At 36.1% G+C, this 235,184-nt stretch overlaps 35 protein-coding genes and 1 pseudogene across 57 annotated transcripts; 19 read left to right on the forward strand and 17 right to left on the reverse strand.

The window, feature by feature from the left end:
* Positions 1–3,470: 3,470 nt before the first annotated feature.
* Positions 3,471–5,789, reverse strand: LOC112752085 (SUN domain-containing protein 3). Its single transcript, XM_025801477.3, has 4 exons — positions 5,314–5,789; positions 4,008–5,149; positions 3,813–3,898; positions 3,471–3,737 (listed from the first exon to the last, which is right to left on the reverse strand). Exons 1-4 carry the CDS (start codon positions 5,465–5,467, stop codon positions 3,491–3,493), a joined length of 1,629 nt encoding a protein of 542 aa, XP_025657262.1. The 5' UTR covers positions 5,468–5,789; the 3' UTR covers positions 3,471–3,490.
* Positions 5,790–12,909: 7,120 nt separating this feature from the next.
* On the reverse strand, positions 12,910–15,282 carry LOC112752084 (uncharacterized). The gene is made up of 2 exons (XM_025801475.2): positions 14,351–15,282; positions 12,910–13,238 (listed from the first exon to the last, which is right to left on the reverse strand). Exons 1-2 carry the CDS (start codon positions 14,969–14,971, stop codon positions 13,119–13,121), a joined length of 741 nt encoding a protein of 246 aa, XP_025657260.1. The 5' UTR covers positions 14,972–15,282; the 3' UTR covers positions 12,910–13,118.
* A 937-nt stretch (positions 15,283–16,219) lies between these two features.
* LOC112749463 (uncharacterized) lies at positions 16,220–18,387 on the forward strand. Its single transcript, XM_072227417.1, has 3 exons — positions 16,220–16,269; positions 16,651–17,751; positions 17,938–18,387. Exons 1-3 carry the CDS (start codon positions 16,220–16,222, stop codon positions 18,065–18,067), a joined length of 1,281 nt encoding a protein of 426 aa, XP_072083518.1. The 3' UTR covers positions 18,068–18,387.
* A 13,456-nt stretch (positions 18,388–31,843) lies between these two features.
* Positions 31,844–35,530, forward strand: LOC112752083 (endoglucanase 9). The gene is made up of 5 exons (XM_025801474.3): positions 31,844–32,109; positions 33,532–34,035; positions 34,120–34,269; positions 34,631–34,742; positions 34,816–35,530. Exons 1-5 carry the CDS (start codon positions 31,909–31,911, stop codon positions 35,307–35,309), a joined length of 1,461 nt encoding a protein of 486 aa, XP_025657259.1. The 5' UTR covers positions 31,844–31,908; the 3' UTR covers positions 35,310–35,530.
* Positions 35,531–41,821: 6,291 nt separating this feature from the next.
* On the forward strand, positions 41,822–43,870 carry LOC112752081 (phytolongin Phyl1.1). 3 transcript variants are annotated; one of them, XM_072228672.1, is made up of 3 exons: positions 41,822–42,012; positions 42,101–42,180; positions 42,311–43,870. In XM_072228672.1, the coding sequence occupies exon 3, from the start codon at positions 42,718–42,720 to the stop codon at positions 43,549–43,551; it is 834 nt and encodes a 277-aa protein (XP_072084773.1). In that variant the 5' UTR covers positions 41,822–42,012; positions 42,101–42,180; positions 42,311–42,717; the 3' UTR covers positions 43,552–43,870. The 3 variants fall into 3 exon arrangements, with proteins under 3 accessions (XP_072084773.1, XP_025657255.1, XP_025657256.1); XM_025801470.3 differs by having other exon boundaries at positions 42,407–43,870; XM_025801471.3 differs by lacking the exon at positions 42,101–42,180 and having other exon boundaries at positions 41,870–42,012; positions 42,407–43,870.
* Positions 43,871–47,686: 3,816 nt separating this feature from the next.
* Positions 47,687–51,774, forward strand: LOC112752079 (serine/threonine-protein kinase D6PKL1). Of its 4 annotated transcripts, none has more exons than XM_025801468.3 (3): positions 47,687–48,434; positions 48,751–50,515; positions 50,722–51,774. In XM_025801468.3, the coding sequence occupies exons 2-3, from the start codon at positions 48,870–48,872 to the stop codon at positions 51,566–51,568; spliced, it is 2,493 nt and encodes an 830-aa protein (XP_025657253.1). In that variant the 5' UTR covers positions 47,687–48,434; positions 48,751–48,869; the 3' UTR covers positions 51,569–51,774. The 4 variants fall into 4 exon arrangements, with proteins under 4 accessions (XP_025657253.1, XP_025657251.1, XP_072084772.1 ...); XM_025801466.3 differs by having other exon boundaries at positions 48,757–50,515; positions 50,662–51,774; XM_072228671.1 differs by having other exon boundaries at positions 48,757–50,515.
* Positions 51,775–53,269: 1,495 nt separating this feature from the next.
* On the forward strand, positions 53,270–59,352 carry LOC112752080 (KH domain-containing protein At5g56140). Its single transcript, XM_025801469.3, has 7 exons — positions 53,270–53,667; positions 54,189–54,274; positions 56,705–56,850; positions 57,573–57,692; positions 57,767–57,883; positions 58,523–58,666; positions 58,757–59,352. The coding sequence occupies exons 1-7, from the start codon at positions 53,537–53,539 to the stop codon at positions 58,913–58,915; spliced, it is 903 nt and encodes a 300-aa protein (XP_025657254.1). The 5' UTR covers positions 53,270–53,536; the 3' UTR covers positions 58,916–59,352.
* A 1,792-nt stretch (positions 59,353–61,144) lies between these two features.
* Positions 61,145–66,486, forward strand: LOC112752077 (phosphatidylinositol/phosphatidylcholine transfer protein SFH13). 7 transcript variants are annotated; one of them, XM_025801459.3, is made up of 15 exons: positions 61,145–61,381; positions 62,365–62,473; positions 62,584–62,887; positions 63,066–63,165; positions 63,443–63,709; positions 63,983–64,060; positions 64,143–64,247; positions 64,336–64,385; positions 64,475–64,574; positions 64,693–64,782; positions 64,898–65,011; positions 65,143–65,296; positions 65,464–65,834; positions 65,910–65,984; positions 66,120–66,486. In XM_025801459.3, exons 2-15 carry the CDS (start codon positions 62,467–62,469, stop codon positions 66,138–66,140), a joined length of 1,836 nt encoding a protein of 611 aa, XP_025657244.1. In that variant the 5' UTR covers positions 61,145–61,381; positions 62,365–62,466; the 3' UTR covers positions 66,141–66,486. The 7 variants fall into 7 exon arrangements, with proteins under 7 accessions (XP_025657244.1, XP_025657246.1, XP_025657247.1 ...); XM_025801461.3 differs by having other exon boundaries at positions 66,123–66,486; XM_025801462.3 differs by having other exon boundaries at positions 61,225–61,381; positions 62,584–62,989.
* Positions 66,487–66,720: 234 nt separating this feature from the next.
* LOC112752078 (GPI-anchored protein LLG1) lies at positions 66,721–69,422 on the forward strand. The gene is made up of 3 exons (XM_025801464.3): positions 66,721–67,527; positions 67,615–67,671; positions 68,454–69,422. Exons 1-3 carry the CDS (start codon positions 67,440–67,442, stop codon positions 68,804–68,806), a joined length of 498 nt encoding a protein of 165 aa, XP_025657249.1. The 5' UTR covers positions 66,721–67,439; the 3' UTR covers positions 68,807–69,422.
* Positions 69,423–75,868: 6,446 nt separating this feature from the next.
* LOC112752074 (actin-related protein 8) lies at positions 75,869–79,794 on the reverse strand. The gene is made up of 12 exons (XM_072228677.1): positions 79,182–79,794; positions 79,019–79,104; positions 78,869–78,939; positions 78,708–78,775; positions 78,490–78,551; positions 78,212–78,309; positions 77,579–77,660; positions 77,209–77,351; positions 76,910–77,058; positions 76,670–76,803; positions 76,454–76,572; positions 75,869–76,289 (listed from the first exon to the last, which is right to left on the reverse strand). Exons 1-12 carry the CDS (start codon positions 79,502–79,504, stop codon positions 76,212–76,214), a joined length of 1,413 nt encoding a protein of 470 aa, XP_072084778.1. The 5' UTR covers positions 79,505–79,794; the 3' UTR covers positions 75,869–76,211.
* Positions 79,795–80,780: 986 nt separating this feature from the next.
* LOC112752073 (photosystem I reaction center subunit V, chloroplastic) lies at positions 80,781–81,449 on the forward strand. The gene has a single exon (XM_025801456.2). It carries the CDS (start codon positions 80,845–80,847, stop codon positions 81,334–81,336), a length of 492 nt encoding a protein of 163 aa, XP_025657241.1. The 5' UTR covers positions 80,781–80,844; the 3' UTR covers positions 81,337–81,449.
* A 1,332-nt stretch (positions 81,450–82,781) lies between these two features.
* Positions 82,782–90,243, forward strand: LOC112752070 (uncharacterized). The gene is made up of 14 exons (XM_025801451.3): positions 82,782–83,458; positions 83,686–83,764; positions 84,009–84,171; positions 84,267–84,314; positions 84,551–84,906; positions 85,132–85,201; positions 85,476–85,920; positions 86,135–86,584; positions 86,704–86,838; positions 88,698–88,770; positions 88,921–89,059; positions 89,141–89,188; positions 89,425–89,780; positions 90,004–90,243. The coding sequence occupies exons 1-14, from the start codon at positions 83,253–83,255 to the stop codon at positions 90,079–90,081; spliced, it is 2,646 nt and encodes an 881-aa protein (XP_025657236.2). The 5' UTR covers positions 82,782–83,252; the 3' UTR covers positions 90,082–90,243.
* LOC112752068 (berberine bridge enzyme-like 22) lies at positions 85,377–87,291 on the reverse strand. Its single transcript, XM_025801448.3, has one exon. It carries the CDS (start codon positions 87,059–87,061, stop codon positions 85,472–85,474), a length of 1,590 nt encoding a protein of 529 aa, XP_025657233.1. The 5' UTR covers positions 87,062–87,291; the 3' UTR covers positions 85,377–85,471.
* Positions 90,244–91,513: 1,270 nt separating the features above from the next.
* LOC112752069 (berberine bridge enzyme-like 22) lies at positions 91,514–93,473 on the reverse strand. Its single transcript, XM_025801449.3, has one exon. The coding sequence runs from the start codon at positions 93,214–93,216 to the stop codon at positions 91,627–91,629; it is 1,590 nt and encodes a 529-aa protein (XP_025657234.1). The 5' UTR covers positions 93,217–93,473; the 3' UTR covers positions 91,514–91,626.
* A 666-nt stretch (positions 93,474–94,139) lies between these two features.
* Positions 94,140–96,767, reverse strand: LOC112752067 (berberine bridge enzyme-like 26). Its single transcript, XM_025801447.3, has one exon. The coding sequence runs from the start codon at positions 96,008–96,010 to the stop codon at positions 94,415–94,417; it is 1,596 nt and encodes a 531-aa protein (XP_025657232.1). The 5' UTR covers positions 96,011–96,767; the 3' UTR covers positions 94,140–94,414.
* Positions 96,768–112,487: 15,720 nt separating this feature from the next.
* On the reverse strand, positions 112,488–114,378 carry LOC112752065 (uncharacterized). The gene is made up of 2 exons (XM_072228678.1): positions 113,635–114,378; positions 112,488–113,585 (listed from the first exon to the last, which is right to left on the reverse strand). Exons 1-2 carry the CDS (start codon positions 113,957–113,959, stop codon positions 112,831–112,833), a joined length of 1,080 nt encoding a protein of 359 aa, XP_072084779.1. The 5' UTR covers positions 113,960–114,378; the 3' UTR covers positions 112,488–112,830.
* A 773-nt stretch (positions 114,379–115,151) lies between these two features.
* Positions 115,152–119,123, reverse strand: LOC112752064 (WPP domain-interacting protein 2). 2 transcript variants are annotated; one of them, XM_025801444.3, is made up of 3 exons: positions 118,972–119,123; positions 117,683–118,711; positions 115,152–116,177 (listed from the first exon to the last, which is right to left on the reverse strand). In XM_025801444.3, exons 2-3 carry the CDS (start codon positions 118,683–118,685, stop codon positions 115,435–115,437), a joined length of 1,746 nt encoding a protein of 581 aa, XP_025657229.1. In that variant the 5' UTR covers positions 118,686–118,711; positions 118,972–119,123; the 3' UTR covers positions 115,152–115,434. The 2 variants fall into 2 exon arrangements, with proteins under 2 accessions (XP_025657229.1, XP_025657230.1); XM_025801445.3 differs by having other exon boundaries at positions 117,683–118,764; positions 118,972–119,100.
* A 1,827-nt stretch (positions 119,124–120,950) lies between these two features.
* On the forward strand, positions 120,951–124,536 carry LOC112752062 (uncharacterized). Its single transcript, XM_029292762.2, has one exon. The coding sequence runs from the start codon at positions 121,366–121,368 to the stop codon at positions 124,354–124,356; it is 2,991 nt and encodes a 996-aa protein (XP_029148595.1). The 5' UTR covers positions 120,951–121,365; the 3' UTR covers positions 124,357–124,536.
* A 326-nt stretch (positions 124,537–124,862) lies between these two features.
* LOC112752063 (uncharacterized protein At4g26450) lies at positions 124,863–129,619 on the reverse strand. The gene is made up of 4 exons (XM_025801443.3): positions 127,078–129,619; positions 126,654–126,852; positions 126,494–126,554; positions 124,863–125,224 (listed from the first exon to the last, which is right to left on the reverse strand). Exons 1-4 carry the CDS (start codon positions 128,979–128,981, stop codon positions 125,169–125,171), a joined length of 2,220 nt encoding a protein of 739 aa, XP_025657228.1. The 5' UTR covers positions 128,982–129,619; the 3' UTR covers positions 124,863–125,168.
* Positions 129,620–130,991: 1,372 nt separating this feature from the next.
* On the forward strand, positions 130,992–139,270 carry LOC112752059 (chloride channel protein CLC-f). Its single transcript, XM_025801438.3, has 9 exons — positions 130,992–131,948; positions 133,064–133,466; positions 133,871–134,065; positions 134,458–134,912; positions 135,024–135,128; positions 135,476–135,709; positions 135,841–136,053; positions 136,452–136,684; positions 137,186–139,270. Exons 1-9 carry the CDS (start codon positions 131,571–131,573, stop codon positions 137,265–137,267), a joined length of 2,298 nt encoding a protein of 765 aa, XP_025657223.1. The 5' UTR covers positions 130,992–131,570; the 3' UTR covers positions 137,268–139,270.
* Positions 137,688–139,270, forward strand: LOC112752061 (UDP-glycosyltransferase 88F4-like; annotated as a pseudogene).
* Positions 139,271–139,322: 52 nt separating this feature from the next.
* Positions 139,323–143,109, reverse strand: LOC112752060 (probable WRKY transcription factor 2). 2 transcript variants are annotated; one of them, XM_025801439.3, is made up of 6 exons: positions 142,523–143,109; positions 141,801–142,179; positions 141,534–141,707; positions 140,475–141,310; positions 140,221–140,379; positions 139,323–140,103 (listed from the first exon to the last, which is right to left on the reverse strand). In XM_025801439.3, exons 2-6 carry the CDS (start codon positions 142,155–142,157, stop codon positions 139,536–139,538), a joined length of 2,094 nt encoding a protein of 697 aa, XP_025657224.1. In that variant the 5' UTR covers positions 142,158–142,179; positions 142,523–143,109; the 3' UTR covers positions 139,323–139,535. The 2 variants fall into 2 exon arrangements, with proteins under 2 accessions (XP_025657224.1, XP_025657226.1); XM_025801441.3 differs by having other exon boundaries at positions 142,762–142,923.
* Positions 143,110–148,083: 4,974 nt separating this feature from the next.
* LOC112752058 (brassinosteroid LRR receptor kinase BRL3) lies at positions 148,084–152,153 on the reverse strand. The gene has a single exon (XM_025801437.3). It carries the CDS (start codon positions 151,858–151,860, stop codon positions 148,279–148,281), a length of 3,582 nt encoding a protein of 1,193 aa, XP_025657222.1. The 5' UTR covers positions 151,861–152,153; the 3' UTR covers positions 148,084–148,278.
* Positions 152,154–155,370: 3,217 nt separating this feature from the next.
* On the forward strand, positions 155,371–158,581 carry LOC112752056 (COP9 signalosome complex subunit 6a). The gene is made up of 8 exons (XM_025801436.3): positions 155,371–155,941; positions 156,029–156,122; positions 156,211–156,272; positions 156,387–156,465; positions 156,719–156,811; positions 157,380–157,480; positions 157,926–157,981; positions 158,172–158,581. Exons 1-8 carry the CDS (start codon positions 155,585–155,587, stop codon positions 158,251–158,253), a joined length of 924 nt encoding a protein of 307 aa, XP_025657221.1. The 5' UTR covers positions 155,371–155,584; the 3' UTR covers positions 158,254–158,581.
* Positions 158,582–160,396: 1,815 nt separating this feature from the next.
* Positions 160,397–163,949, reverse strand: LOC112752055 (ankyrin repeat domain-containing protein 2B). Its single transcript, XM_025801435.3, has 9 exons — positions 163,691–163,949; positions 163,559–163,606; positions 162,572–162,825; positions 162,102–162,311; positions 161,878–162,026; positions 161,610–161,772; positions 161,326–161,418; positions 160,872–161,011; positions 160,397–160,740 (listed from the first exon to the last, which is right to left on the reverse strand). Exons 2-9 carry the CDS (start codon positions 163,590–163,592, stop codon positions 160,641–160,643), a joined length of 1,143 nt encoding a protein of 380 aa, XP_025657220.1. The 5' UTR covers positions 163,593–163,606; positions 163,691–163,949; the 3' UTR covers positions 160,397–160,640.
* A 2,645-nt stretch (positions 163,950–166,594) lies between these two features.
* On the reverse strand, positions 166,595–170,307 carry LOC112752053 (ankyrin repeat domain-containing protein 2B). 2 transcript variants are annotated; one of them, XM_025801431.3, is made up of 9 exons: positions 169,837–170,307; positions 169,694–169,734; positions 169,205–169,347; positions 168,499–168,708; positions 168,251–168,399; positions 168,000–168,168; positions 167,381–167,473; positions 167,097–167,236; positions 166,595–167,011 (listed from the first exon to the last, which is right to left on the reverse strand). In XM_025801431.3, exons 2-9 carry the CDS (start codon positions 169,725–169,727, stop codon positions 166,912–166,914), a joined length of 1,038 nt encoding a protein of 345 aa, XP_025657216.1. In that variant the 5' UTR covers positions 169,728–169,734; positions 169,837–170,307; the 3' UTR covers positions 166,595–166,911. The 2 variants fall into 2 exon arrangements, with proteins under 2 accessions (XP_025657216.1, XP_072084781.1); XM_072228680.1 differs by having other exon boundaries at positions 169,694–170,301.
* A 2,290-nt stretch (positions 170,308–172,597) lies between these two features.
* LOC112752051 (peroxisome biogenesis protein 5) lies at positions 172,598–179,347 on the forward strand. The gene is made up of 13 exons (XM_025801423.3): positions 172,598–173,276; positions 173,799–173,992; positions 174,250–174,501; positions 175,183–175,299; positions 175,397–175,555; positions 175,852–176,039; positions 176,527–176,773; positions 176,920–177,004; positions 177,453–177,562; positions 178,003–178,227; positions 178,521–178,586; positions 178,713–178,807; positions 178,943–179,347. The coding sequence occupies exons 1-13, from the start codon at positions 172,853–172,855 to the stop codon at positions 179,022–179,024; spliced, it is 2,244 nt and encodes a 747-aa protein (XP_025657208.1). The 5' UTR covers positions 172,598–172,852; the 3' UTR covers positions 179,025–179,347.
* Positions 179,348–179,739: 392 nt separating this feature from the next.
* LOC112752052 (mitochondrial intermediate peptidase, mitochondrial) lies at positions 179,740–185,746 on the reverse strand. Of its 6 annotated transcripts, none has more exons than XM_025801425.3 (16): positions 185,452–185,746; positions 185,307–185,388; positions 185,126–185,233; positions 184,881–185,019; positions 184,721–184,775; positions 184,154–184,367; positions 183,776–183,871; positions 183,278–183,397; positions 183,046–183,171; positions 182,799–182,954; positions 182,331–182,447; positions 181,749–181,874; positions 181,137–181,204; positions 180,735–180,870; positions 180,432–180,597; positions 179,740–180,329 (listed from the first exon to the last, which is right to left on the reverse strand). In XM_025801425.3, the coding sequence occupies exons 1-16, from the start codon at positions 185,598–185,600 to the stop codon at positions 180,058–180,060; spliced, it is 2,130 nt and encodes a 709-aa protein (XP_025657210.1). In that variant the 5' UTR covers positions 185,601–185,746; the 3' UTR covers positions 179,740–180,057. The 6 variants fall into 6 exon arrangements, with proteins under 6 accessions (XP_025657210.1, XP_025657215.1, XP_072084782.1 ...); XM_025801430.3 differs by having other exon boundaries at positions 185,114–185,198; positions 185,307–185,347; positions 185,452–185,620; XM_072228681.1 differs by having other exon boundaries at positions 185,114–185,198; positions 185,452–185,620.
* A 163-nt stretch (positions 185,747–185,909) lies between these two features.
* LOC112752054 (uncharacterized) lies at positions 185,910–188,310 on the reverse strand. Of its 4 annotated transcripts, none has more exons than XM_025801434.3 (9): positions 188,179–188,310; positions 188,013–188,098; positions 187,828–187,928; positions 187,697–187,737; positions 187,522–187,598; positions 187,101–187,209; positions 186,806–186,819; positions 186,436–186,537; positions 185,910–186,353 (listed from the first exon to the last, which is right to left on the reverse strand). In XM_025801434.3, the coding sequence occupies exons 2-9, from the start codon at positions 188,061–188,063 to the stop codon at positions 186,237–186,239; spliced, it is 612 nt and encodes a 203-aa protein (XP_025657219.1). In that variant the 5' UTR covers positions 188,064–188,098; positions 188,179–188,310; the 3' UTR covers positions 185,910–186,236. The 4 variants fall into 4 exon arrangements, with proteins under 4 accessions (XP_025657219.1, XP_025657218.1, XP_072084784.1 ...); XM_025801433.3 differs by having other exon boundaries at positions 187,828–187,934; XM_072228683.1 differs by lacking the exon at positions 186,806–186,819 and having other exon boundaries at positions 187,090–187,209.
* Positions 188,311–189,028: 718 nt separating this feature from the next.
* On the reverse strand, positions 189,029–190,468 carry LOC112752049 (uncharacterized). The gene is made up of 3 exons (XM_025801422.3): positions 190,159–190,468; positions 189,921–190,058; positions 189,029–189,479 (listed from the first exon to the last, which is right to left on the reverse strand). The coding sequence occupies exons 1-3, from the start codon at positions 190,285–190,287 to the stop codon at positions 189,288–189,290; spliced, it is 459 nt and encodes a 152-aa protein (XP_025657207.1). The 5' UTR covers positions 190,288–190,468; the 3' UTR covers positions 189,029–189,287.
* A 194-nt stretch (positions 190,469–190,662) lies between these two features.
* On the forward strand, positions 190,663–194,756 carry LOC112752048 (uncharacterized). The gene has a single exon (XM_072228684.1). The coding sequence runs from the start codon at positions 193,112–193,114 to the stop codon at positions 194,555–194,557; it is 1,446 nt and encodes a 481-aa protein (XP_072084785.1). The 5' UTR covers positions 190,663–193,111; the 3' UTR covers positions 194,558–194,756.
* Positions 194,757–195,242: 486 nt separating this feature from the next.
* LOC112752047 (probable glucan 1,3-beta-glucosidase A) lies at positions 195,243–197,561 on the forward strand. The gene is made up of 8 exons (XM_025801420.3): positions 195,243–195,536; positions 195,613–195,732; positions 195,817–196,014; positions 196,103–196,264; positions 196,342–196,511; positions 196,576–196,725; positions 196,813–197,153; positions 197,233–197,561. The coding sequence occupies exons 1-8, from the start codon at positions 195,360–195,362 to the stop codon at positions 197,415–197,417; spliced, it is 1,503 nt and encodes a 500-aa protein (XP_025657205.1). The 5' UTR covers positions 195,243–195,359; the 3' UTR covers positions 197,418–197,561.
* A 2,555-nt stretch (positions 197,562–200,116) lies between these two features.
* LOC112752046 (21 kDa protein) lies at positions 200,117–201,535 on the forward strand. The gene has a single exon (XM_025801419.3). The coding sequence runs from the start codon at positions 200,856–200,858 to the stop codon at positions 201,441–201,443; it is 588 nt and encodes a 195-aa protein (XP_025657204.1). The 5' UTR covers positions 200,117–200,855; the 3' UTR covers positions 201,444–201,535.
* An 18,726-nt stretch (positions 201,536–220,261) lies between these two features.
* LOC112752045 (probable pectinesterase/pectinesterase inhibitor 59) lies at positions 220,262–222,195 on the forward strand. Its single transcript, XM_025801418.3, has one exon. The coding sequence runs from the start codon at positions 220,411–220,413 to the stop codon at positions 222,064–222,066; it is 1,656 nt and encodes a 551-aa protein (XP_025657203.1). The 5' UTR covers positions 220,262–220,410; the 3' UTR covers positions 222,067–222,195.
* A 313-nt stretch (positions 222,196–222,508) lies between these two features.
* Positions 222,509–225,531, forward strand: LOC112752044 (NAC domain-containing protein 105). The gene is made up of 3 exons (XM_025801417.3): positions 222,509–223,100; positions 224,014–224,206; positions 224,279–225,531. The coding sequence occupies exons 2-3, from the start codon at positions 224,047–224,049 to the stop codon at positions 225,136–225,138; spliced, it is 1,020 nt and encodes a 339-aa protein (XP_025657202.1). The 5' UTR covers positions 222,509–223,100; positions 224,014–224,046; the 3' UTR covers positions 225,139–225,531.
* Positions 225,532–228,067: 2,536 nt separating this feature from the next.
* LOC112752043 (monocopper oxidase-like protein SKS1) lies at positions 228,068–231,437 on the reverse strand. Its single transcript, XM_025801416.3, has 9 exons — positions 231,171–231,437; positions 230,616–230,725; positions 230,260–230,530; positions 230,024–230,162; positions 229,557–229,923; positions 228,870–229,235; positions 228,703–228,781; positions 228,417–228,616; positions 228,068–228,293 (listed from the first exon to the last, which is right to left on the reverse strand). The coding sequence occupies exons 1-9, from the start codon at positions 231,294–231,296 to the stop codon at positions 228,194–228,196; spliced, it is 1,758 nt and encodes a 585-aa protein (XP_025657201.1). The 5' UTR covers positions 231,297–231,437; the 3' UTR covers positions 228,068–228,193.
* Positions 231,438–235,184: the final 3,747 nt, after the last annotated feature.

The raw sequence follows: 235,184 nt of genomic DNA on the forward strand, positions 1-235,184 counted from the left end.
TGTGGATACCTCTCCCTAGCATGACGCGTTTTGACGAGTGAGTGTTGGAGGTTTCGGCTATCATCCCTATCGTCAAAGGCAAAACCATGAGGCCTTGTGTGCCAAAGCGGATAATATCGTGCTAGCGGGTGGTCTGGGCTGTTACAGATGGTATCAGAGCCAGAACCCGGATTGATGTGCCAGCAAGGGAGCTAGGGGTGTGCCAGCGAGGGAGCTAGGGGGTGGATTGTAAGGCCCACATCGGTTGGGGAGGGGAACGAATCATGCCTTATAAGGGTGTGGATACCTCTCCCTAGCATGACGCGTTTTGACGAGTGAGTGTGGGAGGTTTCGGCTATCATCCCTATCGTCAAAGGCAAAACCGTGAGGCCTTGTGTGCCAAAGTGGATAATATCGTGCTAGCGGGTGGTCTGGGTTGTTACACTCATCACTCAGTTTTATCTGAGTCAGTCACCGAATAAAATAATTTTTTTATTCAAGTTAGACCAGTTAAAAATAGGCATGCATGAGATTATTTTTGCATGTAATTTCTGAATTTTCTCATCCAGATTTGATCTATGTGATTGAGTATTTTAGTATGGCAATCATCGTGGTTTCGTTGCGACACTAATGTGATAAAAGTTGCGGTAATTTCATAACTGATATAGGAGACAGACCAGATTATTAAAGTAATCAGAGAAATAACATTCAAATGTGCGTATAAAATTTATAAGATGTAATTATCTCAGGAAAATATATATATGTATAACCCAAGTGGAAGATTGTTAGGAAATTATCATTTCTTAATATATTTATAAGCAATACATATATTAATTATAATCACGAATTAAGTAATTTCACATTAAATGACTTATATAAGGGTGATCTCATTTATTGTCATAAATGTTGAATTAAATAAGTCATTATTACTTTTAATTTTGGATAAATGAGATTAAAACCATAGATACTATTTTATTTGAGTTTTAGGGTTTAATGAGTGTCACACTCAAATATAAATAATGATTTCAGAATTTTGGTTTCTAACACATCAAACTCGTCTCTGTAACTCTTTTTCCATAGTAGAGTTGTGATTCAACCCTATTAGGGATACAAAAGGTTTTGGTTGACGAAGATCAAAGAACCACAAGAGCTAAGCTCTCTGATCTCAATCATGCTCTCAAATGAAAGGACGCTTCTGCACTCTCAGATATATTTTTTAATGATTTAATACAGATGATCTTGATGTTGTGAAATTCTAAAATTTTCAGATAAAATAGAATTTTTATTCAATCAAATGATGATAAATAATTTTATTAAATTAAATTATATTAATATGATCATTGGATGATGAAGAATGCTAGAAAAATAAATAAATAATATTTAAAGAGTATAAAAATATTAAATTGTCATTTCAATTTACTTTTTTAATCAACGACAATAAATATCTTGAATTAATTAAATTTTTACAAAAAATTATATACCTAAAATTATTTCATTTCTTCAAAAATCTTTTGAACATACAATAGTTCAGTGAGAGGTTGATTATATATTGAGAATTGAATATAATATTTTTAAATTCATATTTTCAATAAAAAGATGTACTTAATTCTATCCATCCTAAATAATTCTATATTCACTATTATTTATCTATCTAAATAATTTTAACATTAATAGGATATTGTTTTTAGATGCAAAAATTTTAAAATATATCATATGTCTAGACTGATAATAAAGTAAGTGAGGTGATATAGAATTTAAAATAATTAAATTATGTTATTCACCTAAGGTCCCGTACTATCCCATCTTAATTGAACATTGCTAATTGCCATTGTAACTGATACAATTTTCAATTCTCATAGCCGCATTCAAGTTTTTTTTTTTTTACATTTTTGAACTTCTTAAATATCATTTTGTTTATTTATTGTTGTTTTGATTGGTGTCGAATGACTAATATGTTATTAATGACCCGACTTTGTCAGGTTGAGGCTTAATTGGTCACGAACCTCATCTCGCACAACACGTTTGATGAAAATGCTCCCTACACGTTCACTGTGTTATGATTTTGAGTTACGGGCTCGGAAAATATTGTTTAAGTGGCTAAAAATTACAAATTTCATAAAAAAAAAAAATATTTTTTGTTGGTTTCATGGTTTAGTTGCTAGATGCAGAGGATGATCCTTAGTTGATAAATCTAATGGCTTCTTAAGATATGCGCTTTTTTTTATTTAGAGAACATTGGAGACCAAAAAACAGGCAAATTAAAGTTCACGTGATGCTTCCAATGAGCCTTAGGTAAATATTACAAGTTTGTTCTTTCTTTTTGTTTCTTCTTCTTACATTTAATTTTTGTATTTTTAGGAATACACGCTGATGCTCTATTCTTGATGATGACTTGATTATAGAGAAGTTCTCTGCGACAATTAGTGCGTCCATCATTAGTGTAATTAGAATGGAGACATCACTTGAAAGATATGGCATTAGAGATGTTTTTTGTTTAATTTGTGTATAATTTTATATTCCATGAATTATGTTCTTTTGTTTCCAACTTACCAAGTGACTACAAGGAAGAGTATGTTAAACAACAATGTTGAAAGAATGGAGTTAATTTTGAGGGTGTTTAGAAGTTTTTAATAAGTTAGAGTTTAATAAAATGTTTGAGAGAATTGAATTAATTATGGAGAGAATTTTTTGATTAGGAACCAAAAGAATATAATTGAAATAGAATATGTAGAGTGTGTTTGAAATAATTATTTTGTCTTTTAACTATTACCACTAACTCTTTAGTGAGGATAATTTTGGTAATATCATATCTCATGAGAATACAATTGAAAATTAGACCACTTTTTATGTGATTTGATTTAAACTAAATCATGAGAATTGAATTCTTACTAGAAATCAAATTTGCTTTACTTTTTACTACTTAAGTATAAAAAAGAATTCTAACACTGGAGTGAATTGAAATTACAATGGTATTATTCATATTATTATTGCATCTACAAACAACACTAGAATAGTCTAATATTCTTCATGTCTTTCTTTTTTTTAATTGAAATGATTACAATTTACTTTAAATTTTACAAATACTTTAAAAATAATAAAGATAATCATTTCTTTTTTACACTAGATAAAATAACCAACAATTCTTTATATTCATCGCGTGGGTATATTGCTAGTTATAAGAGAAAATCTTATTTTTTATTTTTGATATGTCTGACTATTTTTTAAGAAAATAAAAGTAAAAATAAAAGAAATTTTTGAAATAAAAATCCTTTTTTAAAGCTAAAATATTTAACAAGCGATTTTTTTATTTTAAAAAAGAGATATTTTGATATAATTAAAAGACAATTTTTATATTATTGTTTCTAAACAATACTTTCATATAAAATTTTCAAGCATCAAATTACTTTAAAATTTTCAATTTATTTTTTAAATATCACTTAAAAAGAGATTTGTTCTAGAAAGCACATAAAAACAACCCTTGATAACTGAGATTTGCTCAAGATTGGACTCATCATATAGTTAATATAAAAATAATAATGGTACAAGTCAATAATAGGAGCAACCAGGGAGAGCTAGCTTCACAAAATTTCCTGGAATTATTTGTTTTTTGATAACTTAGTGTTCGGTATATGCTCATAGCCGTATCCAGAAACAGCCGCAAGATAGCAAGCAATGAAAAAATAGCAGAGACAAGAAACACAACCACACCCTTGTTTTCCAAATATTCTTGATTCTCCCGGACGTTTTCAACCTCAGACCTGCATCAATGAAGAAAATAATTAACAATCAAAAGCCAAGACTAGAAAAACAAAGGGAGTCTCTTCAACTCTCACCTCAGAACAGCATTGTCCCTACGTACATGATCCAACTGCATGGAGATATGGGACTTCCAAGAATCTAAGTCTCTAACATGTTTCATCTGCAAGGCCACAATTTGTTGTTAAAATAAACAGAAAGGAGACATGCAGTTGCACTGGTGTTGTATAACTATAAACAAACATAGCAAGAATGTGCAGATAGTACAATACCATAGCATCCTGCCGGTGAAGGAAATTCCTAATGTCATCTCTGATCATTTGTATAGGTATATCCTTTTCTGCAATGTCCTTGCTGTACACTTTGAAAATATTGACATATCTAGAATTCAATTCCTCCATGTACTGCTCCAAAACAGACAAGTTCAAATCTAGAAAACGAACTTTCTGCATCAAAATCTTGAGCACAGTATCCCCAGGCATCCTGCCAACTTGTTGACGGATTTCTTCAACTGGATCAGGAACAGCCTCCTGGTTTACAGAAGACACTTCAGAATTGGCTCCTCCAAAATTAATTTGGCCAACATCATCTTCCTCAGCAGCCCTCTTGTCTTCACCGGATGAAAATGGGTTATCTGGAGCATGTATCAAGTCCTCCAGCATCCTCTCCACTGCATCCACACCATAAACTTCAATCACACTTAGAGTGCAGTAAAATTCTGAACCATAGTGGCTCTGGAGGTTCAAATTCAGGTACCTCACCCATTTCGGCTCATGAAGAACAAACCTTTGGGCCTGCTTCACATTTGAGGCAGTAAAATTCCCAAGGAATACCCAAACATCTGTTGGATACACCAAACTTGCACGCAATTCAAAAGTTTTCAAATTGGAGGAATGATGCTCTAAATTAGCTATTTCTATTGTACCAACCAATGTTTCTTCTGAAAGTTCGATGATGACAAATTTGTCTTCTGCAGAACAAGGATTCCGAAGATATTTGTCTTTGTCTCTGGTTAAGATATTAGCGGCACCCTTGGCTTCTTTATTAGAAGCTAGAACTTTAGCGCCCTTTGATGCGGAAGCATAATTGTATTCTGCACCACCGGGCTCTACTCTGTGGATCACATTTCCGGAGGGACCAGTACCTGACTTGATTTTGGAACTGATTGCCCTGCTCTTGAATTCATCAAGACCAAGAGGCTTAAGCATATCAGATTCAGATTCAGATCTCTCAGCTTCATCTTCTTCTCTAGTTTGCTTATCACCGGGTTTAACAGAACTTATGCTTTCTCTACTGAGAAGTGACAAATCCTCAACGGAAACGTGAGCATCGGTTTCTTTAATCTTGCAGTATGTGTCCTCTTCTTTGTTGCCATTTGATACAGCAACTGGGAGTTCTCCAGATCCATCTGCATCTGCATAGACAAATAAGGCCATGACAGACAGGTTTCAGGACTCTAAACAATTGACTTTAGATGGGTGGTCAAAAAGCAACAAAATCTTTTCATTCTCAAATCTAAATCGAGTTAACAGACAATTGTGAACATACAGGGCAACTCAGGAAATGGAAAAGGTGTACCTGTAGCTGTGTAACCATGGCTTCGACTTATCCACAAGCTGTAGAGGAAAATCAGTCCCCACAAAACAAAAACCAAGGACATAGACAGTTTATAGAGATAGCTTCTGCAGGTTTTAGCCCTTCTTTGAAGAAGAGCTTTGCGAGATCTCTGCATTGCACTTGCACATCAATCCAATTCACTGCTCTGGATGCTGTAAGGAAAAGAATGAAAAGCGTTGAGGATCTCAATTGAATTCTAGTTTGGGGATCATCATCATCGAAGCAAGAGAGCGCGTGTAAAGTGTGTCCAGGTTGTCGAGTGTCATCAATGGAAACACAAACAGAATTATGACGTTTTTAAATTCAAAACAAGACTCTCTATCTCTCTCCCCGGTATTACATTCCAAGCGTTACCACCCTTTTATATCTCACAAGTGTAGGAGGTTCTATGCAATTTATTAACGGATAACTATAGATAAATTCTTACACATAGTTCCATTAATCCTTGACTACCGTAAACAATATATATTATAAATAAATTTAATAATATTTACATTTATATATAAATACATAATGTCATAATGGTTATTTTTTATGTATATATAATATTTTTTGTTTATATATAAACATTTAAGAAAATGTCATATACATATATATCTTCATTTTTATATTATAATTAAAAAATATAAAATATAAAAAAATAATACTATAATATATATACACAAAAGATTATGCGAACATTATTTTTTCTACTTAATTCACTTTTCCTTCGTTTTAATAATAATCATATTGTTTCGAGAGTTACTTGAAACTGTAGATCGATCTCGGATGAGATCTGCTGTGGTGGCTGGAGCTGTTGTGTCCGACTTGTTTGATCTGATGGTGCTAATCCTTCGTTACCGGAGGATGGTGGTACCTAAAAGGGACTCCGATACTTAAGTTAGCAAGGACATTAAGCAGGTTTTTTGTAGAATCAAAGTATGAGTTATACTTGGGTGCTTCACTGTATTTTATAATAGTGTGGAGTGATCTTTCTGGAGATAAGATAGTTATCTTATCTTATCTTATGACTTTCTAGGCTTTGCCTGTCTTTAGATTGGGCTGTGTCGCTTCGTTTGGGCCTGCTTGGGCCTCTTACGGCAATTTGGCCGAGCTCTTTGTGAAGAGGTCGGTCATGGGCCAACCTTCTGAGAGGTCGACCAACCTGGTCCTTTATAGCTCTAACCGATGTATGAACACATATATATTAAATTTTTATCTTTTTTATTTATTATCTTATCTTTATTTCTTATTTTTTATTTATTTTTATCTTATCTTTATTTATTTTTATCTTTTGTAGTCAATATTTTATGTATATTTAGTTTTATTTTTACAATTTTTCAATCAATCAAAAATATAAAATATAATATTCTTTATTTTTTTTTCATTCTTTCATATTTTTATTACCATACAATTTAAATATCTTAACCAAATATTTTACTTCAAATTCTCTTACTGTACAACCCATTTCTTTAATATTTTACCTTTCTAAATATAACTAAAAAATTTGTAGCCAAATATTGTAAATTCTATCACTTGAATAAATTCTAAATATACATTCATGAATTTTAATAAATTTTCTAATTATAAAAAAGTCAAAGGATATACTTAACATACATTTTATGACATTAATTTTTTTCAAACATAACATTCCTAATTCCTAGTAAGTATGGTATAATATTTAATAGGGGTATTTAAATCTAAATTGATCCAAACTAAACCGCTCATCTAATTTAATTTAAACTGAAAACCGATTAAAATCGCACTCATTTGGATTTGATTGGATTCTATTTTTGCAAACTGCTCTCGAATTTCAGATCTACTTTTCATAATTGATCCAATCCATCCAAATTACACAATGTGCTATAATATTATTTTATTATTATATTTACAATTATACTTATAATATGTTCAATTTGTTATATATTTTTATATTATTCATATATTATTATTTAATAAATATTTTATGTTTAAAATATTATACATTTATTTATTTATTTTAACTAACCTATAATTTTATTTCTATTATTATGTTATTGTTGGCTTTTTAAGATATTATTGAGACTTATTATGTCATTATTGATTATTTAAAATTTGATGTTGAGACTTGTTATATGTATTTAATTTTTTTAATTTACAAAACCGCAAATCCAATCCAATCCAAACTACTTGAAATTGAATCGGATGTTGGATTTTTTTTTTTTTTGTAAATCATCAAATCCAAAATGCACTGCAAGTAAAATTAGTATTTAAATTGAATGAGTTTTTGACTCAAAACCGATCCAAACCACACCACAAACAATCCTTAATATTTAATACTAGATATTGTATCATTAACTTATCTTTATTTACTTTTATTATTTTATTACACGTACACGCACACACACACAATATTTTAGACTAAAAAAATTAAATTGATAACTAAAGTTGTTTAATTAGCCAAGTTATTTTAGAAAAGAAAAAGGAAATCACAAGTATTTTCTATAAAAAGGAATAATTATTATGCTAGTCTCTCTAATTTTATCAAATTTTCAATTAAGTTTTTATTATATCTTTTTTTAGTTTAATTCCTATACTGAATCAGATTTTATAACTAAGTTTTATCGTGAAAAAAATATTAGAATTAACTTAGTTAACATTGTAATTTTTTTATTCAAAAAAAATATGAATTATAAATATAATTGTATTATAATATTTAATTAATTATTGATATATAAATAAATTATGTTTTACAAATTATAAATTATAAATTTTAAAATATATTCAATGTTAATTTAGAAAATTTAAATTATAATTCATGAAACAAGTTTTTTAAATAGATTTATGGATTTATCAGATTTTAAATAGATCAAATTCGAACATAAAAAAAACTTATAAAAAATAATAAACTTAAATTTAGACCATTTATGTATAACATAAACCAGACTCCTTAAAATTAAGACTCGACATTGCTCGACCCATTTCCACCTATACTCAGTGTGAGATACCTAACTAGCAAGGTTTCTATTCGTTGACTTGACCACCACCGGAATGATTTTGGGTCATTTTATTTTATCCTTGATGTGTGTTGTTAAGTGACACATAACTGGTCGGTCATACGGCACATTTAGTATAGAACATGTGTCAAATCTAGAGGATTGATAGACCTAGAACTAGACATTACATGGGACATGGCAAATTCAACACGTAAGATTTGCCACATGTTACCAATACAAATATATTTATATCAAGATTTAAATTTTCTAAATTTTAAATTTTATTTTAAAAAATAAAATATAATTTTTTATTATTTATTTCATAAATAGAACAAAAAAAATATAAAAAAATTATCGTTCAAAAATAAAAAATTACACTTTTTTTTTAAATTAAAATAAAAATTTAAAATTTAAAGAATAAAAATCTTTCATATTAGTTCTTTTTTTTGGACGGACCGGGTCAGATAAACAGACCCAAACCAATACCCAAGCCCAGACCTTTCTAATAAAGAATCTCGCGTCACTTACATCTCCTATTGGTGATCATCTTGTGTTACTTAACACCTCACATTGTCCACGCAGTATTGGCGTAGATCAAATGACTTACTACATATACGAGTCTCAAATAGTTAAAATCAATCACGGTGATAAAATGGACGAATAAAGCAACTATAATCTGGATTTGGACTACATAATATAGAAAAACTTTTAAGTGTACTATTACATCAATATTTTAATAATTTTTAACCGTTAATTTTAATTATTTTTTTTTGAATTAAAGGGAGCTCAACACAACCGGGTGGAGCAGTAAAAAGGTGATACAAAGACAAAGAGTAAATTAGATACCAAACAACCCCTAGTCAATTTCAGCAAGGCCATCAACAACCAAAGGACTCCCCACCAATCCATTCCTCAGCAAACTCAAACGACTTGTTTATAATTGCCGGCACACCTGAGGCTTGATTTCGGAACAACAGCAAAGAACCCAATGAACCACTGCTTTCTATCCACCTTCCTTGCTACTGAGGTCGTCCAGCTTTCAAAGTGGTCCTTTAGAGTACCTGGCAAACACCAACTCCTTCCAAAGGCAAGTAGCCAAGCACACCACACCTGCCATGTAATCTCACAACCAAGAAACAGATGAAAGGCAGTTTCCTCAGACTTACAACATAGCACACACAAAGTGTCATTCTGATCAATGACATGTAGTCTACCCAGTCGGTCCTTAGTATTCACCCTTCCGATCAACACAAACCAGGACAAAAGCTCAATCCTCGGGGGGACGAACCCTTTCCAAACAGCACTCGTGAAACTATAGCTTGTGACTTCCTCCGGTAGAACTTCCGCATGCAGCGCCTGGGCAAAGGACTTAGTTGAATAAACACCTGTTCTATCAAATTTCCACACCACGCTATCCTCTCTCGCAGCTGTGGGCTTGACTGTGTGTAAAGTCTCATGAAGTTGGTTAACTAAATCCAACTCTCATTGAAACAACTCCCTTCTCCACTGGAAACTCCAAATTCAGTCTAACACATCCCAAAATCCACAATCCCCTACCACTGAACCGTTAAGGGTTGAAACCGAGTAGAGTCTAGGAAACAAATCTTTCAATACCCCATTAGGTAGCCAGCTATCCTCCCAAAATCGGATGGTTCTGCCGTTCCCGAGGTCCATCAACAACCCGCTGATCATCTTTTCTCTCAACCGCGGTTCGCGGATAGGTAGCTGACAGATATCCTTCCAAGGCCCCCCTCTTTTGGGGACAGGCTGGTCGCGCAGCATCACAGCAGGATCCATGTGGGTACAAGAGCAAACCACTTTCTTCCATAAGGGACAGTCTTCCTTTGCGAACCTCCACCACCACTTAAACAACGCTGTATTCCTAATAACTGCATCACCAACTCCCAATCCACCTGCCTTCTTTGGAGTCATTACTACTTCCCACTTCACAAGTGGTAATCCTTGCCTCCCCTCCTCCGTACTCCACAAGAATTGGCGTTGTAATGTAATCAACTTCTCTGCCACCGTCTTCGGCATCCTGTACAAGCTGAGGTAGTAAATAGGCAGGCTACTTAGGACCGACTTAATGAGTATCAGCTTGCCCGATTTGTTGAGGGTCTTCGCTTTCCACAAGCTCAGCTTTTCTTCCACCTTATCAATCACAGGTTTCCATGTCCTAACTAGTCTCGGATTTGCTCCCAGTGGAATGCCCAGATATCTAATTGGTAATGATGCCTCTGTACAACCCAATAACAGACACATTCTACGGGTCCACAGCCTATCACAATTGACCGGAATGATGTTGGACTTCTGAAAATTGATGCTCAAACCAGACATCAGTTCAAAGCACCGGAACAGTCGCTGATAATTTCTAATGGTCTCCTCATCAGGTGGGCAAAAGAGAATAGTATCATCTGCAAACTGCAAATGAGACAGCTCAATGTTATCCTTCCCAACCAGTAGCGGAGAGATACGACCGTTCCTGACCGCCTCTCCAATCATCCTGTGTAACACATCAACAATTAGAACAAACAGGAACGGAGATAGCGGGTCTCCTTGTCGCAGGCCCCTTTCCATTTTGAACGGCTTCGAAGGTGATTCATTGACAAGTACCGACATAGAAGCAGAACAGACACACTCCTTAATCCAGCCTCTCCATCTCTGACCAAAACCCATCTTCTGTAAAACAATATCCACAAAACCCCACTTGACTCTATCATAAGCCTTTTGAAAATCCAGCTTTATTATCGCGGAGCTCTTTTTCCGTGCCTTCAGCCAATGCACGGTTTCACAGGCGATCAACGCCCCATCGTGTATTTTCCTACCCTACACGAAAGCACTCTGAGTCTCTCCTACCAGACCCGGCATTACCCACCGCATCCTCCTAACCAACACCTTAGAAATGACCTTATAGACACAACCCACCATACTAATCGGCCGAAGATCCTTTATTTCTCTGGCTCCAGTAAACTTCGGCGTCAGCGCTACCCAAGTGACGTTTGACTCGCTAGGAAGCTTTGCTAAATGGAAGAACCCTTTCACCGCTCCAGTGAAATCTCCACCTAAATCTTCCCAACACTTCTTTATAAAATTCATATTATATCCATCACTGCTTGGTGCCTTTGTTGACTCACAATCCCAAACTGCCTCATTTATTTCTTCAGTAGTTGGCATTAGCTCTAGCTCTATTGCCTCTTCCGGAAGAATTTGCTTTACCAGCCCGTCCCTGAACCCAATAACTGGCGAAGTCTCCTGGTGGTATAGTTCCTTATAGAAGTCTCGGATAGCAATCTTTATCCTTGCTTGATTTCTAACTAACCTCCCATTTACTAGTAAGGCATCAATCCGATTGGACCTTCTTCGTGCTGAGGCTAAATTGTGAAAGTAGCGGGTATTTTTATCCATTTCCTTCACATGCCGAGATCTTGACATCTACTTCCAATGTAGCTCCTTTCTTATATACCACGTTCTACAGAAACTCACAAGCGCCTTTCTCCTTGCTTCAGTAGTCCCATCAGCCACTCCAGTACCAACCATGTCATCCACTTTTCTTATTTCATCCTCAAGATGTGTGATCCTAGTGTCCATGCCCCAAAGTGCTCTTTATGCCATCTGCTCAATGGCATTGCCAAAGCCTTTAGCTTGTCCATAAACTGTACCTCCCCTAAACTCCTTCATTCCTCCTTTACCATCCTCAAGAACCCACCATGTGTAAACCAAGAGTCCAAACTCCGAAAAGGTCTAGGCCCCCCTCTAATCCGTGAGACCTCCATAATCAATGGACAATGGTCAGATAGCCCTCTAGGTCCACCTCACAGCCTTGTTTCAGGAAACACTTCTAGCCATTCCAAGCTAACCAAAACCCTTTCAATTTGACTGCACGATTGCCTTCTAAACCAGGTGAACAAGCAATCAGATATTGCTAAGTCTACTAGCTCCATATCCTGGATCCAAGATTTAAACTCAGCTGCAGACACCGTCAAAGAAGTAGCCCCCCTTCTCTCTTCCATATGAACTATCTCATTAAAATCCCCCAAGTAGCAAAGTGGGACTTGGCATAACCCAAATAAGAAGCTCAGCTCCTCCCACATAACAAGTTTTTCCGCCCTATCATATGAGCCATAAACTAGGCAAAAAGCACAAGAGAAATTATTCTGTAGTAACACACCCTCCACACACAGCCAATGATCTCCTTTATAGCAATTGTTCATCTTAAATACTGTTTCATCCCACATCAAAACTAGACCACCTACAGCGCCAACTGACCCCACAAATTCCCATTTTAATTATATATATATATAATATATATAATTAAGACGGTTAAATATTACTAAAACACCAGCATACCGATATACTTGAAAACTTCCAATAATATATAACATATAAAATCTCATATAATATAAGTACACCAAGGTAAAATCTGATCTATATATATTATTTCGGTGTTCAGTTTAAAAACTAAGTTTGGTTTGCCCGAGTTATAATAAATGAAAATGAAACTATCCAAACCCCAGATCCTCCTACACTTTATCCTATTATTTTCGCTGCAAGTTGTGGGGGGGGAGGGGGGGGAGAGAGAGAGAGAGAGAGAGAAAGACAGAAATGCAGCAGCAGAAATATATAGGCAGGACAGGACATGAAAATTAATATTTGAGTATGATGTCATATACAAGAAGCCACTGAAAAGCTTCGTAAGTTCAAACACCCACACACATAATAGAATAGATACATGCTTTGTAACAAAAGGATTTTTATAATATTACAACCATTATTGTATTTCACACTACTTGCAATTAAGTATTGTCAAATTCTTCATCTGATACTCAGAGTGACACTAGGCGCCGGCAGTGATGGTCGTACTATGGGAACACGTCTCACAACTGAGAACGCTTCGTTAAGACGTGCAACACGACCCATCAGCTGAGATGCCTTCTGCAAATGTTGTCAACATTGCCAGTGTCATCATATTTGCCAAACAATACAACAGATAAGCAATTAACAAAACAAAACCACGCTGATATATGCTCCTTCACATAATTGCTCAACCAGTTCCAATCCTCAACAACAGAAGAAACCCCAAAAAGATGCTCACAAACATGATAGTAGTGGTTTAGAATCACTAGACAGGCAGATAATAATGTTTTTCATGAAATTACACTAGGATCTCTTCCTTATTATTGAAGGTGAATTCCAAACAAATAAGTCTGGTAGACTAGGGGAAAATGCACATCAGTTTCTGAATCTATTTTCTCATGTGCCACAACTGATTTTATAATACTTGAAGAAATCAAAACCACAGTAAACACACAGCTTACATTTCACAATAATGACAATACCACCTATTAGGAATATTGGATGGGACATTATAAATACAAATATCAATTTAAATTGCCAACTAAATACTTAAGTATGTTTTATTCCACAAATCAAGGATCTTAAATTTGAACAAACACAATACAGAACCATTGTCTGAAGCCATGCACTATGAATGTTTTCCTTCTTTAATCGCCGCCCAGCATTTTTTTTAAATGATTATGCAATGCAGTGAAACAAGCATGGATAGGTCTACACTAAACCTGGTCCGCATGCTAAAAGGAGCAGTAAAATGATTGGATCATCTATATGCAGAGCAGAACGAATATAAGCGAGTAGGGGCAATCAAATATGGTAGGCTGTGCTGTTCATTAACAATTTTATGTACAATAGCTACCATCTAATTAGAACATGAATGAATAAAAGCAAAAGAAAAATGTCAAAAAGGCTGAGACACCAGATTGAAAACAAAACAAAGTTGAAATGCAAGATGTTAGCATCCCGCTCCTTTAACTAAATACATAAAAGATAAAAAAACGGACTGTGCAAACTCAACATTAACGTTTTAGCCAATGCTACTATGTACGTGGGGGGCAGGGCAGTGCTAACTTACACATTTATTGCTGTTTTATTTTGTATTGGATAGATAGAAGAAACATAATAGAATGAAGATGCGAGAAAGCATTTGGAATTGAAATTTGAGTATTAGGAAGGTATAAGAAAGTGATGACCTTATCGTCAAGAGCGACGTTGAGCTTCAAGGATTGGGTCTTGCGCTTCATCTTGTAGAGCCTCCTTCCGAGGATTACGAGTCCGAAGAAGGCAGCAGCTGCAGCCACAGAGAGAGACCAGGCGGGGATAGGGCTGACCCTCACTACCCAATACTTGAACACCTCCAAAGGAACCTTCCACCACGCAACTCTCGTCTCCTCCTCTTCCTCTTTGGCTATCTCCTTCCCTTGTTGCTCCTCCTCATCCTCCTCCTTATTCACGTGAGCCTCGGTCTTCGCATCAGAATCGGAGTCCGAGTCGTTATTATCGGGGAGCGGTTGGAGAGTGGAAGAGGAAGCAGAAGAGGGAGAGTGGTTGGAGAGTAAGAATTGGGGATAGAGCTGATCGGCGAGGTAGGTGTCGTCGAAGTTGCGATCCACTTCGTTGGGATCGGTGGAGGAAGACGATGAATTGCAGCTGACCGCAACGGGAGTAGGAGGGTGGATGGAGAAGTGATTGGGCCTGATCAGGGCCGAATCCTCCAGCTGCGGGCCCAAGTCCAGATCGTTATCATCGTCAACATCAGCGCTGTGGTGAAGCAACTCCCACTCCATAGCTTCAGCTTCAGCTTGAGGATCCATAGAAAGGGTGTATGGGAAGGGAAGAAGAAGATAGAAATGAAATGCGAAGAAGCAAGAAAAGAATCCCAAATTTGCAATCCCAATTCCCAAGTGCAACTCAAATGCAAAATTCAATAATAACCGCGCTCATCCATCACACAGCCCTAACCCTAAGTACCAATATTTCCACACTGCCAAAGTAGGAGGCTATGCGGATTTAATTCATTCATTAAATTAATACGACTTCCGCCAGCAACACGCTTATAAATTGATTCACATATCAAATTTGGATTTGAATCCCCTCAAATTTAAATTTTAATATAGAGAGTAAAGTATGATCTTTTATCTTTAAATAGTTTTTTTTATATTTGTTTTTTGTCTCACTTATAAAATAAATAATAAAAAATCACACTTTATTTTTTAAAGTAAAATTCAAACTTTAGAGGATTTAAATTCATGTAATTTTGAGTATTAATCCCTTATAATGCACTAATTATTTTTAGAAAAACATTTTAATAGAATAATGACAATTTTCTTTAAGTTTTGACATATTTAATTTATTGATTTAAAAATGTAAAAAAACGTTTTAAAATTTTTTAGTAAAATATTTTTTATGATATTTTTAAAAGAGTAAAATGACAATTAAGTCTTTGAAAATTTTGATTTCAGATTAATTAGTCACCGAAAAAAATTATCAGTTTAGTCATCCACAATAGTAAACAGTAAATACGTTATGTCCTTCTATCAATTTATCACGTAAAATTTAATGGTAATGCTTATATATACCATTAATGACTGTGACGTGTCTATTTATAAAATATTATCACGTATATGACAGATTTTAGAGCAAAACTTCACTTATTTTGATAGGATTCGTATAAATAGAGTGCAATTGATAAAGGTTTTATAAAAACTCAAAAGATAATAGATATTTTACTGTCTAAAATTATATAGTTTTCATACTCATGTGACAACAGCAGGATACACATCACTTTACATGTGCAACTATGTTTTATTTCGTAGTATCTATTTATGGAAGGATATACATGTCTATTATTTATTATCATAAAATATCTAATTTATATTTTTTTTATTCATAGACTATTTAATTTAAAATTAACATTTTTAAAAATCTAATTATCACTTTATTATTTTTAAAATATACTAATAAAAAAATACGTTGATAGATGTTTTCTTAAATATTGAAGAGTATCAAACATTTCTTCTATAAAAGTTAATGAAGGAAGCCTTATATAATATGATGATTATATGGTTGCATTAATGTTTACACCATCTATTATTAGGGAGGAGATTCTCGAGTAAGATGATAAATAATACTCTTCAAAAAGAAATATACTATATAATGAGTCTTTATGAATAATATATTAATATCTTTTACCTTTAATTGAAAAAAAAAATATATATATATCTCCAATCCAACTCTTAGTCTGTGTTTGTTTTTAGAAACAGAATATAACATGACATTGAGACAAAGACAGAATAGAACAGAACATTAAAAATTATTGTTTGTGTATTGTGTTTGAATATGATGGACAAGACACTAATGTAATGTCTAGTATTATGTTTGGATACACATGAACAAGACTAAATTATTAGGTAAAATGACTAAAATAGACATCCCTCCCCTCCTTCCCTGTATCTCTAATCCTTGCCCTCCCTAACCCTCTCTTGAGTTCAAGAACCGAATGGTTTTCGTTGCTTCAACTTCGATCTTCATTGGGTATAAGAGCAAAAAACTGGCCAAGAAAAACCAAACCATGCCGGAACTGGACCGGAATTCATTGCCAAAAGGGTTCAGTTATCGGAATCAACATTTCCGGTTTCAGAAGAACACATAAAGCTAGTCTTCACCCAAGTTTCTCTGTTGATGCACTTGCCAATTTTACCCGTTTAGCTTCCTTCAATGCTTCAGGTTTTGTGCTTAATGGTTCTATTCCTGAGTGGTTTGGTGACAAAAGCAATAACAACTACCTTGGTGCACTCCAGGTGCTTGATTTAAGTTCTTGCTCAATAACTGGCTCTATTCCTGAGTCAATTGGTGGTTTGATTTTGTTGAAGTCTGTGTTACTTTCTGGGAATAGCTTAACTGGTAGAATGCCTTCAGGTTTGGGAATATTGTCTAATTTAATTGTGCTTGATCTCTCAGAAAATGAACTTTCTGGGTCTATTATTGATTCATTGTTTTCACTTGGTAACCTCACAAGTCTTAATCTTTCTTCCAATTACTTATCTGGGAATGTTCCGAATCAACTTAGTAACCTTTCAGGGCTTGAAACTTTGGACCTTTCCAACAATGCACTAACTGGTAATGTGCCTAGTGTCTTGTTTTCTCGCCTTTCGAAACTTCGAGTTCTCAATTTAAGTGGTAACTTTATTGATGGTGATCTTCCTGATACTTTGTGGTCATTACCGAGCTTGCGTTTCGTTGATGTGTCCAACAACAACCTTACCGGTCCTCTACCGAAATTTTTCGGTTCAAATACTAGTTCTACTGATGCCACATTCAAGAGAGAATCATATGTTGTGGAGTTGGAATTATTAAGCAAGGTTTCACATGCAAGATTGATCCCAATCTTGGGACATTGCTTGGAGAATGACAATGAGAAATGTATAGTTTACAAGTATATGCCAAATGGAGATTTGGCAAGTTCTTTGCAGAGAGTCACCGATGCAGATGGTAAATCGAAGTCCCTTGATTGGATCACGAGATTGAAAATCGCTACGGGAGCTGCCAAAGGCCTTGCTTATCTACATGATTGCAGCCATCCCCTCGCTCACAGGTAGTTAACACCAAATATAATCTAGACTCTTTATTGTTATTTCATCATGAAGGAAATGAATCTATTGGCAAAATGTGATTGAGTTTATGATATGCTGTCAAAGTGTCATTTTATGCTGCATTTTCAATTTTTTGTTACATCATGGTGCCTTGCAAATTACTGAAATTTACTTTTGATTTTGTGAAGAGATGTTCAAGCTAGCAGCATACTTCTTGATGATAAATTTGAGGTGCGACTTGGAAGTTTGAGTGAGGTTACCACCCAAGGAGATGTCCATCCTGGTGTCATGAACAGGCTGTTCATCAAGCCATCGTAAGTTTCGAATTCTTTAACAGACAAAGACATAAAAAACAGCTGAATCTATTACAATAATTGAATATTAAACCTGAAGAGGTACCGTCATGATTTATAAATATATTGAATCTTAGCATTTAGTTTGAATGGATGCTGATATTTAAGTTTACTGTTACATTTTTATGTTCACTCAAAGTTGTAATCAGTATTTTCATCTTTGTAATTTTGCAGATCTTCTAATCAACCAAATTTTGGTAAGTAAACTTGTTTACCCTTTCTAGTTAGTTTTCATCCAAGTGTTGATGGAAGAGATTTAAATGCAGCACATTAGTCCCATTGAACAACTTTCTATTCTCCAAATTCTACTTATCATATTACAACAATAACTCAATTTTCTCCCTGTTTTAGGGGGTAAGCTTCTGTTCGAGATGAATCGGATTCTAAGACCCAGTGGATACTTTATTATGTTGACTAAACATGACAGCATTGAAGAAGAAAAAGGTTGGTCAGTCTCACTTTAAATCAAACTGTTTGTTGCAATTCATTATTTTCTTCACACCCCATCTTCTCTTTTTCTGTAGTACATTCTTGCATTGCTATACAAGTAACATTGATGCATCTTTTTCTTTTCCAGCCATGACTTCATTGACAGCATCTATTTGTTGGAATGTTCTGCCACATAAAAGTGACGACATTGGTGAAGTTGGAGTTAAAATATATCCCTGAAGGAAATGAGATATATGAATTGAGGAGGAAGAAAATTCCACCACTTTGCAAAGAGAGTGAAAATTCTAATGTAGCATGGTATGCTTCTGTTACATTATTTTGCCAAAACTGCTTCATGATTTATCCAACTTGGCTTTCTACATCATATGACTTACCATATTATCTAAATAGGTACGTTCGAATGAAGAGTTGTTTGCACAGCATTCCAATTGGAATTGAACAACATGGGGCAGAGTGGCCCGAGCAATGGCCGAAGAGGCTTGAATTATATACTGACCAAAGAGAAATTGGTTGCTGACATGAACCACTGGTATGCTGTTGTTAACAGGTCCTATCTCAATGGATTGGGCATTAACTGGTCGAGCATCCGAAATGTAATGGACATGAAAACCATCTATGGAGGGTACGCCTGTGAAACAACTCGAGTGCGTAGATAAGCAACAGTATTGGAGCAGTGTCTGGACTTGTTCAGCTGATATTATATGCTTGCTACTGCTCCTACAAGGGAGACAAGAACAATGATGAGAGTGCCTTTGGCACAAAACCAGAAGATGCGGTTCAACTCTCTGCTACTTCAAATGGAAGGGTTGCAGATCAAGTTTGATGATGACAACTACTCCAATATCAAACCCTTTTGCTTTTTTAATTTCTTTTCTGTTGTTTAATATTCGATCAAGACAGTATCAATTTATATTTTATTTATTGGTACATGAGAGAGCTAGATATTTCTGTGTGCTACTCTCCTCATGTGACTTTATTATTGTCATTTCATCATTTCTAGTGAGTACTTTTGCACATGCTTAACATAAATTAAGTTATATTCTGCACAGTTGACTAAAAATTCTAATTGAACATAAACAAAAGAAACATTTGAAAATTGAAGAAAAAACTAAAATTAATTAAGCACCCATTTTGAACAAGTTTTTGCAGTAACATAACTAAAACCAATACTTAAAACTAATTATGCACTAACATCAACAAAATCTTGCATTCAAAATTATGCATGTTTGAACCTAAATCTGCACAAAATGAAATGATAACTCTAAAAAAGATTAACTCTAATTCTAAGTATGCAATATAGCTCTAATAATTCCGGCTTTCTGACTATTTCCCAATGACCAAAACATTTTTTTCTAGTTGAGGATTTGTGGAGAACTTGAGTGCAATAGAAATAACTTCATCATCAGTGAATCCAAGTTCGCTAAGTACATCACCAGCCTTTTTTTCCTCACGAGTGTTTACCATAGCTTGGGCAAAAGCGTCCAAACGCTTTCCCTGTTGATCGAACACATATTTCAACGTGTCAGTTAACTCCTTCATAATCTTCGTATCCTTTGCCGCTTTAAATGAGGAAGGCTTCTTTCCTTGTTTCTTCCCAGAAGATGAAGCCACAAAATTTGATTGTTGGAGTAGAGATTCACTGCAATCATGGTTTGAGTTAAAGATATCTGTATCTTCTTCGTCTATTTCTTCATACCCATTCATTTGCACTTCTTCTTCAGCGTCATTGCCGCATACAGCAGCATCCCCATTTGTTCTTTCCTTACAAAATATTTTTTCTAAGAGCGTATAAAGGGGAAAAGGCTTTCCTGGAGTATACAACCTTACTCCTTGTTTCTAGAAAAAATAAAAAATAAAAGATCAACAAAGAAGGACAGACTATCAAGTAGAATAAAATTAATTCAACAAAATCAAACTTGTAAACCAACCTTCATATAAGCAGTTAAGATCTCTTTGTTGTCCACAACCACACATTGCTTCACATCATCCCATCCAAAACCGCTACAGGCTGCCATGTCAGCAGCAAATTGATATTTCTCTTTCAACCTCTTAACTTTGTTTTTGCAATGAGTTATTTGAAAACCACCACCTGGAAACCTCTCATTCATTTTTGCAGTAAGTTTCTCAAAAGATCCGGGCCTAAATTGACCTGCATCAGCTATTCTTCCTTCAATGACAAGCTCCTCCATAAAACCAACAAATACCTCTGTCTCTTCATCAGTCCAAACATGTCTGTCCATTTGTCCCTACAATCTATATTAACTCAATCAAAATTCAATTGAACATCCTAAGCATATCATGACATTATCTTTATAATGTATCAATACAATATATTTAAATAAAATACATATAATAATTCAAATAAAATACACATATAATGTATCAATACAACACAAAAGCATATCATAAGCATATCATGAGATTATTTTTATAATGTATCAATACAATACAAAATCCAACACAACAAACTATCATAATAATTCAAATAAAATACACATACAAGAAATAAACCAACCAATTAATTCGGCTATGCATCCACTCATTATACATTTCATGTGCTAAGTTGTCTTGCCAAACAGTCCATTCATTGCTGCCCTCTACACTGTCAATAATTTCATCGTCGCCATCTTGGTTATCACCATGCTCCTCTCCAATAAGTGCTTGCTCATTCTCAAGTGACATGTCCTCCTTAGGATCAGAGTCCATATTAAGCCGAATAAAATTTTGTAATAAACAACAAGCAATAATTATTCTATTTTGTGTCTTGATTTGGTAGAAACAAGGACTCCTCAAAATTGCCCATCTCTTCTTCAATAAACCAAAACAACGCTCAATAATGTTCCTAGCTGAAGAGTGCTTCTTGTTAAAATATTCTCGAAAGTTTCTAGGCGCATTTCTACCATAGGCCCATTCTTGTACGTGGTATCAAGTATGCCTATATGGTGCTAGAAACCCCTTGCAATTAGTATAACCAGCATCCACTAAATAATAATTCCCTATAAATTAAAAGAGACAGGTTATGAGGATTACGAAAATTGTATGAATTAAAAATTTTGAAGTGTTTTTGTTACCTAAAATTTAACTATTACATACCAATTGGTATCTTGAGGTTATTACGACGTGAAATTGTATTTCTAAGGACTCTTGAATCCGATGCGGATTCTTCCCATCCACTAAGTACGTACACAAAATTCATATCTCAGATTGCATACGCCTAGGACACTGGTTGATATTTTACCTTTTCTTGTTCTGTATCTTGATTTATCTTCTTCAGGGACAGTCACATCTATATATGTTCCATCTAATGCTCCTAGACAATTCTAAAGCAAATAAATTGAAGGTTCAAAACTATCTCTATACCAAACCATATATAATACAAAACCACAACCGCATTTCTTCATTAGACGTACCTTGAACCATTTTCATCGGGGATCTATGCAGTCTTCTGGAACAGGAACAGGCTTTGCAAACAACAGGCTTTGGACACGTAATACCGATGACAAAATTTTATTAAAATACTTACTTATTGTTTCTCCTGACCTATAAAATCTAACTTGGAGTGTGCGATTCTTTTTATGATGAGCTAAAATTATTAAAAATATAATCACTTGCTCAGGTATATTTACATGACATTCATCGCTTAATCCACCCTGAACTTTAAGTAACTCACATAATCTTCCTAATGCATCTACGCTCATCCTTAATTTCCAAATACAATTCCTATCGCCTCCTCCTATGATGCGGCTTAACACATTTCTTCTTAAGGGATTAGTATTAATTTCTCTATTCATGATCAACAAATGTCTCCTTCTCCTATTTTTCAAATAAAAAAATGCTAACATCAAAACTAATATTGTGGTTGTCTCAAGTTCAATCTGAATCATAAAATAAATAAAAAATTGCCTAAATTATTCAGATTGGTCCAATCGTTCCATTCTTCCCTAACAACAGATAAAAAATATAAATCATAATTTATTATAAAATAACATAAATACTAAAAATAATCAATAAGAATAAAAATAACAACATAACCAACTAATTATTTTATTTTTGCATTCAAACAAATAAGAAGACTTCAATATATTTTTTTCCATTCTTTATTCCATTCTGAACAAAATATGTTCAATCATTCATGCACAGCAGGATTGTATAAATTAAAAATTTTGACACCAGAAAGACAATTTCTCATGTCCATATTCAATTTTTACATTTTCAAATTACAAACAATATAAACAAATAAAAATAAAAGAAGCCAGTAGAACCCAATAATTTAAAGTAAAAAAATGCAAACGAAAATAAGAAGCAAAGAGGAAAGGCTGAGTTATATACCTGCGTGACTAAGAAAGAGAAGAACACGTGAATTCCAAAAGTTGTTACAAGCTCTAATAAATAATTTGCTTCTGAAATGTTGTAGTTAAATTAGTTGAGCAAAAAAATAAAGAGGAGAAGTACACAGTAAAGAAGAAGAAAAAGAAACAAAGAAAAAAAGAAGAATAAGATGAAGTACTAAACCACAGAACACCAAAAAAAGAAGAGAAATAAGAAGAAGAAGAAAGGGACAGAGAGCAAGAAGAGAAAGAGAAGAGATAGAGAGCTAGACTTGGAAAGTGAGACGAAAAAAGAATCCAAAAGAGAGAAGGAAGAAGGAGAGACGAAACAGAGAGCATGGGGAAGATTACCTGGGAGGAGAAGGCTGCTGCACAACACATAAAATTAGGGATTATGATATGATTTAAAAAAGGGCAACAATGAAATAATAATAATTTGTAGAGATAAAATGGAAAAGAATTTTCATTAAAAAATTTGTGTCTACTTTGTTAATTCCTGTGTTCATCATTGTCCCTCATAAAAGAGTGGACACAAAAATTAAAAAAAACTGTTCCAGAGATAATATGTCCACTGTCTATGTCTCTGCTACCAAATACGTTTTAAATATTTAATGTCCATGTCTTTATGTACTGTCTCCAAAAACAAACGCTACCTTAAAGACATGAACTTTGATTTGATTGAAATCTATTTTTACTCCACTCGTTAATACTCCAGCAACATCCCACACTAGATATAAGTTGGCCATAAATTCTTATTTTTATTAACTTTGTATTATACAATAGTAGAATTAATATGAGTATTTTGTTATTTTAACGGATGAGTTTGTCAATATTTTATATTATTTTAATACCAAATGCTAATATATTTTTAAAAAAATAAAAAAATAACTTAAATCTTAAATTTTAAGATTTAAATTCTAAAGTTTAAATTTTAAATTTAAACACGTTCTAAATTATTTGTCTAAGAACTAAATTTAAAAGTATTTAAAATCCTAAAAAAAAGAATTTAAAAATTAAGGATTACTTTATATTTTAAGATGTTATACCTCAGAAGTATAAACCACAATAATAATTCTTCATCAATCCACTTAATTTTTTATCACTCAACTTTATAAATTTAGTGACAATATTATAACTATTGTTTCTACTCTTAAAAAAAATTTATAATATTAATGATAAATAGATCTATAGAAAAAACGAGTATGATATGAAAGGAGAACATTTCGTAAAATATACTTCATGAAAAAGTATTTCAAGTAAAATATTATTTTAAATACGTACACTCAAATATGATCTCTAACTTAATGCCTCTCGTGACCGATGTTAATTTAAGCATCGAAATCCTTACAAGTACATTCTCATCATGGTGGGAAAGACAAACTTGAGACATTGAAAACTTTGAATAGGAGGATGGAGACAGTATCGTATCTCCAACTCGCTTTCTCCAACTCAATTACATAGTAATATGTAGTCGAACCAAATACTCGCAAAGAATCAAAGTCCGTTGTAGGTTTTTCAGACCATACCTCCAATGATATTTTATCAATGATTGCAGATGATAGCAAGCGATTAATAAGATGTTATGAATATCTCATAGATTCCGTCTAAAATTAGTTGCCTAATCCAGCGTTAGACAACATTCTCCGAACTTTCTCCACCAAAATCTTGTTCATGCGTTCTGCCACCCCATTCTTGCTGTGATGTATTTCTGATTGTAAAATGGCGTGTAATTCCATACTTATGATAAATCTCCAGAAATGGATCACTCTTGTATTTTCCATTTTTTTTTTATCGGAGAATTTTTATCTTCCTTCTTGTTAGGTTTTTTACTTTGGCCTTCCATTTTAGAAAAATTCTAAGCACTTCATCTTTAGTCTTTATGATATACACCCATACTCGTCTAGAGAAATCATCAATGAAAGTGACAAAGTAATGTCGACCATCAAGAGATGGAGTCTTTGAAGGACCATACACATCAGAGTTCACGTAATCCAAAATACCTTGAGTATCATGAATAGCAACGCCAAATCTTATTTTTTCTTTTTGCTTTTCCATCACACAATGCTCATAAAACTCCAATTTACAGAGTTTAATGTTTTTAAGCAATCCTGATTTAGATAGAGTTTGCAAGACTTCTTCACCAGCATCTCTACAAGGGAACAGGAAAATTGCGGTTTTTTTTTTTGGAGATTTGCGGTCGTTTTTAACCGCCGCAAAATGGCATACCAACGGTTCCACAAATGTTTTGGTTTACAATGTGGAGATTTAATTTTGCGGCGATTCTAATGAACCGCTGGTACAATTGCCACTATTTTAGTAAGCGGATTTTAAATAATAATTTGTGACAGTTACACAACTGCTGCAAATTTATGTGTGTTTTTTTTTTAAATTGTGACGGTTTTGAACCGCCGCAATTTCATAATTCCCTTTCGCTCCTCCAATATCTTTGTAATGCTACTACTTAAATCAAAATCAGGATATGAACCAACAAGCATGCATAACAACCATCTTCCTAACATCTGTATCCACATTCGCATCAACTTCCATGGTGTCAACACTAGGATTTTCATTAGGTTCGGTGAACTAAATGGATCAAACATTGCCATCCATAGTGTCCATATCATAGATCATATCTGCATAGAACTTTAAAACATATTCAAAACACTTGGCATATTGTCGAATACTTGGTATGCAAAAGCATAAACAACACAAAATAGTACTAACAATTATTCTTTGCAACATCAATTCAAAATTTAGCACCAATAATATGAAAAATAAGTAGTATTTCGCAGTGACTCAGCAAAGAAACAGTCAATTAATTCAAACAGATTAAAATTCAAACTCAAGAAGCTCTTAACAGCATGTTTAACTATGTATAAATTAACATTAATTCTAATAAGAAAATCCTAATCCTAACCAAATCAAATTAATACTAGAATCAACATATAACTAATCCTAATTTAACTAAAACAGAGAAGAAAAGATGATCTGGGAACTTGAGTCAAAGAACAGAGCAATAACACAGGAGAGATGGATGTAGTGGCAGTGACCTGCCGCTGCTGCGTCTGAACTCGCTGGAACTAGAGTGGCTCTATTCTGATTCTGTGACTGGGAATGAGGGAGGCAAGGGCGAGCTAGAGAACCACAGTGCGAGGTTGTAAGGAGGGAAAGAAGATGGTCGTGGCAGCGCTGGATGGTAGCCGGCAGCGAGACAGAGAAGGTATGAGACAGGGAAAAAGAAAGAGAGAAAGGGTTTTTGCGGTGGTTGTTCGGCGAAGTTGGAAGAAGACGAAGATGAAGATGAAGGTGGTGGTTCTGTGGTTCTGACGAAGACGCTGGGGAGTGATGATCGATAGTGCCACTGCGTGGGTGGTCGAAGAGAAGCTAGGGATAGAGAAGGGGGAGTAATTCGAACTTCAAAGCTCTCGACTTCTGGTTGAGTGAGTGACAGAGGACTTAGGGCCGCTGGCTCTTTTCTTGGTTTGATTTGTAGCAGTTGGGAAGCTAACCGATGCTATATTGATTTCTTTTGTAGCATAAGTCCAAATTGCTACCATAACCGTTACTATCTTGCCAATTTGTGGCGGTTTGATAAACAGTTGCTAATTAACCGCTGCTAACCTGCGCATTTGCTATAGTGCATGTCCCAAACGCCAATGTCGCAACTTTGTTATTTTTGCATCTTTATCATCATGGAAGTTGTTATTGTTGTCGTTGTTGCTACTGTTCCACCAACTATACTACCTTGATAATGATACAAGTTTTTTCTTCGGATGCCTTTTATCACTACTAATGCTACAAATTTTGTTATAAGAATTCCATTTTTCATTTTCACCACTAGGCCACTTGATTCTATGACCCCAAGAAAAATGAGATTCTTCTTTAAACTTGGCATGTATCAAACATCCTCTAATATTTTGGGCTTTTGGCGGATCCATTTTGATTTTTCAGTCTGATTGAATATATCCCAACTATTTTAGATGGAATGTTATTTTGCATGTAAATAACTCCACCATTTAGTTCTTTAAAATCGGAAAATCATTCTCGAATGGGTTACATATGATAGATGTAACTTAGATTCAAAAGCCACTCATATGAGTGGATTTTTGTTGATAATACGATCAACGAGTAGTTTGAATCTTCATTCTCACACTCAATGACATTTGCATTCCGGGGATCTTTTTATTTGTTCTTCAATTTTAGACAGTCTTTCTTCCAGTATTCTTTCTCACGATAAAAAGTACACTTATCTTTCTAAATTCTGGTTTTTCACTTTGATCTACCTCTTCTATTCTTTATTTGGTGTTTTTGACATTATTCTCTTGCTACCAATGTTTTATTTAATTTGTCACTGCATGTTTATTAATCTTCTTTTAAGATATATAATATAGAATTTAAAATTAATAATTTATGATCTAATATTTGGAAATTAAGATAAATAAAATAATTTTAAAAAAATAACAGATATTGGATAAAAAAAAATTAGTTCTATAACATTGTTGGTTTGAATATTATTGTTGTTATGGCAAAGGTGCTGGAATGCTTCACCACGTTATCTTCGTTACGAGCTTACGACTTACAATGCAAGCCGTTGTATCATGTAGTGTAATTCATCGTCGAAAATATTCTTTAATGAAGTTATATAAACTTATTTCTATTGAGCGTCGATCTGCTATTACGTGTTTTTTGTCGATTAGGGGTGGTAATGGGTAGAGTAGGGTAGCGTTTGGATCTAACCCTAATTTTATCCGCGGGTTGAGATTTTTATATAAACTTAATCCTACCCTATCCGTGGGTTGAAAATATCCCAACCCTAACCCTACCCGCTCTTAACCTGCGGGTACCCGACTCTACCCGCGGGTTACAAAAAATATACAATATTATTATATAACTTGATGATAATTTAAAATAGAACTGATTTTTATGTAAAAAAAAAAATTAAATTATCAATTAATGATTTTCTTTTAGTGGTTAATGATCTTTTGCATTTAGTGAGAGGTTTTTGATTCAACATCCATTTAAAACATATTTTTATATAAGTATATAACATAAACATATATAGAGTGCGAGTTGGTCGGGTAGGGTTGAGGTTCAACCCGCACTTTATCCGACCCGCACGAGAACCCTACCTGCACCCTACCCTACCCGTTGCGGATTGGGTTGGCAACCCTATCCGATCGGATGGGGTCGGGTTGGATACCCGCGGGTAGGGTACATATTGCCATCCCTATTGTGAATACAATGTAAAACTATGAAGATATTAGGTGATTTCTATTTGGAAAAATATAGATAGACAATGAAAATATTAAACAATGTGAACAATAGATATATCGGATGTTCATTTCACTAGGTGTGTGGATGGTTGTTTTAATATTAAGATTTAGATAGATAATTTAAAAATATAGTGTATTTTAATTTAATTGGTAGTTGTTCATGTTATTCAAAAAAATTATTAATTACCTAGTATTACCCTGTTTAAGATATTATGTAAATGCTTTTAAATATGATATAATAAACAAGAAAGTGATTTACATTTAGTGTGTATGTGTACGGTTATCCAATAGGATAAAAAAAGATGGCTTCGTATATAATTGTTAACGATAGTAGTAGTATATTTTTTATTGGATAACAAACATAGAAGTTAGTTAATTTTTTTTAATTAGATAAGTTAGTTGTTAAAAAATGGTGAACTTGATTTGCTTTCCAACTATAATAATAAACTTTGTTCATGTGGAATGAGTAAATTAAATACAGCAGCATTAGTTGACTAAATTATTTTGGATTATATTGAAGGCTAAAGAGAACTAATGGTAATTGTTAGCGACGCACTTAGCCTAGAGCAGAGAGTCAAGCAAACAACAAAGCCTTTCTTGATGCATGATTCATGCAGGTTTCGCATATTCAACTGTCAGTAACGGTTTTCAACATTGATTTTTAATTTCTTAGTACTGCAGACATGATATCCGGTATCTGCAAGCGCCACTTTCTAGAATTATTTTTATTTATTCTTATCATACTTGTTAAAGTTTATCAGAGATAGAACAATATCATTTTTTATAAAGATTTAAATATTTCATCACTTATGAGCTAATTTTGTAAGTTGGAGTCAAATTCACTTAATTTTAATGATCTTACTCTATAATTTATTCTAAGATTGTTAGCAGATCGCTATAAATGTTCAATCTTATAAAATTGATCAATGATCATCTATCGTATATTTACCCTCAACTCTAATATATTATTAGAGTATCTAAACAAATTTTTGGCAAGTTGATTTTGTGATGTATACTCATCTAATTCTAATAATAATAGCTAGTGTTCCGTCCTTATGTTGCCGAGGTATAACGACTCCTTCTGCCTGCAACTGTGTTCAGGTGGAAGAGGTATGTGCTCAGGTGGAAGAGGTATACGTCGGCTAGGTTGGAACACCGCGGCGGGAGCACCTGTAAAAAGCATTCCGACGTTCAAGTAAGAATGTGAGTTATGAGAAAATAAGAGAAATTAATCAGAGTGAGTTGTGTGACCTCTCTTACTCCGGAGTTACCTATCTGTTTATATAGGCGTTTGAGGTTGCTTAGTTGGAGTTAGTTTCGGGATTCTCCGAATTTACCGAAGTTATCCAGAAGGCTAACGTTTGACCTGTTAGTTGTGGTTCCGAGCTTTGTTAAGCTTGTCCGGATTTTGTGTTAACGATTTTGGAGATAGTTTTTGACTTGTTGGGAGCTGTTATCAGATTACGTAGTCTTATTAGCCAAGGCATAGGGTATGTATCAGCTAGTATTAACCAAGCACGTATTAATTAACAAATTAGCAAATAAAGATTTAATTTTTTTTATATTACTTTTCTATTTATGATAAATTTAAAGAGTGCATTTAAAATGAAAACTGCTGGTTAGCATAAACAGTTAAACTAAATAGACAATTTTGAAGCGCGCAACGAGGAGATTCAAAGTATTGGCTCAAGGATAGGAAGAAAGTAGAAAGTAGACAGGATTTGGGAGATAGCAAGAAAAGCAGCACAGCATTTGAAAGCAAAAACACTGAAAAAGCAAGAGATTATTAATTAAATAGTAATAAGAAAATAGGAAAAATGTGATTATATGGTAAACTCAATGGGGGCGCCGTTTGCTTAGCGTAATTCGAGGAGCATATGATATTAGTAAAATGGCACCATTCACGCCCCTTCTTTTCATGTGAATGTTGACAAAAGATAATAAGCCAATGCGAATATTGGCAACTTTGCGCTTTTGGTCTTTGAGGAATGAGTTCGTCCGGTCCTAACTGCTCCCAAACATAGGTTTGGTTTTGATCCATTTGAGGATACATGTGATTCCATGGCGGAACACAAGCCAATCACAAGAGGAACATAATCAGAGGAATATGTCATGTGTGTTTTCCAAATTCTTGATGCTAATTAATGGTCCTACAATCTCGTGTGATCTTATCAATTATCATACTACTAAACATGTCACATTATTATTCTATATTGTATAGTCTTTTTCTAACTAGGCCATTCTTCATTCATTTGAATTTTCATGTCTTTTCCCTCTTTATGAAATAAAATAAGCCTAAATGGATTGGCCAATGGAGTGCGCACTGGTCACTACTACTATTTTATACATCAAACAAAGATTTTATCAAACATCATAATGATTTTCCTTTTATTTTATTTTTGACGTGGCCATTATAACGATCATTGGATGAAATAAAATGGTAATCCTGCCGTAACAATATAAATATAAAATGTTAAAAATAAGAGTATAAAAATATCAAATACGAAATATATTTAGAGAATTTGATGAATCTCCGATTATTAAGAGGTATTCATATAGTAGATATTAGGTTGATGAATAATGATATTAAGGATTTTACTAAATAGACAATGATTTTTGTGAATAATGTGAATAATGGGTTCTAAAATTAGCTTAATAAAGTAAAAAAAAAGTATAGATAGATAATGAAAATATTAAACAATGTGAACAATAGATATATCAGATATTTAATTCACTAAATGTACGAATAGTTATTCTAATATTAAGATTTAAGTGAGTAATTTGGAGTGTAGTATGTTTTACTTAAATTAGGCCAATTTTAGAATCTATTGTTCATGTTGTTCAAAAAAATTATTGTTCACATTATCTAATATTTTTATTGTCTACCTATACTTTTCTTAATATTAATGCTATGACTGTTTGGTTATCAAGTCGGCAATAATAACTAATAAAATCGTTGATTAAAAACTAAAAATGAATCAAATACTATTTAGATATAATGGATGAGACAAATATTTTTAAATACGCAAATAGAACACATATTAATAAATGGACGGTGTTATTAGACATTGAAAGATATTAAATTTGCAAAATGGTCGCTAAATATTCTGTAGAAAATGCATAAGTTAGCAAAAGATACGAAGGGATGGTTAGAAAGCGTTGTTTTATTTGGTGTAAAACTGTAAATAAATGCGAAAGTAATGCTGATTAAAAAACCAATTATACTTTAGGTACATAAAAACTCAGTAATTAAAATAATTATTTATATAAAATATATATTAAAAATTAATTAAATAATATATATATTTACGTATAAATATATAAGTAATTTGATGATTATATTTTTAGTGTGTATATATTATTTTTTTAAGAAAATTATAAATTGAAATCACATGTCATAATACTGTTTTGGCATAAAGAATGATATACTTGTTAAAAAATTGATAAAATGATTAAATTAATAATAAATAAAAATTGAGATAAACACATAGCCAATGTATATGGGGCATTTTGAAATTTGCATGGACGGAAAAGGGGGCATTTTGAAGTTTATCAAAACCCCTATTGAAGGGCGAAGCAAGTGTATAAATATTTATTTTGGGGCTAGCAAAAAGCCTTGAATTACGCTACGTGATTGTATGGGCTAAGTCTCTTGGATAGCTTTGTTAAGTTAGGTAGTATTATAAAAGGGGGAGGAGCTTGTAATTCATTTCCATCAAGTGAGGCAGAGAACATTGGAAAGAAAAAAAAAAAGAATGTCCATGGCAAGTAGTTGCTTGTTTGGGGTGTTGACATTGCTGTTGTTAGTGGTGGCGGAATGCAACCCAGTGAACTACAGGGATGCTTTGGCAAAATCATTGCTCTTCTTCCAAGGACAGAGGTCTGGAAGGCTCCCTCCAGACCAGCAACTCAAATGGAGGTCCAACTCTGCCCTCTTCGATGGTCGTTTAGCCAATGTATGTTCATCACATTCCCTGCTTCAACTTTTTCATCATCATTTATCTTGCTTAATGGTTTTTTCGTTTTACTCTTCTATTAACAATGCTAAGTGTATTAGTTGGTGGAAACTCAAGAGAAATCGACTTTACGTGAAGTTGATACTTGAGAGTTGTTAGATGATTTGACTGATTTGACTAAATTTTTATCCGTCGGCTCTCAGCTATTAACTTCATGTGACTTTTTACCATATTAGTTAGTAAATAGATCGAGATTACACGCATCCAGAAACAAACAAAGGACATTGCAGTACTGAAATCATCTTAAATACTTGCTTCTTTTCCAATTGCTTTGGACATATTTTCAATTTTTCCTAGTTTTTTATTCTTTTAGAGCATTATCGAATACCGAGCGATTCGATTTAAACAGTACCGAAAGATTCTTTTCTGCACACAAAAGTCAAACAAAAAAAATTGAATAGTCACGGTCTCCTGAATCTTGGCATTGTCATTGAATTGGAAACATCACTTTCCCCTTTGCTAATTGGAGCTTTGTACTGCGCGATGGTGCCTCTGTGCCTCTTCACCCTACTCTGCTCTACTCTTCGCATGCATGAGTCTATTTCACTTTCCACTTTTCCTGTTGACCAGCCAATTCTTATGACCCATTACCGTAGTTTCCCATATTCAAAACAGGGGATATATTGTATTTTAGAAAAACACGTTTTTTGCTTTACATTATTTTATACTTAATTATTTATTTTTATTATATTTTTACTCTCTTCTCATAAATATTTGTAATATAGAAAAAAAGAAAAAATCATTCTTCGTATGTAGTATATAATGTCTTTTTCTAAAAACAAAAAAACAATAATCATTAACATAAAGCCTTTGTATCACCAACTTCTCTAAGGTAGTGTTTGGTGGAGAGACAGAGACGGAAAGACTGAGATTGAGAGACAGAGACTAAGAGACAGTGATTGAAATAAATCTCAGTATTCTGTTTGGTGTAAAATGGGAGACAAAAATTGAAACAAGAATAAAACTCTAATTTAATTTGCACAAAGGATAAAATTGGAATTAATTAATTGAAATGAAAGTATTTTAGGTATAAAATGTTATTAAAGTTTCAGTCTCCATCTCTAAAAATTTCAGTCCACTGTGTTCCTACTTTTTGGAGGTACTGAAATACTGAACTTTTAGAGACAGAGACAGAAATTTTAATACCAGTCTCTGAACTAACAAACACGATACTGAGTCTCAGTCTTTCAGTCTCTGTCTCAGTATCTCAAAACAAACGCTACCAATAGTTCCTTTTTATATTTTTAATGTTTTTTTACATAACTCATCTTGGTTTTTATTATAATGTGTTCTTTTAATTTTTAATATACAATGATCAATTATTTTGAAGATGAAAAGTGAAGATGAAATTTTGTTTTGCAGGTGGATTTAAGTGGAGGGTACTACGATGCAGGGGACAATGTGAAGTTCAATTTTCCAATGGCATTCACGACAACGATGCTATCATGGGGGACACTTGAATATGGGAAGAGGATGGGTCCGGAAATCAAAGAAGCAAGGGCTGCAATTCGTTGGGCCACAGACTACCTTCTAAAGTGCGCGACTTCCACACCTGGGAGGCTCTATGTTGGTGTTGGAGACCCAAATGTGGACCACAAGTGTTGGGAGAGGCCAGAGGACATGGACACTCTTAGAACTGTTTATTGGGTGTCTCCTCAGAACCCTGGTTCTGATGTGGCTGCTGAGACTGCTGCTGCCCTTGCTGCTGCCTCCATTGTCTTCCGAACCGTCGACCCAACATACTCCAACATCTTGTTGAGGAATGCCCAGAAGGTTTACCAGTTTGCATACCAGCATCAGGGTTCTTATAGTAGTTCCCTTGGATCAGCAGTTTGCCCTTTTTATTGCTCCTATTCTGGTTTCAAGGTAACACCACACACCAGTTATTATTCATTTGAATAATTCACTAATTAATTCATTAATAAGCATTTTGTTGTGTTGGTTGTTCAGGATGAGCTATTGTGGGGAGCTGCGTGGCTTTTCAGAGCAACAAATGCTGTTTACTACTATAATTTGGTCAAGTCCCTTGGAGCCGATGATCAACCAGATATCTTCAGCTGGGACAACAAATATGCCGGTGCACATGTCCTTCTTTCCAGGGTAAAGTAATCTAATTCACCATGTGTCCAGAAACACTAAATTAGTATATTTTGTGTCTATCTTGACAGGAAGGACACGGAGATACTAACAAGGGACACAACTTATTTTTTATTGTTATATTTTTTATCTCAAAATTTTTTAATGAAAAAAATGAGAATAAATTGAATTTTCATAATTTGTTCTAATTTATCACCAAACATAATACAAGAATACAAAATTTTGTGTCTCTGTCAGTACCTTGTCATGTCCTGTTCTCAGTGTCTTGTCCTGTCCTGTTCTTAGAAACAAACGCAGCCAAAGTGTATATAGAGAGTGTGTGTGAGAGAGAAGGTAATGGTGCCTGATTATGTTTATAATGCAGAGAGCATTGGTGAACGGTGATAAGAACTTTGAACAATATAAGCAAGAAGCAGAGAATTTCATGTGCAAGATCTTGCCCAACTCTCCGTCTTCAAGCACACAATATACACAGGGTAAGTAAAAGTAACAAATAAATATAGTTTGAAAATGAAAATATAATTAATTAATTAAGGAATTGATGCACAGGGGGACTCATGTACAAGCTTCCAGATAGCAACCTGCAGTACGTGACATCGATAACATTCTTGCTTACAACATACTCCAAGTATATGGCAGCAACAAAGCACACATTCAACTGCGGTGGGGGAGTCCTGGTGACTCCAAATACACTGAGGAGTATTGCGAAAAGGCAGGTAGACTACATATTAGGAGAGAACCCATTGAAGATGTCATACATGGTAGGGTATGGTCCATACTATCCCAAGAGGATTCACCACAGAGGATCTTCCTTGCCTTCACTATCAGCTCATCCGCAGGCAATAGGTTGTGATGGAGGCTTCCAACCATTCTACTATTCAATGAATCCAAACCCTAACATACTCCTTGGAGCCATAGTTGGAGGTCCCAACCAGAATGACGGATTCCCCGATGAGCGCGGTGATTACAGCCACTCCGAGCCTGCAACTTACATCAATGCCGCTCTTGTCGGCCCATTAGCCTACTTTGCTGCTACTGCTTGACTGCTACTGCTTTCCCTTACGGCCTTAAGCCTAATTAATTAACTGTAGATACAACAAAAACATCTACTTAACCCTCTAGTCTTGTTTTAGTTTTACCATCCACAACCACAAATACTTATGTTGTACGCCGTGTGGTGCATTATATATCTCATAGCACCCCAAAAGTTTATGTCATCGTCATTCATCAAGTCAAATATATTATGATTCCCTACTCTCTACAATACTGAAATACCCATATCTTGTGCATTTTGATGGCGTTCTCTAAAGCTAACGAGTAACCAGTAATTTAAGCAAAGTAACATCAGTGAATTTGGTAATTGTGATTTGTGAATGCTAAGAGACGTTTTGTCATCAATAAAATGATAAGTGAATGGTAGATACACAAATAATAATGGCATGGGAACTTAGCTCATTATGTAAGGTATTGACCCACTAAGGTAACAAGAGTCATATTAGTTTTGGCAACTAGAATGATTCATCGGATTTGACCCACAAAAATTACTATTGAGCCCGACCACATATTAATAATTTAATATACATGTGGTTAGGGATATTTATATGCCTCTTGCAAGCTGCATTCATCCTAACTAAGGCTGGATTTTGTTTAAAAATTCATAGTATGTAGTTATTAACATAAACTAAATCATAAGCATTGCTAGAATTTTTAATATTATATTTTTTATTCTAGTCCGTACTTAGAATGAAATTATGAGGGAATGAACGTAATTGGAATGGTGATGACTATGTGGAGATGTAATGTAACTGAGAGGGAAGAAGAATTTATCATGAGGGAGAATTAGAGAGGGGAATTACGAGAAACTCATTGGCTGGTTTATTCAAACTAAGATTAAGACCCACGTGATGTGTATAAACTAAATTAATTATATTATATATAATAAATTTAAATTTAAATACTATGTTATTTAAGAATGAATTAGATAGGAGTAATAAGCTAGAGAGTAATGTTGTGTCCAAGGGTGAAGATTGTTTTTTTTAGAATAAAAAAAATTTACCAGTAAAAATCTAGCATGTGTAATATACATATTTGTTTTAAATTTAATATATTAGTTTTTATAGTTTTACTAAATTTATAATTAAGTTTATATTTTTTTAATTAGGTCTTTATATTAATTTTAATTTTATAATTAAGTCTTGTCATTGTAAAAGATGTTAGAGTTAACGAAATATTTATTCATAAATTGAAAATACTCACAATTAAGAGTTTAATTAGATTATTCATCACATATTTTTTAAAAAGAATATTCTGTTAATTTTAATATTTTTGATATAAAAATAATTTAATTACAAAATTAAAAGTAATATATAGATTTAATTAAAAAAAATTAGACAACATTTTTATTCATACCCTGACCCAATACTAAGGCCCAGGTCCAAATAAGCCAGAAAGGCCCAATCCGTAAGATTGGCCTTCGCACATAACCGACCTCTTCAGAAGAGTCGGATTCGACACAGACTTCGCTCTAAAGAAGTAAGGAGCATAGGTTAGCTGGCAGATAATGCTTATTCGAATAAGTAACTGCCCCTAAAATCTCTCAACCCACTTCTATGAGCCATATCTCTACTTCCCTAAGATAAAGGGACTGTTATCCTCCTTTAAAGGTGGAACTACTCCAATGGTGGTTATTGGTTCACCACTATAAATACATTGACACCCCTCAGGTATCCCTAAGTTCCAATACTCTCTAAACCTGTTTAGGCCTCTACTGACCTAAGCATCGGAGTGTCTTTGCAGGTACCACCCCCCTTCTTTCATACACACTAGTCGGTCGGGGGCTCCCTGACGCGAAGCAAGTCGAAGAATTCATTCTTCAAACGATTGGGCCAACCCAACGAGTCCAGCCCACTAATCTCCGGTTACCCAACGTAACATTGGCGCCGTTGCCGGGGACCCGAGAGATCAACCAGTAATGGCAGACGATTCACCCGAAGATGGCCACACAGCGTCTGATTCTGAGCAAGAGAATCAGGACATTGGGACAACGACGCGAACATAGCCGCCCACCAAGGGGTGACTAACCAGCATAGAGAAGGAACCTATGGGTTGAAAGACCCAAAGGCAAACTCTTTTGAAGGGCGCGAATCAGGAAAGGAAAGACAACCCTATGCAGCCGATTTCATGGGATTGTTCCACGGCCACCAAGGGAACCTGGAGCAGTTGGAACAAGAACTGGAACGACAACGAGAGGCAGAGAGAAACTTGAGGAACGAGATCGAGCGACGAAAGGAGCTTGAGGAAAAGCTCCTGAAGTTAGAATCTGCTCTCAAAGGTCGAACCTCTCGCAGTGACCGAGAAGATTCTCCCCTAGTGGGAACATATTCGTTCAGTGAGGACATAATGAGGGCAAAAGTTCTAAGGAACTTTAAAAGCCCTGATATGGACCTCTACGACGAGACTACTGACCCAAAGTATCACTTAAGCAATTTCAAAAGTCGAATGTACTTGTCCGACGCTTCTGATGCTACCCGCTGCAAGGCTTTTCCAACAACCCTTACTAAAGCAGCGATGAAGTGGTTCGACAGCCTCCCCCCAAGGTCGGTCACTAGTTTCGACGACTTGTCTCGAAAATTCCTCATGTGGTTCTCTATTCAGAAGGACTAGGTAAAGCATGCACCGAGCCTCCTGGGTGTAAAGCAGAAGGTCGGAGAACCTTTGAGAGGATACATGAAAATGTTCAACAAAGCATGCTTAGAGATTCAAGACCTGCCCACAGAGGCAGTAACTATGAGCCTAGTAAATGGACTCCGAGAAAGTCCTTTCTCCCAGTCCATCTCGAAAAGGCACCTGACCTCCTTAAGCGATATACAGGAAAGAGTTGAGAAGTACATCAATATGGAGGAAAATGTCAGGCTCCGAGAGCCAAGTTGGCGACCTGGGCTCTCTCACTCGTCAAAAGAGAAAGAGAGAGAGCCCAAGAAAAAGGAGGAAGTCGGCCCGGAAAGGCCTAGGAGATATCACTCATATACTCCTCTGCGAGTTTTCCTAGTTGATGTCTAAAGGAAAATTTGTCATACTGAAAGGCTACCTCCCCCTAGACCCATTAAAAACAAGAAGAGGTGAAGTCGTAGCGACTATTGTGAGTACTATAAGATATATGGTCACTCAACAAATGAGTGTTACGACCTAAAAACGTGATGAAAAAGTTGGCCAGAGAAGGTCGGCTAGACAGATATCTCGTTGAGAGGTCGGATCATCATGGGAAGAGGAAGAGAGACAACGAGGACCGAAGAGATCGACCACCACAGACCCCGGAAAGACATATACATATGATCTTGGGGGGATTCGGTGGAGGCGGCCTCACAAAGTCATCTCGAAAGAGACATCTGAAAGAGGTCTACCAAGTCGGGGGCGAAGCTCCCGACCTCCCTACCATTTCTTTTACTAAGGAGGATGGGCAAGGCATCATTCCTGGACACGATGATCCAGTAGTGATAACCATTGTTCTTGCCAACACCCATTTCCACAGAATCCTGGTGGACCAGGAAAGCTCAGCCGACATCCTGTTCAAACCAGCATTTGATAAGTTAGGGTTGGATGAAAAGGAGTTAAGAGCTTACCCCGATACTCTCTATGGGTTGGGAGACACTCCAATAAAGCCACTAGGATTCATACCCCTGCACACGACTTTTGGAAAATGGGTAAAATCCAAAACTCTGAGCATCGACTTCATAGTCGTCGATGTGGGGTCAGCCTATAATGCTCTAATAGGCAAGACCACCCTAAATCGGCTCAGAGCAGTGGTGTCTACTCCCCACCTTTGCATGAAATTCCCAACGCCAGAGGGAATAGCAACCATCAGGGGAGATCAGAAACTGGCAAGGAAATGCTACAATGAAAGCCTGAACCTAAGAGGAAAGGGCAAGAAAATTCACACCATAGAGCTCGGAGGAGTTAGAGCCAAGGAAGAGTTGCAACCACAACCAGTGGGAAAAACTGAAGAGGTACAGGTTGGAAAAGAGGAAGAAAAAATACCAACATAGGAGCCAATCTGAAAGAAGACATGAATCAGGAACTTATAAGGCTCCTACAAGAAAATTCTGATCTCTTCACTTGGAAAGCCTCCGATATGCCAGGGATAGATCCCGAACTCATGTCGCATAAACTTTTAGTTTACCCCGGATCGCGACCTGTTCAGCAAAGAAGACGGAAGCTTGGACCCGAAAGGGCTCAAGTGGTGGAAAAACAAGTACAAGCCCTCCTAGAAGCCGGCTTCATCAAAGAGGTTAAATATCCGGCGTGACTGACAAACGTGGTGCTGATCAAAAAGCAAAACGGCAAGTTGAGGATGTGCGTCGATTACACTGACCTGAACAAGGCGTGTCCCAAAGACCCATATCCACTTCCAAACATTGATACCTTAGTAGACTCCAGCTCAGAGTATCAGTACTTGTCGTTCATGGACGCATACTCGGAATACAACCAAATTCCGATGTACAAGCCGGATCAAGAAAAAACATCCTTCATCATGCCTAGAGCAAACTATTGATATGTGGTCATGCCTTTTGGGTTGAAAAATGCTAGAGCCACATATCAAAGGCTGATGAATAAGGTGTTTGCTCCTCACCTTGGAAATTTAATGGAAGTTTATGCGGACGACATGCTAGTAAAAACCAAGGATGAGACTGACCTCTTGGCGGACCTCTCGTAAGTCTTCAACACCATAAGGTTGCACAGGATGAAGTTGAATCTCGCAAAGTGCACCTTCGCGGTAGAGGCTAGAAAATTTCTGGGATTTATGCCGACACTAAGGGGGATTGAAGCAAACCCCGACAAGTGCAAGGTAGTCCTAGAAATGAAAAGCCCGACTTGCCTAAGGGAGGTCCAGCAGTTGAACGGCCGACTTGCAGCTCTCTCCAGGTTCTTGGCAGGATCAGCATTAAGATCCCTACCACTCTTCTCTCTACTAAGGAAAGGATGCCAGTTCGAATGGACTCCTGAGTGCGAAGAAGCATTTCAGAATTTCAAAAAGTTTTTAAGCCAAACTCCCATTCTGGCCCGACCTAGAATCGGGAAAGAACTCGTCCTATATTTGTCCGTAGCAGACAAAGCTGTAGCATCAGCTCTAATACGGGAAGACGAGGTCGGGCAGCATCCTGTATATTTCACCAAAAAAGTTCTACAAGGCCCTGAATTAAGGTATCAAAAACTGGAGAAGTTTGCGTATTCCTTAATAGTAGCCTTACGAAGGCTACGACCTTATTTTCAAGCCCACACAATAAGGATACGAACGAACTAGCCCATGAAGCAAATCCTTCAGAAGACGGATATTGCAGGTAAAATGGTTAAATGGGCAATAGAGCTCTCAGAGTTCGTTTTGAAGTACGAAACTCGGACGGCAGTCAAAGCCCAATGCCTCACTGACTTCGTAGCAGAATATGCAAGAGATCAAGAGGAAGCCTCCACAACCTAGGAGCTGTACGTGGATGGGTCCTCCAACAAAGTGGGAAGCGGTGTAGGCATAATCTTAGTCAACCAAGAGGGAACTCAAGTAGAAGCCTCCTTCAAATTCGAATTCCCAGCTTCCAACAATCAGGCAGAGTATGAAGCCTTGATTGCGGGATTGAAGCTGGTAGAAGAAGTCGGCGCAACCAAATTAGTTGTGTTCAGCAACTCTCAGGTGGTGACCTCCCAAATAAATGGAGAGTACCAGACCAAAGACCCCAACATGAAGAGGTACCTAGACAAAACCTTGGAGCATCTTAGACGTTTTGCAGAGACCGAAGTTAAACACATAACTTAGGATCTCAATAGCAGAGCAGATGCCCTCTCCAAGCTAGCTAGTACCAAGCCAGGAGGGAACAATAGAAGCCTGATATAAGAAATTCTCCAGGAACCCTCTGTCTCAAAAACAGAGGCCAAACAAGACGTCCTTGAAATATCTGGATTCGACCTCGGATGGATGAACCCACTAATCGAATACATGAAATTCGACATCCTACCCAAAGAGAAAAAAGAAGCCAAGAAAATCCGAAGGGAAGCACAGAATTACATCTTGGTGAAAAATATCCTCTATAAAAGGAGAATATCCACACCACTGCTGAAGTGCGTCCCGACCTCAAGGACGGTTGAAGTACTAGAAGAGGTCCAAAATGGTATCTGCGGAAACCACCTCGGGACAAGGTCATTAGCCAGGAAAGTCATCCGAGTTGGGTTCTATTTGCCGACCTTACAGAAAGATGCCACCAAGTTCGTAAGAAGTTGTCAGCCATGCCAAATGCATGCGAACTTTCACGTCGCTCTCCCCGAGGAGCTCATTAGCATAACTTCTCCATAGCCCTAGTCATAACTTATAACTTATAAGTGTCAAATTCTTAATAGTTGAATTAATTGATTCGATTATAATTGAATTAAATAGAAAATACTAAAAGATCAATATTTTAAATTAAAAAATAGAGTTATAATTCAAACATAAGACAAATCAAAATAATAATTTTCGGACAAAAATAAAACATTTTACACATTATAAACAAAATTAAAACTTAGTAGAAAGGACAGACGTTAGAAAATAAGAGCGCTTTCCTGCTTTACCATGCATTAGAATATTTAATACGATTGAAAAAGAAAATTGGAAAAATAACCTGACCTCTGAGTCTCTGACCTGGTGGCACTTTGGTCCTTCTCCGCTCTCTCTCACGCGTCTTCTTTCTCTCCCCCTTCTCTCTCAATCGAGCTCACATGAACCAGGTATCTATGTATTTATTTACACGATCTTTTTCTGTTACTGTTACTGAACTCTTTGCAAAGCCAACTTCAACTATCATTACTATTTCAGTTTCATTTGGGAATCCCCTTTTTCGCCAACGAACTTGTTTGATTCTCAAGTTCCACCCAGCTTCCTTCTAGTGCCGCCAAGTATGGATCTTTGCGACTTTGCCTTCACTTTAATATTTTCAAACTCCTTTATTAAATCAATCTCTCTCTCTGTGCCAAAACTTCATTTCAAGCTACTTTCTATTGATTGATGTTGACTCTGTGATCTTAGGCTCTGTTGCGCTCTTGGTGAAACGATGTAATGTGCTTGTCAGTGGATTTAATTGAAATTGATTTCTTATATGCATGCATATTTGCTTATTGTCAGGTAGGGACTAGGGATGAGGGGTTTCATTCACCATTTTCAATACTTAGCTGAAACTCTCTCTTTGTATTACCCGGAGAATTCATTGCCCTTGCTTTTTGCTTATTTCCTTGAGGAGTTTATTGGCTTCCTCTTCTGCCAGATCATGCTTGCTTAAGCTCTTAAGTTGAGATCAGTGTTTGACAAAGTCAACTTGACATCCATCACTCAGAAAGAAAGACAGAAGCAGAAATGTAAATTGTCTGATTGGGCGACCTTCCATCCAAGTCGAATTTGCTGCGATCTGATCTGGGATATTGTTTGCAGAATTTACAATGGACTCTATTCAAAATAAAGTTCATTACTGTTGTGTTTCTAAGGGTAATCACATCCTGTACGCATATAATGGTGGAGACCAAGAACTTGAGAATGTGGCAACCTTGTGCTTGGAGATGGCTCCTCCTTTCCACAGGTGGTATTTTGAGACCCTAGGTAGAAGGACTTACGGATTTCTCATGGAGGAAGGGCATGCTTACTTTGCAATTGTTGATGAAGGTGTCGGTAACTCTCAAGTTCTTCGGTTTTTGGAGCATGTCAGGGATGAATACCGAAAGCTAGCTAAAAAGGGTTCGAGGGGCAAATTACAAAACACGAATTCAACTCACATTCAGGAAAAACTGGTTCCTGTCATTCAGAATCTGATTACTTCATTGGAGAGTGTCTCACATGGCAGCAATCGGAGGGATCGAACTTGCTCATCTTTTCATGCCAACTTGTCTCCTTCACCAAGTAACTTGAATAGACAAATTGAAGGTGCTAGTTCAACAAAAGCTCCTCTATTGGGAAAATCTAGCAAGCCAGAGAAAAAGAAAATAAAGGATCATGTGATTGCTATGAGAGATCTTGAGTTAGAGGAGCATAGAAAATCCACAGACAGAGGACCAAAGGCTGATTTAGGAAATCTGGATTGCATTAGCCAAGGTGGTGCAGGTGCATCGCCCTCTTTGCAAAAGGATATGGGTTCAATGAGGATGAGATCAGGCCCTCAAAACATTCGCAAGAAATGGTGGCACCAAGTACGCATTGTTCTAGCAATTGATGCAGCTGTATGTATAGTATTATTTATCATCTGGTTATTTATATGCCGTGGCTTATCCTGCATTCGATAGAGTTAAATCCCTTATGACGTAACTCTGTTTAAATTATTATCACGTTGGAATTGAGATCTTCCATGCATGATCTGATCAACAACAGAGATCAGTTTCTCTGTGGAGCATGTTGGTGGAAGTTACATATTTGTCTTCTCACAGAGACGTTTTCTGCTTATAAGGCATGTGCTTCCTTCTGGTCACCCATTTATCGCCATTTTAATTCAAATGTTCACTGTACAGCTTCACCTATTTTTAAAGTGCATGTATATGAATTTTGGATATTGGGAAGAATTTAAAGTGATTATTAGTCTATTTAAAGTATATCTTTTTTAGGTAATTATTGTTTTCTAGTATAGAGGACTACTATTATCAAGTACCTTTTTTGTTAAACAATAAACTTGCTTGAGAATTTTATGTTTTAGCCTGAATCAAACCTTTCTTAAGATCAAATTTGTTGCTAGTGGTATTATCCTTTCATTTGATGGACTCATTTTACAGAACATTACTGGTACTAGTTTTAGAACTCGTAAATATAATTGATAATCAGAACCGTAGGACCTTATTTTTAATCCTTTGTGTTAAAGGTGTTTGATGGACTGATTCAAATAAAATCATCAATTGTTGGAATGTAGTATAGACTGGATTAAATATTCACAATTCAAAGTTAGATGTATATATTGAATAACTTTGACTGGTGAACCCAACATTTTATAATTAGCGTTTTCCCTCAGTTTCATCATCAGAACTGTGCTGGGTCAAATAATCCAGCGAGGTCGTGGCCTTCTTATGTCTTTTCTATTGAGCATGTCCTTGTTATACCTATGAAGAAGTCAAGATTACTTGTGAATTTTGATATGCAACTTGAATTCAATATCTCAGTGGCTTACATGTTATGATATATGGAGTGAAAAGTTTGATGAGTTTCAAGTCGGGGATTAGTGAAAGAATGAATACCACCATTCAGACATAAAATACATTAAAGTGGTTCATGAAAACTCAAGGATTCCCCAAAACAATAATTCTTAAGCTTAGATTATATGTGGTAGTGTTTGACTTCTGTCTCGGAATAAAAATAACAATTATATTTACTGTCATATTAGTTGTGTTACTTTGCTTTGTTTATATATATTTATAATTTGCTAGTACTCAGAACAATTAAGTCTGAAAGAATTTGAAGATCGCATGCTGATATAGAGGAAACTGCGAAATAGAGATTCCTATGGTAAGGTTTTGAATTGTATTATGATGGCTTAGAGTTGACAGGTACTTTCTTTTACTATAGTTGGTGAAACTTTACTCGCTGATGAATTGCATTGTCTTGAATTCAAGAAGTTGAGTTAATAAGAAATTAAGAATTAGTTTAGTCGGCATTTCAGAAGAATGAATTGCTCGAATAAGGATGTGGGTCTAAAGAGACATATAAATTATAAAATTTGATTTAGTTTACTTGCGAGAGATAGGTTTCATTTGGAGCTTTAATGACAAAGTCTTGGTTTTACTATTTCTATGATGAGCTCATGTTTAATACTTCAACTCTATTGTGTGTGTAAGTTAGCAAAGAAACCAAACTCTATTTTTAAATTTTAGATTTTTTTTATTGGGGTTCTAATAAATAAATTGGCAGATATTATCAACAGAGTATTTAAATAACTGCTAAGAGTGTCGTCAATTTTAGTAAACTAGTTTCATCATGTGGCCAAGAAGCTTACAGCTCAACTAGAATCGGTCCCAAGTCTTTTAAAACTTTGTTCAAAGTTAGATCCTTCACATGCCAGCATTTCTTCCCCTTTATGACATACCTTTACTTTGCAAATGGCAATTAGTTTCGTGTCTCTAGGATGAACTAAAAGTCCATAATAATAAGCAATATTGCTGTAATCTTGGGTTCACAATAAAGCCTACATTTGATAACCATTTAAAACCTAAGTATTGTAAAATCATACGTTGATCTGTTATCTTGCATAGGATCTACCATGAAGTTGAGTCCATATTAGCATTTCTCTTAATAATGAACTGATCTTTCCAATTGAAGAAGACTATCATATATTACCCCCCTCATCAAACACTAGTTAGTATTGATGGTTGATGATAGAGTTGAATTGCATCAATTAAAAGTGAGGAACTGTTACTTTACCCTATTGAGGTACTTGCATTCGGTTTTAACTTTTAACCCAGCATGCCAGAGGCCCAGCAGCAGTAAAGTACTTTATATGAAGAGGGGAAAAGATCAAACAAAAAGGTTGTGATTTTATTTTATTTTTTATACTCATGTATCAGAATAGTATGAGCAAAGTTTTGGGGTACAGTAAGGCGATAGATTGTGGTGTTGTCTTCTCTGTTTGTCTTGGGCAGCGTAACCTTCAAATGAGAGAAAAGCTAAGGAAGAAGGTGTGGTGTGTGAGAGAGCACTTGGTATTGGTCCACTTCAAATACATACACACCTAGTATTATTATTAGTCTTTCGTATCATAACATCAATAATAACAATTAGTTATATACAGTAGTTATCCATGCCTTGCTTCATGGCCACTTCTTTCTTCCCTATCTTTAATCTGTTGGTTTCTTTTCGGAAAGAGAAAGGCTCCTTTATTTATTTATTTATTGTTGGATCGGTGTGGTTTTGTTCTGTTGGTTCTTTGGTCTTATTTACTGGGTGGCGCATCATTATTACACATACAAGTAAAAGCAAATTGATTCTTTTCTTGTTTGCTTGGGGTGGGGGCATCATGGCTTCAAGTTCTAAGGTTTGATGATGCAACAAGTGTCGTGCTTCCCTTAACCTTAGCTTTATTTATGTCACATGTCCTACGCCTTTTTCATTAACTCCACGGATTAAGTGGGAGGTAGACATGAATTTGCAACCAATTGTGAATGGCATTTCCACGTGACTCGTTATTAGCTAGGTAGCTTCCATAATTTGATGCATCGATGATCGATACACTTAATTAATTCATTGAGATTTCTATATAAACAAACAGGCAGGCCCTCCTCACCTGGGACACATTGAAGTTATAATTATATTATACTTATCCTGTGATTGCGATGAGATGAGATGAGATGAGAGGAGAGGGACCATTGACCAAATCCAATGAGGTAACAGCCAGCAATGTCTCTAACTTGTCATTCAAATGCAATTGCTCCCTGATTTGCAACCACCACCCACTAATATTGTTGTTGTATCTTAAGAGCCTTGCCAGCGGATCCTCTTCAATCTTAGTTATTAGTCCACCGCTTGCGTAATATTAAATTGGATTGGAACAAATTAAGGCACTGGGGTCAAGCACAACTGCTACTAATTAACATGATACAACGTAACCAACAAATTAAGTGCAACATAGATTCATGAATATGATGTAGGGCTTGTTTGGGTGAGCTTTTGAGAAAAGATCTTTTTTTGAATTATCTTTTTTTAAAAGATCTTATAGAGAAGTAAAAGTAATTTTATGTTTGGATATCTCATGTAAAAAGGTCTTTTTATTTATCAATTATGTTTGGGTATAACAATATAAAAGTACTTTTTTGTTCATTTATTACACGAAAAACATTTTTTTTTTAAGGAAAAAAGATATTTTAAAAAAAGATGTAAATTACAGCTTCTCAAAAAAGATCTTTTTTTAATTTTACTAGTGCTTTTACTTTTACTACTAGAAATTTGCCAAACACGTTAAAAAATAAAAAAAGATCTTTTTTCATTGAAAAAAAGATCTTTTTTTAACAAAATAATGGCGCCCAAACATGCACGTAGTGTGTCATATTGCGATGTAGCTCGTGAGCCTTGCCTAGACTCACTCTCGTTCACAGTAATGCTTTCTTGTAGTGACATCGTTTGATGTAGGCCATAGCAGAGACTACGAATAAATTATCATTTATACCCATAAAAGATATAGATGTTGACAAATGTACCTATATAAGAATAAAACGACAATTATAACTACGGAAGATAGCTTCCGTGTGCCAAGAGTACTCGGACGTTGGTTACATAATTGATCCGATAGGGTATTCTTGGCACATAAAAACTATCTTCCGTGTACAATTATTATTTTATTCTTATATAGAGATACATTTGTCAGCATTTATATTTTTCATGGATACAGAGAGTATTCAAAGAGCAGCAGGAGATACATATTACATAGGACATGAATTTATTTCGAATAAGGATGTGTTATCTGCTAAGTAGAAATGAAAGCAAAGTGTGTGTGTGTGTGAAAAGCGGCAGGAGCGGAAATGGAAGTATATAAATATAAATAACATTAAAAAATGATATAGACAGAGAGAGAGACAGACAGTACCGAATACAAAATAATACAGTACTGTACATGTAAAAAGAATCGGTGATTTTGTTTGATAGCAGAAAAAATCTATTGTATAACGTATAGTAGTAGCAGCAGCCTAGTAGGGTATAGAAGTGTGAAAAGAAATATAAGGGATAAAGGTAGGACCAGCCCCTTGAAGGTTGTAGTATTACAATAGTATACAACGACCTGCTCCTACAGGCTACAGCTACTGAATTTAAAGATTGAGTGTGTTGTGTAAGTGTGTCACGCTCACACTCAAACACATGTTAGTTTCATTTTGATATTCTTCATGTATAAACATGTGTATCTCTGCATCACAACTTTAATCATAAATGTTTCCGCCATTACCATTACTTACGACACAGTGTGTGTGGAATGGTGAATGAATGCATGGGTAGTCTCTCAGCTCAGCTGTATTAGCGGCTATACACTAATACTACTCTCGCCCTCATCCTTCTCGTGATTACCATTTCAACCTTTTACTTTCCCCCCTTCTCTCTCTCTCTCTCTCTCTCTCTCTCTCTCGCTGTTCAAACTTCAAACCCTAGTCTTGGGGCTATTCACTCTTGCACGCCTATCCTCAATGCTCACACCTCTTCGTTCCAGGTAATTTCTCTAACTTTTCCCATTCTTCATTGTCTTGTTTTTCAATTAGTTTTCGGTCATGGGGATTATGTGTCTCTCATCGTGCAATTATTTTTAGCTTTGATTTAATTGAAAGCTCAAGTTTTTTTTTTGGAGGGTGGAAGGGGGGAGGGTTATCTTTTCTTCTGCGCTTTTAATTTTCAAGCTTGCATTTAATTCGATCGCTGGAAATGAAATCAATTAAATGAATTTTTCTTATTGCTTCGACGACTCTAGGTTTGCTGTTGTATATGTTTAAATTCAACTCTAATTTTAATTGGAAATATGATCGCAAAAGTTTCAGGTTGGGATGGTTCGTTAAGTGGGAGGAGTTGATCAAATGGTTCTGCTTAGAAGTGTGACGGAAGAGTGAAGTGGCAGTTGTTTGGATCATCTGATCAGGTACATCTATCCAATATGGAGGCTTCTTCCAGTACATGTGAGATAGTGGAGTCAAGCGAAGATATTATTTCTGAGTTCAAAGTGGCTGAAAAACCTGAGTGTAGTTATGCCAACAAATCAGGGAAAAAGTATTCTATCGAGGATGATATTAATCGTCTTTTCCAGGGTATTGACATTCAAAGTTCATCTAGAGGTCTTGGTGCATCACGCTCACACAAGAGTGCTCTTAAGAGGCCAATAAAAGTTAGTTCAGCTCAGGCCTCAGGAATCGGCATCTCCGAATCTGTTAGTTTGAAGCAGGCATTTAGAGGCTTGTGCATTTCTCAGGCGTCGGAAATGGCTGCTTTGAAGAGACTCTCAAAGCCATGCAGTTCGTCACGAGTATCAGAGGCTGGCAACATCAAAAAGTTATACACAGCAGTTGTAGATGAGGGCAAACAGAACTTGCTGGAAATCTCCCTGGTGCCAGAGGCATCTGCCCATTCTGATAAATTGCCCAGGGTCTCGATATCCATATCAAATTCAAGTGCTAATCATTCTGTTCCCTTGGCTGATGCCACAAACCTGAAAGAAACTACAACCAGGCTTGCTTCTCGAGATCAGATTGTTCCTCTTCCATCAGAAGTTGAAGGTGAAAAACCGACAATTGCAAATTTTTCACCGACTGCTTGTGCAAATGAGATTGTGCTGGAGGGCAGAATGGATCCTGCTGCTGCTCACAGTTTTTCAATGGCAGATAAGGGACACAAAGCAAATATACTTTGTGTGTCTTCTCCTTCCTGCTCTAGTACTGGTGATGGAGTGGATAAACCCACAAGCAGCCATACATGTTTAGCAAAGTCAATAGTCAGTAGCAAGAACTTCTTTAAGAAAAAAGTAAAGCAAGATGTTTGTTCTGCCTCAAGCAGCTCCACTCCATGCCTGAGAAAAGTTGACAACAATTTGGGATCGATTGCAAATACTTTGGACAAAGAAACAGACAATTCTGATTTGAAGCATGAAACAAAAGGAAACCAAAAGCTGTCTCCCAGCAGTTCAAACGGTAGCATTGAAATTAACTCAATCAATTCTGAGAAGGACTCATGCAAACCTGGTTTCACGTTAAATTGCAACAAGAGAACCAAATTTCAAGTGACAAAAGTTGATGAGAAATCAAGATCAAAGGAAAAGGGTGAGTTCTCCCAAAGCTCAAAAAGTAGCATTGGTGAGTATAGTAGTAGCACAAGCATCAGCGAGGAGAGCAATCTAAGTGGTTCCAGTCGCATTGGCTACAGGCCTCATATGTCAAAACATCTGAGATGGGAAGCTATTCGAGCTGTTCAGCAGCATGGTAATTTAAGTTTGAGGCACTTTAAGCTGCTAAGGAAGCTTGGTAGCGGGGATATTGGAACTGTTTATCTTGCAGAACTAATTGGGACAAACTGCCTTTTTGCCTTAAAGGTGATGGACAATGAATTCTTGGCAAGCCGGAAGAAAATGTTCAGGGCTCAAACTGAACGAGAGATCCTACAGATGCTGGATCATCCATTTTTTCCTACCCTATATTCCCATATCTCCACAGATAAGCTTTCTTGCTTGGTCATGGAGTATTGTCCAGGTGGTGATCTGCATGTATTACGGCAGAGGCAGCCATATCGGAGTTTCTCAGAACAAGCAGCTAGGTAGGGTTGATGGGCTATCTTCAGCCTTTCTTATTCATCATTTAAAGATATCTATTATTTTGACGTTCAATATCGTCCACATAGTGTAGTATTTTGCACTTGCGTTCTCAAGCTACTTTTCTTTTTTTTTTTTTTTTTCTCAAAAGAAGTGCAGTTGTAATTCGTTGTAGCATTCATCGACTCTGGTTATGCTGGCTCATTCTCAGGTTTTATGTTGCTGAGGTTCTTCTTGCCTTGGAGTACTTGCACATGCTGGGAGTTGTATATCGAGATCTAAAGCCAGAAAATATCCTAGTGAGAGAAGATGGCCACATTATGCTGACAGATTTTGACTTGTCACTGAGATGTTCCGTGAATCCAACGCTAGTGAAATCATCTTCTCCGGAGGAGGTGGATGGAACAAGAAAAATGTCAAGTCCATGCTCAGATGCCAGCTGCATTCAGCCTTTCTGTCTCCAACCTGATTGGCAAGTCTCCTGCTTTACTCCCATTTTAATATCTGGCGGAGCGAAATCTCGAAAAACAAAGGCTGATGCTCAGGTTGGTCCACTGCCACAGCTCGTGGTGGAGCCTATTAGCGCTCGATCTAACTCCTTTGTTGGAACCTATGAATATCTTGCTCCGGAGATCATCAAAGGTGAGGGTCACGGGAGTGCTGTGGATTGGTGGACTTTCGGTATATTTTTGTTTGAGCTTTTGTATGGTAGGACTCCCTTCAAGGGCCAATCAAACGAGGATACGTTATCCAACGTTGTGTCGCAAAGCCTTAAGTTCCCAGGCGCTCCTATTGTCAGTTTCCATGCTAGAGATTTGATCAGAGGATTGTTGATAAAGGATCCTGAAACTCGGTTAGGTTCTGTCAAAGGAGCTGCTGAAATAAAGCAGCATCCCTTCTTTGAAGGACTGAACTGGGCTCTAATACGATGTGCAGCGCCACCAGAGCTCCCCAAATTTCGTGATTTCGGAAGTCGTGCTCCATCTATGGCTGCTCAGAAGGAGAATGCAAACGATTTAGAGGACACAGAAGATTGTGAGGAGTTTGAGTTGTTTTAGTTTGACTCGTCTTTGCTACTCCCCCCTCCTGGCCCTTTTCTTTCATCTTTCTTCCTTATTTCTTATTCCATGTAACACTTAATCTATATATAGCAGCTTATAGCGTTAATGTAATTCAAACAGATAGATTAGTATATAAAGGAAACATGGGAATTTCTTTAGTTTTACCTCTCATACTATCAATGATATCTCTCTCTTGTTTTGTATCCGGCCCTGGATTCTGTACAATTTTATGTTATTACATTCCTAAGTCATATCTACTAATCCATTTTTTCTTTGAGCTAGCATTAAAACAGGGGCGGAGCATGTTTTTGTGCCACTTCGATTCATTTCTCTGCATCAGGAAGGAAAAGGTTCAGCATAAGAATTTGTTCAGCTTTGGACGTATTATATTATGTTGAATGTCTTTCTCTGGTCTAATGTGAAATATTAATGATGCAGGATACTTGATGTGGACATCCTTAATATAACCTGGATTGGATGCGAACCAAAGACCAGGACATGATCAGAGTCAACTGGAGAACATAACAGCAGAGTGATGGATGCTTTCTTTTTTTAATTTTAAAAAGAAAAAGGATCTTCAATCTTCAATGTTATATGTTTTAAATAGCTTGAGTCCATTTTAAATGCAGTGATAGAGATGCAGAGTTTTAAACTTTTAATGGATTAAGTTTGAAGACAGTAGGTGTAAGTTTATAATTAATTTAGTAGAACTCGGCCCATAAGGCAGCACAGAGAGAGCGGAGTGAGTGAGTAGACAACACAGAGACAAATGTTAGGAGCAACCTGGTGTGGTGTTTCTACCATTCATTCCCCCCATTATGTTCATGTTCATGTTGCACCTTAGTCATTGAGGTGTTCATGAACTTGTTTCAATTGATAACATCCACTTCCTCGCCACCCTTGGTTTTTTAATTTTTTTGTCAGGTTGAATTGACCCTCTTCAGTCTTAAGCATTATAACATCACAATATTCATGCACAGTGTAGACACATACAACATTAAGAATTCGATCCATTATTTACTTCAGCTAAATCTCAAAGCCGAATGTACTTAATACAAGGCAAGAAATGTCACTCGTAAGTCAAAGTCTTGTGTGTCTCATCACCCTTGGTTTAGTTAATTAGATATTTTGGGTATCCTTTATGTTGGATTGGATCATTGCGCCAATCCAAGTTGGGCATGCGCTGCTGCCTTACCATAACCATGCCCAAACCTACCATGGATTAAATTAACCATGTTTCTTTTCTTGGAATTAATATATATACTTTTGTGACCTAACAAGTGATGATTGGAGCACTGCACATCATATACTATGTGTCAACTTTAAAAAAACAAGGCTAAAGTTTCACAGTTGGATATTCCATGTCAAAAATTATAGTAATAAAATTAAATAAACAAAAGTTGGACATTAACCAAAAGACAGATCAACAGTTGAACTTAAATGACAAGTAACTCTTCCTGTTTGAGAGGAGACAACATAACACTTCTAAGGACCTCAAATTTTATTTAATATTAATATATTATATTCCAAGCATTAGTGATTGATATGGATATTCACCGAGTTACTGATTAACTTGCCTGAAAATGAAAAGTAATAATGTATTACTGGTCAGTTGTAAAATTTAATTGTTTTTTTAATTTTAGATTGTTCGAGTGAAAAACCTTGATAATAATTGCACCGACGAAGGGGTAGCAGGACAGGACGTCTACATGGGGCGGGGCCCATCCTCCCAATCGTATTCACATTCATTAATCACAACTTACTTACCCTTCCTTCTTTCCCTTCTTTCTCTACCATAGACTACCATTCTTCATCTTCTCCTTCTTCTTCTTCTTCTTCTTCTTCTCTCTCTTAACACTATTAACGCCCACACACACACACACCAACCACGCCATCGCAAACCCTTTCCTTCCTTCTTTCATACTTAGGCTTAGTCGGCGGTGCCCGCCTCACTCGCTCACACACATGTCGTCCTCCGGCGCCGGCAGGTACATGGCCTTCCCTCCGTCGCCGTCGCCCTCCCCCTCAGCCCCTCACTCCCCTCACATCTCCGGCCTCCGCTCTCCTGCCTCCTCCGCCCTCCTCGAGCACGACAAGTATTCTCTCGATCTCACTTCTTCCCTCCCTCGTCCACTAATTTCTACTTTCGAGCTTCTTTTTTCTGTTCTTATTACTATTCTTCCTCTACCCTTAAGTTCTCTAGTTATAGCTGTAACTGTAACTGGATTTCGTGCTTTTCATTTCCTGTTATTGCTCATGCCTTTTAAATCACCTGATCCAGTGGTTGACTCAATTTTATCCACAGAACATACCCCATCTTGATAATTACAGCATTCATTCAATATTGTTACTTGTTACTTGTTAGCCCTACCTGCAGAGGTTTTGTTTTTCCTGTGAATTTGAGTCCATTTACTCACTGGATACTTTTAACAACCCGATCTTGTTTCTTACACTACTGGAACATGACTTGACCATCCTCACTTTGTTGTAGTTTCTCCAACTTCATCTTCTGCTAAACAAATTGTCAACTTACATGTGGATTTGGATCTTGAAAATAAACTTGTTTTTATGATAAATAATGTCTTGATATCATCGGATGTTTTCCTTTTATTTTCAGATATCTCACTGAGTTATTGGGAGAACGTCACAAGATCAGTCCATTCATGGCTGTGCTTCCACACAGCTATCGATTGTTAAACCAAGGTCAGATCCCTTTCTAGATTATTATATATTATATTGTTGTTATTGTCAGTGCTGTAAGTAAGCTCTTAATCACCCGTTCCCCCCTTTTTTTTCTTATTGCATAAATCAGATCTGCATTTTTGCTGATAACCCCTTTTTCCAGCGTTTAACCACTTGTGTTGAATCTCTGGAAGTGTATGAGGCTCAGCACCTTTGCTTTGAGCAAATCTAAGTTTGAATATTTTATAACTAAATCATTATTTTATCAATTTTTTCTTTATAATGTTTTTAAGCTTCAGCCATGATACACTTTACAGATGAAGTTAAAGACATAGATGTATTTCTTCTATAAACTGTTACAAAGGATATACTTTATGGCTACGAAGCATAATCTTTTCTACAACAGCTTAGCATTTTCTTTGGCATAATATGTCGGAAGGTATTTTAAATTTGTATTCAATGGAATAAGTTATTCTAAGATCTTCAATTATACACCAACGAATTTCATGCCAAAGTAAATAATTTGGTCTTACCTGGCTGGAGGATGGTTGTAAAAGACTTGCAGTAGTAGACTCTGTAAATTTATTAATGGAAGTTACAGAGATAATAGAGGTTCTAGAACTACACTGAAGTATATGTGTGTTTACAATTGCATATTCAGATATTTATTAATATGAGTAAATACCCAAATTAGTCCCTAAGGAATTTCAGATTGGACACTTTGGTCTCCCAACAACTAAAATTCCTCAAGAATTACTCCCGTTGGACAGACTGGTCTTTTCGTTGTTTTCAATCAAATTTTTAATATGCATGTCGGGAAAATAAGTCCCTAACTTTTATTATAATACAAATAGGTCCCAAAAAATATCACTATAAGATGAATTAGTCTCCTTTAAAAACGACGAGGAGACCAATTTGTCTGACGGGAGTAATTCTTGAAGACTTATAGAGAATAAAATTTATTGGAGACCAAAGCGTCCGATTTAAAATTCCTTAAGGATCGGTTTGGGTGTTTATTTTATTAATTTTTGTATTACCTGATAAAGTTTGCTGAGATAGGAGAAATATGGAAAGACATGAGAGTGTAGCATACATATGAAGTGTGAAAGAGCTATATGAAGGATTTATTGGAAATGATTAACTTGTTTAATACTGACCGCTTTTTTTTTTTTTTTTTTAATTTCCAATGGGGAGTTGACTTTTTCTTTTTGTGTGGGAATGTTTGTAATTTTTTTGGGTTTTTTTTTTTTTTGGGGACAGTTCCCCAGAATGTAATTTGGTAGGAAAGGTTAGGAAGCTGGGTCCGATGTAGCTTCTATTCTGATTTATTAATATGATTTGATGGGAAACCTGTATTTGCTGCTTTGGGACTTTTAGCACTTAATAAACCTAGAATCTTAACCATTTGCTGCATTAGGTTTAGTTAATTTAATTCATAGTAAAGAGATTCAAAAGACTTGGACCAAAATATGAGGCTGGAAGTCTGGAGCCATTATATTTATTGCCCTGGATCTATCATGTGTGTTGCTTTCTTGAGCTCAATTGGAAGTATAGGTTATTAATATTTTCCATGCATATAGTTTAGCCGTTTCTGTTGATGTATGAATTGCCTTACATTCAAAGTAGAAGAAATTTTGTATAATCCCTACTGAAGTGATTCAATATGTGCAAGAATTAAGGCTGTTAAACATCTTGGCAAGCGTTCATACTTAACATTTAACCACTAATCCCTTCTGTTATTATGGGTTTGTTATGATGGAGAAGATTTGAGGAAAATGGAGGAAACAAGGTCAAGTTAACATTTTTGTTTGGGGAATTTTTTAAAATGTTAAGAAATTGATAGATTACCTTGTAAAGCTTCATTGTAAGTTCTAACAAAACTTCTAGGGTTCCTCTAATTTGGATAATTTGAACATCCACAGCTGCAAGGAAAATTTTTCAAGTCCTATTCTACCTGCTTTCCTTCCTGTTCATTTCATCTCTTCATTCATCTCCTTCCCCTCCTCAATTCCAATCACACCATGTGTTAGATCTCATGTTTATTATATACTTTTTTGACAACATAGATTTCACTTATCTGTTGGGTTAGTGTGTTCTTATTTGGTTATCATGAAGTTTAGTTTGTAGGGTTGTATTGTATTCATTATTAATTATGTTATTTCGTCCAAGATATCAGCATAAAGAACAGTTTTGAGCCACTTGTTTAATATCTGTTATTCTGTTTACTAACATAAACTTTTCTTGTAGCGTCTTTTCTTCTAGTGTTCAATATCTCTGTTTTGTTTAATATCAGCAAGATGACACTTGACTGCATGGTTTACTAACTTAATATTTCTTGTGCACTGACTCAGAAAACATCCGTGTTGTCTATCGATTATGTAGTGGCTGCTAACTTGTTAACAAATGCTGACTGGTACATCTTATTCTTGAAAATTGACATTTTTGGAGCAGAAATTTTGCGTGTAACCACACTATTCGGGAATGCATCAGTTTTAGGTCAAAGTGGGCTTGAACATGCTAGCCCCCTGGCTACCGGAGGAATATTTTCAAATGGAGGTGCCGATGTGAATGGATGGGCATCACGATTTCAATCAGAAGTATGGATACTAACCATTAACATAACTTCATTTCCATCTAATTCTGTATTTTAGAAGTATTTCTGACACAATTCTTACATCTGATGCTAACTCTTGACATTTGTTCGAGTTATTGTAGCTCTATTTGTCTGTGACAGGTAGTGCAAAGCTAACATCAAGCTCTGACAATAATCTATAGCTTAGCTTCTGTTTCCTAAATCCTGCTAATGGATCTATATGTCTACTTTTTTGCATTAACATAAATCAGATGTCAATACTCGTCACCATTTAGAGTTTCCTGCAGACAGATATGATGAACAGTTTCATCTGGATAAATATGAACATTTTAACATGGTTATCTTGATTTTGTTGTGTAGAATGCTAACACTAGCTACTTAAGGTGTTTGCCTCTTGTGTGGAATCAGTAAGTTATGAGGTTTGAGGAGATCACTTATCAGATATTTTGCCGAAATGGTTCATTATCCTGATGTTTCATGATATGTTCAGTTTTATTTCCGGATCTAATTTAACATCTTATATTTTCCAACACACTGATCCTTTTTATTGATGTAGTTGCTATATATTTGCATTTTTTTTCTTGTTATGGCTATTGTTAGAATGGTAGTTACTCTTCACGTGTATATTTTTCTCTGGCGCAGTAGTAAATTTAATGTTAATCTGCATGGCAATGAAAGTCCTGCAAAATTTGTGTCTGTGTTTGACATTTGGATTGAATCATGCAGATGCCAAGCTTGTTACAGTCTTCATCAACACAAAACTGGCTGAGTCCACAAGGTGGCTCGTCTGGTATTATCGTTAAAAAGACAGTCAGAGTTGATATTCCTGTGGACGCATATCCAAATGTATCTCTCCGCTCCAATGTATATTTGAATTTTTTTATCATTTAACATTTGATATTGACTTAAGCATTTTGCAGTTTAACTTTGTTGGTCGCCTCCTAGGGCCTAGAGGAAACTCCTTAAAACGCGTAGAAGCAAGTACAGAGTGTCGTGTCTTGATCAGAGGCCGAGGTAGCATTAAGGATCCAACCAGGGTAAGAAGAATCATTTCGTTGTTTTGTAATACATGATTCTTTATTCCATTATTTCTTATAAAGGAAATACATTATAGTTCATCTACGATAGTATTATTGCACGATATTTGAGCTGTGTAGAAGATATTTTTGTTGTATTTTTATCAAATCCAAGTGTCCATTGACACCTGATTGACATTTCCTAAAGAATTTTAAATCAGACACTTTGATCCTCAACAAATTTTATTACTTTAGAGGTCCTCGAGATGGATTGATCCTCCTATAAGGAGGACTAATTTGTCTTATGAAGGTATTTGTCGGGGATCTAATTGTCTTGTAGTAAATTTTGTTAAGGATTTATTTGTCTAATACGCGTATGAAAAATTTTATTGGAAGTGATAGAGGGACCAATCTGTATGACATATGTAATTCTCAGGGACTTCCAAAGTACTAAAAATTCATTGAGGATCAAAATATATGATTTGAAATTCATTAGGGACTAATTTGGGTATATACTCAAATTATTATAATATTTTAAAATTAATTCTATTCCTGTGTTATCTGGATGTGTGTGACATATATACTTCCTTCTACTTCCTTCTGGTATCCGATGAACCCAGTAATCTAATGTTGATGCCAGCATTACTTCACATTCTGTAGGAGGAAATGATGAGAGGGAAACCTGGATATGAACATCTGAATGAACCTCTCCATATTCTGGTAGAGGCAGAATTACCAGTCGAAATCATAGATGCTCGCCTGATGCAGGCACGTGACATACTTGAAGATTTGCTTAAGCCTGTGGTATGTACTTGTTGCTTAAGTTAGCATTGGCAGTACTGCATACCTTTGTTGAGATAGAGTTTTTATTGTTTGAAGTTTTCTACATTTCAGGATGAATCTCAGGATTTCTACAAGAAGCAGCAGCTTCGGGAACTAGCAATGCTCAACGGCACTCTTCGAGAGGAGGGTTCTCCAATGTCTGGTTCTGTTTCACCCTTCCACAACAACCTTGGTATGAAAAGGGCCAAAACCAGGGGTAATGTGTTCTAAGAGCTTGTGTTAATTTTATACAAGAGCACATAGCATGCTACAGGTATTGCTGTTCAGCGGGTGCCCCGAGCTGCATCACCGTCGGGGCACTGGCACCACAGTGCCAGTTCTAACTTGTTCTATGTGCAGTGTGTTTATATTCCGTTTGAGAGAGGTTTAAGTATGGTAGCACGTAGTAATGGTCCACTTGAGTTTGGTGAATTCGCTATTTTGAGTTGATTAGGCGGTTTGCTTAGATATTCATCAAATGTGTTTATATATGGCTTATATTTTAAGCTTGCGATGACAGTTTTGGTATGCTGTTGGAATTGTGAGGAAGATACTGTGTCAACTGTCCCCTGCTTGTGAGGCACATAACATAATATCTACTTTAATTCGGGTATGCTATGTATGGGTCATATATTTGTAATCTCAGCTGTAGATTATCATTGTCAAAATGCATCTCATTTTCTATTGTCCTGACGATTACTATCATATTACTACCATCTAGTTGGGGCCTCCGAGGACGTTTAGCGTGTGTTCTTTTGGTTTTGCTGGAAACCAATTACAAGTTACAACCTCAAGAGCTTCGTTGTTCATTGTTCTCGCCAACAGTATTATACCATATCTACAAATTAAAGGAACTCCTTGAGAGTACTCTGATCTTTTTTTTTTTTTTTGGGGTTAGAAGCAAAAAACTATCACCAAATGGAACAGAAAACAAAAGTGGAAAGTAGCTGAAGGAAATGAATTATCCCTTTTGAAATTTTAAATGATTAGGTGAAGATATATAAATAGTTTTATATTATTTATTATATTTTTTATTTTTTTTCAAAGATAGTAGGTTATTTTATTTCAAATGAAAAAAAATATCTTATTTAAAATTCAGGACTATACAAAAAAAATGAGGTTTTCATTCTTCGTTTAAATATTGAAAAAAAAAAATGAAACTAAAAAGAAAATAAAATTGGAATTATGTTATTTATTATTTTTTATGTTATAATCAAATATAAATAATGTGTAAATTAATATTATCTGATATGCTTAAATCCTCTTTGTTTAGAAATAATAGGAATAAATATTAAATTTTAGATTTTTTAGTTATAAAAATTTTGATCTTGTATTTTAACTATTAAGAATTTTTTTTTTTTAAGTTAAAACTGTGAAGATATGAATAATTTCAAAGAATAAAATGATATAAAGAAAGAAAAAGGCAAAGAGGAAAGGTGAGAGGTACGAAGAAGAAGAAAAGGGACACACGGCCACCCCACAAGAAAACGTACGTAAAACAGATGCCACGACAACCCACCCTCTGTTACTGTTCCTAATTCCTAATTTCCTAGGCTTGCTAGATGCTTCTTCTGCTCCAACCTTCATAATTCACATCACTGTCAATGAATAATTAAATACCGGTACTTTACTTATTACTATTTTATATTTCATTATTTCTCAGCTTAGCTTCATGTAATCATAACTAACGCTAATCCATAACCCATTTGCCCACCTTCATGCAGATTCAACTTCACTTGCCAGTTTAAGCTACTTAATTTCATGTGGTACAACCAGTATCTTATTGATTTGGATCATCAGCATAAAAATCTCTAAAGCGAAAAATCAAATTAAATCGAATCGATAAACATATATAATCTTATCCTCTAAATTTCATGATAGTTGTTCTATAGAGAACTCTACACACATATATATATATATATACATTATAAACTTAATGTATCTCTATAAATTATTTCATATGTATAATTTTTAATGTCGTTTAATTTATAGGAACAACGAAGATTAAATATCTCTAGTCGGAATATACTTTATATATACTAGCAAATAGTGTCTATTGATTTTCATTTTTAATTGCTTTATTAAAAAATAAGAAAGGTTGAATTAAGATGTCATGTGAGTAGTTATTTTCTAAGTTAAATTTCTAATTGAAAAGAAATGATCAAGGAAAGTTGAATAAAGGAACAAAATTTGAATACCAACAGAGAGTAACCCATACATATACCGAAAAGAGTGGTATTTCTTTTCACATGATAAAATTATCAACATTTAAAATTTTAAATTTAGTACTAATTACTATTAATTTGAATAACAGACTAGACTTGGCTAAAAGTTATTGAAAGAAATGAGAATTTATTTATATATGAATCTCTTCTATTTTGAGTGTTTGGAAATATCTTGAGGGATGAAAACATCAAACACCTTAATCAATTAAAACATATGGTATGAATATCAGCTTATATTAATATTGTTATTTAATTATTTAGAAAAGAAAAGAGAGAGAAGAAAAGAAAAAAGGGGAATAAAGGAATATAGAAAAAGAAAGAGAATAATAATAATAATAATAATAATAGACATCGTAGAAGGAAGCAGAGGGATCCATAGTTATAGTCGCATAACAGCGTTAACGTAGCGTGTCACTTGCTCTCTCTCTCTCTCTCTCTCTCTCTCTCTCTGTCGAAATCAAATTCCGAAGAGGTACGCATTCGCTTCCACTCTTTCTTTCTGTAAATCTGTCGACGCAAAAACCATATAGATTAGAGGTAGTTGGGGTAGTTTGTATTGTCGGTTATGTTATTTGAAAGAAAAGAAGCGAGATCCGAAGAAAACAAGCATTGCCAAACGCCAAGTGAACTGAACCCAATTCAATGCGTTTATTTTTGGGTAAAGTAGGTGTCAGGTGAACGAGCTATAATAAATAAATAATAATAATAAATATAAATCAAAATTATTTAAATAAATTAAATGCTACCGCGGATCCAACCCATGATATTGATTAATGAAAATTGGATCCTTCTTCTTCTTCGTCTAATCATAACGCTCACATTACAAACTTGACATCCTTCTTGAGCTCACTTCAGCAGCAAGCACCCTTTTTTAACGCCCAAACCATCCCTCTTTCGTTTCTTTCCCAAATCTCAACATTCGTTTCAAGCTCTGTTTGAGGTGGAATTCCCATCTTCGATTCAATAGCTTTTGCTTCCCCTCGCTATGCTGATTCTGTTCTTAGATTTCTGCATTTCTTATTGAGCTCGGACAGAGTCGGGCAGCTAAACAACTATTTCAATTTCTCTTTCCTTCATAAACAGTGCCTTTCACATTCTTTTTTCCTTTTTGTTAGATTTCCTTCTAGATGTTATCGTGTCAATTTTATGAAGCTGTAAATTTATCCTCTCCTTTTTTATTGTTTAAATTTCTCTGTATACGATTCTAGATGTATCAGTCCTAATCAAATAGACAGCTTGATGAAGTAGTTTATCGTAATTAGAGAAATTTTTATGGCTTGTGTTCGATTTCCGCAGTTTAGGCAATATTTAGAGATGTGTGATATGCTGTTGCTTTCAATCCCATAACTTGTTTAGCTGCCTTGATCATATATTAGATTTTCATCCTTAAGGAAAATGAAATGTGTTATTATTGTGTATTCTAAATGCAATTCATACATCTGATTTGGTTTGCAGTGATCTCTGGAGCTGGAAATCATGAAAGGGTCTGCTCTGCTACGAATTTGATTTCATCGTTTTAACAGTTAAAACTGTCTTTGGTTTTTTGTTGCGCCAAACATGTCAGGTATGCTATCCTGTCTCTGCTGCTGTCTAATTTTTTATGGTTGTAAAGTGTCAAGTCATGATATCTAATTTCTAATTAGTCACTCTTGCTTCTAAATTCTTCTGTGAAAGGCTCTGAAGGACAATGTAGTCATGATGAAATCAGAGATAGAAGATCAGATGTTGAGTACTTTGAAGATGAAAGGCAGCGGTCTAAAATTGGAACCCTCAAGAAGAAAGCAATGACTGCTTCATCCAAGTTTACTCATTCGCTAAAGAAAAGAGGGAAAAAGAAGATTGATTATAGGGTTCCCGCAGTATCCATTGAGGATGTGCGTGATGCACAAGAGGAGACTGTTGTCCTTGAATTCCGCCAAAAGCTAATTGATAGGGGATCTTTACCTCCCAGGCATGATGATTACCATACATTGTTGAGGTATTTCCTCACTTCATTAAAGTTCTTCCATCGCTCAGTGGACGACTAGCTTAGCTCCCTGTGGCAAATTGTTTCCCAATCATTTCACTTCCTGTTTAAAGGGTATAAAACGTCAATTGTTATAGTTTATTGGAATGTTAACTTTTAACTCACAGGCTCACACTTTACTTCCTGGTAGGTTTTTGAAAGCCAGGGACTTTAACATTGAGAAAACAATCCAGATGTGGGAAGAAATGCTTAATTGGCGCAAGGAATATGGAACTGATACTATACTAGAGGTAATGATAGCAATGTTATGTCTTGCAACCTTAAAAAATAGTTGTTGCTTTAGACTGAATAGTTTAATGGTGTAACAAATTACACAAATTATGTCTGTTTATCTGATTTCGAACTTCATACTTGGAACTATAAATTTAATTTAGGAAGACTGGGCTACATGGCAACAAATTGCACTCTTTTGTAATATCCAAGTATTTTATCTTCAGCATGTGTACTATGCTAGATGATGCTTGATACATATTTTATTTGGCTCTAATGCAATTGTGATCTTTGAAGGATTTTGAATATGAAGAGCTGGAAGAGGTATTACAGTACTATCCTCAGGGGTACCATGGAGTGGATAGGGAAGGTAGGCCAGTTTACATTGAAAGGCTTGGGAAAGCTCATCCAAGCCGCCTGATGCGCATCACCACAATAGATCGATATTTGAAATACCATGTCCAGGAGTTTGAAAGAACTCTACAGGAGAAATTTCCAGCATGTTCTATTGCAGCAAAAAGAAAGATCTCTTCAACAACGACAATATTGGATGTACAAGGCTTGGTATGTTGCATTACACAAAATAATGAAGTGGGAATATGGGATAAATTTTTGCAAATATCTGGATGGGGTATTTCTGTTGATGTTTCTCCTTGTATGCTTGGTAATTTATGCCGCTTTCGGATAGTAGTAGTTAGTTTATGTGCTTAATGCCTATACCTTAGCATTCTATCAAACATGAGGACAGGTTTCTTCATTTTAGGAACTGCATTGCTTTTATCTGTTGGAAGGTTTGTCTGATGAAAATTGACCTGGCACTTATTATGTATGGTACAGGGAATGAAAAATTTCACCCGAACTGCTGCAAATCTTTTGGCTGCCATGACAAAAATTGACAACAATTACTATCCTGAGGTTTTTGTCCTATCCCTTCCAAAATTAACTTGTATAGTTAGTCCTGTTCCTTTCTGTATAGAACTTTTCATGGAATTTGCAGACACTACATCGAATGTATGTCGTCAATGCTGGTCCTGGGTTTAAGAAGATGCTTTGGCCTGCTGCACAGAAATTTCTTGACTCCAAAACTATTGCAAAAATACAGGTAGAGAATGTAACATCCAGCTAATAGTATATCATATGCTCTTCTCCCGCATTGCCACTGATTTTATGTTGATTTCTAAAATTTTCAGATTCTTGAACCTAAGGCTTTGTGTAAATTACTTGAAGTCATCGACTCTAGGTATATATCTCTGCCTTTGTCACACTCGCACTTCATTTAAGTTCTATTAATTTTTAATTAATTTGGAATTTATAAATGAATTTGTACAGTCAGTTGCCAGACTTTTTGGGTGGCTCATGTACATGTCCTAATGAAGGTGGATGTCTTAGGTCTAACAAGGGTCCATGGAGTGATCCTGATATAATGAAGGTAATGTTTCCTTTTATATGTATTGTTTTAGTCCTTAATTGTGAGCTCTTGAAAATGTATCATGATTTAGAATTATGGAGATAGTATTTGGCAACTAATGTATGTATTCTGATTTTAGCTTGTACGTAACGAGGATGCAACATTTGTGAGGCAAACCAGCCGAGCGTCCAATGGACAACAGAAATATTTTCTATTGCACCCACTGAAGGCAAGTGCAGTCTTCTTGACATGCAAAGTTAGGAATATGACTTTTTAACGTCAACTACTTCACATATTACTTAGTATTATTATATGGTTTTTGAATTCTTTTACTCAACTTCCAGGGACGATGCAGTGATATGTCAACAGTAGAATCAGGATCTGATATTGATGGTTACTCCTCTCCCCTTAGACAAAGGAGCTGTCCTTATCCTCGTTTAGCCCCGGTTCATGAAGAGGTCAGTTTTGAAGCCTCATCTTCTGGTTTATTTTGGAATTACCAATTATGTTTCTTATCTTCACAGATTTCATGGATGTTATCTATGCTTATACATCTTGAGCTCACAATCTTTCCTATGACAATGTGTAGGTCAGGACATCAGATCTCAATGGATACTATAGCTGTGATGATAGCGCTCTTTCACCTGATAAAATGATAGAAAGTGACCAATCTCCCCCTACATTGGAGCAGTCATTGCGAACTGCTGATATGGGAAATGTTGATAGTATGACAAAATCAGAAGGTATGATCATGCTGTGTGGAACCCTACTTGCACACCTTTATATTTGGATGGGGAAGTTGGAAAACTCCTGATGGCTATTATTCATGCTAGGTTTAATTGATATCACTGACTAGTGTTTCAGCATGTCTTAATGTTCTGAAATCTCACTAATTTTGTTTTGTTGTCAGATACTTGGTTTAGCATAGTTAAGGAAAAAGTAGAGAGAACAAATTTCATGTACGTGTCAACAATGCTGACATCTTTCTTTGAAAGACTTATTGCATTCTTCTGTAGTTTAAGATTTGAATTTTGGAGGCCACAGAACATTGTTCACCCATCAATTACTGTGGAGCATAATATTAACAATTCAGCAGTTGTTGAAGCATCTTCTGAAAGAGAACATGTTCTTCCTTGTGAACAACGTCTTCAGAGACTAGAAAAAGTATTCGAGGAACTTAACAAGAAACCTGATAGTATGCCTGCCGAGAAGGAGCAAATGCTCATGCAATCCTTTGATAGGATCAAGTGTGTTGAGTTTGACCTTGAGAAGACCAAGAGGGTATACTTTGGCCGTCATCTAGAACTTTTGTTTATCGCAGATTGTACGTTGTTTAAAATCCTGGTTTTACTGCAGGTGCTACATGCTGCGGTGATGAAGCAGCTTGAAATATCTGAGTTGCTGGAGAACATGCGGAAGTCAAGGTGTCGGGTAAGTTGGTTCTTTGGGTTTTCCGATTATTTTGTTCTCTGCCTCGGATAAATGGTTGCAAACAAGATGATCCTAGTTAGTGATCCCTTGATGATTTCACATACTTGTGTTAATGATATACGGTTATTATTGCAGCAGAGGCGGCTATTCTGTTGAACCAGGATCCTGTCTTTGGCACCACACCAATTGAAGACTTGGTCAGGCAAATGGAGTACACACTTTGGCATTTTGGTCTAAACATGCTGGGACACATTCCACTTTGTTTTATAAATATATAATGTAGATTTTTACTCATAAATCTTTTTTCCCTTTTGGTGGGGGTCAATTTTCACAGTAAATACTTAAATAGATGACAGAATTTGTAGTTACGCAGGGACAAGATGTTTAACTCAGTTTTAGACACTGCTACAGAGAATGATGGATGCTATTAAAGTTCACATTACAGGAAATTCGGAAGAAAAAAATGAAATGAAAAATAAAAAAGAAAAATTCCCTCCTCTCATCCTTTATTATCATTCCCCAATTTCAAACAATTTGTACCGAGTTATGCCATTAATTTTAGTAGAGAAAAGAAAGAGCCCCTAAAAAAAAAAAGTACGTAGTCAACATAAAATACTGCAAGCGCTAGTTCGGTAACAATTGTAACAGCTGGCGATAGTTGAAAGTTGAAACCCATTGTCCCATTCTATGAATTTCCTTTTATAAAGTATCAGCTAGCGTGATGTATATTCCTTGGATTACTACATGAATTTGCTTTTGCAACTGGTTTTTATAATTTGAATAACGAGATTAAATTGTTGTGGAATGTGGAGAGTAACGGTGGCAAATGGCAAAACGGGTTCGCTGAATTAATGCGAGGCAGGTTGCTTGCTTGTTTCATTTAAAATTAAGGGGTTTGGTGGATAATCTGATTGATAATAATAAATGTAAAGTGATCTGTCATCTATCAATAAACGGTTTCACTCGGTATTTTAATAATTAATAGCTAAACATTCAAATTATTATGGATAGTTGGATACTAGAACTAGACCAAAATAAGTGTATATAAGTAAATTTTTCCTTTACTACAGTACAGTAGAAGATGAAGATCATAGAAATTTTGGTCGCCAAACATTAGGTAAAGTCGTAAAGAAAGAAAAAGCTACTACCAAATCTAATTTAATAAACCAGTTTACAATAAAATAAAAAATAATAGTGGGAAGGAAGGAAGGAGGATTTGGAGAAAAGGAGTTTTGCGCGTTTCCGAGCTGTCAGCAATTTGAAGGGATCGTGTCTTTCTGTCATCTATCTGTTTGCAATTTGAGTTGAGCTCACAATCACATCACACTCTCGTTCCATTACCTGCTGCTGCTGCTTCTTCTTCTCTTCATTTGCCAAAATTAAAGAGGTTTTCAATTTAACTTGGTGGTTACAAAAGAAGATCTACTCTGTGTTGCTCAGACGAACTGAGCAACGATGGCTATGCCTTTCAATCACCCACTCTCTCTCTCTTGTGCTATTCTTCTCTTCATGTCTCTCTCCGTTTCTGCCGTTTCTCTTTCTGGTAACTTCCTTCACTTCCCTTCTTTTTTTCAAGCTCCTTCTGACTCCTTTTTTTTCTTCTTCTGACGTTTCGGTTTTCTAATTACAGACACAATTTTCGATTCTCAGGCGCATACGGCTCGCCATCTTCTTCAGGCTAAGAGAGGTTTGCAATTTCTTAAACATCTTTATGCTTTTGGATCTACCAACATTTTTTATTCAAAAATTGAAAACACCAGTAGATGAATTATATGGACATAGCTATATTAAATCTATCTAGTGATTTATGCTGTTCTTTCCTTTCCTTTTATTGTTGAGATCAGTCTGCTCTGTATGAGGATTTTCATTATTCGTTTAGAGATAACTCTAACTTCAAATGTGACTCGATCTGCCATTTCTGATAAGCTCTTGTATATACAAACAGCACAAATACTTATGAATAGTTGAATAATGATTGCTATTAAACAACTACTTCAGTTCTGTTGATTACTTATTTGAGATATCCATCTTTATAGGATGTCTTAGTATATTTTCATCACTTCGTGCGAATCTAGTGCATTACCTGTGTCTCTGATCTGTAGAGGATTTTCAGCATGCTGCAATTTGGTTTTGCCGTGACATTTGAACTGTTATGTGTGTGCTGAAGCCTGAAAGGTTAGAGTTTGGTGATATCAATTATCAAATGCACAAGGCAAGTGGAAAGTGCTGCCACATGGCATGTGTCTTAATCACTTTCTTATGTCTTTCATCTAGTATCGCCTCATGAATCATGATTTTATAGTTGCCAATTTTGTCTTAATTTGTTTGCAAACTCGTTGCAGACGTTGCTACTTGCTGTTACAAAAGAAAATTCTTTTCTTTTTAATTTTCCTCACCTGTCTGTTTAAAATATATATGGAATCTGGGCCAAGCTGTTCTCATGATACTGGTTTTCCCCGGAATCTGCAGGTTGTTCTGTGAATTTCGAGTTCGCGAATTACTCAATAATCACAAGCAAATGCAAAGGACCCAATTATCCACCTAAAGAATGTTGTGGGGCATTCAAAGAATTTGCATGCCCTTACGCCGATGTGTTGAATGATTTACAGAATGATTGCGCTTCAACCATGTTCAGTTATATTAATCTCTATGGACAATACCCTCCTGGCCTCTTTGCTAGTGAGTGCCGTGAAGGGAAGGAAGGTCTTGCCTGTCCTGCATTGCCGCCATCGGCATCTTCTGATGATACAGCAAATCAAGTTATACATAAGCCATCTCTACTGCTGATGATCACAACCTGCTTTTTAATTTTGTTACTCTGATGTTTCAGTTGCTAATTTTCATTCATTTTTTTTATACCAACATGATTGTGCTAGAGCTCAAAACATTAGCATGCAATCGGATTAGTCTCCCCCTTTTCGGTTTTACAGTTCCATGTAGTAAGCTCTGCTGTATGCGAGTGTTGGTAACTAATTGCAAGCTTGCTTGGGACTTGTATATTGTCTGAAAAGGAATGTGCCTACTCATATCTTTTTATTCGGGTTATTTATTTGTAACTAGGTATTTTTTTTTTCCGCCGTGAAACATTTGCAGTAGAATATGCATGTGTGAAGACCAAAACCAAATTGTTTGACAAGTTGTATGTGATTTGTGAACTACTACTCTTTGGATTTTCCTAGAAGATGTGCGCAGTGCGCAACATACTTAACATCTTAGGAAGAAAAACTGAATTTTCTTTTGGTTCTATAGTTAATTTGAGAGAATCATGAACTCAACTTTTCTTATTAGGGTGTTATTGTTAAACCCAGAAATGTTAATGATCAGTCACGGATTTAGGAGACATGTATAGGCTGTTGCCCTCCGTAATTTTTAAACAGTTATGGTTTTCTAATTATTGCAACATGAAATGAAAAGTTTATACTTTTTTTCTTTTGCTAAGACATTGCATTGTGAAGGTATGAAATTGAGAAATTTTTATCAGCATCTATTAATCAAAAATGCTAAAAGACCAAACTATTTGTTGCTTTTTTATTATTATTAGGTTTAATTATTTTGTTGATTGTTATAGGTTCACCAAATTTATAATTAAGTTTCTAATTATTTTTTCTTTTTTCTAATTGGATCTTTACACAATTTTTAATTTTACAATTAGGTCCTTATCAGTCTAAAAAATGTTAGGGCTAATAGAATATCTCTTCGTAAATTGAAGGTTCCTACAATCAAGAATTTAATTAGATCTTTGATTACGTATATTTTTTGAGGGATATTCTGCTAATTTTAACTTTTTGACACGAAAATGACCTAATTACAAAATTAAAAGTAGTGTATAGACCTAATTAAAAGAAAAAAAAATATAAAAACCTAACTATAAATTTAGTAAAACTATAAAAACTAACAGAATAATTAAATTTTATTATTATTATTATTATTATTATTATTATTATTATTATTATCAAAAAAGAGCCACATCACTAATAAAAAGTAAAAATAAGGAAGAATGGACAAAATTACACCTGAAAGTTCACACGCTGGATACAAATACACTTCAATCTTTTAATGAGTCACGCGTGCACAGTAATTATACACTCCAGCGGACACATTCACCCTTCCGGCCATCAGCGTGTGGCGTCGTTAGTTTGAGTGGACACGTGACTCTCTTTACTCCTTGCTGGCACCTTTAGTTGAGTGAGCTGTCCATTTAGTGCCAACTCAAAAAAAATCTTTTATTTTAATGATTAATTAAACAAAATTAAGGCTGAACCCTTCGTTCTCTTTTATCTTCAGAAAGAAGATGCTCTGTATTGAAATCCTAACACAGAGACCAATAACTAAGAACATGGGCTTACTCCAGGAAAAATCGAGCTCTTTATCCCTAAATTGTGGCAACGTTGTTAGTGGCAGATCTTCGTTATTAAGGAACAAGAAGAAGAAGAAGTTTGACTACAACAATGGCAAGTGTTTGCACGGAATTGAAGCTGTGGTACTTAAGTCTGGAACAGAGTGGAATCCGGACAGATTGTTTCTTGGATGTCCTTTGTGGGAGGTAGGTTTCGAAATTGCGTTGCTTCTTGTTATTGGCGTTAGGTTTTCATCTATTTGTTTCCTTCACCTCTCCTCCGATTGTTGTCTCAAATTTTCAGAGTGCTGAACATCGATGTGAGTATTTTGTTTGGCTGGACGAAGTTGAAGGAAAAACAAAAAAAAAAGTGGAGACAGAGGTTGAATCTAAAGAAAGGTCATTGAAACAATCATACCAGAAGATGAACGAGCTTACAGAGTATGCCACAAAATTGGAAGAAGATGTGCAACAATTACAGAAGACAGTGAATCTGATTAGGGGTGAAATAAAGTGTATTAAGAATATGGTTATGGGCATTTGTCTGGGGTTGAAATTTTGTGTATTATGGATTTTTAGGATATATGCTCAGAAGTGAGGATCATGTGTAATCATTTTAAAAGTTGCATTGAATAAATGGAAGAAAAAAAGCTCTGTGTTCTTGTGAATTACATATTGTAATTGGTGTAACATCAACCATTGACAACTAAAGAAATGTAAACATGTGTAAATTAGGGACAAAACAAGCAATTGTCAAATTCATGAGTACTGACTCTGACTCATAACCAAGCTAACTCATTGTTATTGTAAAGACAGATAATAATATCCAACAACTTCTTTTCAATTAGAAATTTCTGCTTCATTGTAATAACAAAATAGTCAGAGTAGTGATTATAATCACCGAGTTTTCAAATAAGGCAGAAATACCTAATTAAGAGGCAAAGTCACAACGTATATAATATATCACATACTACCAAACACCAAAAAAGACAAAAGTTTATGATGCTAAACAAAACAACCTTGTCCACCTAGTTGTTCAAATAGCCTAATAAACAAAAAACAAAACATGCACAGCAGTGTTCATCCTGGGTCCTATGTATCTGTTGCAGACCCTTGCATGGCCCACCTCCACTTGGGCCACCTTGGTCAATTGGTGCAGCTGGACCATTGGTTCTCCCAAGAACTCCTCTTGGGACCAGTTTTGATGGTCTTGGACCAGGCTTTGGTTGTTGTCTCATACTTGGGGTTGGCATAAACTGTTGAAACCTCTCCCTCATTGATGGGCTTGTAGCATTCATGGTTTCAGTTGAGACCATAGGGTTAGATTTGGGTCTTGGAGCTGTAGCAGCATCATTAGCTTTCTGTTGTTGGGGTGCATTAGTTGGAAGGTTTTCTTGGGGTGGTGGTGGCTGTGCAGGATTTTCAGTTGGAGGAGCAGCTTCCTCTGCTTCCATAGCTGCTACCTCATCAGCCATATTAGCCTGCTTTTTTTGACAACTCCTACTATTGTAGCCACTCTACAACATATAAACATTGTTGGTGTAAATATAACATTATGAGTGAGTTCTAGAAACAATACATAAAACATGATATTCATACCTCACCACAGTAATTGCAAATTATTGTTCTATATCTCCTTTTAAGCTTATGTGGGTTAGGGTTTGGTCTTGCCTCATTTTTCTTCTTTCTTCTCTTTTTTGTTGGTCTGCCAATAGGTGTCTTATAATGAGGGGGCAGTAGAGGATATCCTTCAACCTTATCCCAAAATTCTTTACTTGGTACAGGGTTGATGTTATGTTGATATGCTGAGTTATATGCAGCCATTCCCAGCCAATTATGAATCTGATCTTCTGGCCTACGATCCCTCAGAGCAAGTGCTGCACAAGCATGTCTTCAAGGCAAGCCTCTGAGCTGCCAAAATCTACAGGTGCACTTTTGATTTCCCAAGTCCACAGTTACTTTAGTAGGATGCTTCTCAACCTCATATATTTTTCCATTGTCATCCCCTTCCCATGTGGGAGTCCATTTGTTGCTTTCTTCCTTCTCTCTCTCAAGCCTACTAAGCTGTCTTGGTGCAACCGAACCAACATAGCTACTAAGAGACTTTTTGTTCCTTGCCATAACCCTCATGATATGCATTCTGATTTTCTTTAACATTGTGATGATTGGCTTGCCTCTGTACTTGAGAATCTTTCCATTGAAGGTCTCATAGTTGTTGTTGGTCACATTGTCCACCTTCGGCCACTCAATGAAATGTGTCTTTGTCCAAGTCTTTAGGTCAAGTCTATCTAAGTATTCCCAGGCAACAGTGTTGATTCCGTTTAACCTCATCATTACAGCCTCAAACTCATTAACAGTGGTGGCTCTACAATATTCCCAGACTGCTCTTTTCAACTGTTTATCCTTCCACCTTTTAGTGAAGTTACCCCAAATGTGCATTGCACAAAAACGATGGCATAACTTGCTCCATGGCTGGTATGAGACCTTACAGTCACACAAACAACAACAATTAACAAGTTCAGTGAGCCAAATGAACTAGAAAACAACAACAATTAACAATTACCTTCTGTTGGTCACTAATGAAGTTCCAACCATGCACCCTATAGTTCCCCAAATTATGATGCAAGAGTTCTAGAAACCATCTCCATTTATCTCTTGTCTCAGAGTCAACAACCGCATACGCAATGGGAAAGATCTACTTGTTAGCATCTTGTCCCACTGCTGTAAGCAACTGGCCACCGTAATACCCTTTTAGGAATGTACCATCCAGTCCAATAAATGGTCTGCAACCTTGTATGAATCCTTGTTTGCAAGAATCAAAACATATATAGTCTCTTGAAAATCGGGAAGGAATCAGGCATAGGGGTAGTGTCCATGTCAATAGTTGCTCCTGGGTTAGCTGTCAACAGGGCAAAAATGTAATCCCTCAACTCATCATACTGCTCCCTCTCTGAACCCTCAATATTCTCCCTTGCCTTCTTCATTGCTCTCTGTATCTTCTTGTAGTTAATGGTTACATTGAACTCCCTCCTAAACCATGCCTCAGCTTCAGCAGTTTTAAAGTCCCTTTGGTCCCTCAACTTCTCCTCCAGTTGTTCAATAACCCACTTTCTATCAGCTGATTTGTTGGTGTGGCTTCTTGCACAAACATGTTGGTTGACAAACGTCTTTACTTGAAAGCTCTTTGGTTCATTAGACCTTGAATAGTAGATAGTCCAAGGACAGTTGGCTTCATAATAAATTTCCTTACACTTCATAGGTTCCACTCGGCTAAACATGATACTCCTTTCAATTTGTATATTGAACTTCCTAAATGCTCTTTTAAATTGGTCCATATTTTCGAATTCCATCCCCAGCTCTAAATGTACTGAGCCAAAAGCAGCATTCGGATTTCCTTGAGGCCAAACAATGCGCTCTACCTCATAGTCACTATCACAGTCTGATGAATAAGGGCTGTGTAGCTCCTCAGACTCATATTGATGGTAATTTGGGTTAGAGTCATCATCATCACTCTCTAAAGACTCACTGGTTGTACGAGGGACAAATATTTTTGGAGCTTCACCTATGCCTCCTTGCACAAAGGTCTGTCCACTAGGAGCTAGCCTCTTGTAAAAATTTCTTCTGTTCTTTTGTTTTCCTCTTGATTCCTGGGTAGGGACCTCATTTTGTACAAGGTTGGATTGTGGTTGAGTTCCAGCCTCAGAATGTGTTGGTGGTTCAGTTTGTGTGGTTTGGGGTTGGGCCACAGGTGGTGTGTGTTGGGCTTGGGCCACAGGTGCTGTATTAACTTGTTTGGGTTGGACTTGGACTGTGGGTGAGATTGTTTTGGGTTGGGATTGGGCTCCAGTGGCTGTATTAGATTGTGTAGTTTTTTGTTGTCTTTTTCCTTGGGTTGGTTCTTTTGGTTGAAGTTAAGGATGTCTAGGATGACTTCTGACCTACTGTTGTTGTTAGTTTTCTTGGCCTCAGAATCCTGGCTGGTTTTAGAGTCCTTTGTGCCCTATTCTTCGTCCTCCCACTAGGTGAAATTACAATATCTGCATTCACATTGGATGGTTCTGTTTCAGAGGTAGGCACCTCTTCTGCATCTACGTCAACCACCTCAACCTCAGTTGGAATATCTACAGTGTGCTCCCAATACACATGTACCATCCTATCATCATTTCTAATTGCATCCTCATACATGTTCACCATATCCCTATCAAGCTTAAGAGCAACACCACCCCCGGCATCAAGCTTTCCCCAGTAAAAATCCTTCCAATGAATATATCTCAAATCCTTGAATAACCCCTCCATGAAAAAAAGATTTAGTGTATCCACATTGACTCTCGGTATTAAGGACACTTGACCACCACTGTATACTGTAACCCCTTTTGAATTTCTCTCTAACCTCCCCCTATGGTGATACACGAGCGTGATGTGACTTGACATCTACGAAGAAAACAAAACCCTCATAATCACTACTAAACCCAGAAAACCATCATTTTTTTTCGGATAATCACTAACTAGTAACTAAACAAAGATCTAATAGCATGTTCGATCATAATTGGTATAGTCGGAAGTTCAAAAGATATTACCTTTAGATCGTTGTTGTGGTGGTGTGGGTTGCCTTCTTCGAGTAAACTAGCAAAGTATTCCTCCAACGATCAAGTGAGTAACGACTTCAGAGTAATGCCATTGCCTCTCTGCTAGGGCTTTCTAACTCTCTCAACGTGCAAACTATCTTATATTGAAGGTTCATAATTCAGTTAAGGGAGGGTTTCAGCCTTAATTTTGTTTAATTAATCATTAAAATAAAAGATTTTTTCTGAGTTAACACTAAATGGACAGCTCACTCAACTAAAGGTTCCAACAAGGAGTAAAGAGAGCCACGTGTCAACTCAAACTAACGACACCACACGCTGATGGCCGGAAGAGTGAATGTGTCTGTCGGAGTATATAATTACTGTGCACGCATGACTCATTAAATGATTGAAGTGTATTCGTGTCCAGCATGTGAACTTTCAGGTGTAATTTTGTCTCTTCTTCCTAAAAACAATGTCAGATTGGACAAAATCATTAAATCATTACATGTGTACACTTTTGCTATGCGAGACATATTCTTATTAATGTAGTGGTGGATGTGACTACCAAAACATATGATTCATGTGTACATATCACTCATTAAATAATTCGAACAGAATTGTGTTTTGTGTGTGAACTTTTATATATACATTTGTCCATTCTTCCTAAAATATAACTAATCAACCTGGTGCTCTCTTTTTTTACTCATTGAACATCATCTTTAACTCTTAAAAGATAATAAACCAACTTAGATCAGTCGAATGGTCAGTTCACTCATTTGATTAAATAAATATCAATAAGTGTCGGATAAATCCGTATCAAATTAATTTTTCGGCGTGTCAAACTAAAAGATACCATGAAAAAACAAAAAAAAAAATCTTAAGGATAATATTAAGAGGGTAGTAGAATAACAGAGACCAAGTTTATGAACAGAAAAACACAACAGATTATATTAAAAGCTAGACACTATTACACACAGACCAAATGGTAAACCCGTCCATTCAAATTACTAAAGACCTTGGTGGTAGCCGAAAAATCATAACAATGTATTTCACTACCATAACTTCGTTTGTTATACATCGAATCCCTCATTTTGTGGACTGCAATTTTATTTATAGCTTCGTCGCAAGTTGCAATATAAGAATTTTTTTTTATCCTATTATTGTTGTGTACATAAATCAGCCCATTTACCATCTATACTTTTGTAAAGAAAGAAATCACATTATTTACGCATACAAGAAATCCTGCTATATAATTCACCCCTGCTGTTGTGCAGGAGGAGGATGAATAATTTACATTCAGAAAAAGATTTAGATGAGACCGGTGAATCACCAAATGAGGTTGAGTCTCGGCTTCTGTCGGAACTGTTTCTTGGTCACACACCATGGACCAGGAAATGTGCTCAGCTGCATTATATGCCAATAAAGAATACAGTCAGCCACGTCATATTAAAATCAAAGAAATCTATAAAAAAAAATTAAAAAATTCAGCTGAAATTGATCATGGAATAAAATGACCTATGCAACATGCTAAATTTGAATATCTATCTGCAAGGTAGTGGAAATCTTACATTGCCAATGATCTTTGCTCCAAACCAAGGAGTATCGGCACCATATGGAGGAGGTATGACTCTGGTTCCATTGGATATGTAGGGAGGAAGTAAGGCCTTTAGTTCCTTCTCTAACCTTTCTGCATAAGAACCATGCCAATCAGAACTCCATTAGAAGTCGGACAATGTACCAAATAGCAGTAAATCTCATCTCAGCAAAGAGAAAAAGGATATTACCTGCCAAACCTGGTAAGCATGCAGAACCCCCTGATAAAACTACAGTCTTGTACCAATCACTGTCACCTGCTAATTCCGCAGAATGGCAATGCTCCATGCAAAGAGCTATGGCCTGGTGCAAACCCATTGCTTGCCTATTCCAACAAGCACAACTTAAGCTCACCATAAACCCATGGTAATTCATGGAAAGCATTAGGAAAAAGGCCAGCAAAATACAGGTAAAGCATTACAAGAACTTACACTCCAGCAAGATGAGGCTGGAATAAGATCTCTCCAGTTTGAAACCGCTCTTTTGAAAGTGTAAACCGTCCTTCTCCAACAGCTTCAAATGATGCTTGTGCATCTTTTGATAGCTCAGCTTCATAATCAAGAGCAACATAGCACAGCTTCTGTTGCCCGGTAACCAACAAACACCCAACAACTTCAGTGAGAAGAATTTTAAGGAGAAAAAATAGATCTAAAAACTCAATGCCAAACACTCCCATCACCATTCAACAATAATTAAAAAAAAAAAAGAATATGAAGCACAATACGCGTACCTCTTTCAATGTGCGGACAGTGTATAAAGACTGAAAATTTAGGTTGTTGAGTTGCATCTTCTCCCTCAGAAATCCTGTAAGTTTTAGTGCTCCCAGTCCCACAACTTCCACGCCCACACTGCGCATCACTTTACCATTAAAAACTGCAGAAAGACAATAAAGGCTGGAGTCACACCAATGAAGAAGAAAAGTCATTGGGTTCTGCCATACAAAGTCAAAAAAATATTGTACATTGAAACAGAGATGTTTAGCATTGAGTATAACTGTTCCCAACTTGGATAACAACTGGTGGTAAATCACACAAGAAAAGCAAAAATTGCGAATTCTATTGAGAGAAAATAGAAAGAGCAAGAAGAAAACTAGAGCATACTTGGAACTACAGATGTGACTTGAAACCCTATATTAACAGCTATTCCAGAAGTACGTTTTGCAGCAAACAGAGCTAGAGTTGCCTACATTTTACAAAATAGAAAATAAGTAAATATGGAAATAACATTGACAATAAAGAACAGAAGAAACAATGCTATATTTTGCAAAAATCCGTGGACGACTATATTCATAGTATGCATAATGATAATTGATTAGTTGTAAACAAGGTTTCTGCCTCTAAGTCTAGAGCCTCAGACTAAGCAATCTAAGAGTAATAATTCTATTGTGCTTGAGCATGAATTCTGCCACTCTCACCTTCTAGAAACTTCAACTGAAGAACCAGCTTGAATTTAGGCATGTGCCCGTGCCCATGCATTGTTTACATTTCAAGCCCAAAGGGCTCTTGCATGAGAGGCCATTTAGATATAAAAATTATCGACGAGTATACAATTCAAAATTTAGGCTTTGGGGATAGCTGGACATTAGTGATATACGTGAGATCTTGAGAGAAAAAACACAGTTACATATAAACCATGAAAGAGGTTACAGAAAAGGGATATCATATTCGAATGTAATCTCACCATTACAGTAAGTTGTAACTGGAACTTATCTAGGGTCTTTTATTTTCATTTACCTGGTTGACAGCACAAACAGCGGGAACATTCATGTCAAACAGGGCAGAATAGATTGCTTCTTTAAGCTGCCGTCTTGATGCTTTAGCTGATTCAGTATCTGGAATGAGGGAACAGATTAACATTATACAGTTGGAGAATCATGTATTTAGAAAAAAAAATTGTACGAAGTTATATAATTTATATTACATTATAGAAGTCAATGCACTCTTTTCTGTTTATTTTTTTCTTTTTACAATCACTACTCACTAGCGAATGTAAGTCATAAAATGTAACTGACCATCATAATGACATATTGGCACGGAAACAATAACAGGTTGTGTATTTGGTTTCACCTGCATCCTGCAGAGTGCAGAGAAAGAAAGCAATATATAACAAATGAAACCAAAGTAACAATATTTCTCTAGCCCCAAGATTAAGCAATGATTGCAAAAGAATAGCCCCGTGCCCTTAACTGCTGGCGTACACATGCGCAATTGATGATCAGAATGTGTATACCTGTTATATATAGTTGCAAAAAAATGTCGTAGTCTAGTATACATTGGAGACTCGATGTTACCGAATTCCTGCATCTCAAAAACATGAGAAAGGAGGGAAAGCTGGTATGATTTGCATGAATATTTTGTAGGCTAATGAAACAGATCGAACAAAATGATTACCAAAAACGTTGCTGAACGGCCGGATGGAGAGGCATATTTGCTCCAACCGAATTTGCAATAGCCAGAACCGCCTAGAGAATAATGGAGATTGGAATTAAGAAAAGTGAGAAGGTGAGATGAGAGAGGCAAGTTGTGGAGTGGAAGACTAACCATCAATGATAACGGAACCAGGAACGCGAGCTCGTTGGCCATAAATATGCTTGAAGGAGAGCTGGGGGGTGCGGGCATGGAAGGGTCTGTAATTGAATTGAATAATGAGAAAGCAGGAAAGAAGGAATGAAAATTGGAAGAATGAAAGAGGAATAGTACTGACGGAAGAGGGAGAGGGTAGCCATAGCTCAAGGTGGCCTCAGCAAAGAAAAGAGAGTCGGAAGAAGGGTCGGGCTGATAGGTCTGAAGGAAGTGAACCCACAAACGATTGTCGAAAACGAGGCATCTGAGAGCCTTGCATACGCAGCTCATTTTGGCTGCATCCTTGGGCCCCAACACCCTCAGGATTTGCAACAATATGTCTCCCGGCAGCTGCTCCAACTCTCCCAGATCGGATCGTGAACACGCCTCTGCTCCGCTCCCATCCACTTTCCCTCTCGACGTGCTTGACACCAGTTCCCACACCCTCCTCAGCACCATCGACATGTCCCTCTCTCGGTTGCAATTGTTGCTGTTACACCAAGATAATCACAACTCCTCATATTCTATTTCATCCTCTTCATTCTCATTTAATTAATTAATTACTAATCAAATCGCTGCTCACTGTTGACTAATGAGACCATGGGAGCGCCCACTTTGCTTCGTAGTTGGTTAATGGATCTATCTAGAACCACTACTAATTCTATTTTTCCAATACTTGCATCGCTGATTATCACGCTCCATTCATTCGTTACCTTTTTACCCTCTTCAATACAATTCTGAATTCTCTTCATTTACTGTTTGTCTATTTATTGATTTTTAAAATGACATCTGTTCACTTGTTGACTTCTTGTGGATTCATTTATTTATTTATTTTATATTCGAGTTTTTGAAAGAGTTGGTCAGGAATTGACTTTTGGTAGTAAATTTTAACTTATTCTATATCAATTAGGTATATATCAAAATTTCTTATTAATATATAATATATATTAAAATATAAAAAATAATTAAATTATATATATCGATATAAAAATATATGATAATTAATTTTGATGACAAATTTTAATATTAAATAGAATTTTTAATTTTTAATTTTAAATATAAAATTTTAATATTCTTCACAAGTTAATTTTGTTGAGTATTCTTAATTCTAAATTTTAAATACAAAATATTAAACCTTAAATTTTCAAACCTCCAAATAATGAAAAATAAAAAATAAAAAATAACTTTATCACTAAAAACATATCAATATATAAAATTTTCACTATATATTTTGTATAATATGATTGAATAATTTTTAGAATTTAATTTTGATATACGGTTAATATAAAATTATTTTAAATATTAAATATTAAATAAAAAATATTAAAACTTAAATTTTTAAACCTTCAAAAAATAAAAAATAAAAATAACTTTATCACTAAAAATATATTAATATATAAATTTTTTACTATATATTTTGTATAATATGATTGAATAATTTTTAAATTTTAATTTTAATATACTATTAATATAAAATAATTTTATAAGTATATTTAACTACATAATATCACATAACTAAAAATAATTATTTTTTATATTAATTACATAAAAAAAAACTGAATGTAAATCAAAATTAAATTCTAATTTATCCGTAGAAGGAGTTATTGAGTGAATTATTGTTTTGTAAATAATGAAATGTAAAAGGAACAAGATGTGATCCAAAATGAGCCAATAGAAGTAAGGCAAGTCATAAGCAAATCCGGATTCCATGGTGGAGAATGAGAAAGCATCTATCTTTATCTTTGGCTTCCACAACCACTCTATATCATCAACTCTGAGAAAGGCGAAAGCAAAGCAAGCAGAAAATGGCAGCCTCAGCATCATCCATGATGATATCAAGTACCCATCATCGTGCCTTATCATCGCCCACCATACACCAGAAGCCATCAAGCGTGTGCTTCCAGGGTCTGAGGCAGCTCACAATTAGAAGGAGCTTGTCAAGCAGCAGCGGCGTGAGAAGGGTGGTTCCTCCACGTGGCGGCGTGAGAGCTGAGCTGAGCCCAGCTCTGGTGATAAGCCTGAGCACTGGGCTGTCGCTGTTCTTGGGGAGGTTCGTGTTCTTCAACTTCCAGAGGGAGAACGTGGCCAAGCAAGGGTTGCCGGAGCAGAACGGGATCACGCACTTCGAGGCTGGTGACTCGCGTGCCAAGGAGTACGTCAGCATCCTCAAATCCAACGATCCTGTGGGATTCAACCTTGTTGATGTATTGGCTTGGGGATCCCTCGGCCACATCGTTGCTTACTACATCTTGGCCACCTCCAGCAATGGCTATGATCCTAGTTTCTTTCCTCAATGAGTCAAATACATCCATTTATTATTTATATTCTCTCTGATCTGCTGCTACTCATCTATGTATATCTTTTCTACTTCTGCATTATCAACTGCTAGCTTATTTAGCTTGCTTTCCCATGTGTATAACTACTATTCTCATTCATGCACGTGTGCGTTTGTGTCTCCATATCGTTCAAGCAGATTCGTTGCTCAATTTGCAAAACCTACAAAGACAAGACTGCATTATACGCCTTAAACAGATATTCACCCTAGCTTAGCGTTAGTGTAATCATGGTTTAGTTTTTTTTTTTGGCTAATGTTTAATATTCAATCTGGAACCCAAAAAGAAGGAAGTTTCCTTTTGTTTTATTGATCATGGTTATAGATTCGATTCATATATTTCCATTTTCGGAGGATTTCAAATAAAATAGTGAGGAAGTATAGGGAGCTAATCTGTACGAAGGAGGTTTAGAAATGTTCGATTCAGTAGGATAGATGGAAACTATTGATTGAATTCTTGATCTTTCGAATCTAGAGTTTTAATACCATGTCATATACCACTCATCCCAAGAATTTACAGCTGATCAGAAAAGATAACATTTTAATGGTTATATCTCTAATACTTCCTAAACCTCTATTCCATGTACATATGTACAGCTTTACATTTTACTAGGGGTGGCAAAGTGGACTGGCCCGCCCCAACCCGCCCCGCCTAGGCCCGCCACATAAACGGGACGGACCGGCCCGCCCCACCAACTAAAATGGGTTCAAAATGCTAGCCCGCCCCGTTTTATGGCGGATTGGCGGGTTGGCGGGCTAACTCGCTTGACTCTTTTTTTTTTTTTGAAAAATAAAATTCATTAAAATTAACCAAAAAATAATAATTAAAAAATCAAATACAAATAAAAAATAGTCAAATTATAATATAATTTTTTTACTATTTTTTTTATTTTTTAACTTCAATAAAATTGTTCAAAATAATATTTGTCAATAGAATCATCTTTATTTTAAAAAATAAGTCACATAATTTGAGCATATATACAATATTGTAAAATAAAATAAATAAAGTTAATAACTCAAAAAAGAATAAAAACAAAAAATGAAAAAAAGTGTTTAAAAATTCTATAATTATTAATTTTATAATAGTAATCACTCTTTTATTTAATTAAAAAAAAAGAAAATAAAAATCTTCGGCCCGGCGGACCGGCCCGCCCCGCCCCGCTAAAACCCGCCAATTTGGCGGTGCGGGTTTGGCGGGTTTTTTTAATTTGGCGGGCTCCAATTCCTAGCCCGACCCGCCTTTTTAGCGGGTTTAGCGGATCGGTCCGACGGGCTCGACCCGTTTTGCCACCCCTACATTTTACTATGTCTTTTATTCTTAATAAAGGGAATCAAATAATTCTATTGGCTAATTTTAAGTTCCATAATTTGCCCTTCAGAATGCCATTTTTTTCCCTTTCTGAAACTGCTTTCAAGCTCGTAACAAAAAGAAAAGGCACTTAATTGGCACCTAGTCATGTTAATGGTTGTTCGCATATTAGTACAATCGTTTTCCACCCCTACCACTAAATTGGTATCAAATTCAATTAAGATCAAAAGCTTGCACACTACTATTCAGGTTCTTAAACTTTACGGTTTATACTTATTTTCAGTTACGTTTCTATAAGAATACACCTAAAAATTTTCTTTTTTTAACGATGAAAAAATAATTACAATTTTTAAAAATATGAAAACCCAATTATAAATTATTAAAATATAAGAACGTTTATATATGCACTGTAATTGACAAGAATACGCTTGATATCAAAATATCAAAAGTTAGAATGACATGCGGTATATTATATGAAAAGTATAATAGTACTTAAGGTTTGTAGAGTAAGCTAAAGCAATCTATGAAAATAGGGTGTTTTTACTTTTAGTTATTTTAGCGAAGACAAAAAAATGACAACTAGTTCAGCTCAAGGTTCCACCGATTGGTGCCAGCAAGAGAGTGAGAGAGACACACCAAACGGAAATGGGAAATCCTCCGACGCAGCCACCAAAGCTTATCCAACACCAACAGCTTTGTACGACGACCTTGCCCGTGATTCCAACCTCTTTTGGGATAAGCTTGAATCTTTTCACAAATCATTCGGCACTAAATTTAAGTACGTCTTCCTTTTTGTTTCTAATTTTTCTCTTTCTAATTTAAGTTTATGGAAATTTGTCATCTTTGATTGTTTTCTGGTGTGCCCTGAGAGAAAAATTGCCCGTGGTAGCGAAATTTAAAACATGATAATGGAATTGGATTATGCTATGAAAGTGCAGTAGTGTACATGATGGCAAAAATTACTTAGACGAAATTGACAAATTTCCCCCCTTTTTGTTGGTTTAGGGTTCCCACCATAGGAGGAAGGCCACTAGATCTATATCGCCTTTTCGTGGAAGTAACATCTCGTGGTGGTATTGAAAAGGTATGCATTTGATATCTCTATTCTCTGCTAATTGCTAAAATTTAGAGTTCCTTTAATGTCACGGTAAATGACTTCCATGTTTTCACCGGATCTTTTCTGCTGATGGCAAAGATTTTATGATTGCAATTTATCTATGATTCTGCTCAGTATCTTGAAATCTTTTTTATATTGATTTCTCATTTCTCCCTTTTGTAAGACTTTTCTAAAGTAATTCCTCCTAAGTTTTTTTCTGAAGTACATGTAGGTAATTGTAGAACGCAAATGGAAGGATGTGATTGTGGGCTTCAAGTTTCGAGAGACTATTACAAGTGCATCATTTATGGTGCGCAGATACTATCTATCATTGCTTTATCACTTTGAGCAAGCGTATTACTTTCGGAAACAAGTCCCTCCTTCCTCAACACCTGGTGAAACAAAAAAAGTTCTTTCTTTCCCCCATCTAATTATGCTTGTGATCTTTCCTTTTTTGACGCATAAGTTATTTCTTATACGGTATATCCAGATCCTGCAAATAGGAGTCTCGTTGATAGCTTCACACCCTTTGGTGAAGGTACTGCTTTGAATGCTTTGCATGTTCAGGATTAGTGAGTGGAGCATTTAGATCTGATTTGTTTGCTGCTTTGGTTGCTTCATATGCACACTTGTATCTCTGTCTGCTTTTGCTCACTTCTCATGCTTCTTGGAATAACAGCAGTGGTGGATGTAAAGTAGAGTCTGTGTCTTCCTACTAAGGCAATATGCTTTGAATATGTGATAACAGCTAAGCATTGTATTTCTTATATGCAGCCGGTAAAACACAGCAGCTTGGTTCTGTGGTGCCTGGAACAATTGATGGGAAGTTTGATGGCGGTTATATAGTTACAGTTAATCTGGGTTCTGAACAGGTGAAAGGTATTCTGTACCATGTTCCCATCAGTTTGTCCCAGAGTTCTAATACTGTTGGTGTCCATGGTTCACGGAATCGAAAGAAATCTAAATTGGCATTAGGCGATCCATCTCGGCCGAAGTCAAACAAGAGTGGCTACAATTTCTTCTTTGCTGAGAATTATGCCAGGTTGAGGCCCTTATTCCATGGTCAAGAGAGAGCGATTAATAAGAGGATTGGGTTTCTATGGAACAATCTAACAGAAGCAGAAAGACAGGTACTGATGCTCAGTTTTGCATTTAGATAAAGGCTTGGTGCTTGAAATTTTTATACATATACTTCTGTTAAAGTTTGTGAATTGAAAGTAGTACTGTAATGTCCGCATATAAGCATGCGTGTTTTGTGGAATAAACATTCTATCTCAAGAAATGTGTCGAAGAAGCTAGAAGCTGCAATTATCACCAAGACTTTCTCATACGACTTTTTGTAAAATGTCATGCAGGTTTATCAGGAGAAAGGGCTGAGAGATAAGGAAAGATACAAGACTGAATTGTTGGAGTATAAGTCGTCCAATAATTGAACTACTCAATAGACAAATTCTCTTACTATGAATGTGCTTTTATCCCTTTCTATAGTTTAGTTTTCTTTAACATTGTAGTTAGAAATACCCCATGGAAAACTGATGGCTATGAATAGCCTTGGTGTAATGTAGAATATATGAAATTTAAGATCTTTTGTAGCAGCTAATTTTGAAAAGGAAATCAATGCCTGATGATTGGAGTTAGTTATTACAAACAAGTATACATAATAAATAATAATGAAATGAAAAGTAAGAATTGAATTCAGCTAAAGAGAGGAATGCTCTGTTCGTTCCTGAAAAAGTTGCGTGGGTCAACCTTTTTCTTAATCTGCGACAATCTGATGAAGTTGGCCTTGAAGTATTTGACCCCCCAAACACTTGCTTCCGCGAAGCTGGTGTTATCAGGTTTGTTAGTGCCAATATCAAGATCTCTGTAGTTGACATAGGCGGCCCTTGGAGAGTTGGAAACATAAGGAGTCATATAACTGTAAAGACTTGTCATCCACCTCACATGCCTGCTGGATGCCTCCGCGGTATTCACATCCCACTTCACCATGTACTGTATGTTGTAGAGATTCCCTTTCCTGTGAGGAAATGCGATTTCAGATTCTGGAATCTCACTCATCCTTCCGCCATAGGGGTCCATTATAAGCAATGCCAGCACATCTTCTTTCAAAAGCAACTTCCAGATGCCTTCAAGCCCTGCCTCCGGTATAGGCTTCGTTACATAGTCGGATTTGGCCTTGAATGAGCTCTTAAATGTCGTCACTCGGTCCAGCAACGCCTCCAGAGCATCATCTTTGCTGTATCCACCAAAGAACAGAGCAGATTGGATCCATGTCATTTCAGTGCAGTCCTTGGCCTGCAACCCTAACTCAGGGAAGCTCTGCTTCATTATAGGCATCAATCTGTCTATTCCTCCCAGGAAGAAAGAGTTGAATGACGCTTGCACTGTTGCTGAATTGGCGCCGGTGTTCTGCGCAACCACCCTGATGAAAAGATCCTCAGGCAGCTTATCTGCTATGGTTTGCCACTTGAGAATGAGCTTTGTTGCTCCTTCCGCCACCGTTCTTTGGACGTTGAATGCCGTGACAACAGGAGGAACTCGAACCAGCTTGATCTTCCATGAAAGAACCACTCCGAAGCTGGTTCCACCGCCTCCTCTGATGGCCCAGAAGAGGTCTTCTCCCATTGATTTTCTGTCAAGAATTGTGCCATTTGCATCGATGATGGTGGCATCGACAACATTATCTGCTGCAGTTCCAAACTTCCTGAGCATGGTGCCAAATCCTCCACCACTGATGTGGCCTCCCAGTCCAATGCTTGGACATAGTCCTGCAGGGAATCCATGGAGTGCACTTGCTTTGGAGATCTTGTAGTAGAGTTCACCGAGTGTAGCGCCAGCTTGAACCCAGGCTGTCTCGTCGGCAAGGTTGATGTCGATGGAGCGGAGCTTGTTGAGGTCAAGCATCACAAATGGGGCCTTGGAATAAGAGAGAAAGGAAAGGCCTTCGTAGTCGTGGCCGCCACTTCTGACTCTGATCTGCATGCCAAGTTTCTTGGTGCAGAGAATGGCAGCTTGAATCTGAGAAGCACTGAGAGGCGTGAGAATGACAAGAGGCGTAGTGGGTGAGGTTGAGGCTGATGAGGAATTCACCCATCTTGGATTCTGTTCGAATGATTGCAAGGCTTGTTCATACTGTGAGGATGATGAGGTGAGGGCTATTGTTTCAATGGAAGTAGCAGCTCCAGCACTGCTCTTCATGCAATTCTTGAAACTTACACTCTGCTCCTCAACAGAGCCTGCATACGAGATCAATGCAAGAAACACAATCACATAATAAGCCATCATTTCTAGCTTTGTTATTTTCTGTTGTCAATGATGGAATCGTCCCCATATATCTATCTATATATATAGAGAGAGATGCTCAGCTGCACGTAAGTAGCTAGGTAGAATTTTCATGTTATTTTAGCATGTGTGTGTATTCTTTGGAGGGTCAACTATGAATCGGGTGACATGCGCGTTTCATTCGTCTTCTTTTGTGGCGCCGCCCACGTCTCAATGCAATAACTCGAATCTTTCTCTCCTTTCTAAAGCTGGAACACATAGTAGTCTCTTTAGTTTTTTCACAAATAATTCAATCCTAGATCATATATTTTTTAATTAAAAAAATAACCAGCATATTTGGATCTTTAGAATACTTTAAACGGATATTATGTTTTTTAATTATAGTCTTTGAAAAGAAATTCTGAGAAAATCATAAAATTTAGACAGAATCTTGTATATACATGTGGTGTTAGTTCCCGTTCCCACATAATTATTATGTATAATCTAATAAAAAATTCAATATACGTAATTTAATTGACCAAAATTAAAGCTGGCCAAACCATTTGCGAACAGTGATAAATGACATATATATATATATATATATATATATTACAATATCATAGAGTGGTTTTTCATGTATGATTATTTGAAGTACATCGAGAGTTGGAAACACTTCACGTATCTAGTGTTTTAAGTTTTAACTTTCATTCAAGTTTACATACAATTAAAACTTGGTATGATGTATCGTATATCTATTACGAAAAGTCTAAGGGGCCAGCAACTTTTTTAAATTCTGTCCAGCATGTAACTAGCAAAAAAAAGTGAGTCATTGGATAAAATCTCACACCAATCTCACATCATTAAAATCATCATTAATGGCTATTTGATGGCTACAAAGCATAAAAGTTGCTGCCCTATCCCTCCTCTATGTATTAACATTCAATGCATTAACAAATATTGGCATCAGTATTCAGTAGTATAATGTGGTGAGATAAAGTTCCACTACCCCCACTCTTAGCTTCTGCTTTACAAGTGTCTGAGTTGACCACAAGATGGCCCAAACTATTCTTCAGAGCACACGCTTATTGACATGATAGTATTGGTAGGTCATAATATCTATATTTTATATACATTGGTCTGTGTAGGTCACTTATATTAAGTGCACCAGTGCCATTTTCAACTTAGTTAAGCTTAGTTTAGTTTATTACGACACACAATGCATATGTTCAACATAATATCACTCGTGCTCTTATAAGAAATAAAGGGAAAAGAAAGTCAGTTTAAGATAGGAATACTCTGTTCATTCCTGAAAAAGTTATGGGGATCAACCCTTGTCTTAATTTGTGCCAATCTCTTGAAGTTTCCCTTGAAGTACTTCAAACCCCAAACACTTGCTTCTGAGTAGCTTGTGTTAGGAGTATGATGATTGCGGTTTCTACCTAAATCAAGATCCCTATAGTTGGCATATGCAGCTCTTGGGGATCTTGAAACATATGGAGTCATATAGCTATGAAGCATTCTCATCCAATTTACATGCCTATTGGATGCTTGAATGCTGTTGTCATCCCACTTAACCAAGTACTGTATGTTGTACAAGTTTCCCTTCCTGTGTGGAAAAGGGATTTCATATTCTGATATCTCATTCATCCTACCACCGTAGGGATCCATTATTAGCAATGCCAATGCATCTTCTCTTAGAAGCAAATTCCAAATCCCTTGTAGCCCAATTTCCGGTATAGGATCCATCACAAAGTCAGACTTGGCCTTGAAGGAGCTCTTGTAAGTGGTGATTCTGTTGAGCAACACTTGTGCTGGTTCCCATATTCTGTATCCCGCAAAGTACACTGTTGACTCAATCCAACTCATTTCAATGCAGTCTTTAGCTTCCAACCTCAATGTCTTTTACAAGCGCATCATTTATGGTGCGCAGATACTATCTATCATTGCTTTGTCACTTTGAGCAAGCGTATTACTTTCGGAAACAAGTCCCTCCTTCCTCAACACCTGGCGAAACAAAAAAAGGTTCTCTCTTTCCCCCATCTAATTATGCTTGTGATCTTTCCTTTTTTGACGCATAAGTTATTTCTTATACCGTATATCCAGATCCTGCAAATAGGAGTCTCGTTGATAGCTTCACACCCTTTGGTGAAGGTACTGCTTTGAATGGTTTGCATGTTCAGGATTAGTGAATGGAGCATTTAGATCTGATTTGTTTGCTGCTTTGGTTGCTTCATATGCACACTTGTATCTCTGTCTGCTTTTGCTCACTTCTCATGCTTCTCGGAATAACAGCAGTGGTGGATGTAAAGTAGAGTCTGTGTCTTCCTACTAAAGCAATATGCTTTGAATATGTGATAACCGCTAAGCATTGTCTTTCTTATATGCAGCCGGTAAAACACAGCAGCTTGGTTCTGTGGTGCCTGGAACAATTGATGGGAAGTTTGATGGTGGTTATATAGTTACAGTGAATCTGGGTTCTGAACAGGTGAAAGGTATTCTATACCATGTTCCCATCAGTTTGTCCCAGAGTTCTAATACTGTTGGTGTCCATGGTTCACGGAAACGAAAGAAATCTAGATTGGCATTAGGCGATCCATCTCGGCCGAAGTCAAACAAGAGTGGCTACTATTTCTTCTTTGCTGAGAATTATGCCAGGTTGAGGCCCTTATTCCATGGTGAAGAGAGAGCGATTAGTAAGAGGATTGGGTTTCTATGGAACAATCTAACAGAAGCAGAAAGACAGGTACTGATGCTCAGTTTTGCATTTGGATAAAGGCTTGGTGCTTTAAATTTTTATACATATACTTCTGTGAAAGTTTGTGAATTGAAAGTAGTACTGTAATGTTCGCCTATAAGCATGTGTGTTTTGTGGAATAAACATTCTAATCTCAAGAAATGTGTCGAAGCTAGAAGTTGCAATTATCACCAAGACTTTCTCATATGACTTTTTGTAAAATGTCATGCAGGTTTATCAGGAGAAAGGGCTGAGAGATAAGGAAAGATACAAGACTGAATTGTTGGAGCACAAGTCGTCCAATAATTGAACTACTCAATAGACAAATTCTCTTACTACGAATGTGCTTTTATCCCTTTCTATAGTTTAGTTTTCTTTAACATTGTAGTTAGAAATACCCCATGGAAAACTGATGGCTATTAATAGCCTTGGTGTAATGTAGAATATATGAAATTTATGATCTTTTATAGCATCTAATTTTGAAAAAGAAATAACGAGTAAATGTCTAAAATGATCCCTAAATTTTAAATTGCTATTCAATTTAGTCCTCAACTTTTTAAAATGACCAATTAAATCCCTGAAATTCGAAATAGTGCATCTCCGTTAGTCTCTTACAGAAATGTCATCTAAATGTTGATGATGTGACATTCCGGATGTATACTGATGTGTATTAAATTTGAATTTGATTCAAATTGGTACCTAAAATTACTTAATAATATCCAAATTAGTCTATTTTCAATTATAAAACTCTAATTCCCAAATTATTGACTTCTCTTCTTCGATCTCTCTGCTGTCTTCTTCTCTTCTTCGAACTCTCCACTATCTTTCAGTTTATCTTCTTTTCTCGTCTGCATGAGTGATGATGGGTGGTGGGGAGAGAAGGCAAAGTAGCTCAAGTAAGAACAACTCTGTAGGGAGACCTTATGACAGCAAAGGAATGTACAACAGGGGAAGTAGGAACGCCGTTTTCTGTAATTGCAGACTTCGGATGGTGATGAAGTATTCAACGACAACAGAGAATTCTGCTAGACTATTTTATGGTTGTCCAAACTATGAGGTAAGGTTATGGCTCTAAAGAAAATGTTAAGATAGTTTCACTTTGAGTTTGGATTCACCTGCGTTTTTTACTTTGTAGTATGGAATTTATTGTAATTTTTTCTGTTGGGTTGATGGAGGCGAAGAACCAGTTTGTGCAACACCCATTTCACAAAATTTTTTGCATGAGTTCAATTGAAAAATAACAAATTTAGAAAGTGATGTTAAGATCTTGAAGATGATGATAATGATTACCTTATTAAAAGTGGAAAATATATTTTAGCTTAATGGACGAATACATATAATTTAAATCTGTGTTGAATTTAAAATTAATCCAATCGCATTAACTTGTAATCAAAATAGTTTTTAGGTAAGTGTACTGATCTTGTAGTTCAGAATGAATATGAACTGGAAAATAGCGGAGAGGATGAAGAAGAGAAGAAGACAATCAAAGAAGAGAAGATAATAATTTAGGGATTAGGGTTTTACAATTGAAAATGGACTGATTTAAATATTATTAAGCGATTTCAGGTACCAATTTGAATCAAATTCAAGTTTAGTACACATCACCATACAGTTGGAATGCCACATCATCAATGTGTAAAAGACACTTTTGTAAAGAACTAACAGAAATGTACTTTTTCGAATTTCAAGCATTTAATTGATTATTTTAAAAAGTGGAAGACTAAATTAAATAAAATTTGAAATTCAAGGAACATTTTGAGCATTTACTCAATAAATAATGCCAGATGGTTGGAGTTACTTATTACAAACAAGCATACATAATAAATAATAATGAAATGAAAAGTAAGAATTGAATTCAGCTAAAGAGAGGAATGCTCTGTTCGTTCCTGAAAAAGTTGTGTGGGTCAACCTTTTCCTTAATCTGCGACAATCTGATGAAGTTGGCCTTGAAGTACTTGATCCCCCAAACACTTGCTTCCGCGAAGCTGGTGTTATGACGTTTGTTAGTGCCAATATCAAGATCTCTGTAGTTGACATAGGCGGCCCTTGGAGAGTTGGAAACATAAGGAGTCATATAACTGTAAAGACTTGTCATCCACCTCACATGCCTTCTGGATGCCTCCGCGGTATTCACATCCCACTTCACCATGTACTGTATGTTGTAGAGATTCCCTTTCCTGTGAGGAAATGCGATTTCAGATTCTGGAATCTCACTCATCCTTCCGCCATAGGGCTCCATTATAAGCAATGCCTGCACATCTTCTTTCAAAAGCAACTTCCAGATGCCTTCAAGCCCTGCCTCCGGTATAGGCTTCCTTACGTAGTCGGATTTGGCCTTGAATGAGCTCTTGAATGTCGTCACTCGGTCCAGCAACGCCTCCGGAGCGTCGTCTTTGCTGTGTCCACCAAAGAACAGAGCAGATTGGATCCATGTCATTTCAGTGCAGTCCTTGGCCTGCAACCCTAACTCAGGGAAGCTCTGCTTCATTATCGGCATCAATCTGTCTATTCCTCCCAGGAAGAAAGAGTTGAATAACACTTGCACTGTTGCTGAATTGGCGCCGGTGTTCTGCGCAACCACCCTGATGAAAAGATCCTTAGGCAGCTTATCTGCTATGGTTTGCCACTTGAGAATGAGCTTTGTTGCTCCTTCCGCCACCGTTCTTTGGACGTTGAATGCCGTCACAACAGGCGGAACTCGGACCAGCTTGATCTTCCATGAAAGAACCACTCCGAAGCTGGTTCCGCCGCCTCCTCTGATGGCCCAGAAGAGGTCTTCTCCCATTGATTTTCTGTCAAGAATTGTGCCATTTGCATTGATGACGGTGGCATCGACAACATTATCTGCTGCAGTTCCAAACTTCCTGAGCATGGTGCCAAATCCTCCACCACTGATGTGGCCTCCCAGTCCAATGCTTGGACATATTCCTGCAGGGAATCCATGGAGTGCACTTGCTTTGGAGATCTTGTAGTAGAGTTCACCGAGTGTAGCGCCAGCTTGAACCCAGGCTGTCTCGTCGGCAAGGTTGATGTCGATGGAGCGGAGCTTGTTGAGGTCAAGCATCACAAATGGGGCCTTGGAATAAGAGAGAAAGGAAAGGCCTTCGTAGTCGTGGCCGCCACTTCTGACTCTGATCTGCATGCCAAGTTTCTTGGTGCAGAGAATGGCAGCTTGAATCTGAGAAGCAGTGAGAGGCGTGAGAATGACAAGAGGCGTAGTGGGTGAGGTTGAGGTTGATGAGGAATTCACCCATCTTGGATTCTGTTCGAATGATTGCAAGGCTTGTTGATACTGTGAGGATGATGAGGTGAGGGCTATTGTTTCAATGGAAGTAGCAGCTCCGGCACTGCTCTTCATGCAATTCTTGAAACTTACACTCTGCTCCTCAACGGAGCCTGCATACGAGATCAATGCAAGAAACACAATCACATAATAAGCCATCATCTCTAGCTTTGTTATTTTCTGTTGTCAATGATGCAATCGTCGCCATATATCTATCTATATATAGAGTGAGAGATGCTCAGCTGCACGTAAGTAGCTAGGTAGAATTTTCATGTTATTTTTATATTTTAGCATGTGTGTGTGTATTCTTTGGAGGGTCAACTATGAATCGCGGTGACATGCGCGTTTCATTCGGCTTCTTTTGTGGAGCCGCCCACGTCTCAATGCAATAACTCCAATCTTTCTCTCCTTTCTAAAGCTGGAACACATAGTAGTCTCTTTAGTTTTTTCACAAATAATTCAATCCATATATTTTTTAATTAAAAAAATGACCGGCATATTTGGATCTTTAGAATACTTTAAACGGATATTATGTTTTTTATTTATAGTCTTTGAAAAGAAATTCTGAGAAAATCATAAAATTTAGACAGAATCTTATATATACATGTGGTGTTAGTTCCCGTTCCCACATAATTATTATGTATAATCTGATCAACAATTCAATATACGTAATTTAATTGACCAAAATTAAAGCTGGCAAAACCATTTGCGAACAGTGATAAATGACTATATATATATATATATATATATACACACACAATATCATAGAGTGATTTTTCATGTATGATGGTTTGAAGTACATGGAGAGTTGGAAATACTTCACGTATCTAGTGTTTTAAGTTTTTAAGTTTTAACTTCCATTCAAGTTTACATACAATTAAAACTTGGTATGATGTATCGTATATGTATTAACATTCAATGCATTAACAAATATTGGCATCAGTATTCAGTAGTATAATGTGGTGAGATAAAGTTCCACTACCCCCACTCTTAGCTTCTGCTTTACAAGTGTCTGAGTTGACCACAAGATGGCCCAAACTATTCTTCAGAGCACACGCTTATTGACATGATAGTATTGGTAGGTCATAATATCTATATTTTATATACATTGGTCTGTGTAGGTCACTTATATTAAGTGCACCAGTGCATATAGGTCAAAAGAAGAATGTTCCCGTTGCCTTATTAATTACTTATTATCCCTTGGCGCTTTTTTGGCAAACTGCAATCAATAACTTGAGAGCAGGGGTAAAAAAGGGAATAAAAAACTTAGTTAAGCTTAGTTTAGTTTATTACGACACACAATGCATATGTTCAACATAATATCACTCGTGCTCTTATAAGAAATAAAGGGAAAAGAAAGTCAGTTTAAGATAGGAATACTCTGTTCATTCCTGAAAAAGTTATGGGGATCAACCCTTGTCTTAATTTGTGCCAATCTCTTGAAGTTTCCCTTGAAGTACTTCAAACCCCAAACACTTGCTTCTGAGTAGCTTGTGTTAGGAGTATGATGATTGCGGTTTCTACCTAAATCAAGATCCCTATAGTTGGCATATGCAGCTCTTGGGGATCTTGAAACATATGGAGTCATATAGCTATGAAGCATTCTCATCCAATTTACATGCCTATTGGATGCTTGAATGCTGTTGTCATCCCACTTAACCAAGTACTGTATGTTGTACAAGTTTCCCTTCCTGTGTGGAAAAGGGATTTCATATTCTGAAATCTCATTCATCCTACCACCGTAGGGATCCATTATTAGCAATGCAAATGCATCTTCTCTTAGAAGCAAATTCCAAATTCCTTGTAGCCCAATTTCCGGTATAGGATCCATCACAAAGTCAGACTTGGCCTTGAAGGAGCTCTTGTAAGTGGTGATTCTGTTGAGCAACACTTGTGCTGGTTCCCATATTCTGTATCCAGCAAAGTACACTGTTGACTGAATCCAACTCATTTCAATGCAGTCTTTAGCTTCCAACCTCAATTCTGGGAATTCCTCCTTCATCATTGCCATCAGCTTTTCTTTTCCTCCAAGAAACAGAGAGTTGAAGCTTGCTAGGATTGTTGATGATGAACCACCACCACGATTCTGAGCAACCACTCTGATGAAAAGATCTTCGTGGAGCTTATCTGCTACGTGTTGCCACTTGTTGATGAGAATTGTGGCTCCTTCCTCCAATGTTCTCTGAATGTTGAATCCAGTAACTATTGGTGGAACTCTCACAAGCTTGATCTTCCATGCAAGAATGATTCCAAAGCTGGTTGCACTGCCTCCTCTTATGGCCCAGAAGAGATCTTCTCCCATTGATTTTCTGTCAAGAATGTTTCCATTTGCATCAACGAGGTAAGCATCAACAACATGATCTGCTGCAGTTCCAAACTTCCTCAACATGGTCCCGAATCCTCCACCACTGATGTGGCCTCCCACTCCAACACTTGGACATATCCCTGCAGGGAATCCATGGACTCCACTTGCTTTTGAAATCTCGTAGTAGAGTTCACCAAGAGTAGCACCAGCTTGAACCCAAGCCGTTTCATCAGCAAGGTTGATATCAATGGAACGTTGTTGGTTGAGATCTATCATGACAAAGGCAAATGGAGGCTTATAAGTTGAAAGATAAGACAGGCCTTCATAGTCATGGCCACCACTTCTGACTCTGAGATGCATGCCAAGTTTCTTGGCGCATAGAATGGCTACTTGAATGTGAGATTGATGGAGTGGTGTTAGAATGGCAAGAGGCTTGGTTGAGGATGAGGAGTTGAGCCATCTTGGATTCTGTTGGAATGATTGCAATGCTTGCGGATACTGTGAGGAGGATGAGGTGAGGAGTATTGTTTCAATGGATTCAGAACCAAAAGTTGTTGCCATGCAATCCCTGAAGCTCTTGGCAAGCAAGGCAGAATCTGCAGGTGTTGTGATAAATGCAAGAAGCAGAAACAGTGCAGCACCATAACCCATCTGCCTTGGTATAACCTTACTGTAATTGAGTAACTATATTATTTATAAACGAGATGTGTCCAACGCTAACAGTTTCCAAAGTAATTAGACAAGGTGGCTGAGATATGCCTATGAATTGTGATAATTCCAAAGCATCAAAGATAGCAACTCTGATTCTGATATCGATTTATTTGTATTAGCATCTTACATTCGGCAGGCAAGCTTATTAACTTAATTATTACTTTCTTTTATCATGCATGGTTTCGTTTGGTTTTGTTGCAATCAATCATGAAGAATGCTACCACATAATTTCATGATGGTAATATGTGTCCACCACGCCAATGCATCAAAAATAGTAATATGGTGGTACAAATACAAACACTAAAATGAATCAACTCCATCTCCAAGACCACTCTTACAACAAAATTCATCATTTTAGCCTTCAGGATGGCTTATGCTGCTTTTCTCTGTTGTTGTTGGGCCTTCATTGTTGTTGGACTCATTTTTGGGGCCTCTGTTGGACTCTTTTAACTCTCAAGTTTTTGTATTGGCAGCTGAGCCCTTAGTTCAAATAGTAATTCATTTGTTTTTTTTGGGTCAAGTGGATTGGACAGCCTCCTATTTTTAGCATTACACCTATGTTTCACACACACAACACATTTACACACACTACCATGAGTATCATGAGTTCTTAAACCAACAATCAGCTTCAGCTGGGATTAGAACCCGGATGCAGCGTTGTATAAAGCAGATAGGTATGCCATCTGTGCTGGACCTCTGCTGCATTCATGTGCTTTTTAATACGCTGCATTTAGATTTAAACTTTGGTGAATGCACTAGTATTGAAAAAAAAATTCTTTAATATTGTGTGAATATGTTGTGATATCTATAATTGCTAGTTGTCCAATTTATTTGACTAGAAAAAACTCTTTAGTATCGAAGTTTCATATCCATTCACCACTTAATCATGCATTCTCCTATCTTATAATATGAGTTATAATTTTAATTGTCGGTTTCGTAAAATTTTTATTTTTTACTTATTAAAATTAATTTTTAAAAGATATATTATTTTTTTTGGTAATTAAAGATATATTATTTTATGTTTGTCAAATTTAACTTTTATAGTTAACCATTTATATTATATACTAGCGCATTAATCCGTACGTTGCACAGACATAACACAAAAATAATGAAAAATTGTTAAATATATTATATATATGAATTAAAATAGTAAGACATAAAATTAGTATTTAATTAACTTAAATAATGAAATAATTATTAACTAATATATATAATATATAATAATAAATTTTAGAATAATTTAATCTATAAAATTTTACAATGGTCGATAAATTATTAGAGAAAAACTAAGATCCTATGTTGTCTTTAAACATAAGCTTATATTGTCCTCAATCAATTTGTTCTTGTTTTAAGTTTCAAGCATTTAGTTTTTAAATTTGTATAATTTGAATTCTATTGTTAAATACAAAAAGAATAAATTCTATAGTGATATAAACACTATTTTTTCATTCTTAAACTTTTTAACAGTAGAGTGATTAATCAATATATATCAAAAATATATTAGAAGAATAAGTCTTCTAATTATTAGATGAGAGTGTAATATTCAAATGGGGTAAGTACGATTTTGGTCCCTAACGTTTTGGTCCAGAATCGAAATCGTCCCTCTTGTAATTTTCGAATTAAAATCGTCATTAACGTTTTTTTTTTGTATTAAAATCGTCATTTTTAATAAAAATTTTAATTTAATTCCTAAACTACCCCTATTTTAATAAAAAAATAAAATTAAAAAAATAAAAAAAATACGTTTTGGGGGAGGGAGGGGCAAAGGAAACGTGTTGGGGGTTGGGGAGGAGAAAGTAAACGCGTTGGGAGTGGGGGGAGAAAGGAAACGCCGCCGCCACCATCGTCGGTCCGCCCACGAGCCACCGCCGGAACCACGACCAGAGGAAGACGTCGCCGTTCATGCATGCTCCTGCCACCGCGTTGGGGGTGGGGGAAAGGAACCACCCAGCCGCCGCCGCCGCCATTCACCTTCTGCCTCTGCTTCTTTGTGCTTGAATTTGTTGATTTGGCTTTGTGTTGAATTTGTTGATTTGTTGCTTCTTTGTGCTTTCTGTTTCTGCTTGTGGGGGTGCTGGGAAGGGAAGACGGGGGAGAGGACGCGGGGGTGGGAGTGGGGTGCTGAGAAGGGAAGACGGGGAGGGGGAGGGGACGCGGGGGTGGGGTGGGGGTGCTGGGAAGGGAAGACGGGGAGGGGAGGTGACGCGGGGTGGGGTGGGGGTGCGGGTGTTAAGAATGTGGGAAGTTATCAGCGGAAGGGAGAAAGAGAAGTTTCCAGAGAATACAGTAAGAAAGAAAGATGAATGAATTGAAAATTGGCAATCAGTCTAACATTCTGTTAGTTGCCTAGTTATTTATATTGGCTATGACTAACAAGTTCATTACAAGAATAGCTTAACTAATCAATCTGATAATCATCTAAACAATACATTATTAATTGCTGCTCATATTCTAGTTAAATCATGTAAGGGGTCAGGTAATATGCCCCCTCAAGCTGGCAGTGCTTGGTTGATGAAAATCAAGCATGCCAAGCTTGGAAACACAAGAAGAGAAGGGAGCTGGTGACAAAGGTTTTGTAAACACATCAGCCACTTGATCAGTGGTGTGAATGGGTAAGAGATGAAGCATGCCACTAAGAATGTTATCACGCACGACGTGGCAATCGATCTCAATGTGCTTGGTACGCTCATGAAAGACTGGATTAGCGGCGATGTGCCGGGCAGACTGACTATCACAATACAAGGAGATGGGTTGAGGATGAGGAATCTGAAGATCCTTGAGGAGATAGGAAAGCCAGCGAGCTTCACAAGTGGCTGTGGCGAGTGATCTGTATTCTGCTTCAGAGGATGATCTAGACACTATTGATTGTTTCTTGCTTTTCCAAGAGATGAGGGATGAGCCAAGAAAGAAGCAAAATCCTGTGATAGAGCGACGTGTATCTGGACATTGAGCCCAATCAGAATCTGCAAACCCAGAGAGTCTGAGTTCTGAGGATGCTGCGAAGAATAAGCCAGAGGCTGGTGCAGACTTGATGTACTTGAGGACACGAAATGCAGCTTGCAAATGAGAATCTGTTGGTTTGTCGAGGAATTCACTGAGCTTGCCTACGGCGAAACTGATGTCTGGACGTGTATTTGTTAGGTACACCAAACGCCCAATAAGTCTTCTATACTGCTTAACATCTGTGAGAGGGGAACCAGATTCTTTTGAAAGCTTCAGGGTATATTCCATAGGGGTGGAGGCTGGTTTGGCACCCAATAAGCCACATTCTTCCAAAAGATCTAAGGCATACTTCCTTTGATAAAGACTAATGCCAGCTTTAGTTCTTGCAACCTCGAAGCCAAGGAAATATTTGAGATTACCAAGGTCCTTGATCTTGAATTGAACATCAAGGATGGTTTTGATTGATTGAATTTCGGTTAGATCATTGCCGGCCAATACTAAATCATCGACATAAGCAAGTATGACAGTAAATGAAGAGTTAGCAGCCAACTTGGTGAAAAGGGAATAGTCATTCTTTGATTGTTTGTAACCATGAGTGAGAAGAACTGAACATAACTTGAGATTCCATTGTCGACTTGCTTGCTTGAGTCCGTAGAGGGACTTGTCAAGCTTGCACACTAGGTCAGGAGATGAGATGGGTAACCCTGGTGGAGGTCGCATGTACACTGTTTCCTTCAAATCGCCATGTAAGAAGGCAGTGTTTACATCAAGTTGGTGGCAGTGCCAACCATAGATGGCAGTGAGGGCCAAGATTAGTCTCACAGTGGTGATTTTAACCACGGGACTAAATGTATCCAAATAATCCAAACCATAGCGTTGAGTGTAGCCTTTCGCCACTAATCTTGCCTTATGTCGCTCCACGGAACCAGCAGGATTGAATTTTACTTTGAAAACCCAACGACATCCGATTGCCTTCTTGCCATGTGGTAAAGGGGTAAGAGACCAGGTTTTAGTCTGTTCAAGGGCCAAGAGTTCTGCACTAATAGCCTTCCTCCAACAATCTTATTTGATAGCATCCTCATATGTTGTTGGTTCATCAACAGTAGTAACAGCAAGAGAAAAAGAGAGTTGAGTAGATGATAATGAAGAGTAAGACACAGAATTAGAAATGGGATATTTGCAATTAGATGATTGTACAGATTGTGGAGTAGTGATGCTATTTGCACATTGAAAATCTTTTAGATACACTGGAGGCCTCTTGACTCTAGTAGATCTTCTAAGATGAGATGATCTATCTATATGTTCTACAGGATTATGCTCTAAGGAATGCACTGGCAGTGGGGGTGCGTTATTTTCTGTGGAATGCAGTGATATTGACGGAGGAAGAGGGGAAACATTGTTAAGAGGAATGACGGGATGTACACTTGTGTGATTTGTGTTATCAGATTGTGTAAATTGTAAGTGTGTGTATGGGTCATGTGTGAAGAGATCATCCCAATGAACAGAGGGGTTTGGCATAGCATGCATAGTAGGCGAAGGTGCTTCTGAATTGTCTTTTGAAATGAAAGGAAATACAGACTCATAGAAGAAAACATTTCTCGAAATAAAAAATTGTCTTGTTTTTAAATCATATAGGAAAAAACCTTTGACACCTTCTTTATAACCCAAGAAACAGCATTTAGTTGCTCTTGCATCTAATTTCTTTCGATTATGAGTTAAAGTGGAAGCAAAAGCTAGGCATCCAAAAATTTTGAGATGAGCTAAATCAGGCAATCGTCCATATAATTTTTCAAATGGAGACACATTTTGAATAATTGGACTTGGAATTCGATTGATCAAATGCACAGCATGGGAGATAGCAAGATGCCAAAAACATTTAGGAACATGAGACTGAAATAAGAGTGATCTAGTTACTGCAAGAATGTGCTGGTGTTTTCTCTCAACAACTCCATTTTGTTGAGGAGTTTCCACACATGAATTTTGGTGTAAAATTCCTTTTGAAGCATAAAAATCAAGAAGGTTAAATTCCGGACCGTTGTCAGATCTTATACATTTTATTGACTTTGAAAACTGATTTTCAATCATTTTTGTGAAATTTTGCAGTGAACTAGAGACTTCAGATTTTGTCTTCATGAATCTTATCCAAGTAAAACGGCTATGATCATCTACTATGGTTAAGAAATACTTATAACCAGAAACGGATGTAATAGAAATTGGTCCCCAAATGTCTACATGTATAAGGTCAAATACAGAATGTGCAACAGAATTGCTTATTGGAAAAGGAATTTTCTTTTGCTTAGCTAAGTGGCAGGGTTCACAAGGTGAATTGCCATTATCACAATCAATAAAAGGGAAAACTTTCTTCATAGTTTCTAAAACAAAATTGCTTGGATGCCCCAATCTTCTATGCCAAATTTGACTGCCTTGGGCTTGTGATGATGATGCATGTGTGTTTATATGATGCTGTGTATTTGGTGATGAATGAGAAACCTCAGTGTGTGTTTTTGTGTGACCAAGCGCATATAATTCACCATTACTCTCAGCTGTGCCAATCATCTTCCATAGATGATAGTCCCAAATCTGACAGAATTTGTGAGAGATGAGAAATAGACAATTTAGTGATGAAGTGACTTTGGAAACTGACATCAAATTAAACTTGAATGATGGTATATAAAGGACATTTGTAATGTATAAATCTTGGGAAAAATAGACTGTTCCGGCAATTTTGGTAACAACTGTGGACCCATCAGGTAAGTGTACTGAGATTGGAGTGATGTTAGTGAATGAATGAAAGAAATCAAGTGAAAAACATACATGATCTGTGGCACCTGTGTCTATAACCCAGGCACCAGATTTGAGAAATTTTTTATTAACAGATAACGAGACAGCAAGAATAGTACCTTGAGTGATATTGAGATCCTTGGGTTGTTGTGCAGAAATTTGATTGATTGTGGATGATGGTGGTGTGGACTGGTGAAGGAGAGACATTAGTGCATTCCTTTGGTCATTGGTCAGGCTATAAGCTGAGTTCTCACCCTCTTTAACATTGGCATTTTGAGAATCACTGGTTTCATCAACTTCATCAGTGAATGTGTTGTTAGCAGCACCATTTCTTTGTAAGTGAGGAGGCAGACCATGCTTCTTGTAGCATGTGTCTATGATATGTCCAGTTTTTCCACAAAAAGAGCAATGTTTGGTGTTGTAACCTCTTCCTTGACCTCTCCCTCTGCCTGTAGTGCCCCCTCTACCCCTACCCCTGCCTCTATTAGAGTTTTGACTTTGTGTTGCAGCGTACAAAATCTTGGAATCTTGTAAATCAAGTGAGGGGCGAAATTGGCGTTCTTGCTGAGTTAACATGGAAAAAACAGTGTCAATATCAGGGAGGGGTTTTTGCAACATGATCTGAGTCTTGGCTGTAGAAAACTGTTCATTGAGACCTCGGAGAAATCTTGCTATATAGTCTTCATTTCTGTAAAAACGCATCACGCTTAACCCACAATTACAGTCACTGGTGCAGGTGGTACACAAAGGGATTGGTCTGAAATTGTCAATTTCTTCCCAAAGACCCTTCATTTTTGTGAAATAGGATGTGATGTTAAGATCACCTTGCTTAGCGTTGTACAATTCTTCATACAGTTCAGACACATGATAGAGATCACCCTGGTAATATCTTCTTCGCAGATCATTCCATAAATCAGATGCATCATTCCTCCATATCACACTTTGAAGTATATCTTGAGAGAGGGACAGATTTAACCATGAGAGAACAAATGTATTACAGCGATCCCAAGCAGTGAATAAGGGATCAGAAATTTCAGGCCTGGGGAGAGAACCGTCAATAAAAGGAATCTTGTTCTTCGATTTCAAGACTAGCCATATAGATCGAGACCATGTAGTGTAGTTCTGAGAATTGAGTCGAAAGGAAATGATAGGGTTTCCTGGACTCTCACCTGGATGAAGAAAATACGGACTGTTAGGATCAGCCGAAGGATGTATTGAAGGTTGATTCAACCGATTGTGAAGTTGAGTGATCTGAAGAAGCAACTGAGACAGAGTATTGAGATCGACATTCGGAGTAGCATTGCCGAGATCACCTTGTTGAGAATCCATGAGAGAAACCACGAAGAAAAGAAATTGAAAGCAGTAGAGTAAAAGGCACAAAGAAAGAATCAAGAACTGAAAGAAAAAGAAGAGTAATCAATGAATCTTGAAATGTGAGATTCAGAACTTCTCCTCCTTAACTCGCTGATCGGAACACTGTCGTGGAAAGAACCAAGCAGCTCTCATCAGTCTCTATGGTGTGAGTTTAGGAGAAGAGGAAGAAGAAGAAGATGGTAAAGAGGGCCATGGATCTGAAGGCGATGATACCATGTTAAGAATGTGGGAAGTTATCAGCGGAAGGGAGAAAGAGAAGTTTCCAGAGAATACAGTAAGAAAGAAAGATGAATGAATTGAAAATTGGCAATCAGTCTAACATTCTGTTAGTTGCCTAGTTATTTACATTGGTTATGACTAACAAGTTCATTACAAGAATAGCTTAACTAATCAATCTGATAATCATCTAAACAATACATTATTAATTGCTGCTCATATTCTAGTTAAATCATGTAAGGGGTCAGGTAATAGCGGGGAAGGGAAAACGGGGAGGGGGAGGGGGAGGGGGAGGGGGAGGGGACGCGGGGTGGGGGGGAGGGGAGGCAGGGAGGGGGACGGCGGCGGCGTTGGTGGTGGTGCTGGTGGTGCTGGTGGTGGTGTTGGTGGAGGTTGTGGCGGTGGTATTGGTGTTGGTGGTGGTGGTGGTGGAGGAAGTAATTATGTTGGTAGTGGTGAGGGTATTTTTGTCCAAAAAATATAAAAAGGACGATTTTAATACGAAAAAAAACGTTAAGGACAATTTTAAATCCAAAATTACAAGAGGGACGATTTCGATTTTGGCACAAAACTTTAGGGACCAAAATCGTATTTACCCCTATTCAAATCAACTAAAAAAAATCCAACAACATTATTCTACTTTTAGAAGCGATTCTGTTCCGTGATAGCCTTCTAGTGTTTATGCCCTTCATCCACACTTCACCATTTTGTCTCTAAAATCATTAACATTAAATACTCTGTTTTGATCGACATTATGTCATTTTCTTTAGTAAATCATATTCTCGTAATATCTAACTCATTCATTTTTCTTTCAGAATATAATCAATTCAGTCTTAGTCTTTTTTTTTTAATTTAGCTCTGAACTCCCTATCACGTTCAACAACAATGCATAAATCATGAAATATATGTTTGACGTTAATTGTTTTGTACTTTTGTTCTTCAAGAACTGCATCTCCAAGATTACATGTTCCTTGACTTTTCTGAGTTTATCTTTGTTATCTAACACCACCTTCAAATTTTCGTCTTTGACATCTACTTCTTCAATTAGCAATATATTTCCATTAGCTCTTTTTCTTATACCATTTTTCTATCATGCACATTACTTTACCTTTTACTTAAGACTACTTATCTTCATTAACATTATCTTTTTGGTTTCAAGTGGTCGTTTAATTGAGCAAAGCATAAAACCAATCATTTTGCTAATATGAAAAATAAAAATAAAATAAAACAATTATTATAAGATAAAAGTACATTACTTAGAATTAATCTTATTTTTTATTTTTTGAGTACAATTCAAGATATAGCTAATCCAAATTATCAAAATTATACTCAAACTTAGCTACATTTATAGTTCAAATATGTTTGAAAATTCGAATACTAAGCAATCTCAAATATTTTAGTCAACGAATTAAATAATAATAAAAAAATCTGAAAATAGAAAAGAAAAAACAAAAATAAGGATGATGGCGCTTAAAAGATTTTACAGTAGTTTCCTGAAAAGAGAAAAAAAAAAGTTTGAACCAACAATGATATAAGGTACTATTCAATATATGTTGTAAACTTGTAAAAATATTGAATGGATTTGATTTAGGCATTTCTTTAATACAAGACAACATTGGCCAAGTGATAAAGAATCAAGAATTATATTTGGTGCATACAAAAGACGGATATACATTTAAACTAATATATACTTGGTGCTTTTTTTGGTAACCATGTAAAAACAGATAAATTACATATAACCCAAATAATAAAATCTATCATAATAAATTAAATGTATGTAATAAGTCTTTTTTTTTTTAAGGTAATGTGTTAATTCCAGATAACATATAATAATTGCTAAATATGGTGTCGATGTGAAAGATGAAATTGTGCTAATTGATCATCGTAACAATTGTATCAAGTTTAAAATAAAAATTCGAGAAAGAAAAATCTTGGATACCTTCACATGAGGTAGAAAAGTTATTTGCTTTCAATAACAAATGAAAATTTGCAGGAGGTATGAATATTGCTTGTGTTTAGAATTAAACAAAAAATAATGCCTCATATCAATTTGGGCACCTGAGGCAGATATTGGCTTAAGGAAAAGACGCATTATGTATTCCATAGAAACACAATTCTAAACCATGAAAAAGTCATAGTTCCAAGTTCAAAGTTACATACAAAAGGAAAAAAAGATAGCATAACAAATTCTAGTAAATGGTCAAAATAAGTTATACCTTCGAAATTTTCTACGAGAATATTCATTCTTTTTAAGGAAAGCACAAGTCTTGACCACATGCTAGGACAATAACTTTGAAAAATGTACCTGAATGAATTTCACATATATATGTAGTCCTTTTTCCAAGAATAATGCTACAAAGACTAGGAAAAAGAGGTTAATGAGTTTGCCCCCTTCAACTTATATAGAGGAGAGAGATAAAAATTCAATTTCATCTAGAGAAAAGCCAATCCATAAACGAAACCTAAATTATACTTTTTACCATTCATAACAATGTTCACAACCCAACAAAATATGATACCTCTTGATAGTTAAATAACATGCTAACAATAAATATTAGAAACATGATTCTTTAGATATGAAGGTACTTGAATAGGTAGCTTAAATAAGCAACACACGTGCAAGATACAGTTGGATAAATTACCAAATCAAATGAGCTTGATGGTGGATATTTATAGAAAATTGAAGTCCAAAACCAGCATCAGTCGTTAAAACGATCCGGCAAAAAACTCAAAAATCACTATCTATTTTGAAGACTCCAAATTGGAGGTGTTACTCTTTTTTAACTTGTTCTTTACATCTTCCATAGATTTTCTCCAAGACCACAAAATATGCGTCAGACCAACATTCTCAACAAGAGAAATACATGTGGTTGTATCAAAAACCTAGCCGATATAAAATTGAGAAACACAAAAACGTCATATAGGCCTAAAAGATGTCCTTACAAATCCTTTCCCTGTTACTGACAAACATTAATGGATTGTAATTAACAAATGAACCAAATAAATGGGGGTGAAAAATTAGAACTGCAGGAGCATGACGAACAAAATTTAAAGTATACTTCAGATATAAGTAGTTCCAACAAAATAGTCAATTTTTAATAGAAAACAATGAACTAGAATACAGAGGCTGAACAATGTATGTTCCCCTTGCTCACAACTGTAGCCTGTTTTATTCATTTAACAGTGAATACAACTCTACACATTAGAACAGCATGAAGTATATTATTGTGTAAAACTAAAAGAAAAATGCTATGAAAAGAATCCAAAATTAAGATAGCTTTTTGCGTCGAAGAGATTAAGATTTTCAATTCTCATGGAACATGTTGTCAATGAATCCTTCACATGACAAAATAATAATTAGTCAATTAGCCTGACAATCCAGTAGAAAACAAGATTTAACTTTCAATTGATAAAGAAAGACCTACCAATTTTGCATGATGTATCCCTCAAACTCATATCTCACAAAATGTATTAAGATTGCTTTAAGGACATATAGCAATTTTTTTATGAAAAAAAAAAAGGAACGAAATATAAAATATAATAAAAAGTGTGGTGCAATGACAGCAGAAAAACATCCAAATTCATAAAAATTTCCATAGAAAAAGCAATAAAAAAAAAATGAAATGGAATCTGGGTAGTTCGTAGGAGAAGAGACGAAAGATAACATCGTAGAGAAATCAGAAAGTGTGGTGCAATGGCAGTAGAAGGAGTGGTGCGGTGCTGAGTGCAGGAAGCGGTGGCAGCTGCCACAGTAGTAGCTGCGGGCGAGAACATGGCAAGAACCCTAACAACCTTTTAATTATTAATTTTTCAAAATGGCAAGAATGTGTAAATAGCAAAAACAAAAGGGCAAGCTTTTAATTATTAATTTTTCAAAAATAAAAGAGTGGAGTTCTATTCATAAATAATTTTATGTTGACTAATGTTACTCCTATGTAAAAGTAGGAGTAAGTGAGTAAAGAATCCACAGCCTAAAAACTAAATACCTAACAACCTAAAAAAGTGCATTTAAAAATTTAAAAAATAAATAATATTATAATTTATAAATAAAATTTTAAAAATTTTTAATGATCATATCTAAACAAATAAACGTCACATCAGCACAAAATTTCTTCATTTATATTACTATAAAGATAAAGATTTGAATAAAAAAAGAGTGGTAGCTACAAGTCCACAACAGAAACAAAGCACTTATTCAATGTGTCCCCCACTCCTCCATCAGACCACCACCATTCACCACGTATCTTATCTTAAAACAGCGACGTTGCAGCGGCGGAGAAAGCAGTAACACATTCTGTGTTGGTGATGATATTAACGAATGCAGCTCATATCAGTTTTTAATTCAAAATGATACTAAAACTTATTAATTAGTATTTTCTTTTCCTTGATTACTGTCTCTAATTTTTGTGTTCCACCCTTTCTGAACAGGAAGGGCCATGATAGAGAAAGAACACAATCTCTTTCAGTGGAGGCCATTTTAACTATACCTGGACACAAAATTAAATAAAAAAAAGAGATTATTCTTTGTTTTTCTGTTATTTATGATATTCACGGTATTAATATTTTTTTAATCCAGATACACAAATAATTTCTTCTACCATGGACAACTATAACTAAATTATTTCTTCTTGCTGAAAACTTTTCTAAGCATGCACGGAGTGATAGTTAAGAAATTCTCCTTATATATACATACCAATTCTAGTGGCATGTCATCGAATGTTGAAATCCCTCATCAGTGTCTTGCGGGTTTCTCTTGATAATATATACTCTGATCTTTTTCATGCTCAATTATCTATCTCTAATAATCTCTACTTATTTTGTGATTGATAATAATGAAGAAAAGACAAAAAGATGTTCCCTGTAATAATGATTCTAGAAAAATTAAGAATGAATCAAAATTTTAATTTATGGGAGTTCTGACGACTATCACATATATGCATGCTGTATAAGAAGAGGAGTGTTAGCGCCAGCACTTTTGTTAAAGGAAAAGTTTAGGGCCAGCAATTTTTGTATTTTTTGGCCAGTATTTAACCATCAAAACAAAAGTGAGTAATCTTCCATCATTAGATGTAATCTCACACCATTAAAAATACTATTGATGACCAATTGATAGTTACAAAACACTAAAATTGCTGTCCCCTAGCATTCCTCTATGTTAAATTCTGGCCAGCACTTAACCATCAAGAGAAAATTGAATGATTCTACACCATTAGATACAATCTCACACCATTAAAAATATCATTGATGGAATGACTAAAAATTACAAAATCTACTGGCTCCTTAGACTTTCTCGTATAAAAATTGCAATGGACTTTATACATGCATGTGTTGCATGAGTACGGTGTAGTTAGCTTGTAACCGTGTTCTGTTCAATATTAAAGACGTCTCCATAATAAGCACGAAGCATTTGCAGAAAGAACCACGAAATCAATATAGATGGTTGTTTCAGGTGAACGATTATATTTATGTTAATTAGTTGACTGGTAAGATGGTGAGAGAGGTTTGTGCAATTCGTTGTTGCAGCATCCTAGTTTTGCTTGCTTAGCTTTCTTTAATGGATAATAGGCCAGGTCGCTAGGTGGTGTATTTCAAGCCATATAAAATATATATTTATTTAGCTATGATTTCAAGATATTTGTATAAACATATTACGTCATATACTCATATATATATATATATATATATATATATATGAACATCTAGCTCATAATAAAAACATGTTATTATATATGATGTCACCTGTTTATTATTAATCATACAAACTTTTGTGTGTAAGAATCTCAATTATTTTATTTTAATTAAAAGAAATGAAACATAGAATGAACATATATATGTGGTCATATCAATATCATTATGGTTATACATACCGTACTTATTAACAGTAGTAACAACATTTGTGGCAAACGAACGATGCTATTTTAGGGTGGGTCACAGATAATATGGTGATTACACGTTAACACTTATTCTACTTTGCAATTGAAAGTTTTGGTTGGGACCTTGGGACAACGACAACAAACGAGGCAGACACATCAAAGCAATCACAATATTAGTGTGATAATAATAGAATTATTATTTGTGTATACCGTAGCTTCTATGCATCACCTTCTTCAGTAATTTTAAAGCAAGCAATAATTAGATGTTGCACTCAACAATGCTGCCGACACTAATGCTGTAAATAGTACATGATATATATAATTTATCCACCAAGTTAATAAGTTATTGGCCGTCGGAGATTCAAATTCCTGCTGTGTGCATGTAATTTATTTGTGGCCGATAAATTTTTAAATATAATTTTAATTTGCGATAAATTTAGTCTTTAACCAATCAAATGAAGTTAATAAGAATGTTGTGAAAAACTAAAGAAAGAAATTATTGGCCGTAAAATAATTATACAAAGGATTAAGTATGATTTTAGTTTTTAAAGTATAAACTAAATTTTTTTTTTTAATTTTTAATTTTGTTTTGCATATAAAATCATCCCTTAGTTTTAAAAAATTTCTTTTGAATATGTGTGTATTTTTTTGGCTAAAAAATTTAGATATGCTATGCGTGTGTGTTATGCATTGATATGGAGGATGAGGTGCTATACATGGATGTGGGACACAGCAAAAATCGGACCATCCGAATTCTGTTAAAAAAAATTAAATTACCAAATCGGATGGTCCAAGTTGTGAAAGAGAGAAAATTTGAAATTTATGGTTAATTAATCGGACCGACCGATTAGTTTTTCTTTTTTTTATAAAAGAAAAACGAACGCTTCGATTATGTTTTTTTTTTTTTAAATACAAAGAAAACAGACCTTCCGAATTGGTATAAATTTTTTTTTTTTTGAATATGTGAGTTGGTATAAAAGAAAATGGATCCTCCGTGTTCCTGTATCCAACTCCCTCGGTCCGAGTTGTGCTCTCCTGACACCACATACAGGTAAAACTCCTGTGCTCTTCATAACGCTGCAACACACCAACCTCTCCTCCATATTAAAAATAAAAAGTGTATTTTTTTATAGATTTTGTTCTCTTTTTATTTTATTGTATTTATGGCAATATTTTTTTCTAATAGGATAGACATGTTTCTAGAAATCTGAAAACTTGAAAATAACTAGTGTTTTAAAAAATGATGAAAATTGAAAATAGTAAAAATTATTTTAAAAATAGAATGATAATGAATTATTTTGATGAAGTGGTATATATATATATAGTATGGGAACCCATATAGTATTCCTGTCGGGGTCTGTTTTCCTCTATATATGTTAAGTTGGTGGTGTTGACAGTGGTGGTGGCCATTGTTAGTGAGCAAAGATAAGACGGGGAAGGAGACGAGTATACTCATTCAATTTTCCCAAAAGTTGGACCACTAAGGTCCATAGATTCTTTGTCCCACCAAATTAACGAATGCTCCAAAAATGAATTATTTGAGTGAGTGAGTGAGAAATAAAGAAAGGAAGAAAACATCATCATCATAATAGGATACTCAAATTATATCCTTGTTACTTGGATGCATATATATGCAGGGTCGTCAATTCATCATGGTCATAATATCTATAATGAATTATTAAATTATTGCATGTCGTTGCAATAAATTAGCACCTATTTAATATTGTTAAACTCGCATATTTATTATTAAAATAAGATTTTGATTTTAGTTAAAATATAATCACTTTATTGTTGAATTTATTATTTTCTAAAAAGATATATATAGTTCAATATATATATTTTGAATCAAATAAATAATATGTATCACCTAATGAATAAATAAAATAAAACTAAAATTTACTTTTGGAGCATGAACCTAATATTGATTTCTCTTTTTCTATATATCATTAAGAGAAATATTAAAAAACTAAGTAAAATTCATTGTTTTTGTTTAATAATTAATTATTAGAGAAAGTCTAGGGGCCAACAACTTTTGTGTTTTGTGGCCAGCACTTAACCATCAAAAGAAAAGTGAGTGATCTCCCACCATTGAATATAATCTTACACCATTAAAAATATTATTAATAGCCAATTAATGATTAAAACACAAAAATTGCTGCCCGCGTACTCCTCTTAACAACTGAGTTTATAATCTTGAAAACTTCATTATAAGCCACAATTTCTTAAGCCGGATATAATTATCTAGGTAATCATTGCATTTGGATTAAGTACTTTATATAAAAGAACCTAGTGTTATTGCAGAAGAATTTACTCAATTTAGTACAATAATATTTGTGCGTAGTTACTGTAAAATAAATGACAAAATGCCTTTTAATTTAATTTTTGTTACATCGATCTACAAGCTTAGTTACTTCAATTTTCTTTTTCCTTAATTTTCAGCTTATAATATTTTATCTAAACACAGCACATTCCTTAACACAATTTTCTTTTCTGTTTTTCTTATCCTTTAATTTGGATATATAAGATGCTGCATGCTGACATGTTCTTTATTATATAATTATATCGCATTCCTTTAACATCAATTTTAATATATTACATTTTCGTAATTTCTATAAACATCCTAATTATTATGTTATGTCCAAATATGTCTCTCTCAATTTTTAGTGTGATTATTACAATTAATATTATCAAAAACTAATTGCTTGCTACAGGGACGCAATAATAAGGGATCCAAATTACATATTTAGCTTAACCTATATAAAATAAAATTATTATAATTAGATATCTTTTAAATATTGTCTTTTCTTCAATTTGTAAAGAAGAAAAAAAATAAAAAATAATTTTTTTTTATTTTTTAAATAATTCATACGTAAAAGTGATTATTTAAATTAAAAAAAATCTAAAGAGTCAACTAGAATAGAACATAAATCAATTTAAGCCAATTTTTTATATTTTTTATTTTAAAATTTAAAAATATAGAATAGTAGAGAGTTATTTTTTTTTTTATAACAAATCTTCTATTTTTTAACTAGTTGATTTTAATTGGTTACCTCCTAATTAGTTCTCTAACGAAACTGATTAAATTAATTAAATAATTACAAATTCTTAAAAAGAATGATTAAAAATTGAATTTCAAAGAATAAGTAGCATTTTTCATACGCCAAACATATTTTTATGGGGTTAGAATTTAGAAATAGTGTAGCTAATAAATTAAACAACATCAACCAACAAGATCTCAACATAATCATTTTATTTATAATAAATTAGGAGTACACAAAGCACCATATTTTACTCCTTAACTTCACTGACCTTACGTCTATAGAGAGAGAGAGATGGTTATGTGTTCTTGGCCACAGAATTGTAGAGAGAATTGAAATGAAGTAACCAAGAATAATAATACTCGTCTCTTTGATTGCTTAAGCATTAACATACGAGAAGAAAACTAAGCATGCATGCATGCAATAGATAAGGACGAAACTGGAGAGACCACTTATTTATTATCAGATATGTACATATTATTATGCCTAGCTTGTTGCATGCATATTATTATCTTCTTGGTTCATTCAATTCGCTTTAATTCGGAGTGCCATAAGGAGCCTTAAATGGTGAGTTGTTTGGTGACTCAAAAACAGGTGATGGTGTCTTGTTTGGCGACTCAAAAACAGGTGCCTTATTCAATGGTGAGTTGTTTGGAGACTTGAAAGCAGGTGAGGGCGAGTTGCTTGGAGATTTGAAAACAGGTGATGGTGTTTTGTTTGGTGACTCAAAAACAGGTGACGGTGTGTTGTTTGGCGACTCAAAAATAGGTGCCTTATTCAATGGTGAGTTGTTTGGAGACTTGAAAGTAGGTGATGGTGAGTTGCTTGGAGATTTGAAAACAGGTGATGGTGTTTTGTCTGGCGACTCAAAAACAGGTGCCTTTTTCAATGGTGAGTTGTTTGGAGACTTAAAAGTAGGTGATGGTGAGTTGCTTGGAGATTTGAAAACAGGTGATGGTGTCTTGTTTGGTGACTCAAAAACAGGTGATGGTGAATTGTTTGGTGATTCAAAAACAGGTGATGGTGTCTTGTTTGGAGACTCAAAAACAGGTGATGGTGTCTTGTTTGGCGACTCAAAAATAGGTGCCTTGTTCAATGGAGAGTTGTTTGGAGACTTGAAAGTAGGTGATGGTGAGTTACTTGGAGACTTGAAAACAGGTGATGGTGTCTTGTTTGGTGATTCAAAAACAGGTGATGGTGAATTGTTTGGTGATTCATAAACAGGTGATGGTGTCTTGTTTGGAGACTCAAAAACAGGTGATGGTGTCTTGTTTGGTGACTTGAAAACAGGTGATGGTGTCTTGTTTGGATGGTGTCTTGTTTGGTGACTTGAAAACAGGTGATGGTGTCTTGTTTGGTGACTCAAAAACAGGTGATGGTGTCTTGTTTGGAGACTCAAAAACAGGTGATGGAGAATTGTTTGGCGACTCAAAAATAGGTGCCTTGTTCAATGGTGAGTTACTTGGAGACTTGAAAACAGGTGATGGTGTCTTGTTTGGTGATTCAAAAACAGGTGATGGGGAGTTGTTTGGAGATTTAAAAATAGGTGATGGTGTGTCATTTGGTGACTCATGAGCAGGTACTGCAGGAACCCTAGCAAACCCTTGTGGGCTTAGGATCAGAGCTCCAAAGAGCAGCACTAGAAAAGATAAGGAGGAAGCCATCTTAGGTAGTGAAGAGTGAAGAGTGAAGAGTGAAGAGTGAAGAGTGATGAGTGATGCATATAAGAGAGAGCAGAGACCCCTTTATATAGTAGTTGGGAGACTCACTTAACGGTGCTAGCAGGTGCAGGGTCTCATTCATCTTATTTATGATTTTATTATCACCAAATATGGTGAGGACACCTCACATATAAACCAATAATGCTAGATACACACAGATTTTGTATATCCTGTATTTGTATATGTCATATGTGATGAGAAATGCTTGGTTCTTAACATAAAAAGAAAGATGCTTATACAAGGGATTAAAGCTGCTTTAAGGAAACTCTCACTTACATATTCAAATTGCTGTTTTTTTTTTTTTTTTTGGATATTTATTTTATAATCATTAATCAAATTATAACAAAAATATTTGGATGACAAAAAAATCAGTTTAGATTAATTTAAAGTTATCTTATTCTGTATTCAGTAATTATCAGCATAATAAATGAGTAATATTAAATATAATAAGAATATAATATCATTTTAAATTACTGTTTTTCTGGTATTACTGTATTATAATTTTCACACACTTTTTACATTCTTTTAAAGAAATGTTTTTAAATTAAATTGTCTAAATTAAATACCAAATTGGGTGTATAAATAATATCATGCATTTTTTTTGGATCAACAAAATTAAAGCTTTTTAATATCATGTGTTTCAGTCATATCATATCCGACAAGGAGGTTCCCACCTGTTTTGAAACTAACTGCTCTTGTTCTATGTTCTTCAAAAATCAATTCAGTTAACAAACTCTTATTTTTGTATGATTAACGCACTCTATAAAGCAGTAATAAGCCTTCCAGCCTAAAATAAAAAAGTAGTAATAAACCTTCAACATAACTCTTATTTGTAAACGCTGTATGACTCACTCTAAATTGCATTATTTCTCCATTTAGTAATTAAGAAAATATTCAGATCTTAAGTTAAAAAGTGATCAAAGAACGTGTAACTTGCTCCCTTGTTTTAGATCAGAGATTACACACATCTACATAAATTCAGTGTTGACTCTATTGTTAAATAGAAAACTATTTCCAGTTCTAGGGGCCATCACATAAATGTATCCTCCAATATAAAGTTGAATTGCTGTTTCCCAAGCAATGGATGTTTCAACTTTCAATCATCAACAAGCATATGCATGTCATAAGACTATAATTTACAAGTATACCATATTATAGATCCACCAAGTATTTTAAAATGCATAAAACCTCTCAGAAAATTCTTACATAGCAACTGTATTTCACTTTCGCATGTCTCAACCAAAAATTACAATGAAAAAATTATGGCCGTGAACAAATAATACCAATACAAGGTGAGCAAAACCCTACCCAGAAAAAGATTCAAAAGAAGGGTTATTTTTTTATATAACAATGAAATTTTACATTCAAATATCAGCAAGAAACCTGAGAATGCACAAACTGAACCTAACTTTGCTGACTCATGTTGGTACAATCACCTCAGAACTGAAAGATAACTGTGACACAAAAACCCAAAAGAACAACACTAACAACATGAATTGTACGAAAAGACAAAATGTAACCTTACACACTCTCTTCTGAAGCACAAAAGACTCCTCAACTACTAAACTATCACCCTTTTCCAACTCTTCTGCTTTCTTCTTTAACACTGAAGCCCTGTTCTCTGCCTCTACCACCTCGTTGAGAACCTGTGCTTGATTTTCAGAGAGCTTTTCTTGTTCTTCAAGTAATGTACGTTGACAATCTGCCTTGGACTTCAAGTTTTGCATCACCTTTGTGATGGCCAGGTATTCAACTTCAGCTTCAATCTTCTGCAGAAAAAGGCCCTCGAGCTCACACTCTTCCTCTCTGCGTTTTTCCTCTGAAATACCAATGGTGCTAGAAGATTCTTCCTTAGGAGACCTAGCACTATTTAGGGCGTTTTCAAGCTCAGCAATCCTGGAATCCTTCAGTGCAAGCATGCCCTGTAATCCCTCCAACTTGCTTTCCAAAATATTTACATTTTGAGTCAGGCTCAATACCTCAAGTTCCAAGGAACTTGTAGCAGTCTGCTTAGCTTCTGCTGCATCAGATTGACCAGATAAGTATGGCTTATGAAGTCCCGCATCAAGAAGTGTGGTGCCAGCAGATGCACTGCTACACTTGGTTGAGTCATCATCTGGTGAGACAACTTCAATCTCCATCTCTTTCAATTTCAGGACTTCTGCAAGTATACAAGTATATATTGGTTATCAGCACTGCCATAATGCTTTCAACTTGGTTCTTCCACAGAAAACCTCTACTACAGAAAACAAAGGAATTTAAGTATAATAGTTTTTGTTTTATTTATTTATTCTCTCTTTTTTCAAAAAAGGTTCCTTATGTGAATCAATCAATCAACTATTTAGTCACAAAAAAAAAAAAAAAAAAAAATCAATCAACTATTTCAGCATTATCAAGCAAACTCACCAAAAAAAAAAAAAAAAAAAAAAAAAAAAAAAAAAAAAAAAAAACTCAACCTAGGGGAAAGCAGCAGAAACCTTTTAAGAGACTAATTTTCTATTGTTCACTCTATCAATCATCCAACACAGAGATACTACACCTGCGTACAACAGTCTCAAATCTAATACGGTTGGATTATTACATTAATAAAAAAATGTTTTGGGAGAGATGAAACTTAAATGGAGTTCAAATAAAGAGGGGGCGGGAGTGAGACCTAAGGAAACAAAAAATTGTTAATTAAGATTAATGTCAAACCCAATTTAGGAGGCAGCATGTAAACACTATCATAAAAATTTGCAATCAGTGTTTCAAAGTTTATAACGTTAAGAAACTTCAACAGTTGCTATAAGTTGAAATACAATTTTCTTTCACGAATGAAAATCCTCTCTGCCATGAGTCCCTACAAAAGTAGGGACCTGATGGAACCAAAGGGAACTGGTTGAATAAAAATGACCGAACAAGCTAGCTTGGTTGGCAAAATAAAAAAAATTGATTTTAATGCACGATCAGAGTTTAATAATTTTATACAAACATTCAACCAAATATTCTGAAAGAAGTTTTTGGGTAAAGAAGCAAGGAAGGGAGAGAAAGAGTTGATATGGGGGTATGGGTATATTTCGAAAATTAAAGTATTTGACAGGGGCATGTTTGATATTTCAATTTTGAATGCCAAACTTATGAGAATGGAATTGCAATACAGACCTATTTTGGTCTGATTTAGTTTAGGCTTCAATGTGGGAATTAGAATTCTCGCAAGAATTGAAATTCATGTTGTTGTGTTCCAAACTATCAAAATGAATTCATTTCCAAAATGAATTCAATTCTCATGGTGTTTCAAACACAATGCTATACTAACAATGCATCAAAATTCATACCAATAAAAAACTTAAAAACATAAGATTTAAATTGTTATGAGGATCAAACCAAACCAAACCAAACAACTTTATAATTCATTTCAAGGACTGGTACCGATAATGTTAATAGCTATATTTACTTGTAATTTGAATATAGGAGCAGAATTCAATGGACAAGAAGACAGCTAATTAGCTGATATCTTATCTCACATAGTTTTCATGAGAATTATAAAACTAATAAATACAGCAGTCTAGTTGCATAAGAGATTCACCCAAAAAAGAGTATTATAAAACTAATAAATACAGCAGTCTAGTTGCATGAGAGATTCACCCAAAAAAGAAGTTCAACTTATCAAGAAGAAAGAGGACAAACCTTCTTCAAGTGCTTCCTGGATAGCCTGAAGGCTACTTATAGACCCAATTAAGGGATCTTCACTGGTTGAAGAATGGTTGTTCACACTTTTTTCTTCTGTAGCATCCCAAGACGAATTTGTAGCTATATTCTCTTGTAAAAGATCTTCATCTTCACCCATGTTTTTGTTGCCACACCTGCTTTGAACACCTCCAGAGAAATGTTCATTGGCGTGAACGCCTTCGCTAGTATTACCATCATCCTGACCAGTGGGCCTACCACTATGTTCTCCATAACCATTACTAGTAACTGTAAAGTAGCTTTGCTTAAAGTTGGAGCTTCTTGAATCGGATTCCACACTAGAAACAGAATTTTCCTTTTCCATTTTGACTTTTCCACCTCCTCCGGGTTTCTTATTGCTTTCGACCCTTGCATTTCCTTGTTGAACCCGTTGAGTCAAGTTGGCTAAATTCTTTGAATTAACATTCTTGCTTCGGCTCTTTTCATACTTCAACTTAGGCTCACTAGCTGCCGTAGAAGACTTGCTACTGCGATCCTCGCTATTCTCCGAATCAGTCCCAACAGCAAAACCAGAGCCAACTGCATATCTAGAATCAGGACTAGAACCAGGTATCGAATAGACATCAGACAACCCAGGATTTTCAAACATATTTGGAGACCCATCACTCTTTTCCTTAACATCACGCATTTCAATCAAATTGTTACCGCCAGACAAGCCCCTCTTGAGCACTTTACTTGAATCCACACTCACATTCGGATCCTTAACAACGTTCCTCTTAATTCTCCTCCATTTCCTCAATCCAAACCCCTTTGTTGGCGTCACTTTGGGACTCACAGCTTCTTCACAAGCCACTTGGACAACCGTTCCCGGTTGATCCGCTTTCTCAGTGTTAGCATCAGAATTTCCATCACCGAATCCAGAGGAACCTTCATCCTTAGTCCCGTTCTCAATTCCATCATGAGTCACTTCATTTTCTTCCACAGATTCACTTCCCAAATCCATAACCAATTCCAATCCTTTCGCTAAATCTGATCGTAAAGATCAAACCATATTTAGGCCCATGAATTAATTGCAATTGCAACTGCAATTGCAATTGAAGCTATAAATCAAATTAATATGTCGAACTATACAACGAGTGAAATGAAAAAGGAGTGCACATATCCAAAAGAGAAAAAGTAGATTTTATTTTTGGGACAGAAATGAAAAAGGAAAAAAAAAAGGAGTATGAAAAGGTAGAATGAGTGTAATAGAGAGAAAGAAAATACGATCTATGATTTAGAGTAATTACCTTCATAAATGATGCCCTGGCAATGGGCATGGAAACCCTAAAATTTGGGACTTTGATGGATTTGCAATTTTATAGGCAGAGAAAGGGATCAAGAACGCGAATGGAAATTACAATGATACATATACATACAGTACTACAACAACAATAATAATAATAATAATAATAATAATAATAATAATAATAATAAGAGTGAATACCCACCTGACAATTATGTCGAAAGGATAACGAGGTTCTCAAGACAAAAAATATTTAATTCGATTTTTGATCTTTATTTTTGGGACTGATTAACTCCTGTGCTAAAAAAAATAACATTGATTTTTTTTGTACAAAAATTTTGTTATCTTTTCGAAATAATTGTCAATAGTCGGGTTAAAATTTTTTTTTGTCAAAAATTTCGTTGTCTTTTGAGGTAATTGTCAACACCGTTTTGAGTTTTTCTCTAATAATAATAATAATAATACAAATTGTAAAGAGTAAAGACAGATACTATTGGATAGGGAACGTGGGCCACATGGAGTTGTAACCCGCTCTCTCATCATATCATGTGCCACTGCTCCACCACCTCATTCATCAACTCTTTGTCTCTTTCTATGTGTATCTCTCTTCATTCCGTGGTAATTTTGTAATTTATGTCATGTGCAAAAGTTCAACTCTTACCGTCTATTTTATAAGGTGAAAAACTTAGATGCAGTTGATTTCAGGTGAAGTTGATAGTTGAAAGTTGTTAGATGATTTGACTGATTTAATTAAATTTTTATTTAATAGCTCTTAGTTATCAACTTCACGTGAAGTCGACTACACTTGAGTTTACACCATTTTATAAACCTCTCACTTTAGAAGAGTTTAATCTGATTAAACTATTACTTTTTCAATTTATTAATCTCCTAGCAAATGAGTAATAGCTCAAATGGCACAAACTCCCCATATTCATCTAAGAGGTTGTGATTTCGAGTTTTCGTATCTTTGGTAAAAAAAAAAAAAAAAATTCCTAGTTTTTTTTTCATGCTTCTGCCTTCGCTATATGTTTATTTTTTTGGAGGTGGAGTAAACGAGACTCCGGATCCAATCCAGTCCATGGAGATGGGTCTGTTTTCCTTTTCGGCCCAACCAGCCCATCTTCTTTTTTCTATTTTGTCCAACCAATTAACAAGTACATGAAGAAAAGGTTATTCACTTTTTTCCCCTAACATGTTGAAAGGTACTTTAAGTGAAGCCGTATACTACTATAACAGTAACACTGCAGTTATGGAGAGAAAGATCTTTGAACAAGACAAAATGGTGGTACTTTATTATTTGTTTATTTGAAGGAACGAGATGTGTAGTAGTTTTATATTAAATTTCTAAATCTCTCATCTTGTATTGTGAAGATGTAGAATCATCTGGTCCTTCTCTTTAAGGGCTGCCTCTCTTTAATTGATTTGTAAATTCTCCTTTTTAAGATTTTATTTCTTTTCATAATATTTTTAAAGTTATGTTTAATGAGTTAGTAAGAGGATGGTTCACTGGTGAATGTGACATGTATCGTTGGACAGTGTGGTTCAGGTGGACTGGTCTTTGGTACAATTTTCGGTGCAAAGTGATTTAAATTTGTGTCAGAAGATTGCACAGATAGATGCTCCACACAACACTATCACTGTGCATACACTTCTTAAAAAGCTGTACTAAATGTCTAAATCTCACTAAATTATTACTAAATGATATTCACTATACAATAAAAGTGAAACAAAATTATTCAAATATCATCCTTAATTACTATCTGTGGAGTCTTTAGCCCCATTAAATGTATGTTTTTAATGCAAAGACAAGCGCATAAGACAAAATGGAAATTGCACCATACACTTGACACTTGACAGTGTAATAAACTATAGCAAAGTATTATTACTTATTAGTATTAGTATTGAAATGCGACACCATACTTGCTTTCATGTGATTTTAATATTATATGTCACATTTATTTTATGTTCATTTCAAACCTTGGAGAATCAACCTGCACGTTAGATTCCCTGCACCACTACTTGATAATTTCTTATGAAGGAGAGAGAGAGAGAGAGGGAAGCCATGAAGGTAATATGAATGGTTTTCGACAAGTAGTGTAGCACCATCATATCAAGGGCATGTCTTGTAGCTTCATATTATTAGCGAGGAGTGTGAGTGTGAGTCTGTGTGCAGCACATGAAGATTGCAGAGGTCTTTACTATCTCTCCTCACATTGCATTCATCTTTTGGTAGGGTCTATGCTCAGAGAGACAGTGCTTAAGTATTTATGTGCTTGCAGTAAATAATTGCCCCCCTGCTTGAAGAGATGAACTTAATTCAAATGCCTCAGTCTCAAGAGCAATAGAGAGAACAAGGGATCTATCTCTATCTAGCACTGCACTTTCTTAGCCATCTTTCATGGGAAGTGAAAGAGAAGAACACAACTCAGCCACCAATCCCACAACAATCTCTAGCACGCTAACAATCAAGATTTCAAGCAGCAGCAGCAGCAAGAAGCAAGGTGAAGAGACTTCAGAGAATTCAAATTTACCATCACCAAACATAAAGAACTCCACAGAATCATCACCTTATGGTTCTCCTCTTGTGTCCCCACCTTCATCAGCATTTGTTTCGGCTTTGCAATCCCCCTATATATCTCCAAGGGCCATAACCCCAGGTGATTCTCACTTGGAAAAACCACCACCACCAACAGCAACAGCAACAGCAACAGCAACAACTACCACCACCACCCATCCTTCGACCCCAGAAGACGTGCCAAGCAGTTCCTACACTCCCCCTTCTGATCAGTATGAGTTTTCCGATGACAATGCTGACACGAATCTCAAGTTTGTGACATGTGTTCCCATCCCTGAAGCAGCTGATCCACGCATCTCATTCTCATTTCCGGTCCCTAGAGTTTCCTTTGCAAAAGGCTCTGTTTCCCCTGCTTCCAATGCCAAACTCAGAAGCTGTGATGTTTACATTGGCTTCCATGGCCAAAATCCCAAACTCCTGCGCTTCTGCAAGTGGCTCAAGTCCGACCTCGAGCTTCAGGGAATCGATTGCTTGCTTGCTGATAGAGCCAAGTACACCGATAGCCAGAGCCATGAGATTGCTGATAGAGTCATTTGCTCAGTGTCATTCGGGTTGGTGGTCGTCTCAAGTGGCAGCTTCCTCAACCATCTGAGCATGGAGGAGGTTAGATTCTTTGCTCAAAAGAAGAACTTGATTCCTCTCTTGTTTGACACAGGACCTGCTGAGATCATGGATCTTCTTAACTGCAACTCAATTGACAAAGAATGTAGAGAGGCCATCGATGGACTCATGAGGTGCAACGAATTCAATCTAGGGGCCCATGATGGTAATTGGAGAAGCTGTATATCAAAAACTACAGGTATTTTAAGGGCAAGGCTTGGTAGGATGAATGGTGACCAGAGAGACAATATGCAAGGATTTGAGAATCTACCTTTTCCAAGGAACCAATACTTTGTTGGCAGGGAGAAGGAGATTATGGAGATTGAAGGTCTCTTTTTCGGACGGGGGAATTGTGTGGAACAAGTCCAAGATCATTGTATGCCATTCATCAAAGGAGAAGCTAGTGGAAGTGGACAATCTGAAGGCCTTGCAGACGAGGAAAGTGAACCGGTTATGCGCAAAGGTAGGAGATATATTAGTCTAGAGATGGGGAAGAGCAAAGAACCAACCTTAGAGGCTTGGGTTGAACCACTCATAGGAAACAATTCATTGAAGAGGTTGAAGCATAAGAAGTCAAAGAGTGGAAACTTCAAAAGCTTGTGTAGTAGTGTGATTTGCATCACCGGAGTTTCTGGTATAGGGAAATCTGAGTTGGCACTGGAATATTCTCACAGATATCACCAGAGATACAAAATGGTGTTGTGGGTTGGTGGTGAAGCTCGGTATCTCAGGCAGAACATATTGAACTTGTCCCTCAATTTGGGCTTGGATGTTGGTGCTGATTCTGAGATGGAAAGGGGTCGAATTCGCAGCTTTGAGGAGCAAGAATTAGAAGCATTCAAGAGGATCAAGAGGGAATTGTTTGGTGAGACACCTTACTTGCTAATAATAGACAATCTTGAGACTGAGGAGGAATGGTGGGAAGGAAAAGATATATATGACTTGATACCAAGAAACACAGGAGGGACTCATGTGATCATTACTACAAGGCTGTCCAAAGTTAACAGCTACGATACTATTCAGCTTCCACCACTGCCATTATCCGAAGCAATGATTCTGATAAAAGGAAGAAAAAGGAGGGAGTATCCAGCAGATGAGGTAGAATTCCTTGAAAAATTCAATGAGAAGCTTGGACGGTCGAGCTTTGGTTTGTGGGTGATTGGTTCGATGTTATCTGAACTTGCAATTTCCCCCTCTGCACTGTTTGAGGCCATTAACCAAATGCCACTAAGTGGAGATTCAAACTCATGCTATATGAGCATTGCAGAAGAGCAATGGTGCAAAAGCAATCCTTTCCTCATGAAGAGCCTCCTTTTCTGTGTAGGAACCTTGGAGAAAACAAAAGCAAAAGGGAAGCTGCTAGCAATGAGAATGCTTCTTGTTGGCGGTTGGTTTTCTCCTGCTCCCATTTCAGCAAGTCTTTTGGTCAATGCAGCAAAGAGTATTCCTGCTGTTGAAAAGCATCTCCAGAAGTGGACCAAAATTCTGAGCCTAACATCAGGTTGTTTATCATCACGGACATGGAAAAATGATGAAGACTCAGCAATGCTTCTAGTGAAAATGGGACTGGCTCGAATGGCTAACCAACATGATGGATGTTGTTGGCTCCAGTTCCATCCCATAACACAGGCATTCGCCAAAAGCAGAGGCGGTTTGCAATATGCCAAGGCTGCACTTGAAGGAGTAAGAAAAATGGGTAACCATGTAAACTCAGGTCATCTGTGGTCATCAGCATTCCTTGTGTTTGGATTCAAATCGGAGCCGCCGATTGTGCAGCTAAAAGCAATTGACCTGGTTCTGTATATCAAAAGAACAGCTCTGCCCCTGGCAATCCAGGCATTTACCACTTTCTCAAGGTGCAATTCAGCTTTGGAGCTCTTGAAGGTGTGCACCAATGCATTGGAGGAGGTTGAGAAGTCGTTTGTGTCTCAAATCCAAGATTGGTCCCATGATTCGATTTGTTGGAAGAGGAGGATGCTGCAAAGAAGCCAAAAAGTGGATGAATATGTGTGGCAGGATGTGACGTTGTTGAAGGCAACATTGCTGGAGACAAGAGCAAAGTTGCTTGCAAGAGGGGGCCATCTAGACAGTGGCAAGGAGCTATGCAGAACATGCATCAGCATCAGAACTGTGATGCTCGGCCATAACCATGCACAGACCTTGGCTGCTCAAGACACATTGGCAAGATTAGTGAGAATGAGGACCAAGATATAAGAATCACTTCTAGTGGACTTGTCAATTCTCATGTGTCAATGTCCTTACTGTAATTTCGGTGGTCATACACCAATCAGAATTTTACTAGATATCTTAGTATGTTGCTGCACTTCTGTTCCAATTTTGTTATTCTACTGCTAAACTTGATATAAGTACCAATAAAGCTGATTTTGGAGAAAACACTTCTTTGGCAACTTGGAAGGCACTCACTGACTGCCCATTTTTCGCGTTTGTTCTAAAGCAATTATTATTACTTTCCTTTTCAATAAATTCCAATCTGAATATTATGGATACGCATTAAAGAAGTGGAACTACTTGGAAAAATTTGTATTTGACAAACGAAATCCAGTTATTTACTCAATTATAGAATATCATATATCATGTAAGGTTGTAGGAAACTATGGTCATAACTCATAACTCATAACGCTTTCAGCAATTACGACTTGTATTACAAGTAAAATACCACCAAGACCTTAGAGTGGTGATACTCCAACACAGGTGAGAAATTATAAACATTAAAACTCGATATAAGAAGTTACATATGATATTCGAAGTGACCATTTGTAATTGGATTCACAATACTCTTAGAATGTCAATTCCCTACTGATGACCAAGTACGTAATGGAATAGAATATTTAGCTTTTCTAGTAACTGTCAAATAATCTTCCGGCCAGATGCAGAGACATCAGAAAGAGTTTACAGAAAATTACACAGAATAGAATTCAGCTTACAAAATGAAAACTTCATTTCACTTTTACATAAAGCTATTGACTTCATTGACGACCCTGTTGAATATTGTGGAGCACATCGGATCAAAACGGTTTCTGATAATCTTGTGGTGGTGGCTGCTCCCACGGCCGCAAAAATCCTATACAAAAATGCAAATTAGTTTAGGTACCAAGGAGGTAGGAACAGCAGGAGAGGATTCTGCAGAATAAACCTTTATATCTTGTTTTATAAAATCTACAAGTTACGCATCACATAAAAGTTGCAGTAAATCATTTACTTTAACCTTGGTTATTGGCTCTGGGTTTTGTAGGTCGCAATCCGGATACAAATGTTCATGCACACGCCTATCACTCTATCCAGCTATATTTCAATGCACCCACACCCCTATCCCACTTCACTCACAAAGATCATGCTGCAGAGATACTTATCTGATCTTACTTAAATCTTACAAAATCTAAGAATTTCCCATTACAATTGGTAAAACTACACATTTGCTCTGATCAGAAACCTGTCAGAGAGTGAATCAGCAGCAAGATGCCTAATAAAGGACAAAGAAGAGACAGGCAGCTAGAGAATAATAACACACTCCGTAGCATAGCCAGATAGGTAATGCCAGGATTGGCCAAAATCTAGTGCTAAATTGAATATTTCCCATTAGCTTGTCTTATTCTTCATCCTAAGCTTTTATATCAACTCAGGAAAGTAATGTCTCAGTAAGACCATTTGCCCCAAACAGCTCAAATCTAACCAAATTTAAAAAAGAAAAAAGCAATAATAAATCTAAATTACCAATTCAATTGTTAGGGTATAGATTTTTAAGTGTCACACACAAATATTGGGTAACACGGCTGACATCTGTGGCAGAAAAGTTGAGTGACTTGGTTGGTTCAGAGGTGGAAATCTGAATGGCAGGGTTAATCAAAGGAACCACACTTGGGTTGATGTGGTTCCAAGCAAACATGGTAGCAATGCATGGCTAAAGAGAAAGAGGAGGAGGGAGGGGGGGGGGGGGGGGGGAGACCACTGAACATGCGAAGAAGACATGTTTAATCTCCCCTTCTCCCACACCCTTCAAAAAAGAAATCTCCCAAGTCCTAGCAAAATATAGAGAGAAAAGGATCTAGGAGAACCCATATGCAGAAGGTTTTAACAGTGTGCATCACAGTGTTATTAACAATAGGGAAAAGGCTATGTGCATTCCATGTTTCTTGAACGTAGCATATACAATGAATTGATATTTGATAGACAGTTATGATCTTGGCCATGTCAAAAGTAAAGGAAAGTAGTAGAGCATTAACTAGCTATTCACCCATAATTGCATCATTGGAATTCAACTTACACAAATTACAGGAATTTTTAACACAAAAGAAAATGACCTATTAGCTATTACTAAAAAAAAGTGGCATACCTAGTGGTAGTGGTATCTCTCCCAGTGACATATATATGGAATCATCCTCAGCAAGTGTTCCCTGAAATGAAAATTAAATAAAACATGATGTAATCATCAAGTCTACAAAAAGTTATATTAAATAAAGCATGTATTTAAGTCCATAATAATCTGAGACTACCATTGGCACCGTTCCGTTATGAAGGCCCATTTCATTGTGAACAGAATTTATGTCAGTCGATACTGAAGAACAGTTTGGAAAATCCGCCCCAAGCAATTCTGATAGCATTAGCCCGTAACCATCCTGAACATCATGTATATCAGCAGTACTTGGAGCATGATTAGAGAAACCCTCAAGGCCTGAAAACATAGCCTCTGACCTGTGTATTTGAATGACAACAGATTAGTAAAAGAGCTGCAAGGTAAATAAAGAATCTTTAAAACCATATGATCCATCCGATGTTCACCAAGAAGAAATGATGATAACTAGATCAATTAGGTCCTTATTGAAAGTGCTATAACTTGGATATAGAATAGAAACATCCAACAAGGTAGACATTAATCTTGAAAAAGAAATATTTTGGGGAGGGGGTGCAAAAACATACTTTCTCTCCATATTGTCGATTGGCTTTTCTTCTTGAGTGGAATCACATTCTAGATCAATTACTTCAATCTCTTTGCCAGTTGTTGATTGAGTACTGAATTTGCCAGGTATACTAGTGCGACTCACAGTCAGATCTATATCAACTGGTACAGCTTTCTTAGTTTCAGAAACAGGGGGGTAAATAAGAATTGGATGATTAGCTTGATTTTCATGGACTTCAGACGCTTCCATGAGATTAAGATCACAAGTTCTAAACGAACTTGGCAACGATTGTTTCTCCTCTGAACAATGAAGAATCGATCTATCACCAACTTCTGTGAACTGTGAAGTACTCATCAGGCTTCCCTGATCAGAGGTCATAGTCACTTTGTCAAGATGTGAAAGATCATCTTCCTCAGGGATCTCTTTCATTCCAATTGCGTTGATGTTTTCAAAGTAACCCTCAGTCCTTGGGGGAAGTGATGGCAACCACTCTTTCACTCTTTTGCTTTCCTCTTTCAAATCATCAACTTCAGCAACACGTTTTTCACCTCTTTCCTCAGACATTGAACCGCAACTTCCATGGTCCAATAGAGTTGCACTAGGTTCACGGTTATTATCATGCATATAACCTAAATCTTGTCCAGAATCAGTTCCAATAGATTGATCTACCTCAGCATTACATGCAGTATCTAATTCTTTCAAATCCTCATCAACATCATCATGATCAGGTTCTACATTGGACATGTTTGATTCAAGATGTTCCGAGGCATTAGCCACGTCAGATAGTAAATCACCTGAGGAGGAGACTTTGACAGACACATTTTCAGCCAATACTTGAGGTCCTTGAAGATCCCCTGCATCATGAGTGTCTTCATCTCCAACATTCTGTTGCGGATTACCCTTCAAATTCTTGTGTCCACGCAAAGAGCGAGGCTTGGTAGGCACCTTAATAGATTTGAATAGTGAGAGCAAATCAGTAATAGGTTCATTACTCTCCTGATCACTGGACTGAACAGATAAATTCTTTGAGCCGCCGGATTTCTCGGTATCCTCATTGTCAACAGTGCCATCCTTGACATCCATAACTCCGGCACTTGCATTCTCCATTGCAACCTCCACATCCACATCGCTTTTATCTTTTCCATCAGCAGAAGAAGTTTGTTTCAAGTCCATGGATTCCCCAGAAAGCATATCATTGTCTCCTTCAGCATGCAAAGTATCTCCAGTCTCGGTGCTTGGCACGGTGTCATTGGAATCCGATTTCGGTTTATCAACATCAGCAGCAACACCAATTTGCTGGGGGCGGTGCTGTTGCTGATGCAGGTCCTCATCTTTGTGTCTACTAAAACTGTCATCAGCATCATCATTATCCTTACGTTCAGGGGTATACCTAGACCTATCAGACCATGACCCATTCCTCCTAAATTCTCTACCGCCCCAATCCAAACCATTTCCCCTGAAACTTCCTCTCCTCCTGCTACCTTTCTGCCCAAAATCATCAAACCCCATCTTCCTCCTCCCAGATGGAATATCAGTTGCCACCGTATTCCCTAGCCGCGCAAGAGCAGACGTCCGGCCACCTCCCTCGACCGGAAATTCGCCGCCCCCAGCACCGCCACCGTGCTTCTTGAAACTGTTATTTTGTTGCCACTTGAAGGAGAGCGCATTGGGGGGCAGCAGGCCCTGAGAGACCAAATACTCCGCAGCAAGACGACCAGCTTCGACGAAGATGTCTCCGCCGGCGAGGAGGGCAACTCTGCGGGAGGAGGAGGAGGTGGAGGGAGGCGGAGGGGGTGCGGGAGGAGGAGGGTGAGAGAAGGGTTTTGGGTTGGGATGGGGTCTTGAGAAGGAGGAATCCCGGTTGAGATGGCGGTAATCGGAGGTGGCATAGAAGCCTCGGGGGCTGCGCTGGCGAGGGTGCATCTCTGTTGGTGGATCGGTGAGTCAACTCAGTTCAGCTCAGCTCTCAGCTCTCAGCTCTCAGCTCAGCTGAATTTGTTGATGAAAACAAAACATGCAATATATAATAATAATATGTTGGTGCGACATAAGTGGAGACAGCAGATGATTGTAATGAAAAGGTAGAAGAAGGAGAAAGGGATCAGCCTAATCTAATAATTCTTATGGTAATTAGTAATTAGGTTTAGGGGAAGGAAGATGCAGAGAGAGAGAGAGAGAGAGACTCATGAATCTTGCCAATTTACGATGTGATTTCAGTTAGCGACATCGAATCTAATCGAATCGATGAGCTGAGTTGAGTCCAGAATGAAGAAGGAAGAAGAAGAAGCAAACATCTAACTGAAACAGGCAACAGCTTTGTGTTGTTGCACTTTTGCTTCCTTCCACTGCACCTCCACTACCCACATCATGCCATTTTTTTCTTTCCTTTTTTCCTTTTTTTGGCCTAAATTTTCCCTCTCTTGTTTAATTGTTAGGATTAACTATTAACTTGTTATTAACACTTTAATCATTTTCTACTCGCCTTTAAAAAATTAGCTAAGCACCATTTTGATCGTTACACTTTTGGGGGGTTTTTTTTTGGAGGGTGGGGGAAGATAATGTATAAAAATAAAAAACAAGTTAACTAAAATTATTTTAAAGAATATATGTAAATAAAAAATTAGTTATTAATTAATTATTATATAAATATATATTATTTTTGTATTTATATTTTTTTTATCAAAGACAGAGAGATTCAAATTCATGACCTTTAATTAAATATGGGAAGATTATACCATTTAAGATATAGCTTGTTGATTGTGTGTTTATATTTTAATATTTATTTTATATTATTAATTAATTTTTTATATACATTGCGGATTAATATGATTGTAATTTTTATTCATCCTAGATGATATTTAATTTGGTCTCTAAAATTTGAAGTCAGATTCAATTTGATCCTTAAAATTTCAATACACTCAAATTAGATTTCACACTTTGTAATTGTAACTTACATTAATCCTTAAGCTAATTTTCGTTAATAATATATTAATTTGAAATATTAACTTGCTGTGATTTGAATTCTTCGCTTAAATTTCATGTGATCTATACCTATTAGAACTTTTAGAAACTTGACTACTACTCCTAGAGTCCCGAATTTTCTAAATTGAATTTGTTATTGTCGTTTTTGTGGGGATGTTGGAGAGCTAATCAAACTTATACAATGTCTAATAAATTTTAATGAAGAGTCTAAATCTTAACAAGTTAATGTGAAAAAGTGACACGCCATTCACAGGAATTAGTTCAAAGACTAACACAAATTATTATTATAAATTTTGGATTCTAAATTAAATCAATTATAATTTTAAAAGTCAATTTAAATCGGATTTCAAATTTTAAGGCCAAATTGAGTATTAACTCTTTTGTATATGAGAGATTAAATATTAAATATTGATATAACAAAATAAATTATATGTATATAGTTAATTTGTCACATAAGTATTTAATTAAAAAATCAATAACAATGATTAAAACCAAATATTTAAAATACAAAATAAGTTGAATTATACTCTATCAAAATAAAAAATGATTGGGCTAATAATTTTTAGTATTTTTAGTTATTATTTGATTAGTATAAATATTAATCTATTTTTAATAAATAAATTTTATTAATTTATATGTACAAATTTTAAAAAATATAAATATAAACTATATTAATTTATATGTATATATTCTATTAAATATAGATAAAAATTATATATTTTTTGTATGTAAATTTTTTATAAATATGAGTGTAAAATTATTACTGATTAAATATTTATTAAAAATAATAATATATATTGATTATATAATATTATTCAAAAAAAATATTTTAATACATAAATTAATTAGCCGATTGTATACAATTTTTTAGACTCAGCATTAAATTGAACTCAATAAATATTTTTAAGGAAAAGTATATGGATATAAAGGAAAAGGGTCCAAAACTTGAATTTGCAATATTTTTAAGGGATGAGTGGAAAACAATCAAAAGTTCAAAACATATTGAATTATTGATATAGACAGGAAAGTGGAAAACATATTTTTTAAGGGGTTTTCTGTAAATTTTGACAAATAGAAATGGGTGCTTGTAATTTCGTTTGACCAAAACACGTTTTGGGTGTTCATATTTGTGAAAAGAGAAAAACGCAGGGTGGAGGAGGTGGTGGGAAGTAAAGAAGAAGCAATAAGAAGTGCCACTTTGATTTCATTTGATTCGATTGGAGCCTAAGTCACTTTGCATTTAGGAATTAGGAGCAACCTTCTTAACACTATTCTCTCTCTTACGTTTCACCTTCCTCGCTCGCTTTCGCCATTTGATTCATGAGATAGCGACGCCACAAGGCCCATTGGAATCATCATCATCCATTGAGCCCCCTTGATTGTATCTTCAAAAAATTACAAAAATTTTGAGAATTGGGATTTCAAATTCGGGATTGATTGAAGCGGTGTGTTTTCAATTTGGATGTTGGGTTTTGGGATTCAAGCCGATTTTCATTGATGGGTTTTTGAAGGAATCTGGGTAAGTTTTCGATGTCTGAGAGCGATCAGAACCGCCTTCTGGGGCTTCCACAAGATGCGGAGCGCGATGTGGAAGCTCAAGTATCGGAACGCTCAGTCGTCGTTAATGGAGGTGGTGGCAGCGGTGGCAGAGGAGGGTTCAGGGATATTCTTAGGCTGTCGGGTCACCGACACAGTTTCAAGCGTCTTGAGAAAGATGTAGATAGAGATAGAGATAGAGATGGAGATAGAAGGGATCACCACAATCTTCATAATCACCACTCTCATTTGGATCTTCATGGTGATGAAGATGTCCTTACCGACAGTGCACCTCCAGAATGGGCTTTGCTTCTCATTGGTTGCCTCCTTGGCCTCGCCACCGGCCTCTTCGTTGCTGCTTTCAATAAAGGAGTATGCACCCCCCCCCCTCTCTCTTTCTCTCTCTGTTTTGCTCTCTAATAAGTAATATTTCGAGCTGCTTGCTTTGATGGATTATTCGGACTTGTTCTTATGGCTGGTCGCATTTTTTTTTTTAAATAAGTAGGTTCACATAATTGATCTAGATTCTAAGATCAACAAGGTTTTGTCATGTTTAGGATGCGAGAATCTTGATCTCAATGGCTAGAAACTACGATGTTTAGGATAGATAGTTAGAAAGATTAACACTTCTGAGATCCAGATCATGTTTAAACTTGTTAAATATAATATTATGAATTTAATCTGATGGTATGTAATCATGTTGTCTGCCGTATGCTATGCTTTTACTGGTCGGGTGCAGTGCTGTCAAAATATTTCAGTATTTCTCTAATATCAGTAATTAGAAGTGCTGTTTCAATGGTTACAAGGTGGGCTGGTTTAGGAATTAGATAAACCGGGGTCTGTTTTATGGTTATCTTGTATGGCATTGAAGATGAAGTTATAAGAGTCATGAATTTTTATACCAAAGAGAATGGCATCTTGTTGGGTGTGTATCCTTTCAGTGCCGCAGCTTGTTGATATATAGCTACTCTTGGCTGTTTCCTCTTGCATGCTTGTCAGTCTGCCTCTGCATCGGCTAAGGTTCATGCGATGTATCCACCAACCCACTATCATTGACATAAAAAGAAATATGATATGCTAGAGCTTTGCCATTTTCTACTCTGAACAAATTATTAACAGTAGAGGTGACCAAAATCACAAGTGCTCTTTTTTTTATTATTATTGTTTCAATCTAGTCAACAGCTATGGCTTATTAAGTCTTCCTATTGCTGTATTCATTTTATATCTTCTGTGTTACTACTGTGAGACTCTGAAATTATTTAAGGTATTATCTCTTGGGAATTTGGGCATTAATAAATTTGCTGTCATGGTTGTCAGGCCATCTTTGATGCCTGTTTTTGTAATGTTGTAGTATTGTCATACTGACCTTCTGAAATCATTTAGTTTTGTGGTATCTAGCCATCTATATTCTATTTCTAGACTGGGTTCTTTACCGGCCAATTGTGGAATTCAAATGATCTGATATGTGCTGCTATGTGCTCATTTAGGTGCATCTAATACACGAATGGGCCTGGGCGGGTACTCCGAATGAGGGTGCTGCTTGGCTTCGTTTGCAGAGACTGGCTGATACATGGCATCGGATTCTTTTGATACCTGTCTTTGGAGGAGTCATTGTTGGCATGATGCATGGTTTACTGGAAATACTGGAACAAATAAATCAGTCCACTTCCTCCCAAAGGCAAGGTTTTGATTTGCTCTCTGGAGTATTTCCCACAATAAAGGCTCTCCAAGCTGCAGTCACTTTAGGTACTGGCTGTTCTTTGGGTCCTGAAGGTCCTAGTGTTGATATTGGAAAGTCATGTGCCAACGGATTCTCATTAATGATGGAAAATAACAGAGAAAGAAGAATAGCACTTATTGCAGCTGGTGCGGCAGCTGGAATTTCTTCAGGTAGCCTGGCAATCTTGTTAAAATCACTTTGTGAATCTCATTTAATGCCTATACATTTCATATTCTGCTCGTTTGAGCCTTGTTGAACTTTTTAATCACAATTTAACAACCAAAAAAATTGTTTAAAGGACAAAATTCTTATTGGTGTTCACGTTATTCATGATTGGGAAGATAAACATAAGGACAATAAATTCTCAAGAATTTGAATTGAGAATGGAATCCCTGGACAATTTTCTTTTATCCATATCTGGGCACCTAACTTTACTGGATAATTTGATCAATCAACCCTGTGTTTTGTTTCTAATTATGTTTGGTTTAAGAGTAAGGACTGATTGGCAGCATCTACATTTTTCTTTTGATTTCTATATATTGGTTATTTTAGCTTTCAATTTTTCTTTCTTCAGGATTTAATGCTGCAGTTGCTGGTTGTTTCTTCGCCATTGAAACAGTGCTGAGGCCTCTTCGTGCAGAAAACTCTCCCCCATTTACAACTGCCATGATTATATTGGCTTCTGTTATCTCCTCCACTGTATCAAACGTTTTACTAGGAACCCACTCAGCTTTTACAGTGCCTGCATATGATTTGAAATCTGCTGCTGGTACTCTCCTTTACCTTGCTGTTTTTGTTATATACAGTTTATGTTTGTGACCATATTTCTTTGTGCATCTATCATATTTGTTTTGATATGATGGAAAACGTCTCATACATATATATATACGGACAACAAAGTTTATTAGAATTAGAATAGAAGATAGTACACAACAGGGGATAACCATCCTTGCATAGATAAAAAAGAAAACGTCTCTCTTATTCTTTATCCCACCAAAGAGGTAACCACAAGAAGTTATCCTGCAAAACTGTGTCATCCCCCCCACCCATTAACACCAAACAACAGCATTGCATGCACACTGCCAAAAATCATTGCCTTTCTTGAATGAAGTCATAATTATGAAGTACATGTCTGATACTTCTTCATGATGTTGCTTGCAGAACTACCTTTATACCTGATATTGGGAATGCTGTGTGGTGTTGTAAGTGTGGCCATGACTCGTTTGGTTGATTGGTTCACTGAATTGTTTGAGTTGATCCAGGAAAAGTTTGGCCTTCCTTTTGTGGTCTGTCCTGCTTTAGGCGGTTTAGGAGCTGGGATCATTGCTCTTAAATATCCTGGAATATTGTATTGGGGTTTCACAAATGTGGAAGAAATTCTCCATACTGGAACTAGTGCTTCAGCTCCTGGAATATGGCTCCTGACGCAATTGGCAGCTGCTAAGGTTATTGCAACAACTCTTTGCAAGGGCTCTGGGCTAGTAGGTGGTCTCTATGCGCCAAGTTTAATGATTGGTTCTGCAGTTGGTGCCGTATTTGGAGGCGTTGCAGCAGAAGTTATCAATTCAGCAATCCCTGGAAATGCTGCTGTGGCCCAACCCCAGGCATATGCTCTTGTAAGTTGACTTTACTGTGCAGTATCTATATTGTATAAATGTCACTGTTGACATCAAGCTTTGTTGATGTAAGCTCATATAATCACAAGTTATTTTTAATTTCTATCACAGGTTGGAATGGCTGCTACGTTAGCATCTGTCTGTTCTGTCCCGTTGACTTCAGTTCTACTGCTGTTTGAACTGACCAAAGATTATAGAATACTGCTTCCTCTCATGGTAATTCTTCAATAAAATTCTTACCCAAAATTACATGATAGTGGTAATAAATTGCTCACTTAGTTACATGTGCAGTTTTCTGCTGTTCTCCTATTCTTATGTTTAACAAAATGAAAAATTTGCAAACTGCATTCTTTTACCTCGACTGAACAAGAGAAGATGTTTGGTATATTCTTACATGCTCATTTTCTCATTGGTTGTTTCCCTGTATCTTATGTTAAAGCAAGGCAGAAGAAAATTGTTTCTCTATGGCATAATATTTTATTGATTTTAGGGAGTACTCTGTCCTATTGTAATTCTTATTGATTACAGTTGTCGTACTGTGTTACTGTAAACTTTGTACCTAGGGGGCTGTTGGATTAGCAATATGGGTTCCCTCTGTGACAAACCGGAAGAAGGAAATTGACAACAAATCTGATACAAGAAACTCGCCTAAAGGATATTCTCCAGTTTCACCTGCTGATGAAAATGAAGGTAACTGGAGACAGGCAAATGCTGCTGATGGTTTAGAACTCTCTGTTGTTGGTGATGCTGCTGATCATGAAGCAATTGACGAGGAACTTCATCTCGAAAATCTTAAGGTTGATAAAAGCTATTAATCAATAAAAATAATCCTTCTCTTGTTAACTCTCCAGCAGAATGCTGACATGTGATCCTTTTTTTTTGTCCATCAACTTTATGCCTTCATTAATGTCATTATTGCTCTTTTCAGGTTTCTCAGGCCATGTCTGACAGCTATCTGAAGGTTTCATCATCTGCAACCCTGAAAGATGCAATCCAATGCATTCATGATGGCCACCAGAACTGTGTGCTGGTGGTCGATCAAGAAGGTTTTCTGGAAGGAATACTGACATATGGTGACATCAGAAGGTGTCTTCCCGAGAAGTCTAGTGACACTTCTATGAGGGATTCAGGATTTGTGGATGTATGTAGAAAGTGCTTCTGCTCTTTATATATTTAAAAATCATTCTGCAAATTATTCTGGGATTAGTATTTTTTCCCCCCTGTTCTTTCCTTTTACAATACATGATAATAGAAAATGTGAGGGTTCCAATTTCAGAATAAAATCATAACACAAATGGTTTCTATGTTTTGGTTCGGTAGGGATACAATTGCTAAGATGATATATTAAAGCTTTGATGAATGGGTTTTAAATGCAGTGATGAACAAATACATTAGTGAAATTCATGCCTGGATCTTCCTGTTATACTACTGTGATAAAAATGTCAATTGATTTATTCTTGAAAAATCCCAGTTATACTGTCTACAATACCTGTTGGTTAGTCTTGTCTCAAATAATATTTCAAATTAAATATTTGACAGGCAAATACATGCTTAGTTTCCTCTGTTTGTACTCGGGGTATGACCTATCGTGGACGAGAGCGTGGACTTCTAACCTGTTATCCCAATACCAGTTTGGCTGTGGCCAAGGAGTTAATGGAAGCCAAGGGCATTAAGCAATTACCAGTGGTTAAACGCGGTGGAGATCGCAATAGAGAGAGAAAGCGGAGAATTGTTGGTCTTCTTCATTATGATGCACTATGGCATTGTCTCAGGTTAACTTATTATCTAATACTTGTTTATACTTTAATTTCTGTTTCCCTACCTAACACTAAAGCTGGGTTTCTCATTTCAGCACATAAAATACTCGCAGATAATTTTTGTTATGCAAACTATGTATGTTAGTCAGAGTTAAAATGTTGAACTGCTGCAGCATATTTTTGTAGATGTCAAGACTTGAGTTTAGGTTTATAGCTCTTTCTTCATTGCCATGTGTGTTTGTGAATGTTTTATCAGACATATTTAGTTGCCGAATATATACATATTCTTTCTTTAAATTTTTTTCTTGCTAAAGAGGAGATCTAGATGATCATAAGCGAATTTTTCTTTCTGTGGTTTGAACATAATTGTTATGCCATTTGATATATGTTGTTAATATAAGACTTAGCCACTGCTGCAATTGGATAATGTTTAGATACCTTTTTCATGTGATACTGAACGAATTTATAAGAATTATTTTAGCCGAAGTTATTCATGGTGCATTTGATATTTTGCAGGAAAGAGATTAACCATCGGAAGGAAGTGAATCGAAATAGGAGAGAAAACCATTTGGCTGTGGAAACTGCAAACGGGCATTAGCTTGGTTACCCTCACCAAAGAAACAGTGAGGAGGTAGCATGGATCTCCTTGATTACCCTTTTGAAAGCCAAGTTATGAGTGAAGACTGATTATATAAGTTGATGTATATTTTAGTTCCTCAATCCAATGGTGACAAGTTAAGCTGAGATTCTTTTGCATAATTTAGCAAAGTGCATCTTGTAAAGTAACTATAAGAAAGAAGCAAATGAATATCGAATACAATGGGGTTTGAAAAGCATATTCTTGTGTCGGTTAATAATCAATCTGTTACTCACCTAACCATTTAACATGTATGATTATAAGGCTTCTTTCAAGTTTCAACTACTAAAAGTCAAGTCAACAAATATGAACAATATACATAGTTGAGGAGTTTGTGTGTGAGAGAGAGAGAAAGAAAGAAAGAAAGAAAGAGAGAGAAAGATGGAAGAAAGAATAGTGTTGTATGCAGCTCCGAGCATAGGCCACATAGTTTCAATGGTTGAAGTGGCCAAACGCCTCTCCCTCCGTCGCCACAACATCACCATCCTCCTTACCACCGGCTTCCTCGACCATCCTTCCACCGACGCCTACATCCACCGCATCTCCACCGACCACCCTTCCATCTCCTTCCACCGCTTCCCCCACTCTGACCCTCCTCCCCCCGGCACCCTCAGCCTCACCGCAAGGGCTTTCCACTTCATTCGCAACAACGTCCCCAACGTCACCTCCGCACTCACCCTTATCTCCAAGACCTCCACCATCAAAGCCTTCGTCATCGACATCTTCTGCACCTCCGCCATGGACGCAGCCTCCTCCATGGGAATCCCCGTCTACTACTTCTTCACCTCCGGCGCCGCCGTGATTGCGCTCTACATCTACTTCCCGTTGATCCACGAGCAGACGGAGAAGTCGCTGAAGGATCTGAAGGTGGAGCTGAGGGTGCCGGGGATGACGGCGGGGGTGAGGGCGTGGGAGATGCCGGAGCCGTTGCTGGATAGGGAGGACCCCTGTTATGAGGAGATGGTGTATTTCTGCAGGCAGCTTCCAAGATCGAGTGGGATCATGGTCAACACTTTCAGAGAGCTGGAAGTCAACGCCGTTAAGGCCATTGAAGAAGGTCTTTGCTTTCCCAACCAGAAAGAAAGGACTCCGGTTTATTACATTGGCCCCTTGATCGCCGATCCGAGTGATCAACAGCATCAACCTGGTGGAGAAAGCAAAGATTGCTTGTCATGGTTGGAGAAACAACCAAGTAAAAGTGTGGTGTACCTGTGTTTCGGAAGCAGAGGATCGTTCTCAGTGGAGCAGCTGAGAGAGATAGCTCAAGCCTTGGAGCGGAGCGCCCAAAGGTTCTTGTGGGTCGTCAAGAGCCCCCCACTGCATCCAGGAACCAACCAGTTACTTGCTGATCAAGACAACTTTGACCCCATTTCAGTGCTGCCAACTGGCTTCACCCACAGGACCCAAGACAGGGGCATGGTAGTGGCCTCGTGGGCCCCCAGGTTGAGATCCTCAGTCGTCAATCCGTGGGGGCCTTCGTCACTCACTGCGGCTGGAACTCTGTTCTCGAAGCTGTGGTTGCTGGGGTGCCCATGATTGCTTGGCCGCTCTATGCGGAGCAGCACATCAACAGGAACCTCATGGTGGAGGACATGAAGGTGGCTCTTGCGGTGGATCAGACTCAAGAACACGGTGGGCTCGTCAGTGCCCAAGAGGTGGAGAGGGTGGTGAGGATGGTCATGGAGTCTGATGGGAAAGGGAAGGATTTAAGGGACAGCATTTCCAAGATGAAGGACATGGCTTTAGCTGCACTTTCAGAAACGGGTTCATCCTCTGCATCACTTGCCAACTTGGTTCAATCATGGACGCAGTAGTGATATTATTATTATTATTATTATTATTATTATTATTATTATTATTATGCATGTGATTTATCATGGATTGTTTTTGAAATATTTCATGGATTGTTTTTGAATATTATGTTTTGTCAAATGATTTTGAATAATTGTTCAATCCTTCTATTACCAGAGTTTCTTTTGTTAATTTTTTTGGGTACATATGACTGGTATTCTTGAATTAGAGCAGAATAAACTACATATACCTTTTGACATATCATGAAGAATGTCAACACATTACACAAGAGACTGAATAAGAATAACTGATGAAAAAGTTCACCTATGTAAATGTATGCCTGCGCATTACATACGCATATATATGTATGTATGTATATATATTTGTGAATGTAAAACATTGGGGTTTCCTTTAAAGAAAGAATAAAGGAATGAAATTTCACATGTGAGGTCCAAGGGGCATGCGACTCATGAGATCTTGATATGAGCCACTGGGCAGGTTATGACGCTCAGGAATAGGCTCCACATTTGGTTCACCCTTGGGCAACATGAACCCCATCTCATTAGGAGGACGTTGTTGTTGCGTTGCCAAGAATGGATGAACCGGCATCACAGGAAGCTTTGCTTGCCCGGGGCCGAATCCAGGCATCGCCAAGTTCGGCAGAAGAGGTTGATTCATTCCAAAGGAGAAGCCATGTGGAGGTCCTAGCTGCTGCCTCCCCGATAGGTTGAATGCACCGAGGGCAGGAGGCCTCTCAAGCCTTCCAATGCCACCGGGAACTTGAGTTGGTTCAGGTCTGTGAACATGGGGTTGCAGAACGCCAGGTGCTGCTTGCCCGGGAACACTGCCAGAAGCATTAGCATTGACATGACTGCTAGAGCGTGCGGCAGGAACATCATGGTTGTGCTTGCCCTCGTATGTAGTGATTACAGATTTAAGGTCATGTGATGCTCTCTCAACGTGTTTCCTCACAGTGCAGCCTGCATTTGTGCACTTGTAGTAACTCCTGCAGCAATACAGAAACAGGCCAATCCCCATTTCAGCTTTGCAAGTTGCAACATAAAGTGCATGAAGATGAAGGGGAATAAGAGATCAACAAAATAGTTAAGAGGAGAATGGCTACCTCGGGTTGGGATTTCCTTTGACAACCTTCTGCCCATATTTCCTCCACCGATAACCATCGTCAAGGATGTCTACTTCGCTGGTAGTTTGTACAACAACTCTAGGTTCGCGAATAGCTCTAGTAGCTCCACTCAACTCTGTTGCATATGATTCCAGTTTCCTGAGAATTAAATAGTTGATTTCATTTAGGCAAATAATAGTTTCTGAAATTATTTTTATTTAAAAGAAAAAAACAAAAGCAGCAATGCCAAGTACCTTCTTTTAGATTCTGATTCATCTCCTTCCCCATCATAACCTAATGATACACTACCATGAGTACCTCGATCATCATCATCATCTTCATTAGAAAAAGTAGAAGATGCATCCACCGCATCTCCCGAGTCAAACTGAGTACCATTTTGAGCCTGTGAATTGGTGGACTGGTTACAATACTCGGGGGCAACAGATGTTGATGATGTCACTTCAAGGTTGTCATTCTTCCAATTAGCAGCTCCAGCTACATTCCCCTTCTGTAAATTAGCCCAGCCCAGCTCTCCGTCGCTGCCACTTTGTCGTTCAACATGCTCCGGATTGTCCATTTGCATGTCACTTGGAGGATTGGCCGAAGCTATTCCTGAGCGGCGATTCGGAGGAGGTTTAGGATGGTTGTGTGCTCCCTTATAGATGATCTCTGTTATGTGGCCTTCATGAGATCGTTCTACTTTCTTTTTCACAGGACAATTTGGATGTGTACACTTGTAGTAACTTCGTGGGTACTCGCTACCCTTAACTTGCTTCTGGCCATATTTTCTCCAATTATATCCATCTTCAGATGGTGCACCACCAAAACCAGCAGCCACTGAGTCACCATTCCCTCTTGGCTCTCCCTCTTCATCTGCTTGCTCTTCAAGTTGTGGCGAATGCTCAACGCTAACACCGACAGTATCCTGTTGAGGAGATGACTCAATAAAGTCTGGCTGAAGATGGAGGCCATTTTTATTCTGAGTTTGAGATTTTACTACATCAGCACTTCGCGATTGAAAAAAATGTTCCGACTGAACAGGGGCCTCAACACCAGGAAGAGATTGTTGAGCTATTGTAGTAGGATTCATCTGCAAACAGGAGATAGAATAAATAACCCAAATGGATACAAATCACAACTATCAACTCTCTAAATATCCCATATTATGTGCATATGAAGATAATTAAACCAGATGTATTAACTGTTTTACTCCATATGACTTGTCAAATTTTTGTACATATGGCATGCCATATTGGATTAAAATTTAAATCCTAACCTCCAGTGGCAAAGAAATGCTTCTAGGATGTACTTACTTTTCTGGCAGCGCCTTGATAAAAAGAGGAGCCGAAATCTGTCGTAGGCTTAAATGCAAAGGATGATGCATAAATATCATCAAAGCTGTTATCTTTGCATCTTTCAGGAGCATTGGATGATATGTTGCCGTTTGAGATGAATGGAAACTTTCCAGTTGTTGGAGATGGCTGTGCCTGCAATTATACAGACTCATTACAAGGCATATAACAAAGTGTTATAGCTTCCAAGTTAAATGTGAAAAGCACTACAACATAAACTTGTCTCACCAGTGAATTTGTAAGGAAGACCGGAGAATCTAAAAGGGTGGTAGGACTGAGACCAGGTGGTATGGTCAAGTATGGAGAAGGAACATCAGAATTGAGTGAAAGGTCAGTAGATCTAATGGTGTCAGTGTTCAACCTGGGTGCATTGAACCCTGCTCTAGCTGCCATCCTCTCAACAAGACCACCCCGTGACACCAACTTCTGATCACCATCTTGTGCTCCATCACCACCTGGAGGAGGGTCTGACATTGATCTTGCTACATTATCCTCCCCTAACATTACAGAGAAAAAGGTTCTGGGACTTGGGCTAGGACCACTCCAATCCCCGGGGACCCCAACATTTTCATCAATCCCAGCCATTCACACCTCCCTTTTGGAACACCTAAATTGCATCACCAAAATTTCTCAATACATTCTATAATGCCAACAAAAAAACAAGAATATGTAGGTATAACTATAAACAGAGGTAAATAATTATTTAATCTGCTGCCAAAAACAGAGAATCACACCAAAGCGAGAAAATGAACCAGATGACAATGTCCACGCTTTCAACCATTAAAGAGCCACCTTGGAAATGGGACACAAAAGAGCTAAAAACAGAACATGAAAATCTGACCCAATTCACGAAATGCAATGAACAACATTGTTTCGAATCGCCAAAATCAACAAAACCATGAGGTGAAAAAAAAAAAAAAAGAAGGAAAGAGAATGTTGAGAGTTTTTACCTAAAAAGTGATGATTTGTTGAGAGCAAACAACAAAACAGAATCATAAAAGGAGAAGGAGAAGGAGAAGCAGCCAGCAGCACCAGAACAACAACGATTGAAGCAGAGAATCGGATCCGACAACCCCGAACCCGACCCAGAAGGTGTTTGGGTTCGGTGTGTTAGAAGAAGTAAAATTGATCTAGCAATATTACAAGACAATAACAACAACAACAACGTTGTTTTGTGTTGTGTTCTTACCACGCAGTTGTTGTTGATGTTGTTGTTATCATCTATCAGCTGTTCTCTTCTGTCTGTAAAACATGTCTCTCCTCTCTTTTGTGTTTTTCTTTTTCTTTGCAATGAAATGATTGTGCTATTGAATGATGAATAAAGCAGCCTGACTGGAGAATAGTTCCAAAAAGAGAACCATATTTTATTTTTTCTTCTTTAAATTTACTAAATTAAAAAAAATGTAATTACAGCTTTTTTTAAATAAGCTATTAGTTTATTAATATCATTATTAAAGCAAAAGTAAAGAAGGACTTTGTGGGGAAGGTGGATGAGAAAAGAGAGATAATTGTGAAATGGTGGTGGACCTCTAAAATCAATGGAATCTTTGACACATACCTCACCTCCTATCTTTAAATCTTTTTCCAAACACAACCTTATTTTCATTTTCTTTCTCTCTTTTTATTTTTTATTTTTTTGGCATGTTTTAAATAATAGCATCACTAAGTTTTTAATTCGTCTTTTTTAGGATATTATGCTGCAATAATAGGATCGACTATTATTTTTTTTACCATGTAAATCAAGAAAGACTATTTAAACTGTTTGTTTTTACTCCAAATTTAGGGAGGTTGGTACCATTTTTGTCACTTTCAGTAGAACAAACCCAGCTGGCCTTGTAGTCATTAGTTGTGTGAAATGAGAAAACGTGTGGTTGCTTTGCATTTGAGGATCTCATCATTTTTATTTGGTTAATTAATTACACTTCTTGTAGTAGTCCTCTTAATTTTACATGCCATTGGCACAAGTAATGTCACCCTTCTTTTTTATCATTATGCAAGATTAAAAGAAAAAAATAATAGTGTAATTAACATCACCCAACTATTCATTCATTTTGCTCATGTGAAAGTGACATAAAGCATATCAATATTCACGTTGATTTCAATGTGATGTATGCGAAGATACAGAACTTTCAGTATATTTCAAGAGAAGACAAAATGTTGAACAAATATGAATGATTCAAAATTTGGTACAAGTGAAAAACAAAGTCAAAAATGTAATTGAACTTTTGAGTGTGAGATGCATGCTAAGTTAATTGAGGTGAAAGGAGAGAAAATGCATGGCTGCCAAACACTTGGAAGTTGGAACCATGAAATGCAATTGCAACTTTGTAACCAACTACCATACATACATACAGCTCGATCGCACATTATAGTTAGGGGTGGCAATATGTACCCTATCGCGGGTATCCAACCCGACCCACTCGATCGAGTAGGGTTGCCAACCTGATCCGCAGCGGGTAAGGTAGGGTGCGGGTAGGGTTCTCGTGCAGGTCGGGTAGGGTGCGGGTTGAGTCTCAACTCTACTCGACCAATCCGCACTTTATATATATTTATGTTATATACTTATATAAAAATATGTTTTAAGTAGATGTTGAATCAAAGACCTCTCACTAAATGCAAAAGATCCTTAATCACTAAAAGAAAATCATTAATTGATAATTTAATATTTTTTTTACATAAAAATCAGTTCTATTTTAAATTATCATCAAGTTATATAATAATGTTGTATATTTTTTGTAACCCGCGGGTAGGATCGGGTACCCGCAGGTTAAGAGCAGGTAGGGTTATCCTACTCATTGCCACCCCTAATTATAGTTAGTTTTACACCCTGTGGTTCTCCTCTCTTCTTAAATCACACACTTACCATTTTTAGGTTTGCATCATAACTGAAATTAAGACAAAATATATCTGCTTCAACTTGATTCTAACGCATGTTTAGTCTTTGATGCGGTAATGTTTGTTAGCGACAATTTTGGTTTATACTTTATAGCATGTATGTCTTGTACTTCAAGGAAGCAAAAAAAAAAAAAAAATTATATAAATCTAGTGTGTTCCAGCGACTATTAGTTTGTTTAAATCGAATAACATAGACTAAAGTTTATTGCACTTAGGGGAATTATCTTTACTTGTAAGATCCTAAACATTTTGCTTTTGAAAAATCCCAAAGGAAAATTAAGTAAAGCCGTGTAGCCATTAAGTTAAGGACACATGATAGGCCATGCTCAATTATTCTTTCTACACTTGCGATTTGATATTATTTATATTTTGAAATATCTATTTAAGAAAATCGAATATATAATATGTAACCATTAAATAGATTGATAATATTTGCATTTTAAACGTTATGTTGGTGTAGGTGAACATGACGAGGACGTCGTGATAGAGACGAATTAACGAAGTAAAATTAATATACGGTGCTCTCGAAGAATAAACCATGAACAAGAAAAATCTAATTTCCAATTAATTAGCCTTAGAAAATGATAAGGAGGAGAAAATTAAATGTACATGCGTATCTATTCATGAGATGCGTCACGAAATTGCAGTCTATGGCCTAGATGTATAAACGATAATTAAAAAAAGGACAAACACATGAACCCTTTTCAGAGAATTAAGCGGAGTTTGTTAACTCTCACTAATATTTTATTAGTATTGATTAGCAAAGCTTCGATCCCATTTTTTGTCTTTCTTGGATTATTAGTTTATTATTACCACTTGTATACAGGAGATATCTGTATCCAATTTTCTTTTTTTTAATTTTTCTTCTGAGTTAATACTCAATTTGGTCCCTGAACTTGCACGCGAGTCTTAATTTAATCTCTGAAGTTTTAATTACCTCTATTTAATCCCCAAATTTTATAAACGTGCCTCATATTAATTCCTGAGACGATTTTTACTTAAAAAATATTAATGGAGTGTTGAAATAGACAATCAAATGCCACACTGAAACATGTAAAATGATGTAGTTTTGGTTTTGGCATTTAAATAGCTCAAAACTGATGTTGTATCACTTGTTTTGTTAGGTAAAGTTTCAATAAACATCACTTATGATGTTGTTTTTTGGTTATTTGAATGTCAAAATCAAGACCACATCATTTTACATAGTCTAGTGTGGCATCCGCCTGTCCATGATAGCGTTTTATTAAAGTGTATACAGTGAAAATTGTTTCAAGGACTAACATGAATCATGTTCGCAAAGTTTGGGAATTAAATAAAGGCAATTAAAACTTTAGGGACTAAATTGAGGATCGTATGCAAATTCAGGAGGCAAATTGAGTATTATCTATTTTTTCTCTTTTGATCTTGTAAGATATGATTTTATACAAAGACTTAAATGGGAAAAAAAATTAGAGAAAGTCAGTAAATCAGTTGCTATAAAAAATTTCATCAATAATGACTTTATAGGTGAACAATAATATTAATAGAAAAGGGTACTATTCTATGGACATTCTATATATAATTGTGATATTTTATTGTAAAGGTAAAGTGAGGCTTGGTACTCTTGGAGGAACTGTATTCAGTATCTTGGTCAATGGTTAATAAGAAAAGAAAAAGTGAATTTAAAAAGAAGAAGAAGAAATCAAGGGTAGATATCCTTTTGAATAAAAAGTTCTTCCTTTGGAGGATATTATAGGAATCTCTGATAAAATTAGCATCAGTCCGAAACAAGCTTCTCTCCATAGTTCTATACACATGTAAGCTATCACTTTGTCACAATCCAATATTTTTGGAAACTAGCACCAGCTGCAAGGCAAGGCAAAGTTGCAGATTAAAGCTTGGGAACTTGGAACACATATATGTGATGTTCACGTTTTTATGATCCTTATTGCAGTGATGTTTTATCTCCACAAGAAAATTCTATTCTTAATATATATGACTTATTTTGTTGGTTTCTATAGCATAGGATTAGAGGCTCAATTTTTTCGTTATGGAACCTATGAATGTGATGTGCCTGTATATGGAAATAAGGCGTGCTAGACCAAATTGTGGGACAGCTTTATGTGAGTGGCAGGAGTTAAAACTCGGACCCTGCGAGTTCTGTTGGCAAAAATTGCTTAACAAATCGGAGGGTCCGATTTGGCAGAGGCTGAAATTTGAATTTCACAGCATGCAAATCGGACGGTGCGTTTTGTATATATATATGAATTTTTATATGAATCCGTATTCTTAGCTACAACTCAGACCGTCCGACAAGCTATGAAGAACTCGCATGGTCCGATTTGTGGTGTTCTGACACCACACACAGGTCAAGCACCTCTCTTCTCCATAACCACGTCCAACCCAACCTTTGTCTCCATATTGAAATTAAAAAACGTAGGATTAGAACTCCTCAAAATAAAAAGTTACAAATTCTTTTTTATTAGTAGTGTACTATGACCTGTTAAGATCATGCTAGTTTTCTATGGTGACATGCTAGTTTTCTATGTAACTTTCAGTCAAAATTCGCAACTGTCCATTAATGCAGGATTGAAAAAGTAAAAAGTTAAGATCTGAATTTGGTTCACCTATGTAATGTCATTGGACTCGTTACAGTATGCAATAATAATTATTCCTGAGAGTGAGGGGTAAAAAATTGGAAAAAGTATTCAAAGGACAGTGCATGAAAAGGTCTTAATTTCTTTTTTTTTTTTTTAATTTTCCTTTTTCTTTTCAGAATATCATAAAATTTCAATAATTGATGAGAAAAAGGAGGAAAGTAACATATGGAGTTTGACTAGGTGACTCCAATATAATTTCATAATGCAGAACCAAAAACAAGATATAACAAAAGTAGTTTTCATTGCCTTCATTTTTATATACATACATAAGATTCTAGCATTTTTAAGTTGCATCATATGAATGACACAAGGTAGCAAAACTGTGCTAGTAATGACAGAAAAGAATGAAAAAGAAAAACATGGCATTGAAAGCATTAGCAAAATTGAGGTTGACCATGAGATCTAGGGGTGGCAACGGGGCGGGTAGGGGCGGGTTTTTGCTCTACCCGACCCCGCCCCGCCTGACATAAAACCCGCATGAAACCCGTCCTGCTCTATCCGCGGGTAGTAAAATGTTAAACCCTAACCCGTCCCTGCAGGTACCCGTCCCGCTCCTACCCGCCCCTATAATTATTAAATCCAACAAATAAAATAAAATTTTAAAAATTATATAACCACCATTTACATACATAACATAAATTAAAGTAAAAATTTATATATGATATAATATTATTAATCATTTTACTAATTATTTTATATATGTTACATATATTATATATTAAAAATATATATATTTATATATATTATATGTACCGGGACGGGTAGGGACGGGTTTAACCTAAACCCGACCCCGCCTCGCCCTGCAGAAGAACCCGCCCCGTTAAAACCCGCCCCGGTGCGGGGGCGGGGAGCGGGTAGGGGCGGGGTGGGTACCCGCGGGTTCGGGTAGTGTTGCCACCCCTAATGAGATCACAGAAATTAATAGGAAAAAAAATAATGTATCTACCAATTTTATGTGACTGAAAACACAATCAGCAGAAAAAAAGAGAACATAGAACTCTGTTTTATAACCTCAGCATTCAACCTTTCATTCAATTCAATCCACCATAGCCTTTGTCTTATATATACATTGATCAAAAGGTGAAAGAACCTTTTTTCCAATTTCAAAAGGATAGATGAGAACAGAATTGCTTTCATTTTTCAAAGGGCTTTGAGTCTTGTAGTAATTCTTGTTATGATTCCTTAATGACATTGCATTTCATAGAGAAGGCATCAAGGACATCATTATCTGTATCAGCTTGAATCTCCTTAAACATTGCCATGACTTGAATCATAGTTGGTCTCCTATACGGTCTCTCATCTAAACACTCAAAGGCAATTCTCAAACACTGGTAGAGTTCACCTTCACTGGATGCTTGCTTGATTAAGTGAGGATCTAGAATTTCACTACTTCTTTTCTCTTTGTGAAGTTGCTTACACCATCCAACCAGATTGTTGTCATCGCCAAACTCCGACGAGTCGATCGGCCTCTTCCCGGATAAAAGCTCTAGAAGTATGACACCATAACTATAGACATCACCCTTTGTTGTGCACCTAAAACTCTGATAGTACTCAGGAGGTACATAACCTGGTGTTCCAGCAAGTGTGCTCACACTGAGATGAGTGTCCAGGGCATTAACCAATCTTGCCATGCCAAAATCTGAAACTCTAGCCTCAAAATTTTCATCAAGAAGAATGTTGCTGGACTTCATGTCCCGGTGTATAATATGAGGAATACAACTATGGTGTAGAAATGCAAGTCCTCTTGCTGACCCTATGGCAATCTTCTTTCTTGCTCCCCAATCAAGCTTCGATCTGGCACGATCATGAAGAACAGCCTCTAGACTTCCCCATTTCATGTACTCATACACAAGAAGCCTCTCCTCTCCAATTTTACAGTAACCCAGCAGTGGAACAAGGTTTCTGTGCTTAATCTTTCCAATGGTTTCCATTTCAGCCATGAACTCTCTGTCTCCCTGGCCTGTTACATGAATAAGCTTCTTGATAGCAACAACACAACCATCTTTCAGCTTAGCCTTGTAGACTTCACCAAAACCACCAGACCCTATCAAGGTTTCGGCACTGAAACCGTTAGTAGCCTCGAGAAGATGCGCGAATGTCAACTTTCGCAGTGGTTTCTCAAAGGTGGCAACATTGATGCTGAGAGGCTCAGGAATGCTTGATAGTTTCCAACTGCTGCTACCTGAAGTTGGAAGACTTTCTATGTACTTTTCTCTCTGTTCCTCCTTCCAATGGTACTTCTTCACTTGATACAAAGCAAGAACAAAGGCAACAAAAAACAACACAAAGAAAACAAGGCCAATCACAATCCCGGTCACAATAGGTTGCTTCTTCTTCCAAGCATGGAAACCTGCTGCATGATTCCGATTCAAAGCTCCGTGGCAAGGTGGCAAAGGAACACCACAAAGATTAGAGTTGTTTTCGTATCTAGAAGAAGGGAAAGTTGTTAGCTGACCACCGGTGGGAATGGTGCCTGTGAGGTTATTATTGGAGACATCAAGATCACTCAGAAAAGATAGAGCTCCTAATGAAGCAGGGATGAGTCCTTGAAGGTTATTATGGGAGAGATCAAGCACTCCTATTGCTTTTAGACCACCAAAGCTCTCTGGAATGTTCCCAATCAGCTTATTGTGTCCCAGATTCAGGACCTGTAAATAGGACATTGCGCCTAAGCTTGCAGGAATGCTTCCAGACAAGAAATTGTAGGAAAGATCAAGGTAGATCATGCTGCCATTCTTGGAAAATGTATAAACCGTGACGCCGGAGTATATTCGAGTTAATGGACAGGAATGCACCATAGGAAAACTCTCAAGCCTTGCAGCCTTGATATCTTCGAATTCGACCAAACCTCCGGCTCCCCTGCAGCTTGTCCCACCTTCATTTCTCACAAATGCAAACTGCTTCCCAGAAACAGTTCCTGGCATAACCAAGCCAGCTTGATTGGCAAGATCAGAGGGGATAGTACCAGTGAGGTTGTTACTATTCAAATCTAACCATATGAGGCTTTCACATTTCCCAAGCTCCGGTGGGATCCCTCCAGCAAGTGAATTGTTGCCTAATTGGAGGATGGCAAGTTTCTTTAGATTCCCAATTCCGGCAGGTATTTCACCGGTAATGCGGTTGCTTGCCAGTGAGACCCAAACCATGTTGGTGCAATTGGAAATTGAGCTTGGAATGGAGCCTGATATCAAATTGTTGTTAAGAATCAAGGTCTCAAGGTTTCCTCCATTGCTGCATATGCCTTCATGAATCTCTCCTGTAAGGTTGTTAGCCCACATAATCAAGTCTGAAAGATTGGGAAGGGACCAAACTCGAGAGGGTATAGGGCCATTCAAATTGTTGAAGCTGAAATCAATTGTCCTCAAACTCTTGCAGCCACCAAGCTCCGCAGGCACCACCCCTTCCAGGTAATTGTCAGCAAGAAGCATCTTTTCGAGAGGCGAGGAAGAAGAGCAAAAGCCAGAGGGGATGGTGCCGGTGAAGCCATTGGAACTGAGGTCAAGAACCTGAAGCTGTGTGCAATTGGCAAGAGAGAGAGGAACAGGCCCTGTGATGTTATTGAATGCCACATAAAGGTACCTAAGACTTGAAAGTTTGCTTACAACTGAAGTGAGGAAATCTCCATGGAGATAATTCTTAGCAAGGTTAAGACTCTGCAGAGAAGAACAGTCCCCAAAAGTCAAAGGCAACTCACCGGAAAGCTTATTATCAGAGAGATCAAGAACCACAAGAGAATCACAAGCCATTCCAAGCTCAGCAGGAATCTCCCCTCTCAAGTTATTTCTCCCCAAAAAGAGTTCCTTCAAGCTCTTGAGACCTGCAAGAAGAGCCCCAGGAATGTTTGGTCCAAGGTCATTGTGAGAAAGATCCAGAGTCTCCAGAGCCTGGCAATTCCTCAGGCTGCTTGGAAACTCTCCACCAGAGACCACATTGTGAGATAAACTCAACCTAACAAGGTTCCTGCAGCTCCCAAACCCAAACCTGGAGAACATCCCTGAAAAGTTGTTGCCAGAGAGATCCAAAAGCTCCAAAGAATCCCCCACGAAACTCTGCGGCAACTCCCCGGAGAGCTGATTATGGGAGAGGTCCAGAGTAGTGAGGTTGGCACAAGAAGCAGCAAGACTAGTTTCACTGAGTTGAGCAGAGATTCGGTTGTCAGACAAATTAAGCAGAGTCAAAGCCTGACAATTGGAGAGAGTGTAAGCCAAAATCTCAGGCTGGGAAACCTGGTTCCTGGACAAGTCAAGCTGAAGCAGAGAAGCAGCGAAGCCAAAAGGGGTGGCCGTGGCGCCAGTAATCAGATTCCTTGACAAGTTGAGATAGGTGAGAGCTCGACATGGAAGAAGTTGGTGGAAGGGGAAGTTTCCAGAGAAGTTGTTGGAGGAAAGATCAAGCGTCTGCAGAGCACAGAAGGAAGAGACAGAGAGATTCCCTAAGGAGAAGTAGTTGCCACGCAACACAAGGTGGTGCAGAGAAGGCAAAGCCGTGAGAGTTGGGAGGTCAAGGGTGCCAGCAAGGCCTGCTCCGGTGAGGTTGATGGATGTGACTTCACCTTGGGAGGAGCACGTGATGCCCCTCCACGTGCAGGGCTTGGAGGAGGAGGACCAGTCAGCCAGGAAGTTGTTTGAATCAGAGGAGACATGGGAGTCCTTGAATCTCATAAGCAGCGTAACAGCATCAGAAGAAGATGTAACTGCAACTTTAACTGTAGCCATCAAGAGTGTCGCAATAAGAAGAAGAAGTGACATGTTCATGGAGGTAGTTCCTTTCTGTTTCTGTTGTTTTCCTCATCAAACAAAAATAATGATTGATTGATTATCTGAGTTGCTGAGACATTATGACTGCCGTGTTTTGGTTTCTTGTGTGGGTGGCTCTAAATACATACCTAATCTCAGCTGCTAGCTTTGATTTTGGGGCATCTTTTGGAACAAAAAGGAGACTAGTGAGTACCACTGACTTATGAGCCAAGCTGAAATTACGTGGGGGAGAAAGGAATCAATCATATTCATATTCATATCTTATGTTATTATTATTTCAAGAAAAGTGGTCCACCTCTCTCAAACACGTAATTTTGCGTTTTTGAAAATGTGCACAACAACATGCGCAATTTCAAAAAGGCCAACTCATTGGTGCCTTCAATACAGGGGCAATCACATATTATATCATTGTTTTATGTTGAGTGTGGATATATATATATCTTTCCTAATCCTCTCAATAAATTTCATATTTAATATAGTGTATAACTGTATACTGTATAGTATATTTATAACAAAATATATGTAAGGAAGGATAAGAGTAAGACACACGTGGAGCAGACCATGTGTAGCGCAAAGTACAAACAGCAGCTTGCTTCTTCACGCAAAGGGCCGTAGAAGGAACATTTTTTTCACTAATAATATTTAATTTTAATTTAATAAAAAATTGCAACTCATACAGTCATACAGATACAGGCCGAAATACCTTTTGGTAATTTGACAGTGGTGATGGCATGGCAGGTACGATGTTCAGATTGTCTAAAGTGTGGACTGTGCTAAATAAAAACAATTGCTAGATTTTCGGGGTTGTTTCATGCAAGACAGATATTGATGGTGGGGCATCAGCAAAAACAGTAAAATGAATATCACGCTATTTTTGGCACCATTTGTTACTCATACACAAACAAACAACACACTTGCTTGCAATCTCTGATTTTGAAGAATAACAGAGAACCGTTCGAATTGTAATCAAAATATATAGTATGAGTATGAGTATTTAGGTCCAATTTGGATAAACAACTTAATTAAACTCTTTTTGACAAAATAATTTAAACAATAAATAATTATATTAAAAATAACTTATAAATAAATTATTTTGTGTTTGTATTTTATTTTATAAAAATGTGATAAAAAGTAGTTGTGTTATAAGAGAAGTCAATTTTTTAACTTTTCTATAAACTCCTAAATAACTTCTTTAAAAGTTGCAATTTGATTTTGAAAATTGCATCAGACATTAATATTACTACTTTTCATAAATCATAAATTCAAAAAAATTACTTTTAAAACTTTCCAAAACTATTGGCTAATATAGGGCCCGTTTGAAAAATTCTAGAAGTAACTTTTTTTAACTTTTGACTTATAAAAAGTAGTAGTATTAATGTCTGGTGTAATTTTCAAAACCAAATTACAACTTTCTAAAAAGCTATTTAGGAGCTTATAGAGAAGTTAAAAAAAATGACTTCTCTCATAATACTTCTACTTTTCATCACATTTTTATAAAATAAGTACTTTTCGAGTTAAAAATTCAAACACAAAATAATTTATTTATAAGTTACTTTTAATAGAGTCATTTATTGTTTAAATTATTTTATCAAAAGGAGCTTAATTAAGTTGGTTACCCAAACCGGCCATAGTACCACTACTAAAGTAAGAGTAAAATATGATTAGTGCTTTATATTATTCTCTATTAATAATGAATCAAGAAAAAAAAAGTAAAACCTGGTTTTCACTAATAACTATAGTAGTATTTGTTTTTGAAAAGAGAGAGAGAGGAAGGCAGAAGGCAAGTTACGGGAATTAGGGAAAGATTGGGGGTGGCGCTCCCACGTCTCAAGATTTTCAGTTCTCAATGAAAGCTTGTTGCTTCAGTCAAACTTCACATTTGGATTTATCTTCTTCCACTTGCCACTACTCTCAATCATTTTTAATTATTAGTAAATCTATGTGTTAGATTTCCACTTTATTAAGGAAATCGCATCGCTCCAAAAATCTCTTGTGGACTTTTCTTTTTTTTGTTTTCAAATTTCAATTATATTAGGGAACATTATCCCCTTTCTAACCCAATTCTTTCACTATGAACGAATTCTGCTTAAATTTAAGTACAGAAGAAATCATTTTTGTTTATTACTCAACTTTTATTACCAATAATAGGTTTCAATTCGGTAATTAAATGAATTATAAGTTTCAAATAAATTTACCTTTTAAAAATATTGACTAGAATTAGAAGGGAAAATACGGATAAAAGACTACAGATTTAAGAAACAAATACGTGTGCTTGTATTGTAATATCGTATTCTTCAATAATGAATCTGCCTACTGAAAGTGAATCCAACCTGAAAGGAAAGATATCTGAATGAAGTAAAAATATTACGGGTGTTTAATACCAAGCTAATTCGACAAACGAAAGTAATGTATGTGACAACATCTTGTCTATGCTCACTATGCGTATTTGCTACATTCTAACTTTACACAAAGGCATATATGGATTTTTGTTTCCAGGTTTAAAACATGGAAATAAGTTAATCCAAGCAATTGCAGTTTACATATATTTGATAAGGTTTTAAATATTTTAATTTTATACATTACAATTTAGTTTATTTTGAGCTAGCACTTTCTTTTTTTTTTTTTTTGTCGTGAGCTAGATCTTAAATTAAGAGAATCGTGATGTTTGTTTTTTATCGAGAAAAACTCAAAATAACCCCTCGAAAGACAACGAGGTTTTTGACAAAAAAAAATTTAATCCGGTCTTTGACAATTACCTCGAAAGGACAACGAGGTCCCTGTGCAAAAAAAAAAGTCAATGTTATTTTTTTTTACACAGGGACTAATCAGCCCAAAAAAATATATCAGAAGCTGGATTGGATGTTTTTTTTCTTGGGGTCTCGTTGTCCTTTTGAAATAATTGTCCGGGGTCGGGTGGAGTATTCACTCTTTTTTCTTTTCTAAGAAGAGCATCGTTAGGTCAATGAATTATAGTTCAAATGGCATTGTCTCTTCGTACTCATATAAAAGGTTGCGAATTCGAATATCCTTATCTTTGAAAAAAAAAAAAAAGAGAATGTTAGAAAACTTTTTTTGGTATTTTTTCCTAAGACTATTCATTAGGAAACTTTTTTTGTAAGAAACCCAAGTCTTCTTTGGGCTTTCCTTTGTTCTAGTCTTTTTAGTTGACAATGACAATGACAATGACAATGTCTCCACCCTTTTTCGGCCTAAATACAATATCCTAAAAGGTCAATGACCAATGGGCTTTTTGGTTATTTCTTCTTGGTTTTGTTTTTTCAGTCTCTCTTGTTTCACTCCCCCCTTCCCGTACCCAAAAAAAAGGTACATTTTTTATTTTCCTCTTCTTATTCTTTTTTTTTTAGCAAAACCCTAATGTGTAACTGTTATTTCAAGTCCAAAAAAAAAAAAGAAAAGAACTGTTATCATATACTGAATAATTCAATTTGTTGTAGTAATCTAGCTGGCAATTTTATACATAATAAGATATAATTTGTTTTTGAAATTAAATTATTACTTATGAATTATCAATTTTTTGTTTTAGAGGCGAGGCAAACACAAGCAGCGTGTAGAAAGAAGGAACTAGGAAGGGTGGTGTGGTGAGGGTAACAGAAGATAGCAGTACAAGTGAGTAGTGACTAGTGAGTTGAATATGATACAACAGGAACCCTAAAACCCCCAATTAATTCATTCTTTCGAAACCCTAATCCTAATTGAAGCAATGGCGTCTTCGTCCAGTAGCGGATTGACGTTCAAGGTGCATCCATTGGTGATCGTGAACATCTCCGACCACTACACTCGCGTCAAGTCGCAGCTCAACCCTCCCAATTCCAATGCTTCTTCCAATTCCTCTGCTCCGCGGGTCTACGGTGGCGTCATAGGGGTCCAGAAGGGTCGCACCGTCGAGATCTTCAACAGCTTCGAGCTCCTCTACGACTCTTCCACCCACTCCCTCGACCGCGCCTTCCTCGAGAAGAAGCAGGAGCTCTACAAGAAGGTCTTCCCTCACTTCTATATCCTCGGTTGGTACTCCACCGGCACCGACGCCCACGAATCCGACATGCACATTCACAAAGCTGTAAGCCCTACCCTAATCCAATCCAATTCAATTCAATTCAATTCAATATATGTTCATGATTTTATACTGTCCCCTTAATCCTAACAGTTGATGGATATCAATGAGAGTCCCGTTTATGTTCTCCTGAACCCTTCCATCAATCATTCTCAGAGGGACCTCCCTGTCACTATTTTTGAAAGCGGTATGTATGTTGTCATTCGTTTGCTTTTTCATTGTCTTTTATGTACTGAGGAATGGATTTCTGTGTTATTGTTGAATGATGCTTGCAGAACTGCATGTTATAGACGGAATTCCCCAACTTATTTTTGTTCGCTCCAGCTATACTATTGAGGTTCGGTTTTCATGACTGTTTTGCTACCTTTCGTTTTTCATGTTTTAGATTGATGCTCCTTAATAAGTTCATAGATTTACTCCTTCTTCTTCCCTTGTTCTCGTTCTGTTGAAGACTGTCGAAGCTGAACGGATCTCAGTGGACCATGTTGCTCATCTTAAGCCGTCGGATGGTGGTTCTGCGGCCACACAATGTGAGGGTTCCTCATTGACCCTTAATTTCCAATATGGTTTTTAATTTGCTCAGCAAGCCTATTTTTAAGACAAACAAGTTTGGCTTCTGTTATTGTTATATTTCATAACAAATTTGATGATAATCAAATTAATGTCTCTAGAGGAAGGCCCAACTTTACTATAATTTAGATGTGGCTGACTCTTCCAAGTGGGATAAAGCTTGGCTTTTTTACAGTTGCATCTAATTAATGCCATGTTGTGTCCCTTTTACAGTGGCTGCTCACCTTACTGGTATACACAGTGCCATCAAAATGCTTCATAGCAGAATTAAGGTGCTGCATCACTATTTGCTCGCAATGCAAAAAGGTATGTGGGCACTCTTTAGTGAAAAACTGGAATTTAATGATGAGATATTCAGTAATATTATTGGAAAACTTTCCCACTTATATAAAAATATCATATTTTTAAATTATTCAGTCATAATAAATAACAAAGTTTTTAATTTTCATGTAGTTATTTATCTATTCTGGTAAAGAGATGTGGCATAAATAAAATCTTTGACATGCAACAATTAGCTGGATAAGATTTAGGATCAAAGTCATCAATTCATAAAGTAATCATTTTCTTTGGGAAAAAAAAAAGGGGGGGGGGGTACTTATTTACTAGTAGGATTTTCTATTGGTCTATCTGCATTCTGCCATTTATGTAGCTTAATCTCTGCTAAGAAAAATCTAATTTTGAAGTTTTTATTTATCACATATTTAAGCGAATTCAACACTCAACTAGTTTGCTAAGCCACGTTCAAGTTAATAGGTGCACAGTGTTTCCATGGGAAGTATTTCTGTTTCTGGCTTGAACAATATTATCATACATGATCCACATATGTTGAAACTTCCAGTAGTAACTATTGTTTCAACCTTTGTTTAAAATGCAGGTGATGTTCCTTGTGAAAATTCACTGTTAAGACAAGTGTCAAGTCTCCTGAGAAGATTGCCTGCTATTGAATCTGGGAAATTTCAAGATGATTTCTTAATGGTGAGTAGATTACTTTATCAAATTTGGACTAGGGAGCATGCATTATGTATAGAATAGTAATAAGCAGTGATAGACCCAATTTTGCCGGATATATTTTTTGCCTGAGAGCGTCACTAAAATATGCATGTGCTTTGGTCTGCCATAAGAGAAAGGAAGTTGGGTTTATATTATGATGATTAATCAATTCTTTCATGCTAGTTGTGCCAATTTATTTGTTGAAAGAGGTAGAGTTAAGGCACCATTGCAATTACATGAGGACTCTTGGTCTTGGAGGACATGGAAATTTTAGAATATTGCCATATACTGATGTTAAAGTTGTTTATAAGTAAGGATAGGGGTAAGGTTTCATATGGTTGTGGGCTCAATATCAATATCATGATTAAGGTAGCATAATTAATTACTTATGTAAAATTCTGATGCTTATGTTATCTTCTTTCCCTTTTAGGAATACAACGACACTTTATTGATTAGCTACCTTGCAATGTTGACCAACTGCTCAAGGTATGACGTAATTGCAACTGTCTTCATTTTTCTTTCAGCTTTTGTAATTGTGGTTGATGTCCCCCCCCCCCCCCCCCTTTTCTCTCCTTCCCTAATTCCTAAATTGCTCCTAAATAATTTTCAGTTAAGTATAACCTTGTATCAATAATAGCTTTTTCATTTTGATATAACTTCCTTGTCATTCCTGCAGTACAATGAATGAATTGGTGGACAAATTCAATACTGCATACGACAGGCATAGCAGAAGGGGTGGACGAACTGCTTTTATGTGAAAGCTACTTGGTTGCTCATATCTGGTCGTCTTTTTCAAAGTCTGTAGATGTAGTGTTCCCCCCTCTATCTGCTGCTTAAACATGAATTATCAGTGTTTTAGTAATTGCTCAGATTCTAAGGGAACAGAGGTAAGGAAAGTAGGAAGTTACATGTACTGGTGCCCTGTAGCGGAAGAGGAAAATAGTATTTTGTTTCTGGGTTCCTGTAAAAGTGGTTTACTAAATACGTATTTGGATTAATGTTTGCAAAGGGATGGTATAAATGTGCTTTTACGGAATTAATTTTGATTAAAATTGAATTGATGTTAATGTAATTTGTGTTTGGATACATTTTTGTCAATCTTGATTTTGAGAAAAAAGAGAATTGTTTGGATGATCATGGAATACAAAATGACTAAAAATGATATACTTTATATTACTTTTGTAACTTATCCTGTACAATAAAATTGAATATATTTAAGAGAGCAAATATTATAATATGGTTTAAAAATAAAAACTATAGATATACAATTTTTAGAAAGTATAAAGTTAATATTAACGGTCATTTTAATTAAAATCTATGATGCATGGACATGGATACGCGGATACACGAATTTTAAAATTTTATAAGATACGGGACATGACATGTATATAAAATATAAAGTATTTTTAAATAAATTATAATGAATTTTTGATATTTTATTGGTATTAAAAAATTATTTTTAATATCTTCTTTTAAATATATAAAAGTATTTAAAATATTTTTTGTTTTAATAAATAATAATATATATTATTTTTAAATTCATTTTAAGAATACATGTTAAGAATAAAATTAGACATGTTGACACGTGATAGTATTTAAGTGTGTCCAAGTATATCTGAAGAAGAATTTTTTATTTTTTATTAAGATACAGTTGGACACGACAGACATGTATGTCAGATGAATGTCGATGAGTGTCGTGTCCGAAATGTGTCCAATATGCAGACTCGATAACTCAACAAAGTGTGCGTGCTTGATAAATTAAAATTATATTAAATTTGAAATAACTGAAATTAAGATACGAATAAATTTGAACAAATAAATTTAAACAATACAAACTATATACAAAATACAAGATATATATGACATTATGTATTAGTATAAATTGACATGTATGATGCCAATGAGTAATAGCTCACATGGTATAGTCTCCCCATACTCAATTAAGAGGTTGCGGGTTCGAGTCTCATATCTTTGGTTAAAAAAAAAAAAAATTGACATGTATGATGAGATGATAAGGAATTTAGGATGGTAGATTTTTGTATGCATTGTTGTATAATTATATTACATGTATATAAAAATTGGGGTCATTCAGATAAAGACGTCTAAAACGTCTTTTTTAAAAGATAACTTTTACCAATTAAAATTTAATATATATAATCGAATAAATCGTATTATTTCTGTCATAATTAGATCGAACAAACTGATTTGGCCAAAAAATCGAGAACCAATTTTTAAACCAATCTAAATTAATATTTTTTTTGAGAAATAACTATAATACTCCTATTATAGCAAATGGCTAAAATTATATATATATATATATATATATATATAAAATAATAATAATGAGTATTTTGTCATTTTCTATAATAAAGATATTATAATTATTTTTTATAAAAAATATTAATTTAAATCGGTTCAAAATTTAGTTCATCGATTTTTTGGCCAAATTAATTTGTTTGATCTAATTTTACCAAAAATAACACAATTTAATCAATTATATATATTGAATTTTAATTACTAAAAAAATATCTTTAGAAAAAAACGTTTTAAATATCTTTATCCGCGTGATTCCCATAAAAATTTAGCCAATAACTTAATCAACTAAAATACATATTAAAATATAAAATACACGTTAAAAATAAATTATATATATTTATATACAAATACATACTAACTATTTTAACAATTAATTTTTTGTATTCATGTAACATTTTTGAATAACTTTATATTAGCTGGGAATTCTTAAAAAGATTAACATTTTAGGTTCAAAACACGCAGTAGATCGAAATATTCCAAACTTTAAAAAACTTTTTTCCTAATCCCTTTTCTTTCTCATTGTTGATTGAATGGGAGACAGTCTCACTAGAACTTTGCAAATGAAAACAAGTAGTCGATATGAACTAACCACAAAAATAATTTCTTCATGCCACTACGTAAAAATAATGCAGTGCAACAACCCATGCATTACAAGTTTACATAGATATATTTAAATAAAAAAAAATTCGCGGTGTAATCCCATCGTCTAAAAGGAATTTAGTTTTAACACACCGAAATATTTGCCAAAAGTAAAAGTCATGATGATGCCTCTCTTTTACTCTCGGTTTCTTTTTCCTACTTGGTGATCGCATGCCACTGTGCCTTGCCATTACAGGAAAGCATCTTTTTCGAGCAGCTTTAGAACATCATTTTGATTGTTTAGCTTCGCAACATCAATAGGAGTTTTCCCGTCCATGTTCTGGAGAGTACTGCATATTGGACGAGATAAGAAACAAAGTAGGATGAACAATTTAAAGATTGTATCCATTTGTGCACATAGTTTATTAAATTGGCATGAAGAGTTGGAAATTATCAAAAGCGATAATCTGACATTACTTACACTGCAGCACCATTTTCAAGGAGAAGGGCAACACATTCCTTCCTGCCATAACCAGCTGCATAATGTAGAGCCGTGTTCTTATTCTTATCCAAAGCATCTACTTTTGCGCCTGCCTCAAGGAGAATTTGTGCACACTTCACCTGGAGTAATATCAAGAGCATCATTTCAGATTTCAGTCATAGAAGAGCTTAGCTATAACCCTAAACTTCTAGTTTCCGATGAGGTTTCCTTTGCTTCTCACACAACTTAGAAGAAACAGGAAGCTCAGAGAATGTCAGTACCATATAGCACCATCCACACTCCACGGCTATTATTGCCACTAGCTACCCCCTTTACCACAAACCACAACCACCAATGCTTTAAATCCTCCATTGCTACCAAAATTACAAATTTACAAGAAACAAGAAAATAAGATGTAAAAGATGAGAGAGTATTTTACTGCATATTAGCATACCTCTCCATATCCACAGGAAAAATGTAAAGCAGTTCTTCCCTCTGAATCTTCTTCGTCCTTGTCAGCGCCAGAGGCTAGAGCATTTTTCAAGCCCTAATTGAAATGTGTAAAGTTTTAGTTCTCATATAGCTTGCTAAATCATACCCAGAATAATAAAAAAAATGCATGAACTTAATATATATATATATATATATATATATGATTTCCTCCAAATGGCAAAATTGATTCTATACACAAACACACACACACACAGAGAAAGGAGGGGGGGGGGGGGGTTGCAGTACCTCCACATCACCGACACTAGCAGTTTGATGAACAATTGATTCATCTTCACCCACATCTTCTGTCTCATCTGGCACAGCATTTTCAGCAGAAGCAGCTGCTTCTCCAGAATTTGGCACCATGGCCTGTCCCAACTTCCGCAAAACGTCCTCATCATTCCAATATCTGCACAAAAGAGAAACACTTCAGAAACTATTTAAAATTCAGAAAACAGTGAACTGATAGAAATTTGGAAATGGCCAAAAAGATAAGAAATTTTGCCATCTAAACCTCATCATAGCAGCAGGACCACCAGTCTCTATCTCATCTAAAATATGCTTCAAAGATGGATCTTCTTTTATGCGTGCCATTCTCTCCTCAAGCTGATCTTTATTTGAAGGACTAGTAAGACTTTCAAGCATGGAAGACATAGATGGATCCTGAGATAGCCAGTATAGATATGTTATCAACCAATAGATATTTTATATAACAGAGTACAGGGAGTTTATAAATACCTGCATCAATGCATTACCCAGGCGCTCAGCCATGGTCATGAAGTTAGGATTCTGCATCACCTGCTGCATGGTAGAATAATATTGCTGATTATCGAAGCTAGGGATACTATCCTGTGTTGCACCATGAAAAGTTTTCTGAAGCTGCTCAGCCATTTGATTGAACGATGGGTCTTTTGCTATCTGCTCAGCCAGTTCCTTGATACTTGGATCCTATGCATTCCGGATTTTAGCATTAGTAATATGGACTTGAAATGCATGGTTTATATTGTTGTCTCACTATTGGCTTCAAAACAATGCACACTAAGATCCAAAAAACTGGCATGTACAAAAATAAGATTTTCTATAAGATGGAACATACCCAGAAAGTGAAATGAAAATGCTCATTAACAATAACATGGCCAATCTTTTCCTAATTCCAGCAGACATAACATATATAGTACAATATCAAAATAAAAGAGACAATGACATACATTGAGCAAACCAGACATTGCGGAGAAATCAAAAGGATTGGGTGGAAACCCAGGTGCAGATCCAGAAGTAGCTCTTTGTCCTCCCTGTGAATCTTTCGAAGATGTTTCATCCTTGGAGTTTTTATTCTCTGCTGCAGCAGCCTTGTCATCTAAACAAACAAAAGATTCAGAAGCAGCTTTTTGTCCTCCCTGTGAATCTTTCGAAGATGTTTCATCCTTGGAATTTTTCTTCTCTGCTGCAGCAGCCTTGCCATCTAATAAAATATTCACCCGTGTTAAACTAACGCAATTTAAGATCCAAAACCTAAGACAGTTATTTAACATTGTAAGTACAAAAACAATTGAATGGTGAGGAGAGATTAACGATAACAATCTAGGAAATATACAAACGAGAAACACACACCAGACACACATACACATACAAAATAACAAAAAAATTAACAAAATGGAATAGAACGTTCACATGGTGGTTTCCACTAAAAGGAAACGGTAGACAAAAACAGATCCTAAGTAATAAGAGCAGGTATTATAAAATCATGAAAGAAACGAGAAGGGAGCCAGAAGAACCAAGAGGTAATACTAATTTCCTCTCTAGTTTTGATTTCATAAACTTATGTGCGTATATATATAGAGACTTTCAATTACCAAAGTAAATGCCAAAATTGCCAGTCTTCGTATGATCGTATCCTAATAATGCAGGAAAATTTTTACCAAAGCCATATCCTAAATTCGATGCACAACAAGCATAATGAATTGATTTTCACAATCTACAGAGAAACAAAGAATGGAAAAACCATGGAGCAAAGTTCGACTTGGAATATATTAAAAAAAAAAAATATCACGGAATTGGGGGAAGAAAGAAACGAATCCAATAACAAAGTGTGAAATTAGAAACTGATACAGATGTAATTACAGCTACAAATCTAGAAACCGCGGTGCGCCGCGAACAACACAGAAATGAAATAGGAATAGGAATAGATGTATAACCAGAAATAATTTCCTTTTGGGAAGTGGAAGCCATAGCGGAAGAAGCAGCTGAAACAAAGAGAAGGAGATATTAGGGTACGATTAGAATGAAGATCAAATTATAAGTAAGGAAAGAGGGTTCGAAGCTGAGACCTGATTCTGATTCTGATTCTGATTCTAATTGGGAATGGATGAATTGAAAGCGAAGAGTGAGTGAGACACAATGGAAGCGAAACAAAACCAAACCCCTAAGTTTTGAGGGTTTGAAGGTTTCAGACTAAAGCGACGAGTATATTATTTATTAATTATTAATTACTGTTGTTAAGTTGTTTTACTGAGCTGAACAGCTGAAACAGAGAGAGAGAGAGAGGTGAATATGATAATGATATGGATTGGGCCCTCAAAATTCAACTTTTCTGTCATATGAATGGCCAACTCTATATCATGTGATTCTCTGTTACCCACATCCTCTCACGTCAAAATTAATTTCTAATTTTAACAGTGATAAATATTAAATATTGTAATTTCTATTTAATTCTAATTCTAATTCCTCTCATTGTTTTTTTTTTTTATCAAAGATATGGAGACTCAAACTCGCAACCTCTTAATTGAGTATGGGAAGACTATGCCATTTGAACTATTACTTCTTGACCTAATTCCTCTCATTGTTACTATAATCCTACAGTAAAATTTAATTACAAAAAAGAAATTAACTTTTTACATTGTTAGTATTTGTATAGAACAAACTCTCATAATTTTAATCTATTCATTTTTTCTGTTATGTATTTTATTAAGTATCATCTTTCAAATTAGTGTGGAAAATTTATATATCACACTATTATGATTTTTGTCAACTTTTATCACTAAAGAATATATTCTCAAGTTTTATTGTATGGTAAGTTACCCTTACCAATAATAATGTATTTAGGTTTAGTTTGATAAAACTTTTATTTTTTAAAAGTAGTTTATAAAACTAATTTTTAAAAGATGATTTTTTAAAAGTTATAACATTTATATTTGGTAAATTAAATTAAAAATAGTTTTCAATAAATACAAATAATAACAATTACGTTTGATAAAATAGCTTTTAAAATTTAAAAATATTATAATAGACAAATGTAAACGTTAAATTTAAAATTAGTTAACATAATGGCACCGGATTCGATGGTCCCAGAACGTTTAGACCATTAAATAGTCCCATAATAAAACATGTTTTTTAAGTTTTTTAATAACTGATAAATAGTTCTTATCTAATTTTAATTACAAATTAATCCCATATATTTTATTTAATCATAAAAACTATTTTTTATTTTATAAATTTTTATTTTATCATTAATCTATTATATTTATTAACAATAAAAAACAAAAACAATAACGAATTAGATCTTCCATTGATCGTAATAAATTTGTTGGCTATTCCAATCGATTAAAAGATTATATTTGATCCGTGACGTTCATCCAGGGCTGTAAAATCGTGTTTATTTGAAAACCAATCGATTGGATTATCAAAACAATCGATTGAATTTCAGGTTTCCATAACTCAATCGATTGGATTGTTATCACAAAACAATCGATTAAAAATTACAAGGGAGCATGGTTTTTGCAAAAATCAATCGATTGGTCATATTACCAATCCATTGAACAACGACTAAAATGTGGGTTTTTAATTCAATCGATTGCTTATACTACCCAATCAATTAAATGTTTCAAAACAACCTGAGGTCTCACAATTCAATCGATTGGTTGTTTTGATGACTTCAATAGATTGGGTAACACAACCAATCGATTGAATTGTGAGACCTCATTGAATTATTAAAAACCCAGGCGTTTAATATAACCAATCGATTGATTTTTGCGAGCGAAAACCATGTTGTCTTGCAATTTTCAATCGATTGTTTTGTGATAACAACCTGTAGTCCAATCGATTGAGTTATGGAAATCTGAAATTCAATCGATTGTTTTGATAATCCAATTGATTGATTTTCAAAGAAACATGATTTCAGAGCCCTGTACGAACGTCACGGATCAAATATAATCTTTTAATCGATTGAAATAGCCAAAAAGTTTATTACGATCAATAGAATTCGTTATTGTTTTTCTTTTTTATTGTTAATAAACATAATAGATTAATGATAAAATAAAAATTTATAAAATAAAAATAGTTTTTATAATTAAATAAAATATATGGGATTAATTTGTAATTAAAATTAGAAAAGGACTATTTAACAATTATTAAAAAAACTTAAAAAACATGTTTTGTTATAGGATCATTTAATGGTCCAAACGTTTTGGGACCATCGAATCATTTGCCATCTTTTTTATTTACCAAATACAAAATAACAGCTTTTAGAAAGTGTTCATACCCTGACCCAATGATAAGACCCAGGTCCAAACGAAAGGCCCAATCCAAAGGATTGAGCCTCACCCTACATCGACCTTCACCCCACGAAGTCGGTCCCTACCACGACTTGCTCTAAAGAAGTCGGGACGAAGATTAGCTGGCAGATAAACACCCATTCAAATGAGTAACTGCCCCTAAAATCTCTCTACCCACTTCCTGGAGCCATATCTCAACCTCCCTAAGATAAAGGGACGGTTACTCCCCATAAATAACGGAACTAGACCAACGGTGGTTATGGGTTCACCACTATAAATACACTGACATTTCTCAGGTATCTCAGAAGCCCAATACTCTCTAGATTTGTTTTGCTCCCTTTGCTGACTTTGGCATCGGAGTGTCTTTGCAGGTATCACCCCCCATTCTCTCATACCGAAGTCGGACGGGACCTTGGATCATCAATCCGCTTGGATACTTCCTCATTCAGACGATTGGGCCAGCCAAACTAATTCAACCCAATAATCTCCAGTTACCCATCGTAACAGAAAACATAAACACCTCTTCAAAAAACTTTACCAAACCAAGCCTTACTCTAAAAGTTCTCTTCAATGTTGTTTAACATTAGTTTTGAAGCTTTGAATTATATCCAAACTATTATTGTTATCATAAACATATTTGTTGTAGTAACTACTATTTTCTTTTATTAAAAAACTATAAAATTACTCTTATAAATCTCGAGCTAATTTATTCATGAACGCATTAGGTATCAAGGATGAATACTACAAAATACTACAAAAGCATGCAGTGTAACACAATCCATGCATAACAAGTTACAGAGAGATCAAATTTTATGATGGACTGACATCCAACACTTGCAAAGGAATCAATATAGTTTTTACACACAACAAATTAAACTTGGATAAAACCAAAAGATATCATATCACTCACATGGCAACTTTTCCTCTCATTTCCCTTCTTTTTTTTTTCCCACTTTTTTCTTTGTTGCTTACAACATGGCATTCATTATGGCTTACAACTACAGGAAAGCATCTTTTTCAAGCAGCTCTAAGACATCACTTTGATTGTTTAGCTTCGCAACATCTATAGGAGTTTTACCGTCCATGTTCTGGAGAGTACTGCAAATTGAAAGAGGTAATTAAGGACAAACAAATTATACTAATTAAGCACAATCTGAAAAGACTAATTATACTTGATACTTACACTGCAGCACCATTTTCAAGGAGTAGGGCAACACACTCCTTCCTGCCATAGCCAGCTGCATAATGAAGAGCTGTGTTCTTATTCTTATCCAAAGCATCCACTTTTGCTCCAGCCTCAATCAGAACTTGTGCACACTTCACCTGGAATCATATCAACAGTGTCCGTTAAGCCATAGAAAGCAAGAGCCTAATGATAGTCATAAAATTTACATTCCTGATTCTCTTTTATTTTGTGTGTGCAGCTTTGTAGGAGAGAACCAAGGAGGAACTTTAATACTAGTATACCTCGCCATATCCACATGCAAAATGTAAAGCAGTTCTTCCCTCGGCATCTTCTTCATCCTTGTCGCCACCAGAGGCTAGTGCATTTTTCAAGCCCTATTTGATTAAATAAAATGTTAGCTGTCAAATTTTTTTTTTTCAAATTATGCCCAGATACAACAATGGCTGAATTGGACAATATAAGATCAGCTGCATGAAGGTTAACAATCAAATAAACACTCAATAATACAGACAATTTTAGTTCTGTTTAGTTTATGTTCCTTCAAAGTTAACAAAAGAAATTAAGCAAACAACCCATTGCTACAGAATGATATGCAAAATACAAACTTAATACACACCTGATTTCCATTAATTTAACACGGGGTTGGTGTATAGAAAATTAGAAGGTTTTAACCTACAGGATTCAGAAAATGAAATAATATCCAAGTTCCTACTTAGACTATTTCTTTGTTCCCTCCACAACCTTACAAGAGGAATTCTTTTCAAATAACATAAGAAATGAAAGTGGAAGGAATTTTGAGGATAATACAACCAAAACATAAATATTCATGATTCTTTAAAAGAAGGCAAAAAGGTTCAAAGCATGTGTACATATACAGAAAGTGTTGTATTGACATAGTACCTCCACATCACCAATACTAGCAGTGTGATGAACAAGTGATTCATCTTCATTTCCCACATCTTCAGTCTCATCTGCCCCTGGATTTTCAGCAGAAGCAGCTGCATCTGCAGAAGTTGGAAGGCCCATTGCTTGCCCCAACTTCCGTAAAGCCTCCTCGTTATTCCAGTATCTGCATGAAATTTATCACTTCAAAACATATCGAAATTTTAAAAACACTAGAAGATAACAGAAAGATATGTTAGTGTCTAAACTTCATCATAGCAGCAGGACCGCCGTTCTCTATCTCGTCTAAGATATGTTTCAAAGATGGATCGTCCTTGATGCGTGCCATTCTCTCTTCAAGCTGTTCTTTGTTTGTTGGATTTGTAAAACTTTCAAGCATGGCAGACATTGATGGATCCTGCAAAATAGACATGAAACGGCATATATACATTTTATAACTGGAAATACTGCCATGGAACAAAGAATACAATGGAGAAGTTTAATAAATAACAAATACCTGCATCAATGCATTACCCAAACGTTCAGCCATGGTCATAAAATTAGGATTCTGCATAACTTGTTGCATGGTTTGATAATATTGCTGATTATCAAAGTTGGGGATACCCTCCTGTGGTGCACCTTGAAAGCTCTTCTGAAGCTGCTCAGCCATCTGATTGAATGATGGATCTTTTGCTATCTGTTCAGCCAATTCTTTGATGCTTGGATCCTATGAATTCCGCATTTTAGTATTAGTAAGCGCTTATCAAGAAATAGCAATTATGGAATACAAATTCTTTGAGATTCATGAATGGATTTCAATTACAGACAAACCTTAAGGGTGTGTTTGGAACACAACGGAATTGTAAAATGATTTGATTTCAACATACTTTCAATGTGTGTTTTGTATTTGAATTTGGTGATAGATTTTGGAGTGCACATAGAATATATGAATTTGGAATAACTACTTAAGTTTCAGTGCCAACAGTAAGATCACTGAAAAAGTTCAGATTTTCTTTCCCTTATAAATCATGGCACTCCAACCATAGGCTTGGAAAGACACAAATTGATGAAAACAGCAAACTCAGAATAAGCAGTGACATGCTCAAATGTGCATCCAAAAATCATACTCATCGTATAAAATAGCCATAATATCAATAAATACAAAAGGTATGATAGATATAAGCATATGACAAAATACAAAAAGAAAGGAGACAGTGATATACATTGAGAAGACCAGACATGGCAGAGAAATCGAAAGGGTTGGCTGGAAACCCAGTTGCGGGTCCAGAAGTTCGTCCAGCCTGTGAATCTGCAGAGGATGTTTCATCCTTGGGATTTGTGTTCTCTGCTGTGCCAGCTTTGTCATCTAAGAAAATCTCAACATGTTAATTTTTTGGTAAAGATTCATCAACCAAAAGTCAAAATTTTATCAAGCAAGTATTTTGTATTGATAAATGACTGCAACTCCAATATCTTTGTGAAACCTACATACAAATGCAAACACATCTGGTAATTCATGTACAACAATTCTAAGATTCCAATTCCAAGTTCACACATCTAAACAGAAAAATATATAACTTAATATGACTTATGCATCATCTATCAAGATTCAAGAGCATAGTTTAAAACTTCAAATCCCTTGTGTATGAAAGAACTATAAATCCACTTGTAATTGGAGGCAGAAAAAAGAGCGGAGGGAGGGATAAACATACCAGCAGGAATATCCTTTTCAGGGTTCGAAGCCATAATTTAGCTGACACAAAAGGCAAAGAGATATTTAGATAATCGAAGATGAACCTGTGAGAGAGAGAAAGAGAGAGAGAGTATTGAAATTGAAGAGGTTGAGAGTTGAAACCTGAGTACAAGCAGGGAGATAAGGTACTAACTGTGTTTCAATGGAAAATAAAATAAAATAAATAAATAAGTAGTTGGTAGTAAATAAATATGAATATATGTTTGGAAGATTTTCAAGTGGATCATGTACCGGTGTATAAATCATTTTTAACCATTGATCTTAATTATATATATTATATATATTTTTTATAATTAAGATCAACGGTTAAAAATAACTGAAACACCAGTACGACGGAACACTTAGAAATTTTCTTACATGTTTATTGTTTAAGTTAATTGTATTTGGAGATTGGAAGTGGAAAATGAAATGGAAAATAGGGAGCGATGGATGGATAGAGAATGGCGTGTGTGGACAAAGAGAGTGGGGCCCACAATCTTCATCGTCATCTTCTCAAATGAATGGCTCACTTTGCTGCCAACACTGTTTCCTCCATTTTCTTCCAGCGAAGCTCCTCTTTTCAATAACAATAATAACTTGTCTTTTGATAATAACAATAAAATAAAGAAATTACATTTACGTGTAACAAATAATAATTGTATAATGGTAGAAATTCAGGTGGAATCAACTTGACGTAAGGTTGATATCTGAGAGCTGTTAGATAATTTGACTGATTTGACTAAATTTTCATCTAACGGTTATCAGATATCAACTTCATGTGAAGTCGACTTCACCTGAGTTTTTACCTTGTATAATACATTACTTTGCATATCTTAAAAACGAGATCTTAAAAACGTGTAACATATAAGATTCAGACAGATTAATCTATCAAATTTAAAGAGGAAAAGTATATGGAACCAAAAGGTGATCAGCCAAAAAGTAAACAAAATCGTTTAATTAGAATCACTTTTTGAATAATATGTTTGAAAACTGCTCCTGAGATCACAGAGCACAAACCAAAACCCAATTTTTCATGGAGGCCAAACATATTTTGACTGATTTTTTGCTGATATGCTTTTGGTTTTTTAGTTGTTCTCATTTAAAGATACTATAAAAAAAATTTATATTCATGATTTAAAGTTAAAATCACCAATTAGAAAGAATAAGTGTTTATTATTTCACTCAATCATCGGTTAGTTTAATGAAAAATCTTTTTTTGGGCTAAACCTTGTCAATATCTACTCTATGGAATGGACCTTTCCAACCTCGAAGTCTTTGATTACACGATTTTCCATTAAAAATCGGCAAAAATAAAAAATCAAAATTATTTATTCATATTAAACGAATCATATAATAAGGGTTTAGCTAAATAATAATAATTAAATACATAGAAAAATGAATGAAGTTTTTAGAGCCCGTTTGATTAATATGTCATCCAAAGAAGATAATTCAAACTTCGATGCTCATTTTCATTTTCTCATAAACAACTTTTTACATATTATGAGTAATACATTCCTCAAATTAAGCATATATACCCTATTTACATTTGAGAATGATCAATATATGTTATGAAGTGTCTAACTCTTCATATAATAATGTCTATACTTAGTCAATAAGTCAATAACAATTTATGCAAATAAACAAATTTAAGTGCATTGAAGAAATCATGAAGATTGTCTTGTTTAATTCATGTGAAATCTTAATTTGACTTCAAATATAAAAATGCATGTTTTTTCTTTCAATTATTTAAACGTTTCAGTGTCAATTTCTTAAACAACTCATGCTTTATTTGATAACCTGAGAAACGAACGTATAAATGAACTCCTTCACCTACATTAAAAAAAAAACTCCTTGACCTATATTAATATTTTTTTTGGTGACTGACCTATATTAATATATCACTTCATATAATAATTTCTTTTTTTTTTCTAGCTACATTAAAGAGGAAATTTAGACATGGTTTGACATTGTAAGTCTGAATCACCTTTTTCTAAGGTTTAAAAGCTATGATATATTGACATGGACACGAGATACACACGACACAGAATACGTCGACACGTAAATTTTAAAATCTTATAAGACACGAGGACACGTATACATATAAAATATAAATTAATTTTTATAATTATTTATCTTATTTTAATTATATCAAGTATTTAAAATATTTTTTGTTTTAGTAAATAATAATATATACTATATTTAAAGTTATTTCAAGAATATATGTTAAGAATAAGATTGGATACGCTGATACGTGATGGTATTTAGGTGTGTCTAAATGTGTCCAGAGAATAATTTTTTACTTTTTATTAATTTTTTATTTTTTATTAAGATATGGTTGGATATAGCTGACACACGTATCGAACGAGTGTCGATGAATATCGTGTCCAAAATATATCTAACGTAGACACGATAACTCAACGAAGTGTTAGTGATTCATGGTTTAAAAAGCTTAATTAATGTGTCTTGGTAAGTTTGGTAAAATTTGGCACGTGCTACTACTACGCAGTGTTTTGTTTCGTGTTGTTTGTATATGGCACACACTCCCATGTACCGCTATTTTTGTTTTTCTTCTTTATTCTTTATTTTTCATATGCTATTAGTCTCTACCTTAAGTTGTTAATTTACTTATATTTGATAAATAAATGAACATGGCAATATTAAAATTTACAATCCATGAAAAAAACTCGAGTATTCATATAGAAGGCATTTTTATATATTTCATGGAATAATAAATTTTTATTCTATAAAATTATCTCAATATTAAATCCAAAAGCATGAGAGAAAAAAATAAGAAATTAAAAATGAATAAATAATTCAAAAGAATAGAAAACATTTTGTAGGCGTTTTTATTTGTTTATATTTTAATGTTATTTTTATCTTTATTATTTTCAGAATTTTGTAAGAAAACAATAATTATTTTCACTATTGAATATTGCTGGATATATAGGGGATATTGGTAGAGAGAACAGAAAATAGCGCAAGAGAAGAAGAGAGGAGAGGGTGGTGGACTAGACTTGGTGGAAACCACACCATAGAGAGAGTGCAGAACACAACACACGATTACGATTACGATTACGATTACGAAGCAAAACAAGTCATTCATTCAGAAGAGTGACTCAGCTGACATCATCATTCAGTTATGGCGATGCGCGACCTTATCACCGGCGCCACCTCCTGTCCCGACCCCGCCGCCTCCTCTTCCTCCTCCGCCAACCCTCTCGGCGCTCTCGCCAACGCTCTAATTGGCTCATCCTCCAAGACCAATGAGAGGCTCAAGGAGATTCCAACATCCATTCCCACTGACCCTTCCTCCCACCTCTACTCCCAACCTCCTCCTTCCCAGTTTCTTCCCGGCTCCGAATTCGACAAGCCTTTCTTCGATCCAAGCTCCCAGGGCTCCCAGTTCCTCAACGGCTTCCGCTCCGCAGCTGCTTCCGGCGGCGGGGCCCTGGAGGAAACTTGGGATGAGATACAGCGTGATGGCAGAGCTGCTCCTCAATTGGACGGTGGACTCTATGATAGGGCTGCACCTCCTCCTCACCTTCATCAACCCACCTTGGATGGTATTGTTTATTTCATCCAAGCACATCTCACTTTTATCGTTTATTATATGGTGTTTCCAACTGAATTTCACTGTGTGTCTTGGTTTGAGCTTTCTATTTTGTGGTATTAGAATGGTTTAGGCTCAGCGAGAGAGGAAGACAGGAGAATCTTTAGCTGATAAGTGAAAAGAAAAACTAAGTTGAACTGAAGATACACTTGTTATTCTTCATTGCTTTGGTGGATAAAGAATTCTTTGAACTCGGTGATAGAATTGGATCCTAGCTAGATTCTCTAAAGGCTCTTATGCTGTAACAGGGCTTCTTTGTTTTCCAAATTCGATGGATATTTATTTTTTTCAGCACTTAACATGCTCGTTGTCATTTAATAGTGTATTGTCTCTTTCTTGGGATTTACTCAAGGGGATGTGATTCTCGGAATTTGTCTACTGGACTTACATATGTGTATTTAGATGCTTAGACATTCCATGAAGGAAGACATAGAAAATTGATAATGTTATCTTGATTTTCTTTGCCATATGTAAGGGCCGCCTCAAAGAGTTCTGTCCAACTTTTTGCACTCATTTCTCGACAGCAGCCGTGGAGGAGTCCCTTTCCATCCAGCTCCTCTACCAATGTTGGGTTTATCTGAAGGTGATAAACAATGCATACGTGACCGGTCCAGCATAATGGCCAGACATCTTTTTGCAGACAAAAGTGAAGAATTCATTGATGCCCAAGTAAGGGGATTCATGGATTCCTCCATGTGCTTTGCTTTATATTACTTTTTTCTTATTTATTTTATTACATTCATATGAGCATATTACCCTAGCTCCTTGTTGACCGAAAGAAAGATAAGGGGATAAACCTGTTTAAGGGTTATGGTCTTTGTAGAACAATGTTGCCAATATATGATTTCTAGGTTCTATTGGATGTGCCTTTTTTTTGGGGCAAATTAATGCTTGAATATGGACTCATCAGAGTAATTACTTTCCAGGTAAATGCCCTTCTAAGCTCTCTAGATATTGACAGTAATGTCCGTGGTAAGGGACCTATGCCTGAGAGATTTCGGGAGCTTGAGGATTACTGGAATGAGTCTCAAGGCAACCTGAGACCTGGTCCTCACCCTGCAGATGGATGGATTGCTGAATATAGTCAAAATAGGGCAAATCTGGATAATCCTGATTCTTGGGCTAATTCATTTGAGCAACAACATGGTGCAAACGGTTGGGTCTCTGAGTTTGAGAATGTAAGAATTTTTCACTTATGCTAATCTATTTCTAGCTATCATTTGAAGTTTCTCACTCTTTTTAATTAGTAACTTAGAAATACACAGTTTTGATTCTTTTGACATGTATTCATATCCTTGAGATTTATTGGAAACTTGTTATGCTTAATTTATTGCTGGTTAGAACATTTTAGGATTACTCTCAAACTTAGCTTATCTCTTGATCAAAGCTACCTAAATTGTGAATTTGAAATTGTCTGATGTGCAATACCCATTTCTTAATGACTCACAATACTTTTCATTCTTCAACCATCGGTTTGCTTTGAAACAATGTACTGTTTGAGGGATGTTATCCATATATATCTCAGTTTGATTTCTTTGCTGTTTTTACTTTAGGGGTTATTACAACATTCAAAACATTGAGATGGGTAATAGTGTCGAACAAAGTGAACAAGTCATATAAAAAAATATGCCGAAATTGGAGATGGCATATTCTATTCTTCCATAGAATGTGAATGTCCTTTGATTGACTTCCCTTCTTCATTATTCTGAATCTTAGTTTTCATAGCCATAGGCTTGAATTACATAGTTTCTGTAGATATTGCATTAATCAATTTGTAAATGTTATCTCTGGATATATTATTACCTTTTGTTTCCCCTTATGTATTAAATTTTTTTCTTTGTATGCTGTTCAATCTGCAGTCCCAGTTGTCATCTATGGACCAAATGCAAGCTATGAACATGCCAAACTTAGCTGCAATGGAGCAGACTCGTATGCTTGCAAATACATTGGCCCAAAATAATGACCCTAAATTTCAGGTTTATCTTCTGTCATGACTTTGATATCTCCACTTGTAGAATTCTTTCTTTTGTTTCTCAAGAGGGAAAATGTCAATAACATTTTTTTGATACACAGAACTCAAAGTTTCTTCAGTTCGTATCAAAGATGAGCCGTGGTGAGTTGATTATTGATGACAATCAGGTTAAAGAGACTGCTCCTGGAGATTGGGCCACAGAATACCAGCAGCAATATAATCCTGGTCATTCATGGGCGGGTGAATTTTTAAATGATAAGGTATGTATAATTCTGATGAGCTTGAAACCATATTCCTTTGCAAGCGTTTTATATTATTGATTGTCATAAATTCAGGTAAAGAGACCATGATTTATAAAGGTTTGTCTGCCATAAATTCAGTTAAAAGAAAGGTTTTAGGTACTGTTAACTATCCTAGACAGTATAGTAAGATAAAGGTGAGACAGGAAATTATGAAAAGTGAATCCGAAGATATTTTGGATTAAATTATAATCAGAGAGTTCTTAATTAATGAGCCTTTTGCTCACAACTTTTAATTCTAACTTTGCGGGTTTCAGGTTTCTCATGGACCTGATCAATGGGTGAATGAGTTTAATGATCAGCAGCATGGACCAATTGATGATCAGTGGGTCAATGAATTTTCAAAGTTGCATGTTGGTGACTGGGCAGATGAATTTGGTCAGCAGGTTGCTGAAGGAGCTTTTGGGGAGAGCTCTTCTGATAACTGGGCACATGCATATGATGAGTATGTGTCCAACTTCCTTCAAATGGCAGTGTTTTTAATCGTATATTAAAGAACTATCAAAATTAGCTTGTGTGGGCTATGTCTTAATGTGTACTCATGCTTTCTTTGGAAAAAGGAGAGAGAGAGAGAGAGAAGGGGGGGGGGGGGAGAGGAATGCTTTTTTGATATCTATATGGGATTTCAGATTAGTGTTTAGTCTTTTTTTATTTTTCTTCTTCTGAGTGTATGCCTTATGCCTTTCTTCATTTCATTTGTGCTAGAGATTACTTTCTTCATTCTTGAATATTTGTTCCCATATTTATTTAGATTAGGAACCTTATATTAGCATGATTAGGACTACTGGGTTAGTACTTGGTACCTTTTATAAAATTACATCATTACGCACTAGGGACTACTATTTGCTGTCTTTGTGCTTTCTTTTATTATTACATTGAAGCGTTGAAGTTATTCTCTGAATTAATCAGAATATCTTTGGGGTTATGTGAAGGTACCTAAACGAACAAGTGGCTGCCAAGCAGCAGTCAGATTCTTCTAGGGGTGTGTATGTCTTTTCAGATTTAAATCCATATGTTGGCCATCCAAATCCTTTAAAAGAAGGACAAGATCTATTCAGGAAAGGACTTCTAAGTGAAGCAGTTCTTGCCTTGGAAGCTGAAGTCTTGAAAAATCCTGAAAACGCCGAAGGTTGGAGATTACTTGGAATAGCACATGCAGAAAATGATGATGATCAACAGGTTAGGTTACATCCTTCTTGAATGTTACTTATACCTCAATTTTATTGTGTTTCTTAAGATTGATTCATCACGTATGATTTCTGATATTGGGAAATTTTACTTCAAATGGTAACTTAATATTTTTAATTTCTCTTTCACCTTATCAGGCCATTGCAGCTATGATGCGAGCACAGGAGGCTGATCCAACGAACCTTGAAGTGCTTCTTGCTCTTGGTGTCAGTCATACAAATGGTTAGTAGACTGCTTCAGATTCATTGGTTGGATGGATGATACAAAGCATAATAGCACATTCAAATTTATTGCTTCTTTCTTGATTTGAAGATTTTTAAAGGACATTGTAGAAACAACAATTTTGTGTTTTCTCCATTTCTTTCATCAAACTTTGAAAAGAAACAAAACGAAAATGAATATAGCACTATTGTAATTATTAATGAAAACTTACCACCTGCAAATGGAAACCAAAAAAACCAACCAAACACTTTGTAATATGCTTTTTTATTTGCTTGACTTTGTATTGTGCCTACTTAGTTAGAACGGTCTGGTGTATACTTAAAGTCTATTTTAGTGAATTCCTAAATCCTAACTGAAAGCATCAATTCGAATAAATTCTAGTGTATGCTTTGCATTTTTTTCCTGGTAAATGAGGGAAAAAAATGAATTCATCTTCTCATGTATGCAGAACTGGAGCAAACGGCTGCCCTGAAGTATCTATATGGATGGCTACGCAATCACCCGAAGTATGGATCACTTGCCCCGCCAGAGTTGGCTGACTCTTTGTACTATGCTGATGTAAGTGGAGTTTAATTTTATTGACTATTGTTTTTGCTAAAGAACTATTTATTTGTTATGTGAACTTGGAAATCCTTATGCATTACTCATTATTAAGATATAGTCCATTTCAAAAAGCCTTGTTGAACTTGCCCTTTTTGCGGTTGATCTTAGCCTTGCTAAATATATCTGAAATCTTTTTCTTTTTCCATTCTTTTTTCAAAAAAAGATATACCCAAAAGAAACAAGATTTTTAGAATTTTCTGCCAACATTATAATCTGAGTTAATTTTCATCCAATAGTGTCTTTCCATGGTCTGTTGCTTTAGCTCTCAGATTACTGATTTGGTAAAAACTAAAAAGTGGCTAAGGAACAAAAATTGTCCCGAGTCACTTATCTAGCAATGTGTTTCCCTATGTATCTTCTGCTTAAATTGGAAAGATTTATTTTCCTTCCTGCAGGTTGCTAGATTATTCAATGAAGCTGCTGAAATGTCACCCGATGATGCAGATGTTCACATAGTTCTTGGGGTCATGTACAACTTATCCAGAGAATATGACAAAGCCATTGCATCTTTCCAAAGAGCACTGAAACTTAAGCCACATGATTACTCTCTTTGGAATAAACTCGGTGCGACACAAGCAAACAGTGTGCAAAGTGCGGATGCAATAACGGCTTATCAACAGGTATGGTGTTTCAATCTCAATCCTGGTATATGGCTGTAGGCTGAAGCTTTAATGTAATTATCATTTTAAGTGGGAAGTTTGTTCATTTTGTAATTTTATGACATATAAATGCAACTTAATTTATCAAATCTTTTGGGAAATAAAATTTTGTGACCATTTGATGGTCATTTATCCACCAATGTTTTATCTTTATGCATTTGCAGAAATTGACATGTACCTATATGCCATCTATTTTCTCCATGTAATATATTGTCTCTCTAATGGAATTTTACTTTTTCTATTGACACAAACAGGCACTTGATTTGAAGCCAAATTACGTTCGTGCTTGGGCAAATATGGGCATCAGTTATGCAAACCAGGTCAGTAATTTGGTTTTTAAATCTTCTATCATAAATGATTAAATGGTTTAAAGTAGGAACTAGTGCATTGGTTTTTAAGCTTTACTTTGCACTAACTAATAACTTTACCTTTCCGGTTTCCTACAGGGCATGTACGATGAGTCCATTCGATATTATGTTCGAGCACTTGCCATGAATCCAAAGGCAGATAATGCATGGCAATATTTGAGAATCTCATTGAGGTATGATTTCGTAGTATGTGTTGGAAGAGAAAATTAGAGCAGAGTTCGAGTGTGGAGAATAGGAGAATGATAATTCAAATTAGCTTCTAGTTTAAAATGTTTCTGGTGACTTAACTTGTATATCCTATATTGCAGTTGTGCTTCGAGGAATGACATGTTGGAAGCTTGTGATAGTCGTAATCTGGACCTTCTTCAGAAGGAGTTTCCTCTTCAATAAGTGGATGAAGTTCAATAGGAATCTTATTTTGGCTGAAGTAATGGAGAAATGTTATATATTCCATCTATGCTTTCTTAGAAATTAAAGGAGAGATAAGAAATTGGTCCAGTGCCTGCATTTGTATACGAGGCATACTTCAAAACACAGTATAACATCGTAGTGGGGAAAATAATCAAAATATATCATCTTACACTTCATTTGGGCGGCAAAGTTACAGACCCGTTTCCGAACGTGAGAAAAACTGTATATTATAGAATCCTTTGTATTCTCAAGTTTCCACTACAGCATGAAGGTATATATAATCAAGCACGATTTGTGGCGCATCATGTTTCTTATTTCTTTCATTTTTACTATTACTTTTGGTTCAATGGTCTTCTACCTTGGGGTAACTAGGCTATGAACCTGACACCCAACCGTTCCTATACATGTAAGGATTTATTTCCGATGCTTGTGTGTCTTTGATTAATATTAGTATTTAGTATACATTGAGAAAAATTGAGGGAGTTTGTCCATTGGGTTACAGCTTGATGAGCGTTACTGCATTACGGACTTTATTTGATAATTAAAGCAACAGTTATCTCTTGCATGCATCTTACGTTATTGAAGTTGTTTTCGATGCACTTTTATCTCCAACGTAACCCTTCCATTTGATTTTCCCATTGTTATTTGTTAAAATAAGTTTGAGAATGCAATAGAAAAAATAATAAAGATACAGTGGACATTGAATATGCTTTAATTGTACTCTGAAAAAGAATCAATTTTCCCCCACTCTGGAGGACAATATACTTTTTAGCTTCTTCAGGCTTAATCAAATGAATGAATGAAACTTCATACAAAAAGAGTATATGTAAACAAAGACCATAAACAAGCTCCATTTCTTTTTATAGAATAGTTCGACGCCCTAAAGATAAAACCTCCTCAGGTTGGTCTAAAAAGTAGAACTGCAGAACTTAGTCGCCCGATAGTGCTGCCTCATTTGTCTTGATAACTTTTCAGGGTGCTAGTTAGGTACACTCCAAACTATAAGAAAGCCTCATAACAAATGAACCTGCTGCTGATATTCTTCAACCAGTTTCATTTCATCAGAAAGACTTGAAATATCAGGGATTATCCCTCCATTACAATGCCTATATATCCCATCACCTACGAGATCATTTAACAAAGAAGCTGGATCTCTGGCTCCACCATGCTGTAGGAATTTCGTTCTTAAAGCGAATCCGGTAGTTAGTGATAGTGGATCCTCCTGGCACAACTTCTTCCATATGGTAGCAGCAAAACATTTGGCATACAAATAGCTATAATACCCTGCTCCAAAAAAGAAAATAAGTATAACAGAACCTTCAACTTAAATGGAAAAATAATTTGAAGTGGCAGGCCAACATTTATCAGAGCCTCAGGCCTACCAACCTGCACCATAATTAAGGAGATGACTAAATCGGGCCTCCCAGTGTGTTCCTTCCACATGTTCCCAACAAGTATGCTGTCTTTTCAGTTCAGCAACAACAGAACTAGTGTCTCCATAAGGGAGTGGCTGCTCTCCAAAAAGTGTCTGATCAACCAAGGCATAGAATATCTGACAGAAAACACAAACTATGTTAATTATGTTATGTCTTCTCACATATTAAAAAATATGTCATGCTTTACTGACTTAAGACACCAGCCAGTGCGCAATATAGGTATTTAAAATAAAAGAGCGAAAGGAAAAAACACCTGACGCTGCAGATCAGTGGTAGCAAACATATCTTTGGCACCCTTCATTGACTCCACCAGCTTACGAGGGATTTCTTCACCCGTTGAATAGTGTCTAGCAAATCTTTTCAGAACTCGATAGTCCCATGCATAGTATCTATCCGCCAAAAATACCATGAAGTCAATCAAAAGCCATGACGTGAGCAGATAAGTGGTTACCTAATTTATTTAGCAACAGCAACAATTTCTCCCTATTTTAAATCATTAAACAATGCAATAGAGGCTTATCTATTAAATCAGACATCCATAATTTCCTTTAATTATTATATCCTGATTCCCACCAAACAGTTTGTCTGAATCGCTCTTCTTCTACGAATTACAACTTCAAAAGAAAACAAAGGTTATTGCAGCCATTCTACTCACTCAAAGAGGTTGGATGGTATTTCTGCAAAATCAAGGACCACTCTGGTGCCAGAAAAATGTTGGTAATCCTGCAATAAGAACAACAAGAAAGCATACTGCAATGAGAGCAATCTTAGATGCAAACTTTTCTATTTTCAAGTAACCTCAGTCTTGTTAGTTCATTGTACAACACATCAATACAGTTCAAATTTGAAATTCTAAAGATAATTTAAACAATATCATTATAGATTATCTCAATTTGCTCCAGTCATGTTTGAATTTATGCCTTCAGAATATCTAACGAAAAAGATATCTAAGTGCTATAAATTAAACACTACAGATAATTGAAAATGTTTAACATGTTGTCCATATAAATCTGTGGGGAATAATTACTAGCTCCTGGGCTATGCTTCAATCTCCCTACTCATGAATCCTACTTTATTTTGTAATAGTCTCTGGTGTTTATTCAACGTGTTATTGATTTCTTATTTTTATTTTTATTAGGTAACGAAAAAGATTGAATTGAAAATGGCTGAGCATAAGAAATCCACAGCAAAAACAAAACAAGAGGGAAAACTTTGGAGTGAAAGCAAAGTCTGTATATTCAAACTCACGAGAAATTCAAGAAAATACCGTTCTTGAAAGCAATGAATGAAGAGCATGACCAAACTCATGAAATAGAGTTTCCACTTCCCAATGATTAAGCCTCACAGCTGATGGGCTTCGTGAACGTGGAAAATTGCAAACAAGAGCTACAACCTGCAATTTTTTCATAATCAGACAGCAACCAGAATAATCAGCAGTTTGTAAAGAAAAATATAACGAGCTTTCAACTTAACAGGGAGCACCAAGGAATATTAAGTAAACTCTTATGGGTTATTAATTAGTTACTTGTAGTATCTCCTTGTGTAGTTTCTGTATTAGTAAAATACAAGACAATGAAATGCTAAACTATTTTGATCAATTGGTGAAATAATGTTCTCATAGTCTCTTGTTTATTTCACTTTCCCTTTCTCTTTGTAAAAGCCTCCTGCTTTTACCACAGAAGGATGTATATCTTCTCTCTATGATCTCTTCTGAATTCTCTAAGGTGAATTCTTCATATAAAAGAGTTGGACATAAAAAGGAACCACATATTTGAGTGACATAAAGAGAAAACAATAATTGCTAGCTAAATGTCCAAATCTGATTGAGAATAAATAAATTTTCACGTACTGGAAGTTGGTATTCCGTTTGAGAAATCTTGCGACCCCCTTTAATTGCAAAATGAGCACAACCAGGATACTTTCCTTTTCTCGAGTACAAATCAAGGTACAGATATCCTAAATCACCCTGAAATGAGGTTGAGCTTCAGTGGATTTCAAACTGATTGCATGAAAAGTTACACATAAGTAGGTTTTGATATTCATCATCATTGACAATATAAATTACCTGGAGTAATTGGACATTTGGCAGTCAGTAGACCAAATGAAAGTTTATTTTATTATCTTTTATTTTATTTTGCATTCTCCAATGGAGACAGAGTAACATATATAATAAGCTCAGATAACATAAAATGTAGATATATTGCTATATTTACTTAAATTTCAACCAAAAACCATTCAGAGTGATAGATAGGAACTTTAAACAAAAAGTTAAAATTATGGAAACATTAATGTTTGATTTATGTTTCTACACATGTACCTCTTCAGGATGATGAAGAGACAGTTTAAGCACTTGGGGATCCCATGATTCACCAGGTTCCAGAGGGATGTTATGAAAGGTTGCACCAAACAATGACTGCACCAGCACCTTCAAACCCTCAATACAGTTTGATAAAGAAAAATATGATGCTACAACCTGTACACATGATGTTTCCATTAAGGAAAAGAACAAAAAATTCTAGGTAGGCATAAATGACAACCATATCATGCAGGTGTATTGCATTTACCGAATTGTCCAACTTATAAGTAGAGGACTTCATCATAGTCATGTAGTATGCCTCATCCCATGCCCTCAAATTTCCATCACTTCGACCGAACGTTTCTCTTTTGAATTTTGTAAGTAACTCAAACTCCTAAGATTATAAGGAAAAGAGAAAATCCTCCTTTCAGGTACAAGCACAAACCACTAGGATAAAACGCCTTTCAAATCTAGAAAGTATGCCAAAAAGGAAGCCATACCTCTTTAGACTTTGCCTGCACCATCTTGCTCATCTCAAGTAAAAATGACCTAACAACATCTGGTGTCGTAGCCATGTTAGGCTTAACGGCAAATTCAGCATAAGATTTACACCCCATCATCTAGATCAAATGACTAGATGGTCAAATCATTGAGTAATAGTCAAAACAGAATAAACATTAAGCTTTGTGGGAAATACTTGTGAAAACTATTAAGCTAAGTCAATATGATGAAATTCTATCCACTTTTTCAATGATTATAAAACTTCAACCTGCAAGAAGTCAGACTACCTTAATTGTAATTCATAAAATGGAAAGAGTCAATGCACATCCATGCCTATAGCAGCATAGATAATTAGATATGTGTGATATTCACATGCATATGAATCATGTGCTCCAAATATTCACATTCAATGAATAATATAGATAACATAGAAACTTAGGCTGTGGTGCCAAAGTAAAGGCTTAAAGGGAGTGAGAGTGCCAAACGAAGATACAAACCTGAGCTATTTCATGTCGAGCAGATATAAGCCTTCTCAGAACTTCAACATTTGCATGTGGAACAGAATTTCCTTGTATATATACCATTTTCCTTACCTTAAAATACAGTGAGGATTTATGTTTAAAAACATAACAAAACAAAACAAAACAAAAAAACAAATGATGAAGTCTTAGTTCATTATTTAGGCTCATTAAGAACACCAAAAGAATTCATCGGTGCTTTAGTTTTATGGGTAGTAAGTTTAAGTTTCTCATAAGATTTAGTGAGGTTCTAAACGCTTTTTTCTACTTTGGCTAAACTTACTGGATACTTGATAATTATCACTCTGGGTATTAACATACCACGGTAAACTTTGAGATCATCAAATAGAAAATTACCTCATCATCTGATGAGTGCTGTAGGATGGCGGCAACAGTTTGTGGGTCTGTTGTAATTTGATATCCTTTCTCTTTAAGGACAGTGTTGGACCCTGTAACTATTGAAGAACCTGACCGATAGATAGGCTTAACAAGATAATGCAAACTTTTGGGTATGCGTGATGAAGGATATATATCCACATTTCCTGGATCCATGACAATATTTTCATTGTACCTACCCAAATAAAACATAACAAAATGCAAACAGATCAAAAGCACAAAATAGGACATGATTCAGACACGTTAAAATTTACTCTTATGGAGTACAAGTAGCGAAGCATTAAGTGAGTCGAAAATTCACATATTTTTTGTTAGACAAAGAAAAAGAATGACAAAGTACACAAAAATATAGAGTACATTAGATCCTTTTTACAGGGCCGAGATCAGACAAGATAAATTTTTAAAATAAATTACCAACTCCAATCAATCACAATTTACAGAAATAGTGTCACTGAGACAAAGTATTGGTTGTTCACCACAAGCATAGAGATGTCAAGTTAAGAAAGTATCATTTACAAACACACTTACTGTCTGGATAGTTGAGAAATTTCAACATTTAGTGAGTTTACGCGATGTAATTTTTCTGCAAAAGAAAGCACGTCATTTAAAGAAAGATTTTTTAACGCATGAAATGTGCCGCAACAATTTCCGAGAACATAACCATGAAATCAAGAGCAATATGGGTTACCAGGGGAAAGATGAATTCCACCCCTTTCAAAATCAGCACGCAAGTTTCGAACTCCCCTTTGAGCTTCTTCAGAGAGCATATGACACTCCTGCTCGGCTTTCTTGACGGCATTGTAGAGATCATGGTTTGTATTGAGATACTGTACAAGAAAGAAAGCATAAGTGGATGCTACAAGATGAGATATTTTCTTGTTAATATTGTGAGATGCATTAAGGAGGAGGAGTGAGGATCACCCGTCAGCTCACATGTAGATATTCATTGATTCTGAAGGAAGCCTTGTTGGCCTCTTGAAGAAATTCCCTGTTTGGATGAGTGTGCCTACACAGTTCAGCAGAGTCCACAACACAACACACCTGATCAGGAACACGCAGAGATGCATCAATCAGTAAGGTACAAGGGAAAATCAAGCAAGCAAGAAGAGCGTACTGTGTCAGAAATCTCGTCCATTGTACGCATGATATCTGCAGCTGGAGGAGCGGTGGAAATGTAAGCGATGAGTTCCGCAGACCTGAGAGTCACAAAGTAAGAAGAAGAAGAAGAAGAAGAAGAAGAAGAGAGGTAGAAAGGGAACCTTTGAATGGCTTCATCGACGAAAGATTCGAAGCCTTTGGGGGTCTTCAAATGAGGGAACCCATACAGACCCGACGACGAAGAGAAGCTTCTTCGCCTCTCACCGAACACATTCAACGTTCTGCTCAAAAGCTTCCCCACCATCGTCATGACTGTGCTTCCTCCCTCGCGCTGCTGCTTCTTATATATATATATATATATATATATATGAAAAAATGACAAATAGGTCCTGATCTTTTATTCTGCAGGCATTTTTGTCCTTGACCATTGAAAAATACTTTTAAGTCCCTGACCTTCACAAAATTTGGACAGATCAATCCCTCCATCCAAATACCTCCGTCAGGGACTGATCCGTCCAAATTTTATGAAGGTCAGAGACTTAAAAGTATTTTTCAATGGTCAGGATTTAAACGGTTGAACCATGTTTACCCACTATGCTATATAAAAGAAAAACAAGTGTTTAATCATTTCATAATAAGCTTTATTATACATCTACATGAAATAGTAAGCTTGTGTTATAGTGTTAATAGTGTTGCTCTGTTCATTACATTATTGTTCCAAGAATTAAAAATAGTGCAAGGTACATTATCTCATAGCAATCTCTCATTCGCTTTGTGTTAGTTCACACTTCACCGGGTTCTTCTTTATGGTTTTAGTTTCATCCATTAGATTGTAATGTTTGTAGATGGAATTGTAGTTATGACAATAACAATCTTTTGTAACGATGGAAACTATCACATTGAAGGAGATACAGATGGAGTGTGAATAAACAGATGCAATTCGCTTCTACTTTTGAAGCTGAACCACAGCATCAAAGCTGAATTGTTGTCCCTCTTCAAAGGTACTTTTAAGATCTTCAAAGCTTTGCTCAACTCTCAGGTTAGTGCTAACCATCAACTGCTCCTGCAATCATTACATATTGATATTAATGTTAAATACTTTTCACAGAAGCAACCTAATCCAAATATAGCATATGGCAAAATACCTTCTCCACATACTCAGCTACAGTTGAGTTGATAATTTTCTTGATAACTTCCTTGTACACTCTTGATGGCCCAAGCACCTCTAATAAAATTTCTTTTGGTATCTGTTTAACACAACATATGGCAAAAACATAAAATTGAATTAATCTCCTTTGTATCAAAGACCTATACAGCTGAATCAACAACAGAGCATAACTGGTCCCTCAATTCTATCTAAACATACCACACATATTGTTCACATTAAGAAGGAAGAGAAAATGGAGAAAAGATTATCTATCTGATTCAAAATTTCATGACAAACCAGTGCCAAATGCCAACAACAACATAGCCAATGAAGACTAAAACAGAGAATTGATGACTATGGATACTTACATTTGGTGTTTTTCCTGGCAGTCCCCAAATTGTTGGAGCAGCAATTCGCCATGAGAACAAAAGAAAAATTCAAGTTGAGTGACAAAGGAAACTAAAATTATGTTCCAGAGCAGTTATAGATTCAGTCAATCTTTTTCATTGGCTATCCTTTTCTCTCTCTCTCTTTTCTTTTTTTTTTTTTTTTGCTATTAGCTCGGGAATCCATGGAAATTCATTACACTTCAATTTAGCTATAAATCCACACAATTAAAACTTGATAGAGTGTTCTTCATATATAAGTCGACAGATACTTCACCTCCTTTTACTCTTCGGAATCCCGGAATCGGCTGTGCTGCTGCAACCATTTTCCCAAAGACATCATCAAAGATCTGTTGAGTTTTGCTTCCAGATACCTTTATGCTTATCTGAACAGAAGCATTTAAACAAAGCATTCACCATTTAAAATTTACAGGCATAAGGAAACCATGACTATGCAACCCTAGAAATTACATGTATTGTGTGGGACAATTTAACAGCCAATTGCACATTACTTATCCAAACACACACTATGCTTTTGAGCAAAATCATGAGCTTGCATATGCTTATTATTGAATAATGTAATTATCATATTGTACATATATCTAAACAATTATGTCATGATTCTGCCCTGCTGGCCCTGCATATTCCTTCTCTAATCATTTAAACTTATTTCGATTAGAGTTTGTGCCTGCATGTACCTTTAGTTCTTTAGAATCACTGATGTCACCAACAGAGACAGAGAACTCCTCGAACTGTGCACAAGTAATTTCAGCATCTACAACAAGAAAAACCGAAGTCCAAGAGAAATTGTTCACATAAAAATCACGAGTTTCAATTAAAATGAGCATGCTTTGACCTAAGAAAAACTAGCACCTGATAAAACGGCAGCATTAGGAAGACATCTAACGTGTTCCCTGGACATTTCAAATTTAATATGAATGAATTTAAGCAGTTTGAACTCGCACAAACAATGACGCAATTTGAAATAAAGAAAGCAGCAGTACCTTTTTGTTGCAGCATGTCTAAGCTTCCATGAAGGAGGCACATGTGTAAAATTCATGGTGGGGATTATGAACTCATCTACTCTCTGCTTGCATCTGGCCACCTGCAGCTGCCACAAAATATGTATTTTAAAAATAAACAAACTACGATTACTGTCTTCTCTCGGAATAGAAGAAGAGGAACAAACCTGTGGAGTTGGATTTACGATGAAGGTTTGAGATAGAGATGCTGCTTGCATTGTTTGTGTGTTACAATTGTCACCGGAAATATACGCTGAGCAAGAAAATTCGCCCAAATTAGAAGAAATGAGGACTGAGGAAGTACATATCTGGTAATTCAGGCTTAGATACTACTTCACCAAACTCTGCTGCTGCCTCCTCTTCTTCTAGCTACTTCTAGTTCTGTTCACTTCTGCTTATCTTCACTTACACCTAAATTAATTACACGAAAATATATCGATTGCAATCATATATTTATGTCCGGTCAAGAAAACTCTATGATTCAAAGTCTGTTTATATGGTTATTTTTCATTGTATTTGGAAAAGTTTTTAAAAAGAAAATTTTAACCACTTTAAAAATTATATTAGGGCTTGGTAGGGTAAGTTTTTGAGATTTTTTTTTAATTATTTATTTTTAAAAAATTTTTAAAAAAATAAAAATAATTTTATATTTAGATATTTTATGCAAAAAAAATTATCTATTAATTATATTTGGATACAATATAAAAATATTATTTGTTTATTTATAATATAAAAATATTATTTTAAAAAAAAACTTTTTAAAAAAATTATTTTTTAATATTTTATTTTATATTAAAAATTTATCAAATATACTAAAAATAAAAAATATTTTTTATCATGTTAATAGCACTGGAACAAGCACTTAATATTAAGAGAAGCTCTTTTCTTTTTGGGGAGAAAAAAAATCGTTTGTCGAGGGGGAAAAAAGAAAATGATTGGGCCTCATATTAATACAATCATTGATATATCTTTCACAGTTTCAACTTCTACTAAAATATAAAGTTCCTAAAGTCAAACGATAAAACGAAACATTAAGTTGTTCCCCACAATAAAAATCACCACCTATGATCAGTTTATAATAATCTTTTCACGTTAGTGTACCATACCACTGAAGAACAAAACAATGGAGAAACTCATGCAGCATTGTTGAGCTTGCATTCCGCTTAAAGAACAGGTGGCTAGATTGCACGGGTGAAGTTGTTTGCGATTAAATTTAAAATGATCACATCGTATACAATGTTACATTTGAAGGTAGCGAAATAAAACCTAACGAAATGCACATAATTATTGCTTCAAGTCATTGATAAATCAAGCTTTCCCAGCATTCTAACTACAGAAATCCAGCAAAATCTTGTGTACTCTAGATAGAGTTACAAAATAATATCTTGCAAATTTGCACCATCTACAATAATAACTAAATCTTTGGATACAAAAAAATGGAGCTAGAAGGAGTCATTGTCCTTAATGCCAAAGGAGGATTTCAACTTATTAGCAAGAAGTGGTAGCATCTTGATGCTGTCTTGGATCGCCTCATCAGCACAGGAAACCATATCATTCATGGCCCCACCTTTCTGCTGGAGCTTTGCAGACTCATACCTATCTTGACATACCATCAGAGATCTATTCAATTTCTCCTGCACCATGTTCAAAACAAGGTATTTATTGTCCAAATAATGAGAAATCAACAACAAAAACTACTAAGCGTTTTACTACAGGGTGAGGTAAGTTACATGGATCTATGAATACCATATCTTCAATAGGAAATCAAACTAAATGGTTTGGAGGTCCAAAGATCTTCCAATGCAAAATTTTCGAAGATGCATGCATACATATCTGCTCTATTTCTTACAACAAACCATTAATTTTCATCAAATAGTGTTGAAAAAGTTAAAGTGTGAATTGGATCCAATTTTTATGTTTGTAAACCCTATAATCAATAGTGGATAGAAACAGATTACCTAGAATAAAGACAATTAATCGTTGATTGTACTATTGAGACTTGTCTATTAAATAAATTCACAATACTTTTGCAATTAAAGAAGCAACAACAGTTGAGAAAGGAAAGAGAGACTTACCTGAAACTTTTGCATCTCAGTATCAAAAGTCTGTTGAACATTAGCAAGAGGAATACTGCAATTTTCGACACAATTAGTTATCTCTTCCTGCCTTCTGCTCCTATCAAAGCACTCATACGCACATTTGAAATATGCTTTCTGGAAAGGTCAAATCCAATGAAACAATGAACTATATAGAATAGGAAGCTTGCAAGTGCAAAATTTGTCATTGTATTGAAGCAGTCAATAAAGAAGAAACCTGGAGAGTGAAATTGACATGGTCTTGGATAGGGGCAAGGTTATTTTGAGCAGCTACATTGACTTCATCAAGCTTCTGCCTCAGTCTTTGTTGAGCAAGATGCTCTTCAGCTCCCGCAAAGTGATCCATCCTATTCACTGTCAACAAATAGATCTTCACTTTAGTTTCAGAACTCAAGTTCCATAAGAGGGAAGAATCCCCCAAGTTTATGAAACTGAAAAGCAGTCAAGGAATCGAGCTTCAGGTCATAAATCTCGTGACGAAAAGAGGGAAAAATATTAAAGCTAGCAATTGAAATCCAATACAAAACAGGGATTAGGGTTTAAAGGGTTTAAGCCACTAAACATATTTTTTGGACTTGGGTTGGGCCGGGAAACCGACCCGCACCGTACAGAGCAACAAACCCGCCCAACCGGTTTTCTGAAATTTGCTCAAAACGGCGCCGTTGGTTAGAGGAACCCTAACCATTAACCCGCAGCACCCTCTTGGAATCGAAGAGAACTCGAACGCAGCTTGGAGGAAGCACCATAGCAGCCCTCTCTCGCCGCCGTTCCTCAACGTCCAGCCACCGCCGCCATCCGCATTGCTACAGCTTCGGCGCAACGTCGCCCTTGTTCGCCGCGCGTCCGCCTCCTTTTTGGCCAAGCTTCTGTGGTTCTGCCTCTGTTTTGTGGCCAACCCTTGTTCGAGCTGCTTAGCTCTCTGTTCAGTTCTCTACGCCGCGTGTTCGAGCCTCTGTTCCGCTGCCTTTTAGCCACCGTTCAGCCATTGTTCAGCCTCCGCTCAGCCATTTCCGTCGCGTTTTAAAGCTTCTCCCTCTCCCTGTACTGTTTGAATTTCAGAACTGCTCTATCGTAGGGTGATTTTTTCTCCTTCTTCTTGTTCTTTCTTGTATTAATTATTCAGATATTGTTTTATTTGATTGTTGTTTTCATGATTAGTATGTTTTCTAGTTCTTATTTTGTTGTTGGTTTGCTGTAGTTTAAAATTTTAATTGTTCTTGTTATTTTGATTTTCAGTTTTAATTGATCTTATTAACTTTTTAATTTGATAAATTATTGTTTTGGTGTTGTTCTTTACCTTTTGATTGTTATATTGTGTTTTTGCTGTTGTTGATTTAATAAATTGTTCATTGAGTCGAAGATGAAAACCTGCCATGTTAAAACTGCTCCTGTCATGTTAAACCTGCCATGTTAAAATTGCTCCTATTGGTTTAGTATGGCTCAATCCCTCCTATTGGTTTAGTATGGCTCAATCCCTGCTTCCAAAGAGATTCTACCACCATGCTTGGACCTTCTCTCTGAGGTTAGCCATGTGATAATTAAGGATGTAAATCTTGTGACCCACTTTAGGAATTAACTTTTTAGTTTCTTTTTTAAATTGGATATCGAAATTTTGTTTATTAATGTGTGAATATATTCTTTCATATTCCTCACTAAGTCGTAGTGATCTGTATGCCTTTGATCTCATGGCCTTTGTATTGTTGCATATTGGTAGATAAAAGGTATCAAATTTTGGTAGTAACTAGTAAGTAGAGTAGTTTATTCTTTTCTTTTCTATTAGAGATATGTGGAATAGAACAATGTATATACTTTTGAAAACCAAATTGTTTCTTTTAAACCAAAATTTGGGTGATTACTCTTTTCTAAATATGCAAGCAATTCTATCTAATTGGCCATGAAAGTTTTCTTTTTCTTTCTAGTATTAGTTCATGTTGTGATTTGTGAATGATTTTGTTTTGCAAATAAAACAGTTGTGAAGTTACTGTGAAACAGTGGCATGGAATAATCACTTGCTCTTTCTGTAATTTATTTTTTATATTTTCCTCTGGAAAATAACATATTAGATATTTTCTTTGATTGGAATGTAGAAGATAGTACATCTTTTTATGGTTTTATTCTTTATTGTAACAAATTTTGAATAATTGTTGTTAGTTACTCTGAGAACCTTGCTGTTACCTGTTAGTTATTTTATTTATTATTTTATTATAAAATTGTTAGTTATTTTATTTATTATTTTATTATAAAATGATTATTTCGGTTGAACTGGTTTGATTTTCAGAACCTTGGGCTTTATTGTGCTTGAGGCTTAGCACAAAGCCACAAAGTAAACTAAGAACTAACCTTGAGAGTTGATACTCATATGTCCAAACAAATACGCAAGTGAAGTTATTTAACTAATATTTTAGTTTAATCGCTGCTGACAAATTCTAAAATTAAAAAAAAAATAGGATAATTAGTTTGGCTACCACGAAAAGAAGATATTGGATTCTTCCAATATTCAAGCAATGCATGCACAGGATTGCAAACGTCATGGGGTACAACTAAGTTTATTTTTAGAAGTGCTATATAACAATTTACAAAGGTATTAAAACATAGAAAAAATATAGATAGACAATAAAAATACTAAATAATGTGAACAGAGGATATCTCATAGGTTAAATTTAATAGCTAAAACATAACGTATAGCAATGTACAAAGTTTAGATGTCGGTAATATACTAAAAAAAAGTGGTTAATTGTCAATGCTTAATATAAAACTGAGTGCAAGAGGAAAGAGATGTCGAAACAAAAGATTTGTAGGAGGATTTTCAAAACAATATCTTAAGATAAGAGCTGACAAAATTTTGAAGTGTTCAAGAAGGCTACGTGCCACAGTGTACTGCAAACTGGGACAATGCAAAGCAAGAAGTAGTGTGTGGAAAGTGGAACCATAACCACGTTGCAGCACTTGCACTACACAAAAGAAAAGTATAAATGCGTCAATTCTGGAGGCTCCCTCCAGCTAGATGGTAGATATCCACTGACCAATGCTTCCAAGACAGAACCCCAGATCTGGATAATCATGCATTTATATTCATAGTCAATAATTGCAACTACCTTTTCTTTTCTTTTCTTTTCTTATATAACATATTAACATAAGCTTGCAAAACTAAGTAGAACTCAGAAATAAAAATGAGCATCCTCACTGCAACAACAACACTCTTGATCCTCTTCACCATCTTCACACCGCTACACCTCAAGGCCGATGCAGCAAAATGCCACCCGGATGACGAAGCAGGCCTATTGGGCTTCAAATCGGGTATCAAATCAGACCCATCTGGGATGCTCAGCAAATGGATACGCGGGACCGATTGTTGCACGTGGCCTGGCCTCAACTGCCTATTTGAAAACAAACGGGTCACAAGCATTTCTATTGCGGGTCAACCCGACCAACCCAATAGCTTCTTATCGGGTACCATATCGTCCTCCCTCTCAAAGCTCCAATTTCTCGACGGTATCTATTTCACTAATCTCCGAAACATATCGGGTCCCTTCCCGGGTTTCCTCCTCAATATGCCCAACCTCGAATACATCTACATCGAGAACAGCCAGATCTCGGGTCGCATACCCGATTCTTTTGGAAACTCCACTCGAAAATTTGGCGCCTTCAGCTTCCAAGGCAACCGCTTAACCGGAACAGTGCCGAGTTCACTATCCCTGTTGACTCAGCTCACTCAGCTCAAACTCGGCGACAACCTCCTCACCGGTGCTATCCCAGACGGGATTCGGAACCTCAAGAACCTCACATATCTGAGTTTGCAAGGCAACCAGCTCAGTGGTAACATTCCCGATTTTTTCACTTCGTTAAAGAACCTCAGGATTCTAGAACTTTCTCGGAACAAATTTTCCGGCACGATTCCGGCGTCGATTGCCACGCTGGCACCAACACTGGGATACCTGGAACTGGGACACAACTCGCTTTCCGGGAAAATCCCTGATTTTCTAGGGAAAATGAAGGCTCTCGACACACTCGATCTCTCCTCGAACCGATTCACGGGAAGCGTGCCGCAGAGCTTCAAGAACTTGACGAAGATCTTCAACCTGGACCTCTCCAACAACTTGCTGGTAGACCCGTTCCCCGAGATGAACGTGAAAGGAATTGAATCTCTGGATTTGTCGAACAACAACTTGCACCTGGGAACAATCCCCAAGTGGGTGACTTCGTCTCCGATTATCTACTCGTTGAAGCTGGCCAAGTGTGGAATAAGGATGAAGCTGGATGATTGGAAGCCTTCGGAGACTTACTTCTACGACTACATCGATCTCTCCGGAAACGATATCTCAGGGAGCGCCATTGGATTGCTGAACAGAACAGACTATTTGGTAGGGTTCTGGGCTTCGGGGAACAAATTGAAGTTCGACATGGGAGGTTTGAGGATCGTGGAGAAGCTCAAGTACTTGGATTTGTCTAGAAATTCGGTGTTTGGAAAGATTCCTAAGGGTGTGGTTGGGCTTCAGAAGCTGAACGTCAGTTATAACCATCTTTGTGGTCAGATTCCAAAGACTCAGTTCCCAGCCAGTGCCTTTGCCGGAAATGATTGTTTGTGTGGTCCTCCTTTGCAGCCATGTAAGGCCTAGCACTATCATTAGGCAAATAGTTTGAGAGAGGCTGAGATTATGTGTGCTGATTAGTGTGTGATTAGTGATTTGTGAGTCTATTAAATTTTAATTTGGAGACATGAAATTATGGATTCCTAAATCTCGCTAGTATAGTATCTTCAGCCCTGATTTGTGCCAAACATGCTTTAATAATTATCTTCAGCCCAGATTTGTGCAATACATGCTTTAATAATTGTTCAATTCAATGCCACTATTGCATTGATATTTTTTGTTCTTTTGCGTCAACTTGTGTTGGAGTAATGGAGTTGTAAAGTGTGGTGCCCACTTCCTGCTGGCACTGCCCACTAGTCCATTGACCGTGTAGATTACGCTCATTGAGAAACTTCCACCCTGTAACTGTTGAGGCTGAATTCTTAGTTAGATTATCCAAAGATAGTTGTTGTTTCTTTAATGAAAGAAAGATGACTAACGATTTCTTATTAACCATTTTAGTTTCGTGACGACTTGGGCAAAAAAGGCTTGTAAATGGGTTCATTCTTCCTGATACTCTCTCTCATTCATTATGCGTTTCGATGTGATTATATCCACATTTGACCATGGCCATTGGCCAGTGGCTCTATTAGTGCCTATGACAGGGGTGCCTACTTAGTAATTAATAATATGAATATCTGAATTTGGTTCACACTTGGGTCAAGTCATTACAATTTGTCTTTTCTCTTTTAATACTAACATAATGTGCTTTATTGTATGATGTTGATTTACAAACCATGGCTATAAATACTATGTGATTCTTACAATCTTATTCACAAAACAATTTAGAATGGCATATAGATACTTGTTTGCCTTCTTGTTGGCTTTATGCCTCTCACACCCTCCTCATTCTGTTCTTGTTGCACAGAATTTGCCATACAAAGCTGTGAATCTAGGAAACTGGTTGCTTGCTGAGGGATGGATGAAACCTTCTCTCTTTGATGGAATTGTCAACAAAGATCTCTTGGTATGACTCTTTCTTTATTAGGGTCCACTTCATTTGCAAATTTAACAGAACTGCTTATGATTTTTGTTGATTTCAGGATGGAACTCAAGTGCAGCTAATGTCCACTAAGTTCCAGAAATATCTCGCAGCAGAAAATGGAGGAGGAGCTGATCTTGTTGCCAACCGTGCTTCAGCTTCAGGTTGGGAAACATTCAAGGTATGTTGCTTTATCTGAAAGAATTCCATTTAGATCCATTTTTTATGTTTTTGGAATTTCAGTCTGTCCTGTGCTTTTTTGCAGCTATGGAGGGTCAGTGACACATCTTTCAATTTTAGAGTGTTTAACAAGCAATTTCTTGGGCTAGAAAATCAAGGCAGTGGAAACAAAATCGTTGCAGTTTCCAACTCGCCTAGCAACCCGGAAACATTTCAGATTGTAAGAAATAGCAACGACCCCAACAAAATTAGAATCAAAGCATCTAACGGTCTGTTCTTGCAGGTAATATACTACTTACTCCATCATCAAGCTATTCATATTGGATAAGTACATTTACTTTGAAAATATCTCTAAAATCTTGTGTGTGAAGGTTCAATCGGAGACATCAGTGACAGCAGATTATGCAGGCACTAATTGGGATGAGAATGACCCCTCTGTCTTTCGTTTAAATGATAAAGTTGCAAATCAGTTACAAGGAGAGTATCAACTTACCAATGGTTATGGCCCTGCTAGAGCTCCTCAAGTCATGCATGTAAGAAATCTAATTTACAATTTTTCTTACAAACTACGAGACTTGTTGAACTCATTTTATTCATGCCTTCCCTGCAGAATCACTGGGATGCATATATAACCGAAGATGATTTCAGATTCATGTCTGAAAATGGATTAACTGCAGTTAGAATACCCGTTGGATGGTGGATAGCACAAGACCCGAATCCACCTAAGCCTTTTGTAGGGGGATCTTTGGCAGCTTTGGACAATGCTTTTACATGGGCGCAGTGAGTATCCATTAATTCATCTTCCTCTATATGTGTCCATCACCTGACTATTTGTTACTCGCAGAAAGCATGGGATGAAGGTGATAGTGGACTTGCATGCAGTTCAAGGTTCTCAGAACGGCAATGATCACAGTGGGGCAAGAGATGGATATATAGAATGGGGAGATTCATACATACCAAACACAGTCTCAGTCATTGACTTCTTAGCACGAAGGTATTATTTTACTTAAACAGAATTGTACCATACATATGTTCAATGTTGTGTTATGGTTTGAAGAATTGATTTTTTTTTTATTAACAGATACGGTGGCAATCCAAGCCTAGGAGGAATAGAATTGATGAATGAGCCGTCGGGTGTCAATCTAGATAGCCTCAAAAACTATTACAAGCAAGCTTATGATGCTGTGAGGAGATATAGCCAGAGTGCTTATGTCATCATGTCAAACCCATTGGATCATGATTCTAAAGTACTTCTCTCATTTGTCCAAGGTTTTAATAATGTAGTTATTGATGTGCATTACTACAATCTTTATTCCGATTACTTCAATAGCCTGAACGCACAACAAAACATTGACTTCATAAGAAATCAAAGAGCCTCGGATCTCAGCGGTGTCTCTTCAACTAATGCTCTTAGTTTTGTTGGTAAGATACAAACTAAACTCTAACCAATAATATTATTGAACATACAATCATGATAGTTACATTATTATGATATTGGTAGGGGAATGGACTGGTGCATGGAGCGTGCAAGGTGCATCAAAGGAAGATTATCAGAACTATGCAAAAGCACAATTGGATGTGTATTCACGTGCAACCTTTGGATGGGCATATTGGTCCTACAAATGTCAATATGATCAATGGAGCCTTAAGTGGATGATCGAGAATGGTTACATAACTCTAAATTGAATTTCAGCATAATATATGTTTACTCTTTTCTTCAGTTCACTACTCTATGCTGAAAAATAAGCTGAACAAACTAATAATGATAAATTGCTTTGTACCCCACTCTCATATAGTGCAATCAGTAACATACCATCCTACCTTCAAATATCATATAGTGTTTTTATTATTTTTTGCATCAACGTCAACTTGAAATTGGGCTTCAGGGCTATTTGGTGGGTTCTATTATTTAGTGCACCTCATTAAATATAAAGACTTAACTGTCGAAACAGAAAAATAAAACTGACAAATCCAAACAAAGCGACTGATCACCCAAGCGGAGAGTGGAGACCAGTTCTTTTGCGCCAATATATTGCCCCAATTCATGTCTCAATGGGTTTTTTAAAATGTATTATATAATGGGCTTCATGAAAAACACTGGGTTAGCTTTACCTCTTTTTTTTGTTTATAAATTGGGCTGCAAGGCATTTTACACTTTTCTGATTTAACATTATATATTGTCTTTTGACAAAAACAAAAACTCAATCTATTGTCTTCACCAAAAATAGAAAACAAAAACTGTGGAAATTTGCTTGCTTTGTTTTAATTTTTAAATACTAGTTTTATTTTTGGGTACTTTATACGGGAGATCAATATAATCATAAATATTATTTGATATCATGATAAATTACATTGTTTGTATGAAATTCACAATCCCTAATATCTTATAATTAAAATATAGCTACACAATAAATTAAAAATATCAAAACTATATGAGTATACATATCTTGTCTTTTATTTAATTATTTGAAAAAAATGATAAATAATCCTCAATAGTTACCTAACACTTTAATTTACACTCACAAGTTTAAAGTTTCGATTAATGTTCTGAAAATCAGTTCGAACCGATCAAACTGTGAACCGGACGAAAAGACAAATCGGTCAATTATCAAACTGCAAAATCTAAAAATCGGAATTGAACCGACAAACCGGTAAGTAATTGGTCGGTCGAACCGAATCGTGATTCGGCCGATTTTTTGGATGGCAACAAAACGCTGCCGTTTTTTCTCTCTGAATCCCTAAATGTCCAAAATCCTAAGATCCCTAATTGCCTTCCCTTCTCTGCTTCAGTGCTTGTGCTTCTCAGTTCTCACTCATCGAGCAGGCTTCACTGAGCTACTTCCAACGCCTCACTCAGTCACTGTCACACCGTCACACGGGTCGAGCCACCGCCGTCGAGCCACCGCAGCAGCCGTCGCGAACTAAGAAGGTGCCTTCGCTGTCTTCAACCGCCTCACTCTCACTCTCCCTGTTACATGTTCTGTTGAAGCCTTGAAGGTGCCTTCGCTGTCTCCCACTCTCCCTGTTTTATTTTTCTATTTTATTTTTCTTTGAACTGTGTATTGTGAAACTGTGAATTGATTCAAGACTCAACTGATTGGAGGGAGCTAAACTGTACTGTGATTATTGATTAGTGATTACTGAAACTGAACTGTGATTCAACATGATGAACATCAAAACTGTGAACTTTGAAATTTGTCTCCCTGTTTTATTTTTCTTTGAACTGTGTAGTGTGAAACTGTGAACTGATTCTGATCCTACTAAAATGAACTGTGATTACTGAAACTGATATGTGATTCAACATGATGAACACCAAAACTGTGAAATTTGGTTAATAATTGTTGTTTATTGATTAGTGATTAACTGATTACTGAAGTTGAACTGATTTTGGTTTGTTTACTAAACTGGATTTTGTTGTTTGTTGGATAATTGTGAATAATTTTGAATAATTTTGGATGTTATTTGTTGTGCACTTGAGAGTTGAGATTATTGGGTTGGATTGTTGGTAATGTTTAGGTATGGACGAAAGTATCAACCAAGAACTACCTAAGAATAATAATGCTGAAACTAATTCTGCTTCGAATGAACGTTCTCTTCCTCCCGTGACTAACGAAAGTCAGTCACAAACTTCTAATGTTCAGGGGAAAACTGATCCTACTTGAATGATATTTTAAAGTTTAGATTAGACTATAATTATATTTTCATGTGCTTATTTATATTTTATTTATTATTTTATTATAAAACGATTTTTTTAGTTCAATTACGGTCGAATCGATTAAATCTATAAACTAATGAATCAGTAGCTAAAACGGTTCGATGACCAGTTCGGTTTTCATAACCTTGGTTTCAATTCCATTCCAAGAGTATGGAAATGGATTATCATTTTCCAAAAGGTTGAATTAAATATATAAATTATTTTTCACTTATAAAAGGTGTCAAAAATAAATTTTTAAAAGATCATAATATTATTTTTTTTATTTCATTTTATCAAGAAACTAAATTTATTCGCAAGTTTAATGCAAAAATAACTATAATCCATCGCTCTTCTGGATTATTAGTCCAAGTTGTAGTGAATAGTGATGACTGATGGGAAATGAGGTTCCAAATCACGTGGCTGCAGACTCTATAGAATCATGGATGAAAGCAGCATGTATATATTGTCTGCTATATGGGTCCAATTTGAAATTTGATGACGAAAAAAGTAACATGTAATCAAGTAATCAACTATAATGATTAAATTAGCAAAATCTAATTGTAGGCTACGTCGGTCGGCAATAGTAGAGATTCCCACTTGAATAAAATAATGCAAAGAAGGATATTTTCCATTTTGTACATCAGAGAAAAGGAACTTATATTTAAAAAATTGGCGAGAAAGGAACAGAGGCACATGTGCCAGTTCAGACAAAGTTGTATTGTATTGTACATGACTACATGTTATATCAACCCTTATCTCATGAATGATTGCCCCGTGCCCTAATTGCATTCCCATACATCTTCTTCAGAAATGTTCTTTTATTGTTGTACAATAATTCAATTTATTTAGGTTTCACATCTCTTTCAATCCCAACAAATAAAGAAAAAAGGATAAATAGGTCACTGAACTTTTGTCTCGCAGACATTTTCGTTCTTGACCATTGAAAAATACTTTTAAGTCCTTGACCTTCACAAAACTTGAACGGATCAATCCCTCCGTTCAAATGCCTCTATCTGGGATTGATCCGTCCAAATATCTCCGTCAGGGACTAATCCGTCTAAATTTTGTGAAGGTCAAGAACTTAAAAATATTTTTCATTAGTCATGGACAAAAATGTCCGCGAGACAAAAGATTAGGGACCTATTGTCCTTTTCTCAAAAATAAATAATAGGAGAAAACTTTGTATAACAATTTTTTTTTTCTTCTTCTAAAAGGACAGAGTAGGAAGCCAATAATTTGGGTATATTTTTGTCAAGTGGGCCCCATAGAGGTGTAGACACAAGATATGGTTAAGGAGACTTTGGGTTAAGACATTAAGTTAAGTTGGGCTTGTGAGTTGTGATCCTCTATATAATGAAGGCTTTATTCGCTTTGGTTTCTCAGTCTTAGAATCCACACTACAAATCCTTATCTTCTCCACATAAAAAAATATGGCAAAGGGTTTGCATCTTTCTCTCTGGCTTGTTCTTGTCTCTGTCATTTCAGTCACATTCAGAGCGGAGAATGTGAGCGCAAGCCCTTCGAATTTCATAAAATCGTCTTGCAGTACGACGACGTTTCCAAACGTGTGTGTGGAGTCTCTGTCCGTGTATGCAAACACGATCCAGCAAGACCCTCACGAGCTGGTCCAAACTGCCCTCACACTCAGCCTGAACAGGAGCCAGTCCACAAGGGCATTTGTGACAAAGTGCAACAAGTTCAGAGGCCTGAAGCCCAGAGAGTACGCGGCCCTCAAGGACTGCGCAGAGGAGATCAGCGACAGCTGTGACAGGCTGAGCAAGTCGCTGAAGGAGCTGAAGCTGTGCAAGGTGAAGGGTGACGATTTCAGATGGCACATCAGCAATGTTGAGACCTGGGTCTCTTCTGCTTTGACTGATGACAGCACCTGCGGTGATGGCTTTGCTGGCAACGCTCTCAATGGCAAGATGAAGGATTCCATCAGGGCTAGAATGGTAAATCTTGCTCAGGTCACTAGCAATGCCTTGTCACTCATCACCCACTATGCTTCACAGTACTAGTCTTGTTTCTTCTTCTATTTTTGCTTTCAAGGATCATCTCAATCTTGTCTTTTATGTCACATATATAATCAAATCTAAATCCTTATAGATTATCATGGTTTTGTAATCTCTAGTATTCTTACTGTCAATTGTGTATCATATATGCTGAAGCATTACTAGTTTTTTTTTTTTTCTAAGGTATTTTCTAACTTTCAATCTAAGGACTAATTTGCTGTCATAAGATCAATTTAAGAATTTGCCATTGATACAAAATCACGGACTAATAAACTAACTATTAGATCAAATCAATTTGGTCTCTGAAGCATTACTAATTGATTAATTAATTAAGAAAAATACATGTAATCAACAATATTTTTTACCGAGTAATACTAGGGAGACAGAACTTGTCTTATTTAGCATTCATTAATTGTTACAATAATTAATAAATACTAAATAAGGTAAGTTATGACTGTTTTTGGTTAATTTTTTTTTTATTACCAAACATTTCTGTTTTAAATAATATGTGAAAAATGTGAATTAATAGAATTAAAAGAGTAAATTAATCTTAAATTTAATTAATAATATTAAATTATGATGAAGTGTATTTTTATTTGATTAGTAGTTGTTTATGGTTACAAGAATTGAGAAATTGACATGGTGTTAGAGATAGATCCTAAATTTGCCTAACTTGAAGGCCCCAATTAAGTACCATCATAATGTGATAATCAAATTAAATAATCGGGAATGGTGGAGCAAAATACGGAATCGAAGTCCGAAAAGGCGACCAATTGGAAACCGTGCAAGAAAAAATGAATTCAAATTAATAAAATATTTTAAAAAAAAAACTCAAAAGAAAAAAGCAAAGCATAAACAAAGTGAAGTGTGAAACGAAAGTTGAATGAATGGGATGGGACCTCACCTCACATGCTACTATTGTTGATTTGGTATACATTCATTATACACCCTTTTCCCCTAAACTAAAAAAAATTCAACTAAGAAATTAATAGTTCCATCTACTTGCTTACCTACTTTTCTTCTTACCCTTTATTTATCGTTATTATTATAGGTACAATTAAATAGATAATTTTTTTTTTTTTTTTTTTGGTTTCCCACGGTATCCCCCAACCCGACAGGCCAAGGACTAATCCGTCGCGGTACTGAGCTCCATTTAAGGGTTTGCCGCTGGCCAATGAGTTGCTGCATGCACAAGGCGGGATTCGAACCCCCGACACTTGCTTAAGCGGACTAGTGAGCTAACCACTAGACCAACCCAACTTGGTTAAATAGATAATTTATGTTATTAACTTAGAATGCCACAACTTCCCCTTTCTTAATTTAGTGTATTTACTTGCTTTATAAACCGTGTACTTAGAGTCAGAGGTTTCGTTAAAAGTGCACTAAGCCCAAACACGCGCTAAATTCTTATTCTATTTATTGTTTTACGGTTTTCAACCCAAAAATAGAAATTGCATCGTGTAAAACAATAGAATAAGAATGTGTGTTGAATAAGCGTGTAAAATATTAGTGTTTATAGAAAAGTTTTTAGATCATATTAGTGTAGAAACCTATGTCAAGCTTCAAAGAGAGTCCGAGTCTTGTAATATGTTCACATTTAAACCACGTATTTGATGTGCAAGGCCATAACACCCTCTCTTGAATTAATTTTTTACGTATTTAAATTTAAACAACTTTAATATTGTCATATTGTTAGATTTAACATAAACAATTCGCATATTAAATCATCAATAATATTCAAATTCAGTAGATAAATAAAATTCACTCAATAATATTTATCAGTGTAAAATATTTTTTCTTTGGTTCTTAAATGATTGATTACTAAAATCTTAGGGTTTTGTACAATAAAAAAATGAGAAGAAGGAGTACAAATGTATAATATAACTTAACTAATAATATTATTAATACTCATGTCACTTATTTCGTTAACTATACTTGTCAAATTTAATGGTAAAAAAATATTAAATTTATTTAAAATTTTTTGAAAAATGACGTTTGAAATGTTATTAACTAAATAAAAATTGAATTCAAATATTATTGAGAACTATAAAATAGCACTTTATTCTATTTAAATACATTTTTGGGTAGATATATTAACTTTTATATATATATATGAAGGAGTCTATTATTTTAAAGGAAAAAATATTTTAACCAAAAAGAATACAGATAATTGCGTGTTTTGAAAATTTGAAGTCTTTCTCATAAAATTTACAGTAAAAATAAAGTGGTGACTAATTATAATTCTATTGGCATTGATGTTATCAACGTTTAATCATTAAATCAGTACTAAAAACTATTTTAACATGTCATAGGTTACAAATTTGAAATGAATTCAATGAAGTAATGACTAATGACTATAAGTTATAACTCAATTGATATTAATAATGTCATAAATGTTTATTCATCAAGTAAGTAATAATAATATTAAAGTCGTCAGTTATAAGTTCAAAATGATGTACAATTAAACCAAAATATAACTCATGAGCAGTCATTATGAAAAACGAATAGCACATAAAATGCAAAATTAATTAACTCAAGTTATATCTGATATTGAGTAATGAAGCAGCATATATAGCATGTATTATTATAAAATTTGTTCTATATTAAAATACAATAAAATGCTTTTTTCATATATATACATTATACATTATACACACACAACTGGAAGAAAAAATCTACTTTATATTGATAAGCCATTTTAGTTTTTCTAAATTATTTATAAATTAACATAATTAGATGAAATTTTACCCAGATATTTGATGAATTTACGAATATATTAATAAAGTATAAATGACTTATCAATATAAATTAGAAAATGAAAAAAAGTAACATTTTTTATTTTTGCAAAATAAATAAATTAAAAAATAAAAATAATTTACCTAACGAAAAATGCTGCATTGCCAGTAATTTTAGTAAAACAGTAGAAAATTAATTAGTACTAACTCAAATACAAAACAAATATAAAAAAGTATTATTCACTTAACATTTCTGTTATCTAAAATATTTTTTAAAAGTTAAAATAAATAAAGTATCAATACAGGCTGGCAATATATATTTATCTGTGGGTATCTAATTCGGATCAACACATTTAAATAGGTTGTCTATACGATTCACTGTTAGTAGGGTAGGATGTGGTGCGAGTTTATCTGCGGGTATAGAATAGGATACGGGTTTAGGTATATTCTACCGTATTTTTAATATATTATATAATATATATGTAAATGTTAGATATGTAATAAAGAAAGTGAGCGTTGAACTCACAATATTCCTCTTATAAAAATTTAAAATAACTATTAAACTAGTTGATGATCATATTATTTGTAATTTTATGTTAATTTTTTTTAATTTTATTATTTTTAATTTTAATTTAAACTTAATTTTTTATTTTCTATTTTATTAATATATATAAAATTTGGAATGGTTAAATTTTATATTTGTTTAAAATTTTTTATTTTTCTGTAAGTAGGATCAAATAAGGTAAAATTTAAAATTTTAGAGTGTAAATAGAGTTAAAATTAAAAAAATCTCAATCTGCGAATAAAATAGAATAAAATTTTAGAAAAACTTTAACTCATAAATAAAATTAGAATAAAATCTAAACTCTATTCTACTCTACCCATTGTCAACCCTAAATACAGGGGGAGTAGAATATTCAATATCGCAGTAAAAGGAATTCATTGATATATAAATTGTGATATGTGAGTAGTTGGATAAGTTTGAAGGCATGTGCCGAAATTACAGACTAATAGTGGTTCCATAATTATTGTGTGCTTCTGGTCCTTTTCCTGGTCGTGGGACATAGGATTTGGGATTGAGGTAAGATTTAATAATAATAATAATAATAATAATAATGGACCATATTTAGACATAGTGAGTAAGGTAGAGAAAATCGAGATTTTACGCGAAATCAAAAAATAAATAAAAAACGTAAAACGTAAAATCTTAATAAGATTTAAATCGTAAAATCGTCAGATTTAGTACAAATTTCGTAAAATCGATAAATTCATTTAAAATTATAATATCAAAATATTTTAAGAGTTAAATGGAGATTCTAACTACTATGATAGTGAGTGATATCAAATAATAGATACATAGCTAAGGATATTTCGGTTATTTTTTATAATAAAAATATTATATTTATTTTTTATAAAAAACATTAATTTAGATTAATTTAAAATATAATTTATCGATTTTTTAACTAAATCAATTTATCTAATTTAATTTTAATAAAATAATATAATTTAATTAATTATATATTAAATTTTAATTATTAAAAAATATTTAAAAAAAAAAAAACATTTTAAACGTCGTTATTTTACTACCAATAATTATGTTCATCCACAAATTCAGGCGTAAAGTCGCAATCTATGCGTTACGAACAAAAAGTAGATCTCCATCCAATTTACATCACTTAACGGTGGCCAAATATTCAAAATTGGATTCTCAACTAAAAACTGTGAATTTTGATGTTGAGATCACACACGTAATATTGAATACTTCCAAATTTCCCGGTAGATCACCACGTAATATTGAATCTTTGTACCTCTATTAGGCATGGTTCCATAAATGGTTTTTTCATTTTCAAAGCTTACAGTGAAAGCTCTTCCAACACCAAATTCCTTAATATTATTTAGGTATGATGACCACTATAGATTATATCAGTATTTTCTCTTTATTAAACAATACTCTTGTATATAAATGGTATTGAATGCATGCTTACTTAGCTGTGTTATGTATGTATACATGATGATCAACATCATGAGATGACAGTTGTGAGAAAGGGAATTAAAATGTGTTTGTGAAATGCATCGCCTCCTATACTCGCTCGGTTATATTTTCAACAACGTAGTTGCAAAGATTTCGTCTCGCCAACCCAACCAAAAAGGTTCTTTGCTTAATCATATAGAGAGCTCACGAGCGAGCAATGATCGAATTAACAATGAAATAATAAAGGGAAAGTTAATTACCTAAATAAAACCTATTATATTTCATTTATACCTACCTACCTAGCTAGCTAGCACATAAACAAGCAATTTTACTTCTTAATTAACATGACATTGAACGCTTTTTAATTTGAATATGCAAGCAAAGGAAGTGTTGGACTCCCGTATAGAGAGGAGAGGTGCTTCACCTTGTTGTGAGATCAGAGGAAGCAGAACTCGGACCTTGCGAGTTGTGTCCCTCAAAACGTTAAAAAAAATTACCCCCGAGCAAAAAAAAACGAAGAGTCCGAATTTCACGTTTCAGATTTCAAATTCCATCAACTGCAAATCGAACCATGCTATTTGTGAAGCAAAATTTCATGACCAAAGAACTCGCATGGTCCGAATTGTTCTCCCTTTGGCTCAGAAAAAGTTGTCCCACATTTTTGTCTTGTACGCCATAACTCCATATCTAGGCAGATCACACTCAAGCCTTCCATATCCATAAATTTAAGCCAAGATTGAAAGCCAAAGGAATCTTCTGAACTAGTCTTTTCATATTTATAATGCTATGTTGCTGTGGCAGATCATTCGTAGTTCTCTTAGAAAATGTATTATTTCAACTTATAAAATACACAATTTAACTCTAAAAGAATCTTAAACTCCTAAAAATTAAGAATAAGAAGTAAGAACTTCCCAACATTTAAAAAAAAGTCACACTACCAAACGAAAAATTTAAGAAGCACTAGCTATCTACTTCACTATAGAATCAAAATTATTGGTACAAAAAGGTAATTATCTTAATGAGTATTTAACTAACTAGTTTAAAACTCCTAAAAATTAAGAATAAGAAGTAAGAACTTCCCAACATTTAAAAAAAAGTCACACTACCAAACGAAAAATTTAAGAAGCACTAGCTATCTACTTCACTATAGAATCAAAATTATTGGTACAAAAAGGTAATTATCTTAATGAGTATTTAACTAACTAGTTTAAAAGGACAACCTTTCAACCAATCATATTGTTACGGTAGGTAACCGGAGATTAATGGGCTGGATGGCGTTGGTTGGCCCAATCGTCTGAGGGAGGAAGCCTTTGAGAGGGTCTGCGCCTTGGGGGCCTCCGTCCGACTTGTGAGTATGAATGAATGGGGGGTGGTACCTGCAAGGACACTCCGATGCCTAAGTCAGCAAGTGTTAGCAGGTCTAGAGAGTATTGGGACTTAGAGATACCTGAGGGGTGTCAGTGTATTTATAGTGGCGAACCAATAACCACCGTTGGAGTAGTGCCACTTTTCTAGGGTGTTAACCGTCCCTTTATCTTAGGGAAGTTAAGATATGGCTCGTGGAAGTGGTTAGAGAGATTCTAGGGGCAGTTACTCATTCAAATGAGTGCTTATCTGCCAGCTAACCCTCGTTCCCGACTTCTTTAGAGCAAGTCGTGACGAGTACCGACTTCGTAGTGGCTGATCTGGTGAAAGGTGAGGTCAACCCTTTGGGTTGGGCCTTTTTTACTTGGACCCTGGGCCTTAATCGTTGGGCCAGGATATGAACAGTGCCCCTACTCGAGCCCAATTTCTCTTTAAGATTTGGGTTCGAGTATACTACTCGGGGTTGTAACCGACTTGTTGGAGGACCGACGTGATGTTCTGAAACCGACGTGACTTTTCGTGACCTTTTGGTTCTGACAGTTACGTCTAATCAAGCGTCGTGTCCGTTAGGGATGTGCGTAGGGATTGATGGTCTTGGTAACGGTGCATTTTCATTAATGACTGCCCCGCTTTTACCATTGTGCCCCTAACGTACTTATAAATACTTTCCCTCTCTTTCATTGTTTCGTTTCTGCGATTTTCAAATTTCCCCTTCATTCGTTCGTGCTGCATTTTTGCATCTTCGAAGGCTTTCGTTTTCTCCAACCCTCATTTTCGGATAAAGGTTAGTTCTTTTTGTAACATGCTTTTCTATTTGCATGCCTTTATTTTGTAGATAGGTTGGTTTATAGACTTCAGTTCCGTATTTCCTCCTTTAGAGACCGTGTTTTTTATTTTCCTTTTCTTTTTCCCTTGTAGGTTTTTTGTTACCTTTTTAAGAAAAAGAAATGGCTTCCGTAGATATTCTTTCTCAGTGGGTTGATGTCACGGTCCTAGGGGAGGAACCCTCGGTCGATACTGAGTTTATCACCAACCTTCGTACTCACCACAGAATTTGTACTTCCGAGGAGGACGAGCCGAAGTATGAATTGGTAGTCCCGGGTCCTGAAGACCGGGTTTGCTTTGGGAGGGTCAATGAGGCGGCCCCTCATTTTTTCTTTATGTATGAGTGTATGATCACCCGTTTGGGTATTTTTCTTCCTTTTTCAAACTTTGAGATATCTGTTTTGCATCACTGCCGAGTTGCTCCTACCCAGCTTCACCCCAACTCTTGGGGTTTTTTTGAAAATTTATCAATTTATTAGCCAAGCTTTGGAGTTTCCGACTTCTTTGAAGATTTTTTTTCTATCTCTTCCATATGACCAAACCCTTCAGTGGGCTAAACAATAAGCAACAGTGGGTGTCTTTCCGAGCCATACAGGGTCGGAGAGTTTTTACCCTTTTTGACGAATCCTTCCATGACTTTAAAAATTATTTTTTCAAAGTTCAAGCTGTAGAGGGTCACCACCCCTTTTTTCTGGATGATAATTCTTCTCTCTGCTTTCCTTTGTACTGGCTGGAGGCCTCCCCCTGTGAGAAATATGGTCTGGATGACCTGGATGAGGTAGAAGCAGCCATTGTGGGGTTCCTCCGAGAAGTGTGGGGGAGGGCCCCATACTTGGACACAAAAAAGTTTCCCCAGGGGTCTCCGACCTTTGTTCAGGCACAGCTAGGTAGCTTTTATTTGAATTTGTTAGATTACCGACTTGTCTGATTGACCTCCCCGACTTGTCTTAATCTATTATCTATTGTTTTTTCAGAGATGGCGAAGGCAAACGCTCAGGAGTCTTACCAAAGAGTCCAGGAGGCTAAAGCAAGGTCTCGCGCCAGGACTGGTGGCGCCAGGGCGGTTATTTCTCCTCCTCCTCCTCCTCGAAACGTTGGGACTCCCTCTCAGTCCATTGTGATTTCTTCTTCAGCTTTCTCTCAGCCGCCCCCCTCCGCTCGATCTTCTCCTGAGCCAGAGAAGAAGAAGCGCAAGACTTTAGAGTCTGGCTCTTCTGGTGAGGTTAAGGCGGATGCTCTTGCATTCGTCCGAAAGAACATCTATCCCCATGCTCGTATAAGCATGGATGATGTTTCTGTTCGGCGCCACCTTACCACTCTGGTTGAGGAGAGCCTCAAGGCGGCGGGGGTTTGTGGCAAGCTCTTAGATATTTTTGAAAAGGCTCCTCTCAGCTCTTTAGGGATGACCTCGAGGGTCGAGGAGCTGGAAGGAAGGCTTCTTTTATATCAAGAGCAGGAGAGGGAGTTGAAGGAGGAAGTCGCCAAGTTGAAGGAGGAGAGGGATAGCCTCCGGGAGAAGGAGAGGAAATTGCAAGCCCAGTGCAACATGGAGGTGGGCTTGAGGAAGACAGCACAGGACAGCTACCAAAGTTTATTTAACGATCTTGTGTCTGTGAAAAACGAGCTACTGAATTCTCAGAGGGCCTATACCGAGTTGGAGGACTCTATTGCTGATGGGGCTGAGGAGGCTTGGAGGATCTTTAGGGAGCAGGTCGGAGTCATTGCTCCTGGCCTGGACCTTTCCCCTTTAGATCCTGATAAAGTTGTCATTGATGGTGCTATTGTGGATCCCCCGAGATTATTTCCGAGTCAGAATTGAAGACTCGGGGGCAGAGAATTATAGAGTCCCCTCCTCGCCCTAAGGACGCTCCGAGTTCTTCTACAGTTCCTCCGACTTCCTCTTTGTCTCCTATGGATGCCTCTCTTCCTGGTCCTGGCGGTGTTCTTCCTGACTCTGGTGGTGGTGATCGGTCTACTCTTCTTCCTAAAAAGTAATTTGTTGGCTATTTTGGGGCCCGGCCTGTGGGTCCCCCCTTTTTTAAACTTCTTTATTTGTGTTGGTGATGATGTTCTGAACAATTTTGCTTTTGGCCTTATAAGGCCGTAAACAAAACATTTAAAATACCCTTTTTTAATAAGGGTTTAAGTTAAAAAATAAATACCCTTTTTGGATAAGGGTCTAAGTTACCTTATGCGTGCATGCTTTTCTGATTGCGATTTTTTCGAATTCCCCTTGATCTTTTCTGGAAAACCTTTTCTTTGGCTTGTCTGTCTTTCTGAACCTTTTAGTTTCAAGGATCTTTAGGACAGCCTTTTAATTTTTCTTGGGTTGTCTTTCCTATCTCTTTCGTTATTCCTAGTACTCAATTTTGTTTTACTGAGTTTTCATGACTTAGATTATTTTTGCGATTCATTTTTTATTTCTACTCGGTCTTTTCATTTCGACTTATGAGTCGGAATGTTTCTGAGTTTCTTATGATCACCTTTTATAACCTCTTTACACCGACTTGTACCTCGTCGTTTTATCCTGACGACCATCTAGGTCGGTTCATGGGATTTTCACGTTTTGTCGAGCTTAAGTCGGCGCGTTTCGTAGAAAGAGAAAACAACAAAGGAATTTAAGAGATATTTGTAAAAAAGATCTTTATTAATTGGGGAGGTACTTTATTGCTGCTAAGGATTTGTGACAGTCTATTTCCCTTAGCCCCTACTATGATGCCTCGTTAAAAACCCTTCTCCAGAAAAAACCCTTTGGTTTTGGGAAAAAATCATGAAGTTGGGAAAAGAGTACATCAGTGAGTAGAGTTCGCTTTTAGCTATAGTACCTTTTCATATTACAAGCATGCCACGACCTTGGTAACTCGGTGCCGTCCAAGTCGGTCACTTTATAATAGCCTTTTCCTAAGACCTCATTGATTTTGTATGGTCCTTTCCAATTTGCAGCGAGCTTTCCTTCTCCTGATTTGTTGACTCCAATGTCATTTCTGATCAAGACCAAGTCACTTAGGGTGAATGCTCTTCGAATGACTTTTTTGTTGTATCTTGTGGTCATCCTTTGCTTCAACGCTGCTTCTCTTATTTGGGCTTCTTCTCGGACTTCGGGGAGCAAGTCGAGCTCCTCTTTGTGCCCCTGTATATTTCCGATCTCGTCATGGAGAATCACTCTTGGGCTTTGCTCGTTGACTTCTATTGGGATCATGGCTTCTACCCCATAAACTAGTCGGAAGGGTGTTTCTCCAGTGGCGGATTGGGGGGTCGTCCTGTAGGCCCATAGCACTTATGGGAGCTCTTCAGCCCAGGCTCCTTTTGCATCTTGTAGCCTTTTCTTTAGCCCTGCCAGTATGACTTTGTTGGCTGCCTCGGCTTGCCCATTGGCTTGCGGGTGTTCCACCGAGGTGAACTGGTGCTTAATTTTCATACTGGCTACTAGGCTTCTAAAGGTAGAGTCGGTGAACTGGGTTCCATTATCTGTAGTAATGGAATAGGGTATCCCATGCCTTGTGATGATATTTTTGTAGAGGAACCTCCGACTTCTTTGTGCGGTGATGGTGGCCAATGGTTCTGCTTCTATCCACTTTGTGAAATAATCTATTCCCACGATCAGGTATCTGACTTGTCCTGGCGCCTGGGGAAAAGGACCTAACAAATCCATTCCCCATTTTGCAAAGGGCCATGGAGAGGTGATACTGATGAGTTCCTCCGGGGGAGCCACGTGGAAATTTGCATGCATCTGACATGGCTGGCATTTTTTCACGAATTTTGTGGCATCTTTCTGCAAGGTCGGCCAGTAGAATCCAGCTCAGATCACTTTCCTGGCTAATGACTTTGCCCCGAGATGATTTCCGCAGATCCCACTATGGACTTCTTCTAACACCTTGGTGGTTTTTGAGGTCGGTACGCACTTTAACAATGGTGTTGATATCCCCTCCTGTAGAGAATATTTTTCACCAAGGTGTAGTATTGTGCTTCCCTACGGATTTTCTTAGCCTCTTTCTCCTCCTTGGGGAGGATGTCGAATTTCATGTATTCGACCAAGGGGTTCATCCATCCGAGGTTTAGTCCGACTATCTCAAGGACCTCTTGTTTGTCTTTTACTTTTACCACGGAGGGTTCCTGGAGAGTTTCTTGGATCAAGCTTCTGTTATTCCCTCCTGGCTTGGTACTTGCTAACTTGGATAGGGCGTCTGCTCTGCTATTTAGATCCTGAGTTATGTGTTTGACCTCGGTTTCTGCAAAGTGCCCAAGATGTTCCAGAGTTTTTTCCAAGTACCTTTTCATATTTGGGTCCTTTGCCTGATACTCTCCACTTATCTGGGAGGTCACCACTTGCGAGTCGCTGTATATCATCACTTTTGTAGCACCGACTTCTTCCGCCAGCTTCAGTCCAGCAATCAAGGCTTCATACTCTGCCTGATTATTTGAAGCTGAGAATTCAAATTTGAGGGAAACCTCTATTTGGGTCCCTCTTTCGTCCACCAATATTATGCCTGCACCGCTTCCTATTTTGTTTGAGGATCCATCTACATAGAGTTCCCATGTAGTTGGTTTTTCCTCTTGGTCTCCCGCGTATTCTGCAATGAAGTCGGTGAGGCACTGGGCTTTAATCGCCGTCCGAGTTTCATACTTCAAGTCGAACTCGGAGAGTTCTATTGCCCACTGAACCATTCTCCCTGCAACATCCGTCTTTTGGAGGATTTGATTCATGGGTTGGTTCGTGCGAACTCTTATTGTGTGAGCTTGAAAGTAAGGTCGTAGCCTTCGTGAGGCTACTACTAAGGAGTAGGAAAACTTCTCTAGTTTGTGGTACCTTAGCTCAGGGCCTTGTAGAACTTTACTAATGAAATATACTGGGTGCTATCCGACCTCGTCTTCTCTTATCAGGGCCGACGAGACGGTCTTGTCTGCTACAGATAAGTATAGGACGAGGTCTTCCCCAGCTATAGGTCGGGTCAGAATAGGAGGTTGGCTCAAGAATCTTTTGAACTCTTGGAACGCCTCCTCGCATTCCGGAGTCCATTCGAACTGACATCCCTTTCTCAATAAGGAGAACAGTGGAAGGGATTTTAGTGCTGATCCTGCCAAGAATCTGGAGAGGGCTGCAAGTCGGCCATTCAGCTGCTGGACCTCTCTTAAACAGGTCGGGCTTTTCATCTCCAGGATAGCTCTACACTTGTCGGGATTAGCTTCAATCCCTCTTTGTGTTAGCATAAACCCTAGGAATTTTCCTGCCTCTACCGCGAAGGCACACTTTGAGGGATTTAGTCTCATCCCGTGTAACCTTATGGTGTCGAAGACTTGTGAGAGGTCTGCCAAGAGATTGACTTCTTTCTTGGTCTTTACCAGCATGTCGTCGATGTATACTTCCATTAGACTTCCAAGGTGAGAGGCAAACACCTTATCCATCAGCCTCTGGTATGTGGCCCCTGCATTCTTTAATCCAAACGGCATGACCACGTAGCAAAAATTAGCTCTGGGCGTGATGAATGATGTTTTCTCCTGATCTGGCTCATACATCGGGATTTGGTTATACCCCGAGTAGGCGTCCATGAATGACAAGTATTGATACCCCGAGCTGGAGTCTACCAGGGTGTCAATACTTGGCAGTGGATAAGGGTCCTTGGGACAGGCCTTATTTAACTCGGTATAGTCGACACACATTCTCCATTTACCATTTTGTTTTTTGACTAGCACTACATTGGCTAGCCATGTTGGGTACTTGACTTCTCTGATGAAGCCGGCTTCTAGGAGCGCTTGTACTTGCTCTTCTACTATTAGGGCTCGTTCTGGGCCGAGCTTGCGTCTTCTTTGTTGTACAGGTCGGGACCCCGGGTAAACCGAGAGCTTATGAGACATGAGCTCGGGGTCTATCCCAGGCATGTCGGAGGCTTTCCAGGCGAAGAGATCGGAGTTATCTCTTAGGAGCTTAGTCAACCCTTGTTTTAGGGTTTCCCCTAGGTTGGCCCCTATGTGAGTATTTTTTCCCTCCTCTTCGCCGACCTGTATCTCCTCTGTTCTTCCTCCCGGTTGTGGACGCAGCTCCTCTTTAGCCCTTGCGCCTCCGAGCTCTATTGTATGAACTTCTCTACCTTTTCCTCTCAGGTTTAGGCTTTCATTGTAGCATTTCCTTGCCAATTTCTGATCTCCCCTTACCGTTGCTATCCCCGCTGAGGTCGGGAATTTCATACAAAGGTGAGGAGTGGATACCACCGCTCCGAGTCGATTAAGGGTAGCTCTGCCGATTAAAGCATTGTATGCTGACCCTACATCGATGACTATGAAGTCTATACTTAGAGTTTTTGATTTTTCCCCTTTTCCAAAAGTGGTGTGGAGGGGCAAAAATTCCAGTGGCTTTATTGGCGTGTCACCTAATCCGTACAAGGTGTCGGGGTAGGCTCTTAACTCTTTTTCATCCAACCCTAGTTTGTCGAAAGCGGGCTTAAAAAGAATGTCCGCTGAGCTTCCTTGGTCTACTAGGGTTCTGTGGAGATGAGCATTTGCTAGGATCATAGTTATTACCACTGGATCATCGTGTCCAGGGATTATTTTTTGCCCATCTTCTTTTGTAAATGAAATGGTGGGGAGGTCGGATGACTCTCCTCCGACCTGGTAGATTCTCTTGAGATGCCTTTTGCGAGAGGATTTGGTGAGTCCCCCTCCCGCGAACCCTCCTGAGATCATATGGATATGTCTCTCCGGGGTTTGTGGTGGTGGGTCTCTTCTATCCACATCATCTCGCTTTCTCTTCCCATGGCCGTCCGACCTTTCTATGAGATATCTGTCAAGCCGACCTTCTCTAGCCAGCTTTTCTATCACATTTTTGAGGTCGTAACAGCCATTTGTGGAGTGACCATATATTTTATGGTACTCACAGTAGTCGCTGCGGCTCCCCCTTTTTTATTTTTAATGGGTCTGGGGGGTGGCAGCCTTTCGGTGTTACAAATCTCTCTGTATACATCCACTATAGAAACTTTCAGAGGAGTATAAGAGTGATATTTTCTTGGTCTATCGAGACCGAGTTCTTCCTTCTTCTTGGTTTCCCTCTCCCTCTCTTTTGTTGAGGGAGGGTGCCCAGGTCGCCAGCTCAGGTCTCTCAACTTAGCATTTTCCTCCATGTTGATGTACTTTTCAGCTCTTTCCTGTACATCACTTAGAGAGATGGGGTGTCTTTTGGATATGGACTGTGAGAAGGGACCTTCTCTGAGCCCATTGACTAACCCCATTATGACTGCCTCAGTAGGCAGGTCTTGAATCTCTAAACATGCTTTGTTGAACCTTTCCATATAGGCTCATAAGGATTCTCCGACCTCCTGTTTTATTCCCAGGAGGCTTGGTGCATGTTTTACTTTGTCTTTCTGGATAGAGAACCTCATCAAGAATTTCCTTGAGAGGTCTTCAAAACTGGTAACCGACCTCGGGGGGAGGCTGTCGAACCACTTCATCGCCGCTTTTGACAAGGTTGTCGGAAAAGCTTTGCATCGCGTAGCATCAGAAGCGTCAGCCAGATACATCCGACTTTTAAAATTGCTCAAATGATGTTTTGGATCAGTGGTTCCGTCGTAGAGGTCCATATCGGGGCTTCTAAAGTTTCTCAGAACTTTTGCCCTCATTATGTCCTCACTAAAAGGATCTTCCCCTCCTAGGGGCGACTCTTCTCTACTGTCACGGTCGGTCCGACCTTTGAGGGAGGATTCTAACTTTAAGAGTTTTTCCTCTAATTCTTTTCGTCGATCCATCTCCTCTTTTAGGTGCTTTTCTATCTCCCTTTGTCGCTCTCGTTCCTGTTCTAATTGTTCCAAACGACTTTGGTGGACATGGACTAATCCCATAAGCTCAGTTGCGTGGGACTGTCCGTCTTTCTCTGACTCACGGCCTTCTAAGGAATTCACCTTCGGGGTTTTGACTCCGGAGGTTCCTTCTTTGTGTTGATCGTTGGTTTCCTGATGGAGGGTTAGGTCCGCGTCATTATTTCCGGTATCCAGATTCTCTTGTTCAGAATCTGTTTCCACATGACCCTCCTCAGGGGATCTGTCCGCCATCACTGGTTGATCTCTCGGGTCCCCGGCAACGACGCCAATGTTACGGTAGGTAACCGGAGATTAATGGGCTGGATAGCGTTGGTTGGCCCAATCGTCTGAGGGAGGAAGCCTTTGAGAGGGTCTGCGCCTTGGGGGCCTCCATCCGACTTGTGAGTACGAATGAATGGGGGGTGGTACCTGCAAGGACACTCCGATGCCTAAGTCAGCAAGAGTGTTAGCAGGTCTAGAGAGTATTGGGACTTAGAGATACCTGAGGGGTGTCAGTGTATTTATAGTGGTGAACCAATAACCACCATTGGAGTAGTGCCACTTTTCTAGGGTGTTAACCGTCCCTTTATCTTAGGGAAGTTAAGATATGGCCCGTGGAAGTGGTTAGAGAGATTCTAGGGGTAGTTACTCATTCAAATGAGTGCTTATCTGCCAGCTAACCCTCGTTCCCGACTTCTTTAGAGCAAATCGTGACGAGTACCGACTTCGTAGTGGCTGATCTGGTGAAAGGTGAGGTCAACCCTTTGGGTTGGGCCTTTTTTACTTGGACCCTGGGCCTTAATTGTTGGGTCAGGATATGAACACATATCAAATCAAATTATTAATATGCACCTCAAAATCCTGCCACGTATATGTGAAGCCATCATTCTCCAGCATTACGGTCTGAATTTGTTCTTTAATTACTTACCTACAAAGATGGCATATTGAAAGTACATATTTTGGTGCCTTGTGGTGGCATGCGACATTATTGTGTGAAAATTCGAGGAAAAAAAAAAAGATAACATACCAACTACGGAATGAATTTAATAAGAGAGAGCCAACAAGATAATTAACAAAAGTAGTACTAATTATTTTCTTTGTTATTATTATACAGGATTGAAGTATTCAGCACAAGAAGGAAAATGATACTCACGATTAGAAAAACAAAAGTTCTAATAATAATTTTTTTTTTATAAAAAAAACTACTCGCTATATATATAAACTTCAAGAAGATTGCCTAGAAATTAAATCACTAAGAAACTATCATGTTGATATAATTTAATTAGATCACAGTCTCATTGCCTCATGCACAAACAAGGAAATTTCTCACCGCAATAATTTTTATTTTTGAGCGCTATGCAAAGTTATCTCATTATTGCTAAGCCAGGGGATTAGTTATTTGGTTAATGAGATCTAAATTACCTTTACCATGGTTGAATTTTGGCCCATACACGAAATTTTCAAACAACCAAAATAATCATTATAAGCAGTAATAGCTCTGTACTTTTATCTCAGTAATCACCAACTTATCCGAAACTACGTGAATAATCTTTAAAGTAGTCCAAGATGAATTAATGGGATTTCTGGTATCAATGTTCCGAAGACAATATGCATGTAAAAGGAAAGAAATAAAACAACCCCAAAGACTATCAATTAAAAATAAAAGATGAAAAGATGTGAATTATAATTATATGGAAAAGTATAGGTAACCAATAACATTGGTGAACAATGTGAACAATAGATATATCGAATGTTCATTTCACTAAGTATATGGATAATTATTCTAATATTAAAATTTAGATGAATAATTTGGATGTGTAATGTGTTTTTATTTTATTGATAGTTGTTCATATTGTTCAAAAAAGTCATTGGTTATCTAGCATTGCCCATGTGTAGTACTATTATTGCTAGCAAAAATAAAATAAAATTTAATCTGAAAAAAAAATAGAATGACAAGAGTATTGTTTAATAAAGAGAAAATACTCATATAATCTATAGTGGTCATCATACCTAAATAATATTAAGGAATTTGGTGTTGGAAGAGCTTTCACTGTAAGCCTTGAAAATGAAAAAACCTTTTATGGAACCATGCCTAATAGAGGTACAAATATTCAATATTACGTGGTGATCTACCGGGAAATATTCAATAATATTATGTGTGTGATCTCAACATCAAAACTCACAGTTTTTTAGTTGAGAATCCAATTTTGAATCTTTGGCCACCGTTAAGTGATGTAAATTGAATAGAGATCTACTTTTTGTTCGTAACGCATAGATTGCGACTTTACGCCTGAATTTGTGAATGAATATAATTATTGGTAATAAAATAAAGACATTTAAATTTTTTTTTAATATATTTTTTAATAATTAAAATTTAATATATATAATTAATTAAATTATATTATTTTATTAAAATAAATTTGATAAATTAATTTAATTAAAAAGTTGATAAATCATATCTTAATACATAACTTAAAGTGATGAGTGGGTTTAATATTCACTTTCTTTATTACATACATAACTTATATGTATATAACTTTATATAATATATATTATATATATAATTTTTATAGAGTATATATCATCAGCCTTACCTGTATTGATTCTTTATTTATTTTAACTTTTAAAAAATATTTTAGATAACAAAAATGTTACGTGAATAATATTTTTTTATATTTGTTTTGTATTTGAGTTAGTACTAATTAATTTTCTACTGTTTTACTAAAATTACTGGCAATGCAGCATTTTTTCGTTAGGTAAATTATTTTTATTTTTTAATTTATTTATTTTACAAAAATAAAAAATTCTACTTTTTTTCATTTTCTAATTTATATTGATAAATCATTTATACTTTATTACTATATTCATAAATTCATCAAATATCTGGGTACAAATTTCATTTAATTATGTTAATTTATAAATAATTTAGAAAAACTAAAATGGCTTATCAATATAAAGTAGATTTTTTCTTCCAGTTGTGTGTGTATAATGTATAATGTATATATATGAAAAAAGCATTTTATTGTATTTTAATATAGAACAATTTTTATAATAATACATACTATATATGCTGCTTCATTACTCAATATCAGATATAACTTGAGTTAATTAATTTTGCATTTTATTTGCTATTTGTTTTTTTTATTTTTTTCGAGAAGTGCTAGGTAAACAATAACTTTTTTGAACAATACGAATAATTACCAATCAAATAAAAATACACTACACTTTTAAATTATACACCTAAATTTTAATATTAAAATAACCATCCATACACTTAATGAAATAAATATCCGAAATATCTATTGTTCATGTTGATTAATATTTTCATTGTGTACGTGTACTTTTCCTTTTCCTTTTCATAATGACTGCTCATGAGTTATATTTTGGTTTAATTGTACATTCATTTTGAACTTACAACTGACGACTTTAATATTAGGAAAAGTATATATACATATGATGAAGACCTGATATATAAGGTGATACATCAAGGAGTTATTTCCTGGTGAAGATAATTATATATATATAATGCAAAGTCAAAATGTTTGAAATTATGAATTGCTTAATGTGCAACCAAGAGCACATGGGTTACGGCAGAATTGAGATATGCATGCTTGAATTAGACGCAGAAGAATGCAACTGAATGCAAGTGAAAATGGTTACTACGTTCAAAGCAACTGCTCCTTCACCTGTGCTTGAAGAATTCTGCTCACTAATGGATAATATATAGTATTTTTGTTGATCAGCATTATGCATGCATTTTTTGAAATTAAAACTAGCATACAACTTGGGACCAACTCAACGTAACCTTTTTTCCTCATCCTCATCATAGCCGTCGCAGATAATAACTTGGTAACCAAGATTCGTTTCAGATTTTGCTCTCAGCGACAGACACTTGTTTGTGTTTTTCTTGCACTTGCAATTAGCGACTTCTAGTTCTAGCTAGCTACGACATTCTTGCACCTGCTAAGCTTTTATTCCTTTTTTTATTCTTTACTTGAAATCTCAATAATCACAGTTTGCATTGTAATGGAACTCTATCTGCCACTATTATCTTATTATTATTGGATTAAACACACGCGTCTTTGACATTCACACTCCACACCCAAAAACATACATATATAAACTTGTCAGCACCCTCCAAATTCCAAAACCAATCAACTCAAAACAAAAACAAAAACACATTGTTGGAGCAATCATCAACCAATCGAACTCGACCTAATTATTATTGTTTCTTAGCTTTCATACATTCAGTATCATTCATTCATTCATTCACTGGAAAACTAAAGGCAATCATGAGAAGAACAATGGTCATCGTCAGGCTGTTATTGCTGGTATCTTCACTTGTCTTATCGGCATCAAGAAGAGTTCCTTCTTCTTCTTCTTCTTCTTCTCATTCTTCTGGTAACATTGATTGGTGGTGCAACCTAACGCCACACCCTGGAACATGCAAGTACTACTTAGGTCAAAGCAACCAACAGCACACAACAATAATGAAGCACAAAACCGAGTTGAGGAGGATGCTTGTGAAATCTGCATTAGAGGAAGCAACCATGATGCAAAAGGAAGCACATGGTTTGGACCAAAACTTGATCAAGACAAAGAACCATGAAGCTGTGCATGGCGATTGCTTGAAGCTCTACGACGACACCATCTTCCATCTCAAGCGTACCCTGGAATGCCTTAACAACAACAACTGTTCAGCAGTTGATGCACAAACATGGCTCAGCACTGCTCTCACAAACATCCAAACGTGTCAAACGGGTGCACAAGAACTCAGCGTTCAAGATTTCAAGGTTCCATCTAAGAACACCAATGTCACTGAGATGGTGAGGAATAGCTTAGCCATCAACTTGGATTTCGTCAAGATGATGAAACAACAACCACATGCAAATCGCACATTACCAGAAGCAGAGGAACAAGAAACAGAAGAAGATTTTCCAAGCTGGTTTTCCGGTCACGAAAGGAAGCTTCTTCAATCTGGCTCTAGCGCGATAAAGGCTCACGTTGTGGTGGCGAAAGACGGATCGGGGAATTTCAAGACGGTGCAAGAAGCGCTGAACGCGGCGGCGAAGAGAACCGTGAAGACAAGCAGATTTGTAATATACGTGACAAAAGGAGTATACAAAGAAAACATAGAGGTGGAGAAAAACAACGATAACGTGATGCTGTTTGGTGACGGCATGAGAAACACCATCATTACCGGCAGCAGAAGCTCTCAAGACGGTTACACAACATACAGCTCCGCAACCGCCGGCATAGATGGGCTTCACTTCATCGCAAGAGACATCACTTTCCAAAACACCGCGGGCCCACGCAAGGGCCAAGCTGTGGCCCTGAGATCCGCCTCCGACCTCTCTGTGTTCTACAAGTGCGGCATTGTGGGCTACCAAGACACGCTCATGGCCCACGCGCAGCGCCAGTTCTACAGACAGTGCTACATCTACGGCACCGTTGACTTCATCTTCGGCAACGCCGCCGTGGTCTTCCAAAACTGTCACATATTTGCAAGAAAGCCCCTGGATGGGCAGGCCAACACCATCACCGCACAGGGCCGAGGGGATCCCTTCCAGAACACCGGCATCTCCATCCACAAATCAGTTATCAAAGCCGCACCGGATCTCGTTCCTGTTTTGGACAAGGTTCAGACCTTCTTGGGCCGGCCCTGGCAGCAGAACGCTAGGGTTGTTGTCATGAGGACTTATTTGGACTCTCTTATAAGCCCATTGGGCTGGGATGAATGGAATGGATCTGACTTTGCCAAGGATACTTTGTATTTCGGAGAGTACGAGAATTCTGGGCCTGCTTCCGATACAAGCAAAAGAGTGAAATGGCCCGGTTTTCATGTGATATCAAACCCAAAAGAAGCGTCACAATTCACTGTGACTTCTCTTCTTGCTGGTCGCACCTGGTTGCCTACCACATCTGTTCCCTTCAGCTCTGGCCTCTGATTCTCGTGTAGTTTGTTTTCAGCGTTCATTCTTTTGTACATTTGAGCAAGCGAGAGAAATTATTATTTGTGTGTCTTTGATCGAAATTAAATTAAATTAAATTAAATTAAATTATTATTTCAATTATAACCTACTCGATGTATTCTATCTTTTGTATGAGTTAAGACAAATGAATGAAATGATGATTGCCACTTTTATAAAGGATGTTGTGCAAAAGGTGAATTATATATTATTAGTCTAATTATTATAAGGCCAACAACAACTAATTAACCATCACACTTTTCAGCAACTCACTATAGCTCTTTCATTTGTCCATCATATATATATATATAAATGTTGTAAAATATGAAAAACCAATAATAATGGTACAAATTACACTTATATTAGGTAGATGAAGAGATGAAGATGATGATTATTATGAAGGAGTGTGGGCGTGGAAGCTGGCTGCTCCATTACGTCAACTTATCCCTTTTTGTGTTTGTTTCTTTCTTTTAAGATTTGGTGATTGGTCTGAGCCGTTACGTTAGTTCCTCTTTCATTCATTCAGCGCTTAATAGCAAAGATTAGTATATAGAGATAGAAAAAGACCCTTAGGCCTTAGCTAGCATGTTCTCTTGTTAAGCACTCTTTGTTTGGTGGCGGGTAGAAACAAACACTTTGTGATCCCTTATGCCATATTTTCTGCCACATTTTTTTGCCCGCTTTCGCTTCTAAAAGCTTTTCCACCAATTCAGTCCTGACAGTGAGACATGGATCATGACACAAATACAATACATCCATTTATAGAATCACCTAAGATCATATCCTTTATTTAGTTTCATTGCTACAAAACCAAACACACACAATTATTTGTTTAGGGTTAGGGCTAGCTACTTCATTCTCTATACTTGATCCAACAACATCATAGGTTGCACAAGAATCAAAGTAGACCAACAAATCATTGAGGACATTTGTCTGAGTTAGGAGCTTCATGATCTTGGGAGGCAGATTTGTGACTGCACCACCCTCATCTCTTATTACCTTGCTTCATCTCTGTGAGCTCTCTCATCGTACTTTAATTTCTGTGCTGTCTCTTTTTTTTTTTTTTTTTTTATAAAAAATTATAAGACTCGAACCCGCAACCTCTTAATTAAGTATGGGGAGATTATGCCATTTGAGTTATTACTCATTGGCATTTCTGTGCTGTCTCTTGCTTCTTAATTAATTAGCTTAAACTATATATTTTGAGAATATTCATATTTAGTTGCATATATATAATACTCATCAGTCACCATTCATGCTTTCCTTTCGAAGAAATTACTTAAGCTAATTAGTCAATATAATAATATTGTCTCATATCTATGTCCCAATTCTTAATTTATGTTTGGAACACTTAGAAATTAAAAAAGATAGCGACAATCAATTTTTGTTTAAATATTTTAACTGAAAAGTAATTTTAAGATAATTTACTATGTTTTGAATGTATGAAAAAAGGTTATTTTTAAGTGGACAATTACAAAAAATGGATATGAAATAATATTATTTAATATTTAATAGTTGATAACAAATTAATAAAATCATTAAAATTGAAAAAAATAAACTTTTACTTATACTAATAAGTTTTAGAGCGTTGCTTTTATTTATAAGTTGTATGGTAGCTGAAATTATTGGTTAATAATCTATTTTTTTCTACTCTTCCCAAACATGTTCTTGATTTGCCATTTCCCATTTGTGTCTGGTTTTGTGATTGAGCATGTTACTTTGTATCATTTGGAAGCATGGGTCATGAACTAGTGGGAACAGCAATGAGTGGCATTAATTACTTTAGTATTCATGTGCAGTAATATACAAATAAATAATATATACTGTGATCTATATTGTGTTGTGCATGTGTCTAATATATAACGCCGCATAATGTAATCATGACGATGAGTTTTATTGATCTTAAAATGAATTATTGAATTGCAGATTAACCATTGATCAGAATCAGATAGAGAGAAGATGAATACATTTTGTCATGTTCCACCGGGTTTTAGGTTCCATCCGACTGATGAAGAGCTCGTTGATTACTACCTTAGAAAAAAAGTTAATTCAACTAGGATTGACCTTGATGTCATCAAAGATGTTGATCTCTACAAAATCGAACCCTGGGATCTTCAAGGTAACATACATATTGTACTACTTAGATTTAATTATTTAACAAAAGATGCTTATTAATTTGATGAATATATAGAGCTATGCAGACTAGGAACAGAAGAGCAAAATGAGTGGTACTTCTTTAGCCATAAAGATAAAAAATATCCAACAGGAACTCGCACAAATAGAGCAACTGCAGCAGGGTTTTGGAAAGCAACAGGGAGGGACAAAGCTATATATTCCAAGCATGATTTGATTGGGATGAGAAAGACTCTCGTCTTCTACAAAGGTCGAGCCCCTAATGGCCTCAAATCTGATTGGATTATGCACGAATATCGTCTTGAAACGGATCAAACTGCGGCTGCTACTCCTCAGGAAGAAGGATGGGTTGTGTGTAGAGTGTTCAAGAAGAGAGTGACTTCCATTATGCGTAAGATGAGTGATCATGATTCCCCTTCTTGCACTTGGTATGATGACTCCTCTTTCATGCACCAACAACCAGATCATCACTTTGACAACTCTTGTTCTTCTTCATCAAAGCACCAACTAATCCCTAATAATAACTGTGATGTCTTCTACCAACAACACAACAACAACAACTTGCCTCTTCATCATCTTCCACTTCTTCATCAAAATAACAATAATCCAATCATGGCACCACCATTTGCTGCTATTAATAATAATGAAACTACTGCTTTTCAAGAACAAGGGAAAAGCTTAATTCATCATCAGGCACTACTCTATGGAAATTTAAATGAAGAGCAAGCTTCTTCTTCAGCTGCTGCTGCTGCTGCTGATTGGAGACTTGTTGACAAGTTTGTTTCATCACAGCTTAGAGAAGATCATCATGTCTCCAAACAAGAATTGATGATGCCAGAAAATACTAATAATAATAATAATGATAATGGTGCCTCAACATCAAACTCAAGCTGTCCAATAATGGACGTGTGGAAATAGTGCCTCTTCAATTCTCTGCTTCTGCTCCAATTCGTTTTGGATACATGGGTACATACATATATACAAAATAATATAATTAACAGGGTTATTATTATTGATTAACCAAGACGGATCCAAGTGTTGGTTGTTCAAATTCCTGTACATAATAAACGAAATGACTGTAACTTTACATTAGCATGGATTAATTAAGTTAAAAGTTTATTCAAATAGTCAGTCATATATAGTCCAATCAGTAGAAATTCATATATTTCCCTAAAGAGGTAAAACCATGCAGGATTTACACATTTCTTTTAGGGTTTAAAGTTGTATTATTAATTATTGTTTGCCATGAATCATGGGCTCTATTTAGTAGTCCATGTTCAAACATCTGTTCATATATATCTCTATTCTCTATGTATCTTGCATTTCAAACAAATTAAACAGTTAATATATAGCTTATATTAATAATTCTTCAGTAGACTTATATTGTTATCTTTTCCTTTATTCACCCTGGCATATATGTATGTACAATCCCGCTACGTTACCAACAACATTTTTGTCAACTTCTGCCAACTCTTGTTTATAACTGTGTTTAATGGAAGTGTCTTTGTGGATGTGTCTAATAAAAATATATTTTTTATAGTTGTGTCTAATGAAAGTGTCTTAATATATGTTGGTACCCTATACTTTTTCATGTACAAATGAATTAAAGGAAACAAGAGATTAAAAGTAGGTACACTGTAATGATTGGTTATGGTCCTTGGTGGAGCATCAAGGCTATATATGCTAATACGATAAAGAGTTTAGGGAACTTAATTTTGTATATTAAGGAGAGGTTTTTTCTTAACCACTGAGATCCGGTCCCAATTACAAATGGCAACAAATTATGATATATAGCACGCATGCTTTGCTGCCAAGTCTCGCAATACATACATTATGCCTTAACAATCTCTCACAGGTTTACAAGGCAAGCAAAACATTGAATATATATAGTTATTTGATGTGTCATCAAGTCATAGCCACTTATTATAGAGCCACAAAGGCGTCCTTCATATATATATGTATGCGTAACTTCAAAGACTTTTACAACAGTTTCTTTAAGATCATGACAATACATAGCTATGTCTAAGTTTGTGTTGCATAGATAGAATAGCACTATGTAATAACAATCACATATATAAAGTGCTGCAAATCTACACCTAATGTTGGATTTGGAGGTATTATTGTGCATGCAAAGGGAATTCTTATTTTTCTGAATTGGGTCAGTTTAAAACCAATTAAAGAATTCACCAATTACTTTTAATTGATACATTTTTACAGAGTTACATACCTAGCTCTTTTTTTTTTTTTTTTGGTATGGTACTGAGTTACCTAGCTAACAATTGAAGACTTAATAGTCTAAAAGGAACTCAAACCCATAACAGTCTGCTGCTATGTTTTGTGTCAACGTGAACAAAAGCTTTTTTAATTTGGTATAAGAAAAAGCTTTTGATTTTTAATAGTATAATTTTGCAAATGCCATTGGGATAATTACAATGTGTGATTATAGGGTTGGAAGTGAGCTGAGCTAAGCCGAGCTAGACCAAGCTCAAGCTCGACTCATGAAAATTGAGTTTGGCTCACGGCTCGGCTCATTAACAATCGAGCTTATTTCTTAAGATCAAGCTCGACTCACCAAAAGCTCACGAGCTGGCTCAAATAAGAGAAACATATATACATAATTTATAATTTTATATCAATAAATTATAACTTATATATTTTTAAAAATATTTAAAAAGATCAATTTTATATATTGTTTATCTATCAATAAATTATAAATTTTTTATTTATGTCCTATATATATATATAATCGAGCCAGCTCACGAACTAATGAGCTGAGCTTATCTAAGCTCAAACTCGACTCATTTAATTTATGAGCTAAATTTCAGGCTCAAATTTGACTCACCAGCTCACGAGCTTAGCTTATCGAACTGTTAACGAGTCGAACTCGAATTGACTCATGAGTTGGCTTGACTCACTTCCAGCCTTACGTGTGATAGTGCTTATACCGTTATACGTTATGACAAAGAGAAATTGGTGCTACCAAGTACCAATGTGTCATCTTTTGGTCAAACAATAATTAAACAATGTGATGCGTTCAAAAAAATCTTGATTTCATAAGCACAGTTACGCAGGCCAGTTTATAATGGACTATTCTATTGTTTGGTACATTGGGCTTTCATTATTTTTAAAGCTACATCGTTGCTTTCAATAACGAAAACTTCAATCCAAAAGAGAAGTTGACCAAAAACAATCCCAGAAACAAAAAAACAAATAGAGAGATAGTGTGCGTGGAAAGCCAAAACTAACGACTAATTTTATGGAGTAGATTAGAATACAATTGCTTGATTGCGATATTAACATTCATTGTACCGGAGACTAGAGACCCATGTGCGCGTGCATAGATCCTTGTATAGTTGCATTTCAAGTTATAAGTGGCATTAGTCAACCGGAATAAGAAAATACGTTGGTTAATCGTGAATATTTGTGCCATTTTCACTCCATTATTTGACCCTAAATAGGCGGAAATGTCATCTATGTCAGCAACCATTACCTAATTGCATAATTCATTACTAAATTTTGAGGTTATTAGAGAGGTTCACCTAACAAATCTATCAAATCAAATCCACTCTAACCTAATATCATTAAAAATGGACAATACTTGCTTGAACATACATGTGGTTCTTTTTTAATATTTGGGTCTCCAACAATTCCAGTGTTAGAAAAATAAAAGTCTTAACTATCTCATGCTACTCCATTTTAAATTTTTAATAGTGACTTTTCTCGCAAGCCAAAAACCATTCCACGCAAAACAAAAAATCATCTCAGTGTGTGCTAGAGATACGTTTTGTTCAAACAGTGTGTGATTAAATAACAAATTAAAATTAGAGTAGATATATACTTGTTCAACTTTGGGGGGGAAATCAAAGTGTATTTTTACTTTTTTATACCAAGAAGTTAGTAATCAAACTCCACTAAATGGCCTATTAACTACAATTGAGTAATGTAAGAAAGAAAACAAAAGCAAATAGAATCCTTAGTTACACATGAAAATCGCAGCAAAAAGTGCCAGTAGTAATGATAAAAGGAGGTTCCCTCCAAAAGCAGAGACTGCAGAAGAAGAATGGTTCTGCTGCCTGCAGGCATAATAAATTAAGTAAAATTAGTAAAAGTCTAAAAGACAAGTCTAAATGAAATTGAGCATGGTCCTTGCAACTTGAAAGCATGAGATATAAGGCTAATGGGTTTGAAGAAGGTACTTCTGCAAGTTTTTGAGGGGGCCACAGTAGAGAACATGATCTGGTGGAGGCATCTCAGTTTCACCATTTTCTTCAGGATTGACGATCCTCAGATATGTTTCTTGGCCTAGGAACCACCTGTCAAGGTTTTCTGATCTCAGGTTCCAAGTTCCAACATTGTCTAGAGATATAAGGATTGCTGTCCATCCTCCAGGGTAAACCTGTTCAGTGGTGAAACAAGAGTTGAATATCCAACAAAAGCACACCAAAATGGAACTGTCAAAGAATGCTTGTAACAATGACGCACCTGAGTTGTGCAGCGAGAAATCGCATCCCACTTGTTATAAGAACCTCTAGAATTCTCTGACCAATTACCAAAGTCCATCCTGAACAAAAAAATCAATTATGAATAGTGATAAGAATAAAATCGTACTTTAGGAAAAAAAAGAAACAATAAAGAAAGACAATTATTACCCAACTACAAAAAAGGAGTAGCCATCCAAGTGAAAATTCTGCACTGTTGTGTCATTGTTTTGCAGTACAATCTCAATGAACCCCTTATAAGTAGCATTTATGAGAGAGGTGTCGATTACTGGTGCTTTGTTCATCGGTTTACTGGGGAAATCAAGCTTGTAAATTCCTCTTAATTTATGCAGATCAGCAAGCCGAAATGGAACAGAAGGCTTATTAAATGAGACCCCATTGATAGTAGCTCGAACGTTGCCTTTTATGGTCACTGGTGGCACAACTTGTAACAAATATGTATCAGTGATATTGATAGATCCATAATGAAAGGATCCTTGGGGATTAGGGCGAGCTCCACTAGCAGATGTGTTTTGCCTGCACAACAAGGTATGAGAATTCAAACCATAAAAGTCAACAAGTGAATGAAGTCACCAAGTGTAAAGAACTTAAAACATAAGCTATTGAGTTCTGATTTATATAAGCCTACATAAAAGATTATAGTAAGATGCTACTATTCAGGCTATGCATAACCAATAGATGAAACAGAGACAATCATAGTTGACTTAGCACATTCCTGAACAAGCTGTTATTGTAGATTTTAACGACATGAAATGTTTTCTATTTATATGGTACATAAAACAATTAAAGTCAGTCAAAGGTTAAAGCACGATGCAATATAGCTTCTCAGTAGCAAACCTGACACTTTTGGCTTGGTTCATTGAATAACCCGGGTTATAAATATCATCTGGTGGGGGTGGAAGTGGACCACTTGCTTTTCCCTGAGAATTTGAGTAGTGTAAAATTGCAACACCCGTAACCCTATCCCATGCTGAACCATTTACAAACCTTGCACTTGCAACAATATAGTAGTCTGTACTTGCATTCTGATCAGTTGAAAGTAGAAAAGAGTATGACTGGCCAGCATGAATATCAAAGTCAGTGAAATTTGTTTGAATTGTGTAATGGCCCTCTGTTTCTGCAAGCAATAGATTGTGATTTTGAATCCGGAAGTTCAAACTAGTTGAAATCCCCACATTGTGGACTCGAAGTCGGTATGTCTTGCCTGCCAAATATATTTGTACTTCCAGTCAATATTCGAACAGCTACATCCACTTCTACAGTAAAATGCAAGATAAACAAGGAGAATAGTGCGACAGTAATACCTGGATCAACCCTAATTGTTTCATAGTCAATGCCAGCAGGTACAAGAGTGGTGTTGTATTGGTAAGGTCCCTTTCCATTGATAAGAACACCATCTGGAATTCCAAGGTCTTTTCCACCATCAAGTGTCGTTCTCAGAGCCTACAGTTTCATATATGCATAAACAATACAAGTAAATCACAACACACTTCAAAACGAATTCTTACAAATGAAAGATTAACATAAGAGATATACAAACCGTGTGAGTCTGGGTATACCAATCACCAATTATGATGAAAATATCCCCATCTGGCTGTGCAAAAGGAATAGGGATAATATTCCTATTATTGACAACAATGGGACCAAAACCACCAGAGGCTCTTTGGAAATTTAGGGAAGGGAAGTAAAAGAAACTCCCAATTTGATCCTTGACTTGGAACTGGTATGTCCAATTCCACTTGGGAGGAATTGGACAATTTGTTCCAATAACACCATCTTCCCATGCATCGCGGCGCATTTGAATGCCAGACCTGTCAACATCATTTGTAGCAAGCTTGTTAAACTCATGAATATATCAACACAGTGAATATTACAGATTGTAACAGTGGAAGCAACCATGTAACGAGAAGATCTTCATCCAAATCATTGTGGACGTTCACATTAACATTGTTATTAGTCGTAACGTTGATGAAGGGCCCTGGAAAATCACCATTGACAGCTATGACCTGCAGAGAGATTTTATCACTCAAGTGAGCCAAATTCTAATCCAATTTTCTTCAAACATGATATATTAAATTTTAGGGACAAAATCAACTAAAAGTACAAAAATAAACATAGAAAATTAACAAAAAATAAAATAAAATAAAACGAAAAATCTCCCATGAAAGCTCACGAAACAATATCCACCAAATCTAGAAGGCCAAGACAGCTTCAGTTTCGCATGGAAAACAAAGAAATATATATAGCAGAACAAGTGAAGAACTGAGCATATGCAAATCTTTAGACATAAAAGCGAAATATACGGAGATGTAGCTTGTGATTTTTTTTTCCTTGTTCTACGAGCTGAATTCGAAATACTAGTTGGAAACGCATTATTAATTAAGACTTAGTGAAATTGAAGAGGTAGAAACACAGAAAAGCATGAGAAATGAAGTGAATGTATGTTCGAACCCGTTGAGGAAGACCGAGGGGGGAAAGAGTTTTGTATGAGAAGCGAAGGTCAGCGTTAACGGTAGGATCGGCAGCGGAAGAGAGGCATGGAAGCAGCAGAAGCAGAGAGAGAAGCGTCGTCACCATGGGAGACTGTGTCTGTGCGCAAAACAAACGAATGAGAGAGAATCAAATTGAAAACGACACACTACACCACTGAGCGGGCCAATTCACTATTTGTATTTCGTGCGTTTTGGGTCCTCTCTCTCTCTCTCTCTTCCCGTTACGTTATTTCTACGGTGGAAACTCAGGTGCAGTCCACTTCACGTGAAATTGATAGTTGAGAGTCGTTACATGAAAATTTAGTCAAATCAGTCAAACTATTTAACGGCTCTCAACTATCAACTTCACGTGAAATCGACTGCACCTGAGTATCCATCTATTTCTATAATCTAATATTTTAAAATGGTAAACAAAATTTCCTTAATTAATTTCCGATATTATTTTGCTATTCTTGCCAATAACAAATCCATCCAGATCACTTGCTAAATTTATGGGTTTCTTCACTAGTATTCGATTTTTAATATTATTAGAAGAAGAAATGAGGCAGTTTCTTAATCTAGAAGAAGAAACAAATGCGTCTATTGTATGTTTAATTTGTTTGTTTATTTATTAGTCATTCATTGTATTATCATAAGAGGCAAAATGATGAAGATGCAGCAGCACCAGCTCATAGTGACTTGTCATTACACATTCATGAGCTTAATACTGCTGTGTTTTGCGTCAAGTTTCAACGCGGACGAAAGGTTTTTAGCACAAGAAAAAAGCTTTCCTTTCTTAATTTAATACTATAGTTTTGAAAATGCCGTTGGGATTTATATTGCTTAGTATACGTTATGAAAAGCAGGGAAATTGGTGCTACCAATGTGCCATCTTTTTTTTTTTTTTTGTGTCAGAGTGAGAGATTAGAAATTTTGTAACATCAATACATCATAGATGGATAGCACTTTCAGTATCAGTGTGTGGTTCAAGAACCCTACATTGGGGGGTCAAAAGCGCAAAACTAAGAAGTGTTGACCAGAATAGAAAAACTGACGACAGAGTTTTGGTTTTCTTGGGCTTACAAAGTAGAGTTCGTGAGACAAAATTAACAAACATAAGCCGAAATAAATGGGCCATTATATCGATAAAAAAAACCTCTTCTATGTGAGTTAGGACCATAGGGCTGGGGGGCTTCAGACATTGGGCTTTTCTGTTCCATGGGGACATATCAAAATCATAAAAACCTCTCCATAGAATTAATACATGCACACTGTTATTGAGGTGTATTTTCTTTAGTGTGCAGGCTTTATGGCTTAGTGTTTTGGGGCTCTTCATGTTATGGGTAAGGACTACGGACCCATGTATAATCATATTTTTTTTTGCGAACAACCAAGAGAAAAAACAAAAGAGCAGAAAAGAAAAAGAAAAGAAATCAGGTTCTTAACAACAAGAGAGGACAAACCACTTCTGACGGCTGGTGCCAAAGGTGAACCTCATCAGCTCCGCTACCTCCAGATCCCATCTTTGCCAACCGATCTGCCACGACATTAGTTTCTCTCGGGATAAGCTCAAAACGAATATCCCAATCCCTTCTTAACTTCAAGTCAAAGATCAGTTGTATTACTTCTTTTTCAAGATGCCAGAGTGAAACTTGCCAACTAGTCACTAGCTCAAAAGCTGATGCGCAATCTGTCTCACAGACAACAAGCTTAAGACCCGCCTCCCAAGCCCAAGCCAAACCTTTCCATATACTCCACAACTCCATCTTGATGACACTAGATCCAAAGGAATTTTCTGAGCATCCCATTACCCATTGACCGGAGCTACCGCGAATTACCCATCCAAAACCAGCACAATCATCTCCCAAGTTCACACTCCCATCACAATTTAACTTCCAAGCACCAGGTTCTGGCGGAGACCAAGACAGAGATTTTAATCCCTGGATGCAACACACTCGATTCTGAGTTGTATATTCAAAATCCACCATGCACCTGCGAGCCTTGTATGCAATTGATCCAGCAGATCCAAAAATTCCCTAAAAATTACCCATATTTCTATCTTGCCAAATTGACCATATTATAGCTGCAAATTTGGAACAACCTTCATTGAGGAGGCCATACTTGAACCAATCATGTATAATCATATTGATTATACGAACTTTAGGTCCATGTCCATAAAAAGAAAAATTTAGGTCAGAATATCGTAACATAAATTAAAAATTTATTGGTGCAACTTAATATGCTGATTTGTATAATGCTTGCTGTTGTTATCTTAATTAATAAGTTAAGTGGGGATGCTTCCGTAAAGACGTGAAAAACGTCTTTTTATAAAGACGCTTACATGTCACATTATTATTGGACGTATTAATGAATCAGTTATTTTTAAGTTTTTTATTTACAATAAAATCGATTTTGTTTAACAATAACAATAAACCCAATTTTTTTAGGAATCTAATTGTATTTTTAAATTTTTAGAGATTCAAATGTCTGCAAAACAAAAAGTTAGAGATATATTTATCTTTTTATCGAAAAATTTAAAGATATTCGATTTAGATTGTGTAATTCGATCGGATCAAATTGGGTCTAATAATTATAATGCAGACAATTGAGTTTATTATTGTTACTATAATAAATCAATTTTATTTTAGTTTATTAAAAAATAAATTATTAACCGATTTAAAAAAGATGTCCAATAATAACATGACACATATAAACATTTAAAAAAAAAGACATTTTTAGTGTCTTTATTAAAGTTGTCTCCAAGTTTAAGTATCAGATACATGCAAATTGTGCGATTTATATGCCTGTCGCATATGTGTAGCAATTTGATCGTTGATTGATCATTGTGGCAAATGGTAAGGCAAGTAGCTAGGTACTTAATTAATTGATTACATATATTTGTATTTCAATTTGAGAGCAATGCACGTAATGGATCGGAGCAACATGTCATATCTTTGTTGCCAACTTTATATATATCATAGGCACATGCAATTGCCTACTACTATCTTAATTATATTATGTCATGTATCATTATTCTTGGACGAGGTTGGAGCCATTAGGAAAACTATTACGTGCATTTCATTTCGTCAAATCCCAACGAGCCCTCACCATTGTTTATTTTCCCTTCCACGCACAACTGTGCTGCACTCTTACTTATATTTAGCACTTTATTACGATGACCAAAGTGTTTTAATTTCAATTATTGAATTAACTACTAGCTAATGCCACCCCTTCTTTTGGCTCAGATCCATATATATAAGAAGGACTTTAGCTAGTAAAAACTTTATTTATCAAATTCCCAAACATTTTCAAATGTTTCAATTACATAATAAAAAAAAAAATAAAGTATCGTTTTTGTCTCCAAACATTTGGGGTAAGTCCTATTTGTGTCCCTAACGTTTAAATCGTCCTATTTGTATCCTTAATGTTTATAAAAGTGATTCAATGTTATCCTACTATCAATTATACTAACAAATGATTATATTTTTCAATTATTCTCTCTTGGTTATATTCATTCTCAATTAGGTCTCACTTGGATGTGTTCGATTTTAATATTATACACACTATTTGTGTTTAGATTCAATTATGTCCCTAGAAAAGTGAATTATGTAAATGTTGTAGGAATTAGTTTCAACATTTGATGAGCTATTTTTCGGAGTAGATCATCGATTCTGTTAGAAATAAGAGACTAAACTAGAGAAATGATTTGTATATTATTGAGTGTGTTGTCTATTCAAGTTATCTGGAATGATACAATATAGAAAGGTATTTATAGGGGCTAAGAGAATCGTAATAATAAAGACGTAATATTCTATAATAAATATTCAGATATACTAATTGATCCTAATTGATCCTAATTATATTCTAACATTCCCCCTCAAACTCAAGTGACAAGTGACAACTTGAGTTTGAAACATATTTAAAACAACGAAATAAATAGAAAAAAAACTACATAAATTGATAAAATGGGAGCAGACGGAACTGCCGGAAGGAA

This window comes from Arachis hypogaea, chromosome 19 (genome assembly GCF_003086295.3).
Source record: "Arachis hypogaea cultivar Tifrunner chromosome 19, arahy.Tifrunner.gnm2.J5K5, whole genome shotgun sequence".
Taxonomy (NCBI): Eukaryota; Viridiplantae; Streptophyta; class Magnoliopsida; order Fabales; family Fabaceae; genus Arachis; species Arachis hypogaea.

Excerpts from the sequence above, each read along its gene's own strand:
- LOC112752068 (XM_025801448.3), bottom strand. The coding sequence starts at position 87,061 with ATGATGGCTTATTATGTGATTGTGTTTCTTGCATTGATCTCGTATGCA.
- LOC112752052 (XM_025801425.3), bottom strand. The coding sequence starts at position 185,600 with ATGACGATGGTGGGGAAGCTTTTGAGCAGAACGTTGAATGTGTTCGGT. Across the intron at positions 185,234-185,306 it reads TGGACGAGATTTCTGACACA|GTGTGTTGTGTTGTGGACTC; the intron begins GTACGCTCTTCT and ends GTTCCTGATCAG. Across the intron at positions 180,330-180,431 it reads TCTCCTTAATTATGGTGCAG|GGTATTATAGCTATTTGTAT; the intron begins GTTGGTAGGCCT and ends TTTTTGGAGCAG.
- LOC112752044 (XM_025801417.3), top strand. The coding sequence starts at position 224,047 with ATGAATACATTTTGTCATGTTCCACCGGGTTTTAGGTTCCATCCGACT. Across the intron at positions 224,207-224,278 it reads CGAACCCTGGGATCTTCAAG|AGCTATGCAGACTAGGAACA; the intron begins GTAACATACATA and ends ATGAATATATAG.
- LOC112752065 (XM_072228678.1), bottom strand. The coding sequence starts at position 113,959 with ATGGCTTCCTCCTTATCTTTTCTAGTGCTGCTCTTTGGAGCTCTGATC. Across the intron at positions 113,586-113,634 it reads ACCAAACAAGACACCATCAC|CTGTTTTCAAGTCACCAAAC; the intron begins CTGTTTTCAAGT and ends AGACACCATCAC.
- LOC112752055 (XM_025801435.3), bottom strand. The coding sequence starts at position 163,592 with ATGGCTTCCACTTCCCAAAAGGAAATTATTTCTG. Across the intron at positions 162,027-162,101 it reads TGGGTAATGCATTGATGCAG|GATCCATCTATGTCTTCCAT; the intron begins GTATTTATAAAC and ends TGGCTATCTCAG. Across the intron at positions 161,419-161,609 it reads CTAGTGTCGGTGATGTGGAG|GGCTTGAAAAATGCTCTAGC; the intron begins GTACTGCAACCC and ends CATTTCAATTAG.
- LOC112752081 (XM_072228672.1), top strand. The coding sequence starts at position 42,718 with ATGGACTCTATTCAAAATAAAGTTCATTACTGTTGTGTTTCTAAGGGT.
- LOC112752048 (XM_072228684.1), top strand. The coding sequence starts at position 193,112 with ATGAGCATCCTCACTGCAACAACAACACTCTTGATCCTCTTCACCATC.
- LOC112752070 (XM_025801451.3), top strand. The coding sequence starts at position 83,253 with ATGACAACTAGTTCAGCTCAAGGTTCCACCGATTGGTGCCAGCAAGAG. Across the intron at positions 84,172-84,266 it reads CCCTCCTTCCTCAACACCTG|ATCCTGCAAATAGGAGTCTC; the intron begins GTGAAACAAAAA and ends CGGTATATCCAG. Across the intron at positions 84,315-84,550 it reads CTTCACACCCTTTGGTGAAG|CCGGTAAAACACAGCAGCTT; the intron begins GTACTGCTTTGA and ends TCTTATATGCAG.
- LOC112752078 (XM_025801464.3), top strand. The coding sequence starts at position 67,440 with ATGGCTATGCCTTTCAATCACCCACTCTCTCTCTCTTGTGCTATTCTT. Across the intron at positions 67,528-67,614 it reads TTCTGCCGTTTCTCTTTCTG|ACACAATTTTCGATTCTCAG; the intron begins GTAACTTCCTTC and ends TTCTAATTACAG. Across the intron at positions 67,672-68,453 it reads TCTTCTTCAGGCTAAGAGAG|GTTGTTCTGTGAATTTCGAG; the intron begins GTTTGCAATTTC and ends CGGAATCTGCAG.
- LOC112752085 (XM_025801477.3), bottom strand. The coding sequence starts at position 5,467 with ATGCAGAGATCTCGCAAAGCTCTTCTTCAAAGAAGGGCTAAAACCTGC. Across the intron at positions 5,150-5,313 it reads CCATGGTTACACAGCTACAG|ATGCAGATGGATCTGGAGAA; the intron begins GTACACCTTTTC and ends TTGTCTATGCAG. Across the intron at positions 3,899-4,007 it reads TTCACCGGCAGGATGCTATG|ATGAAACATGTTAGAGACTT; the intron begins GTATTGTACTAT and ends GTGGCCTTGCAG.
- LOC112752079 (XM_025801466.3), top strand. The coding sequence starts at position 48,870 with ATGGAGGCTTCTTCCAGTACATGTGAGATAGTGGAGTCAAGCGAAGAT. Across the intron at positions 50,516-50,661 it reads TTCTCAGAACAAGCAGCTAG|AAGTGCAGTTGTAATTCGTT; the intron begins GTAGGGTTGATG and ends TTTTCTCAAAAG.
- LOC112752069 (XM_025801449.3), bottom strand. The coding sequence starts at position 93,216 with ATGATGGCTTATTATGTGATTGTGTTTCTTGCATTGATCTCGTATGCA.
- LOC112752047 (XM_025801420.3), top strand. The coding sequence starts at position 195,360 with ATGGCATATAGATACTTGTTTGCCTTCTTGTTGGCTTTATGCCTCTCA. Across the intron at positions 195,733-195,816 it reads CAGGTTGGGAAACATTCAAG|CTATGGAGGGTCAGTGACAC; the intron begins GTATGTTGCTTT and ends GCTTTTTTGCAG. Across the intron at positions 196,512-196,575 it reads AATGCTTTTACATGGGCGCA|AAAGCATGGGATGAAGGTGA; the intron begins GTGAGTATCCAT and ends TGTTACTCGCAG.
- LOC112752058 (XM_025801437.3), bottom strand. The coding sequence starts at position 151,860 with ATGAACATGTCACTTCTTCTTCTTATTGCGACACTCTTGATGGCTACA.
- LOC112752064 (XM_025801444.3), bottom strand. The coding sequence starts at position 118,685 with ATGGATTTGGGAAGTGAATCTGTGGAAGAAAATGAAGTGACTCATGAT. Across the intron at positions 116,178-117,682 it reads CCAGGAAGCACTTGAAGAAG|AAGTCCTGAAATTGAAAGAG; the intron begins GTTTGTCCTCTT and ends GTATACTTGCAG.
- LOC112752046 (XM_025801419.3), top strand. The coding sequence starts at position 200,856 with ATGGCAAAGGGTTTGCATCTTTCTCTCTGGCTTGTTCTTGTCTCTGTC.
- LOC112752062 (XM_029292762.2), top strand. The coding sequence starts at position 121,366 with ATGGGAAGTGAAAGAGAAGAACACAACTCAGCCACCAATCCCACAACA.
- LOC112752067 (XM_025801447.3), bottom strand. The coding sequence starts at position 96,010 with ATGGGTTATGGTGCTGCACTGTTTCTGCTTCTTGCATTTATCACAACA.
- LOC112752054 (XM_025801433.3), bottom strand. The coding sequence starts at position 188,063 with ATGCAAGCAGCATCTCTATCTCAAACCTTCATCGTAAATCCAACTCCA. Across the intron at positions 187,738-187,827 it reads AGACATGCTGCAACAAAAAG|GGAACACGTTAGATGTCTTC; the intron begins GTACTGCTGCTT and ends TGAAATGTCCAG. Across the intron at positions 187,599-187,696 it reads TAATGCTGCCGTTTTATCAG|ATGCTGAAATTACTTGTGCA; the intron begins GTGCTAGTTTTT and ends TTCTTGTTGTAG.
- LOC112752059 (XM_025801438.3), top strand. The coding sequence starts at position 131,571 with ATGTCTGAGAGCGATCAGAACCGCCTTCTGGGGCTTCCACAAGATGCG. Across the intron at positions 133,467-133,870 it reads GGCAGCTGGAATTTCTTCAG|GATTTAATGCTGCAGTTGCT; the intron begins GTAGCCTGGCAA and ends TTCTTTCTTCAG. Across the intron at positions 136,054-136,451 it reads GGGATTCAGGATTTGTGGAT|GCAAATACATGCTTAGTTTC; the intron begins GTATGTAGAAAG and ends AATATTTGACAG.
- LOC112752063 (XM_025801443.3), bottom strand. The coding sequence starts at position 128,981 with ATGCACCCTCGCCAGCGCAGCCCCCGAGGCTTCTATGCCACCTCCGAT. Across the intron at positions 126,853-127,077 it reads ATCGACAATATGGAGAGAAA|GTCAGAGGCTATGTTTTCAG; the intron begins GTATGTTTTTGC and ends TCAAATACACAG. Across the intron at positions 125,225-126,493 it reads AGAGATACCACTACCACTAG|GATTTTTGCGGCCGTGGGAG; the intron begins GTATGCCACTTT and ends ATTTTTGTATAG.
- LOC112752051 (XM_025801423.3), top strand. The coding sequence starts at position 172,853 with ATGGCGATGCGCGACCTTATCACCGGCGCCACCTCCTGTCCCGACCCC. Across the intron at positions 173,993-174,249 it reads AAGAATTCATTGATGCCCAA|GTAAATGCCCTTCTAAGCTC; the intron begins GTAAGGGGATTC and ends ATTACTTTCCAG. Across the intron at positions 178,228-178,520 it reads CAATAACGGCTTATCAACAG|GCACTTGATTTGAAGCCAAA; the intron begins GTATGGTGTTTC and ends TGACACAAACAG.
- LOC112752045 (XM_025801418.3), top strand. The coding sequence starts at position 220,411 with ATGAGAAGAACAATGGTCATCGTCAGGCTGTTATTGCTGGTATCTTCA.
- LOC112752074 (XM_072228677.1), bottom strand. The coding sequence starts at position 79,504 with ATGTCGATGGTGCTGAGGAGGGTGTGGGAACTGGTGTCAAGCACGTCG. Across the intron at positions 78,940-79,018 it reads TGGTTCCGTTATCATTGATG|GCGGTTCTGGCTATTGCAAA; the intron begins GTTAGTCTTCCA and ends ATTATTCTCTAG. Across the intron at positions 77,059-77,208 it reads CTGTCCGCACATTGAAAGAG|AAGCTGTGCTATGTTGCTCT; the intron begins GTACGCGTATTG and ends ACCGGGCAACAG.
- LOC112752084 (XM_025801475.2), bottom strand. The coding sequence starts at position 14,971 with ATGGATCCTCAAGCTGAAGCTGAAGCTATGGAGTGGGAGTTGCTTCAC. Across the intron at positions 13,239-14,350 it reads ACGTCGCTCTTGACGATAAG|AAGGCATCTCAGCTGATGGG; the intron begins GTCATCACTTTC and ends CAACATTTGCAG.
- LOC112749463 (XM_072227417.1), top strand. The coding sequence starts at position 16,220 with ATGGTTGCATTAATGTTTACACCATCTATTATTAGGGAGGAGATTCTC. Across the intron at positions 16,270-16,650 it reads ATTAGGGAGGAGATTCTCGA|AACCGAATGGTTTTCGTTGC; the intron begins GTAAGATGATAA and ends CTTGAGTTCAAG. Across the intron at positions 17,752-17,937 it reads AGCCATCCCCTCGCTCACAG|AGATGTTCAAGCTAGCAGCA; the intron begins GTAGTTAACACC and ends GATTTTGTGAAG.
- LOC112752060 (XM_025801439.3), bottom strand. The coding sequence starts at position 142,157 with ATGGCTGGGATTGATGAAAATGTTGGGGTCCCCGGGGATTGGAGTGGT. Across the intron at positions 141,708-141,800 it reads TCTTCCTTACAAATTCACTG|GCACAGCCATCTCCAACAAC; the intron begins GTGAGACAAGTT and ends GTATAATTGCAG. Across the intron at positions 140,104-140,220 it reads AAAGGAAATCCCAACCCGAG|GAGTTACTACAAGTGCACAA; the intron begins GTAGCCATTCTC and ends GTATTGCTGCAG.
- LOC112752049 (XM_025801422.3), bottom strand. The coding sequence starts at position 190,287 with ATGGATCACTTTGCGGGAGCTGAAGAGCATCTTGCTCAACAAAGACTG. Across the intron at positions 190,059-190,158 it reads ATGTCAATTTCACTCTCCAG|AAAGCATATTTCAAATGTGC; the intron begins GTTTCTTCTTTA and ends TGACCTTTCCAG. Across the intron at positions 189,480-189,920 it reads CTGAGATGCAAAAGTTTCAG|GAGAAATTGAATAGATCTCT; the intron begins GTAAGTCTCTCT and ends AACATGGTGCAG.
- LOC112752080 (XM_025801469.3), top strand. The coding sequence starts at position 53,537 with ATGTCGTCCTCCGGCGCCGGCAGGTACATGGCCTTCCCTCCGTCGCCG. Across the intron at positions 53,668-54,188 it reads GCCCTCCTCGAGCACGACAA|ATATCTCACTGAGTTATTGG; the intron begins GTATTCTCTCGA and ends TTTTATTTTCAG. Across the intron at positions 57,884-58,522 it reads GCATTAAGGATCCAACCAGG|GAGGAAATGATGAGAGGGAA; the intron begins GTAAGAAGAATC and ends CACATTCTGTAG.
- LOC112752056 (XM_025801436.3), top strand. The coding sequence starts at position 155,585 with ATGGCGTCTTCGTCCAGTAGCGGATTGACGTTCAAGGTGCATCCATTG. Across the intron at positions 155,942-156,028 it reads ACATGCACATTCACAAAGCT|TTGATGGATATCAATGAGAG; the intron begins GTAAGCCCTACC and ends TAATCCTAACAG. Across the intron at positions 157,982-158,171 it reads ATGTTGACCAACTGCTCAAG|TACAATGAATGAATTGGTGG; the intron begins GTATGACGTAAT and ends TCATTCCTGCAG.
- LOC112752053 (XM_025801431.3), bottom strand. The coding sequence starts at position 169,727 with ATGGCTTCGAACCCTGAAAAGGATATTCCTGCTG. Across the intron at positions 169,348-169,693 it reads TGAAAAGGATATTCCTGCTG|ATGACAAAGCTGGCACAGCA; the intron begins GTATGTTTATCC and ends AGATTTTCTTAG. Across the intron at positions 168,400-168,498 it reads TGGGTAATGCATTGATGCAG|GATCCATCAATGTCTGCCAT; the intron begins GTATTTGTTATT and ends TCTATTTTGCAG.
- LOC112752077 (XM_025801459.3), top strand. Across the intron at positions 62,888-63,065 it reads GATTACCATACATTGTTGAG|GTTTTTGAAAGCCAGGGACT; the intron begins GTATTTCCTCAC and ends ACTTCCTGGTAG. Across the intron at positions 63,710-63,982 it reads TATTGGATGTACAAGGCTTG|GGAATGAAAAATTTCACCCG; the intron begins GTATGTTGCATT and ends TGTATGGTACAG.
- LOC112752083 (XM_025801474.3), top strand. The coding sequence starts at position 31,909 with ATGTCCATGGCAAGTAGTTGCTTGTTTGGGGTGTTGACATTGCTGTTG. Across the intron at positions 32,110-33,531 it reads TCGATGGTCGTTTAGCCAAT|GTGGATTTAAGTGGAGGGTA; the intron begins GTATGTTCATCA and ends TTTGTTTTGCAG. Across the intron at positions 34,036-34,119 it reads GCTCCTATTCTGGTTTCAAG|GATGAGCTATTGTGGGGAGC; the intron begins GTAACACCACAC and ends TTGGTTGTTCAG.
- LOC112752073 (XM_025801456.2), top strand. The coding sequence starts at position 80,845 with ATGGCAGCCTCAGCATCATCCATGATGATATCAAGTACCCATCATCGT.
- LOC112752043 (XM_025801416.3), bottom strand. The coding sequence starts at position 231,296 with ATGGTGACGACGCTTCTCTCTCTGCTTCTGCTGCTTCCATGCCTCTCT. Across the intron at positions 230,726-231,170 it reads CCCTCGGTCTTCCTCAACGG|GTCATAGCTGTCAATGGTGA; the intron begins GTTCGAACATAC and ends ATCTCTCTGCAG. Across the intron at positions 230,531-230,615 it reads GAAGATCTTCTCGTTACATG|GTCTGGCATTCAAATGCGCC; the intron begins GTTGCTTCCACT and ends TGATGTTGACAG.